The 288,358-nt window shown below is 38.8% G+C and overlaps 1 non-coding gene and 1 pseudogene across 1 annotated transcript; one reads left to right on the top strand and one right to left on the bottom strand.

Moving 5' to 3' along the window:
• Window positions 1–155,614: 155,614 nt before the first annotated feature.
• LOC122127857 lies at window positions 155,615–155,711 on the top strand (annotated as a pseudogene).
• A 51,315-nt stretch (window positions 155,712–207,026) lies between these two features.
• On the bottom strand, window positions 207,027–207,132 carry LOC122127855. The gene has a single exon (XR_006151306.1). It is a non-coding gene; the product is annotated as a U6 spliceosomal RNA (small nuclear RNA).
• Between the last annotated feature and the right edge of the window lie 81,226 nt (window positions 207,133–288,358).

The raw sequence follows: 288,358 nt of genomic DNA, 5'->3' as shown, positions 1-288,358 counted from the left end.
TTGAGGAGCGTTTTTGTAATTCGGGGTCTTTTATTGTTCCATATGAATATTTTGATTGCCTCCTCTGTTTCCTTGAAGAATGAGGTTGGAATTTTGATAGGTATCACATTGAATTTGTAGATAGCCTTGGAAGTATTGTCATTTTCACAATGTTAATCTTTCCAATCCAGGAGCATGGGAGTTTTTCCCATTTTCTAAGTTCTGTTTTGATTTCCTTTTTCAAGTTTTTAAAGTTTTCATCATAGAGGTCCTTCAATTCTTTGGTTAAGTTAATTCCTAGGTAATTTTTTTTGTGGGGCTATTACAAATAGAGTTAATTTCCTATTTTCAGCCACACTTTTCTCATTGTTGACATACAGAAAAGCCATTGATTTTGGGGGGTTAATTTTATACCCTTCTACTTTGCCAAAGTTTTGAATCAGCTTGAGTAATTTGGGAGTGGAGTCTATGGAATTCTTTAAATACAAGATCATGTCATCTGGAAAGAGGGAGAGTTTTATTTCTTCTTTCCTTATTTGGATCCCCTTTTTGTTTGCATCTTGTCTTTTGCTGTAGCTAGGCATTCTAATAATAGATTGAAGAGAAGTGTAGAGAGTGGACATCGTTGTCTTGTTCCTGAGTTAAGAGGAAATGGCTTTAGTTTTTCACAATTTAGTATAATGCTGGCTGTAGGCTTGTCATATACAGCCTTTATTGTATTGAGGAATGTTCCATGGATTCCTAATTTTTCCAAAACCTTCATCATGAAAGGGTGTTGGATCTTGTCGAATGCTTTTTCTGCATCTATTTCTGTCTCATTGCATTTTCACCAGCTTATTATGTACTCATATTTTACAAAATTCATGGCCTTTCTGTCTTCTAGCTCCCTACGTGAACTCCTATCTTCATTGTGATCTAGTAGAATGAAATTGGACATGTAATGGTGATATTACACATTCGTTGTGACATCCCTATCCAAGTGTGACCTTATCACCACTTGACATCACAAACCCATTATGACATCATATTGCCACATTGATATCATCATAACCTTGTGACATCACAAACCTGTTGTGACTGCTTAGCACCTTTGAAAAAGCTCATGGTGTTTGTGATACTTTGGTCCTTTTGGGTTATCATGTCGTCATTGTGAACAAAGACAACTGACATCAGACATGCCAGTGTACCCTTACAAACGCGTTGTGACATCTTCTCCAGAGTGAGATCACATTGTTGTTATAATACCATCAGCCCATTGTTACATCCCAAAACGACAATGACATCATGGCATTATGACACCAAATTTTCATTGTGAGGTCCTAGAGAAAATGCAATTGCCTATTCTGTGATTTCATTCTATCACAAATGGGGCATATAGGTTGATTTCAGAAACCCATTGTGACCACATCATCATTGCGACATTACAATCCTTTTGTGACCTCATATTGACATTGTGATATCATTAATGCAATGTAACATCACAAACCTGTCTTGTCCTCATAAATTTTGTAACAAACGACTACCTTGGCCTGGGCTGGATGCTGAGAGCTAAATTCAGTCTCAACCATGAACCCTCCAAAGAGCAGTTCAGCCACTTGTTAACTGGTCTGCAAACAACCAACCCCCAAAATAATGATCTCCAAAGCTCCACACTTCAAAGGACAAGGCTTTTTCCTTTCTCTTCATTATCCTTCTCTACAGATCTGTCCTACCTTTCAGTTCTTTTTCTTTTCCTTCCACCATTCAATTCTTCTCTTCAGGCTGCTCTGCTCTTGACAGGCCTGCCCTGCCTTGTCCAGGTGGCCAATTGCCGTCCTTCACCTCCTGCTCTCTCTCAATTTCCTCTCCTCCCAGGTCTTTGCCCTCCAGCAGTCTCATCACTTCTTTCCATCCAGGCCTTTAACCTTTTTCTCTCCCTTTCTCTTGCTCTGAATATGCAGCTTATATAAAGGCTGTACCCTTTCCCAACTACAATATGTTTTTTGCCTTCCAGTTTTCAATTATCACTTACCAAATGTCCATTCCCAATCACTTCTTGGCAGCTCACCATGTGGGGCTTGACATCCTATCTCCTTCAGCAGCATGCCTTGCCCCCTCCAATGTCATGCACCCCTCTCTCCATTGGTCCAGACTAGGGGGCCATGATGACTATCTGTTCCCGTGGATTATAGGGGCACTTCTGGTTATTACTGTGTCCTTATGGTGAACTAGTAGCAATTGAAATTGGACAAATAATTGTGATATTACAAACTGTTGACATAACTAACCCATTGTGACCTCATCACCACTGTGACATCACAAACCCATTGTGACTTCACATTGTTGTTTTGATACCAGGATCACATTGTGACATTCCAAATCTATTATAACCTCTTATAACATTTGAAAAATACATAGCTTTGTGGTATCAGAGTCTCTTTGTGTACCCAAAGCCCCACTGTGAAATACTGACAATTGAGAATCAGACATGACATTTTGACATCCAAAACAATTTGTGAGATCATCATAATTGTGACATCACATTATCATTTTTATACCATCTTCTCATTGTGAAATCACAAAACTAAAATGATATGATAGAATTAAAACTTTACATTGTCATGGTGAAATCAAAGACACATTATGAATGCCTTTTCTGTGATTTCATTCTATTTCAAATGTGGCATGTACATTGATATCATAAACAAATCAGGAACTCATAACCATTGTGATATCACAATCCCTTTGTATATCATGTTTCCATTGTGATATTACTAACCCGCCATGATATCACAAACCTATCCTCTCATCATAATTTTGGGACATGCTGCAATTCTGATACCTTAGGCCTTTTTGTCCTCAGAATCTGTTGTTGACCTCATTAGATTTCACAGATGACATTTTATATCACAATTCCCAGTGACATCATGACCATGGTGGCATCACACTGCCAGATGTAATATCCATTGTGTCAAATTCTGACATCACAAACCTTTTAGGATTTCAGTATATGTGTGACAACATATACTTTTGGAGAAACCACAGTCCCTTTGTGAACTAATATACACATTGAAAGTTAAGACAATTGAGAATCATCATGTCATTGTGACATGCCCAACACAATAATATTTTGTGACCTCACCACAACTGTGGAATCATCAACTAATTGTTACAGCAAAACAATAATAATGAGTTGACATTGTCATGGTGATATCACTGTCCCATTGTATATTCACAAACCAAAATGACCTCCTAACATTTTTAAATTTTCATGTCCATTATGACTTCCAGCTCATTCTGTGAACTTGTATGCACATTGTGAAATAGTAACAATTGAAAATGGACTTGTGTTTGAGATATTACAAATCATTATAATATCAAAAGCCCATTGTGACTTCATCACAACTGTGTATCATAAAGCTATCATGACCCCAAGTACCTTTGTAAACACACATGGCATATGTGACATCATAGGCCCTTTGTATACCCATATCATCATTGTGAACACATGACTATTGAATTCATATATGCCATTGTAACATCACAAACCCCTTGTGATCCCATTGCCAGTGTGACAATACATATTCATTATTACACAATTACCTTCTTGCAACATTACCAATTTACAATGATCTCATAGCATTATGACATTATATTGTCATTATGATGTCATAGACACATTGTAAATGCCTATTCTCTTATTTCATTCTATTTCATATGTGGCATGTGTGTTGATGTCAGAAATATATTGTGATCTCATAAATAGACGGCATCACAATCACTTTGTGACATCACAGTGCCATGGTGATATCACTAACACACTGTGACATCCAAAACCTGCCCAGACCTCATAAGTCTTGTGATGTGCAGCAATTCGGATGTCTTAGGCCCTTTATGAGCTCATAATCTGTTTTCAACCTTATAATATTTCAGTTATGATATATGATATCAGAAATCCACTGTCACATCATGACCATTGTGACATCACACTGACAGACATCGTAAACATTGTGTCACAATGTGACATCACAATCCTCCTATTACTTCATAACATTTGTGAAAACACATGACTTTGGAGATACCACAGTCTGTTGTGAACTCATATTCTCTGTGATTTTATAACAATTGAGATCCATTATGCCATTTGGATATCACTAACCAATTGTTACATCATAGCCCCTTTACTGTATGGTATGACCAATTAATTGTGATATCAAAACCTTTTGTGATATCACAATGTGACATGATGATCATGACATCTGTCAGTGTGATGTCACAATAATCATGATGTCAGAGTTGATTTCTGTTATCTCAAGTCATAAATGAGATATGAGGTTGAAAACAAATTATGAGGGCAAAAAGTCTAACATATCACAATGTCAGCATGTCACAAAAGTTAGGAGGACAGGAGAGGTTTTTGATGTCACATTGTGTTAGTGATATCACAATGGTACTGTGATGTCACAAAGTTAGTATGATGTCAAAATGGTTTGTATGCACAAAAATGCATTTCTGATATCAACTCTCATGCCACATTTGAAATACAATGAAATCACAGAATAGGAATTCCCAATGTGTCTGTGATTTCACAAGAATTGTTGTCATAATGCGATTCTGTCATTAAGTTTGGTGATGTCACAATGAGCTGATGCTCTCATAATGAAAATGTTATGTCACACTGTTAAGGATGTCACAAACAATTTTTGATTTTATAATGGCATGTCTGATCTCAACTGTCAGTTCACAACAAGGATATGTGTACACAAAGGGACAGTGATGTTGAAAATGGCATGTTATTTTTCCAAGGAGCTAAGAGGTCATAATAGATTTGAGATGTCAAAATGGAATCATGATGTCACAATGACAATGTTGTTACAAGGGGTTTGTTATGTCGTCGTAGTGATGATGTCAAAATGGGTTTGTGATGTCACAATGAGTTTGTAATACCACAATCAAATTTCCAATTTCAATTGCTACTTGTTCACAAGGAGGATACTGTAATAATCAGCAGGGCCTGATAATCTATAGGGTGTGATAATCAGCATGGGCCCATTTCCTGGCCAGCTGGAGAGGACAAAGAATGCCACCAAAGAAGGTGAGGCATCCTGTGGGAGGGACTGGTGCATTAATCACCACGAATTGAGCTGTTAAGAAGTGATTGGCTGTGGGCAGTTTGAAAACGGGCAGTTGGAATGGAGAAGGGGTACAGACTTTATGTAGGCTGCTTGTTCAGAGCAAGAGAAGGTGAGAGAAAAAGAAAAAGTCCTGGAAGGAAGGAAGTGGTGTGATAGCATAAGGGGAAAAACCTGGGTGGAGAGGAAGTTGAGGGAGGGCAGAAGGTGAGGGATGGTCACTGATGAGCCTTGAAAAGCAGTTCAGGTCTGTGGAGAGTGGAGAGTCCTAAAGAGAAGAAAGAACTGGTAGAAGGGAAAAAGGAAAAGACCTCGAAAGAAGTATTGTCTGTAGCGAAGGAGAGACAAAGAGAAGGGGAAAAGAGGCTTTCTCTTTGATGTTTGGAGCTTTGGATATCATAATTTTGGAGGTTGGTGGTTTGGAGAACATGTATTATATAATACTTGTCTCGATGGATTTTTTGAACTACAGAGGTCCTTATTTTTGAAGACTATCGAGATAATCCATTTGGATTGCATCAGGCCTTGGCCCCACGGAAAAATACCCATAGGTGAGAGTGTCAGCCCTCAGGGTTGAGAGTCTACCTCGAGTGTTTGTCTCCGGAGGTCCAACATGGACAAAAGTCATTTATGTACCTCTAGAGGTGCATCTTCGCAAGCTTGCCAGCTTGTTTTGTACCCCTCTGGAAGCTATTTGTGGCTTCATTGGGATGCCATCTAGAACCTACTTGAGAGATAATGTAGGGCTTCTGTGGGAAGCCATCTGGAACCTTATCAAGAGTACATCTGCGACTTACTTGAGAAGACCTCTGAGACCTACACTGGAGGTCATCTGGGTCCTTCTCCAGGGGCCATCTTGAATTCTCTCCAGAGGTCACCTGGGGCTTCCTCAGGAGGCCACCTGAGACCTCTTCAAAAGTAGTCATTGGGGCTTTCTTAAGAGGCAATCTAGGACTACCTCCTGAGGTCATCTGGAGCCTCTTTGGGAGGTCACCTCAGGCTACCATGATGAGAAATCTATGACCATCTTTGGACATCATCTGGGACTTCCTTGAGAAGCTATATAAGACCTTCTCTGGAGATCATCTGTCGCTTTCTCAAGAGGGTTATCTGGAACTTTCTCTGGAGTTCATGTGGCCTCCTTGAGTGGCCATCTGGGAGCTACTTGAGAGGTAATCTCAGTCTCATTGAAAAGACATCTGGAAACTCCTTTGGGGGTCATCTGACACTTCCTTGGGAATCCATTTGGAACCTCCATGAGAGGTCATGTTGGGCCTCCTAGGTAGTATATATGTGACATCCTCCAAAGGTCATATGTGGCCTCCTCAAGAGGCAATCTGGGACGTTCTCTCTGTCATCTGGGACCTCCTGTAGAGGTCAACATTGAGAGGTATGGGACATGTGGGTTAAGTGTCTATGGATCTTGGTCTTTGTATGTATGCTGATAGTTCTATCTATGTCCTGTATGCACCTGTTTACTCATGTTCTCAGGATGGGAGAACAAGGCCTTAGGTTGTCATATCCAAAAAATATTCTTCCCCAGGTTTACAGAATCCCTCAGAGGAAGATGCACTGATGTACTCTCTCTCCTATTCTTTTTCATCAGCAACTTTAATGAGTCCTCCCATACTAAAAGTGGTTACTTGTACCAGACTGAGGTGGTACAATGTGGTGTGTTACCCTTATTACCCTTGAGACAGGAACATGGAGGAGATGGTGGGCATCTCCTCCATGTTCCCTTTACAAGTAATGACCTGTGTAACTGGAAACAGAAAAATCCATCCTTTTCAAAAAAAAAAACAGGGGCTCATTACCTCATTAGAGACAGTAATTTTCACACAAAAGCACATCTGGGATGACTGTCAGCAAATTTTACAGGTGTTTTTCACCTGGTAGAAAAGGGAGTGATTACTGTCGTTGACTTGACGGTGGTCCTTGAACCAGACAGTAGCCCCACTATTGACCCAGACTATTTGGAACAAGTCTTTCTCCAGACTTACAAATGCTGAGGCTTACAGCAGTCGAGATATGGAGGTGTTTACAAATTATTTCCAGGTTCAGCTAGCAGGGATACTGCAGTGTCTAGAAAGCCCAGTCTTCAATCTAAGGTGAGTGAGGTGGTACTCTTCCCCAGTGAGTACCCTAATGCTTTTTCTGGAAATTCTGCCAGAAGCCTATAGAACCTATAGGCAATAGATCTTTAAATCCTGGAGAATCAAAGAGCCCTAAATATGGCCTTTGTTACCCAGTCAGCCACAGATATTAGAAGAAAGCTTGAAAAGTTAGAAGGTTTTGAGGTAAAGTGGTTGCTCAGTTGGTGTTTGATAACAGAGACACCCTGAAAAAAAACGAGTCTAAAAAAATAGTTTGAGTTTTGGTAGGAGCACCAGAATAGGGATCAAGAAACCTTTGGCAAATACAGTACAGATCATTTGCAAATGGCAGTAGGGAACCTCTAGGACTAGATCAGTGAGCTTAATGCAAGCAAAATGGACATTAGAAAAAGGAATGTCCAAGGAGGACACATTCACCACCTGGAAAATGTAAATGACAGGTTAAGTAATCACATTAATTACAAGGAAAATGTGTTCATTGCTCTGGAGAAACATGCAAAGGATCTCTGAATTCCATTAAGAAATTATGGCTATGTAAATGGAGCTGGGGGGGCTGGGAATGTGGCTCAGTGGTAGAGTGCTTTCCTTGCATGCATGAGGCCCTGGGTTTGATTCCTCAGCATCACATAAGCAAAAAGAAAAAAGCCAGAAGTGGCAATGTGGCTCAAGTGGTAGAGCACTACCCTTGAGCTCAAGAGCTGAGGGACAGTGTCCTGGACAGAGTTCAGGCCCCACGACCAGACCCAAAAGAAAAAGCAAAGAAAAAAAAAGAGAAGAGCTGGACCTGATATAAGAATATATTAGGTTGAAGTACATGTCGATTATAAGCTTTGAAAAGTGTCACCAGAAATTCAAAGCAACAGAGAAAGTAGGAAAGAGTAGTTAGCAGAGAAGACGGGAAAGTGCTGTGTTATAGAAGAGGCCAAGAAAAGAGAACAGGAAAATATCAGGCTCAAGAAAGAGATTGTTTCTCTTCAGAAAGAGTTAAAAGACCACTTGCTTTGATAGAGAATGCCATGGAAAGGGAAAGACCATTAGGAAGAAAAGCAGAAATGCTAAACAAACAGTTGAAAGATCTGTCACAAAAATACACTGAAGTGGAAAACTAGAAAGAGAAACTACTAGAGTAAAAGCCCCAAAAGACTGCTGAGATCTTCACCAAAAATGTAATGCAGAAGCATCGTGTCCCAGTGGAACAGGTGGAGGTGGGAAAAATACCTCTCAATGGCACCCTTGTGAACTTAAGGGAGGAGCTGAAGAGCAAGCAAAGGTGTTATGAAAAGGAGCAGCACTTGGCCAGTCAAGGGAACTCTCCGGTGACCCTGCCAAAACACATGTAGGTTAAGGAGCACATTGAGAAGGAGAGTGGGATCATGAAAGCAAGTTTAAGATAAAAGGAGGAGAATAAAATGGAAGAAGTCTCCAAGTTTCAGAGTACTTTACAGGAGTTAAAGAAACTAGAGACCCTAAGATACAGGGAAACATCTGAGCTGATGAGGTAGCTTGGGAGACCACTCTAAAACTAGTTGTTTCTCTAGAAATACTGGTCATCAATATTAAAGGAAGAAGCATAAACAGTGGTGTTCAGTGTGCAAATGTTGATACTGAACTTGTGAAAAATGCATACAGGCTCAAGCTTTCTGTCAGTTTACATTTAGATATTTGCAGCCTGGTAAATTGCCCGAGGACACTGCCTAAAACTGTTCTGAAAACCGGTGGGGCCTCAGCCTGACAATGCTTTGTAACGTGTGTAGGTAATTTCCAACAGGTAAATGCTGAAATGCTGGAACATATGAAAATAATTCATATTTGAGGAACCTCAGATGGTGAATTTGGGAAAGTGGACTCCACAGAGGTAAAGCCTGGAAAGTATGGCTATTGGTATCTGTTAGTAATAATGGACATTTTTTCAGGCTGAGCTGAGGCATGTAATAATACTTTGATTTGGCTTACCCTTAGCTGTGGGGTCCAAAAGATGGCCCAGCATTCATGGCCCAAGTTCTCAATTATTAACTAATGCCCTAATAAATTGGAAGTTACAATCCATTTATAAGCCTCAGAGTTCAAGCATTAGAAAGAATGAAAATGACCTTAAAGGAAACTTTAAATAATTAAATACAGGAACTGGCCATAGCTAGGTAAGCCTCCTCCACTTCACTCTCTTTAGAGCAAGATGTAGCCCTTATGTTAAAGGACTCAATCCCTTTGAAATACTTTAGTGTAGAACACCCCCTTGGCTTCCTAAAATTAGGAAGGCTATATTAACAGAAGTGTCTAACTTCAATCTGCAGGCTTTACAACTCATTCTTTTATGTACCTTTCTTTTGGTAACCAAGGCCCACTGGCTGGCTAAGAAAAACTCCACCTGAAGGGGAGGGACCAAGAAGGTGATGGAACAGCAGGGAAACACCACAGCTCTCTCCAACCAAATACAGAGTTTGTATTTCAACGCTCTGTTTCTCCAAGTGACCCACAAAAAAAGGCAATTACTCAGAGAGATAAAGGAAGTGCAAAAAGAAAAGGGAAAATCCTACACAGACAGTAAAGTGGGAAGACCCTTCCCTCACTCTTTGTAGGTGATGGGGCTCCACGTTGCAGAGCTTAAGTGACAGGGTTTTGTGCCAAGTTGCTTAAGTGCCCCGGGTCTGGACCCTCTGAGGACCACACACCCACAAGCTTCCCAAGTCTCCCAGGAACTCCCAAGAGCTGGGCCAACCCAGAATATACAAACAGAAATCTCAGAAGGCAGAGCTGGAACAAAGACTCCCCTCAACCTCCCTAGAACAGTGCCTCTGCCTGGCTGGTACAAGTAGCCCAGCCCAGTCAGGAGCAGTAGCAGCTGTCAACAGTGGCAAAGGATCTTAAACTCTCAGGGTCGCACCTCTGTCCTGCTGGTGTAAATAGCCTAGCCTAACCTGAAACAGCAGCAGCAGCTGGCAGTGGTGGCAAATCACCCAGAATTGGGGCACAATGCCTCTTGGCACTTGCCCAGACCAGTCAGGGGTGGCAGCCGTGGCTGAGGTGGGGACAGCTGCAGTGAACAAGTCCAGACCCGTGGTGGTTTCTGCCTCTCCATACTGGCATGCATAAGCAGCTCATGGTGGCAAAAGTGGTGAACAACCCCAGACTTGAGGCAGGCTGTGGTGCTGAGCAACCCCAGAAAAGCATCATGACCTTTCCTACCTGGGCTGGCTTTGAACCTAAATACACAGATCTGAGCCTCCTGAGTAGCTAGAATTACAGGTATTCACACCAGTAGCGTCTTCCTCTTGCAACCCCCGTAACTTTTTCTAAAATAGATCATTTCTTAGTTGATACATGGAATTTAAGCAAATACAAGAGGATCGACATAATACTCTGTATTCTATCTGAGCATAGTGTAATCTAACTCGTTCTCAAGAACAAGGCATAAATAGAAAAAAAACACATGGAAATTAAACAGCACTCTGTTGAACAATACATGGATCACAGAAGAAATTAAAGAAGAAATTTAAAAGTTCCTACAATTCAGTGAAAATGAAGAAACATCACAAAGAAACCAATGGGACACAGCGAAAGCAATCCTGAGGGGCAGATTCATTGCTCTCAGTGCACACATCAAGAAAACATAGAACAAGTAAACGATCTTATGATGCAACTAAAACTACTAGAGAAACAAGAAAAAATTGAACCTAAAGTTGCTAGACAGAAAGAGAACCGAAATAATAGCTGAAATTAATGAGACAGACTATGAAAATTATAAATAAAATTAATTTTTAAAAGCTGTTTAAATAATAGACACTAAAACTGAGGGACCACTGGCAAGAGTAACTAACAAAATAAGAGAGGAGACCCAAATCAATAATATCAGAGATACGACAGGAAAAATTACAGCAAACATCCAAGACATCAAAACAATCATAAAGAAATAATTCCAGACTCTACTCACAAAGGAAGGAAAACCTACAGATGTATTTCTACAGATGTACAAATTGCTATCCCCCTCCCTTTCTTTTTCAGCCATTCTTCTCTACCATGTATGGTGGGGGCAGCAGTTCGGTAAATAAACTTCTTTTCATGCCTGAATAGCGTGTGGTGTTCTCTTCATGGGCTACTTAATGAAATCTACCTATTTCATATACCTTACAAATGGTGCCATGACTGGGATGAGGTTTTTGAGTTGGAAATGCTAGAATTTCCTAACCACCCCTTTTCTGCAAACCAAACTGCCTTGATAAACCATGTGAGACTTTTCAGCAATTGGTGAAAAGTCAATACCATTGCTGGCCTTCACATCCATGTACACACCACTTCTCTACTTTGGTGAATGAAACAACTCTCCACGGCTCTCTGGTGCTCAATCTCTGCTCAGATGTGGTGCCATTCCACAGAGCTCCTATGGCCTTTATCAGAAAGGATGGTCATCTCTGAAGTGGAGAATTCCTGGTTTGGGGGGCTTAGACATTTCTCTCTATAGGGGTCTGGGGCAAGCCGGGACACCGCTTCTTCCTAGTCAGCTCTCCTACACTCACCAAACTGACTCTCTAACACATTTAATGGGGTCCTGTGAGTCATTCCGAGCCGTGAAACCCCGCTGACAAGCCTCCTGCGCTCCCTGGATAGCCATATAACCTAATATTTTTTGCTGTTCTCAGATTTAGACAATTTATGTCTCTGCAATGGTACATTGTGAGAAGTCTCTTTACCTTCAGGATCTCTTTGCTCTCTACTATTCATCCAGATCCAATGTGGCCACAATTTTCCAGCACCTGGCCACACCTCTTCCTGTCCTTGGCCTAGATAAGACTTGATCATAGGTGGGTCTACCCCCTTCCTTTTCAGTCATGCTTTTCCACCATGCATGGTGGGGGCAGCCTTTTGGTAAATAAACTTCTTTTCCTGCATGAAAAAAAAGAAATACAAATTGCTCAAACAGAACCAAGAAGAAATACATCAATTACAAATGTCAATAACCTACAATGAGATAGAAGTAATAAGAAATCTTCCAACAGGAAAAGCCCAGGACCTGATGGATTCACTACAGAATTCTATAAGACCTTTAAAGAGGAACTAATACCCATACTCCTCAAGCTCTTCAGAGAAATAGAAACAGAGGAGGTAATCCCAAACTCATTCTATGAACCCAATATCACATTCATCCCCAAACCAGGCAAAGACCCAACAAAAAAAGGACTACACACCGATCTCTTTGATTAAGACAGACGCAAAGCTGCTCAATAAAATTGCAACCAACAGAATCCAGAAACATATCAAAAAATCATACATTATAACCAAGTAGGCTTCATCCCAGAGATACAGGGATGGTTTAACACATGTAAGTCAATAAATGTAATCCATCACATCAACAGTTCCAAGGTCAAGAACCACATGATTATCTCCATTGATTTGGAAAAGGATTTTGATAAAATTCATCACTCATTCATCTTAAAAGCTCTGGAAAAAATAGGAATAGAAGGAACATTTCATAAGACAATAAAAGCCTTACATAGTAGATCAAAAGCCAATATTATGCTTGATAGGGAACAACTACAACCAATTCCCCAAAAAACAGGAACAAGGCAAGGATGCCGACTCTCTACATTCCTCTTCAATATAGTTCTGGAATTTTTAGCCAGAGCAATAAGGCAAGAAAAATACATTGAAGGGATCCACATAGGAGAGGAAGAATATAAACTCTCTCTTTTTGCAGATGGCATTATTTTATAAATTAACGATCCCTAAAGCTCCATCACCAAACACTTAGAGCTTATAAACCAAATTGGCAAAGTAACAGGATACAAAATTAACCCACAAAAATCAGTCGGTTTTCTGTAAACCAACAAATTACAAACAGAAATGGACATCAAGGAAACAACCTCATTCACAATAACCTCAAAAAAAAGTATTTAGGAAGTAACCTAACCAAAGATGTAAAAGTTCTATTTAATGAAATCTATAAAAGCTTAAGAAAAGGAATCTTAGAGGATACCAGGAAATGTAGAGACTTCCCATGTTCCTGGATAGGCAGAATTAATATGGTGAAAATGGCCATACTGCCAAAAATAATAAACACATTCAATGCAATTCTCATTAAAATTCCAACCACTTACTTTACTGAAATAGAGAAAATAGTCCAAAATTTCCTATGGAACAACAAAAGCCCTAACATAGCCAAAAAATTTTAGGCAAAAGAAAGGATGCAGGAGGGATCATGATACAGGACTTCAAGCTCTACTATAGAGCCATAATAACAAAGAGAACTTGGTACTGGCACAAAAAGAGACCCAAAAATCAGTGAGACAGGTTAGAGGACCCAGAAGTATAGCTGAACATGTACAGTCAGTTGATATTTGACAAAGGAGCCAAAGACATGCGGTGGAAGAATCATAACCTCTTCAACTACTGGTGCTGGGAAAACTGGCCACATGTAGAAAACTAAAAGTGGACCCTAGCCTATCATCATATACTAACATAAACTCAAAATGGATTAAAGACCTTAACATCAAGCCTGAAACTCTGAAAATACTGCAGGACCGAGTATGAGAGAGACTTGGACTTATAGGCAAAAGCAGGAACTTCCAGAACAGATTCCCAGGGTCACAACAAATTGGAGAATTACTCGATAAATGGGACTACCTTAAAATAAAAAGTTTCTACACAGATAAAAAGTAGCAACTAACTAGAAAGAAAGCCAAATAATTGGGAAAAATATTTACCAGCAATATATCAGACAAGGGTCAAATATCCATTATATGTGGTAAACTCAAGAAACTAACCCTTTACAAACCTAACAAACCAATTTTGAAATGGTCAAAGGAGCTAAAGAGAGATTTCTCAGAAGAAGAGGTAAAAACAGGAAAGAAACATTGAGGAAATGTTCATCATCCCTGGCCGTAAAGGAAATGCAAATAAAAAACAACTCTGAGATCCCACCTTACCCCAGTCAGAATAGCCCACATCCTAAATTCAGCCAATGACAAATGCTGGAAGGGATGCAAAGAAAGAGATGCATTACTTCATTGCTGGTGAGAATGTATACTAATACAACCACTTGGAAAGAAGTCTGGAGGTACCTCAGAAAGCTAAATATCGACCTGTCCTATGAACTCGCCATACCACTCCTAGGCATCTACTCAGAAAAACAGGAACCAGTATACAAAGACACACACACCTTTATGATTATTGCAGCACTGTTCACAATAGCTAAGATATGGAAACAACCCAGATGAGCCACTACTGATAAGTGGATCCAAAAATTGTGGTACCTATATACAATGGAATACTATGCAGCGATTAGACACGATAAAATGATGGCATTTGTAAGGAAATGGATGGAACTAGAAAAAATTATTTGAGTGAGGTAAGCCAAGAACAAAGAGACAAATGGCACAGGGTCTACCTGATATGTGGATTCTAAAGCCAAAATGCAAGAAGGTATGACAAAGTAAACAGAACTCGGGAAAAAAAGGACAGCCACTCTTTTTGTTGTATCACCGTTAATGACTTCATGTTCTTGACTATGTAGATGGTAGAAATATGTACACAATGGAGGGAAGCCAGGAGGAGGAACAGAATAAGTGGGAAATGGAACAACATACAACAAAGGTGTCCATCAGCTGCACTGGACATAGAAGAAAAATAACTAAGTAACCCAAACACACTGATGGGAAGGAAGGAATGAGAGGGAAAGAGGGAATAGCTTACACTAAGCAAAAGGGAAAAAATGTAAACATCACCTGAGGTAGGAAAAATAATTTGGATTGTCAAAGCTCATAGAATTAACAAACTTTAGACCATGATAACGATACTTTGCCTTGTCAAGTTTAAAATGTGTTTGTGACTTTAACTAAGTATCACAATTCCACAATGTTGTGAAATATGTGAAATATATGTAATCACCTATCGCAATTTTTACAAAAACGTGTGAGAAGGGAAGGGTTATGAGGGATGGGTGACAATGTTGTCAGACAGCTTGTATTCATGTACTGTTTTATAGAATGGGAACTTCTTTCTACAACTACTTAAAAATAATAACAGTACAAAGTATTTAAAAAATAAATAATCATGATGGCAACAGATAAGTTCAAATATAAAATAAGAAATTAAATCTAATTGGAAGGCAAATTTCTTTGGGGAGAGTGATGTAGTTTATTCTATAGCAAGTCTCCTTCAACAATAAATTCAAAAGCTAGAACTTAAGTAAGTGAAATAAACTAAGAAATGGAGATGAAAAAAAAAAAAAACTTCACCCACTCTTTCTTGCCTGGAGAGCTGGTGTAAAAATTCATCATGCTCCTGAATTAGAACCAAAGTGACAAGGACCATATTTGGTGGTGCTGGGACCAATATACAGAGAAGGCTGCAAGATGAACTGTTCAGAGAAACTCAGATGATCCTTTAAGGATAAGACTTTCTAAGTGTTAATTACTGCTAACTAGTGTGTTTCTATAATTTACTTGTTTTCTATTAAATTTACATTTTAAGCCTGTTCATTGGGTGGAGAGAAGGGAATTTTTAGGATTTGGTAAGAAGGAATCAAGGATTTGATTGGACATGAAAACCAGTGGGGGGTGTATAAAGCAGCGGGGCCCTAATAATCAGCAGGGCCCACTAATCAATGTGACCCCATGTCCTGGCCCACTGGAGTGCATGGGACATACCACCAAAGGGCCAGGTATGTTGTTGGAAGGGGTAGGATGTCATCCTCACTTGATTAGCTGTGAAGAAGTGATTGGGGAATGGGCAGTTTGTGAAGTGATGGTTGAAAACTGTTAGGCAGGAGACCCACTGGAGTGATGGAGGTGTTCAAACTATGTATACGCTGCATGGTCAGAGAAATGGAATTGGAGAAAATCAAGGGAAGGAAGTGGTGAGACAGCAGGAGGGGAAAGTCTTGGGAGAAGAGGAATTTGAGGGAGAGTAGGAGGGAAAGTATGCCAGTTGGCCACCAGGTCAGAGAAGTGTAGGACTGTGGATAGTGGAGAGGCCTAAAGAGAAAAAGGAAGTGATGGAAGGGAAAAAGGGAAATGAAGGAAAGTATATAAAGAAGAAGGGAGTAAGGGAAAAGGACAAAGACTTACCTATTGAAGTTTGGAGCTTTGGAGATGATAATTTGGGGAGTTGGTGCTTTGTAGACCAATTAACTATGTGTGGCTGCCCACTCACTGGAGGTCTGAGATTTCGTGGTTGGTGCTGGCTTGTCACTGAGTGTACAGACCAGGACAAGTTAAATGCAGGCCCATTTTGAGTGTAAATAAAGTTATTTTCAATGTGCCTTATTGGATTGTCTTGTGTTTTATGCATCATAAGTTTAATAGTTCATATTAGTAATCTCAAAGGCCACGAAATTTGTAAAATGTTATGAGGTCATAATTGGTTTGCAAATCCGAATTGGACAGTGATGGCAATATGGTGTCACAATATCAATTCATAATAATATTTTGATATAATAATTAGTTGGTGATTCCATAATGGTGATGAGGTCACAATAGGTTTATGATGTCACAATTGGGTTGATGATGTCACAATGGCATGCTGGACTTCAATTTTCATTAACTCCCAATGAGAATATGATTTCAGAAAGGGATTGTGATATCTACACAGTCATGCATTGGCCCAAATGTGATGAACTCCCAACAGGTAAGTGATATCACAATGTAACACATGCTCATGATATCTGACAATGATGACACAATTTTTATGATAGAGTGCGTTTCTAATATCACACATCATACCTGAAATATGAAGTCAAAAACATTATGAGATCACAAAGGCCTATGTATCACAAGGGTATCGTGTCAAAGTTATGAGGAAAGGACAGGTTAATGATGTCACACTGGTGATCCTGCCTCCAAGGGTTTGTAATATTACAATAGTATAAATGATCTTTTTAGACCACAATGATTATATGGGTAAACAAGTGAACTTTGATGTCGCAAAGGCCATATGCTTTTTCAAAAGAGCTAAGAGGTCATAACCGATTGAAATGTCACAATGTGATTGTGATGTCACAATGGCAATGCGGTGCTGCAATAGGTTTGTGATATCAGGTTGGTAATGAGGTCACCCATAGAATAGTGATGTCACTTCTAGTTTGTAATATTAAAATCACATGTCTGATTTCAATTGCTACTAGGTTACAATGAGGACAAGAGTTCAAGGAAGGAGCTAAAAGTCCTAAAACCCATGACTTTTCTAACATGAGATGTCATAATAGGTTTTTGAAAACAGAATGGCACAGTGATATCACAATGTCAATGTGATGTCACAATATCATATCATAATAATGTGTTAAGGGAGTTCAGAAGAAAATAGCTGAGGAGAGGTAGGATTTGAAACAAGTGCTCGCATAGAAAGCAGTTTTAGTGTTCCTGTGAACAGTCTTAGGCTATAGAATCATACCCAAGTGCGCCATCACAGTACAAGGAATATGGCCAGAGAGGGAAAATACAGGCAAGGAAAGAGATCTGAGCACTTGCCAGTAGCCGCAGCTGCAAGGGCTGTGGTGGCAGCGGTGGCGGCCATAGACACCATACCTACAACCTAGAGTCCAGGACAAAGGAGCCAGACACAGTAGACTGGTATTCTACTCAACACCAGCAAGAACTGAGAAGGAGCAAATATCTTCATCCTGCAGATTTCAGACCAGAGTGGGTCCAGGAACCAAGATTCTGTGTGAGTAGAACCCTGACTTCCTCACTCCTCAGGGAGCAGAGGTGGGAAGGCCACCCCTCTCCTCACCACCACTGGAAGTCTCCATCTTTGATACTGACAAAGGCCCGGTTGAGCACATAGCTCTGAGTCAGGCCTTGGAAAAAAAACAAAAGAGTCATTTTGCAGGTCACAGGAACTAGAAGTGACCTGCCAGGCTCAGTTACACCCAGGGGAAAGTCACTCTGCCCAGGCAGAGTAAACTGTCCTCGGAGAAAAGACTTTCTTCACCGGGTAAACAGAGCCAGAGGCTGCCCCATCCTACAGAAGCCTAAACAACAATTGAAATTCAGTAAACATAAACCCTGAGAATGGCTCTAAGCTGGGGTCTGTGAATGTCTCAGGTGCTAGCCCCTCAGGGAAAAGCTACTGTTTGCTGAAAGGCTTCAACCCAACCCAGAACCTAGCTTCACCACAGCATCTCCAAACTAGAGGAAACCACCATCTCCCTCTTTTGTGATACTCAAAGATCTCCCTCCCACTGAACTAGCCTGGGAGGAGGATCACAAAATCCTGCTTTACACCGGGCATTTTTTGCCTGACCAAATTGACTTAAGAAACCAATCAAGCCATAGGAAAACCAAACATCACAAGCAGACCAGAGACTCCACCAAGACACTGGTTATAGACACAGGGGAGATATAGGCTCTTCCCATCCCCCCTCCAAAAAAAAAACCCCAAAACGAAGAACTCTTTTTTGAACATATTTTTTTAATTTTTCATTTTTTTAAAGTGTTTTCTGTTGATCTTTATTTTCTCATATTTTTATTTTTGGTGTGTGTGTGTGTGTGTGTGTGTGTGTGTGTGTGTGTGTGTGTGTGTGTGTTTGTTTAATCTCTTTGACCTTTTGGTCCTTTTTATTGGTTTCATTTTTTCTCTCTTTCTTTATTTTTTGCATGACTTAATTGCTGTTCTGCTCAACTCCAGATACATACCTGTTGTCAATTGTTAGACCTTCTCCCCCATTATGTACTTACTTAAGCCAGAAATTTATTACTCAGTTCACAACCTCTTAGGCTTAACTTCGTTAATAGCAGTATTATCTCTTTATACTTACATAATTTTCAAGTTACTAATTTTAAAAAATTTATTTTTTAGTTTTCACGTTTCCTTTCTATCCCTCCCCTCCTCTCATCTTATCCTTTTCTTCTCTCAATATCATTTCTTTAAACTTACATAATTTTTACGTGTTTCATTTCTTAAATTTAAATTTTTGTTTCTCCATTTTTTTCTTTTTTAAAAAAAATTCTCTCCTATGATTCTGTCCGGAATTGGTTATATTTACTCTCATTTTACCTCTCCACATCCCTCTAGTCCTATTTTGACCCACATTTCTCCCTGAAGCTAATAATTTCTGGTTTGCCAAATCCTTCTTCGTTGTTCTTAACCCATTAATCCATGGTTGTTTGATTTAGAATAGATGGTATCTGTTGAACTAGATTGTATCTGCAACCATTTTGGTTGTGCAACTGAAGGACTCTGGTTGATGCTTACCTTAAAATAGTGTTCTAGCACAAAGTTGCTGTTTCTTTCATACCAAATGGGCAGAACAAGCCAGAAAAACACAAGAAAAATGGCAAGTCCAGGTATCTGAACTCCCACTAATGATAATCAGGTGACAGAATAATTAATGATAATAATAAGAAGAATAGTTAATGAGTAAAATAATAATTAATATTTCCCCAAAAGCTCTACAAACACTACTGGTAAACATGGTGAATGAAATGATTGAAAATTTGCAAAGGTCTCAGTGTGAGCGTGAAAGGGACCAAGAGGAGGCAATCCAAAGAGTAGTACAGGAATCTTGTGAGCATTAGGAAGCTACTTAAAAATTAATAAAGGAATTACATAAGCAGGCTGAGAACAGTTATAGAGAATTACAGGAATTGCTTTAATGTGAGGAAACTAGTCAAAGAGTAATACAGGAATTGTGAGAGTGTGATCATAATAGACAGAGATAAATAGAGGCATTCAAAAAATTCATAAAGAAACATCTGAAACAATTCAGGGAGACCACAAAGGGAATGCAGAATAGAGCCTGCCAAAAGGAATGGGAGTCCAAGGAAACCATAACCAATCAACTAAGTGATCTGAGAATAAACACTGAACACAAAATTAAGTAAGTAAAGCTCATACAAGATCTAAACCAAAGCTCCAACAAAGAATTTGAAGCCATCAAAGCCGACCAACTAGAAGGAAAAGAAATTAAAAACAAATAGAAAGTCTTGACAGTAGGTTAGACCAGGCAGAAGATCAAATCTTGGGGATTAAAGACAGCCTAGATATTATAGAGAAATAACGTACAACTATCTAGTATAAATCCAAGAAATATGATCGATCTATCCAATATTTGGAAGACACCATCAGAAGGCCTAATCTGAGGATAATGGGCATAGAGGAGCACCTAGAGACAGAAGTTAACGGTCTAGGAAATTTATTTAACAGAATCCTAGCAGAGAACTTCCCAAACATGCAAAAAGATAGGCCTATGGCCTAATCAGATACAAAAAGCTTTCAGAACCCCAAATAGACCAGAACAGCACAGGACATGTCACTGTCACATTATAATCCGCACAGGATCAACTCAGACCAAGGAAAGGATTCTTAAAGCTGTCAAGGAGAAAATACCAATCACCCATACAGGGAAACCAATTAGAATACCATCAGATTGCTCAGCAAAGATGATTAAAGCAAGAAGAGCCTGGAGTGATGTAGGCCATGCCCTAAAGACAAACCACAACATAGAATAGTGTACCCAGCTAAACTCTCCTTCATAACTGAAGATCAAATAAAAATTGTCCATAGCAAAGAAAAATTGAAACAATATATCTCCACAAAAACCATCCCTACAAAGGTACTTAAAGATATCCTACAGATAGAAAACTAACAAGACAAAGGCCAAGAAATGGCATCTAAGGGAAAAGAATTAGAACTCCACATGAAAAGCGACCAAAGACAGTCCTCTAACACATGGAGACTGAACAACACACTGTAGAATCACCAGTGAGTCATGGAAGAGATTAGAAAGGAAATGCAAATGTTCATGATACTCAACAAAAATGAACACACAAATTACCAGCTCTTCTCAGACACAACAAAAACAGTACTCCGAGGCAAGTTTATAGCTCTGAATTCCTACATCAACAAATTAGAGAAATCTGAAACCACAATTTAATAAGACATCTGAACCTCCTTCAAAAAGATCAGCAAAATAAACCCCAATGCAGTAGACAGAAAGAAATAATTAAAATTAAATTAGAATTAAGTAAATTAGAATCCAAAAACACCCTAAAAAGAATAAAAAAATGAAGAGTTGGTTCTTTGAAAAAATTAACAAAATTAGGGCTGGGAAGGTGGCTCAGAAGTAGAGTGCTTTCCTTGCATGCATGATGCCCTTAGTTCAATTCCTCAGCACCACATAAGCAAAAAGAAAAAAAGCCAGAAGTGGTGCGGTGGCTCAAGTGGTACAGCACTAGCCTTGAGCTGAAGAGCTGAGGGACAGCGCCCAGGCCCAGAGTTCTGGCCCCACGACCGGACCACCCCCCCAAAAAAATAACAAAATTGACAGACCCTTAGCAAATTTTATCAGAAAAAGAAGTGAACACACCCAAATAAACAAACTCAGGGACGAGAATGGTAACATAACCATCAGAACATTATAATGGAATACTTCTCAAAACTGTATGCTAATAAGCTTGAGACATGGCAGAAATGGACCTTTTCCTATCAAATATCGACATGTTGAAACTCAACCAAGAGTTAACAACTTAACATGCCCATATCAAGTATAGAAATAGAAACAGCAATAAGAGACTTCACATCTAAGAAAAGCCCAGGACCAGATGGATTTGCAGTGGAATTCTACAAGGCATTCAAAGCAGGGCTCACACCAAACCTCCTCCAATTATTCAATAAAATTGAACGAGTAAGTTCACTACCGAATTCATTCTATGATACCAACATAACCGTTATCCCAAACCAGGCAAGGAGTCATCAAAGAAAGAGAACTATAGACCCATTCCTTTGATGAACATGGATGTTAAACACCTCAACAAAATTTTGGCCAATCAACTTCAACAATTCATCCAAAACATCATACATACGATCAAACAGGATTTATTTCAGGGATACAAAGCTGGTTCAATATATGCAAATCAGTTAATATACTTCATCACATCAACAAGAGCATTGATGAGAACCACATGGATATATCAATAGTTGCAGAAAAAGCATTTCACAAGATCCAACACCCTTTATGATGAAGACTCTGGAAAAACTATGAACCCAGAGAATATACCTCAATACAATAAAGGCTGTATATGACAAACCTACAGCCAGCATTATGATTAATGGTGAAAATCGAAAGCCATTTCCTCTTAACTCAGGAACAAGACAAGGATGTCCACTCTCCCCACTTCTCTTCAATTTAGTATTAGAATGCCTACCGACAGCAATAAGACAAGATGCATACATAAAAGGGATCCAAATAGGGAAAGATGATGTAAAACTCTCCCTCTTTGCAGATGACATGGTCTTGTATTTAAAGAATCCCAGAGACTCCACTCCCAAATTACTCAGGCTGATTCAAAATTTTGGCAAAGAAGCTTAGTATAAATTAACTTTCAAAAATGAATGGCTTTTCTGTTGCCAACAATGAGAATTGTGGCTGAAATCAGGAAAGCAACTCCATTCATAATAGCCCCACAAAAAAATAAAATACCTAGGAATTAACTTAATCAAAGAAGTGAAGGACCTTTATGATGAAAACTTTAAAAACCTGAAAAACAATGTCAAAACAGAACTTAGAAAATGGAAAAACCTCCCATGGTCCTGGATTGGAAGGATCAACATCGTGAAAATTGAAATACTTCCAAAGGCTATCTACCAATTCAATGTGATACCTATAAATATTCCAAAATCATTCTTCAAGAAAATTGAAGAGGCAATTCAAAAATTCATATGGAACAATAGAAGACCCCGAATAGCAAAAATGTTCCTTAACAGAAAGAACAGTGCTGGAGGAATATCACTACCAAATTCCAAACTCTACTACAAAGCCATAGTATTCAAAACAGCTTGGTATTGGCACAAGAACAGACCTCAGGACCAATGGAATAGAATTGAAAACCCAGAAATGAACCTACAGAACTATAACCACCTAAATTTCGATAAGGGAGCTTAAAAAAATAAAATGGAAGAAAGACAGCCTCTTCAGTAAATGGTGCTGGCAAAATTGGTTAATCACTTGTAGAAAACTAAAGCTAGATCCTTATATATCACCCTGCACCAGAATCAACCCCAAATGGATCAAAGAACTCGGAGTCAAAGCAGACACCCTGAAAACATTACAGGATGGAATAGGAGAAACCCTCCATCTCCTTGGCAAAGGCCGAAATTTTCTTAATAGAGACCCAGAAATATGAAAAATCAAAGAAAGGTTGGATAAATGGATTTCATGAAATTGCAGAGCTTCTGCCTGGCAAGGGACAAAGCTAGCAAGATCAATAGAAAGCCCACAGATTCGGAAAAGATCTTCACTAACCGTACAACAGACAAGGGTCTCATATCTAAAATATACCTGGAACTCAAAAAATTATATCCTCCAACAACAAATCCTCAAAGAAAGAATTCCCCAATAAAAAAAAAGTGGGCTAAAGACTTACAGAGAAACTTCTCTGAAGAGGAAATAAGGATAGCGAATAGACACACGAAGAAATGCTCCAACTCCCTAGCCATAAGAGAAATGCAGATCAAAACAGCATTGAGATACCACCTCACCCTAGTTAGAATGGCTATAATCAATAACTCTAATAACAACAGAAGATGGTGGGGATATTGGTGGGACTGTATACTTGTTCAACGACTTTGGAAATCAGTATGGAGCTTCCTCAAAAGACTCTACATAAAGCTCCCTGATGACCCAGCACTCCTACTTTTGGGCATTTAACCAAATGATTACAAACAATACCATACTAAAGCTACTAGCACAACTATGATTTTGCCTCATTATTTACCATAGCTAAGATACGGTACCTACCCAGATGCCCCTCAGTAGATGAATGGATCAAGAATATGTAGTTTATATACACAATGGAATACTATGCGTCCATCAGAAAGAATGACATTGCCCCATTTGTTAGGAAATGGAAAGCCTTGGAAAAAATTATATTTAGTGAAGTAATCCAGGCCCAAAGAAACATAAGTGCCATTGTTTCTCTTATTTGCAATAACTAGTATATGTCTGAGACAAACAGAAACTGTTAGACAAGTTGATGGTAGGAGAAATGAACCCTAAGATAAGGACTCAATTTTTTTTTCGTTCTTGCTATTGTTTCTGCCATATTTATGATGTGATTTATTTGTTGCTTTTTATGTCCCTACCCTATGGTATAACCCCTGTTTTCACTGTATTTGATGTTCGTATAATTGGGGATGGCAAGGGAAAATCCAATTGTTATACAGGTGGACTAATTACCACAATGACATGTACAAATATTATGTCGAAAAATGAACTTTACAACTTTGGTGCAGAGGGGGTGGTGGGGTGGTAGAAGGGGAGATATGAAGGGATGGGAAGGGGAAACAAAGGAGGAGGCAAAAATGCTTGATAAGAAATGTACTCATTACCTTGTTCATGTAATTGTAAACCCTCTGTATTTTCAACATAAAAAATCATAAAATAATAAATTAAAACTCATGTCAATTTCTTTTGTCGGTCGTAGGGCTCTAACTCTGGGCCTGCACACTGTCCCTCCTCTCTTCCGCTGAAGGATACCACTGTATCTCTTCAGCTACAGTGCCGTTTCTAGTTTTCAAGAGATATCTTGGAGATAAGAGTCTCACAGCTTTTTCTGCTGACTTTGAACCACTAACCTCAGATCTCAGACTTTTGGGTAGCTAGGATTACAGGCTTGAGCCAACAAAGCCCAGATCTAAGACAATTTTTAAAAAGTAAGCTTATTGAAACTTCTGGCTTTTTCCAATAAACAACCTTTCTTTTTCAGCATTAGTTTATATCTATGATTTATTTTTAGATGTAACTGTGAATTTTTTAATAGAATTATATATGTTTTACTATTACTCAGTATCTCACAAAAATCCATAGTTATTGACTTTCCCCAAAGTCAATTATTACATACTATATTACTAACTATTATTATTACACTCTATATTACATATAATGTGAAGTGAAAATAGTTTGGATCATTTAAGATAAATTAGTAGCTGCTATTTTAGCATTATAAATTCACATCTGTGATTTTAAACGAAGATTTAAAAGGAAAGATTTTTGAGTTAAAATGAAGTATGAATGTGTAGTGTCCCAATTGAAACAAAACTTCTGAATTCATACAGACAAAATTATTTTCTTTCCACTTATGACTTTGCAGTAATACTATTGGAAATAGTGAGGCAAGAGGAGGAAGAATTCAATCTTTTTTTTTTTTTTTTTTGTCAGTCGTGAGGCTTGTATCCTGGGCTAGAGCCCTGTCCCTGTGCTCTGAAGCTCAAGGCGAGTGCTCTACCGCTTGAGCCCCAGCTCCACTTCTGGTTTTCTAGTGGTTTATTGGAGACAAGAGTCTCACAGAGTTTCCTGCCCGGGCTGGCTTTGAACTGTGATCCTCAGATCTCCGTGATCCTCCTGAGTAGCTAGGGAGCTAGGGTTACAGGTGTGAGCCACTGGTGCCCAAAAAGGAGGAAGAATTCAAATCATATCAAACAATGTCTTTGTATGAAGACCTGCCTATTCCCAGTTGTCACAAAATTTCAAGTGTGTATCTTAGAATTCCATTTGGAAAAGTTCTAAATCATTGATTCTTTTTGTAGTTTCTGTTATAGGAAACAAAATATAGACACAAAACAATTGAAATAAAATGCACACATATGTTGAAGTCACAACTGAAAAAACAACCAACAAAATAGAACTCCCCCAGGAACAAAAATATGTTGTGCCCAGTTTTTTTTAAGCACAAAAACCTCAAATACACGTTAACTTGGCGTAGAGCCAAAAAGATAACTGTGTCTCAGAAATACAGTTGTGTTAATTTGTAATTAAATTCATCTAGATGAACCTAATATAGCAAAACCCTTGAATGGATCAAATTGTTTTAAACAAATGTGACTGTATGCAGAGTGAGATCTGCACATATTTAAAAGAATAAAATAACAAAATCATGACATACTTAAAAATTCAGAAATGTAATGAATAACTCCAATAGTATCCATATTGAGAACTAATTCCTACTGATTTAACAAGAAAAAATATGCAAATAGTAGAATCTGAGCATTGTACATGAGTGTACATAATTTTAAACTACTCCAAATTACACTTTGTAGAAGACAGAATGTGGCTTATCTAAAGGAAAACATCAACACATAATATGAATGAAAATAAAAGTCTCATGAAAAGAGAGAAGTAGTTTCTGGAAAATAATAGTTTAATAAATGGTGGTCAAAATCTTTCTAGTACTGACAAAATTGCATATCTATTTATTTAGATCCAAAAAAGACCCAAGTTACTAGCGCAGATTTGAAACTTTGGCAAAGTATCAGTATACATCTGTAACATTATTATGGGAGTTGACTCTGGCAAGGAATTCACTTCCTCTTTGTTTTGACAAATGAATATATGAAAGAACTTCTCCAACTAAATATCAAGACCTAACTAAATATATAATCAGAAAAGTCATCATGTAAGCCATATTGCAACTTAGGTAGAAGAAAAATCAGTCATACTGATTCTGTATTTATTGTAAATGTTGATTTTTTACACAAATTATTTCCTTTAGCTTGCATTTTTAAAACATTGTGTAACATGATGTATGTCTTAGTAACTAATTTTGGATGCCTCGTTAAATTTTGTTCTGAGTTTAATGTCTCACTTCAGTTCCTAACCCATGAAATGATGTTGATTACAAAAATAAATTCTAATAACCACTGTTTATAATACACAAAATCTCATAAGCATGACACTAGTAAGCATTGGTTAACATTTTGATATCATGGTCTCACGACTGATGAGGCCTATCTGCATGAGTATCATTGTACCTAGATTCCTCAGCCTGAATTTTGCTACTGTTAAAAAAATATTTATAGCCAGGCGCTGGTGGCTCACGCCTGTAATCCTAGCTACTCAGGAGGCTGAGATCTGAGGATCACGGTTCAAAGCCAGCCCGGGCAAGAGAGACTGGAAGTGGCGCTGTACCTCAAGTGGTAGAGCGCTCACCTTGAGCTGAAGAGCTGAGGGATAGCGCCCAGGCCCAGAGTTCAAGACCCATGACTGACAAAAAAAATTATATCTTTATTTGTCACCGATCAGAGACTAAATCTGAGTGTAAAGCCTAAGGAAAATGATAAAGTAAGAATTTAGTTTTTCTGGATATAAAATAAACAAAATTCAGCATAGATTAACTCACTGGTTTCAAGTCAACTAATTTCTCCAAAATTCTAAGCATTTCTTTACAATGTGTATTGTTCTCAAGAAGGGAATGGGTAATGTGAGAAGAGGACTAACCAAGCATTGTCTTCGAATATACATAATTTGGATTACCCTCTACATTTGGATATAAGCATTTCTGATAAAAAAAGAAACTGTTTGAATAATTGATTTTCAGGTCAGTTATAATATATCCTAGATTCATATACCAAACTACATTCAAAAAATTGTATATACCAATTAACTAAAGAACTTCCTGGCAGAAAAATGGCATCTCTATACTATGTGATGCCCAATTCTTAGGTATTTCATTATGCCTCAATTTAATGAATGTGATTGTTTAAATGATTCATGAAGTATTAATAAAAATTGATCAGTGTCCTATAATATAATTGTGTATAATTTTATCCTAGGATCATTCAAGAACGGCCCATTCAATCATGACATACATCACATTCCACTGGTATTCATATGGATAGGAATGAGTTTCTTAGGATCTTTTGCCATTTGGAGATGGCAGGACCAGGATTCGAACTATAGGCTCCAGCTCCTACCACTTAAACCTGAGGACAGGGAACTCACCGGTCTGTCCATGAACATCAACAAGACCAGTGATTAGGCAGTCACCAGTGGCTCTCAGCAGTCCTCCTTGATACTTATAAGGCTGTGATAGGAGGATCATAGTCAAAGTCACCCTACGCAGGAAAGTCCTTGGGACTCCTGTCCACCTTCAGTTCCAACAAAGCCAGAAGTAGAGCCATATTGCTACAGTGGTAGATGGCTAGCCTTAAGCAAAAGCAGCTCATGGACTGTGCCCAGATCCTGAGTTCAAGGTTCGGGACTGGCAACAAACAGACATACACAACAATATGTGCAGCTATCCAGCTAAAGCATGTCACCCTCTTGTCCCCAGCTGGATTGGACAATGTTCCCTGGGAAAGGGGCTGGGGTAGCCGCTGTCATTTGACTCCATCCATGCTGCTTACATCACAGGATTCCGGCCACACCCCCATTCTTTAATGTTTCTTTCAGAACAATGGGATACAAGAATGGTAGCCACACCCACATTCCATGATGCCCAGCACCAGTATTCCCTTTGGTGGTTGACACTACCACCAGCAGTTGAGGAAGGAAGAGGTGGCTGAGTGATGAGCATGAGACATGAGGCGACATTGGAGTAGAGTGGAAAATTGATGTCCTAGTCAGATAGCGAGAGAATAGAGTATTTCCCAGAGCCTGGGAAACGGCCAGCCCATCTTTGCCATCCCAGCGCCTTAATGTCTGAAACAACAGGACTCAGTGAAAGAGCTACAGGCAAGAAACTACTTCCAGAACACCAGCAAAAGTATCCTCCCATCAGACCTGCAACATTCACGAAAACAAAGAACACAAAAAAGGGAGGGATCCCCAAGACAAACACCACTGGGGAGAGTGATTCAACACTAGCCAAAGGTGATGCAGACCATGGGCCTTCCCTGCCTTTGCACACAGTCACAGCCACCAGGAGCCAGAGTGTCAAGGGTCCTGATACCATCAAGGATCTGCAGAGGTGCTAGTGACACGTGGTGCCCACTGGACTGCAGCAAAAGAAGTAACAAGGCACTCAGTGCCAAAGTTCCACCACTGAAGCAGGAGAATACAGACCTGCAGGATCGACCAGAGAAAGAGAGTGAGAAGATAGGCCAGTTGCATGAAGCACCACAAACAGAGCTAGAGATCCACAAGTCACCCATAGAGAGGTTGGTTTCAGCAGAAAGAGATTTAAAATCTGCACCGGCCCAAGTGAAGCAGGTGGTCAATGACAGATAAATGGAGCACGAAGCTCTTACCAGCCACCTGCAGGCCACAGAGCGGTGTGTGGCAGAGCTGGATATGGTGGCTTCTGCAGTCACTGCTGCATAGAAGGAGACTGAAATGTTCTCTGAACGGCTGAATGGTGTGACCTTTCAGCTTGAGGAAAAGACCAGAAGCTTCAATGACCTGCAGCAAGTGAACACAGAGTTTCAGAAGCTGGAAGTGCTCTGGACACAGAACACCACCGAAGAACAGAATCTGCAAGTTCCAACTAGTGCTGGCGGGGCATGAGTTACTGAAGAGACTACTGGACAACCTGAGCTGGATGGGGACCTCAGCAAGTCTGGTGAGAGACACGTTCACAGAGGACCTGAGCATTGAGAGGTCTGCATGGAAAGAGGAGACTCAGTGGCTGCCCGAGCAGGTGAACCAACTGACAGAGGAGAAGGAGAAAAGGGGGAGGCAGGTGCTGGAGAATGAGCTGGAGTAACTAAGAAAGAAGCTGACAGAGCCATGGCCCCCCGGAGGACCATCTCAGGTGCAGCTGCAGTTACAGGCCTAGGCCTACTGCACACAGATGGAGTTGAAAAACCTGGAGTAACAACTTCACAACCAGGTCCAGGAAAACCAGAAGCTCTGTCTCCAGAACACAGAGCAGCAGGAGCAACTGCAGACTGGAGGATAAGGCCAAGGATCTACAAGAGATACCCTAGACCCCACAAGGTACATGTGTGTTTGTGTGATCCATAGCCAGAGGAAGAGCTGCCTGCTGTGGGACACTCACCGCAGGGGGAGCGGTGAGAAGGAGGAGCTTACCAGCATCCTGGACTCATAGCAACAAGTGAAGAAAGAACTGCGGGAACACCTAGACCACTCAGAGGAGAAGATAGAGGAATGGAAAGAGATGGCAGAGAGAGAGAGAGAGAGAGAGAGAGAGAGAGAGAGAGCCAAGCATCATGGGAGCTATAGGAGCAGCAAGAGCAGTCCCTGGCCCAGCTGCAGGTGCTCAGAGCCACCTGTGAGCAGCACATTGCCTCTAATGAGCAGCTGAACTGTGAGAAAGAGGCCCTGCAGCAGCACCTGCAGAGGCAGACCCAGCTGCTGGAGCTGCTGAAGCAAGTGCAGGGCCCGAACACCTGGGGGGACTAGGTGGTGCCCCCAAAGTGGCAGGACACTCTCAAGTGCCGGGAAGTGACCAGACCATAGGAGGAGCGCCTGCAGGCCCAGCTGAGCTTCCTGGCTTTCCCTGGGGAAGTGGAAAGTGTGAGCCCTGGGGAAGAAAAGGAGAGGAGGTTACTTCCCCCGCCATGACCACCCCAGAGGATGAAGACATGCCCCAGACCTAGAGGGACGTGGATCTGAGAGCCCTCTCAGAGGCTGAGATCCACAGGGGAAAACTCCTGCTGCAGGAGCAGCGGCCCTGCTGCAGGTGTCCGGCCTACCTGCAGCGCAGTGCAAGACAGAGCTGGAGCCACATGGCCCCTGCACTTTGAGCCGCCACCACAGCTGGCGTGGGGATGACAAGTGGGACACGTGGGCATCTGAGAAGAAAATCTGCTTCATCCACGACCTATCTGATGAGGTGGATTTCCAGAGTCCAGTGGATGAGCTCCACCATCAATGTAGCCAGCTGTTGGCACACATCCGCACCACGGAGGAGTCCCTCATGGCATGTAAAGAGCAGATGTCTGTCCTGTCCTGGATAAGCAGTGTCAGGAGAATGCTGAGCATGTGTGCTGGCTCTACCAGGAGAAGATGGAGAAGAAGAGAGGGCTGCAGGAGCTGCTGTGGGTCCTCGCATGGGAAGGCGTGGACAGCAGCCTCCAGATACCAACACAGGCTGAGCCTCTCCCCCCCACACTGCTTCAGACGCTTCAGGTTCTGGGGTGGGCGAAATGAGGGAGGAGCTGAAAGGTTTGAAGAATTGCAAGTTCAAGACAGCTTGGAAACTGCCAGAGTTGGAGTTCCAACCCCGTAGATGACTCCCTCATGAAGCACATCCTGCAGCAAATGCCCCACATCCAGAGCCACTGACAGCTTGAGGGCTCAGGCAAGGAGCACTCCCTCCCTTTCTTCTGTAGACTGATGTGGATGATAACACTCTATGTGACATACTGACGCTCAAAAGCCTCGGCAACCACCAGAAGTAGGTGGCAGGTGGCCTCTCACGTCTCCATCTGCCACAAGATGGGGGTAAACTGTGGGTCAGGTAGGGCAGAGGCTGCCGGGAAGTGGCCCAAATTCAAGGGACATCTAATGGCCCATTGGTGGCCAGGGAAGAGAACCATGTTATACTTATCACAAAGAATAAATTGTTTTCAAAGGGAAGAAAAGTCTCCAACAAAGATTTGTTCTTCCAGTCCTGGCGTTTGAGTTCAGGGCCTGGCCACTGTCCCTGAGATCTTTTTGATCAAGGCTGGTGCTCTACCAGTTGAGCCCCACATCTCCTTCCAGCTTTTTCTGTGTGGAATGAAACCCCTGGTGTCAGGCATGCTAGGCAACCACTCTACCACTGAGCCACATTCTCACCTAGGATTATTCCCCCCCACCCCCCCCCGCTAAACCCATATGGCCATTCCTCAGTTAAATAGGAAGTAGGGGCTAGGATGAATATGAAGCACAAGTCTGCTTCACACAGAAATACTCCCCTGCCCCCTCTTGGACCCACTTAGTTGAAGTTTCTCTTCTAACATTGAGGGATGAAAAAGGGAGGGGGGAGTCTTGAGAGAGGAGTACCAAGAACAGTGGCCCCCTGACTCCACAGCCTACCTCACACAAGTGGTCCTCTAGATTCCAAACTTAGCTGACTCAATGTGGATTCTACACTGTCTCCTCACCTCTTCAATGCTCAGCATGAAATAAATGTCACCCTGGCCCCAGCCCACACACAGGGTAGAAGCTCCTAGTCCCAGACCAACTTCCATCTCTGACTGCCCTGAGTTAGGCCAGACCCACCACTCACTACAATGTTGGTGGCAATGACCTCATGTATGGATTCCAGTAAGATGGTCTCTAGCAAAGAGCAGAAGCAACAGAATGAGCAGGGCAGAAGTATGTGGTGGGGGTGATTGCTCTGAGATCTTCCTCCTTGGAGCCCTCCTGTCAAGCCAGAGCCATGCTTTCCAAAGCATGGCCAAGTCCAGAGTGTGAGATAATATGGAAGAACACAGGACTAAAGGAGGTACTGCTTTGTCTTGGAGCACTTGAAAATTCCAATTATATTTGACCCATACCAATCTCAAAACCAACATGCAATGCCTCTTCTTGGTATTATTGGCTGTGAGCACTGTCCCTGAGCTCTTTTTCTCAAGACTGGCACTCTACCACTTGAGCCACAGGGACACTTCTTGTTTTCTGATAATTCATCGAGGATAAGAGTCTCACACACTTTCCTACCCAGGCTGGCTTGGCACCATAATCCTCCAGATCTCATCTTCCTGAATATCTAGGATGACAGGTATGAGCAACCTGTGCCCAGCATGTGATGGCTTTTGAAGGCATCTTGGCGAGTCTGTATAAGGAGCCCCAAAGGGCCTGGATAGACCACAACCCAATCAAGGAGCTGGGATGGGGGAAGGGTGACCTTCTAACCATATTGTTCCCCAAAATTAAAGGTGCCAGAGGGTTTTGTATGCATCAAATACCTAGGCCAACAGCCTTGAGGCTTAGTGGGGAAAACATGGAGAATACCTAAAGATTGCAATATAGAAATCTCTGATTTTGCATGTATGTGGTGTGTGTGTGTGTGTGTGTGTGTGTGTGTGTGTGTGTGTGTGTGTGTGAACTCAGGGCCTATGCTCTATCCCTGAGTTTTCTTGCTCAAGCCTAGTGCTCTGCCACTTGAGCCACAGCCCCACTTGCTTTTTGATGGTTAATTTTATGTAAGAGTCTCAAGGACTTTCCTGTCCAGGTTGGCTTCAAAGCATGACAGGGCCCCAGGGCAGTAAGAGTAAACATAACTCACAGGTACAATCCCTATGTTAGGTGACTACTGCCTCCTCAAGGCTAGACATGGGACATGCAGCCCCGTGTCATCGTCCTCTAGAGTTCAATTGGGGGAAGTGAGCAAGGCCAAGCTGACTTTTGCCCACCCTGAGTGCTGATGCCAGAGCAGGTCTGTTCCACCCTAGGGCAAGAGGCTCCCAGAGGCACAAGGAAGGTAGAGGTCAGCTCCAGGCCGAGCTAAGAGCCTTTGCCCATGGATACCCCAAGTTGGCCTTCCTGATCACCGTAAGGCCTGTCAAAGAATAAACCAAAAATAAAAAATTGAAGCTGTGCCTCCAAGTGCTAGAGTTCTCGCATTGAACCAAAGAGCTCAGGGACAGGGCCCTCAAGCTTTGAATTCAAGACCCTTAGCTGATCCTCCTGCAGTTTAGCTAAATATGAACTAGTAGGATTTGTGAAGTATTTCTGAAGAGTGGTGATACTGAAGAAAGCATCCTAATTCTAATGAAAGCTGAACTTGTGACATACAGCTATGTGCTGAGTCCTTCACAGGGTCCTGTTTGATGGGTCCTTCCAACATGGGGGTTTTGTGCTGAGTCCTCAAAAAGTCCTGTTTGTTGAGTCATCCCAAAGGGCCTTATGTGCTGAATCCCTGAGAAGAGTGGGCCCTGCTTGTTTATCCAAAGGGTGCTGTGGGCAGTGTCCATTACACAGCTACTGTATACTGAGTCCTTCAAAAGGTACAGTGTGCTAATTCATCTCAAAGGGTATACTTCTATGTGCTGAGCCCTTGAGAAGAGATGGATAAGGTGAAATTTTCAAGTGCTATGTGCCGAGTCCTTTGACAATGTGGTATGTGCTGAGTATTTCCACAGGGCAGTATGTGCTGAGCCCATCAAAATTTTGCTATGTGCTGAGTTTTTCAAAGGGTACTGTACACTATTTTACACAGTGTGCTACGTACTCAGGCCTTCAAAACGGGCTGTGTGTGGTCTTAACACAGGGTGCTGTGTACTGAGTCCCTGGGAAAGAATGGTACGCATTGAGTTTTTCAAAGCATGCCATGCACTTAGTCCATTACATTGTGGGCTATGGACTACCTCCTTCAAAGGGTGCTGTGTGCTGTGTACTCTCCACATGGTACTATATGCTGAGTCCTTCAAAGGGAGCTGTGTGCTGAATCCTTTACACAGGGTGCTTTGTGCTGTTTCTTGAAGTGTGCTGTGTGCTGACTCATCTCAAAAGGTACTATATTCTGAGTCCTTGAGAGGTAGTTATCCCCAACAATCACACACACACAAACAGACACAAGCAAACATACACAAACAAACATACACACAAGGGTCACCTTACACCTTCTTGGTGTGTGGATTGGAGGAGCATGGAGGAGAGTCTCCTCCAGCGATGGGGCTGAGGGGAGATTTGATACTCCAGGCAGGTACTGGGGTTGGGAAGGAGTGATGAGCAGAGGTGAGGCTACAATTTCCATGGCCTGGAAGCCTTTGGTCCCAGTCAGGGCTTGGCTTGCAGCAAGGGGTGGGGGCCAGGACCGAAGCGAAGAGGGGGAGGGGGGCAAGAGGAGGAGGGAGCTGGGCCCAAGGCACACTCCCATGGCAGCAGTGGCCAGGGGCACGACTCAGGAGAGGGCGAGGAGGTGGGTATGCCCGGCGGGTGCAACACAGCCCAGGAGAGGAGTGGGGGCAGATAGAGAGCAGAGAGAAGAGCGAGTACACATAAGGGCAAGTGGCTTCATCAGCTGGCGGCCTCGCTGATCATAGTGCAGGTTCTGGTGGGGAGCACAGAGCACGTGGAGCTGGCACAGCAGGCACATCGCCACGGGCAGCCACGTGGAGGCAAGGTGCCCATGGCAGCCCTGAGACTGAGGTCCCCACAAGGGGGGCACAGGAACGGCTGAAGTGGGGGTGTTGCTGGCTGAAGAAGAGGAGTAGAGGTCACAAGCAGCCCTGCCATGCGTTCGCAGATGCCCCTGCCCCCTCCCAGCAGCATTGCATTTCAAATATGGCACTTTCAAATCCGACCAGCTGCACCTCTCACAGTCGCCCAGAGGAGATGGCGTGCCCCTGGCAGGCTTGTGGCCCTGAACTGGTCGCTAGGCCCTGGTCCTAGGACTCTGGGCCCATGTGCACCCGGGGCCTCCACTGAGAGCTTCTCCGATTAGTACATGTGAGTGGTGGCTCTGAGGGCCCACAGCCTGGAAACACTCTGGCCAACCAACCACTGAAACGGACCTGCACCTCCTGCCTCCCCTTTCCTGTCTCCTCCTCAAGTCCACCCTCCCCCCCCAGTCTGCCATGGTCCTGTCACAAATGTGCCCCAGGGGTAAGGGGTAGGGGTGTGTGTTGACCTGGGGATCCCACCCCCATCCCTAGTGGCCAGTGTCCCAGGAAACAGGAAGATGCAGGAATGAGTGAGGAGGTGTCCCACAGAGCTCCTGTCCTGGAGCATTGGGAGCTACACAGCCACACATCTGCACCCTTCCTCTCTCTGGTGGGAACCTGGTGGCTTTAATTAGAGGTGGGGAGCAGCACCTTCACACCTGTCTTCTCGAGTCTTTTTCTTTTTGCTGGGGTTGGTGGGTGTTGGATGCAGAAGATAATCCCTCCTTGCTATGTGAGCCCTTGTCTTCTGTGCTCAGTCACCCTTTCACCTGAGGAGGGTCCCAGAAGAGCCCACTAGGTATGTGAGGGCACTTGGAGTCAGACAGAAGGTGAATATCTGGGAAGAATATACCCACTCCGACCCACATACACCCAGCCTGTCCGCCTTCCCCCCATCCCAGCTGTCAACAGTACTCACAGGGTGATCACATTTCCCAGCTCTTCCAGCATCTGCTGGTGCTCCCTGTCCATCTGGTCTCCACATCCTCCCCAAGAATCCACCAAGTCACCCAGAAGCATCTAGGCTGGAAGTAGGGAGTCCATCCATGTATGTAGCCTTTAAGACCCATCCATGTATGTAGCCTTTAAGACCCAATCCATTTCCCCAACACTGAACCAAACCCAGGTCAGACACCCCCCTGGGGCACCATGACCCCCTGCTTGTTTTCAGCCCCGGCTCTGAGGAGCCATCTATCTCGGGACACCTTCATCAAGTGTCCTAGCCTAGGGTTTTGTTCAATGGGGAGTCAAGGCTGGCTGTTCCCAAGGGAAAGTGTCTGGCCCTGGAGAAAGGGAGAGGCAGGGTTGTTCTGCGTTATTAGAGTGGTGCTCCCTTTGGTTGGATCCCCTGTTCTGACCAGGCAACCCCCATGCTCCAGCTTGTATCTTGTCCCAAAGAAGGAACCAACAAACTCAGGAGAGGCACTGCTCTGACTCTGTGTGTGTGTGTGTGTGTGTGTGTGTGTGCATGAGAGAGAGAGAGAGCATGAGAGAGAGAGAGAGAAAGGGAGGGAGGGAGGGAGAGAGAGAGACAGACAGACAGACAGATAGACAGACAGATCATCTTTCTCCTTATACAGCCTGACTGTGCTCAGGTGAGTGATCCGTTGGCAAATTGCAGGTGCTGCATGGACTAATCTTCTGTCAGAGTTCTGGATTTGTGTGTGTTTGTGTGGTTTGTTTGTGTATGTGTGTGTGTGTGTGTGTGTGTGTGTGTGTGTGTGTGTGTGTGTGTGTGTGTGTTGGGAGAGCGGGGAGATGAGAGCAATAAAACATATTTAAGGCACCGTGTCTACAAAGAGCAAAAGCATTTTATGTGTGTGTGTGTGTGTGTGTGTGTGTGTGTGTGTGTGTGTGTGTATGTTGTTCATTTTTCATCAATGCCAAGTATGAGTCTAGCGATAATTTGTGTTTTCTCCTTTACAGTTTCATGGTTCCTTTGGAGAAGGTTTCAGTACACGTTCCTTTCCACCTTTCTGTTCTCCCTTTCCTGTAGCCCACAGTAGCTGCTGGGGCTGCGTGGGTCTCCCCTAGAATGCTTCTGTGAACTCCAGACTAGAGTGGACACCTGTCCATCTGTCTTCAGCCAGAAGGCTCTTGAGGCAACTGTGACCACAGCCATACTCTTCCTGCCAGACAGTCTGCTCTAGTGTGTATAGTTGGAGCAAAGTCAAGGGATGGGATTGTGTCCTCCAAATGTAATTAGGGAACGAGTTTGGGGGGGGCAGTAGGGCAGGGGCTGTGAGGCTAGGAGGGTATGGGGGGTAGTGAATGTTGTGACATGGTAGATGGTTCACCACGACCGAGAATGAGAGGGGAAACTTACCCAGGGCATTGACTGTGTCCATGGGCATCTGGGCAGGGGACTCCAGGCCCCCACTGGTGGCACGGATTCCCTCCTGGGGCAATGTACTGGTGGGCAGTTCTCCCTGGAGTCCTGCAGACTCCAGTCTCTGTTTGGCCTGAGCCATTACCAGCTGGGCAGTGGTAAGCAAGTTCATTCCCCCTGTTGGAACCTGCTTGCTAACTGCTGTGGCAGTTAGCTAGGGCTCTCAGAATGCCACTTTCTGTAATCTACTGTAGGCTGTCTGGAAGAAAATGCAGACCACTGAATTTAGAACCCTTCAAATTTTCCAGGTTTTTTTTTTCCTTGAAGCTGGCCATTTCCACTAACGCCTGGGATGATGGGTCAAATTAGACAGACGATTTCAGCCTCCAAACAATTTCGTTCAAAGCAGCACAGGAAGAGTTCCCAAGCCAGATGGTCTCCTTTAAAGAACGTCATGCCTTGACTGACTTTCTTCGGCAGCTGTTGATTCTCCTCTGGCTCTCTCTAGGGTGACCACCACAGTCAAGGATGTTGTGAGGAGCAGAGATTGTGACCTCACCATCCCTAGCCTGCCAGCTGTGAGCAGAGATGATCCCCAGCACCTGAACTAGACTCTGGGAGATTCAGAAACCAGGGATACCTCGAGGATCCTTTCTCTGCAACATGAAACTTGGGGGCCGGATGTGGTAATCCTGACTGACCCCAGGGGGAGGAGAGGAGGCCCCTTGAGCCAGGCTTTCAGCTCACAGCAACCTCATTCACACCTACATGGGGAATTGAGTGCCACAGAGCTGGTCAGCTACTGGACAGAGATCTTTGAGAAGACAGGCATCCCAGAGGCTCTGGAGTCCAGCGAGTACATAGTGGTTCACATCCTCAGAGCCAAAACAGTTATGTATGGTGGCATCAGGAAGGGGGAAGAAGGAGGAGGGAGAACTGAGGGAGAGCTACATCAGGCTTCGTACCTCCTCCCCCACAGATGATTCTTATCTGAATCAGATGGGTCTTTTCTGTAGTATTTTCATAGACAGATGTTCATTTATTTATTCAACAAACTATTACAGTGTGCACCAGTCTCTGGGGGGGACACAGACAAAAGTTCCAAGACTGGTTCCACAGCCCATGAAGAAACCTTGGATTGATTTGGATGCCAGTGCTTCAAGCCTGTCATCCTAGCTACTTAGGAGGCTGAGTTCAGAGGATTGAGGCTTTTGGCCCGGGGAGGAAATCCTGTAAGACTCTTGTCTTCAATTAACTACCAAAAACAAAATGCCAGAAGTGGATGTGTGGCTCAAGCCGTAGACTGCTAGCCTTGAATAAAAAGGCTTAGGGACAGCACCTAGGCTCCAAGTACAAGGCCCAGGGCTGACACAAAGAAAGTAAAGAGAGAGAGGAGGGAAGGACAGAAGGAGAAAAAGAGGAAAGGAAGGAAGAAGGGAGAATATGGAAGCCTTGGTTTGGAGTCCCTGAACCAAGGGAGACAACTATTCACAATCTCTGTGGGGACAGTTTCAGAACCTAAAGCCAGTATGTAGGACCAAGCCACTGATCCCTTAGCAACTTCATGACAGCAAGGAGCTGTGTGGTCACCGATGTAGAGGGAACCAGCCTCGGGTAGAACCTAGGGCTCAGGGTGGGTCACCAGATTTAAATTATCCCCAGCCTCATCGAGTTTATTTTCTGGTCAGATAAGAAGAAAATTTCCAAGGGCTAGGGAGGTATTGGGGTGAGAAAGTTTCAACGGGGGGTAAGGGTAAAGCAGGACTTTGAAGAGGGAGGATGGTCCCAGGTCAGGTGTGTCAGGAAATTGGAACCATGACCTCACCTGACAACATAAACTACCTGTCTTTGATCCAGCCAAAATGCTATTAAAAGTCCTGGCACCTTGGGTTCATCATTGACAACCTGGCTGCCGTTCACTGCAGGATGCCTGTGCAGTACATCCTTGGGAACAAGGACTTTCCAGGGCTCAATCTGAGGATACCACCCCCGGTATTCATTCCTCCACCAAAGACTGAGGTAAGCATGCCACTGCCACAGGACAGCGTGGGAATGAGGGCAGTAAATGGGTCTCTTGGCTGGCTCAGTCTTTAGTGTAGATGGCAGATCTGGGATTCAGAGAGGGTAGGCTGAAGGTGGGGCACAGCTGTGTAGAGGCTGGTGGGAAAACCAAAGCCACTGGGCTCTGAACAGGGTGGTTTCTTTGATAATACTCACAACATAGGAAAATTTCTGGGATAGAGCAGCCATTTTCACCTCCCCAAGATGGACTTAGATCTCCCCAGTCTCCGTCCCTTGACCAGGAAACCCTTTAGTTCCCTTTAGTGGTTGAATAACTAGACCTTACCTCACTGCCCAGTGCTGAGGCAGGACAGTGAGAGAGCCTGAGTCTTTGATAAGGTCAGAGGATTTTCAGTATGAGATTGTACTTGAATGTCCCAATTTGGTGCATGGTCAGTCCCATCTAAGACTGCCATGATGTAGGACATAGAAGCTAGAGAATAAGAGCTGGATGGGGTCTGTTCTGAGAGTCCTGAGTATTATGTGTTAGCTTTGAGCCCCCATATGCCCACCTGCTTCCCTTCCTTGGTTGGGTCTACGCTAGAAAAAGCTTGAAGCTAGGGCTTGGATCTTATTTTTTATGCTCCAAGATAGCACTTTACCATTTGAATCACAGCTCCACTTCTAGCTTTTTTGGGTGTTTAATTGGAGATAAAGGGTTCTCATGGGCTTTGCTGCTAAGAGGCATCCAACTGCAGTTCTCATAACAGGAATGGAAAAGTATGTTTGGCTGGGTGCCAGTATCTCATGGCTTTTATCCTAGGTACTCAGGAGGTGAGATCTGAGGATCATGGGTGAAAGTCAGCCTGCTCAGGAAAGACCCTGAGACTCTTATCTCTAAGGGATTGCCAGAAAACCAGAAGCAGTGCTGTGGCTAAAGCAATTGAGTGCTTGCCTTAAGCTGAAGAGCTCAGGGCAAGCAACAAAGTCCAGAGTTCAAGCACCTTAACCAACAACAACAAAAAAAGAGGTGATTAAGTTTTCCGCATAGCAGTGAGTATGGTAGGAAATGCCATGCTCTTCTATGAGGCATTCCAGATATGTGTGAGGCTCACTGTTTTGTCTACACTGGGTCTGATGTCAGGACTGCAACCTTCTCAGGGGTGGGATGTGATCCTAATTGAGGGAGTTCATGATTCTTTTCTCAGGGACTACTGAATCCTTGGGCTCTCCGTGTGTGTGTGTGTGTGTGTGTGTGTGTGAGTGTGTGTGTCTGTGTCTGTGTCTTTGTCTGTGTGTCTGTGTGTCTGTGTGTGTCAGTCTGTCTGTCTATCTGTGTCTGTGTCTGTGTGTGTTTGGAGGTAGAAGAACTGGGCCTTGTACTCAATCCCTAAATGTTGTTCTGGAGATTTCTTGCTCAAAGCTAGGGCTCTGACACTTGAGCCACAGCTCCACCAGTGGCTATTTGGTGGTTCAGTGTAGATAGGAGCCTCACAAACTTTCCTACATAGCTGGCTTTGAACAGTGATACTCAGACCTCAGCCTCCTGAGTAACTAGGATGACAGACAGGAGCCACCCGTGATGGCTTTGTATGTGTGTGTGTGTGTGTGTGTGTGTGTGTGTGTGTGTGTGTGTGTGTGTGTGTGTGTGTGTGTTTTATTTATTTATTACAGACGGGTTACAATTACATGGGCAAGATAATGAGTACATTTCTTATCAAGCATTGCAGCCTCTTCCATTGTTTACCCTTCACATCCCTTCCCAGCCTCCCCTCACCACCCCCATCCAATCCTCTCCCCCGCACCAAAGTTGTAAAGTTCATTTTTGACATGACAACTTGACAATCATAGTTGCATCGGGTCCACCTGTATCCTTAAACGACTTGTTTTTCCCCATCTCCTCCACAAATTATACCGACATCAAATATAGTGTGGGGGAGGGACATACAAATCTAGAAAGAAATAATCTTATACATGAGTTAGAAACAAACGCATGAAAGAAAAAAAAAACATTTAAATAGATATCTAAGGGTTCATTTTCCTAACATCACATTATTTGAACTTTCCTGCTTGACTCATACATATACTAGATATTGCAAATAAGGGAAATCATGGGACCTATGTTTCCTTGGGCTTGGCTTACTTCATTAATATAAATTTTTCCAAGCCTTTCCATATCCTAACAAATGGGGAAAAGACATTCGTTCTGATGGAGGCATAGAATTACCTTGTGTATATATGCCACACTTTCTTGATCCATTCATCTACTGAGGGGCATCTGGGTTGGTTCCATATCTTAGCTATGGTAAATAATGCTGCAATAAACATAGTTGTGCTGGTAGATTTAGTGTGGTCTTGTTTGAAAACATTTGGGTAAATGCCCAAAAGTGAGATTGCTGGGTCATAGGGGAGCTCTATGTGAAGTCTTTTCAGAAACCTCCATACTGCTTTCCAAAGTGGTTGAACAAGTTGACACTCCCACCAACAATGAAGTAAGGCTCCCTTCTGTCCACATCCCCTCCAGCATCTGTTGTTGTTAGAGTTCTTGATTCTAGCCATTCTAACTGGAGTGAGGTTGTATCTCAATGTTGTTTTGATTTGCATTTCTTTTATGACTAGGGAGGTTGAGCATTTCTTCATGTGTCTATTGGCCATCCTTCTTTCTTCTTCAGAGAAGTTTCTCTTCAAGTCTTTAGCCCACTTATTTATTGGGCAGTTGTTTCTATGAGGATTTGTTGTTGGGGGATATAATTTTTTGAGTTCCAAGTATATTTTAGATATGAGACCCTTGTCCGTTGAATGGCTAGTGAAGATCTTTACCCAATCCGTGGGCTTTCTATTGATCTTGCTAGCTATGTCCTTTGCCATGCAGAAGCTCTGCAACTTCTTGCAATCCCATTTGTCCAACCTTTCTTTGATTTGTTGTGTTTCCGGGTTTCTATTAAGAAAATTTCGGCCTGAGCCAAGGAGGCCTAGAGTTTCTCCTATTCCATCCTGTACTGTTTTCAGGGTGTCTGCTTTGACTCTGAGGTCTTTGATCCATTTGGAGTTTATTCTGGTGCAGGGTGATATATAAGGATCTAGTTTTAGTTTTCTACAAGTAGTTAACCAATTTGCCAGCACCATTTACTGAAGAGTTGGTCTTTCTTCCATTCTATTATTTTGGCTCCCTTATCCAAGATTAGTTGGCTATAGGTCTGTTGGTTCATTTCTGTGTTTTCAATTCTATTCCGTTGGTTCTGAGGTCTCTTCTGGTAACTTCTAAATGCTGTCTTTGGGGGCAGCATGGGCTTTGAGTCTGAGGTCTGGGTGCCTGGAAGTGTGAGACCCTTGAAGGGGACTCAGCAACGTTAAATTATAAGAGCAAGAGAACTTTGTGCCCTGGAACTGTCTATTCCCATTGGCCTGGTTGGTGGCAGAGGGAGTTTGGGAGGATCTGGAGGTGGGGCACACAGGGGTTGGCTACCCAGGGGGATAGAGAACGTGGTCAGCACTTAGTACGGTTTGAGTCCTGTTAGTATGGAACATATTGGCATGGGTCTTCTCATCATGATGTCTGATAGGCAAGGCCAACCCTACTTTAAATCTTGACCAGTGTTCTTCAGATCTCAGGCTCCTGAGGAGGTAGGTTTATAGGCATGAGCTTCTGGCACCGGGCCTCAGATTCTTTTTGGTATATTATGGTTTGAACTCAAGGCCTTAGGCTTTCCAGTCAGGTCTTCTTCCATGGGAGCCACGCCTTTCTGTCTTGGGCATTTTTTTTTTTTTTTGTCGGTCGTGGGGCTTGAACTCTGGGCCTGGGCGCTGTCCCTCAGCTCTTCAGCTCAAGGTGAGCGCTCTACCACTTGAGCTACAGCACCACTTCCAGTTTTCTGGTGGTTTATTGGAGATAGGAGTCTCACGGTCTCTCCTGCCCGGGCTGGCTTTGAACTGCGATCCTCAGATCTCAGCCTCCTGAGTAGCTAGGATTACAGGCGTGTGCCACCAGTGCCCGGCTCTGTCTTGGGCATTTCTGAGATAGATATTCCATATATGCTCAGGCTTGGCTAGATAATGGTCCTCCTGTGACAGGCATGCACCACCATGCCTGGTCCTCTGTAGTTGGGATGGTAAATATGTAGCGCCATGCTCAGTCATCGGTTTAGATGACTGTCCCAAACTCATAATCCACAGCAGCCGATTCTTGACCACAGTTGAAGCTCTGGGTTCAGCCTGGAACCATTGGTCCTCCGTCTCCTCACAGTACAGTTGTGAGGAATCAAGGGATCAATACAAGGGGAACTCTGGGGCAGAGCCAAGCATAGAGGTAACAGTCATTGGATAAGTTTCTTGGCAATTCTGTGAGCATATAACAAGAAGATACCTGGAAAGGACTCAGAAGGGGCTTGTTATTTATCATGCTGCAGGTCTAGGATTATGAAACAAAACATGGCTGTCTTTCATTCTTACCCTATCACCATGAGGAAGGGGATCCTTCATTGTTCAGCTTTGCAGCATCAGAAAATGAGGCACGGAAAAGCTGGATGACCTACTCATGACCCCCAGGACAGAAAGCTTGGCCTGACTTCTCTGCCATGCTTCCTCGGACAATTCAGTCCACTTCTTGTTGTGGGAAGTCCACTTATTGTCAGTCGTGGGGTTTGAACTCTGGACCTGGGCACTGTCACCAAGCTCCTCAGAACAAGGTTCGGACTCTACCACTTGAGGCACAACACCACTTCCGGTTTTCTGGTGATTCTTTGGAGATAAGCATCTCACAGGCATTCCTGCCTGGACTGGCTATGAACCATGATCCTAATATCTCAGTCTCCTCTGTAGTTACCTTTCTAGGTCTGTGCCACCGGCAGCTGGCTTAAGTGTAATTCTCTCTCTCTCTCTCTCAGTAACTTGTTGAAGGGGTGTTGGTGGAGGTGCCTCAGCATCCCCATGTGGCTGGGACCCTCTCATTCTGGAGGTAGGCTGTGGATCAGGAGCTTTCTTGCTTGGCCTGTAGAACTAGCTTCCTTAGGTAATTCCCTCTGTGCTAGGGGTAGACCGTGATGATTACTCATTGTCAGTCTGTGTGGTGAGTATTTCCCCACTACCCTTTGCTAAGACAGTTGAAGGAAAATGGATGAGGAGGCATCGCATTGCCCAACTGCACAACTCTATCCCTAGCCTTTGATCCTCACTGCCACCTATCTGGCCAGACACTGATTATAAGAAACTGAATTCACTCTATGCCTACTTCACGTTGCTTCTGTGTGTCATTTCAGAGAGTGGGAGCAGTGTGCAGAGGAAAGACCCCAGATCCAACATCTCTTGGGGGACATTTGTTGTGTGACAGCACGAAGTCATTGCTGTTGATAAGGAGGAAGCCAGCATCAGACTTAGCTGCAACAATGCTCAAAGCTAGGTAGGTTGTTGAAGTATCAAACCCACCAATGTCTGCTTCCCACTCACAACAAGGACGGTGCAATACAGGTAGCCCAGCACTGGCCCTAGGGGACTATAAGTGGATGGTGGTGGTCAGGTGCCAGTGGCTCTCGCCTGTCATTCTGGCTATTCGGGAGGCTGAGTTCTGATTGTCGTCACTCAGAGCCAGCCCAGGCAGGAGAGTCTGTGAGATTCTTTTTTTTTTTTTTTGGTCCAGTCATGGGTCCGGAACTCTGTGCCTAGGCACTGTCCCTCAGCTCTTCAGCTCAAGGCTAGCACTCTGCCTCTTGAGCCACAGTGCCACTTCTGGCTTTTTTTCCTTTTTGCTTATGTGGTGCTGAGGAATCGAACCCAGGGCCTCAGGCATGCAAGGCAAGCGCTCTACCACTGAGCCACCTTCCCAGCCTCAAGTCTGAGATTCTTATCTCCCATAAAATACCTCCCTCCCCCTCCTGAAAAAAGCTAGTTTTGGTGCTGGGGCTCAAGTGATAAAGCTTCAGCATTGAGTAAAAGAAGCTCAGGGATGACACCGAGTCCCTGAATCCCAGACCTGTGACTCACAAAAAATAAAATAAATGAATAGTGGGCGCTTGTCATCTTACTACCAAAATGGATGGATTAATTCTTCTCTCTGGTTCTTGTAGCCAAAGGTAAGGGGCTTCCCTTGATGTTCCTCTAAACTTCTCCTCTCTATTATCTTTCCCAACGTCAGTTGTAGGATAGAATTCAGATCATCACACTTGATGTGACCTTATGAACACTCCCCTACCTGCCTTCCTTGGGGTGGAGATCATGGATGTTCTTACCAATGGGAGAATGAATCACGGAAGAGATGGGGGTAGGTATCCCTGAAACTCACACACACACACACACACACACACACACACACACACACACACACACACACTCACCTAGGACAATTCTGACTAGCCTTTTCAAAAGACATTTTATCTCCTTGGATTAACTGACCTATGAGAGGAACTTGATCCCCTATAAATGATTATTTTAACTAGTGCTTGCTAGTTGACATGAGATAAACAGAAGCTCAAAGGAAAGGTTCTGGAGGCTGTCTGGCTCAGCTTCACACTTGACATACTGGCTCCATGGTAGGCAGAGATCTGAGGATCAAAGATCGAAGCCAGCCATAAGCTGGAAAGCCGATAAGACTCTTCTCTGCTTGGACCCACCAAAAATCCAGACATGGAACTGTGGCTCAAGTGGGAGAGTAGAAGCCTTCAGTATGAAAACTCAGAAAGACAGCTCCCAGATCCTCAGTTCAAGCCCACACATGAAATGGCCTCATTTGTTGCCCCCAGACTGCCTGGGCCTCAAGTGCCCTCTCACAGATTGTGATACCTCACTGGTTCCTGGGTAGTGTATCAGAGCCTTCAAAAATTGGGTGGTGAAAGCCAGGCCTTCGCCTTTGTGCGCTTTCAACCCACACCAGCTGGAAGGCAGAGCATGACAAGGCCAACAGCCTGCAGAGCGGAGAAGATCTCCCTCTGCCATGGTGATTGGAGTGGGCTTCTTAGAGGCAACACTTGAAAGGGGGTCTTGCTTAACAGGGAGGATGTGACAGGAAGCACAAAGAGAAAAGATGCCATAGATGAAGGACAACAGAGAGGAGCGTGTTCTTTTCCAGCCAAGGCTGCTTGTTAGAAACTCGGTAAAGTTGGGCAAGACTGTCCCAAGACAGGCCCAAGGGGTCACAGAAGAACAGCTATCCAATATTGGGATTTTGTCTTAGCAGTAGTGGGCTCACCTAGCACACAGGAAACCCTGGGTTCGATTCCTAGGTCCCACATACACAGAAAAAGACAGAAATGGTACCTTGGCTTTGGGTGGAAAAGTCTCACCTCAAGCAAAAGAAGCTCAGGGACAGTGCCTGGACCCCGAGTTCGAGCCCCCGCACTGCCAATATAAAACTGCACTCCAAGGGACCTGGGTGACAGGTGGATGGTGTGCCCTGTAGCTCTTAGTAGATCCATTCATGCTTTGTGTCTCCTTCTTTGACAAAGGGGATCCGGACACTCCTTCTGTCCTGGGCACCCTGGACCCAGTTATCAGCAACCCTCTCAAAGGCTTCCACTGGGACATGTAGCAGCTGGCCCCAGAAATCCTCAGGTATCGGTTGGGTGTGGAGTGGGTATACATGGGCGGGCCTCAGAAGTCCTAGTTGGTCTGATCTGCCCCAGACATCCAGGCCATCCAGAGGAAGCAGATGGGAGCTTAGAAAAGGATAGTGATGTGAAGGGGGCCCTTTAATGCTCATGGCCCTCCCCATATTCTGAGCCTCCCTTTGCTCTCTCTGAAGGATGTAGAGGCGTGTCTAGGTGGTAGTGTCTAGAGGCGGACTTGTTGGAAATTGTAAAGAGTGAGACACCATAGGCCATGCATTGATGGCTCATGCCTGTCATCCTGGCAACTTGGGAGACTGAGATCCAGAGGGTCTTGTGTCCCAGCACAGGGAGGAAAGTCCAATGAGAGTCTCATTGCCAATGTTGGTGCCATGGCTTAAGTGGAAAAGCACTGGCCTTGAGCAAAAATCATCATCAGGGACAGTACCCAAGCCCTGAGTTCAAGCACCTCATCCAAAAAAACAAGAAAGAAAGACACCATTTGCTTGCCAGAGATGGTGAAGGAGTAGGGTTGCTGTGGTTGGGACACCAGGTTCTGGCCTCAGTGTATAGCCATTTCTAAGAACTCCCCAAGTTTGCCCGAGTGTGAATTTACAGCAGGGTGGGCATTGTCTTACCAAGAACTGCAGAGGTTGTGGCCTGTCAGGCAGGGAATGGGCGAATGGGACCAGGTGTGGGAGATTAATGTCAATTATATTCTCTCCAATCAAGGAAGAATGTTTTTGGATGCTGGTGTCAAAGTCTGAAAGTGTAGGGTTAGATGTGCTTTATGACCTGACAAGTTGGGTTTCCCTGGTTGTAAGAAGGTGGCTGAAACCGGGCACTGCCAGTGTCTCACAACTGTTATCCTAGCTACTCAGGAGGCTGAGATCTGAGGATCATGGTTCAAAGCCAGCTTGGGCAGCAATGTCTGTATGATTTTAACTCAATTGAAGCACCAGAAAACTGGAAGTGGTGCTGTGGCTCCAGTGGTAGAGCGCACACCTTCAGCTGAAGAGCTGAGGGATGGCACGCAGGCCCAAAGTTCAAACCCCATGACCGTCGATCAAAAATAATCTGGCTGAGTTTTCTTCATAGCGGAGTGTACAGTAGGAAATGCCATACTGTTTTATGAGCCATTCTAGATGTGTGAGAGGCTCTGAACTTTGTCAACATTTGGTCTGAGGATGGTAGTGCCATCTTCTCAGAGATTGGGATGTTCAGTTGGTCAGGGACTACTGAGGCCTTAAGCTAACCATGTGTGTGTGTGTGTGTGTGTGTGTGTGTGTGTGTGTGTGTGTGTATGTGTGTGTGTGTGTGTGTGTACTTGGGTGTGTGTATTTTTCCCTGATCAATCTCTGCCCACTTCCTGGATGCTTGTCTGCCTCTCCCTGACCTTGAATGGTGCCCTTCCTCAATTGCAACCTTGTCTTTAGCTCTCTATCATGGTCTACAATGAGTCCTAAATTACTAGAGACCTGCATATTCCAGCTTTTCCTTGGGACCCAAGTCCGGGTGTCCATATCTTTGTCCTCATCCAGGCGATTCTGGGTCAGCAGTGCCAGCTGGCATATATTCTTTCCTGTCTCTGGGGGGGCAGGGTCAGTCATGCTGGGTCCTGTCCTTTTCTCAGCTGGGCCCCTGGCTGCATGTCGCACTCCCAGCAGGCTGGCAGTGGAGTGAAGGAAGGGTGGTTGCCAGTGCCTCTGGCCAACTCGACCTTGATAGCTGACTGAAGGCTCCCCAAACAAGGATAATCTGGGGCTACATGAGAGGTGATGCCAAGGTGGCTTGGATGTACACTTCGATGTCTAGGAAATGTCACTGTATCTTATTGTAGGCAAATCTATCTTCTGGCCCCAGCTGGGCCTCTCAGGTCCTTCTAGACAATTCTGGATGCCCAGAATACAGAGGAATATGCTTTAGATTCCAGGGCCAGGGAACTGGGGGATGAGAGATTGGTATGGCCAGTACCTCAATGTTTTAGGGCATTAGTTTTGACCTGGATGAATTGAGCTAGGACTGGGGGCAATCCTGAGTCACAGTCACAGTAAACTCTCAAGCCTAATCAAGTGGTTTCTCCCTATGTCCTTCTTTGGCTGAGGGGTTTGGGCCATGGCAGTAAGTTCCACGGAACCTGCCCTTCGATTTCAACACGGAGCCACAGGATCAAGGGAAGGACACTAGGGATGATCCTTTGTAGTCGGCCCATGATTGCAGACCTTCATCTGCCCCCTTTCCCCAAGCACTGGTGAGGAAAGCAGGGCTCCATGCCCTAGGACTCCTGGGATAGTGCCTGCTACAAGCAACAGCCAGTTGGCTGTGGATTCCTGAGTCTACAAAATTTTCATGAGCCCAACTCAACACCTGCCCAAGTTCTGACTGACAAAATTGCACTCTTGTGATACTTGTGTGAGTGGGTATTATCTGGTGTGATATCTTGCAGCTCCTGCACCTCCTGGCCCAGAACCGTGATCTGAGATAGTAATTTACTACTCAGATCCACATTGCACCCATGATAGATGCCATTCTGATGATCTTCATGCCCCCAGGCTTGATAATTCTCTGGTAGTGTGGCTTGCTCTCTAGGTAATGTCCTCAAACAAGCTGCCATCAAGACTTGCAGGACACCTAGACATTAGGAGACCCTGAGGGGCCCACTGGAAAACCTCTGCCTAGAGCCACAGAGTAAGGTCCAAGCAGGCCAGGTATTGGTCATGGGGCTTGAACTCTGAGCCTGGGCACTGTCCCCCAGCTCTTCACCTTACCACTTGAGCCACAGAGCAACTGGTTTTCTGTAGGTTCCTTGGAGATCAGAGTGTCCCAGACTTTCCTGCCAGGGCTGGGTTTGAAACGTGATCTTCACATCACAGCCTCCTGAGGAGCTAGGAGGACAGGCATGAGAGACCTGTGCCTGGATGACCTGGCCTTACACCACAGTCCACTGGGAGCTCCTGAAATCTTTTCTTTAATTTTCCTGTGCTAGTATTGGGACTTGAACTCAGGGTCTGGGCTCTGGTCTCTAAAGTTTTTCCTTCAAGGTTGCCACTTTACCACTTTAGCCACAGCTCCATTTCTGGATTTTGGTAGCTAATCGGCAAGAAGAGTCTCATTAACTTTCCTCTCCGGAGCTGGGTTGACCCTCGATCTCTATCTCAGTCTCCTGAGTAGCTAGGATTTACAGGGGTTGAGCCACTGGTGGCATTGGGGTAGAAGCTTTTCTAAAGAAAGAGTTTTTCCCTGCATTTGCCCTGACACCTCCATGCAAAGGAGGCCTGAGAGTCAGGAGCTGTGAAAACAGGTTTCCAGCCACAAGAAATGGCTTTGGGACCCTGGCAAAAACCAAGCTAATCTTCCCCCTGGCCGCCATTCTGGGACCACTTCCTCTGCCCTGTGACTCAAGTGAAAGTTGACCCAGCCTTGAATTTCCTACCAGACTTTTCTGAAGCCATAGAACATTCATACAACTCACACAACCTGCTCTACAGCACACCTCAGGACCTTTGTCCATGCTATACCTTCTGCCTGAGGCTCTCTGTCTTGTACCCACATAATAGAACTACTGTGGAATTTTAGCACTGCCTATATCACTTCCTGAAGCAAGTCTTTCCTTCCCTTCTCCATCTTTATTTATTTTTTTTTAATATTGAGTTGATAGAGATGGAATTTGTGCAGGCTGAGTGGCAAATGCTCTATATTGGGGTGTGTGTGTGTTTGTGTGTGTGTGTATGTGTGTTTGTGTGTATTTGTGTGTGTGTGTGCGCGCGCTAATCCTGGGGTTTGAATTCAGGGCCTGGATGCTATCCTATCTCTGAGGTTTTGTGCTCTAGGCTAGCACTGTACTACTTGAATCACAGCTCTACTTCTGGATTTTTGGGTGTTTAATTTGAGAAAAGTGTCTTAAATTGACTTTCCTGCTTGCAATCGCTTCCTCCTGAGTAGCTTACAGGGGTGAGCCACCAGCCCCTGCCGGCTACCCTACCTCTTACCTATAACCTCGGCCCTCCTCTGAGTCCCAGAAGAATATGTCTTTCAATTTAATTATGTAGCATGCTTCAATACTGAATATAATGTTCATGAAAAATTAGTCAATGTCCTAAATTATTGTGTATAATTTTATAATAGATGAGCAAAATATAATATTATGTGTATAATAATACTAAATGCAACAATCAATAAATGAATCAAAGAAAAATAAAATACAAAATCAATAATAAAATTCATAATATGGAATTAACCTACATATATAAGTATATATCATGTAATACACATATAGAAATATTTTTTTCCATTGCAGGGCCTTCATTAGGCACTGGGAACTCTATCCTGAAATTCTTTTCCTCAAGGACAATAAGCTATGCATTCACCCATCGTGCAAAAGACCTACCTGGATGGTGAGCTCAAAAACTTGCAATGGCAGAAATTCTGGCCCCAGTTCCAAGACAGTGACTTAAATTTTTTAATGGAAGCAGTTATGTTTATTCAGTTACATACTGAACATTAAAAAAAGCAGTGTAGATTTTTGTACAGCTATTCAAACATCCTTCCCTTACCTGCAAAATGTTTCTCTGAGAACTATATTGTTTCTCTTTTTTTGTATGTTTTTTATTGTGAAAATGTACTACAGAGGGGTTACAGTTCCACGAGCAAGGTAATGAGTACATTTCTGATTGAGCATTGTTTAATCCTCCTGTGTTTTTCCGCTACCATCCCTTCCCTCCCATCTCCACAACTATCTCCCCCTGCCAAGGTCAGTGACTTAGTTTTTCATTTTTGGTTGGCATGGGGTTTGAACTCAAGTAATGGCAACTCTTCGCTCACATTGCTACAGATTTACCAAGACCCTGAGTTCAAATCCCAGGCTAGAAAAGAAAACTGACAGAAATTCCAAACCAGGGAGCTTTATTTTTTTAATTTAGTTAAATAATTAATAAATTATTTATCATAATAAAAAAATAAATATTGTTTTTTTTGGCCAAGCATAGGGCTTTAACACAGGTCATGGAAATTCTATTTCAGCTTGGATCGCCGTTGGCTGGGGTGCAGTTTCTGGACCCATAGCCGATCCTGGGATCGGGGGCCCAGAGTGCTTTCAGGAAGAAAAAAAAGTTGGAAAGCACAAAAAGTGGTGAATTACACACAGATGGGGTTTTATGATTTTTTTCTTTGGACAGTGACCATCCTGGGTCTGAATGACAAAGCTGCAAAGTGGACCTGACCTGCCATTGCTGGTGGCTGGTGGGCTATCCGTGAAGCCATAGGTCAACCTGTCAACATAGGCCCTGGGTTCAAATCGCAGTCCTGACATCAATCGCAGAAGATCACAAGAGACTCATTCTTATGTACAGGAATACTGATTGAAAAAGTAGTTTATACATCGGTCTATGCTAAAATTGGATACAGTAATCCTAGAATGCTGATTGAGCTTAATTAATAGTTTATTATGTATGAAAAGAATAATATTCCTTCAATGGCGGTATAATGAATACCTAAGAGTTGATATATATAGGTAAAGAGTTCCAAAGCTGTCTATCTATGATAGAATGACACCTACTATGTTCCTATATATATCGCTGTTTTGCCCAAACCTGGGGTTGATCTCAGAGCCTGGGAACCACCTGACATCTTCATTGGCTAGAGGCTGCCATGCTCAAACTCACCCAATCATGAATTGATCCTGCTAGGCTCTAAGTTCAGATCCTGGCACTGCCAGGCATGATGGATAACACATCTAACATCTAGATGTTATGGGATAGGATGTAAAAAATGTAATAAATTCTATAGGTGTCATAAGAGTCAATAAAATAAATTCTAAATAAATGAATGACACAAGAAATAAAATAAATAACCACACCAAACACAATATGGACTGAACATCTTTACAGAAGTATAAATCCTATCTTTAAAATATATATAAGGAGGGCTGGGAAGGTGGCTCAGGGGTAGAGCTCTTGCCTTGCATGCATGAGACCGTTGGCTCGATTTCTCAACACCACATAAGCAGAAAAAAAAGCCAGCAGTGGCGTTGTGTCTCAAGAGTTAGAGCACTAGACTTGAGGTGAAGAGCTGAGAGGCAGTGCCTGGGCCCAGAGTTCAGGCCCACGAGTGGACCCACAAAAAAAAAGTATATAAGGAATATCTTTTCCAGACCTGAGGCTTGAATTCACCCCCCCCCCCCCATGCGGAGGGAATGGCGGCAGATCCTGAGATACTCGTTTCTGGACCTGGGAAGAGTCATGGAATGTGATCAAACTCATCCTTGAATCAGTAGTTCGTGCATGATGCAAGTAGGAAATGATAGGCAAGACTCATGGGGTATTGAACATTTGTAAAGAAATTGATGAAGCATGATAATAATCATCACAGTCATGAAATGGAGGCATCAGGAAAGATCCAAGAATCGGTAGTTCACACAGATTTGATTCCATCACAGGTTACCATCTCTCCTAATCTATATAAATGTGTACTTATTTGCCTACTACCTTCAGCTTATGAATGGATGACTGTTGTGTTCCCCGCTTTCCATTCAGGGGAGGGGGCTCAATGGCAGATCCCAAAGGCTGGTGTGCTCATGTGGACCCATTCGCCACTTGGTCCTGCTAGGTCTCGAGTTCAGATTCCCCGCTCTGCCAAAAGATTCATCTTTATGTCAGAAGTCAATCATTGCACCTGTTTTCTTTCCTTTGCAAGTCCTGGATCTCAGCTATGATGGAGAATGCTTGGGCCACCCTGTGGCCATGGGAATATGTTGTTAACCATGTCAGCCCAGTTATACCTGTCATCATATACTCAAGAAAATACACAATACACCCATGAATAGCATACAAATAGAATAACTACACTAAATGCACGATGCAGTCCACACACGGATGTGAATATACATCCCATGTTTAAATGATCATTGAGGACTATTTTGGCCTCCCTGGGGCTCGTTCTCAGTTCCTGGGAACAGCCCACCTCCTTAGGGGCTCACAGTCTGGTGTGATCATGTGGACCCATTGGGAAGTTGGGCCTCCTAGGCCCAAAGTTCGAATACCAGCACTGCCAAAAATTCACCCTGATGTGCGAAGCCAGTTGTTGCACCAGTTTTCCTGTTCTGTGCAAGTTCTGGGCCTTGGCTAGGAAAGAGAATGTATATGCAACTCTATACTCATGGAAACAGTTTGTCATCCAGTTCACCACAGCTATATCTGTCATCCTATACTCAAGGAAATACACAATACATCAATGAATAAGACACAAAGCAAAGAGATTGACTACACCAAAAGCAAGATGCCTTCCTCCCATGTTTGGAAATATGTATCCACTGTTTAATTATGAATTTATGACTATATTGGCCTCCACCAGGGCTCCATCTCAGATCCTAGGAATGGCCTAGTTCCTTAGTGGCTCACAGCCTGGTGTGCTCACCATGACCCATTCACCAATTGGGCCTGCTAGGATTTGAGTTCAAATTCCTGCACTACCAAAAGATTCATTCTAATGTGAGAAGCCTATGGTGGCACATGTTTTCCTGTCCTGAGAATGTCCTGGGTCTCTTTGAGGATGTAGAATGCTATATAGGCAACTCTTAGCCATGGGAATAGGTTGTCATCCATGTCAGCACAGTTATATCTCTCACCCCATATGCAATAAAATACACAATACATCCATGAATAAGACACAAAATAGAACAAATAACTACACTGAATGCAAGATGCATACCATATCTGTAGGTAAATAGAAATCCTATGTTTAAAAACAGTAGGCTTGTTATTTTGTCCAGTGTTGGGGCTTCAAATCATGTCCTGCACCAGGCCTGACATTCTAGTCTTCAAAGATGGTGAGCTTCCCCTTCCCCCACAGTGCAACAGAGTTACCCAGTCCTGAGCTCAAATTCCAGCACTGACAAAAGATTCATCCTGATGTCAGAAGCCAGTCGTTGTGCCTTTTATCCTCTCCTATGAAAGTCCTGGGTCTCAAATACGCTGGAGAATGCATAGACAACCCTGTAACCAAGAGAACAGGTTGTCATCCATGTCAGCACAGTTATACCTGTCACCATACTTATTAAAATACACAATATCTCCATGAATTAATTACAAAATAAGGAGAATATTTGCACTGAACACAAGATGCTGTCCATACATGTGTGTCAATATAGATCCTGTGTTTAAATTATGAATTTATGACTATAGTGGATCATCCTGGGGATTAATGTCAGATTCTGGGAATGGCCACACTATTTAGTTGCTCACAGGTTCATATGATCACCTTGACTGATTGGCCAATTGGTTTTGCTCTGCCTTGAGTTCAGATCCCAGCACTACCAACAAGTGGATCATGGAGTAAGTAAGAAGGAGTGTGTGAAACATTTTTTCCTTTTCTCTGTGAATTCTGGGGGTCAGGCACGATGGAGAACATTTCTACAAATCTAGATGTTTTGTTATAGGTTTTCATCAATGTAATAAACAGAATGGGTTTCATCATAGTAAAATCAATGATAAATAACTGAATAAAACAAAGGATACAAGGAACAACCATACCAAACCTGTATGGACTGAAAATCTATAGGTAAGTATAAATCCTATCTTTACAATATATGTAAATAGTATGTTTTCGAGGACTGGGTCTTGAATTCAGGACTAGTGAACAGCCCTGACTTTTTTATCTTCATGTAAGGTAATCTTCCCCTTTATCCACATTGCTGCAGATTTACCCAGATCCTGAGTTGAAATCCAAAGTCTGTAAGAATAAACTGTGCGAATTGCAAGCCCGGAGCTAATTTTTTTCTCAGCATGGGGCTTGAACTCAGGTTGTGGCAACTCTGCCTCAGCTTCTATCAACCTAGGATGGAGTGCAGCCACGGGACACACAGGTGCTTCTGGGATCCTAGACTGCCACGTGTTGCAAGGAAAACAATGCAAAGAAAAAATGTGGCCTTTTATGTTTTCTTCCTTTGCACAGTGACCCTTCTGAAGGTCACTGTTGCAATGGGTACTTCACCTTGTTTTGCTGAAGGCTGGCAGATTATCAGGGAAGCCATAGGCCCATGGGGCAACATAGGCCCTCATTTAGAATCCCCATCCTGACACCAATCAATGGCAGGAGGTACTAAGTAACTGGTTCCCATCCAAAGGAATAACACTGGAATTTTGTCAATGTCACAGTTGAATGAGTTGATCATGAATGATGATACTATAAAATTAAAAAGCATCATTTCAGAAAGCTGGTTGATTTTATTTAATATTTATGAATTATTAAAAGAATATTATTACTTACAGGAACACAATAATTTCAGGACATTGAGTGTTTTCATTAATATTTTAAGGATCAAAACAATAACATTAATTACATGGACGCATAATGAATACTCAGGAATTGGTAGGAATATAGTCTATATAACTGAATAATGTATACACATCTCTGGCACTCTATAAAGATATATATATTTTTAGCATACTGCCATCTGCATGTCAATCTGTTCTTATTTGGTGAACCCCTGAGGCTGGTTCTCAGGTCCTGGGAACAACCTGTCTGCTCAATTTGCCCCAGGATGGCATTTTACACTCACCCATTAATGAATTTGGCCTTGTAGGCCATGAGTTCAGATGCCAGCGCTCCCAAACAATGAATCGTGGAGTTAGAAGCTGATAGTGACACATGATTTCCTTTACTGTGAATCTTCTGGGTGTCAGGTATGAAGTGGAATACAAATGTAGACCTATAGCCTATGTAGTCAATGTTCTATGTGCTGTATAATAGTCAATAAAATAAATGGCCAATACATGAATAAAACAAAAAATAATATAACTATACTGATGCAATATGGAGTCAACATATGTATATAAATATAAAACACATATGTAAATTGTACATGAATAGGGTGTTTTCTAGTACTGGAGATCGATTTCAGGCCTAAGGAACAGACTTGAATTTCTTCACTTCAAGAAGGCAAGCTTCCCCTTCCTACACAGTGCAACAGAGTTACCCAGACTATGAGTTCCATTCCAATCCCAGTCCTGGTAGAAAAAACGTCACCTTTATAGTATGTGAGACCTAATTCTTAGGTATTTCATTATGCCTACATTTAATGAATGTGATTGTTTAAAAACTTAATAAAATATTAACTAAAATCAATCAGTGTCGTGTAATATAATTGTGTATAATTTTATCCTAGAATCATTCAAGTATTGTTCATTCAATCATGACTTAAATCACATTCCATTGGTAATCATATGGATAGGAACAAGTTTCTTAGGATCTCCTACCATTTGGAGGTGGCAAGACCAGGATTCGAATTGTGGACTCCAGCTCCCACCACCTCAACCTGAGGATAGGGAACTCACCAGTCTGTCCAAGAACATCAACATGACCAGTGATTAGGCAGGCACCAGTGGCTCTCAGCAGTCCCCCTTGATACTTACAAGGCTGTGATAGGAGGATCATGGTCAACGTCAGCTTAAGCAGGAAAATCCTTGAGACCCCTGTCCAACTTCAGTGCCAACAAAGCCAGAAGCCTTGTGTAGAGGACCAGCCTTGAGCAAAAGCAGGTCATGGACTGTGCCCAGATACTGAGTTCAAGGTCTGGGACTGGCAACAAACAGAAATACACAACAATCTGTGTAGCCATACAGCTAAAGCAGGTCACCCTCTTGTCCCCAACTGAACTGGACAGCATTCCCTGGGAAAAGGGCTGGGAGAACCACTGTCATCTTGACTATGCCCATGCTGCTTGCTTCACAGGATTCTGGCCACACCCCCATTCTTTCATGCTTCTTTCTGACCAATGGGATACAAGACTGGTGGCCACGCCCACATTCCATGCTGCCAGGTAGCACTGGGATTCCCTCTGTTAGTTTACACCACTACCAGCAGTTGAGGAAGGTAGTGGTGGTTGAGTGGTGAGGAAGAGACTCGAGGTGACTTTGGAGTATAGTAGGAAATTGATGTTTGCACCCCCACCTGGCCCCTTCCCTCCCTTCACGTGGTGCCAGGTTTCAAACCTCAGGAAATGGCGTGCTGCCAGCAGGCCTAAATCCCCGACCTGGTCCCTGCCCCTAGTCTTCTGCTCTGGGCCCAAGTGATTGCAATGCTGCCACCATCCCTGCTGCCCCAATTGGAGCAGCTGCCAACAGCTTCTCCCAGTAGCACAGGTGAGTGGCCGCCCCAACACCAACATACCCTGGGTCAAGCACTCCTCTGGGGGCACCATGAACCCCCCTGCTTTTTTCCTCTCCAAGCCTCTGATGTGTCACCTTTCTGTCTTGAGCATTTCTGAGATAGAAACAAAATATATGCTAAGGCTGGGCTGAATCACGGTTCTCCTGTGAAAGATATGCTCCACCAGGCCTGGTCCTCTCCAGTTGGTAAACATGTGGCACCATGCTCAGTCATTGGTTTAGATGGATTATCACAAACTCAGTCCACAGCAGCGGATTCTTGACCACACGTGAACCTCTTGGTAGGGCCTCAACCATTGGACCTCAGTCTCCTCACAGGACAGTTGTGAGGAAACAAGGGATTTATACAGAGAGATCTCTGGAGAATGGCTAGGCAGAGAGGGAGTGGCATTCAGATAAGGTTTGGCAATTCTGTGAGCATATGACTGGAAGATACCAGGAAGGGATCAGGTGGGGCCTGAAGCTCGGCCTGACTTCTCTACCATGCTACCTAGGACAATGGGTGCTATTCAGTCCACTTCTTATGGTGGCAAGTCCACTTCTTTTCAGTCGTGGGTCTTGAACTCTAGGATTGGGCACTGTTCCCGAGCTCCTCAGCTCAAGGCTAGCGCTCTATCACTTGTACCCACAGTGCCCCTTCCAGTTTTCTGGTGGTTCTTTGGAGTTAAGATTCTCACAGACGTTCCTGCCTGGGCTGTCTATGAACCATGATCCTCATATTTCAGCCTCCTGTGTAGTTAGGTTAATTTTATGCCACTGGCACCCGATTTAAGTTTAATTCTGATTCTCTCTCTCTCTCTCTCTCTCTCTCTCTCTCTCTCTCTCACTCACTCACTCACACACACACACACACACACACACACTTGATCTCAGGAACTGGTAGAATGGGTGCTGTAGGAGGTGGCCCAACGTCCCCAGGTGGCTGGAACCCAAATGACCCACTCATTCTGGAGGTGGGCTGTGGGTCAGGAGCTGTCTCATTCAGCGTGTTGATACATCTCCATGAGATAAGCCCTCTGTGTCCTTCCAAGGCTGTGAGGGTTATTCATTGTAGATCTAGCCTTACTGGATTTATTATATTGTATTCTTTTCTACATTATTTTCTAGCACCTGGCCAATATTATGGTACATATTTATTGAATGAAAATGTAATGTCAAATTAAGAAAGTCATTTAGGGATCTGAGAATGTGGCCTCATGATATGGTGATTGCCTAGCATGCATGAAACCCTGAGTTCATTTCCTCAGTACCACATAAATAGAAAAACACTGGAAGTGGTGCTGTGCCTCAAGTGGTACAGTGATAGCCTTGAGCAAAAAAGCAAAAAAAAAAAAAAAAAAAAAGAAAAAACGCAATCCAAAACAAAACCAAAAAACATTTAGCTAGTAAATGCAAAATAAAGAGCCCATACTTGGAATATATAATTGCTCCTGCCATACTGACAATTGACAATGGTCCCTAATTCATGTACTTTACTTATATTAGGATATTGTGTTGAAAAAAAATAGTTTTGTTCATTAGGTCACAGCAATTAATGGCTTGAATGCGCTTAGATGTCAGGTGAAGTTTAGTTCTGGAAATTCAAAGGTTCCAGGTTTTTGAATGGTCATTGCTAATATTCTAAGTGAGATTTGGAAATCTTTTTGGTTAGTCATGGAACCAAAACGGCAGAGGCAAATTAACAGTTGTGACAGAAGTGAAGGAATAACTCCAGAGTTAATGAATAAATGATATTAACTAAGGTAAAGCAGAAACTGTTTTAGAGAACCATTTTTGGTTATTGAAAAAAATAGTTATCAACTTGTCTTATTCCTCATTACCTTTATCATTCTAAATCTCTTAGGCTACTTCTTAATCTCTGTGTAATAAATGTATCTCCTTCTGTGCTGTTTTATCTTACCTTATCTTCTTTGCTTTCTAAAAATCTCAGTCTTTCTATATTTCTCTATGAACATCTCCATATAGTAAATACACCTGCACAGATGGCAGAGAATGCTAATCTAAGGGTCCCATATCTCATGAGTCATTAATGAAACAACATGGAAAAGGAGGACATATTTATTGTTACCGCAAATTTTCTGAAAAGCTGCAATTGCCATTATTTTTCTACATAGTGTCATTCAGTGCACATAAACGCAAATGTTAGCTGGGTGCTGGTGGTTCACGCCTGTAATCTTAGGTATTCAGGAGACCAGAGGATTGTGGTTCAAAGCCAGCCTGGTCAGGAATGACCATGAGATGCTTATCTTCAATTAACCACCATAAACCCTGAAGTGGTGCTGTAGCTTAAGCTGTAGAGTGCTCAACTTGAGCTGAAGAGCTGAGGGAGTGACCCCAGGATCAGAGTTCAAGCCCCACAACCAAGAAAAAGTGCAAATATTACCTTAAGTTTCCCCAAAAGGAAGACAAGATCAATAATCTTCTCAAGTAGAAAAAATAATTTCATATAGAGGAAGAAGCGAGACATGAATCTCAAGGTGAAGAAAAGAAAGACCGTTTGAAATTCAAAAATGATTTCTATTTTTACAAGTTTTGCACCGTGAATAAATTCAACTCAGCCTAACATAGTTAAGTCACAATGCAACTACTTTTCTAAATATGTAAAGAATGTAACAACACATTGTCTCTCATCAAATGTTTCTATTAAATAAATCTGAGCTTTCATAAATTTAAAAAAAAAAGAATTTCAAAATGATTCAGTGCACCTACTTTTGCTGAGTTATTTGTTATGGCTTATTTGCTACACATATTCTCTTCCTTTAAAAATTGTCAAATATTAGCTTTACAATAAACTTCATCTAATATTTCTTGTTTCAAAAGAGAAGTCTATACAATTGATGTCACTTAGTTTTCTTACTATATTAATTCAAAGCCAAACCAGGCAGGAGGGTCTGTAAAATTCTTATCTCAAATTAAAAACCAAAAAACCAGAAGTGGAGTTTTGACTCAAGCAGTAGAATACTACTTTGGGGGCATGTGGGCAGGAAAGACAACTGTTCAGGGACAGGATCGAGCCTCAAGGTTCAAGCCCCAGAACCAGCACAAATTAAATAAACAAACAAACAAAAATCCCAGATATGTCTTTGGGACCTTCCTTAAAGGAGTACAGGTCAGAGAAGAGGCTCCTTTTGCTGATCATATTCACTGGATCCTGCTTTTTTGGAATCCTCACTGCTCTGGAGAACTCAAGACCAGACCAAAGCAATTGATAACTGACGCCTGCATCAACAGAATCATCTCAGGGGTGAAATATCCATCCATAAGACCCTTTAAAACCTCCATGTCTTTGTTCCTTTGCAGGAGAACACTTTTAAAACAACGTTATTTCCTTTTGTTCTATGCTGGCCTTCAAATGGTACATTATTTCTTTTTGTAACACTCTGAACTAGAAGTTTACAGAAAAATTTTATATGAGTAAAGAACACACTCGAAAAAGCCAGGGACAGAGTTTCCTTCAAGTCTTGGGATACTTTTCTTGTACAGTAAAAAGGAAAGCACAAGGTTACTTGAACTTTGTTATTCCTCTATGTTCCATTCCTCTACTGGGGTCAGTTTCCACATCCAGTAACAGTTACTTCCAGTAACAATCGATGGCGCTGCTTGAGGTATAATGAAGGTTTTTCTGGCTTCACTGAAATAATACCAGAACAACTATGGACCTGAGGTAACACGTGTTTCAGAGACAATTTAGTAAAGAGAAAATATGAAAATTATATTGCTTATAAATACATTATACATGAGTACGTTGAGTTCAAATTTTGTAAGTTCTCTGTAAATTAAGGCAAATTTTAAATGGGAAGAAGGTTTTCAGAACATTCTTTTTGTGAGTGTAGGTGCTGTTCATTATTTCCCAAGTGAACATGAGCTAACAGTAAGGGAAACAATAGTAATAATAGGAGAAAGAGAAGTTCTGTATTTAAGTATAAAGGTTCAATACAATATTGAAGACTACAAATAAGACAACATTGAAACAATAAAACCAAGTCCAGTATGTAGAATTTTGGGAGTGATATGCAGAAAGCAAGACTCCTGCCTGGAACATGAAGTATGAGGCCACTCCCATTCTAAATCATGCTTGCTAAACATGCAACTTTGTAGAAAGTAGAATGGAAGAATAATTCTCTTTCCAATGCAAGTCAGATATAAGAGCATGTATTTAACTGGAAAAAATGTCCATCTTGTGAGATCAGCGATTACGCTAGCAATGAACTGGTGGCTATAATCACATTTCTTTTTTTCTTTACACACACACACACACACACACACACACACACACACACACACACACACACACATATATTTGTTGGCGGTGGTCTTGGCACTTGATCTCTGTGCCTACGAGCTGTCTCTCTGCTATTCAACTCAAGGTTAATGCTCTACCACTTGTTCCACAGTGCTATTTCCAATTTTCTTTTAGTTAATTAGAAGAAAGAGTCTCTGGGACTTTCCTACCTGGGCTGGCTTTGAACCTCAATACTCATATCTCACCATGATCCAGCTTACGATCACATTCCTAACAGTGTACACTCAGGATATGTAATGTGTGTTTTCATATATCTTTATAAGAATTCTTGAGTTAGGGGCTGGGAAGGGGGCTCAGTGGTAGAATGCTTGCCTTGCATGCCTGAGACCCTGGGTTCGATTCCTCAGCAGCAGTTAAGCAAAAATGAAAAAGGCCGAAATTGGCGCTGTGTGGTAGGGTGCTAGCCTTGAGCTGAAGAGCAGAGTGACAGAGCCCAGGTCCAGAGTTCAGGCCCCAGGACCGGACCTCCCACTAAAACAAAAGAAAAAGATTTGTTGAGTTAAAAATCTGGGTTACAGCTTATACATTACCCTCAAAAAATGTTTGCAGTTTAAAAGTTGATACTCCTGGAGAAATAAAACCTAAGAATGTAAAGGAGTCTGGGAAGTTCAGTTTGCATCCAGCCTGGGCAGAACACTCTTTGCAATAGTATATAAAATTTAGTAGTCAAAAGCTGGATTGGAAGAATGGCTCAGGTGATGGAATACCAGTCATGAGCAAGACTGCTGAATAAGAGCTTGAAGCTTTTGCATACATACATACAAACATACACATACACACAGAGGCACTTATATGTGCACACACAAATACATAAATGAAACAACTCTCAGAATGTGTAGAAAAGTTAGAAAACAATAAATATATTTCCTGAATAAGACTAGAATCAAGTGAGAATTTTTAATATTAGAAAGTCCTCAAATGAACTTCCTTCAAATAAGTTTGAGAATATTACATTGGTATGGAACAGAGATAGTAAGAGAGTTAATAATCATTATTAAAGGGAACGGATCCATGGAGGAATGAATCAGAGATCCCGCAGGTGCATCTGAAAATGTCCATATCCTGTGCCAAAGTTAGAACATCTTTGAAAATAGTACATGAACAGTCTGAGCAGTCACTCTGGTGTATAATATCACGGGAGAAATTCAGAATTAGTAGTCTGTATCTAGATTAAATAAACCAAGAAACTATGGCAGGGCAATGTGATACAAGCCTAGAATTCTAGCACTAAGATTAAAACAGGAGATTAGAGAATGGAATTACATAGTGAAACCTTTCCTGGACCAGGTAGTATAATTTTGTCTTAATAAAAACAAAACAAAGCAGGAAGGAATGCATAGTTGGACGTTTGGGCTAATTTTGTTACTATGTTTTGAGAAGTCAAATTTCCTGTTGAAATGCAACTCATACTTAATCCTCACTTGTGTTTTAAATTCTCTGTTCATTACAGATCATTCCTAGATGCAAAATGACTCATGATTCCCATCCAAAATTTGAAAAAGTAAGTAATCATCATTCTGTTGTATCCCAAAGAAATGATGAAGGATTACGAAAGTTTAAGCCTGGAAAAATAGCAAAGTTCGTCTAATGTAGGATTTTGAAGACCTTGCTAAATTAGAATTTAGATTTAAAATAAATATTTTGGTTTTTTTTTAATTTTATATTGTATAGGATTCTACAAAATTCTTTTTAAGTAGAGGGTTTAATTGACAAATTCACAAATGATTTTGCATCCTATTTGCCTAGAATATTCTTTCAAGAGAGCTATAATTAGAAATTAGTTAATAGATAATTCCAACAGTTCATGTATAAAATGATAATGTGAATGCTGTAGACAGAGTTGCCAACAAATTGATGATATTAATTTATAAATTTAGAATAAGAACAGTATTTTTAGTTTTTGATATAACATGGTATGAAGAGAATAATCGTGTGACATCTTCTTTCTTCTACCTGTATGTAAGGAATTTCCTTAATTATTTGCTACTGTATACACTGAGAAAAATGTTAGGTTTTTTTTTATTTTAGTTTTTGTTTTATTGGTTTGTCCTAGGTCTTGAACTCTAAGCCTGGGTACTGTCTCTGAGCCTGTTTATGCTCAAGGCTCGTGCCCTACTGCTTCAACCTCAGTGCCACTTGCATCTGGCTTTTGCTGAGAAGTTTATTGGAGATAACAATGTAGGGAATCTTTTCTGCCTGGGTGGGCTTTGAACTGTAATCTTCCAATCTTAGCATCTAGAATTTACATGTTAGTTTAAAAAGTATAAATATAAGTAATATTTACAAGTGTTCTGATCTCAAGAATACCAGTGGGGGGAAAATGATGCAACCAAGTTTATTGTGGTGTTCTTTCTAGAACATGTATGGCATTCCATTTGCAGAGTTATATTTTTTCACAATAGAGATAAGCTATTCATGATGTGATTTAAGGGAAGATTGAGGTGCATCCTAAAAGTTGGAAACTGTTGGGCTAGGATGTCTCTATATCATAAATATTGGTATTGATGGTCATAAAAATAATAGCTTACTGTGATAAACAATTGCTTAATCTTGAAGAATTAATTATTACAGATGCTTCATAATCTTATCCTCTATAAGAATGTGGCTATTTTTCTGTTGACTTCTCAATCTGTAAAACCCCATTGGAAACTGTATCTACTGCAGAATTACATAACATGCAAGCCGGTACTGTTTTGATTCTCTCAGGTATAGAATCTCCCGAATTTGTAAATGAGTAGTTACTAGTCATTGGAATGTTGAAGAACACATATATTCTGTCTTCTTAACAACTTATTTACTTTTAAATGTTATAGGTTTCCATAGAATTAAACTGTTTTCACTTTTAGTATGAGAAAATACTATGTTTATTCTTTTTCAAAATATTGGTAAGTATATTGTGAAAATATTGTCTAGTCAGATAGCATTCAAGTTGATGGTCCTCTGATTAAAAAGGGGTAAATAATTCAAATTAGACGCCAAACAGTATTGATTTTTAAGATGTTACTACATAGAGAATAATAATTACTATACCAATACAGTGAAATTTTATTTCATGCAGCTTATTTTTTAAATTTAATTTTATTGTCAAAGTGATGTACAGTGCTGTTACAGTAATTTAAAGGTAGTGAATACATAACTTTTCAAACTTGTTACCCCCTCACTCATTTGCTCCACAGTTTTCCTTCACCCCAATACTCCTCACAAGTTGTGATGTACATTTCCAACATATTGTCTTGTGAGTATTGCTATTGCATTGGTTTGCCTTCGTCCTTTGTCTCACCATTTTGTTGTTCCTCTTCCCTTTCCTAATTAAGGTAAATATATACACAATACACAGGCACCAAAATCAAATACATCAGGAAATAAAGCATAGGGGGAAAACCCAAAAGAAAATAGAAATCACATAGTACATTAAAAACAACAACCTCAAATAATACTCTCTGTTTCCATATCTTGGAGTTCATTTTGCTCAGAATCAGCTTATAAGGTTATATATATGCATAACAAAGCCACTGGAAAATAATAATTTCATGGACACTATATCATGGAAACAACATGTTAACTTTTTTTGATGGTAAAGGTGGAGTTAGGATTGGTGAATTCGTGGTTCTAATAAATGAATTTCAAAAGTGTTTTAAAATTATGACAGGTAAATTTTAATTTGTTCAAACTTTTTAACAACTTAGCCTATTATGAAAATTTAAAATTGCTTGGGAAAATAGGCTTTCATGCAAAGTAATCCGTGAAGTCTTACCTGAAAGGGAGCAATGTGGGTGAAGATGGCTCATTTTCACACTAAACAAACAAACCTCAGACACCTTGCTATAAATCCTGTAGGTTCCCTTGAGAATTGTCCTTACCCAGGAAATCTATTCTTACTGTGTGAAACAAGGTTGTAGTGGAATTTAAATTAAAAATTCTTTAAAAAAAAGACATCAAAATTTGTGAATTGACTTTAATTACCAAACAGTAATTCTCTGAAAAAGATAATTTGGGTCCAAATATTTAGGGAGAAAGTGCCCTCAACAATGAAAGAAGATATTGGGTTTACACTTTTCTGTTTGTAATACTTTCTACAAGGTCTTTGCACGTGAAGCACTGAAACACAGAAAAAAATCTGATTGGATACTTGAAACCAATGATGTCACATTTCTTAGTAGCTCACACAATATAATATCCTTATAAACATGAGATAGTGAAGATTTCTCTTATTACATAAGCCAAAAAGTTTTGAGATCAGAAAAGGATTGAGCAAATTGAAAAGGCAAGAAAACGCGTTCTTAGAAGTCCAAGCTAAGCATATTGGCTTTAGCAGTGGAGGGAGGCCAAAGTTTTTGATATACATTGCCATAATATTTTTGCTACCTAAAGTGATTTTACAAAGCCTATTTATCTCATTACAATTTAGAATGGATTTTTGAATGAAGACGGGAAAATAAATTCCACATCCAAATAAAAGAGTTTTAAAAGAGAAACCATGAAGATGTAGCAGTGGAGAAGGCCTTATAGTCCTTCACCTTCACTAGACTTGAAGCCAAGGATCTGTGATTAGTTGGAAATCAGGCAAGAGCTAAGAGGAGGACAGAGAAATAGGACATAGGAGCATTGTCCTTTTGTAACAGACACTGCCATCCAAGGTATGGATGATTTAACTATGTTCTTTTCCATACATCTTGCGGAGCAAATGCAAGACAAAGAGAAAGATAATCTATTGAAATAGTTTTGGAAAGAATAACTTCACTGATCCTGATATGGTATCTAAGGAGAGTCTTAAGAGAGAAGATAAAAGTGGAGTATTCTTCTGTTTCCTCTAAGCATATTGTTAGCAAAATATATCTTTGAGGTTAGAAGTGATTGTGACAAAAAGTGGTGGAGTACTTATTTTTGAGGTCACTTTAGACACAAGAAGAATTTCAAGGTAAAAGAAAAAAAGATAGCTATATATTTGTGATCGCAGCTTCCTGGACTGGTATTTTGGAGACAAAGTTTTACATTAGAGATTGTCCTCATTAACATTGATGCTGGGTTTCCATACCTACCAACTGAAAGGGGGAAGTTTAATGGGCTCAGTTGGACAAGTAACCAGCATGGTAGAAAAAAATGGCAAATAATAGTAATCAAAACAGCTTGGTACTGGCACAAGAACAGACCTCAGGACCATTGGAATAGAATTGAAAACCCAGAAATGAACCTACAGTACTATAGACATGTAATCTTCGATAAGGGAGCTAAAAAAATAGAATGGAAGAAAGACAGCCTCTTCAGTAAATGGTGCTGGCAAAATTGGTTAACTACATATAGAAAACTAAAGCTAGATACTTGTATATCACCCTGCACCAGAATCAACTCCAAATGGATCAAAGACCTCGGAGTCAAAGGAGACACTCTGAAAACATTATAGGATGGAATAGGAGAAACCCTAGGTCTCCTTGGCCAGGCCAAAATTTTCTTAATAGAGACTCAGAAACACAACAAATCAAAGAAAGGTTGGACAAATGGGACTGCATGAAGTTGCAAAGCTTCTGCATGGCAAAGGACATAGCTAGCAAGATAAATAGAAAGCCCACGGATTGGGTAAAGATCTTCACTAGCCATTCAACAGACAAGGGTCTCATATCTAAAATATACTTGGAACTCAAAAAATTAAATCCCCCAACAACAAATCCTCAAAGAAACAACTGCCCAATAAATAAGTGGGCTAATGACTTAAAGAGAAACTTCTCTGAAGAAGAAAGAAGGATGGCCAATAGACACATGAAGAAATGCTCAACCTCCCTAGCCATAAAAGAAATGCAAATCAAAACAACATTGAGATATCACCTCACACCAGTTAGAATGTCAAAAATTAAGAACTCTAAAAACAACAGATGCTGGAAGGGATGTGGACAGAAGGGAAACTCACTTCATTGTTGGGGGGAGTGTAAACTTGTTCAACAACTTTGGAAAGCAGTATGGAGGTTCCTCAAAAGACTACACATAGAGCTCCCCTATGACCCAGCAATCCCACTTGTGGGCATTTACCCAAATGTTTACAAACAAGATCACACTAAAGCTACCAGCACAACTATGTTTATTGCAGCATTATCTACCATAGCTAAGATATGGAACCAACCCAGATGCCCCTCAGTAGATGAATGGATCAAAAAAATGTGGTATATATACACAATGGAATTCTATGCCTCCATCAGAAAAAATGACCTTGCCCCAATTGTTAGGAAATGGAAAGGATTTGAAAAAATTATATTAATTGAAGTAAGCCAAGCCCAAAGAAACATAGATCCCATGGTTTCCCTTATTTGCAATATCTAGTGTATGTATGAATCAAGCAGAAAAGGTCAGATAATGTGATGTTAGGAAAATAAACCCTTAGATATGTTTAAATGTTTTTTTTTCTTTCATTCATTTTTTTTAACTCATTTATAAGATTATCTCTTTGTTGCTTTGTATGTCCCTCCCCCACAGTATAACCCCTGCTTTCACTATATTTGATGTCGGTATAATTTCTAGAGGAGAACGGGAAAAATAAGTTGTTTAAGGATACAGGTGGACCCGTTGCAACAATGAGAAGTACAAGTTGTCATGTCGAAAACGAACTCTACAGTTCCTGTGGGGGGCAAGGATGGGGTGGGGGGACGGGGGGAGGCTGGGAAGGGACGTGAAGGGTAAACAAAGGAGGAGGCTGCAATGCTTGATAAGAAATGTACTCATTATCTTGCCCATGTAATTGTAACCCCTCTGTACAGTATGTTCGCAATAACAAATTTTAAAAAAGAAAAAAATGGTAAATAATATATAGTAAATTACTTTGAACAAAGAAGGAAAAATATAATTCAAAATCACTTGACTTAAAATTATGAATAAAAGTAGTCAAGAGAAATGAGAGAAAACATAAAGGACTGTTTTCTTTCCAGTGGAGTAATGAGTTCTTGATCTTGTTTCTTCCATTCTATCTTCACAAGCTATCAAGGGTGGTGAGGACTGGAGTATCCAGTTCAGACCAAGAGAATTCCCAGAAGAAAATATTTGCAGCAGATGTAGGAGATTTATAACCTTAGACAATCTATTTAAATCTATTAAAAATTCTCCTCTACCCCAAACTGCCCACTTAAAACAACTTTGTATGCTTTTCCCAAGATTGTCCTTCATTAACTATTTAAAATTTTGAGAGGTCATAATCATACTCTATAGAGATCTCTGTTTCGTTGTGCTTTTTGTGTGTTTTTGTTTTTTAGTTGTGTTTTTTCACTGAATTTAAAAAGGTTGTGCAAGTGTGTTACAATTAAATATGTCCATTTAATTGTCCAATGTTCCGGGATCAGAGTCACTCCTTCTATCATTCTCAACCAACCCCTCGACAAGATTAATTTCCGATTTACCACATCCTTTCTCACATGTGTATATTGAGTATTCTAGCTGTGCTTGCTCCTTGTTCCATTTTCATTCATTTTATATCTTTACTATTATTTCTCTCTGGTTTCAACTTCCTGACAGTCATTCTGTTAAACTGTCTGCTACTACTTTGAAAGTTTTATATACATTCCATGTAGTTTATATCCTGCATATACTTGAACTGATGTCAGCTTATATTTCCATAATTCATTCATCTGAATTAACATTTTGCAAGATTGCAGACATGAAGCACCTAGACATGATTTTATTCACCTCCTTTTGGAAGATCAATCTGTAGTCAACAAGAAAGTTTAAAAAAGGCTTAGAATGGATTCCTAACTACCAGTTTTATAAATGTCTTTGTACAATGGCTTGTGATTATTTTATTCTACATGGGATAATATTTTCTACTACCTATAAGTTTTGGAAAAAGAAGAAAACTAAAATTTACTACTGTAGAGGAATATGATAGAGAAAGAAGACAGATTTTATGTTTGTCAAATATCTGATGAGTACCCATATTCAAGAATTAAAGTCATATTTCTTAGTATGTTAGAATGATAGGAAAAAAATAAAACACCATATGATAAGGCAACTATTCATGACTTTTTAAAATGTACTTATTATGTGATGAAATTTACTTTATTAGCTAATGTTTTGGTTTGAAATATGGGAGGCTGATCTATTTAACAAATTTTCGAAGGCACCTACTGAAAAACACAAATGGTGGGGGGAACTATTTCTACACTTTAATGAATTGTTGAACCTGTTTGGCATCAGTGCTGGGTAAATAAATCAAGTCTATTGTAACTTGCTCCCTACACTTGAAAATCTAGTAACGTCATTAAATATCATCTACGTGTAAAGTGTTATTTTTTCAAATGTGATTTTAAAAAGTTTATTTGAAAAGGAATATACTTTCAGGAGATTAAATGTAGGTTATCATTTGTTTGAGAATGACAACATTTTTATACTACAGAACCAAGTTTTATTGAAGTACCAGTGTTTTTAAGTACTAAGGATCTTCACAATTAATGTTTTTTCTGAATTATATTTGACCTTTATGTCAAGGATTCCTAGCATTGGTAGACCAATTATGGATCTATCATTCTAGGAACTATGTTTTGGCCTGCTGATGCTGGACTGAATCATTCATTAATCATTAGGAGAGGGGTATTACAAATAACAAATCTTGTGACATTTTTGGTCATGTTCACTCATATGGGATGGTCATCTGAAAATTGAAAGTTTGCATTACTGTACTTTAACATTTTGGATCTCATTCTGTATTTTAAGTTGCCTGGAATTTCACAATTGCTTACTGCTAATTCCTGCATTACAAGGAATTGGGGCCCTGAAATATAAGAAATGAGAAATTGAGATGGGTCTTCAATTACTTTCTGTTGGCATGTTGCCTGGGCCTAGGTGAGAACTCTTGCCCTAGTTTTCTGATGATGCAGATAAATGGGACCTGGGATCCTAGGACCCGTGGATCCTGTAGAAGAATAATAACTTTTAGACATCATATCAGCACAATTTGTGTATAATCAGTAGGAATGCTACAGAAATATGGGGAAAAATAGTTTGGGACCAGCATGTTTCCAAAATGAGAGTTGACTTTAGAGAAACATGATGAGTTGTATGTAAATAGGTGCTTAGCTGATTTTGTTAATTTGTAAACTAATACAGGGAAATAGATTACAGCAAGGTAAAGAAAAAAGAACTTCGCATTGAAGTACTCATTTCTGTGTGTGTGTGTGTGAGAGAGAGAATGTGTGTGTACACATGCACGCATATAAACGCACTCGCATGTGCAAATGCTCATTCATTCATTCATCATTCCTGAGGCTTGATAGTGCCTGGGCACTCTCCCTAAGCTTCTGTGACCAAGGATAGTGGTTTACCACTTGAGCCATTGTTTCACTTCTGTTTTTTTGGAGATAATCGCATGTATTTTCATGATTGGATTGGCTTGGAACAGTGGTCTTCAGATCTCAGACTCCTGAATAGCTAGCTAAGCTTCTTCAGCCTCTAAGTAGCTAGTTAAAATTGGGCCTGTCCACTATGCTTCACTGCTCTTTTATTCTTGTCCTGAGGTGTTCACATGGCTAAGTCATATGTATGTCTAGTTGCTTTAAAAAATACTCTTACTGCCTGGCACCAGGGGCTCCCATCAGAACTCTTAACGATTGGGGAGGCTTGAGAACAGAACCCAGGCCAAAAGTTTAGTGGACTTCCTTCTCAATCTATAGCTGGGTGCATTTGATTATTTCCACCATCCTGCACTATCTACAGGTTAAGATTGGAAGGACTGCAGAATCCGGGCCAGCCAAGGTAGGAATTCAGACAAGTTGGTGTGCAACTGTTATGCCATTGATAATCGAAAGGCTAAAAAGACAGATCAGGTGCATGTTCTTGTGGAAAGGGAACCCCTATCCTAAAATTAACCACTGATATGACACCAGTCTAACAAAAACAATACACCAAGTTGAACACAATTTCCCACAACAAAAATAAGTATATACATTAACATCCAAAACTTAGTACAATCTGCTCTTTGTTCTAATATCACCTTCATCTGATTATTATATGTGACAGAATAGTTTCTTCATTAAACATATTATATATTTAAAAAGACCTAGAAAATTCTTTCTCACTTATTAAGTGCAAACGAATGGCAAATTGCCTCATTTCTTACCTATTTGACTAACACTATAAATTCATCTTATGATTATTATTAATAGTAATATATTCTGATTTATTACTTTACTTTGTACCAGTTTTTAAACATTTGGCTTCTCTGCTGAAGTTGAAGTATTTAAATAGTATCATCATATTATATTACTTGGGTACATAGGGCAATTTTCTAAAAAGTTTTTAACCAATGGCTTCTAGTAATTCTGTTTTTTTGTATTTTTTGGAGGGGGAGGTCCAGTCGTGGAACCTGAACTCCGGGCCTGGGCGCTGTTCCTCAAGGGTAGTTCAAGGCTAACACTAGACCACTTGAGCCACGGTGCCACTTCCGGCTTTTTTTTTTCTGTTTATGTGATGCTGAGGAAGTGAACCCAGCGCCTCAAGCATGCAAAGCAAGAGCTCTGCCACTGAGCCACCTTCCTAACTCTCTACGAATTCTTTATTGGTACATTATTTAGTTTATTTTTAATTTCAATTTAATTTTATTGTAAAGGTAATGTACAGAAGGGATAGTTACATAAGTAAGGAAATGAGTATATTTATTATGGAAGAAACATTGTTATCTCTTCCATTGATTTTTTGCACACTCAAAAAAAACTACTGATATTTTTCCTGTCGCTATTGACCAATGTGTAATTTTCTTACTTTGTTCATGCATTTCTTATTATAAAATTGATATACAGAGGGTTTACAGTTATTTAAGTCAACTAAAGAGTACACCTCATTTTATTTTCCAAATTTCAAATTTTGAACTTATTTTGTCTTGTTTCTTTAGGGTAATTCTTTTTTCAGAGTTGTAGGATTAGTTAATCTAGTTTTGCATAATTTTAACACATTTAAATTATTCAGACATATATTTTTGCTTTCAAAATAGTTAACATGTGAATATTTAAAAATTATTTTCTTAAATTTTATGATTGGTGAATTTAAATAAATTTATTTTATTATAGTTCTAAACATATTTGTCCAGGTAACAAATACTGTATTTTCAAGAAGCACATACTTTATTAAAAAAGGCTGCATTACATGTTCAGGTTTGGAAATATTTGTACTTGAATTTTAAAAAAAACTGTTTGAGCTGGGCATAGTGTTTGTAGTTTCCATTTTCTAACTATGGTGGGAAGTGTAAATAGGGTTTGTGATTCAGGAGAGACTGAAAAAATATGAGACCTTATCATAAAATTACCAGAGTGAAATGATTAGAGATATAGCCATCCCTAGCAAGATATAGAGCACATGGTTATCATATTCTAAATCTTGAGTTAAAACACCAGTAAGATCAATCTTTTGTCAAAAAAAAGGACACATAATTCAAAATGTTCATTATTTAAAATTTGTTTGCAAAGTTCTCATGTCTTTTATTTTTTAATTTTCAATTTAATTAATCTATACAAATCCAAGTATCTTGTGACTATTTTATTTCTACTAAACGTTTGAATAGTATGAGCAATATTATGATTTCATATATTAAAATACTTTTACTAGTTGTGATAATTTCCTCTGTTTAATATGATAATAACAAATGTGTGTATGTGGTGTGTCTGTGTGTATATTTATGTGGGTTTTGTGTGTGTGTGTATTTGTGTGTACTTTGTAATGCTTGGGTGATCACACAATTGCTCACATATGTTAGGCCAATGATTTACCACTGAGCTATACTATCTAGTTATAATAAAAATTGTATTTTAAATTATGAGTTTTAAGTTTTCATTTCTAGTATGTTTTTTCAAAATTATATATGATAAAATGTGATCCATCTTCTATCCACGTTAGCAATTGTTATTCTTATTCTTTCTCTTATTTCTTTGGAAATTAATTATATTCCTATTACTTCTTTAAATTGTAACAGCTCTATACAATGCTTTTTTTTTTAATTTTATTTTTCCCATGTTATCTGACTTTCAGTCCAATCTATCAGGTGGATTACAAAGAAACTAGATTCAGGACACTTTATTTTTCTCCTTCTCTTCTCTGAAGTCTTTCTGTTTTTTTGAAACAATACCAAAGACCTACAGCTCCTATGTGGTCCACCATTCTTCCCCCTCCCATTCTCTTCGGCAGTACAGCTCAAGTCGTTATCATTCAGCTTTATTATGCTGTACTGTTATCTAAATCTTAACTCATTCCTAAGTTAATTTTAGTTGCATTGAACAGTCTCTAAATACATTTTCTATATATAAAATCAGGGGTTTGTATTTTCACAAGGGGCGAAATATGAGTGAATATCAAATATTTAGATATCTCTGTAGAATATTGGTCCACCTGCTCAATAATCTCCTATGTAAATTCAAGGAATACAGGTCAGTCACGGCAATCTTGTAAAATGGTTTAGCTTGAGCCTTCATACTAGCTTTGAATAGTATTACCATGTTTAGTAGTGAAGACAACATAATTCTACTATAAGAACAGACAAATAGAAGAAGATAACAGATTTGTCAAAAATAAATTCTTAGTTTTATGGTCCACAGATTTTGAAAAGGATGCTATGACTTTATGAAATAAAAACAGAATCTTAAATGGTTGTAATGGCACTATTACCTCTCTAGATTTAAAGAATGATCTTAGACTACTACCTCAATCCTTTGTTTGTTTGTTTGTATGTCAGTCATGGAGTTTGAACTCTGGGCTTAGGCACTGTCCATGTGCTCTTCGGCTCAAGGTGAACACTCTACCGCTTGAGCAACAGCAAAACTTCCGGTTTTCTACTGGTTTTTTGGAGATATGAGTGTTATGGACTTTCCTGCCTTGGCTGGCTTTAAACCACGATCCATAGATCTCAGCCTCCTGTGTAGCTAAGATTACAGGCTTGAGCCACCAGCACCTGGCCTACCTCAAACCTTATAAAGAATGATTATCAAACTAAATCTGAGGTGTAAAACCCTATAAAACATAAATGTAAAAATTCACGACATTAATCAGTAAAGGTTTCTAAAAATTTGACATGGAAATTATTAGTAGCTAAAGAAAAGCAAGAACTGGATTATATCAAGTGATAACCTTTCATAATTCAAGCGACACTATAACAGAAATAAAAACATATCCAACAGAGGGCACATATTTGTTAATGCTACAATGTTAATGCTACAATGATTCTGAACCTTAAGTATTCTTATATCTTCTACTATATAAATTTTTTCCTGAATAGGATATTTCTTTAAATTACATATATAAATTAATAGTCAATAGGAGGAGCATATGAAATAAGCTCCTTTTCAGTGTCTAAGAAATGATAAAAAGAAAACTCACTAGTATGACCATGATATAAAAAGAGGACGCAAAATATAGTAATACACTTGTGGAGAAATTCATATACTTCTTGTAGTGATCGATTTGTATAATACTGCAATCATTTTAGCAAACAATTTTCAAGTCTTCAAAAGGTGAAAGAGAATTGTATAGGATCCCGGCATTACACTTCCATTACTGTATTAATCAGAAGTTAAAAACTTTTTTGGACAGAGAATGTAGTTAATTGTCAGTGAACTTGAATATTATGTGTGAGTCCCGGGAAACGATCCCCAAAAACAAATTTTGAAAAGACACACTATACAGGATGTATGCTGGGCAAATTCCTGTAACTGAATTTTATATCTATTTTAATGTCTCTTCTGAAATTTACAGCATTTCTCTTTGAAGAAATGCAAGTTTGTGAAAATTTGGCTTTGAAAACCTATGAAGGTACAATTCACTTCCAAAGCACTAAAATATATAAAATAAAAGGAGATAATATATTGTAAGTGAATTGCATGTCAGAAAAAAAAAACTATTGTTAAAACTTCTTCACCCAAAATGCAGAATAGCTAAAAAGATGTTTTTGGTGTTGGATAAAACTATTTGTAAACTACTGCATTTAAAACAAAGATGTGATTTCTGTTTATTTTGAGGGTATTTTGTCCGTTTGAGTTTATACAGAGATAACTCAAGGCAAAACTACATGTGAAAACTGGAATACCTAGGAATTATGCATCATTTCTAAGTAATTTTTTATTATTTTTATTTTTTTATTGTGAAAATACTGTACAGAGGGGTTACAATTACATGGGCAAGAAAATGAGTACATTTCATATCAAGCATTGTAGCCTATTCCTTTGTTTCTCCTTCCCATCCCTTCCCATCCTCCTCCGCCGTCCCACCCAATCCTCCCCGCTAACCCCCCCAACCAAAGTTGTAAAGTTCATTTTTTGATGTAACGACTTGTACATCTCATTGTTGCAATGAGTCCACCTGTATCCCTATTTTTTCCCATGGTTTCCCTTATTTGCAATATCAAGTATATGTCTGAGTCAAGCAGAAAAGGTCAGATAATGGGATGGTCGGGAAATGAAGCCTAAGATATTTATTCAAATGTTTTTTTTTTTTTTCATGCGATTGTTTCTAACACATTTATAAGATTATTTCTTTGTTTCTTTGTATTTCCCTCCCCCTCAGTATAACCCCTGCTTTCACTGTATTTGATGTCGGTACAATTTTTGGAGGGGAAGGGGAAAAACTTCGAATACTTGAGAAACTTTTCTGGAAGAAACATTTAGCAAATGACAGAAGACACAAATCTATGCATCTGCATTTTATGAAAGTTATATGTTACTTGCTCAATCCAATTGCTTATCTTTACTTTGCTAGGAAAAACGTATTCTCAAGATAAGACCTAAAAGCAGTGAAAAGAACAAAATACGCAATCATCTTGATTCATTTGTGAAAGTAACAAATGAAATAAAACAATTCCACTTAAGGGACTCCAATATTAGTGTATGTGAATATGTTCCTGAATGCCAATATCCATTAAATTTTTGGAATTTTAAAGTCTACTAACATATGAAAACTAGAACAAGGAAACAAATATAAATTTAGAGTGAACCAGCCTTGAAATCATTTTCTTAATTGTTTTGAAATTACAAAAGAATTGATACTCCTTTGCTTTGGAAATCATTTAAAAATATTTATCACTTATGATAATTCAAATACCAACCAAGAGTAATTTTATATAATCATTATAAATATCATTTTATTTCTATTGTAAAATAGAATAAAAAAACCAGTCTCAATATATGACCTACCTGTCATTATTCTTAACTTCTAATCATTACCTAAATTTCTTAAACAATCTAAATATTCATGTCTTTAACATAGACGTAAATGTTCTATACATTTTTACTTAATATTTTCCAGGGGTATGTATTCATGTTTCTAAGAAATGTTCACAGCAGTTAAAAGATGCTTTTGTCAAATTAATGTGATACAATTTGTTGTTGTGGGTGTTTTTTGCAAGGCCTGGGCATTGTCCCAAGCCTTTTTATGCTCAAAGACAGCACTCTACAACTTGAGGAAAAGAACTAATTTCTGTTTTTATTGGTTAATTGGAGATAAGAATCTAAGAAGTACTTTTCTGTCTGGGCTAGTTTCAAAAACAATTCTAAGATCTCAGCACCCAGAATAGTTCATATTATAAGGGGGAGTTACCAGCACTTGGTTTCACGAAGTTTTGTTTTTTTAATTTTAAATATGTTTTAAGATGTTTGTTTCACTATGATGTATATCATTCTGCAAATAAATTTAGATATATGTATATATTTCTGAGGACAAATAATGTCTAAAAATGTACTATTCTACTCATAATATTTATATATATATATACATATATATATATGACAGACTCCCTCTAAAACTTTTATGTTACTATTTTTGACCTTTTTCATTTCAAAGATATACAGTCTATTTTGCTAAAAGTTTCCTAGAATAAAATAATTATATTTCAACAGAAAGTAGAGTTTATTACTTTCAAGGGAATTTTAGATATACACATGATATTGTAGGAATATTTACATATATTACTTTAAAAGGTTCTGCCCAAACTCTTTAATATTTGTTTGTTGTTAAGGAGAGAGAGGAAGTTAATTCATACTCATTAGGAATTTGCAATGCTTCAAAAATTCTATTCTATATTTTGTTATAAGCACATAGTCAAGCTACCTGATATGGTTTAGTTTTTTTGTTTATTCGTTCTAAATTTCAATATGGATGCATGCACAGCGGTAACATTAAAATTATTAATCAAAAGACAAATAATAGTAAAATCATAGACAGATATCCGACATTCAATAATTAGCACTTATGATGCTAATAATAATTTGGGTGGAGAGGATGATGACCACAGTGTAGCCTGATAATGACGATGTTGTGATTGAAAAGGAAAAATAAAAACTTTAGATAACTTTGAAGCTAAATTTCCAACATTGAATACATAGTTATAAACATCGTTGGATTACATACAAAAACAATAACAAGAGGAAGGCTGGGAAGGTGGCTCAGTGGCAGAGTGCTGGCCTTGCCTACATGAGGCTCTGGGTTTCATTCCTCAGCACCAAATAAGCAGAAAAAGCGGGAAGTGGCACCGTGGCTCAAGTGGAAGAGTGCATTGAGCTGAAGAGCTGAGGGACAGTGCCAGGCCAAGAGTCCAGTCCCCAAGATGAACCAAAAAAAAAAAAACAGAATAAAAACAGGAGTGTTTCAATATCAAGAAATACAATCACATAAACAGGTAGTCTTTCTAATGTATACTCACTGTAATTGGTGTTATTATTTTCTTATAAATAAAATCATTTATTTCCATATTTTGATGGACTAAGATGTAGGTTTCAACTTAGTGTGATTAGTTCAAATAACATTCTCATATAGATACTATTCAATAACTAATGTTTTACAATGATATATTAAGAGTATGTTCTTCATTACAGCTGTAAATACATGACACAATTTACATAATAACACTTACATATATCCAGTTACCATAAAATGACACAAGCTGTAGAGCCAGGAGTAAAAATTTATTTTTATTTCTGCATGAAACTATTTCTGTCTTTATACCAACAAACTGAATTTGACACTTTCCTTATTTGTAAGCTAAGGTAGAAAATGTAAGGACTGTTTGCTTTCTTTTTCCTTGCTCTAGAAATCAACAAATATATTCTTCAATATTTCTGGTAGATTACATCCATTTACAGATGAGCAATGCAAGACCAAAAGTCAATGTTGTGAGTAAATAATGGTACTAGAATTTTTGTTTGAGTTCTTCACCCTGTGTGCTTACAAGGAGAGACATTGGTTGATGGAGAGGACCAATATGAAAAGACCATGGGGAAAAATGCATATTTTGTAAACAGTTGTTTTAGGACTGAATGACTGGTGATGAGTATTTGCAATAGATTGGTTTCAGGGGCACAAAAAGGAGTACATAGATATTACATTAGTGACAGAAACTGAGAAAATCTTGATCATTCATCTTATCTAATGGATGGAGGTAGGGCAAAAGGAAATCTAAAATGTTTCCACATCTCGGTCTCCTAACTGTGTTAGTTACATTCTTGGTGATAAGGACTTCAGGTGGAAAAGATGGATTTAGAAGGAAAAACTCTCTGCTAGTTCTAAGGTTTATGTTAAACAGATGCAAAGATAGTTCTGTTTGAACATCATCAAAATATCCACGAACATGAATATTAAAAAATAATAATAAAATCAGGGAAATTATTAAAGGGAAGAGGAAAAGGAAAGTTCTGACGAAAGTGTGAATAATGTCAGTAAGAGTGTGGATAAAATTGGAGGAAAGAGATAAATAAGGTAACAAAAAATTAATAAACACAGATTTACAGAAGAAATGGAACGAAAGAATTTTCAGGAAGATATTGAAGGAAATCTATTTGGATTTGAAAAGTAAGAGGACATAGACAAGTTCAATAAGAACAGTGTTTTGGTGAAAGTCATATTGATAAAATGTTGAGATATGGATGTGAAGACATAAAATTCTGGATCCATTAATTCAACAGATCCTATTGATTTTAAATGTTGGGAACAAATGCTTTAACACTGACCTTAAAAATATTATACAGATATAACTGTCATGAACTTTTCTTAGAGGTATTCTGTGAACAATTTTGAAAAATTTATTTAGCCAGATTGAACAACAGCACAGAGAAGCCTAATTTGTCCTACAGTTCCAATTAGTGACCCATCTATCCATATCAGTTTGGGATTTTATTGAAATATTTTTATCAGCCTACTCATTATAAATGTAGGACAAGTAACACCAAGTATTAGATTAAACATACAGTTTTACTGATGTGACTGAAGACTCCTTGAATTGATTCTTCTTTAGAACAGAAAATGCCTCAATAGACTTTAACAAATCATAACCGCCAAATACTCTATTGAAATCTAATTCTTCTTAGGTATATCTCCATGCTGAAATAACCCTGTCAATCAACCTGACACAAATTGTTATATGTAGAAAAATGTTCTTATAAACTTCAAGCTTTTATTGAATGGAAAAATTCAGACATTACACTCACCACTAGGATTAAATGCCTAAAAAGATAAGACATTTTGCTTTAATGCCTTTCTTTCATTTTCACATACACATTGTCAAGTTGTGAAGTTTTCAGATGTAACAATAATACAATGGTGACTTGTATTAACACAACATCTAGAATCTAATGTTAATTTGGATACTTACTAATTAGCTCCAAATTTTGTGCATATTTATATTTCTCCTGCGTAAACTAATGAGCTCCAAGAAAATGTCCCTAAGGAGCCTTTCAATTCTAATATCACTGTTCTCTCAAAATGCTTTAAATTCTACATGCTCTAATGTGGGCATAGGGTTATATTGTGGAACTTTTCTCCTCAGAGAGTGAGTATTACCCTATTGCTTAACATGGACAAAGTACTTTCATACATAGACTGAGCGTGTGCAAACAAGAAGTGGTAGTTGAACAATGTTCTTAGCAGTTTGTACAGATGAAATGGAAATAGAGCAACTATGAACTCAAAAGGAATGTGCAAAGAAGACAAAGACACAAAGGAGAATGTGCCAAGAAAAGCTGAAGTATAATTTCAAATAATGTGCTCAGGTGTGAGGGTGTGTTCAAAGTACAGTTTCAGAAAATGTAGTTGGATATCTTGGGAGAAAACTGTTTTAAACTATTTTGGGATAATTGTACAAGTATAAGCCCCTAACTCTGACTCTAATCAGCCACAACATCATCAACTTAGGGACTATTTTCCAAGTGCAAAGTAAGAAAAAGAGGGCTGATCACAGTTAGTGTTCAAGTTGAAGCAATGGCAATCACAAAAATTTTCTTTTAAGTTTTCATTTATTTTGGAGCATTTAAGTAGGGAAAAGCCAAGTAAATACTTTGCATGTACCTAAATTAAGTGGGACGTATTATATTGTCTCTCTTTAATTTGGAAGTTATAGATTATGTCTTTTCCTACTCTAACTTGGGACAATGATCTGCTGTCAGTTATTTTCTTCTCTTACCTTTCTTTTCCCCTTCCACTTACATAATTATTATTTAAAGAGATATAATTGGGCTTGCATTTCTAAATTCTTCAAAATTATCTGAACTACTTCATACTTTTGGCAGCCTCCTATATCTTTCTCAAGGGAAATATTTTGTCACTATCATTTTAATCATATGATATCTTCCTGCCTAATTTAGTGCAAGATATACATTAGACTCATCCAGATATCTCAACACTTGTAGCAACATAAAATACTATCTTACTTGGAAATCATATTAGTATGTCTGGTGAGTTGGCATCTCTCATTTTTGAATGGCCTTAAGAGATACTTACACACAATCATGTTTTAAAACAAAATACCACTCAGTAGATGAACGAATTAACAAAATGTGGTTTATATATGTACAGAGGAATTCTATACTTCCAATTCATAAGGAAATGGAAAGACTTGGAAAAATCCTACTAAGAAAAATAAGCAAGAAAAAAGAAACAGATTCCATGGTTTCCCCCATTTGTAATAACTAGGAAATATCTAGGATAGTCCTAGCAGATGAGCAAAATGGCTAAATAGCTATCTATAAATGACCGCATAAAATGATGTTGAGCAAAATAAACTCCTAGCTATGGAAAGAGAGGTTTTTTTGTGGTTGTTGTTTTTAATGTACTATGTGATTTCTTTTTTCTTTTGTGTTTTCCTCTATGGTTTGTCCACTGTTGTATTTAATTTCAGTATCCTGTGTATTGTATATACATTTATCTTCATTTGGCAAGGGAAGCAGAACAATAAAATGGCAAGACAAAGGACAAAAGGCAAACCAATGCAATAGCAATATTCACAAGACAATATGTTAGAAATTTACATTACAACTTGTGAGGAATATTGGGGTGAAGGAAAAGTGTGAGAAAAATGAAGGAGGGGGTAAAAATTTTGACGTTATGTATCCACTACCTAACAATTACTGCAACCCCTTCTATATATCAGCTTGACAATAAAATTAAGTTAAAATGAGCTGCATATAATATAATTTCACTGTACTGGTACAGTAAATATTATTCTATGTGTATTACCTTTTAAAAAAAATGAACATTTTGCGTGCTAATTTGAATGACCTCTTTCTTTATCAGAGGGACATCAACTGGAATGTTATCAAACTATACACTATTTTCAGAATGTAGTTGCCATTATTTTGAAAAAAATATTATTTTAGTATTGTCTTATACTAAAACAGAAAACAGTTCAATTCTATGGAAACTCCTAACTTTGAAAACTGACTAATTGTTAAGAGGACAGAATATATCTGTTCCTCAACATTCTATGACTACTAACAACTCATTTTCAAATTCTGAACATGCCATACCAGAGACATTCAAAACAGTACCTGTTTGCATTTTAATTAATTCAGCAATTGATGCAGTTTCCAATGAGGCGCTACATATTTAAAAGTCAACAGAAAAAAAAGACACGTTCTGGTTGAGGTTAAAACTATGAAATCTATAATAATTAATTCCTTAAGAGTAAACATTATTATATCAGAGTAAGCTATTATTTCTATGACAATCAATCCCAAGGTTTTATGCCGTAAAGTCATCCTAGCCCAACAATTTCCAACTGGTAAGGTGCACGTTAAAATTCCCTAAATTCACATCATGACAACTTTATGACTATTGTCAAAATATATTACACTTCTGCTAATGTGATGCCATTCTTATTGTGGAAAGAATACTACACTAAACTTTGCTACATCATTTTCCCCGCAGTGGTGTTCTTGAGATCAGAGCACTTACAAATATTTTATTTTATTACATATATTTTATTATATATTTTATCTATCATAGATAATCAGGAGATCTGTATATCTTCATATTAAGATTTGAAGAATATGGTTGAAAGCCCACCCAGACAGGAAGGTTCCTTATATTCTTATCTCCAATAAACTCATAATGAAAAGCCAGACCCAAGTGGCACTGAGGTTCAAGTGGTAGTGCAGGAGCCTTGAGCAAAAACAGGATCAGGGACAGTGCCCAAGCCCTGAGGTTAAGCCTAGGACAAACCAAACAACAAAAACAAAATAAAAACAAACCTCAAATGTACCATTTTTCTCATTGTATGCAGAGGTTCATAATTAAGGAAATTTCTTCCTGTGTTATGTATAGGTAGAAAAAAAAAAGATGTCACACAATTACTCTCTTCATACCACGTTACACCAAAGTCTCAAAAGATGGCTCTTTTTCTATATTTATAAATTAATATCATCAATTTGTTGACAATTTGTCTAGATTATTCACATTATCATCTTACACATGAACTGGTGGAATTATCTATTAACTAAGTTCTTATTATACCTCACTTGAAAGAATATTCTAGTCAATTAGAATACCAGATTCATTAGGGAATTTGTAAATTAAATCTTTTACTTGAAAAGGATTTTGTAGTATCCTATAGAATATTAAATTATAAACAAAAAATATCTATTTTAAATCTAAATTCTAATTTAGCCAGGTCTACAAAGTCCTACATTAAATGAACTTTCCCATTTCATCAGGCTTAAACTTTTGTAATCCTTCATCATTTCTTGGGACTCTAACAGAATGATACTTACTTTTTCAAATTTTTGGTTGGGAACCATGAGCTCTTTTGCATCTAGAAATGTTCTATAATTAAGACAACATTTAAAACACAACTGAGGATTATATATGAGTTGCATTTCTATAGGAAACTTGACTTCTCAAAACATAATAATAAAATTAGCCCAAATTTCCACCTGTGTATTACTTTCTGGTTTATTTTATATTCCTTTCTTGTTTGGTTTTATTGAGACAATATTTTATTGTTCTAGTTGGTCAAAGTTTCTGATCAGCTCATGTAACTTGGGAGTGGAGTCCATGAGGTCCATTAAATAAAACATCATGTCATTTTCATTTTTTTCTTCTTTTTCCTATTTTTAAATTTATTATTTTTTATTGTGAAAAAATTGTACAGAGCGATTAAAATTACCTGGGCAAGAAAATATGTACATTTCTTCTGAAGCATTGTAGCTTCCTAATTTGTTTCCCCTTCCCATCCTTTCCCATCCTCCCCCCTTGTCCCCACAACCAAAGGTGTAAAGTTCGTTTTCGATATAAAGACTTGTACATCTCATTGTTGCAAGGGGTCCACCTGTATCCCTATTTAAACTATTTGTTTTTTCCTTTCCCCTCCACAAATTATACCAACATCAAATACAGTGAAAGCATGGGTTATACCGTGGGGGAAGAAATACAAAGCAACAAAGAAATAAATTTATAAATGTGTTAGAAATAATCCCACAAAAGAAAAAAAACATTTGAATACATATTTTAGGGTTCATTTCCCTAACATCAACTTATCTGACCAATTCTGCTTGACTCAGACTTATACTAGTTACTGTAAATAAGGGAGACCATGGGACCTATGTTTCTTTGGACCTGGCATACTTCACTTAATATAATTCTTTGTAAGTCTTTCTATTTCCTAACAAATGGGGCAATGTCATTCTTTCTGAGGGAAGCATAGAATTCCATTGTGTATATATACCCCATTTTCTTGATCCATTCATTTACTGAGGGTCATCTGGGTTGGATCCATATCTTAACTATGGTAAATAATGATGCAATAAACACAGTCGTGCTGGAAGCTTTAGTGTGGTCTTGTTTGTGAACTTTTGGGTCAATGCCCAAAAGTGGGATTGCTGGGTCATAGGGGAGATCTATGTGGAGTCTTTTGAGGAACCTCCATATTGCTTTCCAAAGTGGTTGAACAAGTTTACACTGTCACCAACAGAGCAGTAAGGTTCTCTTCTGTCCGCATCTCCTTCAGCATCTCTTTTTATTAGAGATCTTGATTATAGCCATTATAACTGGGGTGAGATGTTATTTCAATGCTGTTTGGATTTGCATTTCTTTCATGGCTAGAGAGTTTGAGCATTTATTTATGTGTTTATTGGCCATCCTTCTGTCTTCTTCAGAGAAATTTCTCTTTAAGTCTTTAGCACAATTATTTATTGGACAGTTGATTCTTTGAAGATTTGTGGTTGGGGGATTTAATTTTTTAATTTCTAAGTATATTTTAGATATGAGACCCTTGTCCATTGTATGGCTAGTGAAGATCTCCCAATCCGTGGGCTTTCTATTGATCTTGTTAGCTATGTCCTTTGCCAGGCAGAAGCTCTGCAATTGCATGCAATCCCATTTTTCCAACCTTTTTTTAAATTATTTTGTGCTCTGGGTCTCTATTAAGAAAATTCTGGCCTGCCCCAAGGAGACCTAGGGTTTCTCCTGTTCCATCCTGTAATATTTTCAGAGTGTCTGCTTTGACTCCGAGGTCTTTAATCCATTTGGAATTGATTCTGGTGCAGGGTGATAATGATCTAGTTTAGTTTTCTACAAGTAGTTAACGAATATTGCTAGCATCATTTACTGAAGAGGCTGTCTTTCTTCCATTCTATTTTTTTAACTCCCTTATCGAAAATTAGATGGCTATGGGACTGTAGGTTCATTTCTGGGTTTTCAATTCTATTCTATTGGTCATCTTGTATGTTTTACTTCATCTTTCCTTATTTGGATTCCCTTTAAGTTTGCATCTTGTCTTATTGCCCCAGCTAGCATTCTAATACTAAGTTGGAGAGGAGTGGAGAGAGCAGACATCCTTATCTCTTTCCTGAATAATAAGAAATGGCTTTATCTTTTCACCATTAAGTATAATGCTGGCTGTAGGTTCGTCAACTCTTAGCAGAAAGAACAAAACTGGAGCAATATCACTTCCAAATTTCAAACTATACTAAAAAGCCATAGTAATAAAACCAGCTTGGTATTGGCACAAGAACATGCCTGAGGACCAATGATATAGTACTGAGGACTCAGAAATAAACCCATTGACCTATAGCCACCTAATCTTTGACAAGGGAGCTAAAAGAATAGAAAGGAAGAAAGACAGACTTTTCATTATATGGTGCTGGTAAAATTGGTTAAACACCTGTAGAAAACTAAGGCTAGATCCATAAATATATATATATATATATATATATATATGATACACATATATCATATATATACATATATATGATATATATATATGTCACCCTGCATGAGGATCAAGTCGAAATGAATCAAAGACCTCAACATAAAAGCAGACACCGTGAAAACATTACATGAAGGATAAGAGAAACTCTAGGGCTCTTTAGCACAGGCCAAAATATTCTTAATAGTGAATCAGAAACAAAACAAATCAAAGAGAGGTTGGACAAATGGGATTGTATGAAACAGCAGAGCTTCTGCAAGGTAAAGTTCATAGATTGCAAGATCAATAAAAAGCCCACTTACTCAGAGAAGTTCTTCATGAGTCATAAAACAGAAAAAGTCTTATATCTAATATATACTTAGGACTCAAAATCATAAATCCCAGTCCAACAAATCCTCAAAGAAACAACTGCCCAATAACTAAGTCAGCTGAAGACTTACAGAGAGACTTCTTTGAAGAGGAAATAAAAAATGTCCATTAGACACATGAAGAAATGCTCAATTTTTATAGTCATAAAAGAAATGCAAATCAAAACATTGAGATTACACCTCACTCCAGTTAGAAAGGCTATAAACAAGAAATGTAATAATGACATGTGCTGGTGGGGATGTGGCTAAAAGGAACCTTACTGCATTACTTGTAGGAGTGTAAACTTGTTTAACCACTTTGGAAAGCAGTATGGAAATTTTTCAAAAGATTCCATGTAGAGCTCCCCAGTGACCCAGCAACCCCACTTTTGCACACTTACCCAAATGATCACAAACCTACCAGCACAACCATGTTTATTGCAGTATTATTCACCATAGCTATGATATGGTACCAACCCCGATGCACCTCAATAGATGAATGGTTCAAGAAAATGTGGTACACATACACACACATACACACAAACACACACACACACACACACACACACACACACACACACACACACACAAACACACACTGGGATTCTATGCTTCCATCAGAAAGAATGACACTGCCCCATTTGTAGGAAATTGAAAGACTTTGTAAAAATTATATTAAGTGAAGTAAGCCAGACCCAAAGAAACATAGGTCCCATCATTTACCTTGTTTTACCTTTGTTTGCAAGGATTAGCACATGTATAGGACAAGCAGAGAAGATCAAAGGCTAGGTACATATGACCATACAAGATGATGTTAAGCGAAATGTACACAAGTGGTTTTTCCTTTCTTTCTTTTGTTTTTAATATGCTTATAATTCTCTATGTGATTCTTTTTTTTAAATTTAATTTAATTTTATTTGTGAACATACTGTACAGAGGAGTTACAGTTACATGGGCAGGATAATGCGTACATTTCTTACCAAGCATTGCAGCCTCCTCCTTTGTTTACCCTTCACATCCCTTCCCAGCCTCCCCCCTTCCCCCCTAAACCCAATCCTTCTCCTTCCCCCCCTTCCCCCCCTTCCCCGCCCCCCACCCCGCACCAACGTTGTAAAGCTCGTTTTGGACATGACAACTTGTACTTCTTATTGTTGCAACAGGTCCACCTGTATCCTTAAACAACTGGTTTTTCCCCATCTCCTCCACAAGTTATACTGACAACAAATATAGTGAAAGCAGGGGTTATACTGTGGGGGAGGGACATACAAAGCAACAAAGAGATAATCTTATAAGTGTGTTAGAAACACATGCATGAAAGAAAAAAAACATTAAAATACACATCTAAGGGTTCATTTTCCTGACATCACATTATCTGAGCTTTTCCGCTTGACTCATACATATACTAGATATTACAAATAAGGGAAACCATGGGACCTACGTTTCTTTGGGCCTGGCTTACTTCACTTAATATAATTTTTTCCAAGTTTTTCCATTTCCTAACAAATGGGGCAATGTCATTCTTTCTGATGGAGGCATAGAATTCCATTGTGTATATATACCACATTTTCTTGATCCATTCATCTACTGAGGGGCATCTGGGTTGGTTCCATATCTTAGCTATGGTAAATAATGCTGCAATAAACATAGTTGTGCTGGTAGCTTTAGTGTGGTCTTGTTTGTAAACATTAGGGTAAATGCCCAAAAGTGGGATTGCTGGGTCATAGGGGAGCTCTATGTGAAGTCTTTTGAGGAACCTCCATACTGCTTTCCAAAGTGGTTGAACAAGTTTTCATTCCCACCAACAATGAAGTAAGGTTCCTTTCTGTCCACATCCCCTCTTTTCTGAATAGAGACCCGGAAACACAACAAATCAAAGAAAGGTTGGACAAATGGGATTGCATAAAGTTGCAGAGCTTCTGCAGGGCAAATGACATAGCTAGCAAGATCAATAGAAAGCCCACGGATTGGGAGAAGATCTTTACTAGCCATACAACGGACAAGGGTCTCATATCTAAAATATACTTGGAACTCAAAAAATTAAACCCCCCAACAACAAATCCTCAAAGAAACAACTGCCCAATAAATAAGTGGGCGAAAGACTTAAAGAGAAACTTCTCTGAAGAAGAAAGAAGGATGGCCAATAGACACATGAAGAAATGTTCAACATCCCTAGCCATAAAAGAAATGCAAATCAAAACAACATTGAGATATCACCTCACTCCAGTTAGAACGGCAAAAATCAAGAACTCTATGTGATTCTTTTGTACGTTATTCCCCCACGGTAAACCCGTTTTCACTGTATTTGAGTCCAGTGTTCTGTATCATATATATATATATATATATATATATATATATAATATATATTGATTTGGGGAGTAGAGGGGATATAGCAGAATGCTTAAATGGGGATGCAGGTTGACCATTGTGACAATGAGATGTACAGGTTATTGTGTTGAAAATGAATTTACAATATCAGGCAGGGGTCGAGGAGGGAAGAGTTGGAGAGGTGGGGAGGGAAAGGACGGTAGGGGTAAAACAAAGTAGGAGGTAACAATGCTGTATAGGAAATGTATTCATTACCTAGTCCTGTAACTCTTAGCCCGCTGTACAGTATTTTTACAATAAAAATATATTTAAAAAATCTCTGCGTGCTGTAGATTTCCAGTGCTGGTCTCAAAATTGCATTATCTGCCTATTCTGGCTGTGGTTAGGTCCACCTGCCCAATGGATCAGTAATCTTCAAGGCATCTTGGTCCTGCAGTGGGACTTGAATTATCCAGTGGTGGTTGGAACCAGGCCAAGGACAGGACAAAACCACTTTCAGGACATGGCTTCGTCATTACCCATGCAACTAGGGTTGCAAGCAGAATTTCTCTGAATTTGACTCCAGAAAACCGTCAGTGAACCAAAAGGCAAGTCCACCAAACACCTCACTCCTCCCCCCCCCATTTCCTCCTTTCTCCCTCCCTTGGAAAGTATAAAATAATTTTGCAGGTCTTGATACACACACAAAATGCCCACCATCTCCCCTGGTAAACGGTTTCAAGTCACTAAGTCATGTCATCGGATAATGCTGCATTCATTATTCTGGACAACATCTTCAGGTTGTTTGATGCTTTAATTTTTTGTTGTTGTTGTTGACGTTGTTAGGGGGGCCTGAACTCTGGGTCTGGGTGCTGTCCTTGAGCTGTTCAGCTCAAGGCTAGCGTATTACCACTTTAGCCACAGTGTCACTTCCAGTTTTTTTCTGCTTATGTGGTGCTGAGGAATTGAACCCAGGACCTCATGCATGCAAGACAAGCACTCTAACACTGTGTCTTCTTCCAGCCCTAATGATTTAATTCTTTAAAATTTCTTTTTGTCAGTCAAGGGCCTTGAATTCAGGGCTTCGGAATTAATATATCCCAGATTTCTTCAGCTCAAGGGGAGCCCTTTCCCAATTGAGCCTCAGTTGCACTTCCTGTTTGGAGATAAGTGATTCACAGACTTTCATGCCAGGATTTGCTTTGAACAGGTGAATTTTTAAATTATATTTCTTCTAGGTATTTATTGGTACATTACAGTTTTTCTGTAATTTAAAGTTTTCTGTAAACCTTTGTCTTCAAGTAATCCAACAGCATTAAATATTACATTTCGAAGCTATCCTTTAGCACATCCATTTTGAAATTATTATCTTAAGATAAAATTCTAATTCTTTGTAAAAACAACCCATTAAAGTCCAAATGGGAAATATGCTAATTTCAGCAGCCTTGACTCTCCTTCCTCTTTTTTTCTCTCCAGTATCTTTTCTTATTTTGGAACGAGTGTCTTAGACTGTCCAACTATTCAAAAGGAAGCTTATTCCATTAATTTAATAAGAAAGGAATCCAGCCTGCCTGCATCTCAAGGCAACTTTGAGTATAATGTTAATCTAATAATTCATGTCAGTGGATTTTCAGTCATTTCGATAATTTTTTGTGTCACCACTCATTAAAGAGGTTCCAAAAAGCAAGAATCAAAAATCATGTTTTGCTTTCTAAGAATGTTTGAAAAGCTAGTAATTCAACAAGACACATTTTATTCTTCCAAGATTCCATGGTGAAGAATTTCTCTTTTATCATAGCCCTTAGCACTGACCCCTTCCCTTCAAACTTGTAGCTTTGTTCAGTTTTCTTGTTCCAGCTTTCATTTTGGTATTAGCCTCAGTTATATCCTTGTAGTATTTGCAATGAAATTCCATTTATTGTTAGAGAGCTCAATTCATATTGCCAAAGGCAGACTCATGAGCATATCATAAAGCATAAACTATTGAGTGTCATTAACATGATCATATGCAACAATTCCATAAATTAATATAAGTACCACATAAATGTGCATCTTCATATACTTTTTAAAATGCAAAGTAGTTGCATATCTATGTCATAAATCATTCAGATCACTGGTAGAAGAGATTAAGCTAAAACTTTTATTTATATCATCCCCAATATTTTTGTCAAATTTTCTTTTCTCATTAACTTTCACCTTAGGGCCTGATTTTCCTAGTAATAAGTTAAAAGTTGATATCCTTGAATTTTAGTCCCCTCTGAGTAACCTCTTTTCTTTCCACCACCAGTTAGTCCCTCATGATAAATACCTGAGGAATAACGTCCTATTATGCCTGTAAGAGGAGTACCCAAGTTGATTGTCTGTGTCTACTAGTGCCTTGCTTTGTTTGGGAATGTGGTAGCAGAGACAGAGTGTCAGGGATCAGGTGGCTGGAACCATGGTGTTAAGAATTATGGGTAGCAAAATGAGTAGCAGAGAAAGGCAGTACCAGGGTAATTGCTGAGTTGCAGTGGGAGGAAATTGGGTAGCAGCAACAGCTTTGCAGGGGTTGGGGTAGATAATACAGGCATCCAGAACAATTTAGCAGTGACAAGGAAACATAGACAAAGTGAAAGATAAAAGTTGTGAGGCATAGTGGGAATTATTTGTCTAACCATTCTAAAAACATGGAGGAGGGTTATTTGAAACTAAAACTACAAAAGAAAATTTAAGGTCTTGGTGCTAACAAATCTGTCCAGGTGTTATTACATCACACAGAAAATTCAAAATGGTTTTTCGTCAGGAATACAGAGGTCAAAGGTATTATAATTCTTATTTCAAAATGCAAATTAAAGGGGAAAATTAGTCAGGAGATAAAATTCATATTGAAAGTTAATATTTAATTGGAAAAGAAGATCCTAGATGGCAGACTAAAGACAAAACAGTATCAGAGCATTATATGTTCAATAATAATTGAGAGGGCTGGGAAGTTGGCTCAGTGGTAGAGCACTTGCCTTGCATGCATGAGGACCTGGGTTCGATTCCTCAGCACCACATAAGCAAAAAGAATAAAAGCCGGAAGTGGCGCTGTGGCTCAAGTGGTAGAGTGCTAGCCTTGAACTGAAGAGCTGAGGGACAGCGCCCAGGCCCAGAGTTCAGGCCCCACAACCGGACCCAAAAAAAAATAATAATAATTAAGAAATTTCATTGAAAAATTGAGCTGGAATGTGCACATCAGCAAAGGCAAGCAATCAGAGCCTACCACCAAGAAAGAAACACCATAATATATATCTCAGAAAAAGGAACCAAGTTCCTTATCCTTGATTTCAATGATACACATTACCCCCCTTAGACACACACACACACACACACACATACACACACACACACACACGAATGTATGCAACAGCTCAATCTACTCACATCCATTCAACATGAATCAAAGATCTTCCTGTAATATTTGAAACTTTAAAAGTTTGAAATTTTACTCTGAAAACATTACAGGAAGGAATAGGAGAATCCGTAGTTCTCCTTGGCCCAGGCCGAAATTTTCTTAATAGAGACCCAGAAATACAAATATAATCAAAGACAAATGGGACAAATGGGATTGCATAAAATTGCAGAGCTTCTGCATGGCAAATGACATAGCTAGCAAGATCACTAGAAAGCCCATGGATTGGGAGAAGATCTGCACTAGCCATAAAACGGACAAGTGTCTCATATCTAAAATATACCTGGAAATCAAAAAATGAATTCCCTCAAAAACATATCTTCAAAGGTACAAATGCCCATTAAATAAGTGGGCTAAAGACTTAAAGAGAAACTTCTCAGAAGAGGAAAGAAGGATGACCAATAAATACATGAAGAAATGCTCAACCTATCTAGCCATAAAAGAATTGCAAATAAAAACAACATTGAGGTACCACCTCACACCAGTTAGAATGGCTATAATCAAGAACTCTAATAACCACAGATGCTTGAGGGAATGTGGACAGAAGGCAACCTTACTACATTTTTGGTGGGAGTATAAACTTGTTCAACCACTGTGGGAAGCGGTATGGAGGTTCCTCAAAGGCTCCACATAGAGCTCCCCTATGACCCAGTAATCCCGCTTTAGGGCATTTACCCACATGATCACAAACAAGACCATACTAAAGCACACCTATGTTTATTGCAGCAATATTTACCGTCGCTATGGTATGGAACCAACCCAGATGCCCTTCAGTAGATGAATGGATCAACAAAATGTGGTATATATACACAATGGAATTCTAGGCCTCCATCAGAAAGAATGACATTACCCCATTTGTGAGGAAATCGAAAGAATTGGAAAAAATTATATTAAGTGAAGTAAGCCAGACACAAAGAAACGTAGTTCCCATGGTTTCCCTTATTTGCAATAACTAGTATATGTATGAGTCAAGCGGAAAAGGTCAGATAATGTGATGTCAGGAAAATGAACCCTTAGATATGTATTTTAATGTTTTTTTCTTTCATGCATGTGTTTCTAACGCATTTATAAGATTATCTCTTTGTTGCTTTGTATGTCCCTCCCCCACAGTATAACCCCTGCTTTCACTATATTTGATGTCAGTATAACTTGTGGAGTAGATGGGGAAAAACCAGTTGTTTAAGGATATAGGTGGACCTATTGCAACAATGAGAAGTATATGTTGTCATGTCCAAAACGAGCTTTACAAAGTCGGTGCGGGAGAGGGGGGGAGGGAAAAGGGGGGGAAAGGAGAAGGATTGGGATTGGGGGGGAGCGGGGAGGCTGGGAATGGATGTGAAGGGTAAACCAAAGGAGGAGGCTGCAATGCTTGGTAAGAAATGTACGCATTATCCTGCCCAAATAAAATTAAATTAAATTAAAAAAAAAAGAAAATAAAGAATAACATAAATAAATATAACATGATTTTAATAGTAATGGTAAACATAAATACAATGTCGATTATTTTCCCGAGCAATTTAATAAAAACCTCAAGGAAAAGAAATCAACTTTTTTGAGTGCTGATACTATGGTTTAAACTTACGATCTTACCTTGTCACTTAGGGTTTTTCCCTTAAAGTTGGTGCTCTGCATTTGAACGACAGCTCCCCTTCCAACTTTATTTGGGGGATTATATAGAGATAAGAATCTCATGGAATAAAAATCATTTGTGCCCTACCTTGGGGCTAATTTCACATAACATCCTCTTATATGGTTATATGGTACCATGTACTAGTTACTCCAAGTAAGATTAACCATGGGACTTATGGTTATATGAGCCTGGCTTATTTCACTTAATACAATTGTTTCTACGTCTTTCCTAGCAAATGGGACGATGTCATTCTCTCTGATGGAGGCATAGAATTCCATTGTGTGTGTGTGTGTGTGTTTGTGTGTGTGACATTTTCTTGATCCATTCATCTACTGAGGGGCATCTGGGTTGGTTCTATATCTTAGCTATGGTAAATAATGCTGCAATAAACATAATTGCACCGGTAGCTTAGTATGGTCTTGTGTGTGATCATTAGGGTAAATACCCAAAAATGGGGACTGCTGGATCATAGGGAAGCTCTAAGTGAGGTCTTAGAAAACATTATATCCAGTGAAGTAAGCCAAAAGCAAAGAAACATTGGTCCTATGGTTTCCCTTATTTACAGTAACTATTATATGTCTGGAACAAGGATAAAAGTTCAAAAGCTATGTACATACGACAAGATAAGATGCTGTTAAGCGAAATGAACCCCAAGACAGGGTTTATAATCTACCATGTGTTTTTTTTTTTTTTATGTTCCTCCCCAATTGTTTAACCCTTGTTTTCACTGTATTTAGGGTCGGTGCCCTGCATCTTGTATACACCTTTCTCTAGCTTGGGGAGGGGAAGGGAAAAAACAAAATAGATAAATAGTGATATAGGCTGACCCATTGTACCAATGAGATGCACAAGACACTATGTTAAAAAAGGATATTTGCAATATAGGCGGGGAAGAGGGGAAAGGAATAGAGGGGAATGAAGTTATGGTGTTTGGAGGGGAGGGGAGGGGAAAAACAAAGGAGGAGGTAACGATGTTTGATAGAAAATGTACTCAATAACTTGCTCATGTAACTATAACCCCTCTACACAGCATTTTTACAATGAAAAACTCTTTTAAAATCAGAATGTGTGCCTGGCATTGGTGGCTCACGCCTGTAATCCTAGCTACTCAGGATGCTGAGATCTGAGGATCAGGGTTCAAAGACAGCCAGAGAAAGAAAATCCGTGAGACTCTTATGTCCAATAAAACCACTAGAAAACCGATACTGGTACTGTAGCTCAAGCGGTAGAACCCTCCCCTTGAGCTGAAGAGTGCAGGGACAGCGCCTAAGCCCATAGTTCAAGCCCCACGACCGACAAAAAAAAAAAAAAAAACAGAAGGTGTCATGTACACCAAGTATAGTAGCCCCATCTGTAATCCCAGCTGATTGGGAAGCAGAATTGACAAGGATCTTGGTCTGAGGCCAGGCCAAAGAAATAATTGCCAAGACAGCCATCTCAACAAATGAGTTGCCCATACTGTTTCACATCTGTAATCCTAGCTAATTATGTTTTGAGGCATAGGTAGCAAAGTCTCAGTCAATCTAAGATCCGACCAAGGCAAAAGTTCAAGACCTCAAGTAAATAAAATGGACTAGAAGTATGGCAAAAGTAGTTGATATGCTTGGTGCTATACAGACAACGTCCTGTCTAGCAAGCAGAGAACCCCTGAATAGAACCCTAGTAATATGCCTTTCTTCCACCAAAAAGACTAAATAACTTTGTCGTATTTGAACATCTAATTTCAAGGCCAATGACATATGAGAGATGGTGATATTATCTTAAAAATTAGGTATTCAAAAGATACAAAGTTCTTTACGTTTTGAAAAAATAGAAAAAGTAGGAAAATGCATGTGATTTTTGTTAGTTCCATAATTCTTGAAAACATAAAATGTACTCAAGTGTTTAATATATATCCATATGTGTGCATATATCCATGTATGTGTATATATATATATATATATATATATATATATGTGTGTGTGTGTGTGTGTGTGTGTGTGTGTGTGTGTGTGTGTGTGTGTGTATGTATATAATCATATATAGAGAGAGATACATATATATATGGTTCATCCCTTTTCTGTGTAGCAAATGGTACAAATAAATCTGTACAATCACTACTCAAAGGCAAGAATAGACAAAGAGAATGAGCAGAGAACTCATACCCAGGAATCTATGGTTAGCCCATAACCTTGAAAATCTTTTACATCAGTGTGCATGTATCAGTTACTGCAGTACAGGGACAATACGATGGCAATGAGATACCAGGCAGATGAAATGAGAAATGAGAGATACAAATGGTACAATGTTCTTTCTGATGGGTAAGTAGAATTTCCAGTGTGTGTGTGTGTGTGTGTGTGTGTGTGTGTGTGTGTGTGTTTGTGTATTACATTTACTTGATACATTTCTCTTTTGGGGAGTATCTGGGCTGATTCAGTAAGCATGGTTGTGCTGATACCGTTACTATATGCTGGTTTATAATCTTTCAGGTAAATGCCCAGGATTAGAGTTGCTGGAAGTGGGTAGTCAAAAGAGGAGTGAAGTGGGAAAAAGTAGAAGATTGAATAGAAGAAAAGAGGGAAAATGCAGAGAGGAATACAGTAAATATCCTACAAAATTAAGAAGAGTGAAGGAAGAGGTATATAGGGGAGGGATGGATGAGAATTTTGCAAAGGTTGGCATTGATCAAGGTATATTGTATGCATAAACTGCTTTATTTAATGATAACTGCTTGCTGCTTAAAATAATAATTAAAAAATCATGTCCCTAAAATGTTAAGCAATTAGAAGCAAAGCATGAGAATCTGCTCAGATAATCTCTAGGGTCAATAAATTGTTTTTGGTTAGGGTAAGTTTTAGAACAACACTAATGATACATATCATCTGAAGAAAATTAAATGATTTCCAGCTATTTAAAATAATCATTTTTGAAGATATGGCTCAAGTGGCAGAGTGCTACTTAGTGAGCAAAGCTGTCAGATAATGAATTCAAGTCTCAATCTCGAACAAAAGTAAAAACAATCAGTATAATTCAGGCAATTTCCTGGGCACTAGTAGCTCATGCATTAATCCTACCTTAAATCAGAAGGCAGAGATCTGGGGATTTCAGTTCAATGTCAGCTTAGATAGGAATGTCTGTGAGACTCTCATCTCCAATTCACTGTCAAAGAAAGCTGGAAGTGCACTCATGGCTCCAGTGGTAGAATGCTAGCCTACAGCTAAAAGCTCCGGGGCAAAACCCAAGCCTTGAGTTCAAGCCTTAGAATAGTGCATATACATACACAAAGAAAGTAAGTCACTCAATTTCTCAACCTTCCATTTCCCTAATTCTAACTCTAATCTTGGACAGAACCCTAAGAGTAATCTTGATGATAATAGTAACACAATCCTAAAATTAATGGAAAATACTCGAGTTTACACACATTCTAACAGATACTAATTGTCTTTGAAATAATTTGCAGTTTGCTTCCAAATCCTACAGATTCCCTGACTTGGACTCTGAAATCATTCCCTATTATGAATCACTAACCTTAAATCTTCATATCATGAAAACGATCAAAATTTCCACTGATCTTAATGGTTACTGAACTCCTATATCTCCAAAAAGAAGTTGCAGGTTTTTTTTAAAATCTAGTTTAGTACCTAACCTTAACTATATATAAACCTTACTAGTAACCTAACTCTAAATTTAACCCTATTCAAAAGTGAATAGAAAACTTAGGAAAACTCTGTAGTTTTTGTTAAATTTCAAACTTATTTTACTTGAAAATGTTAGTAGAGAACTTTTACCGTAAAGATTACCCTTCCCTAAGCCTAAGTCTAACCTGAACTAGAACAGTAACCCTAACCCTAGAACTAATAGCCTTTGGATTCTAAAAGCCATACAAATACATTAGTTTTTATTCATCCTAACTTTGATTCAAGTCATCTTTCTAAAAATAGTTTGTAGTTTTACACAGTATCTTGCCATTTTTGTAACCCGAACCCTAACTGGAATATTCAGGCTAACCCTCACACTAATCATACCCTAATCTTAATATTATTAGCAGTTTCTTATTTCACATTCATCCTAATTCTAACTAGACTTGTTATTCGAAGATTTACTTTCAGTTTGACCCTAAACTTTCCATTTCCCTAAGGCTAACTCTAACTCCAGCTGGAACTGAAATCTAACTTTCACTTTAATGATAGTCCAATTCTAATGTTTAAGAAAAAGACTCTAGTTTTTAATCATTCTAATGGATACTCCAGTTTGCAATCTGAAATGCGTTTCAATTTGTCCTAATTCCCACAATTTTTCTGACTCTACCTCAGAAGTTATCTTGTTTCCTAACATGAAGTATTATAATATTTGTCCTCAAATTCTCTTATCAGGAAAAATACTGTAGTTTCCAATGATCTTACCTTTTCCTGAACCCCTGTACCCTGAACAATTTCAGATTTACTTACCATCTAATCCATTACTTAACACTAACTCTCAAGCTAAACATGGCTGGAAAACTCTCATTAATTATTACTAGAATGATCACTGAGAAATAAATATAATGATAATGCTCTAGTTACTATTCAATCTCACATTTTTGCTCCTAGTAGTTAGTGAAAACTGAAATGTTTTTTGGTAAGTCATGGGGCTTGAACTCTGGGCTTGGGCGCTATCCCTCTGCTCTTCAGCTCAAGGCGAGCCTTCTACTGCTTGAGCCACAGCTCCACTTCCAGGTTTGGGGGTGTTTAATTGGAGATAAAGGGTTCTCATGCACTTTGTTGCCAAGGGTGGCATCCAACTACAGTCCTCATATCTTAGTCTCCTGAGAGGATAAAATGACAGGCATTGAAAAGTATGTTTTGCTGGGTGCCAGTAGCTCATGGCTGTCATCCTAGGTACTCAGGAGGTGAGATCTGAGGATCATGGTTCAAAGCCAGACTGGGCAGGAAAGACCCTAAGACTCTTATCTCCAACAAACCACCAGAAAACTGGAAGGGGTGCTGTGGCTCGAGTAGTAGAGTACTTGCCTTGAGCTGAAGAGCTCAGGGACAGCACTCAGGCCCAGCATTCAAGCCCACAATCGAAAAAAAGAAAGAAAGTAAAACATTTTCGCTGCAAAAATATGGAGTTGTGTGTGGGAGGGTGCTGTGATTGAGAGACCAGGTGCTGGCCTCACTTTACAGACATTTCAAAGAACTCCCCAAGTTTGCGCCAGTTTGAAGCCACAGTAGAATGGATGGTGCCTTACCAAGAACTCAAGTGGTCAAGGCATATGGCAGGCAAGGAGTGGGCAAATGGGTGCAGGGGTGGGATTGTTGTGTCTGTACTTTCCCTAATGAAGGATGGATTTGGATGCTTGGTGTTAAAGTATGAAGTAAAAGGTTACAAGAAATTTGTGGCCTAAGAAACATAGGCCCCATGGTTTCCCTTATTTGCAATATCTAGTATATGTATGAGCCAAGCGGAAAAGGTTAGATAATGTGATGTTAGGAAAATGAACCCTTAGATATGTATTTTAATGTTATTTCTTTCATGCATGTGTTTCTAACGCATTTATAAGATTATTTCTTTGTTGCTTTGTATGTCCCTCCCCCACAGTATAACCCCTGCTTTCACTATATTTGATGTCAGTATAACTTGTGGAGGAGATGGGGAAAAACAAGTCGTTTAAGGATCCAGGTGGACCTGTTGCAACAATGAGAAATACAAGTTGTCGTGCCCATAACAAACTTTACAATGTCAGTGCGGGGGGCGTGTGGGGGGAGGGGGGAGAAGTATTGGGACTGGGGGGGGAGGGGGGAGGCTGGGAAGGGATGTGAAGGGTAAACAATTAGGAGGCTGCAATTCTTGGTAAGAAATGTACGCATTATCCTGCCCATGTAATTGTAACCCCTCTCTACAGTATGTTCACAAATAAAATAAAATAAATTAAAATAAAAAAAAAAGAAATTTGTGGCCTAATGAATTGGGTTTCCTCTGGGTATATGAGATGGATGAAGTCTGGCGCCTTCGGTGGCTCACAACTGTCATGCTAGCGACTTATAATGCTGAGATATAAAGACCACGGTTCAAAGCCAGCTTGGGTAGAAAAGTTTGTGGGTCTTGACATCCAATGAGCCACCAGAAAACAAGAAAGGGCACTGTGGCTCAAATTGTACAGTGCTCATCTTCAGCTGAAGAGCTGAAGGACAGTGCCCTAACCCAGAGTTCTAACCCCATGACCAATAATAAACAAAGAGGTTGGCTGAGTTTTTCACATTGCAGTGTGTACGGTAGGAAATTCCATGCTGGGTTATGAGACATTCTAGATATGAGAGGCTCAATATTGTGTCTACAGTTAGTCTGAGTATGATAGTGCCATCTTCTCACGGGTTTGATGTGATCCTAATAGAGTGAGTTCAGGGTTTGTTCTCAGGGACTGCTAAGGGCTTGGAATATCCGTGTGTGTGTGTGTGTGTGTGTGTGTGTGTGTGTGTGTGTGTGTGTGTGTAATTTTCCCTCGTATTTTTCGGTCCCCTTCCTGGTTGCTGGTCTGCCTATTTCTGACCTCAGATGGTGCCCCTCCTTCACACAGACCTTGCCTTTAGCCCCCTATCAGGGTCTACAATGAGTCCTAAATTGCCACAGGCCTGTTTTCCAACTTTGATCTGGGGCACAAGTCTGGCTGTCCCAATATTTGGCCGCCTCCAGGGGATTCTGGGTCAGCGATGCTAGCTGGCATAGGGTCGCCTCTGCCTGAGAGGGAGGGCCTCAGTCATGTGATGTCTTATCCTTTTCCTCAGCTGGGCCTCTGACTGCACATCCCTCTCAGCAGGCTGGCAGTGGAGTGGGGAATGGGGGATTGCTGGTGGCTCTGGCCACCTCGAGCTTGACAGCTCACTGAAAGCTGCCCAAGCAAGGAGGATATAGTGCTACATGGGAGGTGAGGCCAAGGTGGCTTGGAAGTATAGATCAGTGTCTAGGAAATGTAAATGTACTTTATCACAGGACAGCCTATCTTACGGCCCCAGCTGGGCCTCTCAGGTCCTTCTAGACTATTCCAGATGCTCAGAGTACAGAGGCACAGACTTTAGATTCCAGGGCCAGGGAACTGGGGGATGAGAGACTGGTATGGCCAATACCTCATTGTTTCGTGGTATTAGTGTTGACCTGGCTATGCACCCCCTTGTGTACTTTCACTTCTTAACCCAGTGTTGGCCACACACCGGCCACTTGTGGTAGTACTGTGGAAGTGGCAGGAGTGGAAGTGAGGTCTAGGATCACAAAATCAGGATTTATGGCCTTTGGGGGGGAGCAAAGGATGTCTTTTAAAAAAATCTTAGAGCTGGAACTGAGGGCCTAGGGAATGTCCCTGAACTTCCTTTGGTCAAAGCTAACATTCTACCACTTGAACCAGAGCTCACCTTTCAACTTTTTTTAGTAGTTTAGTGGAGATAAGAGTCTCATGGACTTTCTTGCCTGTTCTGGCTTCAAGCTGCCATCCTAAGATCTCAGCTTCTTGAGTAGCTAGGATTGCTGGTATAAGCCACTGGCATCTGTTAAGGATATTAGTGTGTGTGTGTGTGTGTGTGTGTGTGTGTGTGTGTGTGTGTGTGTGTGTGTGTTTACCGGGACATGAATTCAGAGCCTAGGTGCTACCCTTTAACATGTTTTCACAAGGTTGGTGCTGTACCACTTGAACTACAGGAGCTCTGCTTCCTAGCATTTTGGTGATTCATTGGACATAAGAGTGTGCCCAGGCTAGCTTTTAATTTTGACTGATCCTCAGGTCTCAGGCTTGAGTAGCTAGGATGACAGGCATTAGCCACCGGCGCCCAGTTGATAATGGCCTTTCTCCACAGTGGACTGGGATTTCCTGAAAACTTTCCTTATTTGTTCTGTGCCAGTACCGGGGCTTGAACTCAGGGTCTGTGTGGAGTACATGGGCAGCAAAGATGGCACTGGGAGGGGGTTGAATGGGCAGAGCCTAACTTACTGTAGAGCACATGGGCAGCCAAGATGGCTCTGGGAGAGAGTAGAGTGGGCAGAGCCCAATTTACTGTAGAGCACATGGGCAGCCAAGATGGCGCTGGGAGAGAGTAGAGTGGGCAGAGCCCAATTGATCTTCTGATCAGTGCCTAACCAGCCTGTGAAGGCTCATGTGCATGATAGGGTGTGACCTTGAGAGTGATTGATTCCTCTTCCTCCCTTGCCATGTCACCCACCATTTTTGGCTTTAAAAAGGGCTGCTCTCTGTTAATAAAGGAGTTTTCTACCTGCTGGATTTGGCTCACCTCTGTGTCTGATTGTCTCCTGGGCTGAGGGAGGCTGGGGAATGGGCGAGCGCCGAACTTATTTTTCCTTGGACCTCGTCTGTCTTTCGTGGGGCGGACAAAGACCCAACAGGTCTGGGCTCTGGTCTCTTAATTTTTCCCTCAAGGCTGGTACTCTACCACTTGAGCCACAGCTCCATTTCTGGATTTTGGTAGTTTATTGGCCAGAAGAATGTCACTAACTTTCCTCCACTGAGCTGGCTTTGACCAACGATCTTTGATCTCAGACTTCTGAATAGCTAGGATTTACAGTGGTTGAGCCACTGGAGGGATTGGGTAGAAGCTTTTCTTAAGCAAAAGTTCTTCCCTGCATTTTCCCTGACTCCTCCATGGTAAGGGGGCCTGAGGGTCAGGAGCTGTGAAAAATAGGCTTCCAGCCACAAAATTGGCTGGGGTCTTTGGTAAAAAGCCAAGCTAGTTTTCCCCTGAGCCCCATTCTGGGACCCCACACTCTACCCTACCTGTGACTCAAGTACAAACCTTGACCTAGCCTTCAGTGTTCTACTAGCCTTGTCTGAGGCCACAGAACCTTCATTCCACCCACACCACTTGCTCTACACCACCCCTCAGGACCTTTGTGCAAGCTCTGTACCTTCTGCTCGAGGCCCTCTGTTCCACATCTTAGAACTCCTGTGGAATTTTGGCACTGGTCATATCACCTCCTGGAGCAAGTCTTTCCTACCCTTCTCTCACTTTTTTTTAATACTGAGTTGCTAGAGATCGAACTTGTGTAGGCTGACTGTCAAATGCTCTGACTTGGTGTGTGATTGTGTGTGTGTGTGTGTGTGTGTGTGTGTGTGTGTGTGTGTGTGTGTGTGTGTGTGTGCCAGTCCTGGGGTTTGAATTCATGGCATAGATGTTATCCCTGAGTTGTTATGCTCAAGGCTAGCATTCTACTACTTGTACCACAGCTCTGTTTTTTTTTTTTTTTTTTGGTGTTAAATTGGATAAGAGTCTCATATAGACTTTCCTGCCAGCACAAGCTTACAGTTATTATCTTCAGTTCTCAACTTCCTGAGTGCTATTATTACAGGGGTGAGCCACCAGCACCTGCCCTCTATCTCTTACCTATAACCTCGGCCCTCCTCTGAGTCCCAGAAGAGAATGTCTCACCAAGCTAACATTTGTTTTTGCCAGTGTTGTGGCTTGAACTCAGGGTCTAGGCATGTCCCTGAGCTGCTTTTTCTCGAGGCTACATTCTATCTCTTAAGCCACAGTGACACTTTTGGATTTTTCTGTTTATGTGGTACTGAGGAATCCAACCCAGGGCTTCATGCTTGCTTGGTAAGCACTCTACCACTTAGCCACATTCACAGCCCAAGGCTTACTTCTAACAGGAACTATGAGCGTGAGATTTATTGGCATACTCTTTTCAGCACAGAAATCGCTGGCCATTTCATATATTTGCCAGGATTTGGGAGCAGAGTGAGACTCGGCAAGGAGGAATGATGAATGAGTGATAGCCACCAGACCCCAGAGATCTAGGCTCAAGTCCTACAGAGGGATATGTAATATGGAGCCACAACCTTCCACAACTCCTACAGCCTAGGAAGATGTCCCACCCAATTGGACATCTCAGCCAGAACTTAATGAATCCGTTGCATACACCAGCCAAGGCAAGCCTTCTGGGCTTCAGTTATTAAATGGCAGAGAAGGATGCTTTGTTCAAGCTACTGCCTCAGACTTAGTACTCTCTGAGGGCTTGTCCCAGCTTTCCCAGGTTGGGGGTCTGGTCATGGGCAACCTGCTGAATGCATATCATCTGTACATCATCCATATATAGACAGAGACATGGGGTTACTGCCTTCTTATTTTCTTTGACAGGTCTCAGGTTGAAATATGAGACTAGGCCCTATCCCTGATCACCTCTTCCTTTCTCAAGAGTAGCACTCTGCCCTTGACCCACAGCCCCAACCCATGGGGATATTTTCCTGTGATTTCTTAGAAATAAGGTTGTTGCAGACTTTCCTGCCCTGTCGGAATTCAAATTGGCATACTCTCCATCTCAGCCTACTGAGGAGCAAGGATTACATACAGGAGCCACTGACACCTGGCTTTCTTTTCTTCTTGTTGTTCTTTTTTTTTAATTGTGACAATCTGAAATCTTCAATGTCATTCCAATTGTTTGCATTAGAGTAAACTTCTGAGGCCTGGAGTTCGAATCCCAGGACTGCCACACACAAATGGAGGGAGATCCTGACAAACTCATTCCTATTTACATGAATGCTAATAGAATGTTATAAAAGTAATTAAATTTGCAGTTAATTCATGATTCCTTTTTAGAAAGCCACACAAAAATCATTGGATTTATATCTTCCCTTCTAGCACTATGTTATGATTCCCCTAATGGAAGGATATTGATTAATTTTTAATTAATGCTTTTATAAGTATTCAACCATGATACTTCATTAAATGGAGACATAACTTAATAACTAATTATTGGTAACTATATATATAAAATTTAATAATATCCTCACATTCTCTCTCTCTAAATATATATATATGTATATATATATATACATCAATCTACACACACACACACACACACACACATGTATATAGGGCACTACTGTGGCTTGATAACAAGTAACAGGTCGTCAGAACTTCCTGGCAGCTCAGTTTGCCAGAGGTTGGTGTGCTAAGACTTTGACCCCATTTATGGATTGGACATTTTATACTGTGAATTGAAATCCCAGCATTGCCAAAAATTTATTCATGTAGTAAGCAGCGACTTTTCACACATTTTTTCCTGAAAAGAAAGTCCTGGGTCTCAGTATGATGTATAATTCATATGCAAATTATCCTGTATGATAGGATGTAATAAATGAAATGTTATATGCGTAATAATACTAAATGAATAAGGGTAATAAACGTCATACTCACTAAACTCATGTGTGTAATTTTTACAGTGCTGGGGCTTCAATTCAGGCCCTGGGAATTGGTCTGAATTTCTTGTCTTCAAGGACAGTGAGCTTCCCCTTCACCCACAGTGCCACAGAGATACCAAAATGCTGAGTTCAAATCCAAAACAAAAGTTAAAATAAATAACTACACTGAATGCAATATGGAGCAATTATATGTATGTAAATATATATCATATACTTAAAATGTACACAAATAGGATGTTTTCTAGTGGTAGGGATCGATTTCAGGCCTAAGGAACAGACTTGAATTTCTTGACTTCAAAAAAGCAAGCTTCCCCTTCCTACACAGTGCAACAGAGTTACCCAGACCATGAGTTGCAATCCCAGTCCTGGCAGAAAAAAATGGCATCTCTATGCTATATGACAACCAATTCTTAGGTATTTCATTATTTCTCCCTTTAATGAATGTAATTTTTTAAACGCTTCATAAAGTATTGATTAAAATTAATCAGTATCGTTGAATATAATTGTATATAATTTTATCCTAGAATCATTCAAGAATTGCCCATTCAATCATGACATACATCACATTCTATTGGTATTTATATGGATAAAAATGAGTTAGAATCTCCTGCCATTTGGAGGTGGCGGGACCAGGATTCAAATTGTGGGCTCCAGCATCCACCACTTGAACCCGAAGATAGGGAACTCACCAGTCTGTCCAAGAACATCAGCAAGACCAATGATTAAGCAGGCACCAGTGGCTCTCAGAAGTACTCCATGATACTGACAAAGCTGTGAAAGGAGATTCATATGTAAAGTCACCCTTGTCTGGAAAGTACTTGAGACCCCTGTCCAACTTCAGTGTCAACAAAGCCAGAAGTAGAGCCATGTGGCTCCAGTGGTAGAGGGGTAGCTTTGAGGAAAAGCAGCTCATGGACTGTGCCTAGATCCTAAGTTCAATGTCCCCGACTGACTGGCAACAAACAGACATACACAACAATCTGTGCAGCCATCCGACTGTCTGTTGGTTGACACCACTAGTAGCATTTGAGTGGTAAGCAAGAATCTCAAGGCGAATTTGGAGTACAATCAGAAATTGATGACCTAGTCAGTGAGTGGGAGATTACAGGATTTCCCCGAGCCTGGGAACGTGGTCAGCCCATCTTTCCCATCCCAGCGTTCAGATGTCTGAAACAACAAGACTCTGAGACAGAGCTGAGGGCAACAAACTACTGCCAGAACACCAGCAGAAGAATCCTCCTGTCAGACCTTCAACATTCAAGAAAACAAAGAATACAAAAAAGAGAAGGATCCCAAAGACAAACACTACTGGGAGGGTGATTCAATGCAGGGTCTGGCCAAAGGTGATGCCTACTACAGGCCTCCCCTGCCTTTGGACACAGTCACAGCCATCGCTGTCCAGAGTGTCAAGGGTCCCGATACCACCAAGAATCTAGAGGTGCTACCAACATGTGGTGCCTTCCCTGTACTGCAGCAAAAGAAGAAACCAGGTGCTCTGTGCCAAGATCCAACCACTGAAGCAGGAAAAGACAGACCTGCAGGACTGACAAGAGAAAGAGAAGGAGAAGGTAGCCCAAGTGCACAAAGCACCAAAAACAGAGCTAGACATCCACAAGCTACCCATACAGAGGTTGGTTTCAGCAGAAAGTGATTTACAATCGGCACAAGCCCACATGAAGCTCATGGCATATGACAGAGAAATGGAGCACGAAGCTCTAACCAGCTGCCTATAGGCCGCAGAGCAGCACATGGGGGAGCCAGAGATAGAGGCTTCTGTGGTTACTACTTACAGAAGGAGACTGAAATGTTGTTTGAACAGCTGAATGATGTAACATTTCAGCTCAAGGAAAAACCCAATAGCTTCTATGACTTGGAGCAAGTGAACACAGAGATTTAGGAGAAGCTGGAAGCACTCTGGACATAGAGGAGCAATAAGAAGAACAGAATCTTCAAGTTCCAACAAGTGCTGGATGGGTGTGAGGTACTAAAGAGACTTCAGGACAACCTGAGCTGAATGGTGACCGCAGCAAATCTGGAGACAGACACCTTCTCGCAGAACCTGAGCATTGAGAGTTCCGCGCAGAAGGAGGAGGCCTGTTGGCTGACCGAGCAGGTAAACCAACTGACAGAGGAGAAGGAGTGAGGATCGAGGTAGGTGTTGCACCTAGAGAATAACTGGGGGGACAGAGAAGGAAGCTGGCAGAGCCATGGCCCCCCGAGGGTCCATCTCAGGAGGAGCACCACCTGCAGGCCCACACCTACCGCATGCAGATGGGGTTGAAATACCTGGAGGAACAACTTCATATCTAGGTCCAGGAAAACCAGAGACTCCATCTCCAGATTGGGGAGCAGCAGGAGCAACTGGGAAGACTAGAGAAGAAAACCAAGGATCGGCAGGAGATCCCCGAGACCCCACGATGTGCATGTGTGTGCAACCCACAGCTGGAGGAACAGCTGGTCTTGCTGCGGGACGCTCTCCACAGGGTGAGCAGTGAGAAGGAGGCTCTCTCTAGCATCGTTGGACTCAGAGCAGCAGGTGAAGAAACATCTGCCGGAACAGCTAGACGGCTCAGAGGAGAAGATAGAGGAATGGAAAGAGGTGGCTGAGAGAGAGCCAAGCGATTCGGGAAATGCAGGAGCAGCAGGAGCAGGCTCTGGCCTAGATACAGGAGCTCAGAGCCACCTGTGAGCATCACATCACTTCAAATGAGCAGCTGTGCTCCAAGTAGTAGGTCCTGCAGTAGCACCTGCAGAAGCTCACCCAGCTGTTGGAGCAGCTGAAACATTTGCAGGGTCCGACCAACTGGGGCACTAGGTTGTGCCCCCAAAGTGACAGGACAGTTTCAAGTGCCTGGAAGTGACCAGTCTACAGAGGAAGCACCTGCAGGCCCAGCTGAGGTTCCTGGCTTTCCCTGTGGAAGTGGAAGCTCTGGACCCTGGAGAAGCAAAATCTGAGGAAGCGACTCTCCTCAATGTGCCCATGGCAGAGGATGGAGATGTCCCCCAAACTGCGAGGGATGTGGCTCTGTTAGCACTCTCAGAGGCTTAGATCCACAGGGGGAATCTCCTGCCGGACTGCTTCAGGCACTCCCCCTTTCTGGACAGCTCAGTGCCAGATAGAGCCAGAGCCACAGGTCCTCCGCCCCGTGAGCTGCCACCACAACATGTGAGAGAATGGGAAGTGGGACAAGTGGGCATCCGAGAAGAAAATCTGCTTCATCCACAACCTGCCTGATGAGGTGGATTTCCAGAGTCCTGCAGATGAGCTCCACCATTGATGCAACCAGCTGTTGGCACATATCCCCACTGCCCAGGAATCCCTCCTGGCATGTAAAGGACAGATGTTCATTCTGGATCAGCTGTGTCAGGAGAAAGCCCCGTGCATATGCCAGCTGTCTCAGGTGAAGATGAAGAGTAGATAGCTGCAAGAGCGGCTCTCACTCCTACACAGGGCTCCAAATGCTGACACAGGCTGGGCTCCCCACCAGTGCAGCTGCTTCAGAGGCCTCAGGCTCATGGGTGGTCAAGATGAGGTAGGCGCAGAAAGGTTTTGAAGAATTGCAACTTCAGGATAGTGTGGAAACTGCAAGAGGAGAGGTCAGGGTTCCATGCCCCGTACAGGACTAGCCCACAGAGCATATCCTGCGGCAGATCCCCAAATCCAAAACTACCACAGCTGGTGCACTCAGGCTTGCAGTGCTCCATCTCTTTTTCCTGTAGACTGATGGGGATGATGACTCCCTATGTGACATGCTGAGTCCCACAATCCTCAGCAGCCACCAGAACTAGGTGGCCAGGTGGGCTTCTCTAGGCCTCCATCTGCCTGGTGATGGAAGGGTAAACTGTGGGCCGAGTAGAGCAGAGGCTGCTGGGAGGAGGCCCAAATTCCAGGGACATCTAATGGCCCATTGGTGGCCAGGGAAGAGGCCCATGTTGTGTTTATCACAAAGCATAAATCGTTTCCAAAGGGAAAATAAAGCCTCAACAAAGATTTGTTCTTCCAGTTATCGGGCTTGAACTCAGGGCCTGGTCACTGTCCTTGAGCTCCATTTGATCAAGACTGGTGGTCTACAAGTTGAGCCCTACCTCCCTTTCCAGGGTTTCATTGTGGAATTGAACCCAGGGCTTCAGGCTTGCTAGGTGACTATCTCTGAGCTACATTCTCATCTAGGATGATCCCCCACCCCTAAACCCATATGGCCAATCCTCAGATAAATAGGAATTAGGGATTAGGATGAATATGAAGCACAAGTCTGGCTCACGCGGAAATACTTCCCTGCCCCCTCATCGACACCCTTACTTAAAGTTTCTCTTTTAGTATTGAGGGATGAGAGAGGGAGAGGGACGTCTGAGAGAAGAGTACCAAGAACAGTGGTCCCCTGAGTCCCACAGTCTTCCCAACACAAGTGGTCCTACAGATTCCCATCTTACCTGACGCAATGTTTTGTCTACACTGTCCCCTACCCCTGCAAGGCTCAGGATGAAATAAATGTCAGCACTGGCCTCAGCCAACACCCAGGGTAGAAGCTCCTAGTCCCAAACTGACTTCCACCTCTGACTTCCCCGAGTTAGGCTGGACCCACCACTCACCATTGTGTCGGTGTCAATGATCTCATGGATGGATTTCAGGAAGAAGGTCTATGGCAAAGAGCAGAAGCAGCAGTGTGAGCATGGAGGAAGGAGCCAGGGCAATTGGTCTGGGATCTTCCTCCTTGGAGCTTTCCCGTCAAGCCAGAGCCATCTTGACCCAAAGCACGGCCAAGGCCATGGTTTGGAAAAGATAGAGGAGCATGAGATTAAAGGAGGTACTGCTTTATCTTGGTGCACTTGAAATTTCCAATATTTGGCCCATGCCAATCCCAAAGCCAACATGCAATACCTCTCCTTGTTGTTGTTTTCCATGAGCTCTGTCCCTGAGCTCTTTTTCTCAAGGCTTGCACTCTACCACTTGAGCACAAGGACACTTCTTGTTTTCTGATGGTTCTTCGAGGATAAGAGTCTCACACTTTCCTACCCGAGCTGGCTTGGAAGCCAGATCTCACCTTCCTGAGTAGCTAACTTGACAGGCTTGAGACACCAGTGACCAGCGTGTGATGCCTCTTTAAAGGATCTTGGCAAGTCTGTAAAAGGAACCCCAAAGGGTCTGGATAGACCATGATCCAATCAAGGAGCTGGGATTGGGAAAGGCTGACGTTATAGCCAGTGTGTTCCCAAAATTATAGATGTCAGGTGGTGTTGGATGCATCCAACTCCCAGGCCAACAACCACCAGACTTAGTGGGGGAAAAGGTAGAGAATACCCAAAGGTTACAGTGTAGAAATCTCTGATTTTGCATGCATATGGGTTGTGTGTGTGTGTGTTTCTGTGTGTGTGTGTTTATCAAGGCTTGAAGAACCTAGGGTTAACCTTTAGCTTGTTTGCACATGTTTGGTGCTCTAACATTTGAATTATAGTATTTCTTCTTCGCAGCTTTTTGGTGATTCTTTGGAGATAAGAGTATGCCCAGGCTAGCTTTGAATCTTGATTGATCCTCCAGTGTCAGCCTTGAGTAGCTAGGATTATAAGCATGAGCCACTTGCATGCAGCTGCACGGATGTCTTTTCATACTATCTTTTCTAACAACTGTCTACTTGCCCTGGCCTAAATCTCTGACCTGTACATCAGCTCCCAGCAGCCCCTGACTCTGTGGAGAACATAAAGCTCAAACCTGTCAGGGCATCCTTTTTCTTTGTCCTCAGGGAAGAGTATGTTTCCTCTGAATCCCAGAGGGTTAGGGGAAGGGAAAGAGGGATAGCTGTAGATGGGTGCTTGGCTAGGAAATAGGTATTCTGTTTTATCCAAGAAGGAAAGCGAGGCCAGATTCTAATGGCTCATGCTCTCATATTCCTAGCTCCCTCAGCAGGCTGAGATCGGAGGACTAACATTCAGATGCAGCCCAACAAGAAATGTCTGTGAGACTCTCCTCTCCCAAGAACCACCTGCAAGCTGGAAGAAAAGCTGTGGTCAAGTGGTAGAGTGCTATCCTTGAATGAAAAAACTGAGGGACAGAGCACAGGCCCTGAAGTCAAGCCCTACTACTAAGTTTCACTCATGCACACATTTGCATGCACGTGTGTGTGCATGCACACACACACACACATACACAAACACACACACACACACACACACTGAGGAAGGTAGTAATGATAAGCTGAGCTAGAACTAAGGGCAGTCCTGAGGCATAATCCAAGTAAACTCTCAAGCTACGTCAGTAGTTTCTCCTTAAGTCCTTCTTGGGCTGAGGAGTCTGGCCTATGGCAGGAAGTTCCATGGAACCTGCCCCTCCATCCCAGCATGGGGCCATAGAACCAAGGGAAGGACACTATGGATGCTCCTTTTTAGTTATCCCATGATAGCAGACCTTCATCTGCCAATGAGCAATGGTGAGTTAAGCAGGGCTCTGAACCCTGGGACTCCTGGGATATAGTGACTGCTACAAGCAGCAGCCAGCCTGCTTTGGATTCCTCAGCCTACAAGTCTCTCATGAGCCCAAAACCTGCCCAAGGTGTGCCTGACAAATTCACATTCTTGTGATTCCCTTGTGAGCCGGCGTTATCTGGTCTACCCTTTCTGACGCAGAACCGTGGACTGAGACATCGATTTAGTGCTCAGATCCACACTGCACTCATGACAGATGCCCTTCTGATGACCCGGCCGATGACCTCCATTCCACAAGGCTTGATCCTTGTCTTGTACTGTGTCCCGCTCTGTAGGCAAAGGCTTTCAGGGAGGCTGCTTTCAAGACTTGTAGGACACATAGACATTGGAAGACCATCAGGAGCCCAGTGGAAAGTAGTCTGCCAAGAGCCACAGCATGAGGTCAAAGTAGGCCAGGTATTGGTCATGGGGCTCTAAGTCTGGGCCTGGGCACCATCTCTCAGCTCTTCAGCTTAGCACTTCAGACACATCACTGCTTCTGGTTTTCTGGTGGATCACTGGAGATCAGAGTCTCCCGGACATTCCTGCCCAGGCTGGATTTGCACGGCAATCCTCACATGTCAGCCTGAGGAGCTAGGAGGGCCAGCATAAGCCACCCTTGTCTGGCTGATGAGTCCTATCACCACAGTGGACTAGGAGCTCCTGAAAGCTTTTCTTTATTTTTTAGGTGCCAATTCTGGGGCCTGAACTCAGGTTCTGACCTGTAGTCTCTTAACGTTTTTTCTCAATGTGGACATTCTACCACTTGAGCCACAGCTCCATTTCTGGCTTTTGTTAGTTCATGGTCAAGAAAGTCTCACTAACTTTCCTCCTCTGAGATGGCTTTGACCCATGATCTCTGCTCTCAGGCTCCTGAGTACCTAGGGTTTACAGGGGGTGAGCCACTGGTGGGATTGAGCTAGAAACTTTTCTTAAGCAAGAGTTCTTCCCTGCATTTGCCCTGACTCCTCCATGCAAAGACTGCCTGAGGGTCAGGAGCTGTGAAAAATAGGCTTCTAGCCACAGAAATTGTCTGGGGTCTTTGGTGAAGAGTCAAGCTAATCTTTCTCTGGGCCTCAACCTGGGACCCCTCCCTCTGCCCTACCTGTGACTCAAGTACAAAACTTGACCCAACCTTCAGTGTTCGGCCAGACTTGTCTGAAGCCACAGAACCTTCATTCCATCCACACCACATGCTCTACCCCACAAATCAATACCTTTGCCCATGCTGTACCTTGTGCCTGAGGCTCTCTCTCCTGTTCCACATCTTAGAACTCCTGTGGAATTTTGGCACTGATTATATCACCTCCTAGAGCAAGATTTTCCTCCCTTCTCCCTCTTTTTTTTTTAAATATTGAGTTTCTGAGGTGGAAATTGTGCAGGCTGACTGTCAAATTCTCTATCTTGGTGTGTATTTGTGTGTGTGTGTGTGTGTGTGTGCGTGTGTGTGCGTGTGCCAGTCTTAGGATTTGAATTCAGGGCCTGGATGCTATCCCTGATCTTCTGTGCTCACGACTAGCACTCTACTACTTCAACCACAGCTGTACTTCTGGCTTTTTGGGAGTTTAATTGGAGAAAAGAGTATCATATAGACTTTCCGGCTTGTATTTGGGATCCTCAAATCTCAGCCTCATGAGTACCTAAGGTTAATGGGGTGAGGCAACAGCACCTGCCCTCTACCTGTTACCCATAACCTCAGCCCTCTTCTACGTCCCAGTAGAAAATGTCTTACCATGCTTACCTTTGTTTTGTTTTTGTTTGTTTTTGTTTTTGGCCAGTCTTGGAGCTTTACCTCAGGGTCTGGGCATGTTCCTTAGCTTCTTTTGCTCAAGGTAAGCACTTTTATTGCTTAAGCCACAGTGTCACTTTTGGCTTTTTCTATTTCCGTGTTAGGGAGGAATCAAACTCAGGGCTTCATGTGTGCTAAGTAAGCACTCTACCAGTAAGCCACATTTGAAGCTGAAGGCTTACTTCTAACAGGAGTTATAACGGTGGGATTTATTGGATTACCCCTTTTGGCACAGAAATTGCTGCTTATTTTCTATCTTGCCAGGATTTGGGACCAGCCTGAGACTCAGCAATGAGGAATGATGAATGAGTGATGGCCAGCAGGCCCCAGAGACCTAGGCTCACATCCTACAGAGGGATATAGGATATGGAGCCACAACCTTCGACAATTCCTACAGCCTAAGAATTGTGGTTTCCCTTGATAAGTGCCAGGACATAATTCACCTGTTGTACACACCAGCCCAGGCAAATGCTTCCTGGCTTCAGTTCTTAAACTGCACTGAAGGATGTTTGTTCAAGCTGCCTGCACAGACTTAGTACTCTCTGAGGGCTTGTTCCAGTTTGTCAAGGTTGGGGGACTGGGCATGGCAACCTGCTGAATGCCCATCATTCAGGCCATGTCCCTGAGCCCTTTGGCTCAAGGGTAGTGCTATGCAACTTGAGCCACAGGGCCACTCAGGGTTTTTTTGTTGTTATTTTCTTTTCATTTCCTGTGATCTCTTAAGAACTATGAATATCGCAGTCTTTCCTACCCAGCTGAATTCAAATTGTCATCTTAGCCCCCTGAGGGGCTAGGATTATAGGCAAGAGCCACTGACACCTGGCTTCCTTTTCTTCTTGTTGTTCTTTTTTATCGTGACAATCTGAATTCTTCACGGTGTCATACCAATGGTTTGCATTCGAAGTAAACTTCCCAGGCCTGGAATTCGAATGCTAGGATGGCCACCCACAAATAATGGGAGATCCTGAGTAACTCATTCCTATTCATGTGAATGCTAATGGAATGTTATAAAAGTAATAATTAAATTTGCACTTAATTCATGACTTTATTTTTGAATGCCACACAAAAATTATTAAATTTATATCTTCCATTCTAGCACGATGGTATGATTACGGATATTGACTGATTTTTTATTAATATTTTATAAGTATTAGATGATGATACTTCATTAAATGGATGCATAATTTAATAACACATTATTTGTAAAAATATATAATTCAATAGTATCCTCACATTCCCTCTGTCAGTATACTATATATATATATATATATATATATATATATATATATATACACATATATATATATATATATGCACACACACATATATAGATAGATAGATAGATAGATAGATAGATAGATAGATAGATATCTGTATAGATATATAGATAGATAGATAGATAGATGGCACTACTGTTCCTTGATCACAAGTACTCAGATCTTCCGGGCTAAGACTGTGACCCCATTGGTGGACTGGGCATTGTAGGCTGTGAGTTGAAATCCCCGCATAGCCAATAGTGTATTCATGGAGTAAGAAGCCAATTTTCACACATTTTTTTCCTTCTCTGTGAAAGTCCTGGGTCTCAGTATACATGATATGATGTAATAAAATAAATGTTTTATGTGTAATTATACTAAATAAATAAGGGTAATAAAAGTCATATGGAATAAACCCATGTATTTAAATAGATCTCATATATTAGTATTATTTTTTCCAGTACTCGGACTTCAATTCAGGCCCTTGGAACTTTTCTGAAGTTCTTGTCTTCAAGGACGGTGATCTTCCCCTTCACCCACAGTGCCACAGAGTTACCCAGACCCTGATTTTAAATGCCAGGCCTGCCAGTAAAATGGTGCAAATTCCAAGCCAGGGCCTTATCATCATCATCATCATCATCATTATTATTATTGTTGTCATTATAATTATTGTTATTTTCTTTTAGTCCAAGCACCAGGCTTGAACTCAAATCTTGGCATTTCTTCCAAAGTTGATCCTGGAATCCTAGGTCCTGAGTTCAGATCTCAGGGCTGGCAAAAATATAAAAAGGAAAAGGATAAAACTGAGAAGTTCAATCAGATGGTTTTACTTTTTTTCCTTTGTATAGTACCATCCTGGGTCTAAATAACAATGCCTAGACAATGTACATGACCTTACATTGCTGATGTTTGGCGGGCTATTAGGGAAGCCAAGCCGAAATCAGCAACTTAGGCCTGAAGGTTGAATCCGGGGATTCCCACTAATGAATGTCTGGCAGGAGATTCTAAGAAACGCTTTCCAGGGCTGGGAAGATGGCTCAGTGGTAGAGCACTTGTCTTGAATGCTAGAGGCCCTGGGTTCGATTCCTCAGCACCACATTAGCAAAAAGAAAAAAGCTGCAAGTGGCGCTGTGGCTCAAGTGGTAGAGCGCTAGCCTTGAGCTGAAGAGCTGAGAGACAGCGATAAGGCCCAGAGTTCAGGCCCCACAACCGGACCCCAAAAAAAAAACAAATTAAAAAAATTAAAATTAAAGAAGAAACGCTTTTCAATAGACATCTGTAAAAATAGAATGTTGTAAAAGTAACAATTACATTAGTAGTTAGTGTACGATTATATTATAAAATTATACACAACAATTATACTACATTGACTAATTTTCAATTAATACATTATTATGCATTCAATCATGATATTTAAAAAGGAAGGAATAATTTAATTGTCAATATTTATATTCAATTTCATAATTTACAGACATCTCTCGTTAAATATATCTACATCTATCTATCTATCTATCTGTCTGTCTATCTACCAATCTACACATTTATCTGTTTATACACTTGTCACTACTGAGGCTCAGTGGTAGAGTGCTCGCCTAGTAAGTACGAAGCCCTTGGTTCAATTCCTCACTACCATTTGCATAGAGAAATCCACAAGTTGGGCTGCAGCTCAAACATTCGAGCACTAGCTTTGAACATAAAGGCTTAGGGACTGTGTCTAGATCCTTACTCAAGACCCAGGACTGGCACCAAACCAAAAAAAAAGGAAAAGATAGAATGATCTGACTGCAACTATATAAGGATAGGGCTGCAAATACCTCATCAGAGAGAAAGCTGGGGGTCTAGTGCTGACATTTACCATCTAACCTGAATTAGCCAGAGGCAAACCGCTGGAACCCAGTGCCAGGGACTAGATGCTGCTGGCTTGCTCACCCTGTCATCCAAGATACTCGGGAGCTGATATCTGACACTGGTGGGTTTAAAACCCAGCCCTAACAGGAAGTGTGCGAAACTCTGAGCTGTGGCTTAAAGTGGTAGAGTTCTAGTCTGATCAAAAGACCTTAATACAGTACCCCCAACATTTCAGTGCAATCCCCGTGGCTGACTCCCCTCCAAAAAAACCTCACCACTCTGAAATCTAAATTTGGATTGTATGTGGCGTGTTTCTGAAAGAATGGTGATACTGATGAAAGCACCCTAATTCTAATGACATTATGTGGGTTACAGTTATATGATGAGTCTTTCATGAGTTGTTGTGTGCTGAGTCCTTCATGGGGTGCATTTTTTCATCTGGTTCTTGTAAGAGGTCCACAAGTAAGATTATTGTGCAGATGAGAAACTTGTGGCTCAGATATGTCCTCATGTCAGGGCCAAAATTATGTATGTACCTAACTCCAGTGAGTTGTCTCCTGCACACAATTGTTTTATTTTTGTTTCTTGATCATGAACCTTGAACTCAGGGCCTAGCTACTGACACTTACCAGTGGGGATCATGGGTAGCGCTCTACCACATGGAGCCAAGGACCCCCTTGCAACAGACTGTTACAGTCTAGGCGTGTAGTAGCTGAGGTCTGTCATCCTGCCTACTCAGGAAGCTGAGATCTGACGATCTGGGTTCAAAACTGTCCCAGACACAAAAGGTCCCATGAGACTATGATCTCCTATTCACCACTTAGAAACTTGAAGTGGAAGCTAGTGGCTGCTGACTTGTGCCTGTCATCCTAGGTACTCAGGACACTGAGAGCTGAGGATCACGGTCCAAGGTCCAAAGCCAGCCTGGGCAGGAAATTGCTTGAGACGCTTCTCTCCAGTGACCCACCAAGAATCTCAAGGGGTGCTGTTGCTCAAGTGGTAGAGTGATTGGCTTCAGGTAAGAGCTCAAGGACAACACCTAGGACTAGACTTAAATACCTCCAACTTCCAACAAAAGAAAGAAAGAAATCTAAAGTAGAGTGCTGGGAATATGTCTTAAGAGTACAGTGCTTTGCATGTATGAATCCCTGGATTGGATTCCTTAGTACTACATCACTAGAAAAAAGCCTGGAATGGCTGTATGCCTCAAGTGGTAGAGTGCTATCCTTGTACAGGAGAAACTCAGGTACAGTATTCAGGTCTTGAGTTGAAGCTCCAGGACAAGTATATGAACACACATACATGCACAAACACATACACACACAGATACCAGAAGTGAAGCTGTGACACCAAATGATAAAGAACTGAACTTCTGCTCTGAGCTCATGGTCAGTATCCAGGTCCTGTGTTCAACCCTGAAACACAGCTACCCAGGGCCCAACTAGGAGAGGTCAAAATTTCAAAATCTGTTGAGTTTAACCAGCATAGATGACAGGAAGCATAGTGATATTACATATGTGCTTTGATTTACCAAGCTTTTGGAAACCCAGGGAGGCATCATTGCCAATAATGAATCATTTCATTAGGTTCTGCTCCGTAGTTGTCTGCCAGAACGACCCTTGAATTAATTGTAGCAGGTTATTTCAACACTGGAACATAGTCTAATAAAGACAGGATAAGTGCAGGGAACTTGGCCACGGGAGCTGCACAAATGAAGTCTTCCTGTCACAACAGAGCTCTCGACAGAGAGATAGCTTAAGGTACATAGAGGCCTTTTTCTCCTGGCCTTCAGAGCCTACCCAAACTCCTCACTAATTGGCCTAGAAGGAGTTTTTTTTTATCACTCAGCTGTACAGGAGTGAAGCCTGTTCCAACAATGAGGAAGACTTCTTCCAGCAGTCCCCGATGTGGAGAAAACCTCAGGCTACAATGTGAACAGTGAGAGGAGCCCCGGAACATGCACTGTCTTGAAAACTCTCTCTGTTCTATGAAATCATTCTATTCAAAGCAAATTGCCTAGCTGGATACCTTTCATCATAGGAACTCTAGACCTTCATGAGTAGAAATACATGCATACAATCATGGGGAGACATGTTGTTACTGGCATTTTTTTTATTGGCTGGTCCGGGGATTTTACTATGAGACTAGGCAATGTTCCTGAGCTACTTTTGCTCAAGGGTAGCGCTCTGCCCTTGAGTCAGAGCTCCGTTCATGGGAATTTTTTATTCCTCTAATCCCTCAGAAATAAAAGTGTGGTGGAATTTCCTGTCTTGGCTGAATTCAAACTGGCATTGTCTACCTCTCAGACTCCTGAAGAGCTAGGATTACAGGTAGGATCCACAGACACTTGGCTTTCTTTTCTTCTCATTCTTTTCTTTCATCCTGACAATTTGAAATCTTCACAGTGCAATTCCAATGGTTTGCATTTCGAAGTAAAATACCTAGGTCTAGAATTGAAGTGCCAGTACCGCCATCTACAAATGGAGGGAGATCTTGAGAAAATCATTCCTATCCATGGGAATGCCTAATGGAATGTTATAAAAGTAACAATTAAATTTGCAGTTAGCTCATGATTCTCTTATAGAATGCCACACAAAAAGTATTGGATAATGTCTTCCATTCTAGCACCATGGTATGATTCTCCCAATTAAGGAATACTGACTACTTTTACATTAATGCTTTAGTAAGTATTCAACCATGATACATCATTTCATTAAAAGGAGGCATAATTTAATAACTAATAATTCATAATATATATAATTTAATATCCTCACATTCTCTCTATATACATAACAAACTACACATCTATCTATCTATCTATCTATCTATCTATCTATCTATCTATCTATCTATCTATCTATCTATCTATCTATCTATCTATCTATCTATCTGTCTATCTGTCTGTCTGTCTGTCTGTCTGTCTGTCTGTCTGTCTATCAATCTATCTATCTGTCTATCCGCCACTACTATTGCTTGATCACAGGTCCTCAGAAATGGCTTGCAGTTCAGTTTGCCAAAGGCTTTTTTTTTACAACTGACCCATTCATGATTTGTGCATTGTGGGCTGTGATTTCAAATCCCAGCATGGCCAAAAGTTTATATGTAGAGTCAGAAGACAATTTTGACCCATTTTTTTCCTTCTCTGTGAAAGTCCTGGGTCTCTGTGTGATGTATAATCTATATGGAAATAAGTCAATGTCATAAGATGTAATAAATGAAATAAATGTTATATATGTAATACTACTAAATAAAATCAATAAAAAATAAATAAAGGATTTTTTCCAGTGCTGGGGCTTGAATTCAGGCCCTGGAAACCGGTCTGAAATTCTTGTCTTCAACGATGGTGGTTTTCCCCTCCCCCACAGTGTCAGAGAGTTAATCAGACCCTGAGTTGAAATCTCAGGCCTGTCAGAAAAATGGTTCAAATTCCAAGCCACGGTCTTAAATTTTTTTTGACCAGGAACATGCACTGTCTTGAAAGCACTCTCTGTGCTATGACATCATTCAATTCAAAGCAAATTTACTGGGTGCTATTCTTCATAACGACTATGATGTTCACTGATAGAAATACATGCATATATACACATACACATGCAGTTACTGGCTCCTTTTTTTAGTGCAGATCCTGAGGCTTGAACTATGAGCCTAGAAATTGTCTGTGAGCTCCATTTACACAAGGAAGCACTTTATTGTGCCTTAATCCATGATACTTCATTAAATAGAGGCATAATTCATTACCTAATAATTATTAGTAATATATTACATGTAATTTAATAATATATAGACATCTCACATTCTATAATATTTTTATATTTAAATGTACACTGGAATATACATATACATCTCTCTCTTTCTCTCACTATATATATTTATTTACATATATTTGCAGCAAATTGCACATCTATCTATTTATATATTGGCCAATCCTGGGGCTAGAACTCAGGTCCTGGGAACTGCCTGGCATTGAATTTGTTTGAGGCTACTGTGCTTAAACTACCCCTTGATGAATTAGACATTCCAGGCCCTGAGTTCAAATCCCAGGAGTGCCCAAGTCAATAGGGGAGTAAGAAGCCAATGTTGACCTGGTTTCCTTTCTGTGGAAATATTGTGCCCTAGATACAATGTGTAATATCTATGCAAATACATGTGTATGATATATATTATACATGTATATAAATATTATTTTTTTGCCATTTCTAGGGCTGGAATTCACACACTGGAAAATGTTCCGGATTTTTCTTTCCTCTAGGAGGTTAGCTTTCACTTCACCCAGAGCACAATACTGTTACCCAGTCCCTGATTTCAAATTCCAGGTATGACAGATAAAATGGTTCAAACTCCTAGCCAGGACCTTAACTTTTTTGGGAGGGCAGGCACGGGGCTTGAACTCAGGTCGCCACAACTCTGCCTTAGCCTTTATTACCCTAGGCTGGGGTGCAGCTATTACACCCACAGATGATCCAGGGTTCCTACAACCCGAGTTCAACTCCCAGCTCTGGCAAAAAGATAAACCAACCAAGATGGAGGAGGAAAAACCAGGAAGTTTTAGACAACAGTTTTACCTTTGTTTCCTTTGCACTGTGACCATCCTGACTCTCAATGACTCAGCTTGAAAATTGTACATGTCCTTACATGGCCGAAGTCTGGTGGGCTGTCAGTGAAGCCTGAGCCCAACGAAGACACCTAGGCCCTGAGATTGATCCTGGGACTTTCACCTACACTTTCCTGTTTATAGGAACAATAATAGAATCTTTGTAATGTACCAATTGAACTACTAATTAGCTAGTCATTGTAGTATAAGATTGTACGCAATAAATATAGGTCATTGATTAATTTAATTAATACTTTATTAAGTCTCCCACCGTGATTAATTAATGGAGGCATAATTTTAGACCAAATAATTCATAGTAATAGAATATATAAAAATAAGATATAGGTCATCATTCTTTATACAGAGTTATACACTAGAATCTACATAAATGTCTATTTGTCTCTCTATATAACTTTATTTATAGATTCATATACATATGTAAATGCACACACACGCTGCAATCTACACATCTATCTGTTTATACATTGGCCACTCCTAGGGCTTCATCTCAGGTCCTCAAATTTGCCCGACAACTTCACTTGCGTCAGAGTGGTGTGCTAACATTGACCGATTCAGGAAGTGGGCCTTCTAGGCCCAGAGTTCAAATCACAGAACTGTCAAAAACTTAATCCTGGTGGAAGAAGACAATTGTCCCACTAGTTTTCCTTATAAGTGAATGTCCTGGGTCTCAGGAATGATGTATAATACATAGGCGAATCTATGTTCTGTGTAATAGGATGTAAAAAATATCATACTTGTAATCATACTCTCTAAAATATATAATGAATAAATAAAAAACAAAATAAAATGAATAACTACACTAACTGCATTATGCAGTAAACATGTGTATTTAAATATAAATCTTGTATGTAAAATGTATACAAATATTATTTTTACGAATGCTAGGAACAAGCCTGTCTTTCTTGTCTTCCAGCACTGTGAGCTTTCCCTTCCCCCACAGGAATGCAGATTTACCCAGACCCTGAGTTCAAATCCCAGGCCTGGCAGAAAAAAATGGCATGAATACAATGCCAAGTAGCCTAATAATTGTTTAAATATTTTAATGTATATGTACGTATGCATGTATGTATTATGTATTTTTATTTTGTCAAGCACAGGGCTTGAACTCAGGGCATAGCAACTCTGCCTCAGCTTTCATCACTCTAGGCTGGGTTGCAGCCACTGGAACCACAGGCGAACCTAGGTTCCTGGGCCTCATAGGCTGACAGGAAAAATAAATAAATAAAACGACACAGGAAAAAAAAAAAACCAGTAACTTGCAGATGGCTGCCGGTTTTACATTTGTTTTCTTTTCAAGGTGACCATCTTGGGTCTAAATGACAGGGCTGAAAAATGTTGGTAACCTGGCATTGCTGAAGGCTGTCATTCTTCCAGAGAAGCCATGGGCCAACACGACAACATAGGCCCTGTGTTCGAAGCCAGGTCCTGACCCCTACCAATGGAGGGAGATCCTAATTGTCTCGTTCCTATTCATAGGAATACTGATGGAAAGTTATGAATGTCAAGGTTGAATTACTTGTTCCTGAATGATACTAGCATAAAATTAGAGAGTGATTTTAGGAGGCCGATGGATTTTAATGAATATTTTTGACACATTAAAAGAAAACTATTAATTACATGGACACAATAGTTTCAGGACAGTGGTTGATATAATGAATAATTCATTAAGGATGAAAACAGTAATATTAATTACATGGAGGCATAATAAATACCCAAGAATTGGTAGGAATGTAGCCTATATAACTAAACAATGTATAGACATCTCTGGCACTCTATAAAGATCTATATTTATTTGTATACTACAATCTGAATGTCCATCTGTTCTTGTTTTGTCAACCCCTGGGGCTAAATCTCAGGTGCTCGGAACTGATTGTCGGCTCCATATACCACAGGCTGGCATGTTGACACTCACCCATTCATGAATTGGGCCTGGTAGGCTGTGAGTTCAGATGCCAGCACTAACAAAAATTGAATCATGCAGTAAGACACAGGGTGACACATGTTTTCTTTTTCTGTGGAAGTCCTGGGTGTCAGGTGTAAAGTTTCATACATAGGGAATTCTATAACCTATGTAATAAATGTAGTAAATATTCCATGTGTTATAGCAGTCAATAAAATAAATGCTAAATGAATAAAAAAATAAAATGAATAACTACACTAAGCACAATTTGGAGTCAATATACGGGGCTCAATCTCAGGGCCTGGGCACTGCCTGGCAGCTGAATTGGCTAGTGGCTGCTGTGCTGGCAGTCACCCATTCATGAACTGAGCCTTCTTTGCCCTGAGTTTAGATCCGAGCACTCCCAAAAATGTAATCTTGGAGTGAGAAACCGAGCATGACACATGTTTTCCTTTTCTGTGAAAATGCTCGTTGTCAGGTAGGATGTATAATTTGGATGCAAATCTATATACTACGTAATAGGATGTAATAAAGGTAAAAAACATCATAGGTAGAAGAATTACCACTACAGTAAATGATAAACAGATTGAATTAGTAATGAATCATCCTAGGATAAAATTAGATGCAATAAGTGTAGGATGTGCACTAAGTTTAATTAATATTTTTTAAGCATTAACAGAATAAAAATTACATGGAGACATAACTAATAATTGGGAGTAACACATGATGCATAATTTAACAATATATAGACATTGGTCTCATTCTATGAAATATCTAATTATATGTACGGCTATATGTACATACATGATAAACAATTATGGGATATTGAGTAATTATTAATTAATGCTTTATTAATTGTTAACTGCGAAACATCATTAAATGGAGACATAATTTAATACCTAAGAATTGGTAGCAATATTATCTACACTTTAATAATATGCAGAAATCTCTTTTTGTGTACAAAATATTTATATACAGCAATCGTTATCTATTTACATCTCGTTCACTCCTGAGGCTCGGTGGTTGAGTGCTCTCATAGTAAGCACGAAGCCCTGGGTTCAATTCCTCAGTACCACAAAACAGAAAACTCAGAATTTCTGCTGTCTTTCAATCAATGAAGTGCTAGCCTTGAGCACAAACGTTTAGCGACAGTGTCTAAGCTCTTACTCAAGCCCTAGGTCTGATGCCAAAAAATGTAGGACATTCTAACTGCACTTATAGAAGGACAGAACTTCAAATACCTCATTAGAGATCAAGCTAGGAGTCTGGTGCTGACAGCTGCCACCTAACCTGACTTAGTCATTTGTAAACCACTGCAACCCAGCTCCACGGGTTACCCATGTCATTCTGGCTTATGCCTGTCATCCTAGCTGCTCAGAGGCTTTAAAACCCAGTCCTGGCAGGAAGTCTGAGAGACACCTCAAAATGTGGCTCCAAGTGGTAGAGCTTTGAGTTCAAGCCACGTGGCTAACACCCCTTCCCCAGAAAAACACCCCACTAAACCATTAGATTTGAACTTGTATGGTTTGTAAATTTTCCTCAAAGAATGGTGATACTGATGAAAGCACCCTAATTCTAATGACATCTTGTGGAATGGAGCTATGTGCTGAGTCCTCCTTAGGGTGCTCAGTTCTGAGTCGTACACAAGGTGCTATGTGCTGAGTCTTTCACAGGATGCAGTGTGCTGAGTCCTGCATTGGGTGCTGGGTGCTGAATCTTTCATAGGATGTTGTGTGCTGAGTGATGCAAAGAGTGCCATGTGCTATGTCCTTAACCGGGTGCATTCTTACATCTTGTCTATGTAAGAGTTCCACAACTTAGATGATTATACAAACAAGAATATTGAGGCTCAGATAGGTCCCCATGTCAGGGACAAAATTATGTATTACTGAAGACTCGTGAGTTGTCTACAGCAGACAATGGTTTGGTTTGGTTTTTTCTTGGTCATGAACCTTGAACTCGGGGCTGAGGCACTGACCCTTACCTCTTGGGCTCATGGCTAGCACTCCACCACGTGGAGCCATGGACCCCCTTGCAGCAGAGGCCATGGCCAACGGGTCAATAGCTGAAGTCTGTCATCCTGCCTTCTCAGGAAGCTAAGTTGTAAAAATCTGGACTCCAAACTATCTCAGTCACAAAAGGTACCATGAGACTATTATCTCCAATTCACTACTAAGAACCTGAAGGTGAAGCTGGGTGCTTGAGCTTATTTCAGTTATCCTACCTACTCAGCAGGATGAGATCTGAGGATCATGGGTCAAAGCTAGCCTATGCAGGAAAGGCCATGAGAAACTTAGCTCCAATGAACCACCAGAAAACTGGAAGTAGCTCTGTGGCTCAAGTGGTAGAGCACAAGACTTGAGCTTAAGAGGTCAGGGACAGCACCCATGCCAAGACGTAAACTCCTGCCACTGACAACAACAACAATAAAAAAAGACAGAAATAAACTAACAAAGCTGAAGTAGAGGGCTGGGAATGTACCTTAGTGGTAGAATGCTTTGCATATATGAAATCGTGGGCTTCACTTCTCAGGACCATATCACGAGGACAATGCCTAAAGTGGCTCTGTGGCTCAAGTGGGAGAGGGATATCATTCTACAAGAGAAAGTAGGTACAGTGCTCAGGTCTTGAGGTCAAGCTTGAGGACTCATGTATATGTGTGCATGCACGCACACACCCATGCACACACACACGTGGTGTGCACAAACAAACACACACACACATACACTCACAGAGCAGAAGTGATGTTACACAAAATGGTAAAGCACTGGGCTTCTGCACTGAGCTCATTGTCAGCACCCAGGCCCTGTGTTCAACCGCAAAACCTAGCCATCCTGGGCCCAACTAGGAGAAGTCAATGGTTTCAAAACCTGATGAGCTTCACCAGTCCTAGATGACAGGAAGCTTTGTGATATCCAATATGTGCTTGGATTTCCCAAGCTTCTGGAAACATAGGAGAGGCACCATAGGCCCAAAATTGCCTGCAATGAATCATTTCATTATGTTCAGTGCCCTAGTTTTCTCCCTGAAGGACTCCTGAATTATATTGAGCTCTGTAACTGAACAACAGAATATAGTCTCACAAAGGCAGGATAAGTGCACAGAACTAGGCCTGCCATGGGAGGTGGCACAAATGAAGGTCTCCTGTTGAAACATAGCATTGGGGAGAGAGATAGCTAAGGGTACAAAGAGGCCTTTTTCTCCTGACCTTCAGAGCCTGCCCACACATCCTCACTAACTGGCCCAGATGGAGTTGTTTGTTACCCAACTCTACAGGAGTGAGGGCTTTTGTGTGCCTGTCCAGGCAATGAGAGAGACATCCTCCAGCAGGCCTGTGATGCAGAGAAAACCTCATGTTACACTGTGAACAGTGAGGGGAGTCACGGAACATGCACTATCTTGAAAGAAGCCTCTCTATTATGAACTCATTGTACTTAATACAAATTTCCTACGTTGGTGCCATTCATCATAGCTACTCGTTAATTTCACCTATAAGAATACAATACATAGACAAAGACATGGAAGTACAGGCTCTTTTTGAGGGGGCAGGTCCTTGGGTGGAAATATGAGCCTATGCATGGTCCCTGAGCTCCTTTTGCTCAAAGGTACTGCATTAAGCTTGAGTCACAACCCCACTTCTGGGTATTTCTGTCATGTCTTAGAAATAACTGTGTCATGGACTTTCCTACAATGGCTGGATTCAAACTAAGTTTCTCTACATCTCAGCTTCCTGAGGACCTGGGTTTACAGACAGCAGCCACTGGCACCTTATTTCTTTGTTTCTTCATTTTTTAATCTGGACAATCTGACTTCTTAACAGGGACATTCCCAAGGATTTAATTTATAAGTAAACTACCCAATGTTCTTTATAGCTGCTTTCCTTGAGAATGATTTTCTCTCCTCATCTTCCTCTCTGGTCACAGGTTTAGGCCAAAAGTGAGAAATGAGTGTCACAGGATTTGGGAGCAAATATCCACAGTACATGCCAGTTCTGTCACTTAGCATTGAGCTGCTGTGAATTTACTGTCTCAGGATATGAGGACCGAAAGCTGGAGCGATCCTCATACAGTCTGCATTGCTCCTTTTGCTATAAAATGATCTAATAATTATGAGTGTTTTGTGTCTCCAACGTTAAGTGTCTAGAACACACTAATAGCATCTTCATGTGTAGGGTTAAAGTTTTGAGGCAGTGGCCGCTTGTTGCTTGTTTCTAGCAGAGCAACACGTGGTTGTAATCCAAACACTTGGTTGGTTGTGTGCCTTTATAAAGCCTGAAAGCTTTAGCTCTGGGTTCTCCTCCTAGGCTCCGCTGTGTTGGAGTGTAGGATGAGATCTGAGCTTCAGCCCGTTTAAATAAAACCTTGTATTTGTATGAGTCAAGCGGAAAAGTTCAGATAATGTGATGTCAGGAAAATGAATCCTTAGATGTGTATTTTAATGTTTTTTTCTTTCATGCATGTGTTTCTAACACATTTATAAGATTATTTCTTTGTTGCTTTGTATGTCCCTCCCCCACAGTATAACCCCTGCTTTCACTATATTTGATGTCAGTATAACTTGTGGAGGAGATGGGGAAAAACCAGTTGTTTAAGGATACAGGTGGACCTGTTGCAACAATGAGAAGTACAAGTTGTCATGTCCAAAACGAGCTTTACAACGTTGGTGCGGGGGGGGGGGCGGGGAAGGGGGGGAAGGGGGGGAAGGAGAAGGATTGGGATTAGGGGGGGAGGGGGGAGGCTGGGAAGGGATGTGAAGGGTAAACAAAGGAGGAGGCTGCAATGCATGGTAAGAAATGTACGCATTATCCTGCCCATGTAACTGTAACTCCTCTGTACAGTATGTTCACAAATAAAATTAAATTAAATTAAAAATAAAATAAAATAAAAAAATAAAACCTTAAAACAGCTGTAAAGTCTGACTCTCTATGATCTTCGGGTGGGGATCCTGCGACCTGGGTATAACATATTAGTGGGGGCTCGTCCGGGATCCCCCCAAAGACCCACGAGATCTCAGACTCCAAAGGTAGAACAGAGCTGTCATTGTTAATTTGTCTTGTCCTATCATTTGTCTGTTTTACTTTCGTTTTCCTTTGTGAGGATGGCTACTCTGATTCATAAAGGGTTGTTGAAGCAGACACGCTTGCACCACAACCCTGGAGGAACTGGGAGACGTCCAAGATCCTCTTGTGGGGTGGGGGTTCTTGGAACCCGGCCATGTGAATTAGGGGGTGGGGATCGATTCAGTGTTAGGCCGGAACTGACCAAGAGTGCTTCCTAACAGAGGCCCAACTCCCCCACTGTGGCTCTGCTCCTTCTGCTGTGTGGCCTGGGTGTGGAACCACACCGTGACTGTAGTCAGTGGACCAGTTTGGGAGATCTCCACTTTGTAAGGCTTTTTTTGTAACTGTAAGGTGTGTTTTGTTTGCACTGTTTACTGTTTTTTGGACTGTATGTCTTACGGGACTGGAAACTATAGGCACCACTCCATCTAGCCCCCTAGACTTACAAAAAGAATCTGAGACAGAGGAAAAGAAAAGGTACGCCCCGGTTTTTCAGGGAGATAACTTGGAAGAAGAAATGTTTCCTCCCCCATACTGTCCTTTCCAGGTTCCTATTGCAGAACCTGAGAATGATCAAGAGGAGGAGGGAGCTATAGAACACTTAGCACCTGCCCTTATAGTTTCTGAGGGGCCAATCACTCGATGATGCCATGGGATCAACCCCCCTTCTAATGCAGCTCTTTTCCCCATACATGCCATAGGTGCTGTGGATGCGAATGGTCAACAGCCACTCCAATATTGGCGATTTTCTACCAGTATCTATACAATTGGCACACCCAAAATGCCCCCTTTTCTAAGAAACCCAGGATTTAATTTGTTTGCTTGAAAGTATTCTCTTTACACAGCAGCCCACTTGGGATGATTTTAGTCTGCTTTTACAGGTCCTTTTTACCACCGAAGAGAGAGACTATCCAAGAGGCAGCCTGGAAACATATCCCTGGCCCCACAGGAGCACCAATCCTGGATCCTGCCATGATAACTGCCTATTTTCCTGAGATCTGACCATCATGAGACAACAATACAGTTGAAAGTAGGGAGCCATTCCTCATCTATCGCCAGGCCCTTTTGGCATGTCTCAAGGCGGTGGCTTGCCAAACTAGTAATATGGCCAAAGTTTTTGATGATAGACAGGGAGGAAGTGAAAGTCCGGCAGCATATCTTGAGCGGCTCATAAAAGCTTTTAGTCAATATACCTGTATGATCTTGAAACCCAAGTGTTGGCTCAGATGATTATGTTTGCCTATATAAATCAAGCTGCACCAGACATAAAGTGAAAGTTGCAGGCTCTAGACAGACTTGGTAAAAAGTCTATTAGGGATATAGTAGCTGCAGCAGAAAAGGTTTACAATAAGAGAGAGACAGCAGCAAAGACAGGAAAGGAAGGACAGAGAACGTGAAATTGACTGTGAAAGGAGCGACCAGGCCAAAGAAAAGAGGCCAGACTGGTTGTTCCCACCACTTTCACAAGCCAAGCATACCTGGTTCACAGATGGCAGCAGTTTCACTTGAGATGGAAAAAGGTATGCTGGTGCAGCAGTCACCTCGGACATTGAGATACTGTGGGCAGAAGCACTCCCCCAGGGAATGTCTGCACAAAAAGAAGAACTAGAGGCACTAACAAAAGCCCTACAGATGGGAAAAGGGAAGAGACTAAACATTTACATGGACAGTCGGTATGTTTTTGCCACTGTGTATGTCCATGGAGCCATTTACCAAGAGAGGGGGCTGTTGACAGCTGAGGGAAAGGCTATTATAAATGAACAAGAAATTTCAAGCCTCATCTGGGCCTTATGGGAACCAGTAAATATTGCCATTATGCACTGTCCTGGCCATCAAAGGTAACTAATTCAATAACCAAAGGAAATAACTTGGCCGATCAGGCAGCTAAGGAGGTGGACCTCAGCCCAGAGCGGAAGTAGACCCAGGGTCACAAGCTTTGCCTCCTGAGCCTCAGTACTCCCAAGAAGACTTGGAGTGGATAAAGAAAATTTCCATGTTCTATAAACCCCCAAACAGAGAAAGAAATAAAGACTGGTGGAAAACTGGTGGGGGAAACTTATCTTGCCTCAAAGATTGGGCAAGGGAATTCTTATGAGAATCCATCTGGTCTCTCAAATGGGAACCCGAAGAATGAACGACTTGCTGACACTCAGAAATAAAAATCAGGCAAGGAAATCAACTCATTGACGACATTGTTAAAAATTTTAAAGCCTGTCAGCTCACCAATGCCCCTATTCAACTGGTTACAAAAGGAGCTCACCTCCATGGAGATAGGCCAGGTGTGTATTGGGAAGTAGACTTCACAGAAATTAAAACTGGAAATTTTTGATATAAATATTTGCTAGTTTTTGTAGACACCTTTTCAGGATAGGTTAAAGCCTACCCAACAAAGCATGAGACTGCGAATGTCATATCGAAGAAGATCCTGGAAGAAATCCTACCCAGGTATGGCTTCCCATCCACCATTGGGTAGGACAATGGACCGGCCTTCAACTCAAAAGTAAGTCAGGTAATAGCCGCCTCACTGGGGATGGATCGGAAATTGCACTGTGCTTATCGACCCCAGAGTTCAGGGCAGGTAGAAAGAATGAATCGAACTGTAAAAGAGACCTTAACTAAATTGGCCTTGGAGACTGGCCCAGACTGGGTATCGCTGCTTCTTTTCGCCCTGTTTAGAGTAAGAAATTCACCCAATCAGCTTGGCTTTACTCTTTTTGAAATAATGTATGGACACCCTCTACCCATTATCCCTATCCTTCAGACAGAATTGCTTGCTGATTTGGATGATATTGAATTTCTGTGTAAGCTTGACTATTTACAGCTGGTGCATAAGAATATGTGGCCCCAGCTTAGAGCATTATATGATTCTGCTTCTATTCCTACCCCACATTTGTTTAAACCAGGTGACTGGGTGTTTGTTAGAAGGCAAACCTGATATCTCTGGAACCACGGTGGAAGGGACTTTACATGGTGCTACTGGCTACACCTACTGCCCTTAAGGAGGATGGAATTGCTGCTTGGATCCTCTGCTCCCACGCCAGACCGGCAGACCTCCTTTGCCCTGGACAACCTTGGGGAAACATGGGAAGTCTCAAAGCATCCTACCCAACCACTCTGAGTTAACCTCAAGCGAAGAAAAATGAACTGATTGTTATTGGTATTGTTGTTTAATAGTATGGCTAAGGTCAGTTAGGGACCATACCCTTTCAAGATCAAGAGCTGTTGGAGTTTAGTTTGAGGCTGGAGCCACAAGATTGTGTCTTAGGACCATAAGTCAAGGGGGGAGAATGAAGGGTTGAAGTTTTGAGGCAGTGACCACTTGTTGCTTGTTTCCAGCAGAGCAACATGTGGTGGAAATCCAAACACCTGGTTGGTTGTGTGCCTTTATAAACCCTGCAAATCTTTACCTTGGGGCTCTTCTCCTAGGTGCTGCTGTGTCGGAGTGTATAACAAGGCCCGAGCTGCAGCCCGTTTAAGTAAAACCTTAAAACAGCTGTAAATTCTGACTCTCGGTGGTCTTTTTGGTGGGGGTCCTGCGACTGGGGTATAACAATGTTTCCATTTTTCTCTAGTACTCCTAGAGATTTAGACTAAGGGTTTGTGTGGAGTGGCTCCTCGGTGAATCCCTGAGGAAACCACTTGAAGCCTCCTCAGGAAAACGCTATTCAAACCAGCAGAGCAGGAGAGTCTCTGAGACTATTTTCTCCAATAAACCAACAGAGAACCAGAAGTGGAGCAGTGGCCCAGAGGGTAGAGCTCCAGCTTTGAGAGCGAAAACTGAGCAGGAGATACAATCCAGACCAGGCAGGAAAGCCTGGGAATTGCTTATGTCCAATTAACTACCAGTTGGCAGGAAGTGGAGCTTTGGTGATGGTAGAGCCTCAGCCTTGAGCAAAAGCAGCTCAGGGACACATCGGGCCCTTAGTTTAAGCCCTGGGATGGCCACAGAAAAATTCAAAAAGAGACGGCCAAGTTTATATATCAGTGCCCTACCTACTTATGTGTGTATGGATATTACCTCCCATAGTGCACACTCTGCTTTTATTTACTGGTTTATTTTTCAGATATGCTAATTGTGAATACAGCATCATTCTCTTCATTTCAGGCCCATTGCTTTTGTCTTCCAGGGTTCTAGGCCTGTGCCTTTATATGATGCACACTGAAGCTTTCAGCAGCCTTTATTTACATTTTATTATGAGGGCAATGCAGGAACAATCACAAATCAGATGGGGAAGAGAAGTAACTGGTATTCAGAAAATTCAACTTGAGAACATAAAATGGTAGCATACTTATGTAAAAACTACCATTAAGGAAAAAAAAATGAAGTGGCTGGGAATATGGATTAATGAGGGAGTGCTTGCCTAGCATGCAAGAAGCCCTGGGTTTGATTCCTCAGGCACCTGTTCACAGACAAAGCCAGAATATGTGCTGTGGCTCAAGTAGCAGAGTGCTAGAGACAGTGACCAGGCCTTGAGTTCAATCCAACAACTGGCAAAGAGATAGCTACCTAGGTAGGAAGGTAGGTAGATAGCTGGAAAGAAAGAAATAGAAAGAGATAGAGATAGAGAGAGAGAGAGAAAAAGAAAAGAAAGAAAGAAAGAAAGAAAGAAGGAAAGAAGGAAAGAAGGAAAGAAGGAAAGAAGGAAAGAAAGAAAGAAAGAAAGAAAGAAAGAAAGAAAGAAAGAAAGAAAGAAAGAAAGAAAGTTGATAGAAGAATCTGTTTTTGATATCAGAAGGAAAGAAGGGAACATTCCCAATCATGAATCTTTCTGCAGTGTGCCAGGACACCAGCATCGCCTTCACACAAATGCCGAGCAGGATGACTGTCTCTGTCCCACTTCTCAGGCAGCCAAGTGTCCCAGAGTCAAGAGGGCAGAGCCAGGTTCTAACTCAGGTGCTTGGAGACAGAAGAAAAATGGCCCTGCCCCTCCTTGGACTGGGGATTAGCATTAATGATGTGGAGAATGAAGGAAGGAGAAAAGACTGGCAGAGATAGAAGGGCTTTCAAACCTGACAAATGGAGAGTCAATAACCCACTCCCTGAGTCCAGAAAACAGGGTTTTTCTACTCTGTTCCTCCTCTCCCCCCACTAAACTGGCTCTCTATTGGTAACTTAAAGATAGCGTGAGGCTCCCTTAACCTTAGGGAGGAAGGTTAATTAGTCATTGTTTGAGGAAGCTGAGAAAAGCCTGACCCTGGTGTAACTCTAACAAATGTTTCAGGTTTCCCCCATTGCTGGCTGTGCCTGGAATGAATGAAGTGGTTTTGCAGCTCACTTCCCTGTTGAGTGTGTACATTCTGCCTCCTAATCCTGCAGGCCTAGTTCTCTGTACCTAGCCTGGCTTTTGAAACAGTTTCCTGTCCTTCAAATATAGTGTTACACTGGAGTTCTTCCTGCTAACAGAGCTAGGGTTTGCATCCTGAGAACTTCATTTGAACCCTGATTGGGTCAATAATATTTCTTTCCTTCTTCTGTAGATCAAGAACTCCAAGAACATCTAGAGTGCAAGTAACTTCTCATCCCCAAGGGAAACACAGGAATTTCTTAAGCATCTAACCTTTCAGAACAGGAAGTCAGAATGTACCAGACTTCCCTTCCTTGGCTGGTTTCACCCTGTGATAGAGAACTCAGCCTCCTGAGCTAGGATGATGGGCGTGAGCTACTGGTTCTCTGCTAGGGTCAGAACTGTAATGACATTGACAATACAAGTCAACTGCTTATCACAAAAGGCTTGGGGAGCATATTAAGCCTTTCAACAATGTGCCTTTCAGAACCCTGTAGGACACATATTTATAATGCTAGAATCTGAGAGGCTGGGCTTATGGATGTGCTACACATGAACCTTGAGGTCTGACTCCAATTCTGGTGTACATCAGCATTCAGGTTCCAAAAAATATTCTCATAAATAGCAAATAGGAAAATTACTTTGATTAACCCTCACTCTTTTTCCCGTTGTGTGTCTCAAACTGAAGCCTGGGCGCTGTCTCTGGGCCCTTCAGCTCAAGGCAAACACTCTACCACTTGTCCCACATGGGGTTTTTTGATGGTTCAGTCTAACAGGCTTTCCTTTCCTAGGCTGTCTTCAAACTATGCTCTTAAGATCCCAGCCTCCTGAGAAAGTAGGTTTCCAGAGCCACTGGAATCTGGCGTATTGTTTTTGCCAGACCTGGGGCTTGAACTTAGGGCCTGGGTACTGTCTTTGAGCTGCTTTTTTTCAAGGCGAGCATTTTACCACTTGAGCCACACCACAGTTGCTGGCTTTTTCTGAGTATTTTGCACTGAGGATTCAAACCCTGGCATTCATGCATGCTGAACAAGCTCTCTACCACTAAGCCACATTCCCAGCCCCAAACTCAAGATTTTATCCCTGAACTTGCCTAGTCACAAGCAAAGGCTTCTGAGTATAAATCATCAAAACAAATCCCTATAGGAAGTTGTCCAAAGATAAATAAGACAAAGCTCATACTGGGGACAGACTCTAACCATGTAATGACTTGACAAATTATGTATCATGTTTCAACACTTAATAGAGAATTAATGAAAATGAGTCAATGTACTGAATTATTGTGTATAATTTATAATATATGTACACAACATAATAACTATTATGCATATAATAATACTAAATACAATAAACAATAAAATGTACAAAATAAAAATTAAATACAAAATCAATAATAATAATCATAATATGAAAAAAAACATGCATATGTACCTATATATATTTATACTACACATGTATACAAATATTTTTTCTATTGCAGGACCTTAATTCAGGCCCTGGGAACTCTATCTTGAAAATCATTTCCTCAAGGACAGGGAGCTTAGCCTTCACCCAAAGTGCAACAGAGTTACTTGGACAGTGAGCTCAAATCCCAGCAATGGCAGAAATACTGGCCCCAGTTCCAAGACAGTGACTTAATATTTGTAACAGAAACAGTTATGTTTATTCAGTTCCATACTGAATAAACTGAACTGAAAAAAAATCACTGTAGAATTTTGTACAGCTATGCAGACATCCATCTCTGATCCCCAAAGTGCTTCTTGAGCACTACATAATTTTTGTACGCTTTTAATTTTTAAAATGTTGTGCAGAGGGGTCACAGTTACATGAGCAAAGTAGTGAGTACATTTCCTATTGAGCATTGTTGCCTCCTTGTTTGTTTTTCCCCTACCATCCCTTCCCTACCATCTTCACAACTAACTTTCCTGCTGAGGTCAGTGACCTTTTTTTGGCTTGGCATGGGGTTTGAATTCAAGTAATGGCAACTCTGCACCTTTCGTCACATTGTTACAGATTCATCAAGACTCTGAGTTCAAATCCCAGGCTAGGAAAGAAAACTGGCAAAAATTCCAAACCAAGGAGCTTTATTATTTCAATTTAGTTAGTTTTGCCAACCACAGGGCTTGTACTCAGGTCATGGCAACTTTGACTCAGCATCACTCTCCCTAGGCTGGGGTGGACCCTCGGGACCCAAAGCTGATCCTGGAACCCTAGGTCCAGAAGGCTTGCAAGAAGAAAAAAAAAAGCAGAACAGCACAAAAAGTGGGGAGCTGTAGAGGGCTCAGGGTTTTACAATTTTGTATTTGCACGGTGACTATCCTCTGTCTGAATGACATGGTTTCAAAGTGGACCTGGCCTGACGTTGCTGATAGCTGGCAGGCTATCAGGGAAGCCATAAGCCAACATGTCAGCATAGGCCCAGGGTTCAAATCCTAATCCTTACACTTACCAATGGCAGGAGATCACAAGAGATTCGTTCCTATGCATAAGAATACAGATTGAAAGAGTAATTCATGCATTTGTCTAGTCTAAAATTGGATGCAATAATCCTAGGATGCTAATTGACCTTAATTAATAGTTTATTAAGCATGAAAAGAATAATATTGTTTCAATGGAGATATAATAAATACCTAAGAGTTGGTAGGAACGTAATAGATGTCATTCAGTCATAGACAGACAGCTCTGGAACTCTTTAACAATATATATTTATTTGTATGCCACCCTCTGCCTATCCATGTATTGCTGTTTTGGCCAAACTTGGGGCTTGATCTCAGTGCCTGGGAACCACCTGACAGCTTAATTGGCTAGAGGCTTCTGTGCTCACACTCACCCAATCATGAATTGGGCCTGCTTGGCCTTGAGTTCAGATACCAGCACTGCCAAAAATTTAATCTTTGAGTAAGTAGCCGAGTGTGACACATGTTTTCCTTTTCTGGGAGAGTCCAGGGTGGAAGGCATGATAGAGAACACATCTACAAATCTAGAAGATATGTGATAGGATGTAAACAATGTAATAAATGGTATAGGTGTCATCAAAGTCAATAAAATTAATCGTAAATAAATGAATAAAAACAGAAATAAAATGAATAACCACACTGAAAGTGATATGGAGTGAACATCTGTGTGGAAGTATAAATCCTACCACACCAAACATGATATCTACTGAACATCTGTATGTAAGTATAAATCCTGTCTTTAAAATGTATAGAAGGAGTATGTTTTCCATGCCTGAGGCTTGAATTCAGCCCACCCCAATGAGAAAGCAATGGCGGGAAATCCTGAGATACTAGTTTCTGTACCAGGAAAAGTCATGGAATGTGATCGATCTCATCGAATGAGTAGTTCAAGCATGATGTGACTAGGAAGTGATAGGCAAGACTCATGGGGTATAGCTTATTTGTAAAGTAGTGTTGATTAAGCATGACAAGAATCATCACAGTCATGAAATGAAGGCATCTGGAAAGATCCAAGAATCAGTAGACAGATGGTAGATTGGATTCCATCACAGGTTATCGTCTCTCCTACTCTATACAAATGTGTACTTATTTGCATATGACCTTCAACTTATGAATGGATGACTGCTGTGTGTCCCCCCAACCCCACCTGGGGGTCCATCTCAAGTCCTGGGAACGGCCTTACTCCTTAGTGGTTCACAGGCTGGTGTGCTCACAGGGACCCATTCATCAATTGGGTCTGCTGGTCCCCAAGTTCAGATCCAAGCAGTGCCAAAAGATTCATCCTGATGTCAGAAGCCAATTGTTGCACCTGTGTTCCTTTCCTGTGCAAGTCCTGGGTCTCAACTAGGATGAAGAATGCATGAGCCACTCTGTGGCCATGGGAATCGGTTTTTATCATGTGAGCCCAGTTATACCTGTCATCATATACTGAAGAAAATACACAATACATCCATGAATAGCATACAAAATAGAATAACTACACTAACTGCACAATGCAGTCCACATACGGATTTGAATATACATCCCATGTTTAAATGATTCATTCAGAACAATTGTGGCCTCCCTGGTGTTCGATCTTTGTTCCTGGGAACAGACCAGATCCTTAGTGGCTCACAGTCTGGTGTGATCACGTTGACCCATTGGAAAGTTGGGCCTCCTAGGCCCAAAGTTCAAATACCAGCACTGCCAAAATTCACCCTGATGTGAGAAGCCAGTCATTGCACCAGTTTTCCTGTGCTGTGCAAGTCCTGGGTCTCAGCTAGGTTGGAGAATGCATAGGGAACTCTATACTCATGGGAATAGGTTGTCATGCAGGTCACCACAGTTATATCTGTCATCCTATAATAAAGAAAATACACAATACATCAATGAAGAAGACACAAAATAAAGAGAATGACTACACTGAATGCAAGATGCTGCCCATCCATGTATGGAAATATAGATCCTCTGTTTAAATGATGAATTTATGACTATATTGGCGCCCACCAGGGCTTCACCTCATGTCATGGGAATGGCCTACCTCCTTAGTGCCTCATAGGCTGGTGTGTTCACCATGACCCATTCACCAATTTTGCCTGCTAGGGCTTGAGTTCAAATTCCAGCACTGCCAAAAGATTCACCATCGATTTGAGAAGCTAATCGATCCACCTGTTTTCCTGTCCTGTGAAAGTCCTGGGTCTTAGCAAGCATGGAGAATTCTATATAGACAACTCTATAGCCATTCAAATAGGTTGTTATCCATGTCAGCATAGTTATATCTATCACCATACTCAATAAAATACAAAATACATCCATGAATAAGACACAAAATAAAAAGAAAAACTACACTGAATGCAAGATGCATACCACACTTGTAGGTAAAGAGAGATCCTATGTTTACAAAAGGCGGGCTTGTTATTTTGTCCAGTGCTGGGGCTTCATATCAGGCCCTGCACCAGGCCTGACATTCTATTCTTCAAGGATGGTGAGATTTCCCTTCCCACAAAGTGCAAAAGAGCTACACAGACCTCAGTTCAAATCCCAGCATTGACAAAAGATTCATTCTGTTGTCAGAAGCCAGTCGTTAAACATGTTTTCCTCTCCTGTGTAAGTCCCAGTCTTCCACTAGGATGTAGAATGCATAGGCAACCATATACCTATAGGAACAGGTTGTCATCCATGTCAGCAGAGTTATATCTGTTACCTTACTCAGTAAAATACACAAAACTTACATAAGACAGAAAATAAGGACAAAAAGTACTCTAAACGTAAGATGCTGTCCACACATATATGTAAATATTGATCCTATGTTTAAATTATTAATTTATGACTATCGTGGCCCACCCTGGGGATCAATGTCAGTTCCTGGGAATGGCCTAACACCTTTCTTGCTCACAGGCTGGTGTGGTCACCTTAAACTATTCACCAATTGGTCCTGCTAGGCCCTGAGTTCATATCCCAGCACTACCAACAATTGGATCATGCAGTAAGAAGCCAAGTGTGAAAATTTTTTCCTTTTCTCTGAGAGTCTTGGGTGTCAGGCATGATGGAGAACACGTCTACAAATTTAGATTAGATTCCATATGATAGGATGTCATCAATGTAATAAAGGGAAGGGGTTTCATCATAATAAAATCAATGGTAAATAAATGAATAAAACAAAAAGTACAAGGAACAACTACACCTAACCTGTATGGACTGAACATCCATAGGTAAGTACAAATCCTGTATTTACAATGTATATAAATAGTATGTTTTCCAAGGCTGGGGCTTGAATTTTGGCTTAGAGTACAGGCCTGACTTTCTTATCTTCAAGTACGGTGAGCTTCCCCTTCTTCCACAGTGCTGCAGATTTACCCAGACTCTGAGTTCAAATCCAAACCCTGGCAGAATAAACGGGGTGAATTGCAAGCCAGGAAGCTAATCTTTTTTAATTATTTTTTGCCCAGCAGGGGGCTTGAACTCAGGTTGTGGTAACTCTGCCTCAGCTTTGATCACCCTATGCTGGGGTGCAGCCACTGGACCCACAGTAGATACTGGGATCCTAGACCCCAGGCCTTGTGTGGCAAAAATGTACAGAAAAAATGCAGCAAGATGGCCTTTTTATGTCTTCTTTCCTTGCACGGTTACCCTCCTAGGTCTGAATGACACTGTTGCAAAGGGTACTTCATCTTGGATTGCTGAAGGTTGTCAGACTATTGAGGAAGTCATAGGTCCACATGGTAATGTAGGCCCTGATTTCGAATCCCAGTCCTGACACCAATCAATGGCAGGAGATACTAAGAGACTTGTTCCCACCCATGGGAATAACAAGGTAATATTATCAATGAGTTGATGGTGAATGACGCTCCTATAAAATTAGACAGCATCATTTCAGGAGACTGATATTATTTAATATTTATGAAGCATTAAAAGAATACTATTATTTACAGAATGCAATATTTTAAGAATATTGATTGATTTACTTAATAGTTTGTTAAGCATGAAAGCAATAACATTAACTACATGTAGCATTATAAATACCAAAGAATTGGTAGGAATGTAGTCTATATAACTGAATAATGTATAGACATATCTGGCACTCTATAAAGATATATATTTATTAGTGTACTACCATCGGCATGTCAATCTTTTTTTATTTTGTCAACCGCTGGAGCTCAATCTCAGGTACTCGGAACTGCCTGTCAGCTCAATTTGACACAGGATGGCAGGCTGACACTCAGTCATTCATGAATTGGGCATTGTAGGCTGTGAGTTCAGATGCCAGCACTCCCAAAAAATGAATTGTGTAGTAAGAAGCTGATGGTGACATATGTTTTCCTTTTCTTGTAAAGTCCTGGGTGTCAGGAAGGATGTGCAATACATATGCAAACCTATATCCTATGTAATCAATGGAATCACTGTTCTATGTGTCATAATAGTCAACAAAATGAGTAGTCAATACATGAATAAAACAAAAATAAAATAAGTAACTACACTGAATGCAATATGGAATTAACATATACATATAAATATAAATCATATATTTAAAATGTACACAAATAGGATGTTTTCTAGTGGTGGGCATTGATTTCAGGCCCAAGGAACAGACTTGAATTTCTTGAATTCAAGGAGGCAAGATTCCCCTTTCCACACAGTGCAACAGCAGGGTTACCTAAACCATGAGTTCAAATCCCAGTCCTGGCAGAAAAAAAAAAGGGATCTCCATGCTATGTGATGCCCAATTCGTAGGTATTTCATTTGCACTCTATTTAATGAAGGTGAATGTTTAAATGCTTCATAAAGAATTAATATTGACCAGTGTCCTATAATGTAATTGTGTATAATTTTATCCTCGAATCACTCAAGTACTGCCCATTTAACCATGACATACCTCACATTCCTTTGGTAATCATATGAATAGGAATGAGTTTCATAGGATCTCCTGCCATTTGTTGGTGGCAGGACTAGGATTCAAACTGTGGGCTCTAGCTCCTACCAATTAAACCTGAGGATAGGGAATTCACAGGCCTGTCCAAGAACATCAGCAAAACCAATGATTAGACAGGCATCAGTGGCTTTCATCTGTCCTCCTTAGAACTTACAAGGCTGTGAAAGGAGGATCGTTGTCAAAGTCACCCTAGGCAGGAAAGTCCTTGAAACTCCTGTCCAACTTGTGCCAACAAAGCCAGAAGTAAAGCCATGTGGCTCCAGTGGTAGAGAGCTAGCCTTGATCTAAAGCAACTCACAGATTGTGCCCAGATCCTGGGTTCAAGGTTTGGGAACAAACAGACATACACAGTAATCTGTGCAGCCATCCGGCTAAAGCAGGTAACCCTCTTGTCCCCAACTGGATTGGACAGAGTTCTCTGGGAAAGGGGCTGCCATCATTTTGACTCCGCCCATTCTCCCTGCATCACAGAATTCCAGCCACACCCCCATTGTTTCATGGTTCTTTCTGACCAATGGGATACAAGAATGGTGGCCACGCCCACATTCCATGCTGCCCAGTAGCACCATGATTCCCTCTGTTTGTTGACACCACTACCAGCAGTTAAGGAAGGTAGAGGCGGCTGAGTGGTGAGCAAGAGACTCGAGGCCTACAAGGAGAGGCCTTCCTCAGGCCCACCCTGTGCCTGCCTGAGTCCCGGCCCCCTCCCCACCTTCCCCATGGAGCAGCATTTCAAACCTGGTGCTGCGGGCTCAGACCCATGGTTTCCTCAGGCAATGGTGCAATGGTGTGCCACGAGCCAGTTTGCGGCACAGGTCCTGGCTTCTCTGTCCTCTGCTCAGGGCCTGAGTGTCTGTAATGACTCTGCCATTGCTGCTTGCCCCACCTGGAGCAGCTGCCAAAAGCTTCTGCCAGCAACACATGTGAGTGGCTGCCACACAGCCCTGCACCCTGGGACCCCATATCTCCTCCCTCCGACCCAGACCCGCGCCTCTCCTGTGCCCCACCTTCTGGCCCACGCCCTGCCATAAATGTGCCCAAGGGGAGGGGGTGGGTGTTGACCTGAAGATCCTACCCCCATCCCCAGCAGCTAGTGTCCCAGGAAACGGGGAGATGCAGGGTTGGGTGAGGAGTGGGCGCCACAGATCCCTGGCCTGTAGCAATGGGAGCCACGCAGCCGCACATCTGCGCCCTTCCTCTCCATTATGAGAACCCAGTGGCTTTAATCAGAGGTGTAGAGCAGCATGTATACACCTGCCTTCTGGGGTCTTTTCCTTTTTTTCTGGGGATAGGAGGTGTTGGATGCAGATGATAGACACCTTGCTGTGTGAGCCATTGTCTTCTGTGCTCAGTCAACCTTTCACCTGAAAACAGAGAGACAAAGACATAGAGAGAGAGACAGAGAGAGAGAGATCATCTTTTTCCTTGTACAGCCTGACTGTGCTCAGGTTTGTGATCAGTTGGCAAATTGCAGGTGCTGCATGGATGAAACTTCTGTCACCGGTCTGGATGTGTGTGTGTGTGTGTGTGTGTGTGTGTGTGTGTGTGTGTGTGTGTGTGTGTGTGTGTGTGTGTAGAAGTGGGTTGTAACAAGGAGGCCGAATGCTTTGCTAACTTCTACCTGCTAACTTTGGGGCATGTATGAGATTCACAGCTGAGGTTGAGGGCCTGGAAAGGTGAGAGGCTTGAAGGGGACACAGCACTGTTAAATTACAAGAACAAGGGATCTGTGTGCAATGGAGCTGTGTACTATTTTGGCCTGGTTGGTGGCAGTGTGAGCTTTGTAGGACCTGGGAGTGCGGCCTGCAGGGGATGGCTTCCCAGGGGGACATAGAGCATGACCAACACTTAGTAAGGATATGAGTTCTGCTAGTATGGAGCGCAACAGCATAGGTCAGACTCTGGGTCTTCTCATCATGACGTCTGATGGGTGAGGTCAACCCTATTTTAAATCTTGAGCTGTGATCTTCAGATCTCAGCCTCCTGAGTACTTAGGATTATAAGCATGAGCCTCTTGCACTGGGACTCTGGTTCTTTTTGGTATATTAGGGTTTGACCTCAAGGCCTTAGGCTTGCCAGTTAGGTCTTCTACCATGAGAGTCAAGCTTTTCTGTCTTGGGCATTTCTGAGATGGAGAATTAATATATGCTCAGTCTGGGCTGGATCATGGTCCTCCTATCTGTGACAGGCATTAGCCACCAGGCCCATTCTTCTGTAGTTGGAATGATAGATATGTAGCACCACGTTCAGTCATTGGTTTAGTCAGATTGGCACAAACTAAGTCCACGGCAGCAGATTCTTGACCAGAGGTGAAACTCTGGGTTGGGCCTCAACCATTGGACTTCAATCTCCTCATGGGACAGTTGTGAGGAAACAAGAGATTAATACAGAGGGATCTCTGGATCAGGGACAGGCACAGAGGAAGAGGCCATCTGATATTATTCTTGGCAATTCCGTGAGCATATGATAGGAAGATACGCGGAAAGATCTCAGATGGTGTGTATTATTAATGGTGCAACAGGTATGGGCTTATGAAACAAAATATGGATCTCTTTATTTATTATCCTATCCCCATGAGTAATGGGATCCTTCACTTTGTTCAGTTTTAAAGCTGGGGAAACTGAGGCACAGATAAACCGGTGACCTACTAATGACTCCCAGCTGACAGGAAGCTCGGCCTGACTTCTCTGCCATGCTCCCTAGGACAATGGGTGCTATTCAGTCCACATTTTGTGTTGGGAAGTCCACTTCTTTTCAGTCATGGGGCTTGAAATTTGGTCCTGGGGCAGCTCCCTGAGCTCCTCAGCTCAAAGCTAGCACTCTACCACTTGAGTCACAGCACCACTTCCAGTTTTCTGGTGGTTCTTTGGAGATAAGAGTCTCAGAGGTGTTGCTGCCCGGGATGGCTATAAACACAATCTTCATATCTCAGCCTCTATTGTACTTAGGATTATAGGACTGAGCCACCGGCACCTGGCTTAAGTGTAATTCTGACCTTCTTTCTTTCTCTTTCTCAGCATCCCCATGTGGTTAGAACCAAGGTGGCCCTCTCATTCTGGAGGTAGGCTGTGGGTCAGGAGCTGTCTCACTCAGTCTGTTGTACCAGCACCATGAGGTAAGTCCCTCTGTGCCCTGGCTACACTGTGACAGTTATGCATTGTCCATCTAGCCTTACTGGACTCCGTACTGTGTTCAATGCACTTTTCTAGCCAAAATTACTGGCTAAAATTATGATACATAATTACAGAATGAAAATGTAATGCCATTTTAAGAAAGTCATTTAGGGTTTTGGGAATGTGGTTTCATGGTATGGTGATTGCCTAGCATGCATGAAACCTTGGGTTCAATTCCTCAGTACCACATAAATTGAAAAGGAAACACTGGAAGTGGTCCTGTGCCTCAAGTGGTGGAGTGTTAGCCTTGAGAGAAAAAAAAGCTGAGGAATAATTCCCAAGCACTGAGTTCAGTCCCAGGACTGCCAAAACAACAACAGCAACAACAACAACAATTTAGTTAGTAAATGCAAAATAAAGAACCCATATTTGGAATATATAATTGCTCCTTCCATACTAATACCTGACAATAGTCCCTAATTCATGTACTTTACCTATGTTAGGATACTGTGTTGAAAGAATGTTTTGTTCATTAGGTCACGGCAATTAATGCCGGGAATGTGCTTAGATGTAAGGTGAAGATTAATACTGGAAAATTAAAAGATTCCAGGCTTTTGAGTGGGGTCACTGCTAGTCACCATGAGAAGGATAGTCTAAGTGAGATTTGGGAATTATTTTGGCTAGTCATCACACCAAAAAGGCAAAGGTTAATTAACAGTTGTGACAGAAGAGAAGGCATAACTCCAGATGGAAAGAAAAACATGATAGTAACTAAGGTACAGGAGAAACCGTTCTAGGGAACCATGTTTGGTTATTGAAAAACTAGTTATCAACTAGGCTTATTCCTCATTGCCTTTAGCATTCAAAATCTCCTAGGCTAGTTCTTAATCTCTGTGTGATAAATGTATCTTCTTCCATGCTGTTCTTTCATACCTGATCTCCTTTGCTTCCTAAAAATCTCTTTCTATACTTCTCTATGAACATTTCCTGATACTAAATACACCTACAAAGATGAAAGTGGATGCTAATGTAAGAGTCCCATAACTCATGAGTCATTAATGTAACAAAATGGAAAAGGAGGACATATTTATTGCTACTTCAATTTTTCTGAAAAGCTGCAATGTCACATCATTTGGTTCAGATTTCCATTCTTTGCCTACATAGTGACATTAAGTGCACATAAATGCAAATATGAGCTGGGTGCTCGTGGCTCAAGCCTGTAATCCTAGCTACTCAGGAGGTTGAGACCAGAGGATTGTGGTTCAAAGCCAGCCTGGTCAGGAAACACTGGTCCATGAAACACTTATCTTCAATTAACCCCAGAAACCCAGAAGTGGTGCTGAAGCTAAAGTGGTAGAGTGCTCAAGTTGTGCTGAAGAGCTGTGAGACAGTGCCCAGGATCAATGTTCAATCCCCACAACCAACAAAAAAGTGCAAATATGGCTTTAAGTTTCCCCCAAAGGAATGATGAAGTCAATTGTAATCTTCCCAAATGATTTAGTAGTGCACCTACTTTCGCTGAGTTATTTGTTATGGCTTCTTTGCTAAATATATTCTCTCCTTTAAAAATTGTCAAATATTAGCTTTATAATAAACTTCATCTAATATTTCTTGGTTCAAAAGAGAAGTCTATACAGTTGATGTCACTTAGCTTTCTTATTGTCTTATTTTAAAGCCAACCCAGGCAAGAGAGTCTGTCAAACACTTATCTGTAATTAAACACCAAAAAAGCCAGAAGTGGAGTTTTGGCTCAAGCAGTGGAGTACTTGTTTTGGGCCAGGTGGGAAAGAAAGACAACTGTTCAGGGACAGGGGCCAGTCTCTGAGTTCAAGCGCCAGAACCAGCACAAACTAAACAAACAAGCAAACAAAACAAACCCTGGGTATTTCTTTGGGACTCTCCTTATAATAGTGGTGGTCCGAGAAGAGGCTGCTTTTGCTGATCATACTCACTGGATCCTGCTTTTTTGGAATCCTTATTGCTATCGAAAACTCATGACCAGACTAAAGGAATTGATAACTGATTCCTGCAACAAGAGAATCATCTCAGGAGTGAAACATCCATCCATAAGACACTTAAAAACCTCCATATCTTTGCTTCTTTGCAGTAGAACACTTTTAAAACAAAGTTACTTCCTTTTGTTCTATACTGGCCTTCAAATGGCATATTGTTTCCTTTTGTAATACTCTCAACCAGATGTTTACAGACAAGTTTTATATGAGTAAAGGACACACTCAAAAAAGTCACGGACAGAGTTTCCTTCCAGCCTTGGATTCTTTTCTTGTACAGTAAAAAGGAAAGCAATAGTTAACTTGAACTTTATCATTTCTCCATGTTCAATTCCTCTCCTGGGATCAGTTTCCATGTCCAATAACAGTTACTTCCACTTATTTCCAGTAACAATCTATGGTGCTGCTACAGAAAATAATGACTGTTTTCTGGCTTCATTGAAATAGCACAAGGACACTTTGGGACATGGGGTAACACGTGTTTCAGAGACAACTTAGTAAATAGAAATGCAATTTAAATTGCTTATTAATACATTATCCATGAGAACATTTTGTTCAAACTTCTTATGTGCTCTGTAAATTAATGTGAATTTTAAATGGGAAGAAGGTCCTCAGATCATTTTTTGTGAGTCTATGTGCTGTGCATTAATTTCCCAAGTGTACATGAGTTAACCGTAAGAGAAACAATAGCAATTATAGGAGAAAAAGAAGTTCTGTGTTTATGTATAAGTGTTCAATACAATATAGAATACTCTACAAATAAGAAAACTTTGAAACAATAATGCCAATTCCAGTATGTAGATTTATGTGAGTGATATGGAGAAAGCATTACTCCTAAGTGGAACATGAAGCATGAGGCCACTCCTTTTCTAAATCACGCTTGATAATCACGTAAATGTGCAAAAAGGAGAATGGAAGAATGATTCTGTTTCCAATGTAAGTCAGATATGGAAGAATAGACTTAACTAGAAAAAAAGAGTCCATCTGAGAGAACAGGAATTATACTAGCAATGAACCTGGTGGCTAAGATCACATTTCTTTTCCTTTCCTTTTCTTAAATTCTTTTTTTTTGTTGTTGTTGTTGTTCGTGGAAATTGAAATATGGGACAGGGGGCTGTCCCTCTTAAATGCAGCTGAAGGCTAGTGCTTTTCCACTTGAGCCACAGTGCCACTTCCAGTTTTCTGGTAATTATTGGAGCAAAAAGTCTCCAGGAATTTCCTACCTGTGCTGGCTTTAAACCCCAATCCTCAGATCTCACAACTTGGTTTATGATCACATTTCTAACAGTGTACACTCAGGATATGTAATGTAAATGTTCATCTATCTTTATATGAATTCTTGAGTTAAAAATCTGGGCTACAGGTTTGACTTTACACTCACAAAAGTGTTTGAAGGTTAAAAGTTGATACTCCTGGAAAAATAAAACCTAAGAATGTAAAGGAATCTGGGAAGTTCAATTTGTATCTGGCTTGGACAGTATAGGCTTTAAGACACTACCTATAATTAACCAGCCAAAAGCTGGAATACCAGTCAGGAGCAAGATTGCTGAATAACAGCTTTAGGTTTTTGCATACATACATACAAACATACACATACACACAGAGGCACTTATAGGTGCACACAAAAATACACAAATGAAACAGCTCTCAGAATATGTAGAAAAGTTAGAAAAAATAGAAAATAGGTCCTGAGTAAGACTAGAATCAAGTGATAATTTTTAATATTAGAAATCCCTCAAGTGAACTTTGCCCCAGAAGTTGAGAATATTACATAGGTAGGGACCAAAGATAGTAAGAGAGTCAAGCAATCATTACTAACGGGATAGGATCCATGGAGGAATGAGTCAGGGAACCCTGCTGGTGCATCTGAAAATGTTTATATCCAGTGTCAAATGTTAAAACATCTTTGAAAATAGTACATAAACAGTCTGAGCAGTCAGTCTAGTGGATAAGATCATAGGAGAAGTTCAGAATTGCTAGTCTGTTTCTAGATTAAATAAAGAAAATATGGCAGGTCAATGTGATACAAGCCTGGAATTCTAGCACTCAGACAGGAGATTAGAGAGTGGAATTACATAACGGTACCTTCCCTGGACCAGGTAGAATAATTTTGTCTCAGTAAAACAAACCAAACAACATTAAAGGAATACACAGTTGTAAGTTTGGCTCAATTTTGTCATTATGTTTCCTATTGAATGCAACTCATATATATTCTCACTTGTGTTTTAAATGCTCTCATCATTACAGAACATCCATAGATGCAAGATAGCTCATGATTCCCATCCAAAAATTTGCAAAAGTAAGTAAGTCTCATTCTGTTGGATTCCAAATAAATGTTGAAGGATTACAAAAGCTTAAGTCTGGAGAAATAGCAAGTTCGTCTAATGTAGGACTTTGTAGACCTTGTTAAATTAGAAGTTAAATTTAAAATATATTTTTTGGTTTTGTTTGTAATTTCATATTCTATAGGATACTACAAAATTCTTTTTAAGTAGAGGGATTAAGTGAAAAATCACAAATGATTCTGGCATTCTATTTGCCTAGTTATTCTTTCAAAAGAGTTATAATTAGAACATAGTTAATAGATAATTCGCACAGTTCATGTATACCATGTTAATGTGAATAATCTAGACAGTTGCCAACAAATGGATGACATTAATTTATACATTTAGAAAAACCAATTTTTTAAGGGTTTGGTTTAATATGGTATGAAGATAGTAATTGTGTGACATCTTCTTTCTTCTTCATATATGTAACACAGGAAGCCATTTCCTTATTTACGTGCCTCTGTATACATGGAGAAAAATGCTGGGATTGGGGTTTGTTTTCAATTTTGTTTTTGTTTTATTGGTTCGTCCTAGAGCTTGAACTCTTGGCCTGGACAGTGTCTCTGAGCCTGTTTATGCTCAAGGCTCATGTCCTACCACTTCAATCTCAGGGCCACTTGAGTCTGGCTTTCGTGGAGATTTTTGGAGGTAAGATTCTAAGAAACCTTCCTTCCTGGGTGGGCTTTGGATCATAATTTTCTTATCTTAGCATACTGAATATCTATGATAATTAAAAAAGTATAAATATAAATAATATTTGCAAGTGTTCTGATCTCAAGAATACAAGTGGAGGAAAAATGATGCAGCTCAGTTTATTGTGTTCTTTTCAGAACAAGAAGGGTGTCACATTAACAGAGGTGTAGTATTTTTTCAAAATAGAGATAAGGTATTCATGATGTGAATTAAGGAATTTTAAGGTGTCCCTTACAAGTTGGAAACTGTTGGGCTAGGATGACTTTATGGCATAAATCTTGGGATTGATGGTCATATTTATAATAGCTTACTCATAAACAATTGCTTACTTTTGAAGAATTAATTATTACACATGCTTCACAGTTTTATCCTCTACCAGAATGTGGCTATTTTTCTGTTTAGGTCTCAATCTGTAATACCCCATTGGAAACTGCATCTATTGCAAAATTACATAACATGCAAACAGGTACTGTTTTGAATCTCTTAGGAATGTTGAGAATTTAAAAATGAGTAGCTATTAATCATAGGAATTTTGAAGAACACATATATTCTGTCCTCTTAACAACTTACTTACTTTTAAAAGTTATGGATTTCCATAGCATTAAACTGTTTTCTGTATTAGAATGAGAAAGTACTGAATTTATTCTTTTTTGAAAAATTTGGCAAGTATATTGTGAAAATATTGTCTACTTGGATAACATTCAAGTTGATGACCCTCTGATAAAGAAGGGGTAATTAATTCAAATTAGATGCCAAATATTATTGATTTTTAAAATGTTACTACATAAAGAATATTATTTACTGGGCCAATACAGTGAAATTATATTTTATGCAGCTTATTTTTTCAGTTTTATTATAAAAATGATATACAGTGGGGTTACAGTAATTGTAAGGTATCAAATCATAACTTTTCAAACTTGATAACCCTCCCTCATTTTTCTCATAGTTTTCCTTCACCCCTTTACCCCTCACAAGTTGTAATGTACATTTCCAACATAATGTCTTGTGAGTATTGTTATTGCATTGGTTTGCCTTTGGTCCTTTGTCTCACCATTATGTTTTTCCTTTACCCTTCGCTAATCAAGGTAAATGTATACACAATACAAAATGAAATACAGCAGGGATAAACCATAGGGGAAAAACCCAAAGAAAACAGAAATCACATAGTTCATCAAAAACAACCACCACAAATGAAAAAATAATCTGGTTCCATATCTTGGAATTCATTTTGCTTAGCATCAGCTAATATGGTTATATATACGCATAACAAAGCCACTGGAAAATAATAGCTGCATTGATAACGTTCTGAAAAAAGCATGTTAACTTTTTGATGGTAAAGGTGGAATTAGGATTGGTGAATTCTCGGTTCTGATAAAGGATTTCAAAGAGTTTTAAAGTTATGACAGGTAAAATTTAATTGTTCAAAATTTTTAACAACTTAGCCTATTAAAAAAATTTTAAATTGCCTGGAAGAATAGGCTTTCATGCAAAGAAATCCAAGGAGACTTAGTAGAGAGGGAGCAATGTGGATGAAGATGGCTCTTTTTCACACTAAACAATCAGACCTCAGAAACTTTGCTGTAAATCCTGTAGGTTCCCTTGAGAATTGTCCTTACCCAGGAACTATATTCTCAGTGTTTGAAACAAGGTTGTATTGGAATTTAAATTAAAAGTTCTTAAAAAAATAAGGCATCAAAATTTGTGAATTTACCTTTAATTATCAAACATTAATTCTCTTAAAAAGATAATTTGAGTCAAAATATTTAGGGAGAAAGTGACCTCCACAATGAAAGAAGGTGTTGGGATTACACCTTTCTGTTTGTAACACTTTCCACAATGTCTTTGGACGTGAAGCAGTGAAACACAGAAAAAAATCTGATTGGACACTTCAAACCAATGATTTCACATTTCCAAGTGGCTCACAAAAATAATATTCTTATTAATATGAAATAGTGAAGACTTCTTTTATTACATATGCCTAAAAGTTCAGAAAAGAATTGAGCAAATGGAAAAGTTAATAAAAAAAGTTTTCTTAGAAGCCTTAGCTAAGCGTATTGTCTTCTGCAGTGAAGGGAGGCCAAAACTTTTTGATGTAAATTGTGTTAGTATTTTTACTCCCTAAAGTGATTTTACAGAGCACATTTGTCTCACTATAATGCAGAACTGATTGAATGAAGACATGAAAATAAATTCCACATCCAAATGAGGCAACTTAAAGAGTTTTAAAAGAGAAATAATGAAGATGTAGCAGTGGTGGAGCCTGTATGGCTCTTCAGCTTCACTAGACTTGATCCAAGAAGCTGTGATTAATTGGAACTCGGCAAGAGCTAAGAGAAGGACATAGAAGTAGGACATAGAAGCATTGTCCTTTTGTAACACACACTTTCTTCCAAGGTATGGGTGATTTAACTCTACTCTCCTTCATACATCTTGGTGAACTAATGCAAGACCAAGAGAAAAATAATCTATTGAAATAATTTTGCATAGAATAACTTCACTGTTTCTGATATAGTATCTAAGGAGAATCTTAAGAGAGAAGATAAAAGTGCAGTATTTTTTGTTTCTTCTAAGCATCTTGTTAGCAAAATATATCCTTGAGGTTAGACAATTCTGATTGAACCAACAAGTGATGTAGTACTTTTTATTGTGGGCACTTTAGCCAGAAGAAGTCTTTCAAGGTAAAAGAAAAAATAATGCAGCCAAATATTTGTGATTAGAGCCTCTTGGACTGTTTTCTGGAGACAAAGTTTAGCATTAGATTTCTCCTCATTAACATAGATGTTGTTTCATGGCAACCAAATGCAAGAGGGAAGTTTAATGGACTCACTTGGCCAATTAAACAGCATGAAAGAAGAAAATGACAAATAATATTTAATGAAATTATTTTGACCAATTACATTGCCAGAAGAAAAAGGAAAAATATAATTCAAAATCAATTGACTTAAAAGTTTGAAGAAAGAGTAGTGAAGAGAGATTAGAGAAAATATAGAGGATTGTTTTCTCTCCAGTGGTGTAATGGGTTCTTGATCTTGTTTCTTCCATTCTACCTCACAAGCTACCAAGTGTTTCTCAGGACTGGATTATACAGTTCAGACAGAAAACTCATAGAAGAAAGATACTGTTTAGAGCAGATGTAGGTGATTTATAACCTTAGACAATTTATTTAATTCTGTTCAAAATTCTCCCCTACCCCAAACTTCCTCTTTGAACAGATTTGTTTGCTTTTCCCAAGAATGCCCTTCATTAACTGATTCAAATTTTGAGAGGTCATATTCATACTCTCTAGAGATTGCTGTTTGGTTGTGATTTTTGTGTGTTTTTGTTTCTTGTGTTTTTTAACTGAATTTTAAAAGGTTGTGCAATTGTGTTACAATTAAATATATCCATCTAATTGTCCAATGCTCCTAGATCAGAGTCACTCCTTCCATCATTCTCAACCAACCCTTTCTCCAAGATTTATTTCCAATTTACCACTCCCTTCATGATATGTGTACATTGAGTATTCTAGCTGTACTTACCTCTTGTTCATTTTTCATTCATTCTATGTCTTTATTATAATTCCTCTCTGGTTTCAACTTCCTGATAGTCATTCTGTTAAACTATCTATTAGTACTTTGAAAGGTTTATATACATTCCATGGAGTCTCAATCCTGCATATTCTTGAACTGATGTCAGCTTATATTTCCATAATTCATTCATCTGCAGCAACAATTTGCAAGACTGGAGACGTGAAGCACCTAAACATGATTTTATTCTCACCCATTTGGAAGATTAATCTTTAGTCAAAAAGAAAGTTAAAAAATAGCTTAGAATGTATTCCTAACAATGAATTTTTATAAATGGCTTTGTACAATGGTGTGATTCTTTTATTTTACATGGAGTAATATTTTCTATTACCTATAAGTTTTGGAAAAAGAAGAAAATTGACTTTATTCCTAGAGAGGAATATGATAGAAATAGAAGGCAGATATTATGTTTGTCATATCTCTGATGAGTACCCATATTCAAGTCTTAAAGTCATATTTCTTACTATGTTAGACAGAGGGAAAACATAAAATAACATATGATAAGGCAACTATTTGTGATTTTTTTTAAATGTACCTTAATAAATGATGAAATTTATTAGGTAACGTTTGGGTTTGAAATTTAGGAGGCTGATCTATTTAACACACTTCTGGAAGTCTCTTACTGAAAAACACAAATTGTGGGTGGTATTATTTCTACACTTTAATGAATGGTTGAACATGTTTGGCATTAGTGCTGTGTAAATAATTCAACTCTATTGTAACTTGCTCCCTATACTTGAAAAACTTGTAATGTCACTAAGTATCATCAACTTGTCAAATGTTATTTTGGCAAATGTGATTTCAAAATGTTTATTTGAAAAGGAATACACTTTCAGGAGATTAAATATAGATTATCATTGGTTTGAGAGTGACATTTTTATACCACAGAAACATGTTGTACTGAATTCCCAGTGTTTGAAGCACTCTTTAGTGCTTCAAATGTTTTTCTGAATTACATTTGAGCTCTAAGTCAAGATTTCAGGGTTTGGTAGACCAATTATTGATCTATCCTCCCGGAAACTATTTTTCGGGCCACTTATGTTGGAATAAAATCTTTCGTTAATAATAGGTGAGGGGTATTAAAATAATCTTATGACACTTTGTGAACTTGTTCACTCATATGGGCTGGTCATCTGTAAGTTGAATGTTTAAATTACAGTACTTTCTCTCAAATTTTGCGATCTCATCCTTCATTTTAAGTAGCCTTGTATTTCACAATTGCTTACTTCTAATTCCTGCATCTCAAGGAATTGGTGCCCTGAAATATAGGAAATGCGAAATTGAGATGGGTCTTCAATTACTTTGTGTTGATATGTTGCATGGGCTTTGGTGAGAAGTTTTGCCCCTGTTATCTGATGATGCAGGTAACTCGGACCTGGGTCCCTAGTATGCATGGGTATTGCAGAAGAATAATATTTTTTAGACATCTTAGCAAAATTTGGGCATAATCAGTAGGAATGCTTTAGAAATATGGAGAAAAACAGTTTGGGACAAGCGAATTAAAACAATAAACAGCAGCAGAGTAAAATCCATTATTGATTAGAGGAAAACATTGTTTTTTTTTACCATGTGGATTCAGAAGACCAAGAACAGTTAGAATGTATCATAAGTTTATACTAAAAACATTGCATTGATACTTTTATAGTCTAATATATATTTTAAACCTAATTATTTATATTCCAATTCTATTTATTGGAATAAATAAATATCAATTTATTTGTCAAACTATCAACTAATTCTAGTCAGTTTCAATGTGTGAAATATAAAATCAGCACATATCAATATAAAATATATAACTATATATAATATAATTAAAAAGCACACGTTTTGTATTGTTCTGTTGTAGCTACTGTATTAAAGGCAACTCTATTTTAAAGTATTATTCCATTATCTCTACTTCAGTGTCTGATAGAGTTAGACCTAAAGATTTACCATTTGTAGATTTACAGCATGGAGGCAATAGGAAACACTGTGATTAAAACATTATCAATTTAATGCCTAATAATGAGGAGAAACATATGCACTTCTCCTGCAACTATGAAAATATTGGGTGATAAAAAGGCAGTAGTGTAAGTTGCTGCATGGTTGGATGGTAGACAGGCCAGGACATTAAGTAATCATGCATACCAACAATTTTTTCACTTTCTTGGCGTTAGCTACTTTTGAAATGGAAGGTATAATAAACAATTATATTTTGATAAAATACCTTCTAGTCTGAACAGTTCTGTTTGAACTGTTCATCTCTCTATGATCTCTTGTAACCAAGATTAGTTTTCTTCTAGTAAGACAATCTATGCTGTCAGGGTAAGATATTCTGGTTGGGCTGTTCCCACATGGAAGAAGTGTAAAGGCTCAGGTAGACATTTGTTCCTGTAACACCTCATTTGGGAAAATGTCAGCTTAAGAAGTTTAGAAGTAGCTCTTAAGCAACACTTACTTTGAATCCATTAGGTCCCCAAAGCTAATTCAGTTGAATAAATAAGTACTTGAAAAAGCCATCACCTTTGGACCTATCTATAAATAATTGAGAGTACGATCAAATTCCAAATAAAAAGACTTAAGATAGTCATTGACAAAAAAATTTTGCAAATGTGAGCAATCGACTGATAAATATAAATTTTCCACTATTCACAGAATTTTAGGGAAATAAGATCGATAGCATTGTTAGGAACAATAAAGTTTCCTTGTTACAAGTAGGCACCCATAGATATAAACCTGTATAAAGATTGCATTATTAACTACTTAAATTTATAGGATACTACACACTTTAGCAGCACGTATACTCAAATTAAAATACAGAGTTTAACATGGCACTTGCACAAGGATAATATGAAAATTTGAGAAGTATTCCATATTTTTCATTCTTCAGATGCAAGAAATGAAAAACAGTTATTAAAAAGTTGATTACAAAATTGCAAGTGTAAAAATACACGTAATTCATATAATTTAGTTTGACATCAGTGTATTAAATCTTCACCTCAGAAAGGCGTTTACATAGCATAAACTTTACAAATATTCTCAAATTAGACAACATTGTCATTTTATCCCAAATAAAAATAATATTAAGTCCTAGAAAAAAGGAAGCAAACTGTTTCTATATGGAATGCAATCGGAAAGGACACATTAATGAACCTATATATTATAAAATAATGTAGAATTCAAAGTATATCTAGGAGAAAATAAAATAAATTATGAACATTTTGCAAACATATAATATAGAATATTTTAAAATATACTTTTTCAGACAAGCACAAGAAATATTTTAGTTTCTGTACTACTCATTTCAACAGATAAATTAAAATTATTTCTGATTAAAAAAATCACAAACTCTGAAGAAATTATTATACATATATACAAAAAATATTGAATACATTTTGACATCCAAGGCAGGCAATTCACTTGGAAGAATTCCACGGAATCCATGAATTTTTACAGTAAAATATTGGTGCTGCCAGGCATTGGTGGCTCATGCCTATAATCCTTGCTACACAGGAGGCTGAGATCTGAGGATCATGGTTCAAAGCCAGCCTGGGAAGGAAAGTCTGTGGTACACTTATCTCAAATAAACCATTAGAAAACTGGAAGTGGAGCTGTGTCTCAAGTGGTAGAGCGCTAACCTTGAGCTGAAGAGCACAGGGATAGCTCCCAGGCCCAGATTTCAAGCCCCATGACTGACCAAAAAATATATATATTGCTCTTATTTGGATTGTGAAAATATTTTGTAGGGACACAAAAGATGGACTTGCATTTTTGAAATTTAAGAAACTTAACCCAACCATTAGGACTTCAGTAAACAATTCGTATAGCCTATCACAACTTCACAGAGGTAGTGATACATACTTATCCTTTTGGCAATATCAAATACAGTATCTTCTATGTTGTTCTTCCGGCCTGGTTTTATATAATGGTTCAACAGAAGGTGATCCAGCGTATCTTTGCTATCTCAGTTCTCAGCAACAAGATGTAAAGGTGTCAAAAATTCTTTAGTTTGGGGAAGTGGCGCTGTGGCTCAAGCAGTAGAGTGCTCGCCTTGAGCTGAAGAGCACAGCGACAGCACCCAAGCCTAGAGCTCCAGCCCCACAACCGACCAAAAAAAACCAGAACAACAACCAAAAACAAACAAACAAAAATATTTTGCTGGGAATATGGCTCAGTGGTAGAGCACTAAGCTTGCATGCATGAGGCCCTAGGTTCGATTCCTCAGCACCACATAAGCAGGAAAAAAAAGCCAGAAGTGGTGCTGTGGCTCAAGTGGTAGAGCGCTAGCCTTGAGCTGAAGAGGTGAGGGACAGCGTCCAGGCCCAGAGTTCAGGTCCCACTACCAAACCAAAAAAATTTTTTTAAAAAAAATGAGTCCTTTAGTCTGGGCATTGGTATCTGTATCATGATGAAGTAAGAAAGAAGCCACTCTGGTATTATTCCATGTATATGCACTGTGCAGGGGTGATCAGTCATCTACAGTTATTGCATGTGCCGCTTGAGACATCAACTCACTGATAATGTCTAAGTGTCCACTGTAGGCTTCTCGAAGAGGGGTATACTCATCATCATCCCTACTATTCACATGAGTGGGCTTTTGGGAAAGAAGTCTCCTCAATGTAATAAGCTGAATATTTTCGGCAGCCCAATGAAGAAAATTGCTTGGATCCTTCTCCAATTTTATTTCTTGCAATTGATACCATTCCTTACTTTTTCATCTTGTTCCCCATATTCCTAAGAATTGCCTAACCAGAGACTTTGAGTGCCAGTGGGAATGAGGTGTCCATGTATTTCCCTAATATTTCACATTGGTTGAACTGGTCAGAAATATCCGGTGAATTTTCTGCAACTGTTTATTCATCATGATTTATTTTCTTTTTTTCCAATTTTACTATTCGAAATTATTCTAACTGGAGAGCAGGGAATTGATGGAGAGCAGAGGAAAGATGTTCCTACATATTCAAATGTACACACTGAAAATGAGGACCTGTGATGTCTTCATGTGCAGCTTATTCTAGGAATGAGAAAATAGGAAATAATGCCTTTTATATAAATGATATGGGAAATGGCAGAGGAAAAAGTGAAATGATGCAACCAAAAATATAAAAGCAAAATAAATTAGGATAATTATGGAGCAATCGTATTATCTATGAGAACCAAGAAAGGGAGAGAAAAAGAGAGAGACAGATGTTTAATGACCTATCTAGCCACAAAATCCATGCCTCTGATCAATTTATAGAGCAAACAAAAATTTATTTTTAAAAGAGATGGAAATAGAATTTATGTATTTACTTGAAATTAGTAAATACATTTTTAGTAGCCTATGTAAAGAGATATAACTTTGACAAAATTACACACAATAAACTAAATCCTTGATAATTCTAGTAACAGATCTGACTGAAATCAGTTGAATCATACTTTTCCTGTACAATGAAGGAATAAGAAGGTAGTAAAGCAGCTAGAGAAAGCAGGGAGATTGTATCTGTGACAAAACTTTGTGGAAATTGGTATTGAGGATTTCTTATTGGTGATCCACTTGCACTGGAAGCACAATCACTGGATTGTGAAGTATTGCTTGCTGATTCTGAACTATTGATTTGATCATAATATTCTCCAAGAAGAAAATGAGAATTGATAGTTAAGGACTACTAATACGTTTTGACTTTCTCACTAAGCACTTTCAATCATCAAAATCACATGAAGACAATAGTCAGGCCTACATTTTAGATGAAAGCAAGTGTCTTTAAAAAAACAAAGAATGTATGTAGTCATGCAAAGGACTTCTGTTTTACCAATGCCTCATACATTTTTCTAATGTTGGGTACCAATAAATAATGGATCTATTAGAAAACTCTTAACGCTCGTATGTTCAATAGTGAGTTCTCTTACACTATATCATGGTATTGTTTGTGTATGGTTTTAATAATAAATTTACATTACTAACTTGAATTTCTGACAGGACAGTATCATCACTGTACATCTTGCTTCTATACTCTCATTTTAAAATTACTATATAAGTATGGGCATTAGATAACTATAGAGGAAAAAGTAGAAGCCACACCGATGGCTTATGTCTTTAGTACTAGTTAATAAGAAAGATGAAATCTGAGGATTGTGGTTTGAAAGCAGACCAAGAAAAAAAAAGTCCATTAGATTCTGATTTGAAAGTAACAATCAAAAGCTAGAAATGGAGCTGTGGTACAAGCAGTAAAATACTAGCCTTGAGAAAACTGAAACAAAAAATAAATTCTGGGACAAAGCTAGGCCCTGAGTTCAAGCACTAGGATTAGCACCAAACAAATGAATTAATTAATAGGGTAATTAATTAATTAAAAATAAATTAAGTGGTCACATGTGGAAAGGCAGGTAAAATGTAACATGCGTGGTAATGGTTTATGTATTATTTTGTAATAAGGCATATTATCATTTGTCCTAATCACTAATATTTTATTTGGATTTTTTGTACAATAAACCCTGAATTTAGCATGCATGCATATGTGTGTATACATGTGCGAACATGTGTGTATGTGTATATGTGTACATGTGCTGTTTCAATGTTGTTTGCCAATGTGGAGAGGGTGAGACTGAAAAAAGCTAACTGTGTTGAAATGTTTTTATTTATCAGTGTCTGTCATGTCATTTCAGTGGAACCACCCTTCTGTACATATTATTTGTCTAATAATAAAGTCATCATAATCAAAGCATTTACAATATTAATTTAGAAAAAGAGACTGCTTTCAGCTCTTATTGTATGTTAGGTAAGAAGATACCGACATAATTAGTTAGCAAGTTATTGCTGTAAGATGATTGTCAGTACAAAATATGTATTTGACCTCTTAAATTGGTTATACTTTTTTTTTTAATTTAATTTTATTTTATTTGTGAACATGGGAAGGATAATGCGTACATTTCTTACCAAGCATTGCAGCCTCCTCCTTTGTTTACAATTCTCATCCCTTCCCAGCCTCCCTCCCCCCAATACCAATCATTCTCCCCCCCCCCCCTGCACCGACGTTGTAAAGCTCATTTTGGACATGACAACTTGTACTTCTCATTGTTGCAACAGGTCCACCTTTATCCTTAAACGACTTTTTTTCCCCATCTCCTCCACAAGTTACACTGACATCAAATATAGTGAAAGCAGGGGTTATACTGTGGAGGAGGGACATACAAAGCAACAAAGAAATAATCTTATAAATGCGTTAGAAACACAAGCATGAAAGAAAAAAACATTAAAATACATATCTAAGGGTTCATTTTCCTAACATCACATTATCTGACTCATACATATACTAGATATTGCAAATAAGGGAAACCATGGGGCCTATGTTGCTTTGGGCCTGGCTTACTTCACTTAATATAATTTTTTCCAAGTTTTTCCATTTCCTAACAAATGGGGCAATGTCATTTTTTCTGATGGAGGCGTAGAATTCCATTGTGTATATATACCACATTTTCTTGATCCATTCATCTACTGAGGGGCATCTGGGTTGGTTCCATATCTTAGCTATGGTAAATAATGCTGCAATAAAGATAGTTGTGCTAGTATCTTTAGTGTGGTCTTGTTTGTAAACATTAGGGTAAATGCCCAAAAGTGGGATTGCTGGGTCATAGGGGAGCTCTATGTGAAGTCTTTTAAGGAACCTCTATACTGCTTTCCAAAGTGGTTGAACAAGTTTACATTCCCACCATCAGTGAAGTAAGGTTCCCTTCTGTCCACCTCCCCTACAGCATCTCTTGATGTTAGAGTTCTTGATTTTTGCCATTCTAACTGGAGTGAGGTGGTATCTCAATGTTGTTTTGATTTGCATTTCTTTTATGGCTAGGGATATGGAGCATTTCTTCATGTGTCTATTGGCCATCCTTCTTTCTTCTTCACAGAAGTTTCTCTTTAAGTCTTTTGTCCACTTATTTATTGGGCAGTTTTTTCTTTGAGGATTTGTTGTTGGGGGATTTAATTTTTTGAGTTCCAAGTATATTTTAGATATGAGATTCTTGTCTGTTGTATGGCTAGTGAAGATCTTCTCCCAATCCGTGGGCTTTCTATTGATCTTGCTAGCTATGTACTTTGCAATGCAGAAGCTCTGCAACTTTATGCAATCCCATTTGTCCAACCTTTCTTTGATTAGTTGTGTTTCCTGGTCTGTATTTAGAAAATTTCGGCCTGAGCCAAGGAGACCTAGGGTTTCTCTTATTCCATCCACTAATGTTTTCAGAGTGTCTGGTTTGACTTCGAGGTCTTTGATCCATTTGGAGTTGATTCTGGTGCAGGATGATATATAAGGGTTTAGCTTTAGTTTGTTACAAGTAGTTAAACAATTTTTCCAGCAACATTTAATGAAGAGGTTGTCTTTGTTCCATACTATTGTTTTAGCTCCCTTATCAAAAGTTAGATGGCTATAGGTCTGTAGGTTCATTTCTGGGTTTTCAATTCTATTCCATTGGTCTTGAGGTCTGTACTTATGCCAATTCCAAGCTGTTTTGATTACTATGGCTTTATAGTTGAGTTTGAAATTTTTTATTGATATTCCTCCAGCAATGTTCTTTCTGTTGAGGAGCGTTTTTGCTATTTGGGGTCTTTTATTGTTCCATATGAAGTTTTGGATTGCCTCTTCTATTTCCTTGAAGAATGAGGTTGGAATTTTGATAGGTATCGCGCTGAATTTGTAGATAGCCTTGGGAAGTATTGCCATTTTCACGATGTTAATCTTTCAAATCCAGGAGCATGGGAGATTTTGCATTTTTTAAGTTGTGTGTTGATTTCCTTTTTCAAGATTTTAAAGTTTTCATCATAGAGGTCCTTCACTCCTTTGGTTAAGTTAATTCCTAGGTATTTTATTTTTGGTGGGACTATTACAAATGGAGTTCGTTTCCTAAATTCAGCCACACTTTTCTCATTGTTGGCATACAGAAAAGCCATTGATTTTGGGGGGTTAATTTTATACCCTGCTACTTTGCCAAAGTTTTGAATCAGCTTGAGTAATTTGGGAGTGGTGTCTTTGGGATTCTTTAAATACAAGATCATGTTGTCTGCTAAGAGGGAGAGTTTTATTTCTTCTTTCCCTATTTGGATCCACTTTATGTCTCCATCTTGTCTTATTGCTGTAACTAGGCATTCTAATACTACATTGAAGAGAATTGGAGAGAGTGGACATCCTTGTCCTGTTCCTGAGTTAAGAGGAAATGGCTTTAGTTTTTCAGCATTAAGTATAATGCTGGCTGTAGGTTTGTCATATACAGCCTTTATTGTATTGAGGAATGTTCCATGGATTTCTAATTTTTCCAAATCCTTCCTCATAAAGGGGTGTTGGATCTTGTCGAATGCTTTTTCTGCATCTATTGAGATAACCATGTGGTTCTTATTCTTGCTCCTGTTGATGTGATGAATAATATTAATTGATTTGCCTATATTGAACCAACTTTGCATCCCTGAAATGAATCCTGTTTGATCATGGTGTATGATTTTTTGGGTGAATTGTTAAAGTCGGTTGTCCAAAATTTTGTTGAGAAGTTTTGCATCAATGTTCATCAAAGAAATGGGTCTATAGTTCTCTTTCTTTGATGAGTCCCTGCCTCGTTTTGGGATGAGGGTTATGATGGCTTCATGGAATGTGTTCGGTAGTGAACTTTCTCTTTCAATTTCATTGAAGAGTTGGAGGAGTATTAGTGTGAGCTCTGCTTTGAAGGCCTTGTAGAATTCCGCTGTAAAACCATCTGGTCCTGGACTTTTCTTAGCTGGAAGGTCTCTTATTGCTGTATCTATTTCAATGCTTGATATGGGCCTGTTAAGCTGGTATAACTCATCTTGGTTTAGTTTTGGCATGTCAATATTTGCTAGGAAAAGGTCCATTTCTGTCATGTTCTCAAACTTATTAGCATAAAGTTTTGAGAAGTATTCCCTTATAATGTTCTGAATCTTGGTTGTTTCCGTGGTGATGTTTCCATTCTCATCTCTGATTTTATTTATTTGGGTGTGTTCTCTTTTTTTTCTGATAAGGTTTGCTAAGGGTCTGCCAATTTTGTTAATTTTTTCGAAGAACCAACTCTTTGTTTTGTTGATTTTTTCTATAGTTTTTTTGGATTCTAATTCATTTAATTCTGATTTAATTTTAATTATTTCTTTCCGTCTACTGGATTGGGGTTTATCTTGCTGCTCTTTTTTAAGGAGGTTTAGATGTGTCATTAAATTGTTGATTTCTGATCTCTCCAATTTGTTGATGTAGGAGCTCAGAGCTATAAACTTGCCTCTGAGTATTGCTTTTGCTGTGTCCCAGAGGTGCTGGTAATTTGTGTGTTCATTTTTTTGAATAGCATGAACATTTGAATTTCCTTTCTAATCTCTTCCATGACCCACTCGTGATTCAGCAGTGTGTTGTTCAGCCTCCATGTGATACTAGAATTTCTTTGATGGCTTTTGATGTTGAGTTCTAATTTTATTCCCTTGTGGTCAGAGAGGATGCAAGGTATAACTTCAATGTTTCTTAATTTAGCCAAGTTTGCTTTGTGGCCTAAAATGTGGTCTCTTTTAGATAATGTTCCATGTGCTGCTGAGAAAAACGTGTATTCTGATGCTGCTGGGTGAAATGTTCGGTGGATATCTGTTAAATCTAGTTGATCTATGCAGCTGTTTAGATCTGCAGTTTCTCTGTTGAGTTTTTGCCAAGTTGATCTATCTAGTGGAGAGAGTGGTGTGTTAAAATCCAAAATAATTAATGTTTTTGGATTTATATGGGATTTGAGGGAAAGTAGTGTTTCTTGGATAAATTTGGGTGCACCATTGTTTGGCAAGTAGATATTTAGAATTGTAATATCCTCCTGGAAGAGAGATCCCTTAATTAGTATGTAGCGACCTTCTTTATCTCTTCTCACGAATTTTAATTTGAAGTCTATTTTATCTGATACTAGGATTGCAACTCCCGCCTGTTTATGGCGGCCGTTTGCTTGGTAGATTTTGTTCCAACCTTTAACATTGAAAATGTGTTTGTTTTTACGGGCAAGATATGACTCCTGAAGGCAGCAGATAGAGGGGTCTTGTTTTTTAATCCAAAATACAACTAAAGACAACCCTGAGATACCACCTTACCCCAGTCAGAATGTCCCACATCCACAAATCAGCCAACGATAAATGCTGGAGGGGATGTGGAGAAAGAGGAACCTTATTACACTGCTGGTGGGAATGTACACTTATACAACCACTTTGGAAAGCAGTCTGGAGGGTCCTTAGAAAGCTAAAGATTGACCTCCCTTATGACCCAGTCATACCACTTCTAGGCCTCTACCCTCAACAACAGGAACCAATATACAAGGACACGTGCATCTCCATGTTTATTGCAGCACTGTTCACAATAGCTAGGATATGGAAACAACCCAGATGCCCCACCACAGATGAATGGATCCAAAAATTGTGGTATCTATACACAATGGAATATTATGCAGCCATTAGAAATGACAAAATAATGGCATTTTCAGGGAAATGCATGGAGCTAGAAGGAATCATTTTGAGCGAGGTAAGCCAAGAGCAAGGAGACAAGCGGTACGTGGTCTCCCTGATAAGTGGATGCTAAATCCAAAATGTTAGGTGTTATGACAAAATTAACAGGACTTAAGAAACAAAGAACTCCCACTCATCTGGTCGAACCACTACTAATTATCCCATACTGCTGATCACATGTATGGTGTATATGGGTACACCATTATATGTTATAGACTGTGATAGACAATTTGCTCCAGGAAAATTAGAATGAGCTTGTGACTTTAAATGCGCATCCTTATTCCACAATACTGTGAAATTTGGGAAATTTTGTTATCACTTAATCACTATTAAAGAAAAAAAATAAAACCTCGGGGAAGTTAGGGAGGGAAGGGATGGTAGGGGGAAAACAATGGAGGGGGTAACAATGCTTAATAAGAAGTGTACTCATTACCTTGCTCATGTAACTGTAACCCTCTGTATAGTATCTTTATAATAAAAAATTTTAAAAAGGCCTGAGAATATGGATTCGTGTTTTGGCACTGATCCAATGTCTACAGCATTGAGTGAAGCACTAACACCTCTCATGCCTGAGATCTGAGTCTCTTGAACTTTGCAAACAACACAGGAACATCTTTCTTGTTCCTGAGCTACAGGCCACTTGAGCTGGTTTGAGCTGACTGTCAGTTACAGTGGCCTGGCTCTCAGAGTTCCATATTCTATTCCATTATGAGGTAGAGAGTGTCATCTCTCAGAGCCCAATGATCTAAGCTTCCTGCTCACATAAGACCATCCCAAAGACATACTGGAGACTGAAATCTCCCCTCCCACATCACTCTATACATATGTGAACATTGTCAAATCCCAATATCCTCAGCTCGGCCTGGGAATCAGTATGCTCTCAACCTCAAGGAACACTTCCTAGGTCAGATCCATGCCTTATTTGTCACTATTCCTCTCATCCTACAGAAATCATTTTTCCTCTCTGGACCCTCTCAGCCTGCCATGTACTTCTTGCATCTATTTTTGACATCTACATCCTAGGACTTTGTTAGTTTTTTGTTTCCTAATCTTGTTTGCCCTTGAAGCCCCAGTGTGCTGTCATGTGGAAAAAAGTTAAGTACTTAGAGGTGGGAAAATCATACAAGTATTTAAAAATAAACCTTATACATATTGTCAGACCTTTTTATAGATGTACATTCTTGTAAAATAAGAGAGTATTTTTGATACTTTTGTCATATTTTATGACAGAGGGGAAGGGGAGGAGGGAAGAGGTGCTGCATTGTCTTCTCATAATTCAATGATTATTATAGAGAAATACTATAGTTGAAGGAATGTAAGCTTTAAATATAAAAACTGTGCTGTTGTTTTTTTTTTTTAATAAGCTAGTCGTTTTTAAAGAATTCCTCACTAAAGTCTTGTCATCTTTGTCCCATGAACTATCCTCCTCCTTCAAAATAATCAGGAAAAAAACCTTCACAAATGAGTGGCCTATTGCCCAATCTCTGGATAAGAATTTAAGATACAACATTGCCAGAGAATGTGTGTGTACATGTGTGTTGGAGTGTTTGTGTATGTGTGTGAGGGTGTGTTGTGCATATCTGTGTTTTAGGTCTTGAATTCAGGGGCTATATGACAAGCCCGAGTATCTTTCTGGTGAGAGTAGTGATCTACCAATTATGCCACAGTTCCACTGCAAGCTTTCTGTACTGAACTGGAGAGAAGAGACTCATAAAATTTCATGCTCAGGCTGTCTGAACTAAATCTCAGGTCTCAAACTCCTGATTAGCTAGAGTTATACTTATCAGTGATAAAACATTGTTACTGGAGGCAGTGGGGTTTCAAGTTTCAGTCTAGCTTCACAACTTTCTATATCATAAAACAGCAACAGTAGAACCCTATATAAAAATACAATAATAAGATGTAATTAGAATATAATTTGGTGATATAGTCTGTTAGCATAAATTTCAGGAAACCATGGTCTTATTGATTTAGCATCACAAATCCAAACAAAATGAGATAATTTCAGTAGACTCTACAAATTTTTAATTCCATCATATAATAATTTCAAAACATTATAATAAACAGGAAAACATTCATACTTATAACGTAAAAAGATGTAAAAAGATGAAGATGGCAGATTATGAAATGGGAAATTATACACTGCAGGAAAATTATTGTCATGGTGAATATATGGTGGTATTGTCATGGTGAATATATGATAATATTCTTCAGAGGAGCAATAGATAAATATATATTTACTATAGATAATCTAACTTGTTTCTTTTTTTAATTTATTTTATTTTATTTGAGAACATACTGTACAGAGGGGTTACAATTACATGGGCAGGATAATGCATACATTTCTTACCAAGCATTGCAGCCTCCTCCTTTGTTTACCCTTCACCTCCCTTCCCAGCCTCCCCGCTCCCCCCCACCCAATCCTTTCCCCCCCCCACACCAACATTGTAAAGCTGGTTTTTGACATGACATTTTGTACTTCTCATTGTTGCAACAGGTCCACCTGAATCCTTAAACGACTTGTTTGTCCCCATCTCCTCCACAAGTTATACTGACATCAAATATAGTAAAAGCGGGGGTTACACTGTGGGGGAGGGACATACAAAGCAACAAAGAAATAATCTTATAAATGCGTTGGAAACACATGCATGAAAGAAAAAAAAACATTAAAATACATATTTAAGGGATCGTTTTCCTAACATCAATCTAACTTGTTTCTATCTCTGTCAACTTCCAAAATTTTGCACATTGTCAGTGTATTCGTGTTTATGGTATATTCCAAAATAGTTAACAGAGTCAGGAGGTTACCAAAATAAATGAGCTTGAATGTTTAGGGAGATAAACCTGCTAATTATATTGGCTATTTTATATACTTAACATGTAGTATGTTATCATTGTACTCTCTAAGTATATACATAAGCTATTCAAAGTGAAATGGAATATAAGATGGTTTTGCCTGTAAAGCTAGGTATTTGGGACATCAGTTCCAGACAAGTGTAGGGTTACCTGCAATACTCCCCAACCCCTGGCTGTGCGTGATGGAATACTTCTATCATCCCAGGCCCATGGGGAGCTGAGAGCAGGAAGATTTCAATTCCATGCCATTCTAGGAAAGATCATCCACATGGCTCCATCTATCCAAAGAAAGTTCAACACTGACTAGCACTTATCACCCCCTCCTAGGTGAAAATAAAAATAAGGGCACTGTAGTATAAGAAACAAACAATATTAAAACATGGCAATACAAACCATCATGAACAACACTTACCTAGTGTTTGTTTCTCATAACTGTAAACCTAACTATAGCTAGGATTATATATGTGAGCCAGAGGCACCAAGCAATTCATTTTAAAAATGAGTATTTAAAGCCAGGTGCCAGTCTCTCATGCCTGTAATCCCAGTTAGTCATGAGGCTGAGATCTGAGGATCGCAGTTCAAAGCCAGCCCAGGAAGAAAAGTCCCCATAAGACTCTTATCTCCAATCAACAACTCATAAAACAGAAGTGACTCTGTGGCTCAATTGGTAGAATGCTAACTAACTTGAGCACAGAGTCTCAGGGACAGTGTCCAGGCCCTGAGTCCAATCCCCATAACTGTCAAAAAAATAAATAAACATTTTAAAGTCTGAATTTCTTGTAAACTAAAATGACAGCTGTGGTATACAATTCTACAGACTACTAAAGCTTTCATTATATTTGTAGTTAGAAAAAGTAGCAGCACTTGAATAAAGGACATTTTTTCATAAAATAGGGCAGATTGGTCTCTAATTCAAGGAAATTGCTGGACTCATACGTAATATTTTTTGGTGGCTTTTTGTTTTGTTTTTAGAAAAGGATGAGAAAGCTTATTTCTGCAAATGGACATTTGGATGTGTCTAACATCATTCACAGGCCATGCAAAATTAACAGTAAAGACAGGACACAGTCAACTGGCAATAAATTTACTTGTTTTTATGTCATGTTCCAAATGATTTGTTTAGCTTATATGTCCCTATGGCCTATAGTTTCCTATTCCTGCCTTCCTCAAAATAAAAGCATGTTCCACCAATTCAGATTTGAGCCAGGCAATATGTAGTATTAGTGCCAAGAGTTGAGGAAAATTGTAACACAACCAGGGAAGCATGAAACCAACACGTTAGTAGCTGGACACTGGGGACTCAGGCCTATAAACCTAGCTACTCAGGAGGCTGATGATCACAGTTCAAAGACAGCAGGAGTGAGAAAATCTGTGACTCTTCTCTCCAATTAACAACCAAAAAGCCATAAAGGGAGCTGGGACTCCAGAGGTAGAGTAACCTTGATTAAAAAACGCAGGTGCAGAAACCAACCCTGAGTTGAAACTGATAGTTAGACACAAAAACAAAAACAAACAACAACAACAAAACAAACAAAAACTGGGGGAAAGGTCAGGAAAGGATGGCGCTCTCTACAAGGCAAATGTACACGTTATATAAATTGTGATATGGTAAACTCACTCTACACACCTTAGTAACAATTACATTTAAAAAAGAATCTGAGAAATCCCAAAGCCATGGACCTTATGATGTGTATCTGCTTTCTAGTTTTTCAAAGTTCCATCATGTGATCTGGTAGCACACATGTTGTAGCCCAGGGTGATTAGAAAATATGAAGGCAGAGATCTTTGCAGATTGTCCCACCAAATCTTGGATTATTTTAAGCTAAAAACAAAACAAAGCAAAGCAAACAAAATAGATGTTAAGGTTAATTAGGCTGCTATTAAAAATTCAGATGTTGGTAGTCTTTGTGGAAGGGAAGGGAAAAAAACAAATTATGTCAATAGGGATACAGGTGGATCCATAGCAACAACGAGATGTACAACACATTATGTCAAAAAATGAACGTTACAACTTTGGAGGAGGAAGTGGGAGATGGGAAGGGATGAATAGGGGAAAAAAAGGAGGAGGCACCAATGCTTAATAAGACATGTACTCATTATCTTGCAAATGTAATTGCAACTTCTCTGTACATTATTTTCAAAATTAAAAAATTGAAAAAAAAGATTCCAGGCAGAATTTTACTGTTAAATGTTGAGTTAGTACATATGTTTTGTAGATATTGATCTCACATATGTCAGAAAAATATCCATGAATTCATAACTAGAAACTCTGAAGTGTAAGGTATATTAATAAGGTAAGTTTCATTAGGTAGCCAATGAAGAGAACGCCGCATGGTATTCAGTAAGGTAGAGTAGTTTATTTACTGAACTGCTGCCCATGCCATATATGGTGGAGAGGCATGTGAAAAAAAGGGGGTTGACACAACCTCGGGCCAGGACATATCTAGGCCAAGGACCGGATGAGATATGGCCTGATGGAGGAAAATTCTGGCTGTGATGTGACCTCAGGGCCTGGGAATATCCTCTGGTCAAATGGAAAGTTTGACCAGAGGCTGACTAGGTTGTGACTTAGTAGGAGGGGGAGGTGTCTGCCTCCAGGCATGCCAGATACCTAGGTTACACATAAAGGATGGAAAATTAACCAAGAAGAGGGGAAGTGTCTGCATAAGGTCTGCATGGCTTGGGCAGACCTAATAGTAAATACAGGTAGGACTTCTGCCATGTAACATGTAACTCGTGACTCCAAACCGTTCATTCTCAATCATTATCTTTCTTCTCTTTTCTTTTTCTTCCTTCCTTCCTTCCTTTCCTTCTTTCTTCCTTCCTTCGTTTCTTTCTTTTCTTCTTCCTTTCTTTCTTCCTTCCTTTCTTTCTTTCTTTTTTTCTTTCTTTCTTTCTTTCATTCCATCCTCTTTCCTTCCTTCCTTCCTTCCTTCCTTCCTTCCTTCCTTCCTTCCTTCCTTCCTTCCTTCCTTCCTTCCTTCCTTCCTTCCTTCCTTTCTGTTCTCTCTCCCTCTCTCTCTATATCTCTCCTCTCTTTCACTCACCCTCCCTCTCTCCCTTACCTGAGTGTTCTCAACTCTCAAAAAATGGACACTTGGTGAGTTGAACTCACAGGCGGTGAAGAACAGCTCAATTGGCAAACGTGAAATTTAATTTACTGTTACCTTACACCTCTAACACAGGTAACTGGAATCAAATAATGAGCACTCAGCAGCATGGCATCTCAAACCATTTGGAGGAGGAAAGCAGGCACATTCACTACATTCTGGAGGTCCACCCTGGGAAGTTGGGGGAGACTCCTCCCTCCTCTTGGCTAAATCTCAGCCCAGTTTCTGCATAAGAAGAGGTGACTGCCTCCAAGTGAGCCAGTTACCTAAGTGACACAGGTACTGGGCAGAGACTTAGCCTCTTGTGGTGTTGAGATTAATGGAATGATTCAACATGATCCACTAGATTGTTGAGATTGAGGCTTCCTAATTTTTGGTTAGGCTATTTTCAAATTGTGATCTATTTATTTCTGATTGCTAACCATGATTATAGATGTGAACCAGCACATCAGACCATTCAAAAATCTTTACCACGCATGGAAGACATTAAGTTTATTTTTCCAGATGACATACAAGTTGACAGACAACAAAATAAGTACTGAATTCTGGTCGAGGGGTTTTTTAATGTGAAGCAAAATTTACTTAGCAAAATATCTGACTACTGTGATTATACTTTCAAACTTACCCTACGTTTTAATATCAAATCACCTATGAGCCCATGATTCACTCAAATTACCTGTAATCATTTACTTCTGTCATATCTTCTAGAGGTATGCAGAACTGGAGCACACACTATTAACTAAAGTGGTAGAAATTTGAGAGGATCACAGTTCTGAATCAGTCTAGGAAGGAATGTGTCACCTATATCAACCTACTAGGTAGGTATATTGGAATGAAATCATGGTCCCTGCTTTTGGAGCTGGGTGCAAAAATTGTTACTCTATACGTAAAGTAACTTAAACAAGAAAGGATTGGTGGAGTGACTCCAGTGAAGGAGTACCTGTCTGGCAAACACTACATCAAAACTGAAATCAATTTCCTAAAGATAAAATAAGAAAAGGAGAGCAAGAACAACTCATACTTAACATGTGTACAATGTAAAGATTTACACTAACTTACTGTATTTATAATGCCATCATTTATTTCTAGGGCAAACACATTTTGTGTCAAGCTTAAATGAAAAATTAACACACTATATACAAAGCTTTGGTAAAACACAGGTCTGGCTTACAATTGTGAACACTTAAGTTTGCATGTGCAGTGGTGTTGCAGGGTTGTTAAAGTTTATGGAAGTCCATCCTTTTGATGAACTTGACATGATGAAATTACCTAACCATACAATTCACTGGACAGATATTGCTGATATATATATGTATATATCTATATATATATAGATATATACATATATATATATACATACATATATATATACACACTTGTATGTATTTATATATTAAGTGACATGTAAATAAAATAAAATATACAATGAATAAATTTAGTGAACAGATACCTTTCCTAGATAATTATTTAATGAAAAAATTCATGTCTTATAGTCTCCAATGTTATATCACACTTAAATGGTTGCTGATCCCCTTCAGCTTTTTTATAATATTTTTTTCAGATGAAAAAGCCTGCCAATAATTATACTTGTATGACATTCTTTTCTTTATGAAATGAAAAGCACGCTGTGTAATATAGCTCTTTATGTATCATCAAAATTTTTTATAATTTCAAGTACATATTGCCTTATACTTAGTTTTTGCTCATCCTCCAATAATACCTAGGGGAAGAAGACTATGAAGGGTCATTCTGTTACTTTGGGAGCTTCTGTTATTAATCACTGCAATAAATATTATGAAAATGAAACTCTGAAATTATTTAGAGAGATGACTTGAAAGTTTCCTTTCAACACACTCATGCTGCTCCCTCAATAATTCATAGAACTTAAAATAAGTAACATTTTAGCTGGGAGCCAGTGGTTCATACCGGTAATCCTAGCTATGCAAGAGCTGAGATCTGAAGATGGTAGTTCAAAGCTAGCCCTTGCAGGAAATCTGTGACACTCTTGCCTCCAATTAAACCCCAAAAAGTGGAAGTGGCACTGTGGTTCAAGTGGTAAAGTGCTAGCCTTGATCTAAAGAACTTAGCGACAGCACCCAGGCCTGGAATTCAAGCCCCATGACCAAAAAAAAAAAAAAAAGTGAGAGAGAGAGCAACATTTTAAAAGTAATGTGCACATATACACAAAATGTATATAGAAATAAAATTATAACAGTCCCTGAACTGGTAAAAAAAGAGATTAAAGTGAAATTACCTTCAATCATTCATTTAGATAATCTATACTGAGGGCAAGCTATTGGAGCTCACATTACTAACTAAAGGGTAGAATTTGAGAGGATTACAGTTCAGAACCAGTGTGCCGGGAAAGTAATATGATTCTCATATTATCCTAAAGCCTTGCAAGTTGGAATGCATTTGTGATCCCAGTTAATTGGCAGACATAGGTGAGGAGCTTAGCCTCTGTTCAGCCCTCAGCAAAATTGATAACCTATGAGCAAAGTAACTAAATTAAAAAAGGATTGTTCTAATGGTATAGTACTTGTTCAGCAAACAAAATATCTAAATTTATACTCATTTCATAAAAGAGGAAAAAAGGGGAAGAAAGAAAGAAAGAGAAAAGAAAGAAAGAAAAGAAAGCAGAGAAGGAGAAGGAGGGACGGGAAGGAAGGAAGGAAGGAAAGAAGGAAGGAAGGAGGGAGGGAAGGAGGGAGGGAGGGAAGGAAGGAAGGAAGGAAGGAAGGAAGGAAGGAAGGAAGGAAGGAGATAAGGAAGAAAAGAAGGAAGTACAGATGGAAGGAAGTGAAAGAAAGAAACAAAGAAAGAAGGAAAGAAAGAAAGAAAGAAAGAGAGAGAGAAAGAAAGAAAGAGAGAGAGAAAGAAAGAGAGAAAGAAAGAAAGAGAGAAAGAAAGAAAGAAAGAAAAAGAAAGAAAGAAAGAAAGAAAGAAAGAAAGAATGAAAGAAAGAATGAAAGAAAGAAAGAAAGAAAGAAAGAAAGAAAGAAAGAAAGAAAGAAAGAAAGAAAGAAAGAAAGAAAGAAAGAAAGAAAGAAAGAAAAGAAAAAAATAAAGACAGGGAGGAAGAAAGAAAGGGTGAAAGAGAGGTATAAATTAAAACCTCAGCATGTGTTAGATGTTAATAATTACCCTAAATCATTTAAACTATAAATGCCAACATTCAAATCTCTGGACAGAGATATTTTATATCAAGCCCTGTTGTACGGACTTGGGGCCCCCAAAAGACCACCAGAGACTATGACCAATGCGAACAGCAAAAGAGTCATTTATTTGTAAGCTCAAGCTTAGTCCTCCACGCACTGGTAACCGGTGACAGTAAGAGTCCCCAAGCACAAAATCAGCACAACTTTTATAGTATTGAACAAACAAGTTTAGGGAATTTCCACACAAGCAGTTACATGATTGATTTGAGTCCACCCTAAACATACTGCCCTTTTTCTAAACTGTTGGTATGTTCTGTTCCTGGAACAATTGAGCAACTGTTCTGCTTTCTTAAGGGTGGGCAGGATTGGTGGCAACCTGTGTTTTTTTTTTCTCTCTCTCTTGGGCTTACTCTGAGGGCAGCCTAGCACAAGATGGTGGGGTTAATCTCAAGTTGGAGTTACTTTGGCTCTTCATTCCCTCCTCTTCTAGAGCATCGGGGACCAATCATGTTCCCCTAATTGAAACAGTCTTCTATATTTACAGTTTAGTATTGGGATGGACTGTGCTGATCCTCTCTTTTACAAAGGACACCAGTCTACAAGGTCTGATTGTGAGTAACAAAATTAACAGTACCAAAGGCCCTGACATTTTCTTCGTGCAATCTTGATTCTGTATACAACAGCTAACTTAATTTTATACCAGCTGTACTCGTAAACTCCAATTTTAAGACATACTCATACTATTTGCTACACACTTACACTTTCTGAGGTTTGTCTTCTTTACAAACATTTTAAAACAATCCTTACTTTTTAAATCCTTTCTTATCCAGAGGATAACAATTTTCCCCCAGTTCCTTTCCTAAGGCTTTCTTTACCACCCTCCTCTTCTTTACAATTCCTTGAGCTTCTTTGTGGTGAGAGTTTAAAACTGCCCATTTTTCCTTTGACTTGTGGAACCAAGTAATCTCAGAAAGCCTCAAGACACCAGTGGAATGAAAAGCTTGCTAGAATTTTTTGGGGGGTCCGGTCATGGGGCCTCAACTCTGGGCCTGGGCACTGTCCCTCAGCTGTTGAGCTCAAGGCTAGTGCTCTATCACTTGAGCCACAGCGCCAGTTCCAGCTTTTTTCTTTTTGTTTATGTGGTGCTGAGGAATCGAACCAAGGGCCTGAGGCATGCAAGGCAAGCGCTCTACCACTGAGCCACCTTCCCAGCCCAAGCTTGCTAGATTTTAAGGCTAAGATTAGGGCTGGGTCTCATTCCTCTTACTACCTCCATTGATTAAAAAAAAAAATATCTCCTTTATCTTTAAAAAACACCCAGGAGGAAGCAGGTTATTACCATACCAGAACCAAACTAGGTTGCGACCCTGAAGTGCCTAAGGCAAGCCAGTGATATCCTCTTTCCCAACATCTACTGTGGGAGTATAGAGGATTACTGCATATTACCAAGAGAATGTCCAACACCATCTTAGTTGTAGCAGCTTTCAACTGGGAAGCATTTTCAGGTGATGGAATCAGTCAGGAGTGCAATCTACTTTTACCATGGTGGAGGTGGTCTGGGTGATGATATAAAGTTCCTCCAGGTAAGTGTCAGGCTGTTGTTGAACTTTACCCATTAGGGTGTGGAGCAGCAGCAGGGACTCACAGTCGCTCCAAGGGAATGTCACACCTCGTGCTGGACTGCAAATTCCTACACAGACTGGTAAGCATACATTGCATATGCTTGTCAGGCTGTGACCCCACTAGTTTTTAAGACAACTTATACAATAGCCCAGGACAATTTACCAAGATGACAACTTTTTAAACAAATAGTTCTTTTAATAATGCTAGGATTTTCTAAGCACATATAGAGGGCTCAGGCTTGTACTATTATTTCCCATGCCTTTTCCTTCTGTCTATTTTGCCACATTTAAAAAAAAAAGTGAATATTTTCCCTTGTTCTTAAAATGGGATGATGGGCAAAGATTCATCTTCTGTCACTTCTTCAAGCTGACTCAGAGGTGTTGATCCTACCTAGCCAGGAACCTATAAACTTAGCCTATTTTACAAAGAGGTTACCAGGGTTAGATGTCATTAAGAACAATATTTTAACTTTTGACAAATGCACATACCATTTTTCTGGTTATAGCAGTGGAGCTTATTTAGCCTTCTGGTTTGCAAAAGGATCTTTATGGATAGCTTAGGAACGTGATCTCTAGTAGTCCTAACAATGTCTGAGATACCTATGCAGGCCTTCAGACAGATATCAATAGAAACACATTGTCAGGTTTACAAACTTTTCCTGAGCAGATGAAATTCCTGTAGCTGGTGTCAGCTCAAAAGTTACTGCCAATTAGAGCTTTTGGCACATGCAGGGGTTGGGATTTAAACTATACTCCACATTTTACAACTTTAGCTTTTTACTACTATCACAGATGACTGACAATTTCCTGTCCCTTATAGTCATAGACATTAGGCATGCTTACAAACTACCTTCCCATGACCTCCTGGCTCTGACCAATTTTTGAAGGGCCATGCACAAATGACTCAAGTATCTGACATTATTTCTGCCCTCTAAGCAGTGGCTTACGGTCTGTGGATGCTCCTCAATTACTTTCGTCCAAGGAGTGTTTTCTCCATACTGGGAACAATGCCTTATTGGCATTTCCCTTAGTTGGTTGTTGGACTTGAAATTGGGGCCTACGTACTGTCCCTCAGCTCTAAAGCTCAAGGCTAGCACTTTGCCACATTGAATCCTAAAGCAGGTCTGCTTGCTCTTTCTGCCTTCTGCTGGCTGAGTAGAGGTGACATTCTCACAGGGACTTTTATCTGCCCAGGCTGGATTCGAACAAGTTTTCAGATCAATGAGTCTCATAAAAGGCCATTTTACTCCAATTAAAAGCAACAAGGCAGTCAACATAGAAGTAGCTTTTAAGCATATTCTTACCTGAAACTTATTAAGAGCCAAAGTTACATCTGACAAACTTACAAGAATCCTCACTCCTTTTTGTGGATCTGCTGGGAACTGTTACCAAAAACAAACAAACAAACAAACAAAAACACCAATGAGACCAAACTGAAATAGGAATTAAGCAATAACTTTGGTCATCCTAATTTTTCTTTTTGTACTTTGAGGCAAATGTTTAGAACAATTTTACTTTTAAACTTTATATACAGAAATCCGTTCCTAATTTGTAAGCCTCCTAATCATCTCTGTTTTAATAGTCTATACTTTAGTTTTTAGTTGCATTTTAGAAACCCATTAAATTCTCGAGGCTAGGTGTCATTCATTTCCTTTTGGCTGCTTGTTTAAAACAGATACACATGAAAACTTTTCAGCTGAAATAACATTTTTTTCTTAATGCAAAAATTAGAATCACCATCACTGTACCAAGAAGGTAGACTTAACACATTTATGCCTTAAAAATAACATATCCAATGGCAGAATATCATTGAGAGCAAACCACATTATACAAATAAACTTTTTAAACCTCTTTTTAAGGCCTTCTTAATTTTAACACATCCAAAGGGCAGTTTTAGCAATGTTAATCAGATCTTCACATCACTCATTTTTGCCATCATGTTTCCAGTGTCTATCTGTAGGGAAAAGGGGCAGAATAAACATGGGCCACTTGGCCCTTCCTGTGGAATGGGCATACATCCAATCTGACACTTTAGGGTTAGTTGAACTGCGTTTGTGCCAGCTTGCCCTCTTTCACCATGCGTGGACTCTTCCCAGGGCCTGTTTCACCATGCATGACCAGCTGAACTGCACTTCTGCTTGTTCACCCTTCACTCCTAAAGATAGGTCTTATGTTGGCTTCTCAATTTCTCCTTTTTTGTTAAGCCAGATATCTTGATTACAGTGTAAACAGCCTTATGCATTCTAAAATACCAGATTTTCTAATTTTTAAGTTAAAGAATCCTTCGAAATCCATTTTAAAAATGTGAAAATGCTTTAAAAATTTTTAGTAATGATCAAATCTCATAATCTTTTGAACTTTAAACTTAAACTCAGCCCATTGTTACAGCATGCTGACCATTTCTATCATAAACATGTTCACAAACACATACAAACACACTCAGATTTTTAAGCATGCAAAAATCAAAATCAATCATATGTACATTTTGAAGTTTTGAAAGAAAAATTTAAGATAGTACTTATTTTAATATAAGTAACTTTGTTGAGCTTCATTTTCCCAGGGCTTGCTTATTTAGGAAGGCATTTCAAAAATTGGTCTTTTGAATCTCTTCTGTTGGAGGAAGGCTGGGGTTGGGGAGTCACCTGAAATTAAACTGGTCTGATTTTTATCCAGTTTTAGACAAGAGCACTTTACATTGTCAGGACTAGCTGAAAAGTTAAAACCAGGCACAAATCCTTCTCTGTGACTGAGCCCAGCTGGAGGCCGGAACTTTTATTTCCCCAGTTTTTATGTTCAAAATCCCTTTGTAATAAAATTTACTATATGAGACCTTCATGGATGAGGTGGTATGTGTTTTCTGGTGGGGCTCTGTCTGGTTTAAGGAGGAGATGGTATTGGCACAGCCTGTATGGTGGAACAGGACAGGGTTTTGAGGGTGAAGGCCAGTGTGTGTAGGGCTTTGAGACATCAGGGAGGGAACAGGAAGGACTAGACTTGTTAGGGAAGGGATCTTTTGTGGAGTAGGCAGGATTTAGGATGGAAGCTGGCAGGTGCACAGGTTTTCATTGGAAGAAGGTGGGGTCACTGGGGAGGAGGCTGTTTGGGGCAAGGCTTTGAGAAGGAAGAACAAGGCTACAATGGAGGAGGTTACTTAGAGGAGGGGATCTGGTGAAACACTGTGAGACTTGTGGGATATGTAGGGTGAGGTTTCTCATAAGGCAGGGCAGGGAATGGAGGCAAAAGGTTGACCGAAGGTGGGGATTCTGGAGCAGGAATGTGGAGCTATGAGGGAGTGGCTTTTCAGGGTCTGACTTTGAGAGGGCTGGGTGGTACTAGGAAGACATAAGCTAGTAAGGGACGGGGTTTCTAATGGAGAATGGCAGGACTTTGGGAAGTGTGTTAGGGTGGAGGTGGGGTTTCCAGCAGAGCATGATGTAGTCACAATTGTTTGGAGGCGTTTTTCAGGAGGCTTTGTGAGTGATAAAATTACTTGACAGTAGGTTAGACCATGCAGAAGACTGAAACTCGGGGATTGAAGACAGCCTATATATTATAGAGGAAGAACATCCATCTATCAAAGACAAATCCAAGAAATATGATAGATCTATTCAACATTTGGAAGACACCATCAGAAAGCCTAATGAGGATAATAGGTGTAGAGGATCCCCTAGAAACAGAAGGTCTAGGAAATTTGTTTCACAGGATCCTAGCAGAAAACTTCCCAAAGATGCAAAAAGATAGGCCTATAGAGATACAAGAAGTTTTTAGAACCCAAAATAGACCAGACCAGAAAAAGATATCACAACTCCACATTATAATATCCACAGGATCAATTCAGACCAAGGAAAAGATCCTTAAAGTTGTCAAGGAGAAAAGATCAATCACCTATAATGGAAACCAATTAGAATCACCTCAGATTTCTCAGCAGAGACAATTAAAGCAAGAAGAGCCTGGAATGATGTATGCCATGCCCTAAAGACAAACAACTATCAACCAAGAATACTGTACCCAGCTATACTCTCCTTCATGCCTGAAGGACAAATAAAAATTTTCCATACCAAAGAAAAAGTGAAACAATCTATCTCTACCAAACCAGCCCTACAAATGTTACTTAAAGATGTCCTACACAGAGAAAACCAACAGGACCACAATAAAGGGTAAGAAACTGCACCCAAATTGAGAATCCAAGAACCATAGGAAGAACCCAGTTAGTGCAGCCCCCAAGAAGGTGCATAAAATGGCAAAAACTAACAAATGTCTCTCAGTACTATCTCCCAACATTAACGAACTTAACAATAAAATTAAGCAACATAGACTGTCTAGTTGGATTAAAAAAAATCCTTCTGTCTGCTGTATTCAGGAGTCACAATGTGCTCATAAAAACAAACACATGTTTAAAGTGAAAGGTTAGAACAAAATCTAACAAGCAAACGGCCTCATAAACAGGAAGGAGTTGCAATCCTAATATCAGTTAAATAGATTTGAAATTAAAATTGGTGAGAAGAGATAAAGAAGGTCTCTATATACTTATTAAGGGATCTCTCCTTCAGGAGGATATTACAATTCTAAATATCTATTCCCCACAAGAGCAACCAAATTTATCCTAGAAAATGTACTTTTTCTCACATCTCCTATAGATCCAAAGATATTAATTGTTGGGACACACACTCTCCCCACTAGATATATCAACTTGGCAAAAAATCAACAGAGAAACCACAGATATGAAAAACTGCATAGATCACCTAGATTTAACAGACATCTACCAAATATTTCACCCAGCAACATCAGAATACACGTTTTTCTCAGCAGCACAGGGAACGTTTTCCAAAATAGACAACATTTAGGTCACAAAGCAAACTTGTCCCAATCCAAAAACATTGAAGTTATACCTTGCATTCTCTCAGACCACAAGGGAATAAAATTAGAACCCCACACCAAAAGCCACCAATGGAAGTCCTGTAACACATGGAGGCTGAACAGCACACTGTTGAATCACCAGTGAGTCATGGAAGAGATCATAAACGAAATTCAAATGTTTATAATATTCGACAAAAATGAACACTCACAATAACAGCTCCTCTGGGACACAGCATATGCAGTACTCAGAGGCATCAACAAATTGGAGTGATCTGAAACCAACAATTTAGTGAGACATCAGAGCCTCATTGAAAAAGAGCAGCAAGATAAACCCCAATCCAGTACATGGGAAGAAATAATTAACATTAAATCAAAATTAAATCAATTAGAATTCAAAAAGCATAAAAAGAATCAACAAAACAGAGTTAGTTCTTTGAAAAATTAACAAATTGACAGACCCTTAACAAATCTTATTAGAAGAATAAGAAAACACACTCAAATAAATAAACTCAGAGATGAAAATGGAAACTTCACCACAGAAACAACAAAGATTCAGTATATTATAAGGAATACTTCTCAAACCTTTAGGCTAATAAGTTTGAGAACTTGTTAGAAATGTACTGTTTCCTAGTAAATATAGACATGCCGAAACTAAACCAAGATGAGTTAAACCATCTTAACTGGCCCATAATAAGCAATGAAATAGAAATAGCAATAAGAGACCTCCCATCTAAGAAAAGCCCGGGACGAGATAGTTTTACAGCGGAAATCTACAAGGCCTTCAAAGCAGAGCTCACATCAATACTCCTTCAAGTCTTCAATGAAATTGAAAGAGCAAGTTCACTACCGAAGTCATTCTATGAAGCCATCATAAACCTCATCCCCAAACTAGGCAGGGACTCATGAAAGAAAGAGAACTATAGATCCATTTCTTTGATGAAGATTAATGCAAAACTTCTCAACAAAATTTTGGTGAATCGACTTTCACAATTCATCCAAAAAAATCATACAACATGATCAAACAGGATTAATTTCAGGGATGTAAATCTGCTTCAATATACGCAAACCAATTAATACAATAAATCACATCAACAAGAGCAAGGATAGGAACCACATGTTTACCTCAATAGATGCAGAAAAAGGATTTGACAAGATAGAACACCCTTTTATGATGAAGGTTCTGGAAAAGTTAGGAATTCAGGGAACATTCCTCAATACAATAAAGGATGCATATGACAAACCTACTTCCAGCATTTTACTTAATGGTGAAAAATTAAAGGTATTTCCTCTTAACTAAGGAATGAGATAAAGATGTCCACTCACTATACTTCCCTTCAAACTAGGATTAGAATGCCTAGCTACAGCAATAAGATAAGATTCAAATATAAAAGGGAATCCAAAAAGGGAAAGAAGAATCTCTACCTCTTTGCAGATTACATGAACTTGGATTTAAAGAATCCCACGGACTCCACTCCCAAATTATTCAAGCTGATTGAAAACTTTGACAAAGTAGCAGGGTATAAAATTAACCCTGAAAAAACAATGGCTTTTCTGTATGCCAACAATGAGAAAAATATGATTGAAATCAGGAAAGCAACTCCATTTGTAATAGCCCCACAAAAATTAAAATACCTAAGACTTAACAAAGAAAAAAGGACCTCAATGATGAAAACTTTAAAAACCTGAAAAAGGAAATCAAAACCGAACTTAGAAAGTGGCAAAAACTCCAATGCTCCTGGATTGGAAAGATCAACATCGTGATAATCGCAATACTTCCCAACTCTATCTACAAATTCAATATGATACCTATCAATATTGCAGCCTCAGTCTTTTAGTAAAAAGAAGAGGTGATCCAAAAATTCACATGGAAAAATAAAATACCCTGAATAGCAAAAACGATATTTAATGGAAACAACAGTGCTGGAGGAATATCAATACCAAATTTCAAACTCTTCTACAAAGCCATAGTAATTAAAACAGCTTGGTACTTTCCCAAGAATAGCCCATAGGACCAATGGACTAGACATGAAAGCTCAGAAATGAATCAATAGGCCTAAAGACATCTAATGTTCGATAAGAGAGCTAAAAAATTGGAAAGGAAGAGACACAATCTCCTCAGTAAATGGTGTTTTCAATATTGGTTAACTACTTGTAGAAAACTAAAGTTAGATCTTTATATATCATCCTGCACCAGAATGAACTCCAAATGGGTCAAAGACCTCGGAGTCAAACAGACACTCTGAAAACATTAAAGAATGGAATAGGGGAAACAGTAGGTCTCCTTTGCACAAGCTTAAATTTTCTTAATAGAGACCCAGAATTACAACAAATCAAAGAAATGTTGGACAAATGGGATAGCATGAAATTGCAGAGCTTCTGCGTGGCAAAGGACATAGCTAGCAAAATCAATTGAAAGACCATTGATTGGGAGAAGCTCTTCACTACCATACAACAGACAAGGGTCCCACATCTAAAATATACCTGGAACTCAAAAAAATTAAATCCCCTAACAACAAATCCTTAAAGAAAAACCTGCCAAATAAATAAGTGGGCTAAAGACTTAAAGAGAAACTCCTCTGAAGATGAAAGAAGGATGGCCAATATACACATGAAGAAATGCTCAACCTCTCTAGCCATAACAGAAATGCAAATCCAAACAACATTGAGATACCACCTCACCTCAGTTAGAATGGCTATAATGAAGAACTCTAATAACAACAGATGCTAGAGGGGATGTGGGCATAAGGGAAATTTATTGCATTGTTTGTGGGCATGTAAACTTGTTCGACCACTTTGGAAAGTAGTATGGAGGTTCCTCAAAAGATTCCACATAGAGCTCCCCTATGACCCAGCAATCCGACTTTTGGGCATTTACCCAAATGGTCACAAACAAGACCATATTAAAGCTACCAGCACAATTATGCTTATTGAACCGTTATTTACCATAGCTAACATATGGAACCAAACCAGATGCCCCTCAGTAGATGCATGGATCAATAAAATGTGGTATACACACACACACACACACACACACACACACACACACACACACACACATATATATATACACACACACACACAATGGAATTCTATGCCTCTGTCTGAAAGAATGACATTGCCCCATTTGTTAGGAAATGGAAAGACATGGAAAAATTTATATTAAGGGAATAAACCAGTCCCACAGAAACATAGGTCCCATGGTTTCCTTTATTTACAATAACCAGTATATGTCTGAGATAAGCCGAAAAGGTCAGACAAGTTGAGGTTGGGTGAAATGAACCACAAGATAAGGATTCAATGATTTTTTTTTTCCCTTGGGATTGTTTCTAACATATTTATAAGATGATTTCTATATTGCTTTGCATGTCCCTCCCCCACAGTAAAGACCCTGCTTTCACGGTATTTGATGTTGGTATAATTTGTGGAGGAGAAGGGAAAAAACTAATCTTTTAACTCGGGATACAGGTGGACCCATTGCAACAATGAGATATACAAGTCGTTAGGTCGAAAACTGAACTTTACAGCTTTGATGGGGGGTGGGGGGAGGGTCGGATGGAGGGAGGGGGGTAGTATGGAAAGGGATGGGAAGGGGAAACAAAGTAGCAGCAACAGTGCTTGATAAGAAATGTACTCGTTATCTTGCCCATGTAATTGTAACTTGTCTGTTGGTATTCTCACTATAAAAAAATAAACAAATAAAAAATAAAAGAAAAACGAACTTTACACCTTGGCCGGCGAGAGTGGGGGATGGCAAAGGGGTGTCTGGAGAGCAAGGGGGGGGGTGGGCAGATGAGAACAGATGGGAAGGGGAAACAAAGGAAGAGGCAATAATGCTTGATGAGTAATGTACTCATTATCTTGCCCATGTAATTGTTGCCCCTCTATATGGTATTTTCACAAACAAATAAATAAGAAGGAGACTCAAGGCTGCTGAAATAAGCATATTTCCCATTTGTACTTTAATGGGATTTTTCTACAAACAACAAGAATTTCATCTTAACATAATAATTTCAAAATGTATTGCTACAGCATAGATTGTAAATGTAATATTTAATACTATTGGAATACTTGAAGACAGAGTTTTACAGAAAACTTTAAATTTCAGATAAACTGCAATATTCCAATAAATACATAGAAGAAATATAATTTAAAAATTCACTGATCAAAGCAAACCCTGGCAGGAATATCTGAAAGACGCTTATCTGAAAACAGAAATTGGCACTGTGGCTCAAGTGGTAGAGGGCTCCACTTAAGCTGAAGAACTCAGGAATATGTTAATACCCTGAGATTAAACCACAGGACTGACAAAAATACAATTTAAAGAATTGAAGCATTAAGGCTGGGAAGGAGACTCAGTGGTAGAGTACTTGTCCTGAATACATAAGGTCCTGAGTTTAATTCCTCAGCACCACATAAGCAGAAAAATGTGGAAATGGCTCTGTGGCTCAAGTGGTAGTGCACTAGCCTTGAGCTGAAAAGCTCATCAGGTATAACAGCTAGACCCAGATTTGAGGCCCTTATACCACCACCACCAACAACAACAAATTAAAGCATCAAACAACCTGAAGTTGTTGTCCAGAATAATGAGTGCGGCATTATCAGTGTAAATGCTTAGTGACTTTAAGCCTAGTTTAAAAGGGGAGGTAGTGGGCAATTTGTGTGTTTGCCAAAACCTACAAAATTATTTTGTACTTTACCAAGGAGGAAGAAAGGAGGAATTGGGGGGAGGAGGGGAGGTGTTTGATGACCTTGCCTTTTGGTTCAGTGATTGTTTTCTGGAGTCGAATTCAGAGAAATTCTGCTTGCAATCCTAGTTGCATGGTGGGCGGAGGGGAATGAAGAAGCAATGCCCTGGAAGTGGTTTTGTCCTGTCCTTGGCCTAGTTCCAAATGTCACTGGATAATCCAAGTCCCACTTCAGGACCAAGAAGCCTTGAAGAGTACTGATCCATTAGGCAGATGGACCTAACCACAGCCAGAAAAGGTAAAAAATGCAATGCCGTGGGCAGCACTGGAAATCTATACCAGGAAGAGTGTTTTATATTTTTTATTGTAAAAATACTATACAGAGGGTTTACAGTTTCATGAGTATTGTAATGAGTACATTTCCTATTGAGCATTGTTACCTCCTCCTTTGTTTTTCCCCTACTACCCTTTCCCTCCCCAACTCTCCAACTCCTCCCTCATTGACCATTACTCGACATTGTAAATTCATTTTCAACACAGTGTCCTGTACATCTCATAATCACAATGGGTCAACCTGCATCCCCATTTCTGCATTCTGCTATAACCTTTCCACTCCCCAAATTACAAAATATGTATTTAAGTTGCAGAACACTGGAAACAAATACAGTGAAAACAGGGATTATACCATGGGGTATACCATGGGGGGATGAACTTACAAAAGAATCACATAGTGCATTATAAGTATATTAAAAACAAAAACAAGAAAGAAAAAATCACTTGTGTGTCTGACTTGGGGTCCTTTCACTTAATGTCACCTTATATGGTTATATGGTTATACGTCCATAGCCTTTGATCTTCTCTGCTTGTCCTAGACATGTACTAGTCCTTACAAACAAGGGAAACCATGGGACATATGTTTCTTTGGGCCTGGCTTACTTCACTTAATATAATACTTACCAAGTCTTTCCATTTCCTAACAAATGTGACAATCTCATTCTTTCTAATAGAAGCATAGAATTCCATTGTGTGTGTGTCATTTTGTGTATGTGTGTGTGTGTGTGTGTGTGTGTATGTGTGTGTGTGTGTGTATCACATTTTCTTGATCCATTCATGAACTGAGGAGCATCGAGGTTGTTTCCATAAACATGCTTGCACAGGCAACTTTGGTATGACTTTGTTTGTGATCATTTGGGTAAATGCCTAAATGCCCAAAAGTGGGATTGCTGGGACATAGGGGAACTTTACATGGAGTCTTTTGAAGCACTTCCATACTGCTTTCCAAAGTGGTTAAACAAGTTTACACTCCCAATATCAATGAAATAGGGTTCCGTTTTAGCCACATCCCCTCTAAGGTGTTGTTATTAAATTTCTTGATTAGGGGCCGGGAAAGTGACTCAGGAGTAGAGTGTTTTGCATTGTATGCATGAGGCCCTGGGTTTGATTCCTCAGCACCACATGAACAGAAAAAAAAATTTCTTGATTATAGCCATTCTAACTAGAGTAAGGTACAATCGCAATATTCTCTTGATTTGCATTTCTTTTGTGGCTAGAATAGTTGAGCATTTCTTCATGTATCTAATGGCCATTTTTATTTCCTCTTCAGAGAAGTGTCTCTTTAAGTTTTTAGCCCACTTAATTATTGAGCAGTTGTTTCTCTGAGGATTTGATGTTGGGGGATTTAATTTTTTGAGTCCTAAGTACATTTTACATATAAGACCTTGTCCATTTTATAACTCGTGAAGATCTTCTCCCAGAACGTGTGCTTTCTATTGATATTGCTATCTATGAACTTTGTCTTGCAGAAGCTCTCATGTTTCATGCAATCCCATTTGTCCAACCTTTCTTTGATTTCTTTTTTTTGACCATTGTAATATGTTTATTACATACAGACTGTATCAGCACTTGGAATTTATAATTCCATCTCATCCTGTAATAGTAAATTACTTGTTTCATAAAGAGATGAATTAAAGAATGAATTCTTTAACTTATTTTTCTTTACTCTTTGTATCTGGCTCTCTATTAAGAACATTTTTGTATGTGTTAAAAAGCCCTAGATTTTATCCTATTCCTTCATGTAGTGTTTTCATGGTGTCCTCTTTTATTTTGAGGTCTTTGATCCATTTGGAGTTGATTCTTGTGCAGGGTGATATATACAGATGCAGCTTTAGTTTAACAGGTGTTTAACCAATTTTGCCCACACCATTTACTCAAAAGGCTGTCTTTCTTCCATTCTCTTTTTTTAGATCCCTTGTCAAAGATTGGGTGGCTATCGGTCAGGGGGTTAATTTCTGAGTCTTCAGTCCTATTCCATTGGTCCTCAAGTCTGTTCTTGTGCCAGAACCAAGCTGTTCTTATTACTATGGCTTTTTAGTAGCGTTTGAAATTTGGAACTAATATTGCTCTAGTGCTGTTCTTTCTGCTAAGAATTGACAAACCTACAGCCAGCATTATACTTAATGCTGAGAAGTTAAACCCATTTCTTATAAATTCAGGAATAATATAAGGATATTTGCTCTCTCCACTCCTTTTCAAATTAGTATTAGAATGCTAGCTGGGGCAATAAGATAAGATGCAATCTTAAAGGGATCCAAATAGCAAAAGATGAAGTAAAACACTCCGTCTTTGAAGATGACATGCTCTTGTATTTAATGAAACCCATGGACTCCATTCCCAAGTTACTTGAGCTGATCAGAAACTTTGGCAAACTAGCAGAATATAAAATTAACCCTCAGAAAATAAAGGCTTTCCTGTATTCCATTAACGATAAGAGTGCAGCTGAAATTAGGAAAGCAACCCCTTTTTACTAGCCACACAAAAATAAAATACCTAGGAGTTAACTTAAGAGGTGAAGGACCTCTATGATGAGAACTTTAAAAACCAGAAAAGGAAAATTAAAGCAGAGCTATGGAAGTGGGAAACTTCCCATTCTCCTGGATTGGGAGGATTAACATCATGAAAATGGCAATATTGCCAAAGGCTATATCCAAATTCAATGTGATACCTACCAATATCCCAATGTCACTCTTCAATGAAATAAAAGACGCAATCCAAAAATTCATATGGAAGAATAAAAGAGCCCAAATAGCAAAGAAGTTTATTGTGATTCTCATATTGTATTTCCACCTTGACTCTACAAAGTTATTTATGAATTTTTACTTTCTTCCCTCCCTTTGGATAAAGCTCACAAACACCCTGCCTCTAGCTCCCAGACACTTAACTCTTAGCTCTGGACAATTGTTCCTAGAGAGTGAGTTACTTAATTGTATTTTGAGCGCATAAAACATGCATATAAAACTAGCACATTTTGATCTCATGAGAAAGCATCCTTTTTTTTCCCCTCTCAAGTTATTTCATGGTAGGCATTTTTATAGAGAATCTGTTTTCATTTATAAATGAAAGACTGGTAGGAAACTATGTTCATAATCTGGCTCCTTCGCTCGCACCTCAACACCTAAAACACAAATTTCACAAAGCATTTACAAGAAACAATACAAAAACCAAACATTGGGAATGCTCAGATGCAGAACGTTTTACAATACCCAGAATAACTCTGCTGTTTGAGGGAGGGGCTGTCTGTATAAATTAACAAACAAACCCAAAAGAGCAGCCAGGAGTACCAGACTTGAGTGTCCCTGGCTGCTACTCCATGGACAAGGAGCATGGAAGGGCTTCCTGAGCCTGCTGGAAAGTGCATGGAGGAAAGTTTACTTGCCAGCCTGAGTACAAAAAGTTGGCTTCACCTGCCTGCGTCTGTCTTTCTTGTTTTCTCCCCACAGCAGAGCAGAATTGTCCACTGCTCTACGGAGAATAAATACTGTACCAGCCAATCTGCAGAGTGGCTTATGTTTGGTCTGCACACCTTCCTAGTTAGGCGCCCCCTGCCCCACGGTGTGTGTGTGCTCCCAGGGGCTGATCCTCAGGGCCCAAGCCCACGGGGCAGGCATGTGTTAGATGTGAGTCAGTGACACTGTGTCATTTACACAGCAGCTGCCGGGTTGCTGCCCTCGCTGAACAGCAGGTGCACCCTGATCTTCTCCCACAGTCCCAGGCGAGGTGCCCGCAATGGCCCGATATGGGCAGGCTGCCAGTAGGATCCTACTTCACCAGACAGACCAGCATGCCAGATGAAGTGGCTGCCGCCTGAATTATTAATTATTTTATGGAGCAGTATTAAACAAAGTGATACACATTACTGTATATGTTATACTATATCCTTGAGTCTCTAGTCCAAAATCATTGAACTATATACTAGCAAGAATGGATCTTATTGTTTGTAATCATAAGGCCATAATGGAAAACTGAAATAAAAGTACAACAAAACACTTATCCATAAACACGTGATTGAATCTCAGAATTTGAAAAAAATTGTAAGTAGTGCAAATGAAATTATACTAGAATAGTTAAATAAACACAAAATACATTACATTCAAATGTAAAATAAGTAATTACAGACAGAATTCCTACTGGATATAAAAATATTACAATGATTTAGAAGGTTGAAGTGATATAGGTTATATATTTTGTTTTTACAAAACTTATTTATATTTCCAAGTTTTGTTTATCTCAGTGAAGGAAAATGTTAGAAAGTAGATATATGTGGCACCTCTTGCTTGCAGTACCAGGAAGGGGTGTGGCACTTCCTAATGGGAGTCTTGTGATGAAACCCACACCCATCCCAAGTAGACCCATCAGAGGTCCATGTGGGGACCCTAAGGGCGTCCAGGACACCGAATTGCTGCTGCAGCAGGTGCAGGACATTTGCGGTGGGCTGTAGCAAACAAGGTTCCATTAGTGACCAAGCCAAGCAACCCAGACTCAGGTGCCAAAGCCAGGGAGGAAGGCAGGGTAGATGCTAAATCCTGCCTTCCATCTCTGCAGCCTACACTGCCAAGGCCATGTCTTTTCCCCTGCTTTGGAGAACAACGAGGGTAGGGGGTGACCCCATTGCCTCCAAATGGAGTATCCCTGGAATGGCATCCAGAGCTGGGCCCATGTGGGCCAGAAGGGCGAAGGAGGAGGCTACACAGCAAAGCAAGAGGGACTTCATTCCCTCGGTGCTGCAGCTGGTGTGCTGCAAGTCCAGGGTTCTCTGGCACTGATTGGCATATGTACGGTTGGCCCTGTACCCGAGTCCACAAGAACCAGAAAATGGAGGTCCACAGAGATGCTGAAGGGGCTCCAGGTTGCTGAGCTGCTGCAGCTGTCACAAGCCAGTTGGCAGAGGGTCCAACACATGGCTCCAGTTACCAGACCCCCTTAAAGACTGATGAGGTGAACCACGGCTAGGTTGCCTCGCCCCAAGGGGGCAGACTGCATACCCAGCCTTCCCTTACCCATGGACTGTGCAGTGTACAAAAATGGTGTCCCTCACACTGCACTCATGTGGGCAGGCAGTGACCCCAGAACAGAGTCTCCCTAAGATGGGCAATGCACTCAGGAGCACAGAAGACCAGTACCAGCACAACTGGAGGAGGAGAGGGCAGCAGTGGCCTCACCTCCAGACCCATGGCTGCCAGCTCCTGGGTGAAATGGAGCAACTGAAACTGGGAAGTTAGGTGGGAAGGGTGGGCGTGGTTCATCTGGCAATGCTGGGGAGCATGCACACACATCCACTCACTGCACATCCACCTTAAAGGAGTTGGCCACACATCTCAACGGGTGACCTTAGGAGGCACCCACACCCACAGGGACTACAGGAATGGAGTTTCACGTGGTGACTTGGAAAGGGCTCCAGAGCACAGCCTTGGAGCAATGCACAACTGGCAAAAACAAAACAAAAACAAAAACAAAACAAAAATAAAAAAAGAAAAATGAAAAATGTCCAGTAAAACTTTTCATCAATGATAACCTATTATACATTAGAAACAGTTTTAGTTTCCTCTTGTATTATATTTTTGCATGGATCCCTCTGAATTAACCAGAAATCTCCAGGATTTCTTTATGCATAGTAATACAAATAAATATAGCTTCTATTCTTTTTTTAATTAAGGGAAGTTGCATTTATTTCTTTCCATTGTTTGATTCATGAAAAAAATCCTGAAATATATCTGTAAAACACCGAACTCAGCATTTCTTCTGAACTCCTCACTGAAGAAAGAGAATAAAATGACTGAGCAACAGGTATCACCCATATTATCACTGTGCTAGCTGTCTTTCTGATTAGAAAATAATCCTGCCATGCACATGCAAATCATTTATGCAACATGTTTTCCGACAATTCTTGCTGTTATATTGCATTTATCTTCCTCCTCCTGTCTCCTCTCCTGCTCCTCTTCCCCAGGGTCCTGTTTCCCTCTTCCTTCTCTCCTACCTCTACTTTCTCCCTGTCCCCTTCTCTTCTCCCTCCTGCTATGCCCTTCCTCCTCTCTTACCCCTTCCTCCTCCTTTCCTTTCCTCTTTCTCTTACACTTTCCCTTCTACTTTTTTATGGTCCTGGGTGTTGGACACATACTAAGCAGATGCTCTCCTGCTCGCTACAGGCCTCCAGTCTGGACTTCATTTCAATTACACTCTATTTCTTTGAGGCAAACCCAACAAAGTCTTTTGATTCAGGATTCAATTCATTGTACATATTCTACACCATGAATATGTGCTACTTCATACAGTGTGGATAATAGGTTTGGATTATGCTTTGGGCTTCAGTTAAACTCATCTGAAATAATGTGTTTGAAGGCAATCAAATGTGATCCTGTTACTCCCACATTAATGAACTGGTTACTTCATATCTTGCACGAGTACTTCCATATTGCTCCCAGTTTAATGAACTGTCACTTTATGGTAGCACCCACAATAACACTAACCCAAGGATTACTGGGGATCAGAAGATTAAGTCCAGAAAGTAAAATCCATGAGGTATTTACTTCAAAATAACCATTAAAAAGCCAGAAGAAAGCCTTCGGCTACATGGTTTAGTGCCATACTTCCACACAATAAGCTGATGACAGGACCCAGGCCTTATTAGAAGACCAGTGGTGGGTGCATACACACACACACACACACACACACACACACACACACACACACACACACACACACACACAATTTCCCAGCTAGAGCAAGTATCTGTTTTCCCAATAACATATCTGAGTTCAAATCTTACGTGTTTTGATATTTTTGAAAGTTTTATCATCAACTTGCCTAATTTTAATAAATGACACCTTGTTCACTATTATTTAATCCTGGTTAGAAAATATTTTAAGACACATTTTCATGTAGAAAGTTGTTTTTTCCCCAACTCTTGACTGTCTTGGTTTGTAAGAATGAAAGAATTGTGCCTTTAATTCATTAGTTCATAAATTAGAAAAGTAACTCTACCCTAGAACCAATTGCCTTTGGATTCTAAAAGCCACAAAAGTACATTAAATTTATACATCCTGTTTTGGCTTCAACTCATCTTTCTTAAAATATTTTCTAGTTTTACTCAGTATCTTGCCATTTTTCTAACACAACATTCAGGCTAACCCTCACACTAATCATACCCTAATCCTAATATTATTAGCAGTTTCCTATTTCATATTCATCCTAATTCGATCTTGACTTGTTATTCAAAGATTTATTTTCAGTTTGACCCTAAATTTTCCATTTCCCTGATGCTAACACTAAGCCCAGCTGGAACTGAAACCTAATTTTCAACCTAATAATAACTCAATATTAATATTAAATATACACTATTTTTTATTCATTGTAATGAATATTCCAGTTTGCACTCTGGAAATGAGTTTCAATTTGCCCTAATTTCCAACAAATTTCCTGACTCTACCTGTGAAGTTATCTTCTTTCCTAACATGAACCATTATATTACTTGTCCTCAAATTCTCTTACCAGGAAAAATACTGTAGTTTCCATTAATCCTACATTTTCCTGAACCACTGTATCCTAAAACAATTTCAGATTTACATATCATCTAGTCTTTTACTTAATGCTAACTCTCAACATAAACCTGGCTGGAAAACTCTCATTAATCATTACAAGAATTATCACTGAGAAATAAATATAATGATAATGTTCTAGTTACTATTCAGGCTCACATTTTTGCTTCTATTTGTTAGTAAAAACTCAATTTTATATTAAACTTTCCTATTCATAACACTAATCATAATCAGAACAAAACACTGACCCTGATTTTAATCCAAATAATGTCTATACTAACACTAACTAGTTAGTGTTACCCTAGTTTTCATTCATCCTAACGTGATTCAAATAAGCCTTCCAAACATTGGTTTCAATTTTTTTCCCAATATCTTAGTCATTTTCTAACTCTAAACTTAATCTTAACTGGAATATTGAGAATAAATATAAGCCTAATTGCAAGCAGATTCTAATATTAATAGCAATACTCTAGTTCACTTTCATTCTAATTCTTACCAGGCTTGTAGTACAATTTACCTTCAATTTGACCCTCATTGTTTTCTCCTTCACTCTAACCCTAACCATGGCTGGAATCCTAACAATAACCTTAATACTAAAGGTATCCCAATTCTAAAATTTATGAAAAATGCTCGTTTTGTGCAATCCTAACTTAAATTCCACTCTAATCTTCGAAATAAATTGCAGCTTTTCCTAAACCCTACAGATTTTCTCACTCTTACCTCTGAACCTATCTTGTTCCATAAGAGGAATCATTATAATCATTGATCTCAAATCCTGATATTATGAAATACATTGTACTTCCATTATCCCAGATTTCCTGAATTCCTAGAACCTAAAAAAGTTCAGCTTTACTTAACATTTAACACATTTCTTTTTTTATTCCTTTTGTTGGTCGTGCGGCTTGAACTCTGGGCCTGGGCACAATCCCGGAGTTCTTTAGCTCAAGGTGTGCACTTGTACCACTTGAGCCACGGCACCACTTTTTGGTTTCCAGGTAGTTAATTGGAGATAAAATTCTCACAGACTTTCCTACCGGGGCTGGCTTTGAACTGCGGTCCTCAGAAATCAGCTTCCTGAGTAGTTAATGAGGCTGACAGAGGGATTACAGTTAAATGTGTAAGGTAATGAGTACATTTCTTGTTGACCATTGTTACTCCCTTCTTTGTTGTTGTCCAACTATTCCTTCCCTCTCCCATCTCCATCACTCTTCTCTCCCCATGGTTTAAAGTTCATTTTCCGTACAGTGTGCTGTGAGTACTATTGTTGCAATAGGTCTTCCTCTGTAGAACCTGAATTTGCTATTTCTCTAAACCTAATTCTAATTCTGTCTGGTATCCTAACCCTAACCATAATAATAATGATAGTTCAATTCAGAAGTTAACAAAAAATATTCATTTTTGTTCATCCTGTTAATCCTCTGTACATCTTGAATTAAGTTGCAGTTTAGCTTAAATCTTCCAAGTGAGTTTATATGTGCATATATAAAAATATAATTTTATGTAAAAAACATGATCTTTGGAGGAAGGAGTAACAAAAAGGAAATAGAGGGAGTATAATCAAATGTTTTAAATATATTATGGAAAGAGAGTAACGAAACTGCCACTTCTGAAAATTAATAAACATTAATAAAATAACAAAAAATAAATAAATAACACACAGCCTTCCAGTGTTCTTGAAGAGAGCCATGATATGTCTGTGAAAGAAATACTTATTCAAAACTTTGTTCATGTATAATTTATATTGTTATTGGCCAATTATTTAACTTAATGAATAAAATTTTATCAAATAGGATTCCATGACAAAAAATATAAAACAGTTACCTAGTAATTGTTTGAGAAAAAGTTATAGTCATGAGTTTTAAGAATCTATTTCCCTACAAAGTAATGGTTTAAGTTTACTAATCTAGTATTTGTTGTAAGTTTAGAGAACATTATAAGCACGAAAAACAATGAACTGTACATCTTGTTTCTTGGATGAGTGATATTTTAAACATTGTCTTTTATTCAAATTAATACTTAGGTTTACTTTTCAAAATAAATGCAATTTTATCTCCTTTCAGAACAAGTACTTACCCTGCAATTAAATGTATTAGTATATTCAGATATTTAAAAGCTAAATTTTCTGTTTGTTATGTAGCTCTACATATTCAGAATGACATGATTTTTCTATTCGTAAATGTCTAAACTCTGGGATTTTTGCTTCATCAATATAAATTGTCTCATGAGGTTTTTCTGAAAGCTCCAGTAACCAGTGTGGGATTTTTGCTTCATCAATATAAATTATCCCATGAAGTTTTTGTGAAGGCTCCAGTAACCAGTGTGGTCAAAAACATTTCATGAATTCTAAATTTTAAATCTAATCATTTTTAGGCTTTGATTATATCAGTTATTGTCTCTTCAGAGCAACTAAAATAAATACTACTTTTTAAACATTTCACTCACATTTTAAATAATATTAACATAGGTCAAACAGAGACTAATCATTTCAAACTCACCATATTTGATGATCTCAGTGTGAAGAATGTAGAGAGTATAAGACCCTTACACTCAATAATATTTTTGGTTAACTTAAATTATATATCTAGATTTCTAAATTGCAGGTAAATCACATGGAAATAGGAAAATAAAAAAAAATGATTACTTTGGGATCATTTTCTTCTTAACTTTTTTTATTGTGAAAATTTCGTACAATGGGGTTACAATTATATGGGCAAAGTAATGAGTACATTTCTTATCAAGCATTGTTTCCCCTTCCCATCCTTACCCATTTCCACACGCTTGCCAGCCAAAGTTGTAAAGTTCGTCTTTTGAGATAACGTCTTGTACATCTCATTATTACAATGGTTCCAAACGGTATCCCTAAAATAATGAAGCAAAAATATCTCCAGGAAATATATTTTTCAATAACATGTTTCAATCCTGAGGTAAAGTGCATTATACTTCAATATAAAGTTTATTTCAAATTAGAAATTCTGCAACTAATCTAATGTATGTTTTCATGCACAAAATTCTGTGACTTCTAGTCTTATTATGTGATTTTAATTATATTTTTATTGTGAAATGAGCCCTACTTATATTTATTACAAATTTCAGTAACTATACAAATCATGCCTGTACATGGTAATTTACGTAATTTAATACACAAACAAAATTATCTTTTTTCTTGTCTCCCACACGGAAGCATGAGGTGCTGAAGTATATTAAATGAAAGCATTCTAAAAGAGAGTCTATATGGAATGGAAATTTGCAACGTGAGGATGGGAACATGAACACTTTCTACTTGGCTGAACAAGAATTCTTGTTTCTACAGTACTTCCTTCCCATTTAATCACACAGGAAAAGCCTCAAAATTTGAAGTTCATATGAATGAATTACATTCCTAAGAGTTGTGGCAACCCTGCTCAAAAGCTCAATCTTATCACAAATTCTTTGTGCTTGCTGGCTGATCTATTTCTCTATCACATGTTTCATATTATTAAGCATATTAGTAATTCAACTGGAAGTACATGGCAGGAGACTCCTGAAATCACATCTATTGCAGTGTAATATTCAGAAGAGAGGAAAAAGATTATATTGATCTCCAATTCCTCCCTTTCGCCTTCAATATACTAATCAATTGTCAAAACAATCGTGTAAGATGTTAGTTTATTTTCCCTATTTAATTAGAGATTAAGCAAGTGTTTTTTTGTAGTAAAGTGATGACAGTAGTATCACAGCTCTGATATGAGCACCTCCTCCCTAACAAGTAATGCTCTATGGACTGTAAATATGGAAGCCACACTAAATTCTCTCGCTGTCTGTCTCTCTTTCTCTCTCTCTACTGACACACACACACACACACACACACACACACACACACACACACACACACACAAACACATAGAGCTGCCACCCAGACACATCAGAGATCAGTTCCATTCCTTTGTAATTATAGTTGATTGATGTTTGCGCTCCCTTGTTTTTCTTTGCTTCAGGATCTTGCCTGGACCTGTATGTTTCCCTGAGATCAAGTCCCTTGTTCTTAGTATACTGTGTATCTTTCTATGTTTCAAGCCAATTAAGAATACCCTGAATACAATATCTTCATACTTGACATTCAAGTCAAATTCCATGAATTCATACTACTGTATTGGATCTAGAGACAAAAAAACGCCCACCTTGTTATTTTAGACGGAATTGAAATCATGAAATAGAAGAATATCGATCAGGAACTGAGCTAAGAGAACGGGAGTATGTGGGAAAATGTAGAATGCTGTATGTGTGTTAGAGATACAGATTAATAGGATCATTTATTGAAAACTTGTCATCCTATATTGAAAGCTCAACTTAAGCATACAGTTTTCCAGTTACTTTGCTTACCTATCACTTCTGATCACAAATTCTCTCATGTGTATAGTATCTTTGAATAAATCACACGATTTGCAGATACTTAACATCTTAAGGAAACACAGTCTGCGTCTACATTTTTCATTCTATGTGACAAACCCTTATTTTTTGTTTCTCTGTTTCCTGAATAAATGTATTCCTAGAAACAGGATATTGACAGCAAATCTCAGTGTAATTTTCATTTTGTAAGTTTTAAATATAATATAAATTTTGTATTGACTAGTCATTTTTAAAAAATGAGTGATATTCATGAACACAATATTTTGATGCCTTTATGTTAATTGAGAATTGCTATGGTAGTTCATGTGTCTAATTGATTTAACCATTATATTATTCATGTATAAACATTGCATTGCACTATTTATTTTTATATATAAAATAATCCCCAAAAGTTTACTTTAAAGGAATAATAGGGGAGTTGTCTTTATGTTCCAAACTTTATATTTACTTCATTAAAAGTACTAGAAACACATGATGTTTACTGGAGCAATTTAAAAGTTGAGAATGCATTTCTAAAGAGAATGGATTTATTGATTAAAACATAGGACAGAGTAAAAAAAAAGTCAGGTTTCTTGCTTGACAATGCATAAATTTCCTATGTATGTAGCTCAAGGTGAGACTCACAGATAAATTAATATTTATATTACTGAGATTTACATCACAATATAAGCAATATAGGTATTTTAAGGAATTGGTCATTCAAAGCCATAGATACATAATGGATGAAGAATGGAATTGAAAATAGCAAAGGGAAAACAATTCAACATGCAGCTATTATGATTTCATAATACTAATATGGAAGTAATGGAGCTTTTCCCTTTCTGAAGAAGAACGTTTAGCCAGTAATTTCAGTGTAAGTCATTAATTGTAATGAGTCTAAAGTCTTTTCCTCTGAGATATCCAAGAGTACTATACTCATCCTCTGAAGAGTAAATAAGTAATTATTTTCATTAGCTTTGCTTAATATTAATTTACTTGTAGTAAACAGATTTAAATGTCTTCTCTTTCTCTCAATTTAATAACATATATTTCTGTCTCTTTCTGTTTCGTCTTACAAGCCTGAAATCACTATTTCAAAGTAGTATAAGCAGGAAAACAAAATAACCTGATACAACAATCAAAAATCCTAAATTATGTGAAAAAATCCACAATATAAAAAATAAATCTGAGGAAGAGAAAAACAATGACAGAATAACCACAGAAAATTATCATAGTAATCACTAATGAAACAGAGATTTAGAGTCCTAGCAGGTACTCTAAGTCTAGAGGGTCACATCAAATCAGCTATAATTATAACTATGCAGCTATAAAAATAGACATAATTATAGACATACAATTCATGAGAAGATTCCATACCATCTTCAAAAGAAAACAGAAATCTATGAAAAGGTGCCAGCCAGGAATACACTGGGCAACACATTCAAAAGCACATGTGCAATGTGGAAATAAAAGGCCAACATGGAAAAAAGCAGGAACAGAAGTGTACATCAGAGAAAGCCACATCCATACACATAGACAATTCACCATACCACTGGACAGTCCAAATGGTCACTGGAACCACAAATATTAACATCACAACATCTCACCACAAATGATTTCTATTCCTACACTTAATGGACTCGACAAAAATGCAATTCCAGAAAAACAAATCACAACAGGAAACCAAACCATGACCCTGGAAATCAACCAAGAACATAGAGAGTCACATATTAATATCATAGCTCCCCCAAAAGAAAGCCTCCAAATGGACAGAACAAATCAGAAAAATACAAGAAAAGTGATGACAAAGTAGTATAATTCACACAGTAATTAACCACGCATTAGAACAGACAATCAAGGACCTAGAAGATAGTTATCAAATGTATTACAGATTCTGCTGAGAAATGTGATTAATGGAAAGATAGAAAACATCTACAAGGAAATTTGTGAACAAGATGAGACCAACCAGTCATTAGGAAAATAATTCATGGAGACTTCAAACAGAAAGATAAATAAATTCTGAGAAGGCAAGGGAGTCCAAGAAAAAATGGATGCCTAGTTAAAAGATATGAGAGAAGACACAGCTAATAAAACAACCCTTACATCTCCCCCAACCAAAGAAAAAATGTACAGAAAGTCCATACAAGACCTAAAACAAAGCTTTAATAAGGAGACAGAACCCCTAAGAATGACCAATTAGAAGACAGGGAAATCAAAAACAGAGTAGAAAGTCTCCACAGCAAATAGATGAGATAGAAGATAATCTCAGGGTCAAAGACAGAATAGACCTAATAGGAAAGAGGAAATAATCATTTAGAACAAATCCAAGAAATAAGAAATGATCTTGCCAGAACTTCAAGACTCAGTTAGAAGATCAAATTTCAGGGAGATAGGTATCAGGAAGGAGAAGAGCAAGAAACTAAATGGATGGGAAGCATATTACAGAATTTTAGCAGAGAACATACCAAACATCCAAAGAGAAAGGCTTATTCAGAGAAGAGAAGCCTTTAGAAACCAATCAGAATTATAGAACTGAACAATCCACCATGATATCTTAATCCATTAGAGGATTATTAAAGATCAAGGAAAGGATTCTTAAAGATGCCATAGAGAAAAGATTGATTATTTATAAAGGATATACAGTCAGAATAAGAAACAGGTTTCTTAGCTGATATTGTAAATGGAAAGCCTGGCATTATATATGACAAACATTAAAGATAAACAACTACCAACCATGAATACAGTCCCAAGCCAACTCTCCTTTACATTTAAAGGATATATAAACATATTTCATGACAAAGAAAACTTGAAACAACCTATGTCCACCAAATTATCAGAATAGAATATAATCAAATATATACTAAATAGAGAAGATCAAGAAGAAGAGGAACTATTTATATAAAATGCTCCCTACCAGAGAACAAGGTAAATATGTTAAGAGTAGATGAGGCACAGCTCCTAATAACAGGTGTATAACGTATCAGGACTTATTTCAGATATTTCTGTCTTAAAGCTCAATATCAATAGACTTAAATTTCCAAATAGAAGACATAGATTAGATAGTAGTATCAAAAACCAAGATGCATCCATCTAGTATCTATGAGAGACACACTATCAAACACATTCTATGAAACTAGAATTAGACTCCTCCCCAAATCACATAGGGATTCACCAAAGAAAGAGAACTATGAACCAAACTCTTTGATAAGCATTAATGCAGAACTTCTTAATAAAATTCTCACTAACCAGTCTCACCAAATAACAAAAAAAATCATATGGTATGATCAAATAGGATTCATCTTGGATATGATTTGATTCAATATTCTTGTCAATAAACATAATACAAACCATCAGCAGAAGCAGGGACAAAAAACACATGATCGTCAATAGGGTGTAGAAATAGCTTTTAACAAGCTCCAATACCCCTTTATGATTAAAAGGTCTGAGAACCTAGGAATGTGTGGAACATTCCTCAATATTAAACTGAGTATGTATATGATAGAGATAATCAGCATTTAGCTAAGTGTGGAAGCATGAAGTCATTAACATGAAGAATTAGAAAAGGATGTTCACTCTCTACTACTCTTCAATATGGTAGTGGACTTTCTTGCAAGAGCAATAGACAAAAGAAAAAAATAAAGCAGATCCAAATAGGGAAGAAGTAAAACTATCCCTTTTTACAGATGAAATGACCCTGTATTTAAAGGACCCTATGGATTCCTCCCTCAAGTGAATAAATGTGATGCTAACCTTCATCAATGTAGCAGGATATAAAAACCACAAGAATCAGTAGTTTTTCTGTTACCAACAATGGGAAAATCCACGCTGAAATCCAAAAAACAACCTCATATACTAGCCTCAAAATCAAATCAAATCTAAACAAAACAAAACAACAACAACAAAACCAGGAATTAATTAACTAAAATCGTGAAGGACCTATATGTGAAAACTTTAAAAATATAAAAAGGGAAATTGAATGAGATTCAAGGAAATAGAAAGTCGTTCAATGTTCCTAGTTGGAAGAATTAACATTTTGAAAACTGCAATAATTCCCCTAAACAATTGGCAAGGCAATACTCATCAAAATCCCAACAATATTCTTCAATGTAGAAGAGAAAGCAATGCAACTATAATATGGAATTACAAAATTACAGATGAAACAGAAAGCTTAGAAATGAATTCATGGGCCTATAGTCATCTTACACACACAAACACTCACACACACACAAACACACACACACACACAATGGAATTATATTCACCCATCAGAAAGATGACTTTTCACCAGTGGTAAGGAAAATGAAAGGTTTGGGAAAATTATATTAAGAGAAAAGAGAAAGGAATGCAGACTCAGAGCAATATAGTTTTCGTGGATTCATTCATTTATTGTAGCTAGAAGATGCATACAAATCTATAAGTAAACAAGACAGATTCTACCTCGTCCATTATAATGGCCATTACTAAGAAAACTAACAATAGCAAACGCTGGCATGGATGTAGCCAATTGGGAACTCGATTACACTGTTGATGGGAAATTAAACATGTTCAACCACTGTGGAATGCAGTACGGAGTTTTCTGAAAAGAGTAAATGTAGATCTCCCTTAAGACCCAGTAATTCCCCTTATGGTCAGTAATACAATAAATAACAAACAAGCTCACATGAAAGCTACCAGTATATACATGATCAGGGCTCAGGCCCATAGTTCAAGGACTGGAAAAAAGTTACCACAGCAGGTATTTGTTTCCGCAAATATGAACCGTTTTATATAAGATACCAAATCAATATATATGCAGTACCTAGATTAGGACTCAAATGTAGTGGGTGATAAAATGGCTCCTTTGTTGAATGTTAGGAAGAGATGTACGTAGTCCATGAAAAGGATATTTTTTCTTGTTGCTGTTTGAGGGGCTTGAAGTCTGGACTTGGGCACTGTCTCTGAACTCTTCAACTCAAGGTGGGTGCTCTACCACTTGAGCGACAGTGCCACTTCTGGTTTTCTGATGGTTAAATGGAAATAATAGTCTTTCTTGCCCAGGCTGTCTTTGAACTGTAGTCCTCAGATCTCAGCTTCCTGAGTAGCTAGGATTACAGCTGTGATTCACTGACACGATTTTTAGAAAAGAAAATCCACCTCTTCACCTGTGCCTAAACTTCAGATATTACTATTAGAACACATCACCTTCACCTCATTTCATCAAACATTTGTAAATTTTCTCTTTTCCTTCATGTGGTAATACTGCAATCAATATTAACTCAGCTGGGGGACTGGACCAATTGTATGGTATTTGCTAGCACCTAATTTAAGAACTTTTACATCAAAAGAAATGAAACCCTCATTTTGAATAATTGTTTTCTCTTTTTATTACAAATCTGTGCTTGATTACTTCCTAATGTGATATTGGGCTTCCTAATAGAGTGATGAAATTTTCTTTCTTTTCAACCTTCTCCCACATGTGGTCAAATATTTAAGAGTTCAAAGATTTGCACTGATAATTGATTAAGCTGACTTCTAAGAAAATGTGCCCTTCTGGAATTTGGTCTTCTTTCTTGTTCTTACATGCACAAGCGTTCTATGATTTATTTGTTCTACAAGGAATTCTACATTCCAATCTTTGTGTGGCCAATTTTAGTCTTTCTGTCCTTTCTCTGGAGTCTCATTTGAGTCTGCCTTATAAAAAATATATTAGTTATCAGCTAAATGATTCTCAGCTTCTGTTTTTTGCCTGACTTCATGTAGGCTATGATAGCAACCCTGCCTTGCTGTGCTTACTGGAGTTTATGTGTGTGTGTGTTTTGTTTTAGATGTCTAGGATTACTATTCAAGGTGGTAGTTTCTCTGGGCCCCTGTGATCCCCTGGCCTAGAGTCAATGGGTTTTTCTCCTAAAGATACAAAGAACAATTGACTAAATTCCTGTTAATTGTCTCAAAATGAGGCAATCAGGCATCCTTGCAAAGCCATCAATAATGCTTTATAACCACTTACAGAAGTCATCTATCAAGATGGCTTTTCAAGGTTGACTGTGAAAAATGTTCATTTCCAAGTATGCACCACAAAGCAGAGCACATTCCTGGGATCAGACATTTGCAAGGAAGGTTACCTTTCCTTCCTTCTTTTATGATAGATCAAACCGTAATAATCTTCAGTTGTGGTCAGCCTGGAGCACATATTCCCAAGAATATTCTGTAGTGTAAAAGAGGACCAACTCTCAATGGTGTAAATATTTGTCTACTACAGACTGATTTATCTTGCTTTTATCTATTGTTATTTTCATTACTTTAAACACATGGATAATTTATATTGGGATTAGACAAAGGATTATTGGAATAAACATTCAGTTTACTTTCATAAATCCAATATAATACACTTAACCCATAATGGACAAATAAATCCAACTCTAGAAACAATGTCAGGAATACAAAATAAGCCTTAATACATATAATCTGGCACACATACACCATCATCTACACAAAAATTCAGTCTCTCTGTAAATATTTATTTGGTATGAAATGAAAAAAAATTTAATTAATGAATATGACTTTCAAGAATCATCTGAAACAGTCCCCGTATATATAATTGTAAATAATTTTATAGATGTCACCTAGACAAGAATTTAACATGCATGTAGAAATCAAATTTCCACAATTTAAGCTTTATGAGAGGGGTCATACCCTCGTGTACTATGTGGTGTGAATTTTACCACAGTGATGAACCCTTCCAACTAATACCAAGAGTCATGTGCAATAATTTATTATTTGATGTTAAGATGAGTGCTAAGTGTAGAATACACTTTGAATTATTACATTAAATTACAGAAATGAAGCAATAATTATATGCTATTTGTTTAAACTCTAATGCTTCTCAATTTTACAATTCATAAATATATTATTAAAATTATTTTCACTTTCTTCTTTTCTATAGCTGCTGAAATTAAAATTATATATTAAACATTCAATATTAAGAAATCAATAAGTAACTATTATTAACTGATTTGAATTATACTTCTAACAAATTGTGATCTAAACAACTCAATAGAATTAAGGGTGATCATTTTTAAACTTATTAGCTTGTTTTTTTTTATTTTATTTTTTGGGTCCGATCGTGGGGCCTGAACTCTGGGCCTGGGCGCTCTGCCTCAGCATTTCAGCTCAAGGCTAGCGCTGTACAACTTGAGACACAGCACCACTTCCGGCTTGTTTCTTTTTGCTTATGTGGTGCTGAGTAATCAAACCCAGGGCCGCAGGCATGCACGGCAAGCACTCTACCACTGAGTCACCTTCCCAGCCCAGCAGCTTGTTATTTGTTTCCTAATTGTGTCATTTGTTATTCTTGGTCCAAGTCATCTCTTCATCTTAATTGTTTAGTTTTCTATTTTATCTCTATTGGTTTGCTGATTATGCATTTTGTTTAAACTTTTTAATGACTGACATGAGGCTGAAAAGCTGTATGCTAGTTTATTACTTGCTATGTTAATGTAAAATTACTCCTTTCCACAGCTCTTCTACTCTACGATACTACAGTATTTCCCCCAGTCTCATCTCCTGTATCGCTGCTCTCATATATTTTATTTTATTTTTTGTTTAAAGTTCCAGTATCGTTTTTAAAAAGTACTAAATCTTTTAAATATCATCACTTACTGTATTTTAAGAATTCAAGAATGAAAAAAATCACATATAATCACTCCAAAATGCTTTAAAACTAGGAAATGATAAAACAGGCCACTGTGAAGTAAATTTTCTTCTACTTTCAAAATTATTCTGAAAGCCTTGTGCTGTTTTGTCACACCTGTAATCCTAACTACTCGGGACACCTACTGATGGGCCTGAGATCTGTGGATAACATTTGGAAGACAATCAGGGCAAAATAAATTCATGAGATTATTTTTCAAAAATTTTAATGAACTAACAAAGGGCCAGGAATGGAGATGTAGCTCATATAGTAGCTCACCAATCTAGAGAGAAAGACATAGTGAGAACTTGAAGCCCTGATTTCAAACTCTGAGCATACCAACACGCAGGAATGCACACACACTCACTTTTTCAAAATATCTTCATATCAGTGTTTTGCATTAATTTATTTGTTAACGATATTATTTGGGTAAAATAGGCAAAATAAACTCTTCCATCTCAAAACATTTTTATACATTTTTTGTTGTAAAAATACTGTACAGAGATGGTTATAGTTACATGAGCAAAGTAATAAGTACATTTCATATCAAGCATTGTTACCTCCTCCTTTGTTTTTCCCCCACCATTCCTTCCCTTCCACCTCCACAAGTACACTCCTCACACCCCCAAGTCGCACCCAATGTCCCCAGCCTAAATTGTAAAATTCGTTCTTCAAAATATTGTCTTGTGCATCTATTGTTATACAATGGGTCAAATTGTATTCCCATTTAAGCATGTTGTTTTGTCCCTTTCTTTCCCCAAATTAGAGAAGTGTATATACAAGATGCAGGTGCACCAACATCAAGTAAAGTGAAAACAGGGGTTATATTGTTGGGGAGGAACACATAAAAAAAAAAAAAAGAAATCACGTTGTACATTATAAATATGTGAGAAACAACAGCAAGAAAGAAAAAACCACTTGTGTCTCTATCTTGGGGGTCATTTAGCTTAACATCTACTTATGTAGTCATATACACATAGCTTTTCAACTTTTCTGCTTATCCCAGACATATACTAGTCATTGCAAATAAGGGATGCCATGGGACCTATGTTTCTTTGGACTTGGATTCAATTCAGTTAATATAATTTTTTTCCAAGTCTTTCCATTCCTAAAAATGGTTCGATGTCATTCTTTCTGATGGAGGCATAGAATTAATATATATACACATATATATGTATATATAGTATATGTGTGTGTGTACACACATATACACACAGAACATTTTCCTTTTTTGTTTTTTAGAGCGACTTAGTTTTCCACCTTCATCATTTTTTCAAATGTTTTTATTGTGATTAAATGATTACATAATTTCCCATATTTCACAATATTGTGGGATAGTGATGCTTAGTTAAAGTCACAAACACATTCTAACTTTGATAGAGCAAATTGTCTATCATGGTCTACAATACTTATGAGTTCTATGAGCTTTGCAATAGAGTTATTTCTTCCATATGTATAGTTTTTTGTTTTGAAATATGTATATTTCTTTTGTTTTGTATAGTGTCTACTGTTCCCTCTTTCCCACTTGTTCCCTCCTTCCCTTCAGTGACATTGAGTTGCTTAGTTCATTTTGATCAATGTCCAGTGCAGCTGATGGATCTCACTGTTGTATGTTTTTCCCTGATTCCCTCTAGTTCTGTGTCGTCTTCCTGGTTTCCCTTCAGTGTGCAAATATGATCAGCAGAATGAGGATATTTAGTAGTGATTCGACCAGATGAGTGGAAGTCCTTGGTTTCTTAAGTGTTGTTAATTTTGTTGTATCACCTTACATTTTGGATTTAAAATCCACTTATCACGGAGACCATGTGCTGTTTGTCTCTTTGCTTTTGTCTTACCTCGCTCAACATGATTTCCTGTAGCTTGACTGATTTCCCTGCTAATGCCATTATTTTGTCTTTCTAATGGCTGGAACATATTCCGTTGTGTATAGTTACCACAGTTTTTGGATCCATTCATCTCTGGTGGGACATATGGGTTGTTTTCATATCCTGTATATTGTGAACAGTGCTGCAATAAACATGGAGGTGCATGTGTCCTTGAATATTGGTACCTGTTGTTCAGAATAGATGCCTAGAAGTGGTATGAGTGAGCCATAAGGAAGGTCAATAATTAGCTTTCTGAGGACTCACCAGATTGCTTTCCAAAGTGGTTGTGTAAGTGTACATTCACACACACACAGACACACACAGACACACACACACACACACACACACACACAGAACGTTTTCTTGATCCATTCTTCTACTGAGGGCCATCGGGGTTGGTTCCGTATCTTAGCTATGGCAAATAATGCTACAATAAACGTTGTTGTGGTGGTAGTTTTAGTATGGACTTATTTGTGATCATTTGGGTGAATGCCCAAAAGTGGGATTGCTGTGTAATAGGGGAGCTCTATGTGGATTCTTTTGAGGAAGCTCCAAACCGCTTTCCAAAATGGATGAACAAGTTTACACTCCCACCAAGAGTGCAGTAGGCTTCCCTTCTGGCCACATCCCATCCAGCATCTGTTGGTGTAAAAATATGGAATGATTCATTAATTTGCGTGTCATCCTTGTGCAGGGACCATGCTAATCTTCTCTGTATGTTCCAATTTTAGTGTATGTGCAGCCAAATTGATCACAGAACATTTTTTATATATAAAGTGTAATTGATTGTCTTAAACTAGACAATTCAACAAAAAGTAAGTTCAAAAAATTGTGAAATTTTGCAACCATGTATTACTTACATAAGCACACATTTAAGAATAAAGTCAATATTGACGTGACAAAAACAAAATAATTCCAGATATTTGTTGTTCATGAGATGTGTAGGAGGAGGAATTCAATTATTCTACACAAGGCACCTGTCATAATGATCATTGCAGGAAATGTTAAGGTTTGTTAAAAGTTTTAATGATTTAAATGTTTCATTTTGGGATTTGCTTATATATGCAAAATTAAGACTAGTAGGTCATAAATTTTTTCGATAAAGTACATAATATTTCCGGTAGCATGTACTACTAAGTATGTACATTTCAGAGTTTATAGAAACTTTGCTAATGAGAAGTTGCAAAGACTGTGTAAAGAAGCAGAGTGAAGAGTTAAGAATTTAAGTACACAGTTTCTGATAAATCTTTAGGGCTCCCTTAAGTTATATGTTAGTGATGAACAAATAATGATAAAAGCCACATACACATGATGAGATTATCTATAAATAGTAATCTTAGTGGGTAAATTTAAAGGCTACTCATAGCTTCACCCAGTTTTACATGTACAGGAATATGAGAAAATAGTAAAATCTACTATGTACTTTTCAAATACTGAAAACCCTGGTAATTGTTTTGTTTTTTATTTTAGTAATCGTTAATATATAATTATTGTTTTCTTTATTTATAGCATTTTTTCCTTCTCATAATATAATACAACTTTTTGTGAGTCGTGATTAAGAGGTACTTTGAGAATATTATTGGGATGGCCACACCATTTTTCATAGGTGCATGTGAATTTACAAATAGCAAAACTAAAAACAAAGTATTGAATAAAAATTATATCAAGTAGAGTCTGAATCAGGAGTGTTGATAAATGTCCACACCTAAAATCTTAACCCTAGGCTGAAGTAGTGGTATTACAGTGTTGAGGCCACAAAATTGAGAAACTGTGTTTTGTTTTGTTTTGTTTTTTGCTTTGGTTTTGTTGGTTGTGGGGCTTGAACTCTGGGTCTTGGGTAGTGTCCCTCAGCTCTTCAGCTCAAGGCTAGCGCTATCACTTGATCCACAGCAGCACTTTCATCTTTTTCTGCTTATGTCGTGCTGAGGAATGAAATCCAGGACCTCATGCATGCAAGGCAAGCACTCTACCACTGAGCCACCTTCCCAGCTCCTGAGAAACTGTGATTTAAAAAATCATCTGAACAATATTTGCTTTCTGCTTTAGGTTATATCATGAAATATGTGAATACATTTTTATATTTTTGTGAATTGTCATACTTCTAAATTTATACTAACTGCAGCCAATTTATCCTTTTCAAAGTCAAGAAATATTTCTGAGAGTTTGCTTCAGTGAAGACTGTTTTTGCATTTATAATTTTTTCTGAGCCATTTTTATTTATTATCAAAATCACTTTATAATTTATTTTGATGCGTTATCATACATCAAATACCTTCAAATGTACATGTAGAGTCTCAAAATAGCAGTATGAATATCCTCATACACCTCTTGTTTATCTGTTACGCACTTTAATATTATGATATTTTTCTCTCTCTTTCACTCTCTCTCATTTCCGCTCTTTCTCTTTCATGCTCCATGTCTGCTACTTAGAATTTCTGTTGGTCTACTATTATCCTTCGGGGTCCACTGGTTTTGTGGGAACATGATAGGGACCATCAGTTACCCTTGCATTCTTTAAGAGTTATAACAGTGACGTGAAATTATTCTTTGCCATTCTAAATGGCAAAACAACAGATCTAGGAATTCCTTTTCACTTTTAGTACTACTATAAATTTTATCTCATACGAATCATTGGGACTGATAATATACTTTTAGCCTGGGACCTAAAAGTTCTTTTTCATTTACAAACAACCTTTTTCTTTTATTATCAGTAAGTAACAAAAACAAAGCTATCCTATGAGAAAGTAGGCTGAAGTTGTTCACAGTGATGAAAAACAAGTTAATGGGGGAAGTGTGTACAAAGGATACCCCTCATATAACACAGATGCTTAGAGCAGTTTATTATGTACACTTTTTGATGAGGACAATGTGCTGGGAACTCTAGATTAAATCACTGAACACTGAACACCTGATATATATTTTTTTATTATTTATATATGCATATATATGAATATCGGCCCATATATGTACACATGAATGTTACTATGCACACAAATACACACATACGTACACACATGTACACATGCACAAATGGAAAAAGACACATAGATATAGCCAACACAGGTTTCACTAGTTGTTGAATATGCCTTAGACAGAATGCTTGGAAACAAATGTGTTGAAGATGTATTCGTCTCTAAGAGTTCTTTTACCACTCCTCTTATCTCTTCCAACTGGTACGTTTAGAGAGATTCGACTTGAAAAATGCAGGACAAGTGATAGCAAGTAACTCCGAAATCTCAATATGTAAAGGTCATATGGTGTCTCCCTGCTCCCCATGGAATGCTTGCTCTTGTAGACACTCTCAACAGCCAAAGTAGCAGGACAATATCCTTGTTAAGAATAAAGTTATAAGGCTTTAAATGGCATCCTTCCTTGGGCTCTTTTCCAACTGTGAACATCAATTCCTAAGCAGATGAGTGACTCCCCAGAAGACTGGAGTGCAGGTCAAAATTTAACCAACCCATATGAAAAGTCTAAAGTGAGCAATTCTGACTGAGGTCGTGCCGATGTCCTGGCAACGAAAATGAGAAAAAAAGAAAGTTTTTAATGTATTAAAATTTGAGAATAATTTGTAACCTGTCAATAAATGTGTAGAACACAATTATACCAACTGACAATAGATGAAGTGCATTTCATTTATATGCCTTTGGACTTTGAAACTGTTTTTAAGTGTGTCTACACAAGTAGAATCAGCTTGAAACAAGCCAGCATTTCTTCATTTAAGATGCAAGGAAAAGATACAGGTTGACCCATTGTAACAATGAGATTTACAAGATACTATTAGAGGGAGTTGTTGGGGATGGTTGAAGGTAAGGAATAGTAGGGGAAAAACAAAGGAGGTGGCAACAATGCTCAATAAGATATGTACTCATTACCTTACTTATGTAACTGTAACCTCTCTGTACAGTACTGAGCTTCTTCAGTAAAAATGCTGGCAAAATTGGTTAATCACTCATAGAAAACTAAAACTATATCCTTGTATATTATCCTGTATCAAAGACCTCGGAGTCAAAGCAGACACACTGAAAACATTACAGATTGGAGTAGGACATAAGCAAGGTCTCCTGTGCAGAGGCTGAAATTTTCTTAATAGAGACCCAGAAGCACAAGAAATCAAAGAAAGTTTGGACAAATGGGATTGTATGAAATTGCAGAGCTTCTGCTTTGCAAAGGACATAGCTAGCCAGATCAATAGAAAGCCCATTGATGGGAGAAGATCTTTGCTAGCCATACAATAGAGAAGGGTCTCATATCTCAAATATATGTGGAATTCAAAATATTAAATCCCCCAACAACAAATCCTAAAAGAAACAACTGCCCAATAAATAAGTGGTCTAAAGACTTCAAGACAAACTTCTTTGAAAAGAAAAGAAGGAAGGCCAATAGACACATGAAGAAATGCTCAACCTCCCAAGCCTTAATAGAAAAGCAAATCAAAACAACATTGAGATACCACCTCAAGCCATTTAGAATGGCTATAATCAAGAACTCTAATACCAACAGATCCTTCAGGGGATGTGGCCAGAAGGGAACCTTACTGCATTGTTGGTGGGAGTGTAACTTATTCAACTACTTTGGAGTAGTATGGAAGTTCCTCAAAGATTCCACCTAGAACTTCCCTATGACCCAGCAATCTACCTTTTGGGCATTTACCCAAATGATCACAAACAAGACCGTACTAACCCTACCAGCACAACTATATTTATTGCAGCATTATTTAACATAGCTAAGATAGGAATCAACCCAGATGCCCCTCAGTAGATGGATGGATCACGAAAACGTGGTATTTAACCAAGTCCTAATCTTAGAGAGGGAAATGATTTGGATAGAATGATCGGAGAGAGATTACAAAAAAACGAACAAGAAAAAATGGAAAAACCAAAATTTAAATTTAAATAGTGAAACACTTAAAAATTTTGTAAGTTTAAACAAATGATATTGAGAGAAGAAAAGGATAAGATGAGAAGAAGGGATGGATTGAAAGGAGAAATGAAAACTAAAAAATAAAAATTCTTACAATTAGTTACTTGAAAATTATATACATATAAAGAGATAATACTGCTGTTAAAGAATTTAAGCCTAAGAGGTTGTGAATTGAGTAATAATTTTCTGGATTAAATGTGTACACAATGGGGTATAAGGTCTAATAATCAAAAACAGGTATATATCTGGGAATGAACCGAACAGCAATTTAGTCACACAAAAAAAGAAAGAAACAGAAAAAAATGAAAAGAATACTTAAAAAGGACCAAAATTTCAGAAGAGATTTAAAAAAGCACAAACACACACACCTATACACCTAAAATAAAAATTATGGGAGGAAAATAAGATTAATAGAAAACAATTTTAACAATTAATTTTTTTAAAAGGTCCAAATAAGAGTTCTTTGATTGCAACAATGAGATGTACAATTCATTATGTCGAAAAACGAACTTAACAACTTTGGTGGGGGGTGGGGGAGGATCAGTTGGGGGGAGGGGGAAGTATGGGATGGGATGGGAAGGGGAAACAACAAGGAAGCAACAATGCTTGATAAGAAATATACTCATTATCTTGCCCATGTAATTTTAACTCCTTTGTACTGTATTCTCACAATAAAAAATAAAATTAAATTTAAAAAAAGAGTTCTTTGATTTTTTTTTTGGGGGGGGGGGATGGAGGCAATGGGATTATTGTGTATCTTCCGTGTCCATAACCAGTCTCTTGGTGGAGTCTCTGGGCTGCTTGTGGTGTTTGGTTTTCCTATGGCTTGATTGTTTTCTGAAGTCAGTGTTTGAGCAGGCAGAAAAATGCTTTGCATAACCCATTGTTTTGTTATCCTTCTCCCAGGTTAGTTCAGTGGGAGGTAGATTTGCTTTCAGTATCCCAAAAGAGGGAGAAGAGAGTTTCCGCTAGTTTGAAGATGCTGTGATGAGATTAGGTTATGGGTAGAGTTGAGGCCTTTCAGCAATCAGTAGCTTTTCCTTGCTGGGCTAGCTCCTGAGACTCTCAGAGAGCCCAGCTTGGAGCCATTCTCAGGGTTTATGTTTACTGAGTTTCAATTGTTTGTCTAGGCTGCTGTAGGGAGGGGCAGCCTCTGGCTCTGTTTACCCAGTGGTGAAAGTCACTCCTCAGGGGGCAGATTTTTCTCTGTCTGGCCTGGTTGACTTTCCCCTGGGTAGAGCTGAGCCTGGCAGGTCAGGGCAGATTCCTGTGACCTGCTAAATGACACTTTTGTTTGCTTCCAAGGCCTGAGTTGGAGCTAGTTGCTCAACTGGGCCTTTGTTAGTATCAAAGATGGAGATCTCCAGTGGTAGGTGACACGCAGCCTTCCCTCCTCTGCTCCCTGAGAAGAAATGAGGAGACAGGTTTCTACTCATGCCAGAATCTTGTTCCTGGACAGTTTCTGGTCTGTCATCTGCAGGATGAATATATCTGCTCCTTGTCAGTTCTTGATTGTGTTGGGTAGAATCCACTTGTCCGCCACATCTGGAGCCTTTGTCCCAGATTCTCTCAGTAGTTATGGATGCTAAGAGTGTCTCTGCTACCAACTTTGACACTTCAGCCATGGCTAGCTGCATGTGTTCAGATCTGTTTCCTTGCTTGGATTTTCCCTCTCTGTCCAAACTCTCTGCATTGAGATGACACACTTGGTGTGACTCTGTAGCCTAAGACTGTTCACTGGAATACTAAAATGCTTTCTATAGGAGAGTTTGTATAGCCTTCAGCTTCTCCTCTGCCATCTTCCTCCGAATCTCATGATTTTTTTTTATTGTAAAGATACTATACAGAGGGTTACAGTTACATGAGTGAGGTAATGAGTACACTTCCTCTTGAACATTGTTACCCCCTCCATTGTTTTCCCCCTACCATCCCCTCCCTCCCTCCCTTCCCCAAGGTTCTTTTTTTTTTTTTTTGATTGTGATTAAGTGATTACATAATTTCAAAGTCACAAGTTCATTCTAACTTTCCTGGAGCAAATTGTCTACCACAGTCTGTAATATATAACAGTGTTCACATGTTATATACCATATTTGTGATCAGCAGCATGGGGATATTTAGTAGTGGTTCAACCAGATGAGAGGGAGTTCTTTGTTTCTTAAGTCCTGTTAGTTTTGTCGTATCACCTAACATTTTGGATTTAGCATCCACTTATCAGGGAGACCATGTACCCTTTGTCTCTTCGTTCTTGGCTTACCTCGCTCAACATGATTCCTTCTAGCTCCATCCATTTCCCTGCAGATGCCATTATTTTGTCATTTCTAATGGCTACATAATATTCCATTGTGTATAGATACCACAATTTTTGGATCCATTCATCTGTGGTGGGGCATCAAGGTTGTTTCCATATCCTAGCTATTGCGAACAGTGCTGCAATAAACATGGAGGTGCACGTGTCCTTGTATATTGGTTCCTTTTGTTCAGGTTAGATGCCTAGAAGTGGTATGACTGGGTCGTAAGGGAGGTCAATCTTTAGCTTTCTAAGGACCCTCCAGACTGCTTTCCAAAGTGGTTGTATAAGTGTACAATCCCACCAGCAGCGTAATAGGGTTCCTCTTTCTCCACATCCCCTCCAGCATTTGTCGTTGGCTGATTTGTGGATGTGGGACATTCTGACTGGGGTAAGGTGGTATCTCAGGGTTGTCTTTATTTGCATTTCCTTCACCACCAGGGATGATGAACATTTCCTCATGTGTTTCTTTGCCATTTTTATTTCTTCATTTGAGAAGTCCCTCTTTAGTTCCCTTGCCCATTTAGTAATTGGTTGGTTAGGTTTGGGAGGGATTAGTTTCTTGAGTTCCCTGTATATACAGGATGTTAACCCCTTGTCTGATATATTGCTGGTAAATATTTTTTCCCAATTAGTTGGTTGTCTTTCTAGCTTAGTTGCGATAGATTTAGCTGTGCAGAAGCTTTTCATTTTAAGGTAGTCCCATTTGTCGAGTCTCTCTCCAACTTGTTGTGACCCTGGGACTCTGTTCAGGAAGTTCCTTCCTGTGCCTATTAGTTCAAGTGTCTCTCCTACTCTGTCCTGCAGTAGTTTCAGAGATTCAGGTTTAATGTTAAGGTCTTTAATCCATTTTGAGTTGATGTTGGTGCATGGTGATAGGCTGGGGTCCACTCTTAGTTTTCTGCATGTGGCTGCTCAGTTTTCCCAGCACCAGCGGTTGAAGAGGCTGTGTTTCTTCCATTGTATGTCTTTGGCTCCTTTGTCGAATATCAGCTGGCTGTAGGCCTGTGGGTTTATTTCTGGATCTTCTATTCTGTTCCATTGTTCTTTGGGTCTGTTTTTGTGCCAGTACCATGCTGTCTTTGTTATTATAGCTCTGTAGTAGAGTTTGAAGTTCGGCATGGATAGCCCTCCCATATTGTCTTTATCCCCTAGAATTGTTTTGGCTATTCTAGGTCTTTTTTTGTTCCATATAAATTTTTGGACTGTTTTCTGTATTTCAGTGATGTACGTCATTGGGATTTTAATAGGAATTGCATTGAATTTGTATATTAGTTTTGGAAGTATTACCATCTTTACTATATTAAGTCGACCTATCCAGGAGCATGGGAGGTCTTTCCATTTCCTAGTGTCTTCTGCAATTTCTTTCTTTAACTTTTTATAGTTCTCATTAAATAGTTCTTTTACATCTTTGATTAGGTTAATTCCTAAATATTTTATTTTTTGGGAGGTTATTGTAAATGGGGTGGCTCCCTTTATTTCCCTCTCTTCCTGTACATTATCAGTGTATAGGAAGGCAACTGATTTTTGTGGGTTTATTTTGTATCCTGCTATTTTGCCGAAGTGACTTATGATTTCTAAAAGTTTGGGGATGGAGTTTTTGGGATCGTGGAGGTATACTATCATGTCGTCTGCAAAAAGGGATAGTTTAACTTCTTCTTTTCCTATGCGGATCCCTTTAATGTCTTTTTTCTTGCCTTATTGCCCTGGCTAAGGGTTCTAGGACTATGTTGAAGAGGAGTGGAGACAGTGGGCATCCTTGCCTTGTTCCTGATTTTAGGAGGATTGGTTGTAGCTTTTCCCCATTAAGTATAATATTGGCTATTGGTCTGTCATAAATGGCTTTTATTGTTTTTAGAAATGTTCCTTCTATTCCTTTTTTCTCCAGAGCTTTTAGCATGAATGAATGTTGAATTTTATCAAAGGCCTTTTCTGCATCTGTGGAGATAATCATGTAATTCTTGACCTTGGCTCTGTTGATATGTTGGATTACATTTATTGACTTACGTATGTTAAACCATCCCTGTGTCTCTGGGATGAAGCCTACCTGATCATAGTGTATTATTTTTTTTTTATGTGTTTCTGGATTCTGTTAGCTAGAATCTTGTTAAGGATCTTTGCATCTGTGTTTATCAAGGAAATTGGCCTGTAATTCTCCTTTTTGGTTGGGTCTTTGCCTGGTTTGGGGATGAGTGTGATATTGGCTTCGTAGAATGAGTTTGGGATAGCTCCCTCCTTCTCTGTTTCTCTGAAGAGCTTGAGGAGTATGGGTATTAGTTCTTGTTTAAAGGACTTATAGAATTCTGCTGTGAATCCATCTGGTCCTGGGCTTTTTTTTTTGTTGGAAGACTTTTGATAGCTTCCTGTATCTCATTATAGGATATTGGCTTATTTAATTGGTTAACTTCTTCTTTGCTCTGTTTGGGTAACTTGTATTTCTCTAAAAATGCATCCATTTCTGCCAGATTTTCTTCCTTTAGAGAGTATAGCTTTTGAAAGTAGTCTCTTAGAATTGTTTGGATATCTTGGATACATGTTGTGATGTTTCCGGTGGCATCCCTAGTCCTATTAATATGGGTTTCCTCTCTTCTTTTTTTAATTAATCTTGCCAACGGGCCATCAATTTTGTTTATTTTTTCAAAGAACCAGCTTTTTGTTTGGTTTATTTTGGTTATGGTTTTCTGATTTTCTAATTGGTTAATCTCTGCTCTTAATTTGGTTGTCTGGCTTCGTCTAGTAGCTTAAGGTCCCATTTTTTCTTGTTTTTCTAGCTGTTTTAGTTGCAACATGAGATTATTTACTTGGTCTGTCTCCATTCTCTTGATGTGGGCACTGAGGGCAATAAATTTGCCCCTCAGGACTGCTTTTGCTGTGTCCCACAAGTTTCTTTGTGAGGTGTTTTCATTTTCATTGAGTTGTAGGAAATGCTTTATTTCTTCTCTGATCTCTTCTGTTACCCAGGCATTGTTAAGGAGTGTGCTGTTCAATTTCCATGTATTAGAGAAATTTCTGCGGTATGCTTTGTTATTGAGAGCTAGCTTGATTCCACTGTGGTCAGATAGGATACAGGGGATTATGTCGATCCCTTTGTATTTGCTTAAGTACCTTGCATGAACTATGATATGGTCTATTTTGGAGAAAGTTCCATGAGCTACTGAGAAGAATGTGTACTGTGTTGTTTTAGGGTAAAATACTCGGTAGATGTCAGTTAATTCCGCTTGAAGTATGGCCTCACTTAATTCGGTAGCTTCTTTGCCAATCCTCTGGTTGGTAGACCTGTCCTTTGGTGAGAGTGGTGTGTTAAAGTCTCCTAGTATTATCATATTGGGATCTATTTTATTCTGTAAGTTTGAGAGCATTTGTTTGACATATCTGGGTGCACCAATATTTGGGGCATATAAGTTGATGATGGTTATATCCTCCTCTTGGATTGTTCCCTTTATTAATATGTAGTGTCCGTCCTTGTCTTTCTGTACTGATTTTAATGAAAAGTTTATTTTTTCAGATATCAGGATAGCTACACCTGCTTTCTTACTGGCGGCATTTGATTGGTAGATCCTTTTCCACCCCTTCACTCTGAGTTTGTTTGTATGTTTGGCTGAGAGGTGGGTCTCCTGAAGGCAACAGATGGATGGGTCTTGTTTTCTGGGGAAAATTTTCATTGATTATCTTGTTAAATAGGTGTTGCATTTCCTTGCTCTGGAATTCCTCCCCTTCGTCCACTCCAATTATGCGAAGGTTACATTTCTTGGCATTATCTGCTTGCTCTTGAATTTCCCTTTGGTTTAATTTGAGTGATTTTTCCATATCTGTCACTTTTTGGTCCACTTGGTGTATTTTGTCTTCTGTATCTGACACTCTACCTTCCATTTCATTCACTCTGTTGACCGTGGCTTCTATTGTGGTTTGCATGGAGGAAATGGATCCCTTTATGGATTCAATGTTGGTTCTCAGAGTACTGATCTCACCTCTCAATGAGGTGAGATCAGTATGCATTACCTCTAATTTGGCTTTTATCTCACTTCTTACTGAGGTTTGTGCAGCTTCTATTTTTGCATCCAACTTTTGTTTGATATCCTGTATCTCTTTTGATAGTTCATCCTTGTGCTCTTTCAATTTCTGATCCATTTCTCACTTTATTTCTTGAGTCATTGCCTCCAGCAACCCTTGGATGTAGCTTTTGTCTTCCATTCCTGCTTCGCTCCCACTGGGGCTCTCCCCTGCGTGGCTGGTGGCTTTTGAAGTGAGCTTGCTCTCCTGGGTGGTGGTAAACCTTGTGATTTTTCTCTGTGATTTTCGCATGGGGGTTCAGGAGACTGCTCTTCAATTTTGTTTTGATGTGTCTGTCTTTGCTTGGTTGCTGATTCTGTATTGGTAGAGAGAGTCTGTGCCTGATCTGGGTTCTGTTGGGAGCCTATTTCCAGCTGCTATTCTGACTTACTTAGGATTCTCAGCTCTCTGCTGTAGATTGCTGGCAATTCCCGCCTTTGGAAGGGTTGAGCAGCCTAGACTGCTTGTGTTTGCTCCTACGGGTGCTCTTGAGAAGATCAGATGTGCTGGATGCACTCTCCCAAATACTGGAGTCTGCTATGGGCTCCTGATGTGTTTTTGTTTGTTTGTTTTGGGCTGGTTGTGGGCTTGAACTCTAGGTTGGCTGCGGTACCTCAGCTCTTCAGCTCAAGGCTGGCACCCTACCATTTGAGCCATAGCACCACTTCTGACCCTTTTTGCTTTTGTGATGCTGAGGAATCAGATCCAGGGACTCATACATCCAAGACTATCACTCTATTGCTGAGCCGCCTTATCAGCCTGAGCTCCTGCTGACTATCAGGAGCTGGCAGCCTGTGTTGCCCAATTCCCAGCCTAGGGTATATGGGTGGAGTTTTGGTGGGATTTGGGCTTCTCTTGTCCTGAGCCTCCAGGTCTTTTGTTGTCACAGGCTTGCTTCCTGGGGAGTGTTGTTTCCTGGTTTTCTCCCCTCTGTTGAGGCGTATGCGCAGCTTTTTACTTCAGTTGGGAGGAGTTGGTTGTGTTGTTCAGGCGCTGGATCCCTGGGCCTGGTTCCGGCCCCAGCCTGGAGCAGGCTCGTTAGGCCTGTGCTGATGTGTATACCACATAGGTTATGCAGCCTGGAGGACACAGTTCAAATTTCTTCTACTGTTGGTAGTCTTGACCCAGGGGCGCTGTTACTGGCTTGGGCATTTAAGCTCCCTTCCAGGGGCACTCTTGCTCTGGCCTGGCCAGCAGAGTGTGCTCCACCGGCTGGTGGAGCTCTCAAACAGTTCCCAGTTTTAGTGGGTCCTGTGGTCCTGGTATTGGGGTAGGGAGTCTAGGTCAGGGTCTGGGGATTCCCTCCAGCTCTGGTCTCCCTTGAGGGTTACACTGTCCCCTGTGGAGTACTCACCCTGGAGCTGGTTGTTTCTGTGTGGTGTAGGTCGTCAGTTGTTGTTGCAATCCGAGTTCAGTTGGGGTGGTTGCGGGCTGGGTTGGGCGGCCCCCGCCGGGTCGTTGCGATCGCGATTGGGCGGGTGGTCTGCCGACAGGTCCCTTTGTTGTGCTGCTGGTGCCGGGCGGCTTTGGCGGGATGGAGCCTCTCCACTCTGGTGGAGAGTGAGGGGTGGGGGTGGGATCCTCGTGGAGACTCCAGGCTGGTAGGTTTCTCTGTTCCTGGCGATCCGCTGTTCTGCAATCCGGTATCTGGTGATCTGCAAGCGGCCCCCTGTGTCTCTGGGCTCCGGCAGACCCCGCTGGGCCGGCTGGCCGGTGGCTTGGCACACTGCCGCACGGCCAGTAAAGGTTGGGGGAGGGGTCTTCGCTCTTGTCTGTTCTGAAATTCTTCTTTTCCTCTCTTTCTTTTTTTGTTATTTTCCACATCTGGTTTTTCTCTGAGTATTCGTCTTTTTGTTGTTGTCGGTCTCTTGGGGAGATTAAGCGTTGGAACTCGAACTCTCTTTTTGGTTGGAGAAAGCTGTGGCGTTTCCCTACTGCCCCGTCGCCATCTTGTTCCCCCCTCATGATTTTTTTATAAGTGTTTTTTTTTTTTTTTTTTAGGGAAAAACTTCATTGGTGTTTATATTTTGTGTTGGCATAAAATGAGACTACTATTGTCTTAATTTAATAAAATAAAACTCTCTGGCTGGGCACTGGTGGCTCATGCTTGTAATCCTAGCTACTCAGGAGGCTGAGATATGAGGATCTCAGTTCAAAGACAGCCCCGGCAGGAAAGTCTGTGAGACTTTTATCTCCAATAAGCCACTAGAAGACAGAAGCGGTGCTGTGGCTCAAGCGGTAGAGCGCTCATCTTGAGCTGAATTGTAGGACCAGCACTGAGGCCCAGAGTTCAAGCTCCAAGACTGACCAAATAAACCATACAAAACAACAAAAAACCCCAAAACCTCTCTGATTCTATGACAGCATACATTTTGAGGGTAATGGTTAAGACCATGTAGCCATTCTAAAAAAAATATATCACCCCCAAAAAGAGGAACAATAGGAAATGTATAGCAGGAAACTTATAAATCTTAATGGACTAACAGTCTGTCAGTTTGTTTTAACTATTCATCAAAAATGAAAGTAATAATCGATAATATTTTATTAAGGCTTTTATATTTCTTTGAACTTGACATTTAAGATTCACTTTAAAAAGAAAATCAACAGGTGACAGTGTTTTCTCCTTACTTTTCCAAAGAAATGTTTATTTCATCATTATAGTTTATAGCACAATATAACCAGAAAGCATTTGTTAAGGAAAAAAAAATTTCCATTCTCTGTTTTGCTTGTCTGTATTTAAAGCTGCATACCACATCCTATCCACCCTATTGTCTGTCTTCTCATATGAAATATTTCAGTAAATGTGTCAGCCAGCAAAGTTTTACAAAATAGCATGCTTTCATTCATTGTGCTTTCCAAAATATATCTCACAAATGCCAACAACAAAAAACAACTTAAAACATCTGTGGATTTTTCTATTTATGGTGCAAAGTAATCACTTTCCATAATCCTTAGAACGAGCTGTACACATGCATTAAATGCTCTTTCACTTCCAGGCTTTAGAACATCAGCATGTAACAATGGTGTACATGTTAATTTGTTCACCACATCTGGTTTGTTTACAGCAAGGACTGTCTTCATGGAAGATGGTAATAGATGAGTTGTGCAATGATGTAGTTTAAAAGGGCTCTGAGTTGGGGATAAAGAATATCCATTTATGTGACTAAATATTTAAATTAAATCCTATAATGTATACTCCTTCAATTTTATGGATAAAATATTCTACATTCTAGGTTTTTTTAAAAGAAATACTGTACGTTGTTTCCTTGGTGACAACGTAATTGGAAGGCTTAAAATTTTCCTATACCATGGCCATCTGAAATGAGATGGATGTACTTAGGTTAACATAAAGAAATTTTGGGACAGCATTATTGTTTGAATCTTGGATGGGATTTGATTGGGAATTGTGACAGGCTTTCATAGTATGAGAAGAAAAAAAAAGACCATACTAATACTTTTATCTGCCACATTGTTTTATTAGTTTATTCAAACACACACATATAAACAGATACACATTATGAAGACCCAGTCAATCTGAAAGAAACTATTTTAATGGGAATTCCATAAAATATTTAGTCTGCTGAGATCTGATTAGAATTTATAGAATTATCTAGTGGCTTCCACCCCTGGACAAGTTATCATTGGTGAAGATGTTGCCATTTGATTTTAGAATGCCCCATAAAGACCTATGTGTTAAAGAAAAATGACATTCCAATTTCCCAGACTGTGGAGCATACCTGAATAGTTCTTCTGGAGATTAAGTTCTTCAGAGTGAAACTCATGAGACAAAGACTCATTTTCTTTCTTCTTTTATCTTTTAATCATTCTAGGCAAAAAACATTTCTCTTTGACATACTCCCCTCCTTGACATTGTCTTGTCACTGGCCCCCAAAGCAATAAAACCAGTTGAACATACACTGACACATTCAATCTTGTAAATCTGAGTAAGCCTTTCTGCTTAATAAATGGACAATATCACTTATTATGGTAGGTTGTAAAGCTAACTCAACGTTCTAGTCTTTCTAACAATGTAGAGTATATTAAAATATGCTTCATTATAAAATATCTCACTCCATGTTGTATATTGTGTTTTTATTTCTGTTGATCCTAGTGCTTACAATCATGACCTAACTGTAAAACTGTTTGCAATAAATAATCACATTACTTTTATGATTCTATAATTTAACTTGTTTTCCTACAAATTTATAGGATAGTGTAGCTATGGAAAATCAATAAATATTGAATTTTGATATAGGATTACCTATCACTGCAAGTGTTGTCAAAATTTATCTACACTGAAATGACTGCCATTGATATCTTTCTCAAGATTACAAATGTTTATACTTTCAGCTGACCTTTTACAAATTCATACCCCAAACATAATTTTTAGTTTGTTCGTGCAATCATAGGAACATAAATATATGGCACAAAATGTTCATTAACTTTATCTACTGTCATTAATGGAGTATACCTAATAGAATTAAGTATATACCCTCAGAGAAATAAGATACTTCCTTCTAAATCCAGACTTGCAGGTAGGCAGAGAGACACCCACACCCACACACATACACACACACTCTCTCTCTCTCTCTCTCTCACACACACACACACACACATACTTACCACTCTGACTCAGGTTAGATTACAGATATTGGGTATCAGACAATGATCTTTTAATCAAACTTTCTTGTCCAGACATAAAATACATTCATAATTCCACACATACAAAACCACTGGATCATTCAAAATCGTGAGAATATTTAACAGAACCACCCAGCTCTGGGCCATCTACTCCCTGATTTCATTCATTCATGTCGATGCACTTTTCATATCATAATTAAAAGTCTTTTCGTATTTCTCTGATTAGCAGATATGTTTTCATATAAGAGAAAACATAGGTAAAATTACATATGAAATTTGCATATGAAATAATGACATTCCTGAGGGTAAAACATGCCTGTTTTTCAGTTTGGTTGCCAAAATGGAACTATTAGAACTTTTGAATATTTAACTGTAAATCTGAACCTCCAAATTTCACTAGGATTTGAATTGTGTTACTTACAACATTAATGTAAAATAAAAGCATTATTAAATAGAAAGAAAATTATGTTTATCACACCTTAATCCCTGAATTGACTTTATTATAAAAACAATTACCTTTATATAACATGATAAACATCCTGAAACAAGCTATGAGGTATGGAAACAGAAGACTCTGTTTTTTGTTTAGTGTATGTTGTTGTTATTTATAGTTTGTGATGATTCTGTCTTCTTTACCTTATGCATGGTATATTCATTCTACATCTTCAGGAAGGTGGGAGTGGGCACAGAGCTTTAGGGAAAGGGTGAAAAAATGAAGCAGTGGAGTTCCTTGAACATTGATGAAAGTGAACTATTCAACACATCGGTCAATTATGATTGTATGTTTTTCTGAGACTCTAATTCATTTATTTCTTTAATCTAATTTGTATGATTTCTATCTACCAGTTTTTGAATTGGCTTGTTCCTGTTTTTCAAGGACCTAGTGGTGCATTATTAGTGCTGATTTAAGATTGTTCTAATTTGTTAATGTATATACTCAAAGCTATAAATTTTCCTGCGTATTGCCTGTGTTCTTGTGTCCCAGAGGAGGTAATATTTTGTCTGTTCACTGCCGGTTATTTTTGTTTTTCTGTTTATGTTACTTTGAAATAGTGATTTCAGGCTTGTATGAAGAGACAGTAATAATATGAAATGTATATTATTACACTGAAAGAAAGAGAAGACATTTTAACCTTTTTGCTTCAAGTAAATTAATATTAAGCAAAGCTTATTAAAATAATTATTTATTTACTTTTTAGAGGATGAGTATAGTACTCTTGGATATCTTGGAGGAAAGATATTAGACTCATCACAGCTGATGCCTTATATTGAATTTACAAGCTAAACTTTCTTTTTCAGAAGACTAAAGCTTCAGTTCTTTCATATTAGTATTATAAAATCATAATCCCTGCATATTGATTTGTTATCCTCTGCTATTTTCAATTCAATTCTTCCTCCATTATATATCAAGGGCTTTGAATGACCAATTCCTTAAAATACCTATATTTCCTATATTGTGATGTAAATCTCAGTGATATGAATATGAATTTATCTCTCAGTCTCATCTTGAGCTGCATTCATATGAAATTTATGCAGTCTCAAGCAAGAAACCTGACTATTTACACTTTTCTATGTTTTAATCAATAAATCCATTCTAATACTTTAATTGAAATATATATAAAGTTTTTAACATGAAGACAACCCTCCCCCATTATACTTTAAAGTAAAACCTTGGGGACTATTTTATATATGAAAATACAAAAGTCGAGGCTGGGAATGTGGCTCAGGGGTAGAGCACTTGCCTTGCATGCATGAGGCCCTGGGATCGATTCCTCAGGACCACATAAGCAGAAAAAAAAGCCAGAAGTGGGCCTGTGGCTCAAGTGGTAGAGCGCTAACCTTGAACTGAGGAGCTGAGGGACAGCGCCCAGGCCCAGATTTCAGGCCCCATGACCGGAACCCTCCAAAAAAAGATTAAAAAAATAAAAAAGTGCAATGCACATGTTTATACATGAATAATCTAATGATTAAATCAACTACACACTAGAACTACCATACTACATCAAGTCTCAATTTACTTAAAAGCACCGAAATGTTAGTGTTCATGAATATCACTCATTGTTAAAAAATGACTAGTCAAAACAAAGTTTATATTATATTTGAAATTTGAAAAATGAAAATTACACTCAGATTTGCTGTCAATATCTTGTTTCCATGGATACATTTTTTTCAGCATATAGGGAAACAAAAAATAAGGGTTTGTCACATAGAATGAAAAATATAAAGGTAGACTGCCTGTCCTTAAGATGATAAGTACATGCAAATCGTGTGATTTATTCAAAGATACTATAAAAATTCATAAGAGGATTTATGATCAGAACTCATAGGTAAGCAAAATAACTGGAAAAATGTAAATGTTAATTGTGCTTTCAATATAGGAAGACAAGTTTTCAATTTATGAGCCTATAGAAGAAGATTTTGTATCTGTAACACAATCCACTTTTAACTGCTAAAAGCACTTGCTTAATCTCTAATTAGAAAGGGAAAAATGAACTAACATCTTACATGATTATTTTGACAATTAATTGGTATATTGAAGGTCAAAGGGAGGAATTGGAGGTTAATATAATCTTTTTCCTCTCTTCTGATTATTACACCGCAATAGCTGTGAATTCAGGAGTCTCATGCAATGTACTCACAGCTGAATTACTAATATGCTTAAAAATATAGAACATAAAACTTTTGAGCAGGGTTGCCACATCATTTAGGAATGCAATTCCTTCATATGAACTTCAATTTTTGTAGCTTTCCTTGTGGGATTAAAAGGTAAGAAAGCACTGTAGAAACAAGAATTCCTGTTCAGCCAAGTAGAACATCCACATGTTGCAAATTTTCATTCCATAAAGACTCTTCATTAGAGTACTTTCATTTAATATACTTCAGCACATCATCCTTCCCGGTTGGATACAGGAAAAAAGATAATTTTGTTTGTATATTATCTTACATAAATTAGTGTGTACAGAGATGATTTGTATAATTACAGATGTTTGTAATAAATGTAAATAGGGATCATGTCACAACTAAAAAATATAAATAAAATCACATAACAAGACTAGAAGTCACAGAATTTTGTGCATGAACACATACATTAGATTAGTTGCAGAATTTCTATTTTGAGAAAAACTTTATATTAAAGTATAATGCACTTTACTAAGAGTTGAAACATTTTATTGAAAAATATATTCTTAGAGATATTTTTGCTTCATAATTTTAAGAAGAAAAATGATCCCAAAGTAATTACTCCTTTATTGTTTTCCTGTTTCCATGTGATTAACCTCCAAATTAGAAATCCAGATATTTGATTTAATATAAACAAAAATATTTATTGAATATAAAATTCTCTACTCTACATTCTTCACACTAAGATCACCAAATATGTTGAATCTTAAATAATTAGTCTCTTTTTGACCTATGTTAATACTATTTACAATGTGAGTGAAATGCTTAAAAATAGTATTTATTTTAGGTTAATTGCTCTGAAGAGACAATAAATGATATTATTAAAGCCTAAAAATTATTAGATTTAAAATTTAGAATTCAGGAAATGATTTTGACCAATCTGGTTACTGGAGCCTTCACTACAACCTCTTGAGACCATTTATATTGGTGAAGCAAAAATCTGAGGTTAAACATTTATGAATAAAAAATCATGTCATTCTAAATACGTAAAGCTACATATATAACTGAAAATTTAGCTTTTAAATATCAGAATATGCTAGTACATTTAATTGCAGAGCATGTACTTGTTCTGAAGGGAGTTAAAATAGCATTTATTCTGAAATGTAAACCTAAGTATTCATTTGAATAAAAGACAATGTTTAAAATATCACTCATTCAAGAGAAGATGTACTGTTAGAAGATTTTCATGCCAATTATGTTCTCTAAACTTACTACAAATACTAGATTAGTAAACCTAATTCATTCCTTTGTAGGGAAATAGAAATTCAGTTTCTTAAAATGCATGATTATAACTATTTCTCAAACAATTACTAAGTAACTGTTTTATATTTTTTGTCATGGAATATTATTTGATTTATTTTTATTCATTAAGTTAAATAATTGGCCAATAACAATATGAATTATGCATGAACAAAGTTTATCTAACGTAAGTATTTCACAAGACATGTCATGGTTCTCTTAAAGAACACTAGAAGGCAGTGTACTTTTTATTAATTTTTAGTTATTTTGTTAATGGATATTAATTGTCAGAAGTGGCGATTTCATAATATATTTAAAGTATTTGATTATACTCCTCTATTTCCTTTTCATTACTCCTACCTCCAAAGATTTTCTGTTTTTCACATAAAATTACATCTTTATATATGCACATGTAAACTAATTTGGAAAAGTTAAGCTAAATTGCAGCTTAACTCAATATGTACAGTGGATTAATAGGATGAATAAAAATTGATTACTTTTTTAACTTTTGAATTGAGCTATTATTATTATTATGGTTTTATGGTTAGGGTTAGGATCCCAAAAAGAATTAGAATTAGGATTAGAGAAATAGAAAATTTAGGTTCAACATAGGATGAACCATTTCAACAATGATACTCACAAGACATTATGTTGAAAATGAAGTTTTCCTTAATGCTAACACGAATCCCAGCTGGAACTGAGACCTAACTTTCACCCTAATTATAGTCCAATTCTAATGTTTAAGAAAAAGAATCTAGTTTTTAATCATTCTAATGAATACTCCAGTTTGGACTCTGGAAATGAATACAGTTTGCCATAATTCCCCAAAATTTCCTGACTCTATCTCTGAAGTTATCTTGTTCCCTAACATAAACAATTTTATTAATTGTCCTCAAATTATCTTATCAGGAAAAATACTGTAGTTTCCATTGATCCTACCTTTTTCTGAACCCCTGTACCCTAAAACAGTTTCAGATTTACTTACCACCTAGTCCATTACTTAACGTTCTCAACCTAAACCTTGCTGGAAAAAGCTCATTAATCATTACAAGAAGGATCACTGAGAAATAAATATAATGATAATGCTCTAGTTACTGTTCAGTGTCATATTTTTTATTCTACTTGTTAGTGAAAACTCAATTTTATAATAAAAACTTTCTTATTCATAACAGTAATCATAATCAGAACAAAATACTGACCCTGGTCTTAATCCAAATTATATGACACTAACACAAGTTCATCAGTTTTCACTCATCCTAACGTGATTCAAATAAACATTCCAAACATAGGTTTCAATTTTTTCCAATATCTGAGTCATTTTCTAACCTAAATATAATCTTAACTGGAACATTGAGAATAACCATAAGCGTAATTTTAAGTAGAATCTAATATTAATAGCAATACTCTAGTTCACATTCATTGTAATTCGCACAAGGATTATATTAAAATTTATTTTGAATTTGAGCCTCATTTTTTCTCCTTCACTCTAACCCTAACCATGGCTGGAATCCTAACCATAACCTTGACACTAAAAGTATCCCAATTCAAAAATTTATGAAAAATGCTCGTTTTGTGCAATCCTAGCTGAAATTCCACTTACAATTCTTGAAATAAATTGCAGGTATTCTTAAACCCTATAGATTTTCTCACTCTTAATTCTGAATGTATCTTGTTCCATAACAGGAATCATTATACCCATTGATCTCAAATCCTGATATTATGAAATACATTGTACTTCCATTATCCCTTCTTTTCCTGAATTCCTAGAACCTAAATAACATTCAGCTTTACTTAACATTTAACACATTTCTTTTTTTTCTTTTGTCTGGCGTGGGGCTTGATCTCTGGGCCTGGGCACGATCCCTGAGTTCTTTAGCTCAATGTGTGAGCTGAACCGCTTGAGCCAGAGCACCACTTTTGGGTTTTCTGGTGTTTAATTAGAGATAAAAGTCTCACAGACTTTCCTGCCTGGGCTAGCTTTGAACTGTGATCCTCAGAAATCAGCTTCCTGAGTAGCTAGGAAAATAGGCATGAGCCACAAGTTTAATCCATTTCTTTACTTTATCCTCAACCCCAGTTAACCAGAAACCTAATCCTAAACACAGACTGATTTAACACCAACTGGTTAATGTAAGGAAAATTATTTAGATTTTATTCAATCGCATATTTTTTGCTTCTATTTCTTAGTGGAAAATTTAAATTTACCCTAAAGCTTATCCTTCCCTAACCCTAACCAGAACAAAAAAGTATCTCACTCTTTAAACCAAATTATATCTGAATCTTTAAAGTAACACAGACATTCGTTTTCATTCATTCTAACTATGATTCATTCTTCTTAAAATATGTGGCAGTTTTACACAATATCTTGCATCTTTTCCCCATCCTAACCCCAGCTCTAACTAGATCACTTTGCCTAAGCCTACATATAACCGAATCAGCATGTTAGCAAGCCTCTTTTTCACATTTATCCTAACTCTTGCTCAGAGTGTAAGTCTAAAATTTACTTGCATTTTGAACCTAAATTTTTTCAGTGTTTTTCTATTTCCTGTCAGGTTTTATATTTCATTATTTAAAAAAAATTATTTTGTTGTTAGGATGATTTAAAGAGAGATTAGTTACATGTGTAAGGGAAGGAATACATTAAAGCCAATCTTATCTAATATTAATATAACTACTCTGGCCTGTTTATGAGGTCCAATTTTAATTTGTAAAGATGATGTACAGAAGGGTCCAATTACATAAGTCAGATAATGAACACATTTCTTTTTCAACAATGTCACCTCTTCCCTCATGTTCTCCCAGTTTTTCCCTTTCAATCTCCCTCCCCCATAAGTTGTATAGTTCATTTACAAGGTAGTGTCTATTGAGTGGCATTGTTACATTTGTTCCCCCTTTGTCGCACCATTTCTTTGTTTCCCCTTGCCCTTTCCAAACTTACATATAAGACCAAAGGTGCAGAAATTAAAACAAAACAAACAGCATCCGAATTCAGAAGGAAAAAGCAAAATAAAAAAAAAAAACTATCATTATCATTTCTTGGAGATCAATTTGATGAACATTATTTGATATGATAATATTTATATAGCTATTGAGCCTTTTTGATCCTCTCCAAAGGGCATCCTCCTTTGATCTCACTGTATAAATGTTTAGAATCCCATGTAATTTATCATGTCCAAGTGTAATGTTTTCTCTTTTAACATCCAGGTGTTTTAAGTTGTAGAATTAGAGGCACATTCTAATACAACAAATGAGGGAAATTGGGCAACCTATATTGCTTTGAGTCTGATTTGCTTCACTTAATATAGGTTTGTTCCAAGTCTTTCCATTCCCTTATGAATGGTGTAATATCATTTTTTCTGGGTGAATAGAGTTGCATCATACTGAAGAGTTTCTTCATGGCAAAGGAAAAAGTTAGCAGGGTATATAGAAAGAGAACAGAATGGAAGAAGATTTTTACTAACTAAGCATTAGACAAGGGTTTACATAACTAACCCATATTTACAGATCAAATAAACCCTCAAATAAACAAGAGCCCAATTAATGTATGGGATAATGACTTAAGGAGAACTTCATAGAAGAAAAGTGACAATGACAAATAGACATATCTTTCTCCATGAAAGAAATGCAAATCCAAACAACACTGAGATTCTTCTCATCCCTGTTACAATGCCATTATGAAAAAACGAACAATTACAGATACTGATAGGGAAGTTGTCCAAAGGAAACTCTATTACATTGTTGGTGGAAATGTAATCTTGTTCAACGACTTTGGAAAACACTATGGAGGTTGCTCACAAAACTGAATAGAGAGCTCCCTATGATCCACCAACTCCACTTATTGGCATTTATCCAGTAGAGCAGAAGACCACACTGAAGGTGCTAGCACAATCGTGTTCCTTGTTGCATTATTTTCTGTAGCCAACATATGGAATCAGCCCAGATGCCTCTCACTGCAAAAAGGGATCAAGAATTGATCCCTATTTACAAGTATGTGTGTATATATACATACATAATCAAATTTTATTCATCAATCAGAAAAAATAATATTGCACCATTATTTTGGGGGGGGGGCGGTCCAGTCTTGGGGCCTGAGGTCTGGGGCCCCGGCGCTGTCCCTCAGCTCTTCAGCTCAAGGCTAGCGCTCTACAACTTGAGCCACAGTGCCACTTCTGGCTTTTTACTTTTTGCTTATGTGGTGCTGAGAAATCGAACCCAGGGCCTCACGCATGCAAGGCAAGCGCTCTACCACTGAGCCACCTTCCCAGCCCCTATTGCACCATTCTTAAGGAAAATGACAGACTTAGAAATAATCATATTAAGTGAAATTAACTGGACCCAGAGAAAATTAGGTTGTATGACTTTCCTTATGTTTGGTAGTCAGAAGGTGCCTTTAAATGTAAAAGTAAACATAGTGGCTGATATGCTAGGAGGTAAATGTATTATCTGAAGTATCAGAGTCCATGGAAAGAGAAAATAGTATAGTTCTCTTAAAACATTAAGTCAAAACCCAACAAAATAAATACCAGTAAATGTGTACTACAAGAGAGGACAGTGGGGGGCAAGGTGGGAGGGGTAGGAAATTGAAAAGGATAGAATACAGGCAAGAATCCATTGCATACTTCCCAGAATTGAAATATACAAAACAATGGGTAGTGTGAAATGGGGATGAAGATGTTGAAGTGGTAACACAATTCCAAGTGTATTGTATACATAAAATGTTTTGTTAAATGGCAAGTAATTCCATACATAACATAATATTGAGATAAGTAAGGACTGGGTTTATTGGGAGGGGTGGATGAGAATGTTGAAAGAGTTGAAACTGTATTCATAAACTGTTTCAGTGAAAGGCAACTCCTTTGTACAAATACTTAAAGATAATAAAAATATTCCAAATGTTAATTATGATAGTTGAATAGAACAATGAACCTCAATTCAATTCCCATTTAATAATATTTGTAACCTGGAGGTTTGGAGAATAAAGTTCAAATAATAAAACATTATGAATAGTTTTTTCAAAAGTTTGAAATTTAAATCAATACTAATTTGCTTTTTGTTCTCTGTTGGGATGTTATAAGAAAATACTTCAAAGTAAGTGGATTAAAAACATCAGGACTATATTACCCATACTCTAGAAGCTTGAACATAAATTATAAAAATGGTTATTCAAAGCAAATCTTTGTCTTATGGGGGTCTACTTTCTGGTTCATTATAATCTGTTTGCTGACTAGTTATATTGGGCTTCTTTCATCAGGATCATTATTGCAGGGTTATCTCTGAAAGTCAGATTCTAATGTTACCAGACAGGGGAATAGAATTTCAATGCGTGTAATTGGAAAGAGTTACAGTGTCCAATATATTATGCAACTTTTTCTTTAACTCAGTGTAGTGTATCATTTCTATATTATTTCATAGAAAATAATAACTTTAGGACAAACCCATATCGTGTAATTTATGTGAATGATTCTTACAATGGGAATAATTGTAGTGATGACAAAGTGAAGTATGATTGTTTTGTGGCTCTTGAATCACATCATAGGTAATCATGTAAACATGTTCAGCCTTTCTAAGGCCCTTCTGATGTATTTGAACAACCTCCAATGAGTTAACTGCTTTCAGAAATACAGATCTCCTTAGATTTTAATTGCTGTCTGCTATTAAGTCTCCCACAGACACCAAATCAGAGTATGCTATTTTCTCTGATAAAATATATAATTGTTATAATTAATATAATATGAAGACTGTAATATTAATAGCATTATAAATACTAGTGTGACATACTAAATACTAAAGTGACATACTTTGGTTACATCAATTTTTAGAATATTTATAACAACGCAAATAGTTATTTGATGATGTATATAAAATGAGAAAAAGATTTGTGAACATATTTACTAGAGATGCAAACAGATTCATCTGGTTATTTCTGATCCTTCCTTTGTTGGTTTCATTCATGCATGGAGAACTTGCAGAGAAGTGGCAATTGTAACCTTGCGTTTACAAAAGGGTTAACTTACATGAAGTTTATGTTGGGCTAAATAACAGATTTTGTAAATTATATTGTTTTTGTCCCTTCCTTCCTTCCTTCCTTCCTTCCTTCCTTCCTTCCTTCCTTCCTTCCTTCCTTCCTTCCTTTCTTCCTTCCTTCCTTCCTTCCTTTCTTCCTTTCTTCCTTTCTTCCTTCCTTCCTTCAGTCTTTCCTTCCTCCCTTCTTCCCTCCATCCCTACCTCTATCTTTTGCTCTCTTCTTTTTTCTTTCCTTCTTTCCTCCTTTCTTTCTTTCTTTCTTTCTCTCTTTCTTTCTTTTCTTCTATTCTTCCTTTCTTTCTTTTACTCATAATATGTCTTAAGTGTATACATAAAATACCAATGTGTTATGAGTAATTATAAATATTAACTAGATTAATATTAATTTTAATGACCTATGTTATATCTTAAAGCAAATTGTACTACAAACCACTTCATAAAAGTTGCAGGATATGAAAGAAATATTACTATTCATGATATTGCTTATTTCTTCAAACTAAAATAAGAATTAAGAATTTAGACATAATGTGCATGTGTGTGCATGTGGGTGTGTGTTATTCTTGTGATTTGAACACAAGGCCTATACTTTCCTTTTTTTCACTCAAGGATAGTGTCCTTAAGTTTGATCCACAACTCCACTTCTGGTTTCTGTGTGTGTGTGTGTGTGTGTGTGTGTGTGTGTGTGTGTGTGTGTGTGTGTGTGTGTGATTAAATGAGATGTGTCTCACAAACTTTCTTGGCAAAGCTGGCTTTGGACCACAGCTTCCTGAGTAGCAAGGATTACAAGCTTGAGACACACAAATTCAGCATAGATATAATATATCTAAGAATAAAATAAATTTATTATTTGAATTCTAGAGGCTCAATTTAATAAATTAACATTTAGATATTTGTTTAGTTGTTAAATCTGAACCTGCACTGTGGAAAATATTTTTGGATTTTGGTATATTATTATAAAGATATGTAAAAATACTTTTCATTTTTTGACATCATATTCAGGGTAGTTAAAGCTTTTCATAGGCAGGATGGTTAAAGTTTTTCATAGGCATTAATATATTTCTTATTCAAGTCTCTTTAAATAAATGTATATGTATACACACTATGTGCATATGCATATATTCATACTTATATGTGTACATACACAAATACTTATATATGTATACATTTATATGAATATACAGATGTGTACATACATGTTTATTATTATTTTCATTTGTCTGTAAGTTAGCATTTTACTTTATTTGCCAAATATGTCCTTTATTGTTTTTACTTTATTGTATTTTTATTGTTAAAATGTTGTATGGAGGGGTTACAGTTACATGAGTAAGGCAATGAATACATTACTTGTTGACCATTATTACCCCTTTCCTTCCTTGTTGTTGTCCCACTATCCCCTCCCTCCCCCAGCTCCCATATTCCTTTCTCCCCATTCTTCGCAGCATGAAATGATAAGGTTGATTTCCAATATAGTCTTATTGGTATCTGTGTTGCAATGGGTCATCCTGTGTCCTTGTTTCAGCGTTTTGTAATTCCCTTTACCATCCCCAGATTAGACATATATATACAAGATGCAGGGTATCAAAATCGAGTACAGTGACAACAGGAGATATTCCAAAGGGGAAAGAACATACTAAGGAAACAACAACAACAAAAATGAATAAAATGACATTGTACATTTACAAAAGTAACTATAGAGACTGAACTTCCAAACATGTCCCTTATTACCAAGGTAGTTATTGCAATTCATGTCCTTATTATTTTTGGATCTTCACTAAAATGTTTTGTAGCCTTCCATGTGGACTTATATGTTCAATTTTTCCTAAATCTATCTACTCATAAGATACCAATTAGCTCTCGTTGGAAGCCAAAAAAGCAGCTTTCTACAACTTGGTTCCAAATCACTTGTATTTTTTCTTTGTACTAAGAATACTGATTCCAGCCCAGTGCTGGTGGCTCATTTTATAATTGTAGCTACTCAGGAAGCTGAAATGAGGATCGTGGTTCAAAGCCAGCCTGGGCAGAAAAAGTCCATGAGACTCTTATCTCCAATAAACCTACAGAAAACCAGAAGTGGAGCTATGGCTCAAGTGGTAGAGATCTAGCCTTGAGCTGAATAGATGAGGGACAGTGCCCAGGCCCAGAGTTCAAGGCCCACGACCACCACCAGCAACAACAACAACAATAAAGAGAATACTTACTCAAAAGGCAAGAGCATTAAGCAGTCTTAAAGATAGGCTGAAGTCTAATATTTTAGTCTTATGTTAGATACAAAGGGCCTTCTATTCTAATGAGCCATGAGCCCTCAAAATGTTGACCAAATTTCTTAGTTTATTATTACTATAAGTATTAATATAAGTATGTATTTTCTATCTTTCATTTCACCACAAAAATCTGTATTTATCCTTTATGACATACTTGAATATCAATGCCTTTGGAAGATATTTATTAATTGGTGTATATTAATTGTACAAAGAAACCTTATTGAAATATTTTACACACTCACATATTGATCAAGGGCTTGATTAACCCATTTCTGTCTTTCTCCATTCCCATTGCCCCTTATTTTTCATCTGTTTTCTGTGAATTTTTTTGTTCCATCTCCACATATCGTCAAAATGTATTAAAGTGTTGTTGACTTTCCCTCAATGAAAATTATGCAATGCTGAATATAAAAGCAAAAATCTAAGTAAATGGAGACATATACTTTTTATGGATTGGAGGATACAATTGAGCATAGATATTAATTGTTCCCACACCCCTTTTTTGGGGTCATACATGGGGCTTGAAATCTAGTCCTGGGCACTGTTCCTCAGCTCTTCAGCTCAAAGTGAGTGCTCTACCCTTTGAGCAACTGTGCCACTTCTTGTTTTCTGGTGGTTAATTGAGGATAAGAGTCTCACAGACATTCATGTTTCAGCTGCCTTGAACCGCAATCCTCAGATCTCAGCCTCCTATCCAGCTAGTATAATAAGCGTGAGCTAACAGTGCCCAGCTTCACAGTTTTATTTATAAGTTTATGAAAATTTCTAAAAACACCTGACCATCACTCTTTGACTCATTGACAAAGGAAAATAAACTGGAGTATATTTCTCTGTCTAATATTAAAGCTATGTTAGTGTAAAATTGTTATATTTGTAGAGGAAAGATTATACAGCTCAATGTGTCTGTAGGACACCAGATTAGAGCCACTTAATTATTATCAAGGAATATTTAATAAGAGTGTAAAACCAAACAATTGTGGAGTGACATTCTCTTTAATAAGTGGTGATATGTTAGACAATATTGGGGAGAATTAAAAAGTGAACATTGACTTAAAATAATAATTTATTCAAATATTAACTTCAAGCAGGATTTGAAGGTGGCATATAAAACAAAAAGAGTGATGTAAATGTATAACAAAGGAAGATGCCTTGACAATTTTGGAGATGAAACATACATAAATTTGGCATTAAAATTGTAGGAAAGGAAAACTCGATATAGTAGAACTCAAAAATGTATAAAATAATTTAGTCTGTGAAAGCTCATATGCAAGTAGTGAATAGAAGTTGGGAACAGGGGACTCATGTATTTGAGCCTAACTACTTGGTAGGCTGTGATGTGAGTATTGCTGTTTGATGGCAACCCACAAAATAAAGTCCCTGAAAATCTTATGTCTGTTTAATCAGCAAAAAAGCCACAAGTGAGGCATGACTGAAATGGTAAATTATTAACAAATTGAAACTAATCTCAGGTACCCTGTGTTCATGTCCCAGGACCATACATAAACATACAAAACTAATAATAATACTAATAATTGTGATGATGATGACGATGATGATGATATGATGATGATGATGATATGATGATGATGATGATGATGATGATGATGATGATGATGATGATGATGATTGTAGGGCACATGAGCAGCAAAGATGGTGTTGAGAGGGAGTTGAGTGGGCAGAGCACAATTTGCTTTCGTTCAGAGCATATCCAGCCTGTGGAAGCTTAGGTTCATGATAGGGTGTGACTTTGACAGTGATTGGTTCCTCTTCCTCCCTTGCCATGCCACCTGCTCTTTTTTGCTTTAAAAAGGCTGCTCTGTGTTAATAAATGAGTTTCTTCCTGCTTGACTTGACTCCCTGCTGGGTCTGATTGTTTCCTGGGCTGAGGGAGGCTGGGTAAAGGGTGAGCTGCCGCACATACATTTCCTCAGACCCTGGCCGTCTTTCGTGGGATGGATGAAGACCCAACAGATGATGATAATTATTATGATAATGATGATGAAGATAATGTTGATGAAGTGTACCCAAAAGAATAAAATATTTGCAAATCCTATACCTGAAGAATGCCTCAAATTATACTCTACATAGAACTCTCAAAAACTAAAGTTAAAAAGAACATCAATTAGAAACTAGCAAAATACATCTTGTGAAAAATAAGCCCAAAAAAGGCATCATTAGTCATCAAATAAATGCACATTAAAACAAAAATGCCATCATAAAACATGTATGAGAATTACTGCACATAATACAATATTGCCCATACTAAATGCTATCAAGAAACAGAGAAACTGGATGCTGGCAGGAATCTCAAATGGGAAAGCTACTTCTGAAAATATTTTGACAGGTTCCTAGAATATGAAATATGCAACCACCTAGAGTATAGCACAGGAATTGAGCTCGTCAGGCTTTGTCTCATAAAAATAAATTTTAAACATTCACCCAAAGGCCAAAACACAGAGGATTATAGCAGCAATATTTCCTCTAGTTAAAGAAATGGAAATCAATTCAAGGTTTCTTCAGGTCAATGGGAAACGAATTGTGCTACTTTCTCTAATAACAGAACCAAAAGGCTAATCGAGTGAATACAATACAATATTAAGGCATAAACCAACAGGGAATTATCTACCATAGATTTGAGGGCAATCCTAAAAGCTTATTTATTTCATAATCTAGAAGTCGGAGAAAAAAAAATGTTTTGGTTTCCAGGATGAAACAGGTTTGGGATGAGACCAAGAGAATTAGTGGGTTTAATTATAAAAAGGAAGCATGAGACAGATTTATTTTTGTTAAAGAAACGTGTCTGTAACTATTCATATATTGTTGATAAAATTATATTGAACTTAATGCGTGCACAAAATCACTAAAACAAATGAAGTATGCATAATACTTGTGAAATATTAATGTCCTACTTTTAATCTCATACTATAAATATTTAAAGAAACTGAAAAAACCTATTCAAGGGATTTCTCTATGTTCTTCTTATAACATCATAAATATCCATACTAATCTCAATTGAATTTAATGATATCTAGAAAACAGAAGTCAATATTGAATGTTTACAATGAAAAATAGTATGGGTCCATGTTTTAATTGAATTACGCCATGCTAATTAGAAGGCAGAGACCAAAAAACGTCGTGAGAAAGTACAAAAAAGAAAGCAAGATATAGGGTAATTTCCCTGTTATCTCTCGTTTGTGGAAGCCATAGGTAAGAGATTATTGCTCAAGGGAGGCTTGGCCAAAAAGGAATACCTCATCTGAAAAATAATCTAAAGTTGTCAGAGCCTTAGCAACTTCAAGCACCAGTAGTGCCAAAGGAAAGAAGAAAAGAAGAAAACAGGAAAGGAAAAGAAAGGCGAGAAAAGGAAAACTATTTCCTCTTCATTCTTGTAGTTTCATGTCATTGGATACAAGAATTTAGGGTATTTTGTTTACTGTTTTAGGATTCAGACCTCTCTCATATGAAAGCATTTATTTCAAGTAATTATTTGATTATTACTATTTATTAACTTATTATTAGGTCTTCTTGGAGATTGAACCTATGGCTTTGTATATATTAGTCTAGTCCTACAACTGAGCTTTACCCCAGCTCTCTTGTATAGTTTTGATAATTGTTTATGAGTTCTTCAATTGACAGCTACTCTACTTTTCATCTTATCTTTTCTCTCCCACATTTTCCTCTCTATATTATAGTTTATGTGTTCAAAATTTTCCTCAATTTTATCTTGTAAACATAGAATTTTGCTTTTCAGTTTACAGAGTAGTCAATTTCCTCAGGAATGTGGTAATGCCATTCTTTCCAATAGAAGCACAGATTTCCATCAATAGAACAGAATTGAAGACCCAGAAATGAATCCACTCCTATAGGCACATAATCTTTGATAAGGGAGCCAGAAACACAGGATGGAAGAAAGACAAATTCTTCAAAAACTTGTGCTGATGGAATTGTGTGCACACAAAAACCTGAAGTTAGATCCTTATATATCCTCCTGCACCATAATCGATTCCAAATGGATTGAAGACCCTAATGTAAGTCCAGATACCTTAGAATTTTAAAGGAAGAGTTAGAGGAAACACTAGGGCTCCTTGGGACAGGTCAAAACTTCCAAAGTAAGGTTGGATAAATGGGATTACATCAAACCGAATCAATCATTTGTCAGACTCAAAAGACACGAAGAAAAGAGTGATATTGTAGCACAGATTTATTAGGGAGCAAACCTACAGATGAGAGCCTCAGCCAATGGTAAACCTTTAATCCCTTATTGAACTAGGATACTTATAGTGAGTTTAGATGAATATAAGAGTTTTCTGGTAGGGATTAGTAAGAAAACAACTAATACTAAGACAGAGATAGCATGTGAAAAGAGTTGTAGCTGGAGAAAGGGAGAGATTAATGCTGTTGTGTCTAGTTCAAAGCCTTGGCTTGGTGTCAGCTTTGTAAGGTATAGGTGCACAAAGGAAACTGGGTACAACAGGACTGGTTATTAACAAAAGCCTCACATAAGTCTGAAGCCTCAAAATAAGGACTCCAGTCTGTGTGGACCAAACTGTATCTTATATGAGGTTTTATTTAAATTAGCAAGCACAATTTTAGATTTTTTCAGAGTGGGATGGTGCATAGTCAGTCACAAGCAATGCCTGTTATGTCAGGTAATCCAATCTACTCATTCCCGTGTTACCCAGTAGCCAGGTTTCAACACAAATGAGTACAATGTGATTGTACCAATGAGACTGTGATTTTTCCCTCTCCTGAATCAACATTCTGTCAAATGATTTCTGTCTTCCAGCTCTTTATGCAATATTTCTCATGATCTTTTCTACTATTTTGTCTTCATAATTGATGTTCATAGTACTTTTTATTGTTGTCTTCTGTGTCTATGCCATTTTTAGGGCTTGAACTCAGTGTTTAATTGTCTTCCTTGTACATTTTGCTCATGGCTGAACACACTCTATCCTTTGAGCCACATCCTGTTCTTCTTCTTGCTGGACAATTGGAGATACGTTTTCACATTTTTGTCTGTTTAGACTGACATTGAACCAAAATCTTCAGGTTTTAACTTCCTGAGTGTCTAGGATTCTACACATGAGCCACTAACAGCAAGCTTTGCTTTACTGTTATTTTAGTTATGTGGTAGAAGAAAGTGGAAGCATATTTGTGCTAAATGTGCAATCTTCAAATACAAGTTGGAATCAACTTGATATCATATAACAGTTATCAACTTTAACATTTAAATCAATGAATAGTTCACATTCCTACAGAAATATAATTGAAAACAAAAGGCATAATTGTTTTCCTAAATCAAGTATTGGAACCATGAACTTCTCTCACCATACAATTCATGTTTTCTATGAGTTTAATTAGCAAACTTCCAATACTAAAAATAAATATATTAATTGTATACCAAAAGAACCAAAGTGATTATAGTTAAGAATATTTATTTCATCACAGCCAGAAGATAACTTTTCGAGCACTCTAACTAAAAAGAAATGTTACATAAAGAAACTAATAGATATGATATAGCTTGATCATTACACAACCTATAAATGAATGGGATTACCACTCCATACTTCATAAATGTGTAAAAAATAATTATGTAGCTAGGTGCCAGTGGTTCATGCTTGTAATCCTAGTTACTAAGGAGTTTGATGGCTGAGAATCATGGTTCAAAGCCAGCCTAGGCAGTAAAGTCCGTGAGACTTTTTGTTGTTTTTTTTTTTAATTTTGGTTTATCATCGGGCTTGAAATCTGGGCTTGGGCACTGTCCCTATGCTTGACAGCTCAAGTTGAGCATTCTACCACTTGAGACACAGCACCACTTCCGGTTTTCTGCTGGTTTTATTGGAGACAAGTGTCTTACAGAATTTCCTGCCCCAGCTGGTGTTGAACCGCAATCCTCAGATCTCAGCCTCCAGAGTAGCTAGGATTACAGCCGTGAGCCACTGGCACCGGCTCCTTGACATTATCTTCAATAAGCCACCAGAAAACTGGCAGTGGCTCAAGTGGTAGAGCACTAGCTTTGAGGTCAAGAGCTGAGGGACAACATCCAGGCACAGATTTCAAGCCCCACAATCGACAAAATTTAAAAATAAAGTGTTAAAAATAAACCAATATTTTGGCATAAATGTTAAAATATAATTCTAAACATTTTTGAATCCTCACTAGATATAATAGTTTATATAAATGAGGAGAAGTGTTTTCTGGTTTTGGTAATCATTGAATCAATTGTGTAAGTCACACATTTCTCAATCAATTCATATTTATGTATTTATATACTTACGTGCCATAAGTATAATTAACTGACAAGTGATAGGCAGTGCTGTTTTAGGAATCTCCCTTGGCTTTCTAACATTAACCTTTCTACCCTAAAATCAATATGCCCTCCAATCTTGTCAGAGATTTCATTGACAGTAAAGTTACTTATCTCATTGGAGCAGAAAAGTATAAGCCATAATTTTTTGGAATAACTGTCACATGTACATGCATTTCACTTAGCTTAAGAACCATGCCAGTAATAGCAAAATGTCTTCTGAGCTTTTCAGTCTCATAAGAGATGAAAATCTTTAATTATATATCTATTTTTTCTGCCTAACATCCTATATCTTAGGAAGATCTTTTTGTGTAACACTATATTCCTGATTAGAAGACTGGAACAAAGGCAATAATGAAAATTGCCAAGGAAAATACTTGGAAACAATTTAAAAAGCAGTGGCAGAAACGCCTGTTTTCATTGGTTTCAATGAGAATATACCTTAAAGTATGTTTTTTGTTTTTTAAAGTGCAATAATTAAACTTTAATTAGCAGTGAAGAAGGGAGTAGAAAACTGTGTTTGAAGACAGCTTGACTTTGAAAAATTCAACAAAAGCATAATGGATTTTTCTTGTTTTTCTATATAGTTGCCAAAATAATAGAGAGCAACACCCAAAGGCAGGAAAACACCTAAGCCAAAACAGTAAACTTTTGTCTATAAAATAATTGTATGTGTCTGACTCTTTCAAAATCAGGCTTGCAAGGAGGAAAAGTGTATTTGCTTTAGTGTGAAAAATAAAAAAATATAAAAATCCTTTATTAATGTTTTACATAATGATCCCCAATTGCGAAAATAAATATAGGGAGCATCTTATTTAAATATTATTTAAATATTGTTGAGAATTTCAAGACTTCCTTTATGTAAGGCCCTTTGAAGTATGTACAGCATATCTGTGTAAAAAGCCAGTGACAACAGGCAAATATGACTAAGTTTCCCCGAAAGGATCTATGAAGTAAATAGTTGTATTCCCAAGCAGTTGAAAAAATGCTTCCAAAATGATTCAGTGCAACTACATTTGTGGAGTTATTTAAGTTATGAATTCTTTGTTAGACATATTCTTTTCTTTTAAAAATTGTCAAATATTAGCTTTTTAATAAACTTCGTCTAGTATTCCTTGGTTCAAAACAGAAATCTTTATACAGTTGATGTCACATGGCTTTCTTACTTTCTCAGTTCAAAGCCAACCCAGACAGGAAAGTCTGTCACATTCTTACCTGTAACTAAACACCAAAAACGCCAGAAGTGGAGTTTTGGCTAAAGCAGTAGAGTACTAGCTTTGGGGGAAGTAGGCCAGGGAAGGCATTTGTTCAGGGACATGGTCCAGCCTCTGCGTTCAAGCTCCAGAACAAGGACAAACTACACAAACCAACAAGCAAAAGAAACCCACATATTTGTTAGGGACCATCCTTAAAGCACTGGTTTGAGAACAGGCTCCATTTGCTGATCATACTCAGTGGATCCAGCTTTTTTGGAATACAAATTGCGCTGGGGAATTTAGGACAAGACTAAAGGAATTAATAAATGACTTCTGCAACAACAGAATCATCTCAGTAGTGAAATATTCACGCATAAGACAATTTAAAACCTCCAAGTCTTTGTTTCCTTGTAATAGAACACTTTTAAAACAACGTTATTTCCTTTTATTCTATGCTGGCCTTCAAATGGCACATTGTTTCCTTTTGTAATACTTTCAAGAAGACGTTTACAGACAATTTTTATATGAATAAAGTACACACTTGAAAAAAGTCAGGGACAGAGTTTCCTTCAAGCCTTGGATTCTTTTTCTTTTTTCTAACAATGAATATATATATATACATATATATATATATATTATAGTGAAAATACTGTACAGAGGGGATACAATTACATGGGCAAGATAATGAGTACATTTTTATCAAGCAACGTAGCCTACACCTTGGTTTCCCCTTCCCATCCCTTCCCATCCTCACCTCTCCCCCCCATCCAATCCTCCTTCCCCCACCAACAAAGTTGTAAAGTTCATTTTCGACTTAATGACATGTATATCTCATTGTTGCAATGGGTCTAACTGTATCCCTATTTAAATGATTATTTCCCTTCACCTCCACAAATTATAGCGATATCAAATACAGTGAAAGCAGGGATTATTGTTACGCCATGGGAAGGAACATACAAAGCAATAAGGAAATCATTTTATAAATATGTTAGAAACAATCACATGAAACAAAAAAACATTTGAATACATAACTTAAGGTTCATTTCCCTAACATCAACTTATCTGACCTTTTCTGTTTGACTCAGACATATACTAATTATTGCAAACAATGAAAACCATGGGACCTAGGTTCCTTTGGGCTTGGCTTACTTCACTTAATATAATTTTTTCCAAGTCTTTCCATTTCCTAAGAAATGGGGCAATGTCATTATTTCTGATGGAGGCATACGATTCCATTGTGTATATATACCACATTTTCTTGATCCATTCATCTACTGAGGGGCATCTGGGTTCGTTCCATAACTTAGCTATGGTAAATAAGGCTGCAACAAACATAGTCGTGCTGGTACATCTAGTGTGGCCTTGTTTGTGAACATTTGGGTAAATGCCCGAAATTGGGATTGCTGAATCTTAGGGGAGCTCCATGTGGAGTCTTCCATACTGCTTTCCAAAATGGTTGAACAAGTTTTCACTCCCACCAACAATTCAGTAAGGTTTCCTCTGTCCACATCCCCTCCAGCCTCTGTTGTTATTAGAGTTCTTGATTATAGCCATTCTAACTGGGGTGAGGTGGTATCTCAATGTTGTTTTGATTTGCATTTTTTTTATGGCTAGGGAGGTTCAGCATTTCTTCATATGTCTTTTGGCAATCCTTCATTCTTCTTCAGAGAAGTTTCTCTTTAAGTCTTTAGCCCACTTATTTATTGAGCAGTTGTTTCTTTGAAGATTTGTTTTTGGGGGATTTAATTTTTTGAGTTCCAGGTATATTTTAGATATGAGACCCTTGTCCATTGTATGGCTAGTGAAGATCTTCTCCCAATCTGTGGGCTTTCAATTGATCTTGCTAGCTATGTCCTTTGTCATGCAGAAGCTCAGCAATTTCATCCAATCCCATTTGTCCAACCTTTCTTTGGTTTGTTGTGTTTCTGGGTGTCTATTAAGAAAATTTCGGCCTGTGCCAAGGAGACCTAGTGTTTCTCCTATTCCATCACGTAAAGTTTTCAGGGTGTCTGCTTTGATTCAGAGGTCTTTGACCCATTTGCAGTTGAATCTAGTACAGGGTGATATATGAGGATTTAGCTTAAGTTTTCTACAAGTATTTAACCAATTCTGACAGCACCATTTACTGAAGAGGGTGTCTTTCTTCTATTCTACATTTTTAGCTCCCTTATCGAATATTAGATGACTATAGGTCTGCAAGTTCATTTCTGGGTTTTCAATTCTATTCCATTGGTCCTGAGGTCTGTTCTCATGCCAGTACCAAGCTGTTTTGATTACTATGGCTTTGTAGTTGAATTCAAATTCGGTTTTCATCTTCCTCCAGCACTGTTCTTTCTGAAAAGGATCGTTTCAGCTATTCAGGGTCTTTTATTATTCCATACGAATTTTTGGATTGCCTTTTCTATATCCTTGAAGAAAGAGGTTGGAATATTTATAGCTATCACATTAAATTTGTAGATAGCCTTGGGAAGTATTGCCATTTTCACGATATTGATCGTTCCAATCTAGGAGCATAGGAGGTTTTTTCCACTTTGTAAATTCTGTTTTGATTTCCTTTTTCAGATTTTTAAATCTTCATCATAGAGGTCCTTCACTTCTTTGGTTAAGTTAGTTCCTAGGTATTTTACTTTTTGTGGGGCTACACTGAATGTAGTTGCTTTCCTAATTTCAGCCAAACCTTTCTCATTGTTGGCATAAAGAAAAGCCATTGATTTTTTTTTTTTTTTTGGTCGGCCGTGGGGCTTGAACTCTGGGCCTGGGCACTGTCCCTCAGCTATTCAGCTCAAGGCGAGCACTCTACCACTTGAGCTACAGCGTCACTTCCGGTTTTCTGGTGGTTTATTGGAGATAGGAGTCACACGGTCTCTCCTGCCCGGGCTGGCTATGAACCGCGATACTCAGATCTCAGCCTCCTGAGTAGCTAGGATTACAGGCGTGAGCCACCAGCGCCCAGCTAAGCCATTGAATTTTGAGGGTTAATTTTATACCCTGCTACTTTGCTAAAATTTTGAATCAGCTTGAGTAATTTTGGCGTGGATTCTGTGGGATTCTTTAAATACAAGATCATGTCATCTGCAAAGAGGGAGAGTTTTACTTCTTCTTTCCCTATTTGGATGCCTCGAATGCTTGCATCTTGTCTTATTGCTGTAGCTAGGCATTCCAATACTAGATTGAAGAGAAGTGTAGAGAGTGAACATCCTTGTCTCATTCTTGATTTAAGAGGAAATGGCTTTAGTTTTTCACCATCAAGTATAATACTGGCTGTAGGTTTGTCCTATATGGCCTTTACTGTATTGAGGAATGCTTCATGGATTCCTAGTTTTTTCCAGAACCTTCACATCAAGGGGTGTTGGATCTTGTCAAGTGCTTTTTCTATATCTATTGAGATAACATTGTAGTTCTTATCCTTGCTCCTGTTGATGTGATGAATTATATTAATTGATTTGCGTATATTGAACCAGTTTTGCATCTCTGAAATGAATCCTCTTTGATCGTGGTGTATGATTTTTTGGATGAATTGTTGAAGTCAATTGGCCCAAATTTTGTTGAGAAGTTTTACATCAATGTTCATCAAAGAAATGGGTCTATAGTTCTCTTTCTTTGATGAATCCCTGCCTGGTTTTGGGATGAGGTTTATGATGGCTTCAAAGAATGAGTTGGGTTGTGAACTTTCTGTTATTTCATTGAAGATTTGGAGGAGTATTGGTGTGAGCTCTGCTTTGAAGGCGCTGTAAACCATCTATTCCTGGGCTTTTCTTAGATGGGAGGGCTCTTATTGCTGTTTCTATTTCAATGCTTGATATGGGCCCCTTAAGAAGCTTTAACTTATATTGGTTTAGTTTCTGCATCTCAGTATTTGCTAGGAAAAGTTCCATTTCTGCCCAGTTCTCAAACTTATTAGCATATAGTTGTGAGGTGTATTCCCTTATAATGTTCTGAATCTTGGTTGTTTCTCTGGTGATGTTTCCATTCTCATCTCTGAGTTTATTTATTTGGGTGTGTTCTCTTCTTTTTCTGTTAAGGTTTGCTAAGGGTCTGTCAATTTTTTCAAAGAACCAACTTTTTGTCTTGTGATTCTTTCTATGGTTTTTTTGGATTCTAATTCATTTAGTTCTGATTTAATTTCAATTATTTCTTTCCATCTACTCTACTGAGATTTATCTTGCTGCTCTTTTTCAAGGAGGCTCAGATGTCTAATTAAATTGGTGGTTTCAGATCTCTCCAATTTGTTGCTATAGGAAATCAGAGCTATAAACTTGCCTCTGAGTACTGACTTTGCTGTGTCCCAGGGGAGCTGATAATTTGTGTGTTCATTTTTGTTGAATATCATGAGTATTTGAATTTCATTTCTAATCTCTTCCATGACCCACTCATGATTCAGCAGTGTATTCTTCAACCTCCAGGTGATACAGGAATTTATTTGCTGACTTTTGTTGTTGAATTCTAATTTTATTCCCTTGTGGTCTGAGAGAATGCAAGGTATAACTTCAATGTTTCTTAATTTGGACAATGGATTATTTTCTTGTATAGCAAAAAGGAACACACAAAGTAACTTGCACTTTGTCATTTCTCTATGTTCAATTTCTCCTTTGGGATCAGTTTCCACCTGCAGTAACATTTCCTTCTACTTACTTCCAGTAACAATCTATGGCACTGCTCGAGATAAAATGAATGTTTTCAGGCTTCATTGAACTAGCACAAAGACATCTTTGGACATGAGATAACACGCCTTTCAGAGACAACTTAGTAAATACAAAATATAAAATTTAAATGGCTTATAAAAACATTGTTCATGTACATAAGGCCATATAAGATAATGTTAAGTCAAATGAATCCCAAGATAGGGACACAACTTGTTTTTTTTTTTCTTTATTGCAATTGTTTTTAATGTATCAAAATGTACTATGTGACTTTTTCGTTTCTCCTCCATGTTCTTCCCCCATCATATAACTCCTGTTTGAACTGAATATTATGTTGGTGCCCTGCATCTTGCATGTACATTTTTCTAGTGTGGGGAGGGGTAGGAAAACAACAAAATTCTGAAACAAAGATTCAGGATGACCTACTTTAATAATGATATGAACAAGACACTATGTAGAAAATGAACTTTACAGCTTGGGGAGTTGAGGAGGAATTGAGTAGATGGAGAGGGAACGGATAACACAGGAAAAACAAAAGAGGATATAACAATAGGAAATGTACTCATTACTTTACTTATGTAACTCTAAGCCCTCTGTACACTATTTTTACTATAAATGAAGAAACCATTATCCAGGAGTACATTAAGTTCAAATTTCATAAGTGCTCTTAAATTAAATTTAACTGGGAGAAGATTCTCAGAAATGTTTATTTGTGTGTGTGTGTGTGTCTTTTGCATTATTTCCCAAGTTTACACAAGTTAACAGTAGAAGAATCAATGGGAATAATAAGAGAAAGAAAAGTTCTGTGTTTAAGTATAATGGTTCAATATACTATAGGAGATTCTGCAAATAAGACAACATTGAAACAATAAAGCCAAGGTCATTGTGTAGATCTATGGGAGTGACATAGAGAAATAATTAATACTAAGAGGAACATGAACGATGAGGTCACAGTCTTTCAACTTCTATCTCTAATGCATGGTTGCTAATCCCACAAATTTGTAAAATGTACAACGGAAGAATAATTCTGGTTCCAAAGCAAGTTAGATATAACAGCATGGACTTAACTGGAAAAAAAAATCCATGGTGAGAAAGTGGGAATTACACTACCAAAGAACTGGTGGACAAGATCTCATTTCTTTTTCTTTCTTTTATCTTTTATCTTTTTTTGTTTCTGATGGTTGTGGCAGGGTTTGAACTCGGCCTGGGCAATATCTCTCCACTCTTCAGCTCAAGGCTAGTGTTCTACCTCTTGAGCCACAGCGCCACTTCCAGTTTTCTGGTGGTTAATTGGAGATAAGTGCCTCAGAATCTTTCTTTCCTACCTGTACTGGATTTGAACTGCAACCCTCAGATCTCAGCCTCCTGAGTAGCTAGAATTATAGGCATGAGCTCAAGTGATTGAATTCTAGTCATGAGCAAGATTGCTGAACAAGGTTGCTGAGGCTTTTGCATAAAAACATACAAACATACACATACACACAGAGGCATATATATGTACAAACCCACCTGCACAAATGAAACAACTCTCAAAATGTGGAGAAATGTTAGAAAACAATTGAAAATATATCCTGAGTAAGACTAGATCAAGTCATAATTTTTAATATTACAAAGTCCTCAAATGAAATTTCTTCAAAGAAGTTTGAGAATATTACATACCTAGGGACCAGAGATAATAAGAAAGTCAATTAATCATTATTAAAGGGATTGGATCCATGGAAGAATGAATCAGTGACCCCTGCAGGTGCATCTGAAAATGTTCATATCCTGTGTCAAATGATAGAACATCTTTGAAAATAGTACATACTGTACAGAGGGGTTACAATTACATGGGCAGGATAATGCATACATTTCTTACCAAGCATTGCAGCCTCCTCCTTTGTTTACCCTTCACATCCATTCCCAGCCTCCCCCCTCCCCCCAACCAAACCTTCCCCCCCTACATAATGCATATAATTCTTTAATCTGATATGTTGCTTTCAAATATTCTTCTAGTCTATAGCTTACCTTTTTCATTTTCTTAGTAGTATCCTTTTAGTAAGCTCTATTTTTGTTGAAGGTAAATTTCATTTATATATTTCATTAAATATTAGTTTTAAATTTATATTTAATATATATTTTGTATTCTTAATGCCCTCTCTAGGAATATTATCAACTTTAAATGATGAGGAATCTCTCCTACATTTTCCTCTAAAACTTTTATATTTTTTATTTTGCATTTATATGTTGTTACTATGCATGTTTTAAGGAATAAGACTTTAATGTGCTATTTCATGCAAATTGATGTCTAATGGCACAAAATTTGAAAAAATAAAAAACTGCTTTGCAGAAAAGAAAATTGTACATAAACAGTTTGAGCAGTCAATCTAATGGATAAGATCATAGGAGAAGTTCAGAATTGCTAGTCTGTATCTATATTAAATAAACCACCAAACTATGGCAGGGAAATTTGATACAAGCCTGGAATTCTAGCACTCAGACTAAGACAGGAGATTAGAGAGTGGGATTACATAGTGATACCTTCCCTGGGCCAGGTAGTATAATTTTGTCTCAATGAAACAAGCCAAACAACAAGAAAGGAATACACAGTTGGAAGTTTGGGCTAATTTTGTCATTATGTTTTGAGAAGCCAAGTTTCTTGTTGAAATGCAACTCATATATAATCCTCAGTTGTGTTTTAAATGCTCTCTTCATTACACAAGATTCTTAGATGCAAAATGGCTCATGATTCCCAATCAAAAATTTGAAAAAGTAAGTATCATTCTGTTGGATTTCAAAGAAATAATGAAAGATTACAAAATTTTAAGCCTGGAAAAATACAAAGTTAATCTAATGTAGGACTTTATAGACCTTGCTAAATTAGAATTTATATTTAAAATAAATATTTTGGTTTTGTTTGTAATTTCATATTCTATAGGATACTACAAAATTCTTTTTAAGTAGAGGTTTTGAAATTCACAAATGAATCTGGCATTTTATTTGCCTAAAATATTCTTTGAAGCGAGGTTTAATTTGAACTTAGTTAATTCATAATTCCAACAGTTCATGTATAAATTGATAGTGTGAATAATCTAGACAGAGTTGCCAACAAATGGATGATATTAATTTATAAATTTAGAACAAGCAATTTTTTGAGCTTTTGGTATAAAATGATATGAAGAGAGTAATTGTCTGAGGTCTTGGGTCTTCTATCTATTCATAATACAGGAAGAAATATCCTTAATTACATGACTCTGTTTACAATGAGAAAAATGCTAAGGTTGGAGTTGGTTTTTATATTTTGGTTTGTCCTCAGGTTTGAACACTGGGCGTGGCCACTCTCTTTGAGGTGGTTTGTGCTTAAGGCTCATGCCCTACCACTTCAAACTCAGTGCCACTTGAGTCTGGCTTTTCCTGAGAAATTTATTGGAGATAAGAATCTAAGGAATCTTCCTGACTGGTTGGGCTTTGAACCATAATCTTTTGATCTCAGTCTCCTGAATATCTATGATAGATAAAAAATATAAATAATATTTGCAAGTGTTCAGAATTCTAGAAATCAGAAAAATGTTGCCGCAAAGTTTAGTGTAGTGTACTTTCCACAATAGGAAAGGCATCATATTAGCACAAGTGTAGTATTTTTTCACAATAGTGATAAGCTATTCATGATGTGAATTAAGGGAAATTTAAGGTGCAACTTACAAATTGGAAACTGTTGGGCTAGGAAGACTTTATGGCATAAAAGCTTGGGATTGATGGTCACAGAAATAATAGCTTACTCTGATGAACAAATGTTTACTCTTGAGGAATTAATTATTACACATACTTCATAGTTATATTCTTCACCAGAATGTGGCTATTTTTTTCTGTTGATTTCTCAATATGTAACACCCCATTAGAAACTGCAGCTATTGCAGACTTAAATAACATGCAAACAGGTAATGTTTTGAATATCTCTGATATGAAATGCTCAGAATTTGAAAATGAGTAGTTAGTATTTGTAAGAACTTTGAAAAACACATATATACTGTCCTTTGAAGAATTATTCAGTTTTAAAAGTTAGGAGTTTCCAGAGAATTAAACTGTTTTTTGTTTTACTATGAGACAATACTGAAATTATAATTTTTTGGAAAATTATGGCAGGTATATTGTGAAAATATTGTATATTTTGATAATATTCAAGTTGATGAACCTCTGATAAAGAAGGTGTAATTAATTCAAATTAGATGCCAAATAGTGTTCATTTTAAAAAAGGTAATGTACATAGAATAATATTTACTATAGCAATACAGTGAAATTATACTTTATGTAACTTATTTTTAGTTTAATTTTATTTTTACGATGATATATACAGAGGTTGCATTAATTGTAAGGTAGTGAATACATCATATGTCGAAATTTTAACCACTACCTCATTTTTCTCACACTTTTCCTTTCCCCCCATATCCCTCACAAGTTGTAATGTAAATTTCTAACATGTTGTCTTGTGAGTATTGCTATTGCATTGGTTTACCCTTTGTCCTCTGTCTCCCCAATTTGTTGTTCATCTTGCCTTGTTAAATTATGATAAATGCATGTGCAATACACACAGTACTGAAATCAAATACAGCAGGGGATAAACTATAGGGGAAAACACAAAAGAAAAAAGAAATCACATAGTACATTAAAAAACAACCACAAAGAAAAACCTCTATTTCCATATCTAGGTGTTCATTTTGCTCAACATGATCTTGTATGGTCCTATATACAAAGCTTTTGAGCCATTCTGCTCAACTGCTAGTGTTATTCTATACATTTCCTATTATTACAAATGAGGGAAACTATGCAATCTGTTTCTTTGAGTCTTGCTTATTTTATTCAGCAGGATTTTGAAAAATCTTTCCATTTCCTTTTGAATTGGAAGCATAAAATTCAGCCATATATATATATACATATATATATATATATGTGTGTGTGTGTGTGTGTGTGTGTGTGTGTGTGTGTGTGTGTGTGTATATATGTGTGTATATATATCTGACATTTTGTTGATTCGTTCATCTACTGAATGGCATATTGGTTTAAAACAGGTTTGCATATAAGTATCACGTAGGGTCTTTCAAAAATGACAGATGATACCTCCACAGAAATACTAAAATAATGATTTCTACGTAAGAAAGTAATTTATGGTGGTACAAATGTTGAAATATCTGGATGAGTGTAATTTATATCTTGCGCTGAATTAGGCAGGAAGATATCCAATATCGTATGGGATAAAAATGGAAGTGACAAAATATTCCATTGAGAAATATATAGGAGGCTGCCAGAAGTATGAAGAAATTCAGATAATTTTGAAGAATTTAGAAATACAAGCTCAAACATGTTTCTGTAAATAAAAATTATGTAAGTGGAAGGGCAAAAGAAAGAGAAGAGTAGAAAATAACTGACAGCAGATCATTGTCCCACGTTAGAGTATAAAGTCATAATCTAGAGTACGGAGGAAGATGGCAGAAGGTCTAGGCTAAACAAGCTTTCACGTAGACAACAGTTTTAGTGTTCCAGTCAAGAGTCCTAGGCTAGACAATCACACCCAGTGTGCCATCACAGTACAGAGAGTTTGGCTAGAGATGGAATATCCAGGCAAAGAAACAGATCTGAGCATCAGCAGCCACAGCCACCATGCCTACAGAGAGAGTCCAGTCAAAAAGATGCCAGACACAGTGTGCATATTCTACTCAACACTACGAAGAACTGTCAAGGAACAGATATATTCATGCTGCAGATAGCAGACCAGAGAGAGCCCAGTAACCAAGATTCTGGCATGAGTAGAACCCTGACATCCTCACTCCTTCTCAGAAAGCAGAAGAGGGAAGGTAGCCCCTCTCCCACCACCAGAGAGCTCCATCTTTGATACTGACAAAGGCCCAGAAATTGATACTGACAAAAGGCCCAGACTTTTGACTGTGCAACTACAGAACTTTGGTTGATGCTTGCCTTAAAATAGTGTTCTAGCACAAAAAAGTGTTACTTTCCTACCAAATAGAGGCATTCATGGAATCCAATAAAAGACAGCTGAAAGAAGTCAGGGAGGCCAGAAAGGGAATGTTGAATGGGGCCCAACAGAAGGAATGGGAGTCCAAGAAAACCATAACCGATCAACTAAGTGATTTGAGAATAAACACAACACCAAATTAAGAAAGTAATGAAGTTCATATAAAATCTCAAACAAAGCTCCAACAAAGAATTTGAAGTCATCAAAGCTGACCAAATAGAAGAAAAAGAAACTAAAAACAAAGTGGAAAGTCTTGAGAGCAGGGTAGACCATGCAGAATATCGAATCTCAGGGATTGAAGACAGCCAGGTTATTTTAGAGAAAGAACATACAACTATCCAGAACAAATCCAAGAAATAAGATAGATCTATTCAACATTTGGAAGACACCCTCAGAAGGCTTAATCTGAGGATAATTGGAGTAGAGGAGCACCTAGAGGCAGAAGTTAGTGGACTAGGAAATTTGGTTAACATGTTCCAAGCAGAGAACTTGCAAAAAGATAAACCTATTCAGATTCAAGAAGCTTTTAGAACCCCAAATAGACCAGACTAGGACAGGATATCCCACTGTGACATTTTCATCCCCAAGGGATCAATTCTAAGGAAAAATTCCTTAAAGCTGTCAAGGAGAAAAGATGAATCACCTATAAAGGGAAACCAATTAGAATAACCTCAGATATCTCAGCGGAGACAATTACAGCAAGAAGAGCCTGGAATGATATATGCCATGCTTTAAAGACAATCAACTATCAACCAAGAATACTGTACCCAGCTATACTTTCCTTCATAACTGAAGGCCAAACAAAAACCTTCCATACCAAAGAACAACTGAAACAATATATATCCACAAAATCAGCCCTATAAATGACACTTAACGATGTCCTACACATAGAAAACCAACAAGGCGACAATAAAGGTCAAGAAACTGCACCCAAACTGAGAATCCAAGAACCATAAAAAGAACCCAGTTGCTGCAGCCCCCAAGAAGGGGCATAAAATGGCAGGAACTCCCAAACAGCTCTCAATCCTATCTCTAAACATTAACGGATTGACTCTCCAATTAAGCGACATAGACTGTCAAGTTGGATTAAGAAGCAAGATCCTTCTATCTGCTGCCTTCAGGAGTCTCATATTGCCCATAAAAACAAACACATTTTAAATGTGAAAGGCTGGAACAAAATCTACCAAGCAAACGGCCCCCATATACAGACGGAAGTTGCAATCCTAACAGACAAAATAGACTTTCAATTAAAATTGGTGAGAATAGATAAGGAAGGTTGCTACATACAAATTAAGGTATCTCTCCTTCACGAGAATATTACAATTTGATACATTTATTTGCCAAACAACCAAGCACCCAAATTTATTCAAGAAACACTACTTTCCCTCAAATCTGACATGTTTGGGACTTGAACACACCACTTTCCCCACTAGATAGATCAACGCGGCAAAAACTCAACAAAGAAACTGCAGATCTTAACTACTGCATAGATCAACTAGATTTAACAGACTTCTACCGTATATATCACCCAGCATCATCAGAACACACGTTTTTCTCAGCAGCACATGGAATATTTTCCAAAATAGACCACATTTTAGGTGACAAAACAAACTTTAACCAATTCAGAAACATTGAAGTTATACCTTGCATTCTCTCACACAACAAGGGAATAAAATTAGAACTCACCACCAAAAGCAACCCAAGAACGTCCTGTACCACATGAAGGCTGATAAACACACTGTGGAATGACCAGTGCATCATAAAATAAATTAGAAAGGAAATTCAAATATTCATGATATTCAGCAAAGATGAACACACAAATTACCACCTACTCTGGGACACAGCAAAAGCAGTACTCAGAGACAAGTTTATAGGCCTGAGCTCCAACACAAACAAATTATAGAGATCTGAAATCAACAATTTAATGAGACATCTGAGCCACCTCGAATAAGAGCAACAAGATAATCCCCAATCTATTAGATGGAAAGAAATAATTAATATTAAATCAGAATTAAATGAATTAGAATCCAAGAAAAAACACAGAAAGAATCAACAAAAGAAAGAGTTGATTAATCGATAAAATTAACAAAATTGACAGAACTTTAGCAAATCTTAGAAAAAGAAGAGAACACATCCAAATAAATAAACTCAGATGAGAATGGAAACATCACCAGAGAAACAACCAAGATTCAGAATATTATAAGGGAATACTTCTCAAAACTTTTTGCTAATAAGTTTGAGAACTTGGCAGAAATGGACCGTTTCCTAGCAAATATTGACATGCTGAAACTAAATCAAGATGAGTTAAACCATCTTAACAGGCCGATATCCAACATTGAAATAGAAACACCAGTAAGAGTCCTCCCATCTAACAAAAGCCCGATCCCAATGGATATATAGTGGAATTCTACAAGGCCTTCGAAGAAGAGCTCACACCAACATTCCTCCAAATTTTCAATGAAATAGAAAGAGAAAGTTCACTACCAAACTCATTCTATGAAGCCATCATAACCCTCATCCAAAAGCCAGGCAGGGAGTCATCAAGGAAAGAGAACTATAGACCCATTTCTTGGATGATTATTAATGCAAGAATTCTCAACACACTTTTGGCCAATCGACTTCAACACTTCATCCAAAAAAATCATACACCACGATCAAACAGGATTCATTTCAGGTTTCATTTCATGCAAAGTTGGTTCAATATATGCAAATCAATTAATATAATTCATCATATCAACAAGAGCAAGGACAACAAACACATGTTTATCTCAATAGATGCAGAAAAAGGATTTGACAAGATCCAACATCCCTTTACATTGCAGATTCTGCAAAAATTAGGAATCCAGGAAATATTCCTCAGTACAGCAAAGGCTCTATATGACAAACCTACAGCCAGCATTATACTTAATGGTAAAAGGTTAAAGCCATTTCCTCTTAACTCAGGAATGAGACAAGGATGTCCACTCTCTACACTTCTCTTCAATTTAGAATTAAAATGCCTAGTATAACCATAAAACAAGATGCAAACATTAGAGGGATCCAAATAGGGAAAGAAGGAAAACTCTCCCTCTTTGAAGATGACATGATCTTGTATTTAAAGAATCCCACGGATTCCACTCTCAAATTACTCAAGTTGATTCAAAATATTGGTAAAGTAGCAGGGTATAAAATTAACCTTCAAAAATCAATGGCTTTTCTGTATGCCAACAATGAGAAAAGCGTGCTGAAACCCGGAAAACAATTCTATTTGTAATATCGCCACAAAAATAAAATACCTAGAAATTAACATATCCAAAAAAGCGTAGGATCTCTATGATGAAAACTTTAAAAACTTGAAAAAGGAAATCAAAACAGAAATTAGAAAGTGGAAAATATCTCCCATGCTCCTATATTGTAAGGATCAACATCGTAAAAATGGCAACACTTCCCAAGGATAGCTACAAATTCAATGTGATACCTATCAATATTCCAACCTCATTCTTCAAGGAAATAGAAAAGGCAATCCAAAAATTCATATGGAACAATAAAAGACCCTGAATAGCTAAAACGATCCTTAACAGAACGAACAGTGCTGGAGGAATATCAATACCAAATTTAAACACTACTACAAAACCATTGTAATCAAAACAGCTTGGTACTGGCACAAGAACAGACCTCAGGACCAATGGAATAGAACTGAAAACCCAGAAATAAACCCACAGACCTATAGTCATCTAATATTTGATAAGGGAGCTAAAAAAATAGAATGGAAGAAAGACAGCCTTTTCAGTAAATGGTGCTGGCAAAATTGGTTAATCACTTGTAGAAAATGAAAAATAGATCCATACATGTCATCCTGCACCAGGATCAAATCCAAATGGATCAAGGACCTCGAGGTCAAAACAGACACTCTGAAATCATTACAGGTCTGAAATCATTACTAGGTCTCCTTGGCATAGGCCAAAACTTTCTTAAAAGAGACGCAGAAACACAACAAATCAAAGAAAATTTGGAAAATTGGGATTGCATGTAATGGCACAGTTTCTGCATGGCAAAGGATATAGCTAGCAAGATCAATAGAAAGGCTACTTATTGGGAGAAGATATTCACTAGCCATACAATGGACAAGGTTCTCATATGTAAACTATACCTGGAACAAAAAACCTTAAATCCCCCAACAACAAATCCTCAAAGAAACTACTGCCCAATAAATAAGTGGGCTACATTGCAACAATGAGATGTACAAGTCGTTATGTTGAAAACGAACTTTACAACTTTCGTGGGGGGGGCAGGGAGGATTGGGGGTCGTGGGGAGGATGGGAAAGGATGGGAAGGGGAAACAAAGGAGGAGGCTAAAATGCTTGTTAAGAAATGTACTCATTATCTTGCCCATGTAATTGTAAATCCTCTGTACTTTATTTTCAAAATAAAAATAAATAAATAAATAAATAAGTGGGCTAAAGACTTACAGAGAAAATTCTGTGAAGAGGAAAGAAGGATTGCCAATAGACACATGAAGAAATGCCCGACCTCCCCAGCTATAAGAGAAATGCAAATCAAAACAACATGGAGATACCACATCACCCCAGTTAGAATGGCCATAGACAAGAACAATAATAACAGATGCTGGAGTGGATGTGGCCCGAAAGGGAACCTTACTTCATTGTTATTGGGAGTGTAAACTTGTTCAACCACTTTGGAAAGTTGTATGGAGGTTCCTCAAAAAACTCCTAGAGCTCTCCTATGACCCAGCAATCCCACTTTTGGGCATTTACACAAATGATCACAAACAAGACCATACTAAATCTTCCAGCGCAACTATGTTTACTGCAGCATTATTTACCATAGCTACGATATGGAACCAACCCAGATGCCCTAGAGTAGATGAATGGATCAAGAAAATGTGGTAAATATAAGCAAAATAATTCTTTGCCTCCATCAGAAAGAATAACAATGCTCATTTGTTAGGAAATGGAAAGACTTAGAAAAAATTGTATTATGTGAAGTAATCCAGCCCCACAGAAACATAGGTTCCATGTTTCCCTTGTTCAAGTATCACTTCTTGTTTTCACACACCCAGTCTGTGTGTGAGGGTACTTTCTCCATGTTAAGCAATAGGGTAGTACTCACAATCTGAAGGGGAAAGTTCCACAGTTTAACCCTATGCCCACATTAGAGGGTGTATAATTTAAAGTATTTTGACACAACCAGTAATACTAGAATTGAAATGCTCCTTAGGGACATTTTCTTGGAGCTCATTAGTTTACCCAGGAGAAATATAAATATCCAAAAATTTTGGAGCTAATTAGTAAATATCCGAATTAACACTAGATCCTAGATGTTGCATTATTACAAGTCAACATTGTATTATTGTTACATCAGAATCCTTCCCTACTTGCCAATGTGTAAGAGAAAATGAAAGAAAGGCATTAAAGCAAAAGCCTTATCTTTTTAGGAATTTAATCCTAGTGGGGAAGATAATGTCTGAACTCTTCCATTCAATAAAAGCTTAAAGTTTATAAGAGCACTTCCTACATATACCTGCCCATGTAATTGTAACCCCTCTGTACAGTATGTTCAGAAATAAAATAAAATTAAATTAAAAAAAAAAAAGAATTTGTGGCAAATTGTTTGACAGGGTTATTTCATCATGGAGATATCACCAAAACATTGTTCTTATTGAAATTGTCTATATCTTTTTAGTTTTCAAATCCAAATTGCATATTTCCTTCAATATCTCTGCAACAGTTTTGATCTTTTCTTCCTGCAAATTCTTTCCTTTCTTTACTTCTGTAAATCTGCGTTTATTACTTTCTTGTTTCCTTATTTATCTCATTCTTCCAATCTTGTCCACACTGGTACACACATTGTTCAGAATTGTGTCAGAACTTTCCTTGTCCTCTTCCCTTTAATAATGCCCCCGATTTTATTATTCTTTTTCATATTCATGGTCATGGATATTTTGATAATGTCTAAAAAATCCTATATTTGCATCTGTTTAATATAAACTTTAGAACTATCAGAGTTTTTTCCCCTAAATCCATCATTTCCACCTGCAATCCCTATCACCAAGAATATCACTAACACAGTTGCCTGGCCAGAGGTGTAGAACACTTTAGACTTCTTCTTACCCTTCTGCTCCCACCCATTAGAAAAGATGAATGATCAAGATTTTGTGAGTTTCTGTCACTTTTATGATTTCTATGTAGTCCTTTTTATGCCCCTGCCACCAGCGTGTTTCATGTAATCATTACTGGTCACCTAGACATAAGCAACCTTTTACAAAGTATGTTTTTCCCCATAGTCTTTTCATATTGGTCCTTTACATCACCAAATTACTTCTGCTTGTAAGCACACAGAGTGAAGAGCTCAGACACAAATTCTAGTATCATTATTTACTCATTACATTGACTACTGGCCTTACATTTCTCATCTGTAAATGGATGTAATCTACCAGAGATATTGAAGAATATATTTTTTAACTTCTAGAGCAAAAAAAAAGAAAAGTGAAGAGTCCTTACGTTTTGCCCCCTATCTTACAAATAAGGAAAGAGTCAAATTCAGTTTGTTGGTATAAATATCACAAATTGTTTCATGCAGAAATAAAAATAAATTTTCCTCCTGGCTCTAAGGACCGTGTCCTTTCAAGGTAACTCCAGATATGTAAGTGGTATTATGTAAATTGTGTCATGTGTTTACAGCTATATTGAAAAATATGTCATTGGAAAATATTGATTATTGAATGGTGTCTTTACGAGAATGGTATTTGAACTAACCATACTAAGTTGAAAACTACATCTTAGTACATCAAAATTTTTCTTATTGCTTTATTTGTTGCCAAGTGTTCTCAATACATTTATACATAGATTTTCTCCAATTAACTGGATGGAAATTAAACTGATCATGGATTTCTACCTAATGAGTGAAGCATGCATGAAGCATGTGTTGTTAACTTCTAGGGATATATAACTAAGCCAATGGCTATGTGGGTAGTGAAAGGCTTTCTCCTAAATTCCCAAGGCTAGAACAAACAAGATCATTTGTAATAGAAAGCACTCAGCTTATTATATTTTATCTATGTGGGATAATCAACATGTGCAAATAAATGATTTTATTTATAAGGAAACAATAGTACCAAGAAAGTAAGTATATTTAGAGAGACTGAAAGTATAACATTAGGGTTTTTACTCTCGCACCTGTTTATGTGATTGTATTTCTTGTTATTGAAACTCTCCTCTTGTTATTCTTATTGTATTAATCCAATGCTTTTTAGTACTATGTATTCAATGTGGGAAATCTGGCTTAAAAGATGTCTAAAAATTTTTCCTTTCCAATCACAACCTTGTCATTATCAGACTACACTTCATCTTCATCAAAATTATTATTAGAATCATAAGTGCTATCTATTGAACTTATGATACCTGTCTATGATTTTGCAATATTTGTATTTTGATTAATAGTTTTAATGTTACCACTGTGCATGCATCCATGTTAAAATTTTGAATAAATTAAGAAACAATAAAAAAAACTAAGCCATATCAGGTAGCTTGTCTATGTGCTTATAACAAATTATTGAATAGATTTTTGAGGCATTGCAAATTCCTAACCAGTATGAATTATCTTCCTCTCTCCCTGTCATTGGACACAAATATTTAAGAGTTTGAACAGAATTTTTTCAAGTAATATATTATAAACGTTACTACAATAACAAGTGTGTATCTAAAATTTCCTTGAAATTAATAAACTCTAATTTCTATTGCAATATTAGTTGATTTACACTAGGAAACTTTTGTAAAAATAGACTGCCTATCTTTGAAATGAAAAATAGTTGAATAAAAGTTTCAGAGGGAGTTCTGGGATGATGGCGGAAGAGAAGCGGTGGCTAAACAAGCTCCCACATAGAAAGCAGTTTTTTTTGTTCCAGTGAACATTCCTAAGCCAGAGAATCATACCAAGTTTGCCATCACAGGACAGAGAGTTAGGCCAGACCGGGAAAATCCAGGCAAGGAGACAGATCTGAGCATTTGCCAGCTGCCACAGATGCAGTGACAGCTGTGGTGGCTGTGGCAGCGGTCGCCGCCATACCTGCAACACAGAGAGTCCGGGACTAAGGCACCAGAGACAGAGGCGGCAGGTGAGCAGATTCTACTCAACACCAGCAAGAACTGACAAGGAGCAGATATCTTCATCCTGCAGTTCGCAGACCAGAGACGACACAGGAACCAAGATTCCGGCATGAGTAGAAGCCTGACATCCTCACTCCTTCTCAGGGATCAGAGGAGGGAAGGTCACCCCTCCCCTCTCCACTACCAGAGATCTCCATCTTTGATACTGACAAAGGCCTGCCTGAGCAGCTAGCTCCAACTCAGGCATTGGAAGAAAACAAGAGTAATTTAGCAAGTCACAGGAATCTAAACTGATCTGCTAGGCTCAGCTCCACCCAGGGAAAAGTCACCCAGCACAGGCTGCAAGCCCCAGGAGTGGATTTCTTCACTGGGTACACAGAGACATAGGCTGCCCCTCCCTACAGCAGCCTTTAAAATCAATTGAAATACAGTAAACATAAACCCTGAAAAAGCCTCCGGGCTGGGCTCAGTGAGTGACTCAGAAGCTAGCCCCTCAGGGAAAAGCTACTGTTTGCTGAAAGGCCTCAACTCTACCCAGAACCTAGCATCATCACAGCATCTCTAAGCTAGAGGAAACAGCCATCTCCCTCTTTTGTAATACTCAAAGCAGATCTCCCTCCCATTGAACTAGTCTGAGAGGAGGATCAAAAAATCCTGGGTAAGCAGAGCATTTTTCTGCCTGCTCATATTAACTGACTTAAGAAACCAACCAAGCCACAGCAAAATCAAACACCACAAGCAGACCAGAGACTCCAACTAGAGACAGGTTAAGGACACAAGGGAGATACAGGATCTACATTTTATTAAAATTTTTTTTCTAAAACTTTTTTTTTTTTTTTTGTCGGTTGTGGGGCTTGAACTCTGGGCCTGGGCGCTGTCCCTCAGCTCTTCAGCTCAAGGTGAGAGCTCTACCACTTGAGCTACAGCGCCACTTCTGGTTTTCTGGTGGTTTTATTGGAGATAGGAGTCTCATGGTCTCTCCTGCCCGGGCTGGCTTTGAACCGCGATCCTCAGATCTCAGCCTCCTGAGTAGCTAGGATTACAGGTGTGAGCCACCAGTGCCCGGCTCTTTTTTTTAATTTTTAATATTGAATTTTTTTGAAAAAAATTTGTTTTCTATTAACTTCATTTCTTCCTCTTATACTTTTTATTTTAAGGATATAAGTATGTGCTTTTTTTTCTCTTTTTTCTTTCTTTTCTTTATTTTTTTTTGTTTAGTGCTACTGACCTTTTGATAATTTTTTTGTTTCCTTCTCATTCTTTTCACCTTTTCTTCTCTCAACCCTTAGGTGTTTATTAGATCTTATTCCCCATTGTGTACATACTTAATCCATAAATGTATTACTCAATTCAAAACCTTTTAGACTTAAATTCTTTAATAGTAGTACTACCTCTTTATATCTATATAATATTTTAAGCCTTTATTAAAGTTTCCCACATCTCCTTTTTATCCCTACCCTTATCTTATCCTATACACGTTCTTCTCTGAAGATTACGTTTTTAAATTTGCATAATTTTTAAGTATTTAAGTGTTTCACTTTTTAATTTTTAATATTTGTTTTTCTATTTTTTCTCGTCTCTTCATATCGTTCTCTTCTTTTCTTTTCTCTCTCTCTACTATCATTCTATCCAATCTATTTCCCACTTTGAGATTAGGACTTATTTAAGTTAACTCACCCTCTGCCTTTCCATATCCTTCTATCCCTATTTTTATCCACATCTCTCCCTAAACCTAATAATTTCTGGTTTGCCAAATTCTTCTTTGAGGTTTGTAATCCATTAATACATAGTTGTTTGATGTTGAATATATATATATCTGTTGAACTAGAGTATATCTGCAGACTTTGACTTAGCAACTACAGACGTTGGTTGATGCTTACCTTAAGATAGTGATCTAGCACAAAAGTGATGTTACTTTCATCCCAAATGGGCAGGGCAAGCAGGAAAAACACAAGACAAATGGCAAGTCCGGGTATCTCAACTCCAAATCATGACAATCAGTGGACAGAACAGACAATTAATAATCCAGGGGAGAGCTCCCTAAAAGCTCTACAAACATTACTGGTAAACATGGTAAATGAAAAAATTGAAAACCTGCAAAGGACTCTGTATGAGCGTAATAGGGAGAGAGAGGAGGCAAAAAAAAAGGCCAATACAGGAATATCGTGAGCATGAGGAAGCTACTGAAAGATTGATACAGGAATTGCGTGAGCAGCTCAAGAGCACTCAAACAGAAATGAATAAATAACAGGCTGAAATCAGTCAAAGAGAGCTACAGGAATCCCATGAACCAGAGGAAGCTTATCAAGGAGTAATACAGGAATTGAGAGAGTAGGATGAGAATACACAAAGATGATTAAAGGCATTCATGGAATCCATAAATGGAGAACTGAAAGAACGCAAGGAGTCCAAAAAGGGAATGCTGAATGGAACCCAGCAGAAGGAATGGTAGTCCAAGGAAACCATAACCAATCAACTAAGTGATTTGAGAATAAACAGTGAACACCAAATTAAGGAAGTAAAGAAGTCTATACAAGATCTAAAGCAAAGCTCCAACAAAGACTTTGAAGCCATCAATGCCAACCAACTAGAAAGAAAAGAAAAAAAAAACAAAGTAGAAGTCTTGATAGTAGGTTAGAACTTGCAGAAGATTGAATCTCGGGGATTGAAGACAGCATGGATATTATAGAGAAAAAACATAACCATCCAAGACAAATCCAAGAAATATGATACATCTATTCAACATTTGGAAGACACCATCAGAAGGCCTAATCTGAGGATAATGGGTGTAGATGAGCACTTAAAAAGAGAAGTTAATGGTCTAGGAAATTTGTTTAACAGGATGCTAACAGAGAACTTCCCAAACATGAAAAAAGATAGGCCTATTCAGTTACAAGAAGTTTTAGGACTACAAATAGACCAGACAAGAATAGGACATCCCACTGTCACATTATAATCCACACTGGATAAATTCAGATCCTTAAAGCTGTCAAGAAGAAAAGATCAATCACCTATAAAGGGAAACCAAGGAGAATCACCTCAGATTTCTCAGCAAAGGCAATCAAAACAGGAAGAACCTGGAATGATGTATGCCATGCACTACAGACAAACAACTATCAATCAAGAATACAGTACCCAGCTTTGCTCTCCTTCATAACCGAAGGTAAACTAAAAACCTTTCATACCGAAGAACAACTGAAACAATATATCTCCACCAAACCAGCCCTACAAAAGATTCTTAATGATTTCCTACACAGAAAAAACCAACAAGACCACAATAAATGCCAAGAAACCACACCCAAACTGAGAATTCAAGAACCATAGGAAGAACTCAGTTGCTGCAGCCCCCAAGAAGGTGTATAAAATGGCAGAAACTCCCAAATACCTCTCAGTCCTATCTGTCAACATTAACGGACTTAACTCTCCAATTAAGCAATATAGACTACTCAGTTGGATTAAAAAGCAAGATTTTTCTATCTGTTCCCTTCAGGAGTCACATCTTGCCCATAAAAACAAGCACATTTTCAACATGAAAGCCTGGAACCAAATCTACCAACCAAACGGCCCCCATAAACAGGCAGGAGTTGCAATCTTAATATCAGATAAAATAGACTTCAAATTAAAATTAGTAAGAAGTAATAAAGAAGGTCGCTACATATTAATAATTAAGGGATCTCTCCTCCATGAGAATATTACAATTGTAAATACCTATTAAACAAACAACAGAGCACCCAAATTTATCCAAGAAACACTACTTTCCCTCAAATCCCACATAGATCCAAAGACATTAATTGTTGGGGACTTTAACACACCACTTTCCCCACTAGATAGATCAACTGGAGAAATCGCATATCTAAACAACTGTATAGATCAACAAGATTTAACAGACATCTACTGAATATTTCATCCAGCAGCATAAGAATACACGTTTTTCTCAGCACCACATGGAACATTTTCCAAAGTAGTCCACATTTTAGGCCACAAAGCAAACTTGTCCAAATTCAAAAACATTGAACTTATACATTGCATTCTCTCAGACCACAAGGGAATAAAATTAGAACTCATGACCAAAAGCCACCAAAGAAAGTCCTGTAACACATGGAGGCTGAACAACACACAGCTGAATCACGAGTGGGTCATGGAAGAGATTAGAAAGAAAATTCAAATGTTCATGATATTCAACAAAAATGAACACACAAATTACCAGCTCCTCTGGAACACAACAAAGACAGTACTCCGGGGCAAGTTTATAGCTCTGAGTTCCTACACCAACAAATTGGAGAGATCTGAAACCAACAGTTTAATACGACATCTGAGCCTCCTTGAATAAGAGCAGCAATATAAACCGCAATGCAGTAGAAGAAAAGAAATAATTAAAATAAAATCAGAATTAAATGAATTAGAATCCACAAAAAATCATAGAAAGAATCAACAAAACAAAGAGTTGGTTCTTTGAAAAAATTAACAAAATTGACAGATCCTTAGCAAACCTTATCAGAAAAAGAAGAGAACAACCCAAATAAATAAACTCAGAGTTTAGAATAGAAACATCACCAGAGAAACAACCAAGATTCAGAGCATTATAAGGGAATACTTCTCAAAACATTATACTAATAAATTTTAGAACTTGGCAGAAATGGACCTTTTCCTAGCAAATATTGACATGCCAAAACTTAACCAAGATGAGTTAAATCATTTTAACAGCCCCATATCAAGTATTGAAGTAGAAACAGCAATTAGAGTCCTCCCATCTAAGAAAAGCCCAGGACCAGATGGTTTTACAGCAGAATTCTACAAGGCTTTCAAAGCAGAGCTCACACAAATACTCCTCCAACTCTTCAATGAAATTGAAAAAGAAAGTTCTCTACCTAACTCTTTCTATGAAGCCATCATAACCTGTCTGGTCTTCGTCCGTCCCAGGAATGATGGATGGGGGCCAAGGAAAGGTAATGCGGCTGCTCGCCTGTTACCCAGCCTCCCTTAGCCCGTGAGATAATCAGACCCAGCGGTTAGTCAAGTCAAGCAGGAAAGCTCATTTATTAACACAGAGCAGGCCCTTTTTAAAGCAAAAAAAAGCAGCTGGTGGCGTGGCAGTGGAGGAGAAGGAACCAATCACTGTCAAGGTCACACCCTATCATGCACCTAAGCTTCCACAGGCTGGTTACACACTCAACGTAAACCAAATTGAGCTCTGCCCACTCAACCCCCTCTCAGTGCCATATTTGGTGCCCAAGTGCTCTACAGATTCCCCCTTTTTTGTTGTAACTGCAGACCCACCTCCCAATTAGTTATCCTTTTCCCTCCTCTGTAAAGGTTATTTTAACCGGATTACATTGGTAAGAATAGCATTGGCCACACTGGTGGTCCGAGGTAAGTCTGGGGGGCCTGATTCACCAGACAAGGATAGGGAGGGTCCTCGTACATGATCCAAGAGCCTGTCCCAGTTACCTCACATCCCCACCTAGCACAGTAATAAACATCAGTCCCACCACAGTTAGAAATAGCCAAAGCAGTTCAATTAGTTCCTGGGCATATATAAAAGTCAGTATCTTTTAAGGTCGTTCTCTTCAGAACATGGGAGCAGCCTGGATATTGGGAGTTCTACACATGCAGCACGGTGCATCCTCGTGGGCCCCCATACTCAGGCAATTCTACTATAGACCAGAAAAACATGGAAAATAAAAAACAAACTGCAGATGTAGCAAAGTAATCCTGGGCACCTGGTGTCTTTTAAGTAAGCCAGTTCCTTGTACGTGCCTTTAAGAGAGCACAGGGGTCAAGAGGACCTTTGAGCTTTACTCTCAGCTCCCAATGGCTCCCAAATTCTCCCCCTTCTTTGTTTAAAGAAGTGAACCCGCCTCTCTTAGGTTGGTGGATTGCCTTGTCTGTCTTACCCATCATCAGGAACTTCTTCAGAGCGAAGCTGAAGGCCCTGTCTTTGGTTGGTCAGACTGACACCCCATCTTACCCGTCTCTGTCTGCGATTCCTCTCGAGGGAAATTCATTCCCTTGGAACTTGATCTTATGTAACTGGCTGGCTAAGCTCATAAGAGTTTTGCAGTGCACGTAGAATGCAAGGAAGGCATAGCAAAACCATCAGCAAAAGCATTACCAGGACAAGCAAAGTCATTAGCAGTCCTTTAACATTAGTCAAGAATGGGATAGCAGTCTTTGCTACTTCAGAGTACAGAGGTGGGGCTTGTTCTAATCCAGCTATTTGCCTGTGGGGTTGAAAAAGATCTAAACTGAAAACATAACAAAAGGTGATTATTTAACAATAAGTTAGCAATAATGCCATTATACAAGCAATTAGTAAAAGGACAATTAAAGCAGGTAACATTAAAATAATTAGCTCCTACAGAAATATTAAACGGTCCAAACATAATGACATAGGGTGTGATCAAAGTGAAGGTCAGGCCACCAGGTCGATGGGACAGCTTCTATTGTGGTGCTACTGATGATTTCTACATTGCCAGCGCTGATCACTGCCCAAGTCACCCTTGAGGTTGATGCAGATTCTGTAAGGCCATTGCCAAGACTGGGAGGGTCAGGACAGCCAACAGCTGGAGTATTGCTATCTGCAATTGTTAGAGAACACAAGAGCTTCTTAAGGGCTGGTTGCCCTTGGGTATGGTTAATGGTTATCTTTCTTGCTTTCCTCTTTAAAACACAAGCCTCGGCCACCATAGCCATTTTTCTTTTCTTGTTGGTTAGTTTATCCTTGGACATCCTCCTGCATAGAGGAAATGGGTAAAAACTTAAGGCTCCTGGCAGGTATTCAAATGGGCGCTGTCTCCCCTATTGGAAAAAATGCATCCAAATCCCCTGCCCATAATAACTAGGGGGTCAGGTCCTCTCCATTATTGTGTCAGGGGGTCCTTTCACCTGACTTTTACTTGGGGCTTAGAGTTTAGTTGTCCTCAGTGCTTCTAAAATCTGGATTCAGTTGCCCTTTTTGAAAAATTTAAAATATTAATGGTAAACAAAGCTATGGAACTGCAAAAATATCGCCTGATGGCTTTCTGTAATTGTAATAACTTCTTGGGGCATTCTGTCTTTTAGTAGGGCAAATAAGGGCACAAGACTATCTTTAAAGACAGAAACCCATGGCCACATCCCATTGATTTCCCCTAAAAGACTCTGAAGTTGGATTAAGGTTAGAGAGGCTGGAATATTCAGCAAAGGCTTAAGAGGGCTGACCTGAGTCAAGGTAAGGTGGGACCCGAGCATTTTAAAAGGAGGTAGCTTTTGAATTTTGTTGAGGGCTATGGTAAAATCCCCCTTTTTCAATATGGCAAGAACCTGGGCCAGAAGCCACTCAAGGTGTCTGGGGTCTTGTTGCCACAGAATTATGTTATCCTTGTAGGCATAAGCAATGGAGGTATCTAAACCCAGCCCGGGCCCTAAAAGTGTAGCCATGTATTGTTGGCAAAAGGTCGGACTATTGGCCATTCCCTGTGGCAACAAAATCCGTTCAAACCTACAATCAGGCTGGGAAAATTAGTAGAAGGAATGGAGAAAGAAAACTTCTCACAGTCACCTGGATGCATGTTTCAGTGTGTTCTCTATCAAATTTGACCCATTCTTTTTCCTTCTCAATTCCCAAGTCCTACTTTACTCCTTTTACTCCTGATGTTGCATCCTCCTCCTTCTTCTGTGAGATAGCATTACACATACTAAGAGTTTCACTTACCCTGAGAGACCATTTAGCCTCAGCTGGTATCTTTTCCTTTCAAGACCCAACTTGGGAGCCAGATGTCCGGTCTTCGTCCATCCCACAAAAGATGGACGGGGTCCGAGGAAAGATAACGCGGATATTCGCACGTTCCTCAGCCTCCCTTAGCCAGGGAGACAATGAGACCCAGCGGGGAGCCAAGTCAAGCTGGAAAACTCATTTATTAACACAGAGAAAACCCTTTTTAAAGCGAAAAAAAATAGCAGCCAGTGGCATGGCAGTGGAGGAGAAGGAACCTATCACTGTCAAGGTCACACCCTATCATACACCTAAGCTTCCTCGGGCTGGTTATGCACTGAAAGTAAAGCAAATTGGGCTCTGCCCACTCAACTGACTGTCAGTGCCATCTTTGCTGCCCATGTGCTTTACAATAACCCTCATCCCAAAACCAGGCAGGGACTCATCAAAGAAAGAGTACTGTAGATCCATTTCTTTTTTTTTTTTTTTGTAGACCCATTTCTTTGGTGAATATTTATGCAAAATTTCTCAACAAAATTTTGGCCAATCGATTTCAACAATTCATTCAAAAAATCATACACCACGATCAAACAGGATTCATTTCAGGGATGCAAAGCTGGTTCAATATACGAAAATCAATTAATATAATTTATCACATCAACAGGAGCAAGGATAAGAACCACATGGGTATTTCAATAGATGCAGAAAAAGCATTGGACAAGATCAAACACCCTTTTATGATTAAGGTTCTCAGAAAATTAGGAATCCATGGAACATTCCAAAATACAATAAAGGATGTATAAGACAAACCTGCAGCAAGCATTATACTTAATGGTGAAAAACTAAAGTAATTTCCTCTTAATACAGGAAGGGGACAAGGTTGTCCATTGTCTCCAGTGCTCTTCAAGCTAGTATTGAATGCTTAGCTACAGCAATAAGACAAGATGCAAACATAAAGTGGATTGAGATGGGGAAAGAAGAAGTAAAACTCCCCTCTTTGCAGATGACATGATCTTGTACTTAAAGAATCCCACAAACTCCACTCCCAAATTACTCAAGCTGATTCAAAACTTTGGCAAAGTAGCAGGGTATAAAATTAACCCTCAAGAATGGATGGCTTTTCTATAGGACAACAATGAGAAAAGTGTGGCTGAAATTAGGAAAACAACTCCATTCCTAATAGCCCCACAAAAATAAAATACCGACAGAGAGTTAGGTCAGAGAGGGCAGCCGCCGCAGCGGCAGCAGCAGTGGCAGCGGCAGTTTCCCCTGCCATACCAGAATCACAAAGAGTCCAGGACGAAGGAGCCAGACGTGGCGGGCGAGCGGTTCTACTCAACACCAGCAAGAACTGACAAGGAGCAGACATCTTCATCCTGCAGTTCGCAGACCAGGGACGACCCAGGAACCAAGACTCAACATGAGTAGAAGCCTGACCTCCTCACTCCTTCTCAGGGAGTAGAGGAGGGAAGAACACCCCTCCCCCCCAGTACCGGAGATCTCCATCTTGGATACTGACAAAGCTCAGCGGAGCCGCTAGCTACAACTCAGGCCCTGGAATAAATATAGAGTCATCTAGCAGGTCACAAGAGCCTAATCTGACCTGTCAGACTCAGCTCCACCCAGAGAAAAGTCACCCAGCTCGGGCGCCAGCCCCAGGAGTGGCTTTCTTCACAGGGTAATCAGAGCCAGAGGTTGCCCCTCCCTTTAGCAGCATCGACAATCAACTGAAATTCAGTAAGCAGAAACCCTGAGAGTGACTCCAGGCTGGGCTCTGTGAGTTTCTCACATACCAGCCCCTGGGAAAAGCTACTCTTTGCTGAAAGGCCTCAACTGTACCCAGAACCTAGCCTCATCACAGCATCTCCAAACTCGAGGAAAAAGCCATTTCCTCTGATTGAACTAACCTGGGAGGAGGATCGCAGAGCATTTTTCTGCCTGTTCAAAGAAACTGACTTAAGTAACCAACCAAGCCACAGGAACACAAGCAGACCAGAGACTCCAACAAGAGGCTGGTTACAGACACAAGGTAGACACAGGATTTTTCCCACCCGTCCCAAAAAAATCAAAGAACTTTTTTTTTTGTACCTTTTATAAAAATTTTTTTTCTAAAAATTTTTTTTAATCTTTAATTTTTAACTTTTTTGAAAAAAATTATTTTCTGGTAATTTTTTTTCCTCTGACAATTTGATTTTAGGGGTATAAGTGTGTGTGCATTTTTCTTCCTTTTTTTGTTTTTTGTTTCGTTTTGTTTTTTGTTTAGCTCTACTGAACTTCTGATCTTTTTTCTTTCTTTCTTATCTTTTTCACCTGTTCTTCTCTTTCATTCTTTATGTGACTTAATTGCTGCTCTGCACATCCTCAGATACAGCCATAGTAGATTATTAGACCTTATCCCCCATTGTGTACACACTTAATCCACAAATTTATTATTCAATTCAAAACCTCCTAGACTTAAATTCCTTAATAGCACCACTACCTCTTTATACCTATATAATATTTTAAGTATTTTTATTTTTAAATTTTTCACATCTCCTTTATACCCCTCCCCTTCTCTCATTATATTCATGTTCTTCTCTGAATAGTTTGTTTTCAATTTGTATAATATTTTTAATTTTTACCTTTCTATTTTTTCTGGAATCTTTTTGTTCCCATTCTCTTTCTTCTTTTTTTTTCTCTCTACTTTCATCCTATCCAACCTATTTCCTGCTTTGAGATTAGGAATTAGTTAACACTCCCTGTGCCTTCCCACATCACTCTATTCCTATTTTTTACCCACATCTCTTCCTAAACCAAATAATTTCTGGCTTACCAAATTCTTCTTTGCAGTTTGTAGCCCATTAATATATAGTTGTTTGATGTTGAATAGATGTATCTGTTGAACTAGATTGTATCTGCAGACTATTGACTGTACAAATACAGACTTTGGTTGATGCTTGCCTTAAGATAGTGTTCTAGAACAAAACTGGTGTTAATTTCATCCTAAATGGGCAGAGTAAACAGGAAAAACACAAGAAAAATGGCAAGTCCGGGTATCTCAATTCCCACTCATGATAACCAGGGGACAGAACAGATAATGAATAATCCAAAGGAGAGTTCCCAAATAGCTCTACAAACACTGCTGGCAAACATGATAAATGAAAAGATTGAAATCATACAAACGACTCTGTATGAGCGTGATAGGGAGAGAGAGGAGGCAATCCAAAGTTTATACAGGAATTTCATAAGCGTGAGGAAGCTACTCAAAAACTTATACAGAATTTGCGTGAGCAGCTTGAGAATACTCAAAGAGAAAGGCAGGAATTGCATGAGCAGGCTGAGAACACTCAAAGAGAACTACAGGAATCGCACAAAGGAGAGGAAGCTAATCAAAGAGTAATACAGGAATTGAGAGATCAGGATGAAAATACACAAAGATCACTAAAGGCATTCATGGAATCCATTAACAAAGAGCGGAAGGAAGTCAGGGAGACCACAAAGAGAATGCTGAATGGAAACCAACAGAAGGAATGGGAGTCCAAGGAAACCATAAACAATCAACTAAGTAATTTGAGAATACACACTGAAGACCAAATTAAGGAAGTAAAGAAGTTCATACCAAATCTAAAACAAAGCTTCAACAAAGAATTTGAAGCCAACAAAGCTGACCAACTAGAAGGAAAAGCAATAAAAAACAAAGTAGAAAGTCTTGACAGCAAGTTAGACCATGCAGAAGATCGAATCTCGGGGATTGAAGACAGCCTAGACTTTATAGACAAAGTACATACAACCATCCAAGACAAGTATAAGAAATATGATAGATCTATCCAACATTTGGAAGACACCATCAGAAGGTCTAGGGTGTAGAGGAGAGTATAGAGGAGCACCTAGAAAAAGAAGTTAATGGTCTAGGAAATTTGTTTAACAGGATCCTAGCAGAGAACTTCCCAAACATGCAAAAAGACAGGCCTATTAAAATACAAGAAGCTTTTAGAACTCCAAATAGACCAGACCAGAATAGGACATCCCACTGTCACATTATAATCCACACAGGATCAACTCAGACCAAGGAAAAGATCCTTAAAGCTGTCAAGGAGAAAAGATTAATCACCTATAAAGGGAAACCAATTAGAATCACCTCAGATATCTCAGCAGAGAAAATCAAAGCAAGAAGAGCCTGGAACGATGTATGCCATGCCCTAAAAACAAACAACTATCAACCAAGAATACTGTACCCAGCTAAACTCTCCTTCATAACTGAAGGCCAAATAAAAACCTTCCATAGCAAAGAACTGATACAATACATCTCCACCAAAACGGTCCTACAAATATTCTTAAAGACGTCCTACACATAGAAAACCAACAAGACCACAATAAAGGACAAGAAACTGCACCCAAACTGAGAATCCAAGAACCATAGGAAGAACCCAGTTTTCACATCCCCCAAGAAGGTGGATAACATGGCAGGAACTCCCAAATACCTCTCAGTCCTATATCTTTACATTAAAGGAATTAACTCTCCAATTAAGGGACATAGACTGTATAGTTGGATTAAAAATCAAGATCCTTCTATCTGCTGCCTTAAGGAGTCACATCTTACCCATAAAAACAAACACATTTTCAATGTTAAAGGCTGGAACAAAATCTACCAAGCAAATGGCCCCATAAACAGGCGGGAGTTGGAATCCTCACATCAGATAAAATAGACTTCAAATTAAAATTTGTGAGAAGATATAAAGAAGGTCGCTACATACTAATTAAGGGATCCCCCTTTCAGGAGGATATTACAATTCTAAATATCTATTCTCCAAACAACAGAGCACCCAAATTTATCCAAGAAACACTACTTTCCCTCAAATCCCACATAGATCAACAGACATTAATTGTTGAGGATTTTAACACACTACTCTCCCCACTACAGAGATCAACTTGGCACAAACGCAACAGAGAAACCGCAGATCTAAACAACTGCATAGATAAACAAGATTTAACAGACATCTACTGAACATTTCACCCAGCAGCATCAGAATACACGTTTTTCTCAGGAGCACATGGAACATTTTCTAAAATACCACATATTAGGCCACAAAGCAAACCTGTCCAAATTCAGAAACCTTGAAGTTATACCTTGCATTCTGTCAGACTCCAAGGGAATAAAATTAGAACTCAACACCAAAAGCCAAAAAAGAAAGTACGGTAACACATGGAGGCTGAATCACGAGTGGGTCAAGGAAGAGATTAGAAAGAAATACAAATGTTCATGCTATTCAACAAAAATGAGCACACATATTACCAGCTTCTCTGTGACACAGGAAAGGCAGTACTCAGAGGCAAGTTTATAGCTCTGAGTTCCTACACCAACAAATTGGAGAGATCTGAAACGAACAATTTAATGGCACATCTGAACCTCCTTGAAAAAAAAGCAGCAAGATAAACTCCAATCCAGTAGATGGAAAGAAATAATTAAAATTAAATCAGAATTAAATGAATTGGAATCCAAAAATCTATAGAAAGAATCAACAAAACAAAGAGTTGGTTCTTCGAAAAAATTAACAAAATTGTCAGACCCTTAGCAAATCTTATCAGAAAAAGAAGAGAACACACCCAAATAAATAAACTCAGAGAGGAGAATGGAAACATCATCACGGAAACAACCAAGATTCAAAATATTTTAAGGGAATACTTCTCAAACTTTATGCTAATAAGTTTGAGTACTTGGCAGAAATGGACCTTTTCCTAGCAAATATTGACATGCTGAAACTAAACCAAGATGAGTTAAATAATCTTAACAGGTCCATATCAAGCATTGAAATAGAAACAGCAATAAGAGACCTCCCAGCTAAGAAAAGTCCAGGACCAGATGATTTTACAGCGGAATTCTACAAGGACTTCAAAGCTGAGCTCACAAAAATACTCCTCCAACTCTTCAATGAAATTGAAAGAGAAAGTTCCCTACGGAACACATTCTATGAAGCCATCATAACCCTCATCACAAAACCAGGCAGGGACTCATCAAAGAAAGAGAACTATAGACCCATTCCTTTGATGAACATTGATGTAAATCTTCTCAACAAAATTTTGGCCAATCGACTTCAACAATTCCTCCAAAAATGATACACATTGATCAAACAGGATTCATTTCAGGGATGCAAAGCTGGTTCAAAATACGGAAATCAATTAATATTATTCATCATATCAATAGGAACAAGAATAAGAACCATATGGTTATCTCAATAGATGCAGAAAAATCATTAGAAAAGATCCAACACCCCTTCATGATGAAGGTTTTGGAAAAATTAGGAATGCATGGAACATTCCTCAATACAATGAAGGCTGTATATGACAAACCTACAGTCAGCATTATACTTAATTTTGAAAAATTAAAGCCATTCCCTCTTAACTCAGGAACAAGACCAGGATGTGCACTCTCTCCACTTCTCTTCAACCTAGTGTTAGAATGCCTAGCTACAGCAATAAAACAAGATGCAGACATAAAGGGGATCCAAATAGGGAAAGAAGAAATAAAACTCTCCTTCTTTGCAGATGACATGATCTTGTACTTAAAGAATCCCAAGACTCCACTCCCAAATTACTCAAGCTGATTCAAAAGTTTGGCAAAGTAGCAGGGTATAAAATTAACCCCCAAAAAGCAATGGCTTTTCTGTATGCCAACAATGAGAAAAGTGGGGCTGAAACTAAGAAAGCAACTCCATTTGTAATAGTCCCACCAAAAATAAAATACGAATTAACTTAACCAAAGAAGTGAAGGACCTCTATGATGGAAACTTTAAAAACTTGAAAAAGGAAATCACAATAGAACTTAGAAAATGGGAAAAACTCCCATGCTCCTGAATTGGAAAGATTAACATCGTGAAAATGGCAATACTTTCCAAGGCTATCTACAAATTCAATGTGATACCTATCAAAATTCCAACCTCATTCTTCAAGGAAATAGAAGAGACAATCCAAAATTCATATGGAACCATAAATGATCCCTAATAGAAAAAGCGCTCCTCAACGGAAAGAACACTGCTGGAGGAATATCAATATTAAATTTCAAACTCTCCTATAAAGCCATAGTAATCAAAACAGATTGGTACTAACATAAGAACAGACCTTAGGACCAATGGAATAGAATAAAAAACCCACAAATGAAGCTACAGACCTATAGCTATCTAATCTTTGATAAGGGAGCTAAAAAATAGAATGGAAGAAAGACAGCCTCTTCAGTAAATGGTGCTGCCAAAATTGGTTAAATACTTGTAGAAAACTAAGGCTAGAACCTTATATATCACCTTGCACCAGAATCATCTCCAAATGGAGCAAAGACCTCGGAGTCAAAGCAGACACTCTGAAAACATTACAGGATGGAATAGGAGAAACCCTAGGTCTCCTTGGAGCAGGCCGAAATTTTCTTAATAGAGGCTCGGAAACACAACAAATCAAAGGAAGGTTGGACAAATGTGATTGCATGAAGTTGCAGAGCTTCTGCATGGCAAAGGACGTAGTTAGCAAGATCAAATGAAAGCCCACAGATTGGGAGAAGATCTTCACTAGCCATACAACGGACAAGAATCTCATATCTAAAATATACGTGGAACTCAAAAAATTAAATCCCCCAACCACAAATCCTCAAAGAAACAACTGCCCAATAAATAAGTGGGCTAATGTCTTAAAGAGAAACTTCTCTGAAGAAGAAAGAAGGATGGCCAATAGACATATGAAGAAATGCTCAACCTCCCTAGCCATAAAAGAATTGGAAATCAAAACAACATTGAGATACCACCTCACCCCAGTTAGAATGGCTAAAATCAAGAACTCTAACAACAACAGATGCTGGAGGGGATGTGGACAGAAGGAAACCTTACTTCATTGTTGGTGGGAGTGTAAACTTGTTCAATCACTTTGGAAAGTAGTATGGAGGTTCCTCAAAAGACTCCACATAGAGATCCCCTATGACCCAGCAGTCCCAAATATTTTAAGGGAATACTTCTCAAACTTTATGCTAATAATTTTGAGAACTTGTGCTGGTAGCTACCAGCACAACTATGTTTATTGCAGCATTATTTACCATAGTGAAGATCTGGAACCAACCCAAATACCCCTCAGTAGATGAATGGATCAAGAAAATATGGGATATATACACAACGGAATTCTATGCCTCCATCAGAAAGAATGACATTGCCCCATTTGTTAGGAAATGGAAAGACTTAGAAAAAATTATATTAAGTGAAGTAAGCCAAACCCAAAGAAACATAGGTCCCATGATTTCCCTTATTTGCAATATATAGTATATGTATGAGTCAAGCAGAAAAGGTCAGATAAGGTGATGTTCAGAAAATGAACAGTAAGAAATGTATTTAAATGTTTTTTTCTCTTTCATGCATTTGTTTCTAACGTATTCATAAAATTATTTCTTTGTTGCTTTGTCTGTCCCTCCCCCACAATATAACCCCTGCTTTAACTATATTTGATGTCTGTATAATTTGTGGAGGGGAAGGGGAAAAACAAGTCGTTTAAATAAGGATATAGGTGGACCTGTTCCAACAATGAGAAGTATTCGTTTTCATGACAAAAACGAACTTTACAACTTGGAGGAGGAGAATTGGGTGGGGGAGGATGGATGGGAAGGGATTGGAAGGGTACAAAAAGGAGGAGGCTACAATGCTTGATAAGAAATGTACTCACTATCTTGCCCATGTAATTGTAACCCCTCTGTACAGTATTTTCACAATAAAAAAATATGAAAGTAGAAGAAAAAAATAAAATAAAATAAAATACCTAGGAATTAACCAAAGAAGTGAAGGACCTCTATGATAAAAACTTTAAAAACTTGAAAAAGGTAATTAAAACAGAACTTAGAAAGTGGCAAAAACTTGCATACACCTGGATTGGAAAGATCAAAAGCCTGAAAATGACAATAATTCCCAAGGCTATCTACAAATTCAATGCAATACCTATCAATGTTCCATCCTCATTCTTCAAGAAAATAGAAGAGGCAATCCAAAAATTCATATGGAACAATAAAAGACCTCGAATAGCTAAAACTGTCCTCAACAGAAAGAACGGTGCTGGAGGAATATCAATACCAATTTTCAAAGACTACGACAAAGCCATAGTAATCAAAACAGTTTGGTACTAACACAAGAACAGACCTCAGGGCCAATGGAATAGAAATGAAAACCCAGAAATGAACGTACAGACCTATAGCCATCTAATGTTCAATAAGGGAGCTAAAAAAAATAGAATGGAAGAAAGACAGCCTCTTCAGTAAATGGTGCTGCCAAAATTGGTTAACTAATTGCAGAAAATTAAGCTAGATCCTTATGTATCACCCTGCACCAGAATCAACACCAAATGGAGTGATGACCTCGGAGTCAAAGCAGACACTCTGAAAAAATTACAGGATGGAATAGGAGAAACCGTAGGTCTCCTTTGGAGCAGGCTGAAATTTTCTTAAGTTGCAGAGCTTCTACATGGCAAAGGACATAGCTAGCAAGATCAATTGAAAGCAGACAGATTGGGAGAAGATCTTCACTAGCCATACAACAGACAAGGGTCTCATATCTAAAATACACCTGGAACTCAAAAAATTAAATCCCCCAACAACAACTCCTCAAAGAAACAACTGCCCAATAAATAAGTGAGCTAAAGACTTAAAGAGAAACTTCTCTGAAGAAGAAAGAAGGATGACCAATAGACACATGAAGAAATGCTCAACCTCCCTAGCCATAAAAAAAATGCAAATCAAAACAACATTGAGATACCACCTCAACCCAGTTAGAATGGCTATAATCAAGAACTCTAATAGCAACAGATGCTGGAGGGGATGTGGCCAGAAGGGACCCTTACTACATTGTTGGTGGGAGTGATAATTTGTTCAACCACTTTGGAAAGTAGTATGGAGGTTCCTCAAAAGACTACACATAGAGCTTCCCTATGTCCCAGCAATCCCACTTTTGGGAATTTACCCAAATGATCACAAACAAGGCCACACTAAAGCTTCCAGTACAAGTATGTTTATTGCAGCAGCATTTGCCATAGCTAAGATATGGAACCAACCCAGATGCCCCTCTGTAGATGAATGGATCTAGAAAATGTGGTAAATATACACAATGGAATTCTATGCCTCTATCAGAAAGAATGACATTGCCCCATTTGTTAGGAAATGAAAAGAATTGGAAAAATTATATTAAGTGAAGTAAGCCAGGCCTAAAGAAACTTAGGTTCCATGGTTTCCATTATTTGCAATATCTAGTATATGTCTAAGTCAAGCAGAAAAAGTCAGGTAAGTTGATGTCAGAGAAATGAACCCTATGTTATATATTCAAATGCTTTTTTCTTTCAGGTGATTGTTTCTAACACATTTATAAGTGTTTTTTATTGCTTTTTATGTCCCTCCCCCATGGTATAACCCCTGTTTCACTGTATTTTAGGTTGGTATAATTTGTGGAGGAGAAGCAAAAAAACAAATAGTTTAAGTAGGATACAGGTGGATCCATTGAAACAATGAGATATACAAGACGTTATGTGCAAAAACGAACTTCACCTCTTTGGTGGGGGGGAGGAGGATTGAGAGGGGGTAGGGGAAGGATGGGAAGGGATGGAAAGGGGAAACAAAGAAGAGGAACAATGCTTGATAAGAAATATATTCATTATCTTGCCCATGTAATTGTAACTCCTCTGTATGGTATTTTCACAGTAAGAAAAAATTCAAAAATGAAATAAAATAAATAAATGCTTGAAGACCTTAAAAAAAGAAATTGTAACTCCCCTGCAGGTATTTTCACAATAAAAAAATTAGTAATAATATTTTTAAAAAAAAGAAAAAGAAAAACAAGAAAATTATTCCAGGGCTGAGAAGGTGGCTCAGTGGTAGACTGCTTGTGTTGCATGCATGAGGCCCTGGGTTCAATTCCTCAGCACCATATAACCAAAAAGAAAAAAGGCAGAAGTGGCACTGTGGCTGAAATTATAGTGTGCTAGCCTTGAGCTGAAGAGCTGAGGGACAGAACCCAGGCCCAGATTTCAGGTCCCAAAACCGGACCCCCTCAATAAAAGATTCCAAGGCTGGTTTGCTCTAAGACTATATTTCTTTCCTTGTCTAGTTTTCATGTTCTTAGAAATTAAAATTCCGAAAATTGAATGGATGTTGGCATTCAGGAACATCTTCATAGACACTAATATTGGAAGCCCTTAAGTGGAATTGCTTTATTTCATTTGTTATTTTCCCAAATAAATCACTATGATTGTGTATTTTGTTTCTTTTCACTGTTACTGGCTCTTATGTTGAGAATACTTTTTTCCTAGCAAAGTAGAGAAAAGCAATTTGATTGAGCAAGTAGCATTTGGCTTTCATAAAATGTAGATGCATATATTTGTGTCTTCTGTCATTTCTAAAATTTCTTCCAGAAAAAGTTATTAATTACTCATAAAAGATACCTAATTTCAAGGTATTCCAGTTATTGCATACACTTTTTGATTGAGTTATCTCTGTATGAACTCAAAATAAACAGAAATCACATCTTCGTTTTAAAAACTGTAGTTTACAAAGAGTTTTTAGCCAACACCAAAATATTTCTAAGTATTCTGCATTTTGTGTGAAGTATTTTTAACAATAGATTTTTTGTTGACATGTAATTCATATGCAATATATTATCTCCTTTTATTGTATACATTTTAGTGGTTTGGAAGCGAATTGTACAATCATGGGTTTTTCAAGCCTAATTTTCACAAACTTGCATTTCTTCAAATAGAAAATCTGTAAACTTTAGAACAGACATTAAAATAGATATAAAATTCAGTTACAGGTATTTGTCCAGCATACATCCTCTATAGCGTGTCTTTTCAAAATTTGTGTTTGCAGATTATTTCTAGGGTCTAACATATACTGTTCCAGTGTACTGTCAATGAACTACATTACTTGTGCAAACAAGTTTTTTACTTCTCTATACATCCATACAAGTGTAATGCATGGATCCTATACAATTCTCTTTGACCTTTTGAAGACTTGAAAACTTTCTTGCTAAAATGATTGCAGTATTATAGAAATCGATCTGCTATGTGGAGTATAGCAATTTCTCCACAAATGCTTTAATATATTTTGTGTCATCTTCTTATATAATGGTCACGCTACTCACTTTTCTTTTTCTTTTTTCTTAGATACTAAAGAGGAGCTCATTTCATATGTTTCTCCTATTGACTGTTAATTTACATATGTTCTTTAAAGACATATCATATTCACAAATAATTTATATAGAATTAGAAGATATAACAATACTTAAGTCTCAGGATCATTGTAGCATTAAAATTGTAGCATTAACAAATATATGCCCTCTATCTGTTGCATATATTTACACTTCTGTTTTACTGTCCTTTTTTGAAATATGAAAGGTTATCAGTTGATGTTATCTAGTTTATTCTTGCTTGTCTTTAGCGACTAATGAGCCTCCTGAGCATCTAGGATTACAGGCATGACCGATTGGTGCATGTTTGTCTTTCAATATTTTAAGTGTTTTCCTCTTTCTTTTGAATTCAAATATTGTCCTTTCAGGAATTCTGCAAATTCTCAGACTGTTGTTCTCCAACTGTCAAGATGATAAGCATCTGTTTGATGAGTAATTGTCCTTTTTATTGTGTTTGACATATTTTTAATGATATCTATTGTTTTATCCTTCCTAATTATTGCATATTATGATTAGAATATTTAATATATAGACTATAGCTTTGCCTCAAAAGAGATGGTAGAAGTCATGTCAAAAGAATGGTTTAAGGAAGTGGTGCCATAGCTCAATTGGTAGAGCACTTACCTTGAGCTGAAGAGCTGAGGGACAGAGCTCAAGCACAGAGATCAAGCCCCATGACTGACAAAAAAAAAAAAGAATGTTTGAAAATATTCTTTTTTTTTTTATTGTGAACATAATGTACAGACGGGTTACAATTACATGGGCAAGACAAGGAGTACATTTCCTATCAAGCATTGTAGCCTCCTCCTTTGTTTACTCTTCACATCCCTTCCCAACCTCCCCCCGACCCCCACCCAATCCTCCACCCCCACCAAGGTTGTAAAGTTCATTTTCGACATGACAACTTGTACTTCTCATTGCTGCAACGGGTCCACCTGTATCCTCATTTAAACAAATTATACCGACATCAAATACAGTTATAGCAGGGGTTATACTGTGGGGGAGGGACATACAAAGCAACAAAGAAATAATCTTATAAATACGTTAGAAACAAATGCATGAAAGAAAAAAAAACATTTAAATACACATCTTAGGGTTCATTTTCCTAACATCACCTTATCAGACCTTTTCTGCTTGACTCATACATATAATTGATATTGCAAATAAGGGAACCATGGGACCTATGTTTCTTTGGGCTTGGCTTACTTCACTTAATATAATTTTTTCCAAGTCTTTCCATTTCCTAACAAGTGGGGCAATGTCATTCTTCCTGATGGAGGCATAGAATTCCATTGTGTATATATACCACATTTTCTTGATCCATTCTTCTACTGAGAGGCACCTGGGCTGGTTCCATACCTTAACTATGGTAAATAATGCTGCAATAAACATAGTTTTGCTGGTAGCTTTAGTGTGGTCTTGTTTGTAAACATTTGGGTAAATGCCCAAAAGTGGGATTGCTGGGTCATAGGGGAGCTCTATGTGAAATCTTTTCAGGAACCTCCATACCACTTTCCAAAGTGGTTGAACAAGTTTACACTACCACAAACAATGCAGTAGGTTTCCCTATCCACATCTCCTCCTGCATCTGATGTTATTAGAGTTCTTGATTCTAGCCATTCTAACTGGGATGTGGTGGTATCTCAATGTTGTTTGATTTGCATTTCTTTTATGGCTAGGGAGGTTGAGCATTTCTTCATGTGTCTATTGGTCATCCTTCTTTCTTCTTCAGAGAAGTTTCTCTTTAAGTCTTTAGCCTACTTATTTATTGGGCAGTTGTATCTTTGAGGATTTGTTGTTGGGGGATTTAATTTTTTGAGTTCCTTGTATATTTTAGTGCACAAACTACTGATTCAAGGATGAGATCGATAGCATACCATGACTCTTCCTAGGTCCAGAACTGAGTAGCTTATGATCTCCTGCCATTCCCTCCTCATAGCGGGGGCTGAATTCAAGATTCAGGCCTGGAAAAGATACACCTTATATACATTTTAAAAGTAGGATTTATACTTCCATACAGATGTTCAGTCCATATTGTGTTTGGTGTAGTTATTCATTTTATTTCTTGTTTTATTCATTTATTTACCATTTATTTTATTGACTCTGATGACACCTATACCATTTATTAAATTGTTTACATCCTATCATATAGCATCTAGATTTTCGATGTGTTCTCCATCATGCTTGGCAGTGCTAGGATCTGAACTCAGGGCCTAGCAGGCCCAATTCAAGAATGGGTGAGTTTGATCATGTCAGCCTCTTGCCAATGAAGCTGTGAGGGGGTTCCCACATGATGAGATTGACCCCCATGTTTGGCCAAAACAACGATATATGGATAGGCAGACAGTGCTATACAAATAAATATACATTAGTAAAGAGTGCCAGAGCCGTCTATCTATGATAGAATGACACCTACTATGTTCCTACCAACTCTTAGGTATTTATTATACTGCCAGTGAAGGAACATTATTCGTATCATGCTTAATAAACTATTAATTAAGATCAATCAGCATTCTAAGATTATTGCATCCAATTTTAGACTAGACCAAGGCACGAAGTACTTTTTTAACCAGTATTCCTATGCATAGGAACGAGTCTCTTGTGATCTTCTGCCATTGGTGTCAGGACTGAGATTTGAAACTAGGGTCTATGTTGACAGGTTGGCCTATGGCTTCCCTGAGAGCCCACCAGCCAACAGCAATGGCAGGTCAGGTCCACTTTACAGCCGTGTCATTCAGTCCCAGGATGGTCACTGTGTAAAGAAAAAAAATAATAAAAACCCAGGCCTCTGCAGCTCACCACTTTTTTGTGTTTTCTAGCTTTTTCTTTTCTTCCTGACAGCCCCCTGGGCCTAGGATCTCAGGATCAGAGACTGCATCCCAGCTTAGGGAGATCCAAGCAGAGGCAGTTTTCATGACCTGATTTCAAGCTCCATGGTTGGCCAATAAATAAATAATTTAACAAAATTAAAAACTAAAGCTCCCTGGTTTGGAATTTCTGCCAGTTTTATTTCCTGGCCTGGGATTTGAACTCGGGTTCTTGGTAAATCTGTAGCAATGTGAGGGAAGAGTTACCACTAGTTGAGTTCAAACCCCATGCCAACCAAAAATGAAAAATTAAGTCACTGATATTGGCAGGGGGAGCTAGTTTTCAAGATGGGAGGGAAGGGATGGTAATGGGAATACAAAGGAGGAGGCAACAATGCTCAATAGGAAATGTACTCATTTCCTTGCTCATGTAACTGTGACCCCTCTGTACAACATTTTTACAATAAAAAATACAAAAAAAGAAATATATTAGTTTTCAGAGAAGCACTTTGGGGGGTACGGGAAGGAAATATGAATAGCTGTACAAAATTCTATGCTACCTATTTTTAATTTTCAGTATGGAACTGAATAAACATAACTGCTACCATTAAAAAAATTAAGTCACTGTCTTGGAACTTGGGCCAGTATTTCTGCCATTGCTAGGATTTGAGCTCACCATCCAGGTAACTCTTTTGCAAGGCAAAGCTCACTATCCTTGAGGTAAAGGAATTCAGGCTAGAGTTCCCAGGGCCTGAATGAAGGCCCTGCAATGGAAAAACAACATTTCTATACATGTGTAATGAATGTATGATATATACTTACATATGTATGTTAATTTCATATTATGATTTTTATTATTGATTTTGTATTTTATTTTTATTTGATTCATTTATTTATTGATTATTGTATTTAGTATTATTATACACATAATATTTATTACATTTTGCACAGCTCTTATAAAATTATACACAATAATTTAGGACATTGACTCACTTTTCACTAATATTTTATTAAGAGTTGAAATATAATGCATAATTAAATGGAGCCATTTGTCACAGTCTTCACATGTTTAGATTCTCTCCCAAATATGAGCTTTTTCTTTTTTTTTTTTTTGGTCTTTTTTCTTTTTCTTTTTATTGTGAAAATACTGTAGAGAGGGGTTACAATTACATGGGCAAGATAATGAGTACATTTCTTATCAAGCATTGTAGCCTCCTCCTTTATTTCCCCTACCCACCCCTTCCCATTCTCCCTGAGTTTTTTCTTAGCTTTGCACATCATCTTATAGAGATTTCTTTAGATGATTTATACTCAGAAGCCTTTTCCTGAGGATAGGCAAATTGAAGGATAAAATTTTAAGGGTGGGGCTAGAAATGTGGCTTAGTGGTAAAGAGCTCGCTCCCTCAGCATGCAAGAATGCCCGGGTTTGAATCCTCACTGACACATACTCAGGAAAAGCCAGAAGCTGTGGAGTGGTTCAAGTGGCTAACCCTAAGAAAAAGAAACACAGAGATCGTACCAAGGTCCTAAGATCAAGCCCCAGGACTGACAAAAACAATAGGCCAGATGCCAGTGCTCACACCTGGAACGCTAGCTTCTCAGTAGGCTGAGAGCTGAAGACTACAGTTCAAAGACAGCCTAGGCAAACCCTGTTAGACTGTTATCTCCAGTGAACCACCAAAAGACCCCACCTGGCGATGTGGCTCTAGTGGTAGAGTGTTCACCTTGAGTTGACAGGCCCAGGGACAGTGCCCAGGGTTGAGTACAAGACACATAACTGGAAAAGAAGTGAGGATTAATCAAAGTACTTTCCTATTTGCTAATTAGGAGAACATTCTCTGGAAAATGAACACTGATGTACACCAGAATTGGAGTTAGAGCTCCAGGTTCAAATGTAGCAGATTTATATTCCCAGCCTCTTAGACTCTAGCATTGTAACCTTGTGTCCTACATGGTTCTTAAAGGTCCATTGTTGAAAGGCTTAATATGCTTCCCGAACCCTATGTGATAAGCAGTTGACTTGTATTGTCAATGTCATTACATTTCTGAACCAAGCCCTAGCTCAAGAGGCTGAGGTCTCAGGATCACAGGGTGAAGCCAGCCAGGGCAGAAAAGTCTATGACACTCTGACTTCCACTTCTGAAAGGTCAGATGTTCAAGAGCTTCCTGTGTTTCCCTTGATGATGAGAAGCTACTTGCACTCTAAATGTTCTTAGTATTCTCGAGCTATAGAAGCAGGAAAGAAACATTATTGAACCATCCTGGGTTCAAATGAAGTTATCAGGATCCAAGCCCTAGAACTGTTTGCAGAAAAACTCCAGTGTAACACTGTAATTGAAGGACATAAAATGGTTGCAAAAGCCAGGCTAGGTGCAGAAACGTAGGCCTACAGGATTAGGAGGCAGAATGTACACACTCAACAGGGAAGTCAGCTGCAAAAGCCAGCAATGGGAGGAACCCTGAAACATTTGTTAGAGTTACACCAGGGACAGGCTTTTCTCACCCTCTTCAAAAAATGACTGATTAACCTTCTTCCCTCAGGTGAAGGGAGCCTCAGGCTATCTTTAGGGGAAAAATAGTGAGCCAGTTTAGTGGGGGAGAGGGGAGGAACAGAGAAGAAAAACCCAGCTCTTTGGTCTTAAGAAATGGGGTTTTGACTGTCCATCTGTCAGATTTAAAGACCATTCTTCTAACTCTGCCAGTCCATTCTCCTTCCTTCATTCTGCACATCATTAATGCAAATTCCCAGTCCAAGGAGAAGCAGGGCCCTTTCTCTTCTGTCTCCAAGCACCTGAGTCAAAAACTGGCTCTGCCCTCTTGGCTCTGGGGCATTTGGCTGCCTGAGAAGTGGGAAAGAGACAGTCTTCCTGCTCTGTGGTTGTGTGAAGGCAAAGCTGGCAGCCGGAACATTGCAGAAGGCATCATGACTGGGAATTGTTCCTTTCATTCCTCCTGACATCCAAGACCAGGTTAATCTATCATGTTTCATTCTGTCTGTATATTTATCTGTCTATTTTTCTTTCTATTTATCTATCTTTCTTTCTATCTATTATCTATCATCTATCTATCTATCTACCCACCTAGCTACCTACCTTCCTACCTACCTACATAGGTTTCGTTTGCCAGGTCTAGCCACAGCACCAATTCTGGCTTTTTCTGTGTATGTGATACTGAGTAATCATACCCAGGGCTTCTTGCATGCTTGGCAAGCACTCTTTCACTAATCCAAGTCTGTAGCCACATCTTTTTCTTCATGGTAGTTTTTACATAAGTATGCTACCATTTTACATCCCCAAATTTAATTTTCTGAATACTAGTTATTTCTACAAAACCTTATCTTCTTTTCCCCTGCCTGATTTGTGGCTGTTCCTACATTGACCTCATAATAAAATGTAAATAAAGACTGCTGAGAGCTTAAGTGTGCATCATATAAGGACATAGGCTTGAAACCCTAGAAGAGAAGAGCCATAGGCCTGAAATAAAGAGAATAGTGCAGTATGTGCAATGAGCATATCTGAAAAATGAACCAGTAAACAAAAGGAGAAGCATTGCATATGGTCTGTTTGTTCTCAGGGAGGTCATATACACACATAAGTAGGTAGTGGACTGATACATAAACTTGGCCTTCTCTTTTTGAAAAGAGAAGCCATCCCAGTGCTGAAACACAGGGCCCAATGCATTGCTCAGCTGTTTCCTACAAGGCTGAAGCTTTACCACCACCACAGCTCCACTTCCAGCCATCTGGTCATTAATTGGACATAAGTGCCTCCCAGGCTTTCCTGCTCGGTCTGGCCTGTGTCCCCTGCTCGGCTTTCTCTCTCAAAGCTGGAACTTTACCCTCTGGGACACTGCTCCACTTCTGGGTTTCTGGTGGTTTATTGGCGATAAGAATCTCACAGACTTTCGTGCTCAGGCTGACTTTGAATTGCGATCTCTCCAGGAGACTGAAACCAGCTTTTTCAGGGATTCCCTGAGGAGCCCCTCCACACAAAATCTTAGTCTAAATCTCGGGAGGTACTAGAGAAAAACAGAAACATGTAGATGCTTCTAGTGTGTTCTAGATAATGAAGATTGGAGACACACAACACTCATAATTATTAGATCATTTTATAGGCAAAAGGAGCAATGCAGACAGTATGAGGATTGCTCCAGCTTTCGGTTCTCTCATCCTTAGACAGTAAATTCACTGCAGCTCAATGCTAAGTGACAGAACTGGCATGTAATGTAGACATTAGCTGCCAAATCCTGTGACACTCATTTCTCACTTTTGGCTTCAAACCTGTGACTAGAGGAGAAGATGAGGAGAGAAAATCCTTCTCAGAGAAAGCAGCTATAAAGAACAAACCACTGGAATGACCCTGTTAAGAAGTCAGATTGTACAGATTAAAAAATGAAGAAGAAAAGAAAGGCAAAAGCCAGTGGTGGCTGACTATAATCCCAGCTCCTCAGGATGCTGAGATGTACAGAATCGGAGTTTGAATCCAGCCAGCATAGGAAAGTCCATGACACTGTTATTTCTAAGAGATCACAGAAAAACCCAGAAGTGGGACTGTGATTCAAGGTTAATGCAATACCCTTGAGTAAAAGGAGCTCAGGGACAATGCCTAGGCTCATAGTTCAACCCCAGGACCTGAACCCTCAATAAGAGCCTGTACCTCCATGTCTCTGTGTATATGGATGTACTCCTATAGGTGAATCTCCAGAGTAGCTATTATGAATTGCACCAGTCTAGAAAATTTGTTTTCAGTTCAATGGTTTCATAACAGAGACTCCTTTCATGACAGTGCATGTTCCGGGGCTTCCCTCACTGTTCCCAGTGTAGCCTGAGGGTTTCTCTGCATCCCAGGCCTGCTGGGAAAAGTCTCTCTCATTGTTTCTCTGCATCCCAGGCCTGCTGGAAGAAGTCTCTCTCATTGTCTGGATATGTAGACAAATGGCCTCACTCCTGTTCAGCTGTT

This window comes from Dipodomys spectabilis, unplaced genomic scaffold, assembly GCF_019054845.1.
Source record: "Dipodomys spectabilis isolate Male_0828 unplaced genomic scaffold, ASM1905484v1 ptg000314l, whole genome shotgun sequence".
NCBI lineage: Eukaryota > Metazoa > Chordata > Mammalia > Rodentia > Heteromyidae > Dipodomys > Dipodomys spectabilis.
This window is presented reverse-complemented; position numbering and strand designations above follow the sequence as displayed.